At 39.7% G+C, this 288,358-nt stretch overlaps 2 protein-coding genes across 4 annotated transcripts; one reads left to right on the top strand and one right to left on the bottom strand.

Moving 5' to 3' along the window:
• The first annotated feature begins 124,767 nt into the window (after window positions 1-124,767).
• NT5E (5'-nucleotidase ecto) lies at window positions 124,768-174,111 on the top strand. Its single transcript, XM_080806445.1, has 9 exons — window positions 124,768-125,210; window positions 143,835-144,057; window positions 147,818-148,006; window positions 163,226-163,423; window positions 164,696-164,850; window positions 166,264-166,369; window positions 167,409-167,558; window positions 168,910-169,110; window positions 172,105-174,111. The coding sequence occupies exons 1-9, from the start codon at window positions 124,872-124,874 to the stop codon at window positions 172,266-172,268; spliced, it is 1,725 nt and encodes a 574-aa protein (XP_080662571.1). The 5' UTR covers window positions 124,768-124,871; the 3' UTR covers window positions 172,269-174,111.
• Window positions 174,112-187,643: 13,532 nt separating this feature from the next.
• On the bottom strand, window positions 187,644-275,571 carry SNX14 (sorting nexin 14). Of its 3 annotated transcripts, XM_080805588.1 has the most exons (29): window positions 275,262-275,571; window positions 251,021-251,141; window positions 249,794-249,870; window positions 249,634-249,712; window positions 245,547-245,590; window positions 243,378-243,465; window positions 239,478-239,562; window positions 232,940-233,096; window positions 230,963-231,038; window positions 229,970-230,014; window positions 229,797-229,877; window positions 229,584-229,698; window positions 218,833-218,988; window positions 218,351-218,475; window positions 217,859-217,917; window positions 215,868-215,894; window positions 212,995-213,127; window positions 207,169-207,370; window positions 203,293-203,376; window positions 200,744-200,844; window positions 198,380-198,491; window positions 195,381-195,421; window positions 195,121-195,240; window positions 192,705-192,828; window positions 192,264-192,428; window positions 192,030-192,125; window positions 189,271-189,362; window positions 188,461-188,517; window positions 187,644-187,853 (listed from the first exon to the last, which is right to left on the bottom strand). In XM_080805588.1, exons 1-29 carry the CDS (start codon window positions 275,459-275,461, stop codon window positions 187,815-187,817), a joined length of 2,901 nt encoding a protein of 966 aa, XP_080661714.1. In that variant the 5' UTR covers window positions 275,462-275,571; the 3' UTR covers window positions 187,644-187,814. The 3 variants fall into 3 exon arrangements, with proteins under 3 accessions (XP_080661714.1, XP_080661715.1, XP_080661716.1); XM_080805589.1 differs by lacking the exon at window positions 215,868-215,894 and having other exon boundaries at window positions 275,262-275,554; XM_080805590.1 differs by lacking the exons at window positions 215,868-215,894; window positions 229,797-229,877; window positions 229,970-230,014; ... (7 more) ...; window positions 251,021-251,141; window positions 275,262-275,571 and having other exon boundaries at window positions 229,588-229,625.
• Window positions 275,572-288,358: the final 12,787 nt, after the last annotated feature.

The raw sequence follows: 288,358 nt of genomic DNA, 5'->3' as shown, positions 1-288,358 counted from the left end.
TTAAAGATGAAACCTTAAGGAGCATTCCAAACTTCCAGTGGCTAGAAGGAAGGCAGGTAACAAGTACATAAGTATTCTCTTAAAATGCTAATGTTCCTAGACTGTAAGAAAGCCAAGCATTCATCCACTAATATAAATTAGAAGTAATCTCATTAACCAAATCCTACAAAAGATAGAGTGCATAGGAAGTGAATTTTGTTTGGGGGCTGGGTGGAGGGGGTGGTTATTAGTAATAATTTTAGCATACATGGTCCTTTTTGGAGAGGGGTAGGGTTAGGGATAGGGTTAAGGCAAATAAGGAAACTATGTGCCAAGGACATAAGGAGAGGACAAGAGGGAGGAAGATATTAACCAAACTTCAGCTATTTCAAAAAATAATAATCATCCTCATTAGGCCTAGTTGTTTCTGTGTCCCAAAAAGAAAGAACTTTTCTCTTCCTCTGCCCTGCACCAAAGAACTCGAAATCAGCACTGGGACTCCAACTGTGAGTTGTGCTATGTTGTCAGTTAAGAATGACCTTATGAAAATATTTCTTGACTCACAATCTTCAGGAATACTATATATGCATATGTATTTTAAATGAATAAATAAGTGAATAAATACTATATTAAGCATATAGTCATTATATTTTCATTCGTAGTTTGTTGGAAACATAGGCCAACTTCGTAACAATGCTGGGAACGTTGTTCGTTCAACAGAAGATTCCCTGTACTGAATGTAGTTAGTAAATTGCAAACTAAAGAATAATTTGGGAAGAAATACCAAGAATCGGGGCACCTGGGTGGCTCAGTAGGTTAAGCCTCTACCTTTGCCTCAGGTCATGATCTCAGGGTCCTGGGATTGAGCCCTGCATTGGGCTCTCTGCTAGGCAGGGAGCCTGCTTCCCCCTCTCTACCTGCCTCTCTGCCTACTTGTGATCTCTGTCTGTCAAATAAATAAATAAAACCTTTAAAAAAAAAAAAAAGAAATATCAAGAATTGTCATCCTCTGCATTAGTCTCCCAGGGCTGCTCCACAAGTTACCACAAACTTGGTGGCTTAAATGACAAAAATGTAAAATTCCCTCACAATTTTAGGGACTAGAAGTCTGAAGTCCAAGTATCAGCAAGACCACACTTTTTGTGCTTTGGGTAAATGGCATAACAGATTTCAATGTCATAAAGGCTAGGAATCTGGGTCAGTGGGTTCTCACTCTGGATATGTGATTTGGGGCAGATGACTTTAATCTACCTGGATTTTGGTCTCCTCACTTGTAGAGTACCATGTGTAGGTCGGAATAACTGCTTAAATTATATTAAGATATATTTCCATAAAGTGAAAATAAAAAACATATAATAACCATTAGGTACTTAAATACCCAAGCTTCACAAATGCATTGATAGACTTTGAATGAAGTTCATTAAAAAAAAAAAAAAAAAACCTAAACAAAAAAGGAGACTCAGGGGTAAAACCAGCTCTGTGGAGAACAGACATCCATACCTATGGCTGGCAATTACAGATAAGAGATTCTTTTTTTTTTTTTTTTAAGATTTTTTTATTTATTCATTTGTCAGAGAGAGTGAGCACAGGCAGACGGAGAGGCAGGCAGAGGCAGAGGGAGAAGCAGGCTCCCCACTGAGCAAGGAGCCCGATGTGGGACTCGATCCCAAGACCCTGGGATCATGACCTGAGCCGAAGGCAGCCGCTTAACCAACTGAGCCACCCAGGTGTCCCACAGATAAGAGATTCTAAACAAAAATCTGCCATTAGGCTTTTCCAAGGATGGAGACACTTAGCCAGGCTATAGAAGAGAGGGCAAAGAGTTCTTAAGATTGCAGACAGGAGGGGCGCCTGGGTTGTTCAGTGTGTTAAGGCCTCTGCCTTCGGCTCAGGTCATGCTCCCAGAGTCCTGGGATCGAGCCCCATATCCTGGGCTCTCTGTTCTGTGGGAGCCTGCTTCCTCTTCTCTCTCTCTGCCTGCCTCTCTGCCTGCTTGTGATCTCTATCTGTCAAATAAACAAATAAAATCTTAAAAATAAAAAAAAAAAAGAAAAAGATTGCAGAGAGGATCCCCTTGCAAAGAGTGGTCAAAGATCTGGGCTTTCTTCTCTTTCCATGAGTGCTAACCCCCTCCCCAACTTGCTCACTCCAAAAATGGGCAGGTTCAGCTTCCACAGAAACCTTGCCACAAGCTCCTGAAGTCCAGAGGACATAGAGCCTGATAAAGGCAAGAGACTGGTAAAGGCATCAGTGTGTCCCTGATGGCCAAGGGAGGAGAGGAAACTTCCATGAGAGCGCTGGGAGCTGACAAGAAGGAGATATGTCTCCTATAGCTAGGAAGGGTCTCACGGAAGACAGCAAGCCTTGCGGCATCTGGAAACAAGCCCATCCAGGAGGTCTCCCTGCCTGGATGAGGAGACCCCAACAGCAAGGCTCTGGGTGGAGTGCACCATCAGAAGCATAAGCAGAAAATGGTGACAGACAAAGATATGATGGGTAGTTCTCTCATGGAGAAGTCTCCAAATAGCCTCAGATGTGCCCCCATATCCTCTGCCGTAACCAGAGGGCACTGACCTCAAACGCAGACTGAGCCAGTCAAGTCAGATCTTTCTGCCCTGACCTCTCCTTCCTGCTGCTGCTGCTTCCTCTGTGTGTTGGGTCGGGGTGGGGGATGGGGTACTCCATGCTGTCCCTGTGATCAAGGGACAGCACAGAGTAAGGAAAAGAAGAGGGTGAGCCTGTAAGTCCAGGCACTAAGCACAGTGAAGGATGCTTGAGTGAGAGATTAAAGCTTCTGTTTAGATTGGGCTTTTTTAGGAACTTTCAACTCAGACTATGAATTAATACCTAAAAGTAACACAAAAGCTCTGGAATCTGCCCAAAATACCATCCAGAAGTAGGGAAGAGAGATTTCCAGATGCACACGTAAAAGGAAAAAAAAAGTGGTGTGAGCACATAAAAATCATGTTTTGATGTCTACCCCACCAAGTCCCATTGTCACATAAGTATTTTACCATATTTTTGTCAGAGCCTTCTTTTTAATAGATAAAACTTTATAGATACAAAGTTCTTCCTCCCGGTTTACCTCTCACCCTCCCCAGAAGCAGCCTCGATCCTGAAGTTGGCTTATGTCATTCCTGCCTGTGTTTTTATATTCTCACAATGTAATTATAGATTTGAAAACACCATATGGTATTTTAAATTTGGGGCATTCTAAGGTCCTTTGTAACTGATCTGTGGGATGGTATGCTTTTATTTATTTTAATTAAATTAACAGACATGAAGGGACTTTTTAATTCCCCCTCTACACTTGAGTCTCCATGTTCATGAACAAAATACAATTCATGACACGATAATGCGGAGAGAGGAGCCTGGCCTGAGCCAATGGCTGGGCTAAATTAAATGAAGCAAAGCCAGCCAGGTAGGTGCACTGCGAGAAGAAAAGAAATCACGGTGCAGATACAGGATGCAGCCAGAAGAGGGCGATATAATCTAATAAAAAGAGTGCATGCTAGGGCAGTAATGACTTGGTGGCTAATTAGGCACAGACCTGTAACACAACCTTTAAGCACTAGAAGGTAAAATTGGGAAACACAAGCCTGATCATGTGAATTATTTGCCCAAGGTCAGAAAGCTGGTTAATATTTACCACTTCTGCCTTCTAGTTCAGCACAATGGGAGGTCTGTTGGCAGTCCTGTAAATGACTAATTCGGCAGACACAAGAAATCAGATTGGCCTAAATCAGGATGATATTTGTACTTATTCAATTTTCTGTGATCCCTTGTGCTGGCTTTAAGCCCTCAACGCGCTCAACTGGGCACTTGGATCATCACCAAGATATTAGTGTTCGTGGAGAGAACCAGAGATAAAGAATTTGGAAGCATAAAAATATAAAATTGTGGGGGCACCTGAGTGGCTCAGTGGGTTAAGCCGCTGCCTTCAGCTCAGGTCATGATCTCAGGGTCCTGGGATCAGTCCTGCATCGGACTCTCTGCTCAACGGGGAGCCTGCTTCCCACCCTCTCTCTCTCTCTCTGCCTGCCTCTCTGCTACTTGTGATCTCTCTCTGTCAAATAAACAAATAAAATCTTTTTAAAAAATAAATTAATTAATTAAATAAAATAAAATAAAATTGTGCAGAAGTAGGGGTGTTTTTAACCCCCCAAAAGCAAAAAAAGAAAACAAAAAACTTTAGGCCCTCATTCTTTACATTTATTCTAAGCTATGTTGATAATGTTTTATGTGAAATTTTTAGAATGCTATCAAATGTACATGCTATGAATTACCCAGCTGGGATAGGGGCATGAATCAAATTAGGACAGTTAATACTAAAGTCACAAAGAAAGGCCAACATCGAAGTAGCTAACATTTTAAAGCAGGGGTCAGCAAATTGGTCCAGACCTAATTTTCAAATAGTTTTATTGGAGGAGCACCAAGCACACTTGTGTGCATAGCATCTGGGGCTCCTTTGGAGTAGCTGAGTAACTGTCACCGAAACACAGGGTATCTTCACTTTGGCTTTTAGGTCTGCAAAGCCTAAAATAGATACTACCTAGTCTTTCACCCAAAAATGTTTGCCAGCTCCTCTTACGAAGCAATCAAGCTTTCTAGGATGATGAAAATGTTCTATTATCTATGCTGTGCAACACATTAGCCACTAGCCCCATGTGGCTACCAAACACTTGGGAGTGTGGCTGGTGGTTACCATCCTGGACAGCAACGGAAGAGGAGAATTACTTTATTTTATTTTCAATTAATTTAAAATTGAAAGAGGCACATGTGGTAAGGAACTTTGAGGAATTAATAGCCTCTGGCATCTGTCAACTCTTGGCTCCCCACAGTGCTGAGGTTGTGTTACTTACAAAAAGAGGCTGTGGGACAGATTCACCCCAGGGCAGGACTTCACTGACCCTGGCCTCACAGTGTCAACGCTGGGCTCTCTTTGGGACTTCAGCACCAGCTGTCCTCTCCTTCCCACAACTCTCTACTTCCTTCTGAAAGACCATCGCTCAAAAACTCTCCTGGGAAGGGGGGAGGGGGGGCAGTGGTGGACAGGGAAGGCACGACCCGCCACTACATAAAGCTGGATTGAATTTCTTTGTCTTATATTTAGCTTCTTTAATCTGTACCAGTGAATCGTGTAGGAATATTTTGACTGCAGGGAACAGGACACCTAATTGTGGCCTGAGCAACCAGGGTCTATTTACTCCCACAATAGCCTAGAGGCAGGCAGCCCTGGCATTGGCTCCTCCGATGATCATCGACACCATAGCCAGCATTCTACCGTTCTGCTGAACTTCCTCTCTCGGTTGTAAAAAGGCTGCTAAGGCATCTAAGTCCGAAAGAAGTGGGAATGCGCATTGCACCCAATACATCTGTTCCTTTTCTCAGTGAAGTGCAAGACATCCCAGAAGATACTCTGGTTATAAACCCTCACCTTATTGGTACCAGGGTCATAGACCCACCAGAGCTCCAAGAGTTCTAAGAGAGGCTGAGAAAGCAGGACTGGATTTGCCAGGAATGGCTGTCACTCAGGCATGAGCACACCAGTCCCATGAAGGAGGGGATAGATAATTGTGTAAACGACTAAGAGTGTCTCCCAGTTAGAGACAGCTTAGGTCCCAAGGGTGTCCTCCACGATAGCTTTCCAGGATGTCATGAACAGGTATGTGTTCTTTGTACCCATCCCTCGGTTTGAGCACTAATTACTGCCTACCTATGCGACATCAGGCATTGGGCCAGATGTCAGGCAGGGGCGGAAGACAGGGCTGAATATGCTGGCCTAGAATATGGAGAGTCTGTACAAAGGCGTGAATGAAAGTTTTTGTGAAATAATATAAAGATCTGTGACAAGTAAGCCACTGATTTACATATCCACTTAAGCGTCTCAATACATTTTACCTGCAAGTATTTTCTGAGTGACCCGGCTTACTATGACATTTTACTGCATATCTGTAAACATAGTTTGCTTTGTGATTATTTTGATTGTTTTAAAACCTCCTAGGAGATACAAATCTTGGTGAGTCCATGTGTAAGAAAGGTGCTAGAGTTTTTGTTACTTTTCTGTGTAAGTCCTCCATTCTATTGAGGTGGCAGAAATACTATCCATGAATTTGTAGTTCTCCACAGTTGAGCCTAAGTCCAGGGAGAGAGCAGACACCTTTTGAAGGAAAGGAACAGCCTGACCAGTGAAGGCATCTGAACACATCAGCAACAGTTGAGGTCCAATCCCATCATCCACCTGCTTGTGGAAAACACATCCCTCACTCAGCCTCATGGCGCCTTCAGGGATGATGCATGCCTTGCTCTGCTTCTCTGTCTCAGGAAGTCATTCTGCAGTTATGTTCCACAGTGTGGTACAGGTGATTCTGTGAGGCTGCTAGGGCCCCTTACAGGCTCAACAACCACTGTGGTCATCTCTACTTTGAACTCCTACCACCTCTACGTAAGAGAACAAGGTTCAGCCCCCAACCACATTATTAAATCCTACAGCTCGAAGAAAGGGCTGGGTGGCCTCCTGGGACTCCGGCAGGAGGGTGGGACAGAGGGCCACTCTCTAGGAACCCACTTATTTCTGCATTCTTGAGTCTTCCTTATCTCTTTTTCTCCCCTGGAAACTTTCAGCCAGTTATTTGAGGATTTCTACATAAGTTTATAGTAATATATTTTGTCTTCAAGTATTTTCCATCGTAGATCATTTATATGTCTCCAAATCAGAGCCATCTCCAAAGCAGCAGAAGAAACTGAGAGTGTGGGGAAATTTATCCAATAAGGAGGAAGACAAGAAGCTTAGCTTATTGACCGTCCCTCTCCTCCCTGTGAGACCCACCGTATAGGCAAAGCAAAGCTGTAGGATCACCCCTCCCTTCCACATTAGTTCTACCTGCATGTCTGAGATTTTGCTTCCCTTTGAAATTATCCTTCAGATTCAGATGGAAATAATTTATGTGAACTTACACAATGGGTCACAGGTAAAGCACACTCTAAGCAAAGGGACAAATGAGTCAATGAATTGTGTCTTGAAGGGTGAAAGGGGGCTGGCAGATTGAGGAGCTGGAGAAAAGCTGCCAGACACCGATGAAAGAGGACAGCCTCAGGCACCAACACGAGTTGGAGTAGTTACGTGCCGGGAGTATTTAAAGAATTCCAAGTACAGTAGTCCCCCTTATCCATGGGGATATGTTCCAAGACTCCAAGTTCATGCCTGAAACCACGGGTAGTACTGAACCCTACGTATACTGTTTTTTCCTATACATACACACCTGTGATAGAGTTCAATTTATAAATTAGGCACAGTAAAAGGTCAACAACTAATAATAAGATAGAACAATTATAACAACATATTATGATAGAAGTTATGTGATGAGGTGTCCTCTCTCTCTCTCAAATATCTCATTGCACTCTTCTCATCCTCCTTCTTCTAGTGAGGATGTGAGATGATAAAATGCCCTCATGGTAAGATGAACTGAGATGATGCTGGCTTTGTGACCTAGGTTTGGGCCACTAGTGACCTTCTGAAGATACATCAGGAGAAGCATCTGCTTCCAAACCACAGTTAACCGAGGGAGACTGAATCCTCAGACAACAAAACCACAAATTGGGGGGGGGGGGAGACTGCTTTACCTCACCAGCAGTCATGTGCACTGGTTTAGTTCTACAAAGTCCCTGCAAACACTACATTAACCAGTACTGAACCACTGCTTCTAGGGGAAAAGACAGGGTTAGGTTCCTACAAGCCTGTGGTCACTATATATTCATCAACTGATCAATACTTGAATTTCTTTTATCTGTGTTCATACTTAAGGGCAATTATTTAAGATATATTATTAATTCATGAACACGGAACTCACAGCCAACAGCACTATAACTCATACCTGGACAGAGCTTCCCTAACACATGTATTTTCTTCATAAGGAACTTCTTACACTTAGAAACACTAGGCAGCACTTCAGCATTATGCTTGGGGTCATCATGAACAACAAAATCAACAAAAAGTATGATACAGGGGTGCCTGGGTGGCTCAGTGGGTTAAGCCTCTGCCTTCGGCTCAGGTCATGATCTCAGGGTCCCGGATCAAGCCCTGCTTCCCCCTCTCTCTCTGCCTGTCTCTCTGCCTACCTGTGATCTTTCTCTCTGTCAAATAAATACATAGGATTTTTTTTAAAAAGAAAAAAAAAAGTTGATACAGAAAACATGGCACCAAATAAACCACGAGAAGGACACGTATTCACAGAATGACAGCTGAAATAAGAAAACAGAGTTTCACACTATTTGACCTCAGCTGGGAACGAGCTCTTGGGGTGACTCAAATCTTTCAGCATTCCATACCTGTGCATGCACACAACAACCACCAAAGTGCCCCAAGTATGATTTGGGTCCCTGATATTTCATAGAGGAGACAAATTTGTAAATATGGAATCCATTCATAAGGAGGACTGACAGGCTAGAGCAAAGGGGAGACATTAGTGTGTCCAGACCCTTTGGGATATGAGACCAGAGAAGCCAATAAAAAGAGGTTACCAGGGGCCTGTGTGTCAAGCTGCTGGGCATGTCCCCTTTCAAAACCAGGTACATGGAAAAAGCAAATTGGGGACAACACTGTGAAGGGAGTCACTGACCTCCAGGAAAGAATTTCCTGGTATGGGGAACTTGGACACTGCTGGTACCTTGTGGGGAGATAGTATTTTGAGGTTATCCTAAGCAGTGTCATTCAACAATGCTCAGATGTTACCAAGATCCTGAGTGAGAAAGCTAAAAGAAGTATCAAGGTATGTTTATGTGGAGCCATTAAAAATGGGCAAGTTTGAAAAAAGGTCAAGTTCTGCATGCATGAAGGAAATGCTGAACACAGCAACACAAGCAGAAGTAGTAGAAACAGGCTTCTGGGGTGAACAGTTCATGTTGGGACAGTAAAACAATAGCCTGCTGCCCAGAGTGGGACCACCATGGACACCTGCGGGAGGACCAGAGATGGACTGTGACCCTTTGATTTCTATAGGTTGGGGCTGAAGGAGTTTCTGACGCCTTGTGACTATGAGCCCTTCCTTGACGCCCCCTTCCTAGACTCAAGCATGGTGAAGCAAGGTGTATCTGCTGTAAACCATTACACATCCTTTAGCAAATTCTGTGACTTCTTTGGGAGTTTCCATGTGATACCTAATGTCACAGGAAATACATTTTAAAGCTTTTTTAATTCCCAAAGTTATCTTTCCTGGAAAATAACTTGAATGTGGATATTTTTCTGCAAGACTCATTATGTTTTCATTTTGAGATTAAAAATAAAAAGCTAGAGTTGCCTGAGTGGCTCAGTCAGCCAAAAGTCTGCTTTTGACTCAGGTCATGATCCCAAGGTCCTGGGATCAAACCCCACATCAGGATCCCTGCTCAGCAGGGAGTCTGCTTCTCCCTCTCTCACTCCTCCTGCTTGTGTTCCCTCTCTCGTTGCCTCTCTCTGTCAAATAAATAAAATCTTTTTAAAAATAAAATAAAATAAAATTCTAATGAAAACCACATCATTTTTGGAAACTGCTTTCCATTTTCAAATCTTAGCTATGTTATTTTTAAAACTCTAGGTTCCAAATTGTTTATCTGTAACAAAAATAAAACTTAGACCCACTGCTGTTTTAGGTCCCTCCATTTCTGGGACTCTGGGATTCTGGCATTCCTACTCTTTGAGCTAGCAACTTTGGATCAAGTCCATATCATATGTAAACAGACACCCAAATTCTGAGTCTAAAATTGTCATCAACCAGTAAGAACAGACAAAGCTTCATAGAAGTTAGCTCTACTTTTTTAATGGCTAGAGGCTACTGAAAAATGTAGAACTGAACCTCAGAGGAGGAAGGCTTTGAACAATAACAAACTGCCTGAGGGGTTCTGACTAACTAGGCAGAAAGTGATGACAGTCTGGGGCAAAACAGGAAAGAGGGAGGGAAACTGCTTCCCAAAGCACCCTCTCACAGAAAACGTGCACCAGACGGACACAGGAGACTCTGAACTCCTAAGCTGATTCAGCTTGGCTTCTCAAGGTCAGAGGCCACTCTGTCCCTCTGTCAGAACAGATTCTCCTGAACCCAGCACAGGGGGCACCAAGCCCAGACTTTGCCTTTGGCTGAACTGGAAGACAGATACCGAGGGCTGACTCCAGTGCTATCCATTTAAATGAGAGAAAATATTAATTAGAGAAAATAGGTAACTAGGAAAGAAGCCAAGGGAAACAAATTTGACACAGATTTATGAAGGAATAAACCTAATTTTTTTTTAAATCCACAAAAGCAGAAGTTATACATGGTAGTTGGAGAACTGTATAAAAGGTTCAAAACTCATCTAGGAGGTTCTTATTACCTAGCGTCCCCAAAGAATGACCAACTGAATGACCTTTGTGAATGACCACCTGGCAGCATTACAGACTTGCCACACCCCAGGGAAGGGGCTAGAGGTGGCCTCTCCTCCGTGGAAGGAGGAAAGATCATAGGCACCTACCCTATGACTAAAACACACCTGACAGATGAAGCTATGCAAATGAAGGTGCGATTACAAATGTTACAGCCACAAAAGGAAACCAGATGACTGAAAGATTGTCGAACACAGAATAGAAGACACAGCCTGGTTTAGATACATGGGTCTGACAGTCCCACAGCTGGATCTGCAAAAGGATTTTAAAGTGTACATTGTAAGTGAAAACCTGGAAATCAGCCTGACGGAAATCATGGTGACCCAACCATGTCCCTGAGACTATACCATCCTGAGGATTGGGGGAAATTAGCAAATTGAATCATATAATAAGGCAATTTCATTCCTTTCTTATGTGGGCTTAACAAAAAAAAATTAATTTCATGACCAATTTAAAATGAGGGTTTATAATAAATCCTTGAAATGTTATACAAATTATTATTATAAGCACATGTATGTGCTTCCCTGCTCTGCCTACCCCTGCCCCAGAGTAGATTTCATAGTTTTCAACAGATTCTATCAATAGACTTCATCCAAAAATGACTGACAATCCCAGGTGGTAGTAGAACAGGAGCTGCTGAAGCACTAAGGACAAAAGATATTATTAAGGGGATTAGCGTTTTTGGCAGTAGAGATAACCAAAAACAGGTAATCCTGTGAATGTGGAGAAACTATGTTGGTGGTTAATTTTAAATGTTTTGGTTTTTGTTCTAAGTAGGCTCCACACCTGGCAGGGCTTGAACTCACAACCCTGAGATCAAGACCTGACCTGAGATCAATGTCAGACCCTTAACTGACTGAGCTACCCAGGCACCCTTCTTTGGTTAATTTTATTAACCAGCCACCCAGCATCTAACTATGAGAGGCATGGAAGTTCACCTAAGCCAGAGGGGACTACTGACAGCAAAGAGAGATTTGGGTGAAGGCCATGCCAGAAATACAGTTTATGGTTCAGGAGGACATGCTTCATACAAATTAAAATCCTGTTGAGTAGAATCTAGAAATGTCCTGTGGCAGAACAGAATGAAAGCCCTGACACTGATTTAAATCAATCTTTTCCCTGCAGCTATCAATTAAAACACTTCTTACCCCACAACACCTCAGAGGCGATCAATCAGTGATAATAATGGTGGAGGTAGTGCCACTAATGTCATTTCACTAAAGAGTGGGTGGTCGATTATTTTCACCCATTGCAAGTCTTCCCACCCCAACCAAATCTTATCCATGGTAAATTTCTCCATCATAGAGCCTTCTTGGAGAATCATGGAATTAAAAAGCATTAATATGGGAATGAATATTCAAAGTCATTGTCTCCAATGCTCCTATTTTAATCCATGTGGAAAAAGGTTCAGTGAATTTTCTCAAGGTTAAAGGCAGAACTGGACTCCCATATCACTGCTCCCTCTTCTGCCTCCCTCTGACAACCATGATCTTTTACAGTTCCCTTGGAATTACCCACTTTCTGCTTTGTGAACCTTTTCCACTAAGCAGGTGTTTCAGTCTCGGGCTTTCATTCACCTGTCATCTCATCTTGGGTGGTTAAGCCTTGTTCTCAGCTTTTAGATGAAATCCTCTAAGGGCTTTGCTCAGAGCGTTCAGTAACTACGCATTAACTTGATTCATTCCCAGCGCCTAAGGGACACTGCCAAACACACTGAGTATTTGTTTTTATCAAGAAGGAATTATTCAGATTTCCAGATCATCAGGCACATTCCTATTAGGAGGAATTACTAAGCTGCTTGTTCGCCAATGATGTGCACTAGAAATGTACATGTGAAAGCACTATGTTTGATTCCAATAAGATCAAACACAGGTAGCATGATTTTTCTCTTTAGCAAACAAACAAAAAAGGCTGAAACCTTTAAAAAAAAATCTTCCTGGCACTATTCGTAGCTGCTATAGTTACAAACTGTGTCCACCTCACCTCTATAATACACACATTCTTCTAAGCAAAGCCTCCCTTACCTCCCACCCCTCAACCTCACCCCCATGTCATAACTAGAAAAAAATTACAACAGATGCCAAGTGTTACAACCTTTTCTGTCTAAGATTGTTTTTTGTTTTCTTCCATCATGAATGTAACTGCTGGACCAGACACCTAGACAGAGAGTTCTCTGCCTCAGATGAGCACCATGTCCTATGTTTCCAGACATCAAAAGTCTTATCACACAGCACCTGGATATTTTTACTGAAAGCTCATTAACATTCATCCGTTATTTTTCAACAAATAAATAGTACACAGATGACTTTCATTCTCTTTGAAGAATTTGAAACTAGCATCAGTGGGTAAAATGACAATGAAATTTTAGCTCAGTTTAGGAAGGACTTCTTGGAATTCAGAGCTGTCGAAAAACTAAATAGTCCTGTTCACGCACAGCCAAACTGACAGATGTTCTGCAAAACCTCCTGTCTGGGCTCTTCAATAATATTTTTTTTTAAGATTTCATTTATTTATTTGACAGACAGAGATCACAAGTAGGCAGAGAGAGAGGAGAAAGCAGGCTCTCCACAGAGCAGAGAGCCCGATGTGGGGCTTGATCCCAGGACCCTGGGATCATGACCTGAGCTGAAGGCAGAGGCTTTAACCCACTGAGCCACCCAGGTGCCCCTGTCTGGGCTCTTCAAAAACGTCAATGTAGGAAAACAAAAAAGAAAATAAGCCGAGAAATTATTCTGGAGCAAAGGAAATTACATCAACTGGATTAACTGTAGACTATGTGAAAGGAAATACAAGGTAAAATATTTTATCAAATCCTGCTTTGACAAAAAAACAGCTATAGAGAACACTGTTGGGATAATTGGAGAAATCTGAGCACAGAAATACAGTCCACATTAGATAACAGAAATGTATCAATGTTACATTTTCTAATGCTAGTAGTGAGTACTTTGGTTGTCCAAGGTCGTGAGATGAGGGAGAATTAGAACTTCACAGCTTGGCCCTGGAGCCATTTTAAGTTTCCTCTCACTAAAGGTGTTTAACAAAGACTGACAAAGACTGTCAGTCACCTGGTAGTGACTATTCGGTAAGTTTCTAGATATCAGTGAGGGTGGAGGTTGAGGGTCTGGGCTCTTCAAACATGTTAATGCTGTGAAAGATAAGAAATTTTTTAAAAAAAATTTTTTAAAAGCTGGAAAATTGTTCCAAGTTTAAGAAAACTAAGAGACCTGATGACCCCTCAAGGAGATGAATCAGATGAGCTCATGGCCATGCACCAGGGGTGCTCTAGAGGGAAGAGGTCACACAGTCTTCACAGGACTGTGGGCACAAACTCCTCCCTGGAGTGATTCAAATCTTTGTGTCTGAGTCACAAGGTGAAACGGTTGTTCTAGAAATCAAGGAAAACTGCTGATGCTAGCAATAACTCCCTAAATGTATAAATCCTTTTTCTTGATCGAAATGGCTGATGAGTCCTTGATTTGACCCCAGATTCCTGTGGTTAATTAAGAGTTACCTGGACAGTGTCTGGCACCACTGTAATGCGATTACAGGCTAAGTCATCTCTCACTCCACTTCTGGCACCACTCTCCCCCATTTGGGGGGGAAGAGAGCAAAAGCACATGTACATGAGCAGGGGGAGGGGCAGAGGGAGAAGGAGAGAAGCTGGACCCTGAGCACTGGGCGCTGAGCTCACTGATAGGGGTCTGTACCTCATGAAGCTGAGATCATGACCTGAGCTGAAACCAAGAGTCAGATATTTAACTGACTATGCCACCCAGACGCCCCTAAAAATGCAGATAAGATCCGACATCAAAAGAGCAACATCACCAGTATTTTTTACTTGATTTTGAAATAGTGGTGAGTAAATTCTCTACATTTAAGCCTCCACTCCCTAATTCACATACTTAGTCAACAGACTTGCTTAAAGATAAGGTTTTGTTTTAATTGCCTCAAATCTCAGCCACAAGCCTGTAGGCTGGAAGCGTTCTGGCCTGCTTCCCGTGTAATCTATCCATTAGCTTAATTCACGGTCCTTCAACCACACCATGGCACCTCTGCGACTGGGTCTTAAGCTGACATGAGTTTACTAATGTTCACCAGTTAGTTACATGTGCACTAGACTCACCCGGTTCCCACCTATTACTTTGCCCTCAGCCCCACCAACTCTCCTTTCTGGGCTTCCAAACTCTCAAAGAGGCATCTCCCTCGACATCAATTCAACTCACCTACTGAGGAAAAGACCTGCTATGGACTACTGGTTGTAGTGACCACTTGAGAAAAAATATGGAGAAAGAAAGTGTCAGAGGCATCAACGAATAGTTATTAAGGATATTATGTGCCAAGCTTTGGTCATGTATTTTCTATATTATCTCATTTACTCTCTCAGTAAAGAACACAAAGGAATGAAAAATATATTCTGTGAGGAAGGGGCAATAGACTGAGTAGTACACAACCTGGAAAAGAAAATGGTCTCTCATTTTAAGAGGGAAGGACTTCATGACTCCCAAAGAAGCTAACACCCAAAACTCTCTGTGCGTACCATCTAAAATACTCAGTTCTGAACCACAAGCTGCTCCTCTTGTATTATCTCCCGGTGCTTGTAATCCAAATATGGTTTCTTTCCATTTTCCTTATACTCTGGCTTGTCTCTAGACTCCCTTACTCCTCTGAGGGCTGGAAGGGAGCTCTGGTCTCCCTGTCACTCCCACACACTAAATAGATGTCTTGTCCCCAATAGCTATTTGTCCAACACTTAAAGAAATTGCAGTCAAAGAAGGTCAGAGGAGGGTCAGAGGAGACTTTGGTGAAGAAGGTGAGAAGAGCAGCCTTGGAGGGACGCCCCCTGTGATTACCTCAGCAATAATCGCTTAATTGGCACACTGTACTTAACTTAATTAGGCTACTCAGTATATTCTAGGAGGCGGCCATAGCATTTCTCCTTGCTACAAAGCTAAATAACTTTTCATGACTTAATTTAAAACATGTTCCTCCACTCAGGACCTGCTTTTGTGCATCACTCAGTCTAAATGCAACTCCTAAATCCCACCAATGACCTAGACCTGCATTTAAAAGGGCTTGTGGAGTCATGTAAGGATGTTCTTAGACTTGTTCATGGTTTTATTTTGTGAGCCAGATCTAGATGAAGCCTTTTCTGCACTCCTTCACATTTCCTAGAGGGCACCTAGCTTCAATGTAGAACAGGTTAGCCACTCAATTTCAGGTTTGGGGAAACTGGAAGCTGTTAGATTGGAATCACATGTTATTCTCCTAAGGACCATAATTAAACATACTCATAAAAATACATTGACAACAGTATGTCATAAACTGTATAGTTCTTTGGGAGTTGTCAAAAATTTCAAAACAAAAATTATAAATATGGGCTTGGATTTACTGACATCATTCATTTATCTTAGCCCTTGACATTTGGATTATTTCTTTTCCTAGGAATTACAAATGGAGGCAGGTAGAACTATGACAAACTAGAACTGATTTCTTTCTAATACACATTTTTTCTTTGTTTTCCCCAAAATTTTATTTAAATTCTAGTTAGGGGGCGCCTGGGTGGCTCAGTGGGTTAAAGCCTCTGCGTTCTGCTCAGGTCATGATCCCAGGGTCCTGAGATCGAGCCCCACATCGGGCTCTCTGCTCGGCAGGGAGCCTGCCTCCCCCTCTCTCTGTGCCTGCCTCTCTGCCTACTTGTGATTTCTGTCTGTCAAATAAATAAATAAAATCTTAAAAAAAAATTCCAGTTAGTTAACATATAGCATAGTATTAGTATCAGGAGTAGAATTTAGTGGTTGATCACTTATATATAACACCCAGTGCTCATCACAACACAATGCCCATCACCTATTACCCCATCTCCCTCACCCACCTCCCCTCCAACAACCCTTGGTTTGTTCTCTGTAGTTAAGAGTCTCTTATGGTTTGCCTCCCTCTCTGTTTTTATTTTTTCTTTCCCTTCCCCTATGTTCATGTTTTGTTTCTTAAATTCCACATATGAGTGAAATCATAAGGTATTTGTCTTTCTCTGACTGACTTATTTCACTTAATGTAATATCCTCTAGTTCCATCCATGTCGTGGCAAATGGCAAGATTTCATTCTTTTTCATGGCTGAGTAATATTCCATAGTGTGTGTGTGTGTGTGTGTGTGTGTGTGTGTGTGTGTGTGTGTTCATCAGTCAATGGACATTTGGGCTTTTCCTATATTTTGACTATTATTGATAATGCTGCTATAAACATTGGGATGCATGTGCCCTTTGAATCAGTATTTTTGTATCCTTTGGATAAATACCCAGTAGTGCAATTTCTAGGTCATAGGGTAGTTCTATTTTTAACTTTTTAAGGAACCTCCATACTGTTTCCCAGGTGAGTTGCACCAGTTTGCATTCCCCACAATAGTCTAATATGTATTTTCTTCTGATTACAAAAGCAAAGTATTAATTTGCCCATTCGTTCATTCAATAAACATTTATTGAGCACCTACTGTGTGCCAGGCATTCTGTGAGTGGAGGAAACTATGGTGAGCAATAATAGACATGTCCCTGATCTATGGAGCTTGGAATCAGTTATTTTTGAACTGAAATCAGGAGAGGAGGAAGTAACTGGGGGATGAAGAGTGAGTATATGAAAGGGACAAGAGGTACATTTTAGGGAAAGTAAACAATATGAACAAAAGCCTTATGGGGTTTCACCAAGATGGCAGTAGACTAGGTGCAGAAATCGCCACTTTTATTCAAAATACAACTGAAACGTATATATTGTTCCATGTTAAAGACATAGCTGAGCTCAAAAGAAACAGATATCCTCATATGCCAGTAATGAAGTAGGAATATACAACCATGAAGATATGCAGTTTTTAAAACCATGCAGTCCTTAGGAAAACTGGACTACTTAAGGCCTGGCATGTTCATACCTTTGTGAAACAGGAATTTAAGATTTAAGCCCAGCGTACATCAAGGAGGAGGAATGGGCATTCTGCTTAGCAGACTCTCCAAAAATGTGCTGAAAAGCTATATATGTCACCTAAAATCTTCTTCAGCATGAACAAGGTTGCAGGAAAAGGTGGGCTGACTTTCTCAGGTTCTCAGAAACAGAGATTCTGACAGCCACTTATACATATACACATATACACACACACTGCAAGGTTTGAATTTTGAGTCTATATCATGCACTGGTGCAGAACCAATCACCAATCACATTTCCATATGGGAAACTGGAAGGGAGAAACTGGCGTCAAAGATGGTTTGGAAGTAGTGAACTCATTGAACTTGGGCTACGGAAGTAGTGAGCCTTGACATCAAGAGACCTCTGCAACTCAGGGCATGGACAGGACTCCCTCTAAAGATAACTCCTTCTGGGGTGCCTGGGTGGCTCAGTCAGATAAGTGTCCGACTCCTGATTTTGGTTCAGGTCATGATCTCAGAGTCATGAGACCAAGGCCCATGTCAGGCTCTGCACTGGGAATGAAGTTTCCTTAGGACTCTCTCTCTCCCCGACCCTCTTCTCCTCCCCCTACTCTTGCTCTCTCTCTCACTTTCAAAATAAATAAATAAATAAATATAACTCCTCCTGAAGTTGAGCTTTTAGACATAAGTTATAAAACACAGGAAGAAATACAAAGCAAAATGGGAAAGTCCAATAGACCCCAAAGTAGGAGAATTTAAGCTTAATAGTGAGTATTAAGTAGATTTTCCAGTGACTATTTTAACTGCACAAAGAGAAAGAAGGAAGTATAAATAAAACTTTTCAGATGGTACAGAATAAATAAGAATAGGCTGATTTGAAAATGAACCAACTAGAAACCTCCAAAAGGGATAGTAGGGGAAACAGAAAGACTCAACAAACAGGCTAACCAGTAGACTAGACCTAGGTAAAGAAATCATTCATGAATTGGAACATGATCTGTGTAAATTCCCAAGAATACAGCATGGACAGAAAGAGAGAAAGAAAATATGAAAAAGGAGTTAGGAATATGACAGCTAAATTGAAAAGTTCTAGCATATGTTTAATAGATGTTTTAGAATGAACGACTTAAGAGACTAGGGAAAAGAAACCTTTAAGAATTTTCCAGATTTGAAGAAAGTTAGGTGGATGTCAGAGGAGAATACATAAAACTGAACAAAATAAATAAAATAGAAGCTTAGCTACTGCCAAAAATAAAGAATAAACAGAAAACTTTGGAAGCTACAAGAGAGAAAAGAAGCAACAGTAAGGTTGATGGAACACTTCTCTTTACCAACCAGCTGTGCCAGAGACAATGGCTGAATGTCTGAAAAATGATGAAAGTATTGTCAGTGTAGAATTCTATATCCAGCTTAACTATACTCCAAGAATCTGGAGGAAATACATACAAATACATACAAATACATACAAAGACAAAAACATAACTTTCCAGAGACCTTTACTGATAAAACCTACTGAAGGATACACTTTGACAAAAAGAAAATGAGTACGCTATACAAAGCTCAGGTCAACCAAAAATTGACAAAGAAGGAAGGAAGGAAAGAAAGAAGGAGAGAGATGGAAAGAAAGTTATTGTCATAAGTTGGTGGAGAAATATAAATTAAAACAAAATCTCCTCCTAACCTAGAAAACCTTTCCATAAAGACAGAAGAGAAAGAAAAAAAAAATACTGAATAAGCATTAAACAAGAATATGATGCTGATTGCAGGCAATAAAGCTAGAGATTGCAAAGACAGAAGAAAATCTTACTTTTTTATATACCTAAGTAGGTAGAAACCATTATATTCATGTTTGCAAGATAAAATTGCTAAGTTCATTTTTCTTTATGACTGTAAATAGGGTTTGTCATTTGGAGTCAGGAGACAGCTGAAGTCAGGCCCACCTTCTCCCCAGTTGCCAGCACCCGTATTCCCGAGGCATTTTTGTATTTGAAAGCCTGTCTGGTAATTCCAAAATCATACCTGGAAGTGATTAGCCTCTCCACTTGCTCAAAAAGCCATTCAAGTTTAAAAGTTTGAATTTGTATGTTCAACTCATGTTCAAAGCCGTAAAGATTAGTAGTCAGGTGACAATGGTCCTTGTCCTGACTGTGTGCACTAATGAGTTGTGAGGACTCCAGCAACTCATTTCATCTTTCTGGTGTGAATGCAAAATGAGGGAGTGAGGCTAAATGAGTTCACAGATCCCTCAACTCTCAGTCTGTGTGCCTCTATTTAGGACAAGCTCGATTTGGCTGTGTGTGATGGACTCCCTTTCCTGTTCTTGAAGAGATTTGGAGTTAGTTCCGTCCTGGAGAACAGAGCTCCTTTCAGGCTAAATGCAAATAATAAACATGAGAGAGAATGAATGAGCAGCTGCCATCTATTCACCCCACTGGGCGGGGGCCAAGCACTGAGGAGGCAAGGTCACAGACTCTAGCCTGATGCCAGAATAAGATGCTGAGGTTTGCAACGAAAAATCACTAGTGCATCAACCCGCAGAAGTTGGTGTCTTAAAACAACAGCCATTTTATTTGCCCACAATTCTGTGGGTCTACACTGGGCACAGAGTTAGCTAAAAGGTTCATCTGTTGGTCTGATCTCTCACATAGCTGCAGCCATCTAAGAGATCCCCTGGACCGAGTGGCCTAAGACAGCATAAGTCGCATGTCTAAAATTTGGTATTGTTGGCTGAGTGGTCTGCATGTCCCAAACCAGCTAATCAAAGCTTCTTTGTTGGAAAGCAGTGTTCCTAGAGGGTAAGAGCACAAACCCCTTACAGGGCCTCTTGAGGCATTACCTTGAATGCTGAACTTCACACATCACCCCCTGCATTCTATCCATCAAGCAAGCTACAGGCCTGCCCAGATACAAGGGGGAGGAGAAACAGACTCCACCAATGGACAGGAGGAATGGCGGAGTCACATTGCAAGGGGAAGTGAGTGAGGTCATGGGAGGGATACTGTAATCATCCTTATATACTAGTGTCTACACTCATCGCAGGCAGCATCTCTAGCCCAGCATGAAGCAGGCATCCAGGAATCACTTGTTTAAAGGATTTCTGTCCTTAGTTACAAAGGCTATGGGTTCTTCTCTCTCCTAGGAGAATGTAACAGTGACATAGATTAGATGTCTTCCTGCTGGAGAATCAGTTAAAGCACAGCTGAGTACAAATTCTAGTGTACATGACTGGGGGGAGTGGGTATATTTTTTCTTTGGCTTGCAATGGGATTGTTATTTCCCTTTGTTCTGCAGCTACAACATATACTGATGTGGAATGCTGGCCCCATAAGAAACCCTTTATAATGACAGACTTCCAGAAGAAAAAAGATTGCTCAGATTCGATTACCATCGATTCAACCATGGCAAATAAGATATGTATTGTTCTTTACCATCCTCTTATCTTCATAAGTGAAAAAACTACCTAATTAACTCAATCAAATTCAACAAATATGTATTTAATGCCTATTTAGTGCCAGTAATATAGTCCCTAGAAATAAAAATGACATGGAAAGTCGTGTGCCTCCTCCCCCATGCTTGACCCCTCCCAGCTGAGGTTTCATTAGATCTGGAGGTATAGAATGTTTCCTACTGTTTTTACTCTTGCAGCCTCAAGAATGACATCCAGGAAAATGGGCTGCCCCAGCTACCCCATCTTCTAAATGAAAAGTTATGAGCATACTTGTACTATGTTTTCATTTGAATATGCTATTCTTTTGGAATGAACTGCTTTTCTCCTCTTTCTACTCATCCCAGTGTTTCCTCCTCTGAAATGACACTCTACCCCAGCCAGGTAGTTGGTAATCCATCTTCCAGGCTCTTCATTAACCTGGGTGTGGCTCATTTGTACACTCATCACACCTATTGTACTGTTGGTGTATGTGTCCATCTCTTCTTTGGAGGCCTTTGAGCCTCTGGAGAACGCATAGTTTATTTTCTTACTTATCTCTATCACTCTACGTAAATACTCAATAAATGTTAGATAAATGATTCCAGAAAAAGGCAAAAGAAGGAACAAAGGAATAATAAGTTAAATAGCATTAGATAACTTGAGCTAACATTCTGCGGCAACAGTGCAAGTTGACCTAGAACTCTCATTCAAAACAACAGAACTCATTCATCCCTTTGTTTCTGCCTCCTTCACTTTTCTTCCTCTAACATGAAGCAAATTTAAAAATCTGTAGTCAATTTTTGTATGTTACTCTCAAGCGATCCTAGATAAAAACTTTTTATAAGAAGAAAGATCCCTGTTATTGACCTTCCATGATTTTTTTAAACCAAGAGATTATATTTCATGTTTAAATGCCTAAGCTATCCCTTCATAAGCCACATAGCAATGTTATTTCCTATTTTCACTGTAGCTGTTAGTTTTACTTCAGTGAAAATGGGATATAACTGCAGTGGAAACGTAGTAAGCATTTTGGTGAGGTTGGTTTTAATCAGGTACAAAATATCTAGGAAGGGTTGTGCTAGGTCATGGTTCTACCATCTTTGCGGCAGTTATGCTGGGTGAAAAGCAGCTGGAGAAATCATGTTAAGTCTCTCAAGGAGGCAGCCACAAGGCACAAAACCTTGGCAACTGACCCTGGTTTAGTTATAGCCTTACCAGTGAATGTGTGACACCAAACATGACTGACACACAGAGAATAAATTAGATACCTAACTAATACTCATAGCTGAGAGAGGAGTATATGAGTCAGAAACTATCGGGAACCTAAGTCCAACAGTTGCCCCTAATTAAATCATAAAACTTAGACCAGAATTTGTTGGTTCTATAAGACCTTACACTACTGAGGATGTGCAAGAATGAAATGTAATGAAAAATACCCAAAAAAGTGGAACCAAATGAAACAAAACAGCAAAGTTTCATAGAATTATTCACCAAAGATAATCCTTCTGGGTTTTCCTAAGCAATTATTCTTCATTCAACTTGATTTCTCCTAGTATGATAATAAACATGTCAGGAATTAGTTAGAATGATGGTTCTTCAACCTCACTAGTTACCTAGAGGGTTTTTTGTTTTTTGTTTTTTTTATTTATTTGACAGAGAGAGATCACGAGTAGGCAGAGAGGCAGGCAGAGAGAGAGGGGGAAGCAGGCTCCCTGCTAAGCAGACAGCCCAATGCGGGGCTCGATCCCAGGACCCTGAGATTATGACCCGAGCCGAAGGCAGAGGCTTTAACCCACTGAGCCACCCAGGTGCCCCCCTAGAGGGTTTTTTAAATATATGTATTCCCATTCCCATTTCAGATCCTCTGAATAAGAATCTGGAATCTCCCAAGAGTCTGTATTGTTTTTTTTTATCTCCCCTGGTAGTTCTCTCTTTTTTAAATTAATTTATTTTTTAATTTAAATTCAATTAGCCAACATATAGTACATCATTAGTTTCAGATAGAGAGTTCAATAATTCATCAGTTGCATAGAACACCCAAATTTTAGTTAATTAACATACAGTGCAATGTTGGTCTCAAGAGTAGAATTCAGTGATTCATCACTTACATACAATACCCAGTGCCTGCCCTCTTAAATACCCATCACCCATCTAGCCCATTCACTACCCACTTCCCTCTAACAACCCTCAATTTGTTCCCTATTGTTAAGAGTCTCTTATGGTTTGCTTCCCTTTCCCCCCAACTCCCGTCCCATATGTTCTGCTGTTTTCTTTCTTAAATTCAATATATGGGTGAGATCATATGGTATTCATCGTTCTTTGACTTATTTCACTTAACATGATGTATTCAAGTTCCATGCATATCATTGCAAATGTGAGAAGTCATTCTTTTTGATGGTGGAGTAATATTCTATTATATTTATACACACAACACACCTTCTTTAGCCATTCATCGGCCGATGGACATTTGGGCTCTTTCCATAGTTTGGTTACTGTTGATAAGGTTTCTATAAACATCTGGGTGCACATATCCCTTCAAATCTGTATTTTTGTATCCTTTGAGTAAAAGCCTAGTAGTGCAATTGCTAAGTCATAGGGTAGTTTTGTTTTTAACTTTTTGAGGAAGCTCCATACTGCTGTCCAGAGTGGCGGCACCAGTTGGCATTCCCACCAAGAGTGCAAGAGGGTTCCCCTTTTTCTAAACCTGTTGTTTCTTGTGTTGTTAATTCAGCCATCCCGACAGGTGTAAGGTGGTATCTCCTCTTGGTTTTGATTTATATTTCCCTGATGATGAGTGATGTTGAATAGCTTCTCATCTGTCTAATGGCCATCTGGATGTCATCTTTGGAAAAGTGTCTATTCATGTCTTGTGCCCATTTGTTAAATGGGTTATTGTTTTTTTGGTGTTGAGTTTGAATAAGTTCTTTATAGATTTTCAATACTAATCCTTTATCAGATATGTCATTTGCAAATATCTTCTCCCATTTCATAGGCTGCCCTTTAGTTGTGTTTTTTTAAATTAACCTATATAGTATTATATGTTTCAGACATACAGGTCTGTGGTTCATCAGTCTTACACATTTCACAGCACTCACCATAGCACATACCCTCCCCAATGTCCATCACCCAGCCACCCCATCCCTCCCACCCCAAACCCTCCAGCAACCCTCAGGTTGTTTCCTGACATTAAGAGTCTCTTATGGTTTGTCTCCCTCTCTGGTTTTGTCTTGTTTCATTTTTTCCTCCCTTCCATATGATTCTCTCTCTTGTTTCTCAAATTTCTCATATCAGTGAGGTCATATGATAATCGTCTTACTCTGATTGACTTATTTCACTTAGCATAATACCCTCTGGTTCCATTCACTTAGTTGCAAATGGCAAGATTTCATTTCTTTTGGTGCTGCATAGTATTCCATTACATATATATACCTGTTCTTCTTTATGCATTCATCCGTTGATGGACATCTAGGTTCGTTCCATACTTGGCTATTGTGGACATTGCTGCTATAAACATTCGGGTGCACATGCCCCTTCGGATCGCTACGTTTGTATCTTTAGGGTAAATACCAAGCAATGCAATTTCTGTGTCATAGGGCAGCTCTATTTTCAACTTTTTGAGGAACCTCCATACTCTTTTCCAACGGGGCTACACTAGCTTGCATTCCCACCAACAGTGTAGGAGGGTTCCCCTTTCTCTGCATCCTCGCCAACATTTGTCATTTCCTGACTTGTTAATTTTAGCCATTCTGACTGGCGTGAGGTGGTATCTCACTGTGGTTTTGATTTGCATTTCCCTGATGCCGAGGGATACTGAGCACTTTTTCGTGTGTGTGTTGGCCATTTGGATGTATTCTTTGTAGAAATGTCTGTTCATGTCTTCTGCCCATTTCTGATTGGATTATTTGTTCTTTGGGTGTTGAGTTTGATAAATTCTTTCTAGATTTTGGATACTAGCCCTTTATCTGATAGATCATTTGCAAATATCTTCTCCCACTCTGTCAGTTGTCTTTTGCTTTTGTTGACTGTTTCCTTTGCTGTGCAAAACCTTTTGATCTTGATGAAGTTCCAATGGTTTATTTTTGCCCTTGCTTCCCTTGTCTTTGGCGATGTTTCTAGGAAGAAGTTGCTGCAGCTGAGGTCAAAGAGGCTGCTGCCTGTGTTCTCCTCAAGGATTTTGATGGATTCCTGTCTCACATTGAGGCCTTTTATCCATTTTGAGCCTATGTTTGTATGTGGTATAAGGAAACGGCCCAATTTCATTCTTCTGCATGTGGCTGTCCAATTTTCCCAACACCATTTGTTGAAGAGACTGTCTTTTTTCCATTGGACATTTTTTCCTACTTTGTCAAAAATTAGTTGACTATAGAGTTGAGGGTCCATTTCTGGGCCCTCTATTTTGTTCCATTGATCTATATGTCTGTTTTTGTGCCAATACCATACTGTCTTGATGATTAGAGCTTTGTAATAGAGCTTGAAGTCTGGAGTTGTGATGCCACCAACTTTGGTTTCTTTTTCAACATTCCTCTGACTATTCGGGGTCTTTCCTGGTTCTGTATAAATTTTAGGAGTACTTGTTCCATTTCTTTGAAAAAAGTGGATGGTATTTTGATAGGGATTGCATTAAATGTGTAGATTGCTTTAGGTTGCATAGACATTTTCACAATATTTGTTCTTCCAATCCATGAGCATGAAATGTTTTTCCACTTCTTTGTGCCTTCCTCAATTTCTTTCATAAGTACTCTATAGTTTTCTGAGTACAGATTCTTTGTCTCTTTGGTTAGATTTATTCCTATATATCTTACAGTTTGGAGTGCAATGGTAAATTGGATCAACTCCTTAATTTCTCTTTCTTCTCTCTTCTTGTTGGTGTATAGAAATGCAACTGATTTCTGTGCATTGATTTTCTATCCTGACACTTTACTAAATTCCTATATGAGTTCTAGCACTTTTGGAGTGGAGTTTTTTGGGTTTTCACATAAAGTATTATATCATCTGCAAAGAGTTTGACTTCTTCTTTGCTGATTCGGAGGCCTTTTATTTCTCTTCGTTGTTTGATTGCTGAGGCTAGGACGTCTAGTACTATGTTGAAAAGCTCTCAGTTTTTCCCCATTGCGAATGATATTCAGTGCGGGTTTTTCATAGATGGCTTTTATGATATTGAGGTATGCACCCTCTATCCCTACACTGTGAAGAGATTTGATCAAGAAAAGATGCTATACCTTGTCAAATGCTTTTTCTGCATCTATTGAGAGTATCATATTGTTCTTGTCCTTTCTTCTATTAATGCATTGTATCACATTGATCGATTTGCAGATGTTGAACCAAACTTGCAGCCCAAGAATAAATCCCACTTGGTTGTGGTGGATAATCCCTTTCATGCACTGTTGGATCCTACTGGCCAGTATTTTGGTGAGAATTTTTGCATCCATGTTCATCAGGGATATTGGTCTGTAATTCTCATTTTTGATGAGATCTTTGCTGGTTTTGAGATCAAGGTAATGCTGGCCTCATAAAATAAGTTTGGAAGTTTTCCTTCCATTTCTATGTTTTGGAACAGTTTCAGGAGAATAGGTATTAATTCTTCTTTAAATGTTTGGTAGAATTCCCCTGGGAAGCCGTCTGGCCCTGGGCTCTTGTTTGTTGGGAGATTTTTGATGACTACTTTAATTTCCTTAATTGTTATGGGTCTATTCAGGTTTTCTATTTCTTCCTGGGTCAGTCTTGGTATTTTATATGTCTCTAGGAATGCATCCACTTCTTCCAGATTGTCAAATTTGCTGGTGTATAGTTTCTCATAATATGTTCTTATAATTGGTTATATTTCTTTGGTGGTGGTTGTGATCTGTCCTCTTTCATTCATGATTTTATTAATTTGGGTCCTTTCTCTTTTCTTTTGGATAAGTCTTGCCAGGGGTTTATCAATCTCATTAATTCTTGGGGCACATGGGTGGCTCAGTGGGTTAAAGCCTCTGCCTTTGGCTCAGGTCATGATCCCAGCATCCTGGGATCAGGCCCCTCATCAGGCTTTCTGCTCGGTAGGGAGCCTGCTTCCCCCTTTCTCTCTGCCTGCCTCTCTACCTACTTGTGATCTCTGTCTATCAAATAAATAAATAAAATCTTAAAAAAAGAAAAAATAAAAAAGGAAAAAAATCTCATTAATTCTTTCAAAGAACCAGCTCCTACTTTCTTTGATCTAATCTACTGTTCTTTTGGTTTCTATTTCATTGATTTCTGTTCTGAACTTTATTATTTCTCTTCTCCTGCTGGGTTTAGGTTTTCTTTGCTGTTCTTTCTCAGCTCCTTTAGGTATATGGTTAGGTTGTGTGTTTGAGACCTTTCTTGTTTCTTGAGAAAGGCTTGTATTGGTACTTTCCTGTCAGGACCACCTTTGCTGCAACCCAAAGATTTTGAAAAGTTGTGTTTTCATTTTCATGTGTTTCCATTTTTTAAATTCTTCTTTCATTATTCTTTCATTTTTTTTTTAATTCTTCTTCATTCAACCATCTTCATGGTTGACCCATTCATTCTTTAGTGGGATGCTCTTTAGCATCTATGTTTTTGAGTTCTTTCCAACTTTCCTCTTGTGATTGAGTTCTAGTTTTAGAGCATTGTGGTCTGAAAAAATGCAGGAAATGATTCCAGTCTTTTGATACCAGTTGAGACCTGATTTGTGACCCAGGATGTGATCTATTCTGGAGAATGTTCCATGTACCCTAGAGAAGAATGTGTATTCTGTTGCTTGGGATGGAATGTTCTGAATAGATCTGTGATGTTCATCTGGTCTGGTGTGTCATTTAAAGCCTTTATTTCCTTGTTGATCTTTTGCTTAGATGATCTGTACATTTCAGTGAGGGGGTGTTAAAGTCCCCTACTATTAGTGTATTATTGTTGATGTGTTTCTTTGATTTTGTTATTAACTGGTTTTTATAATTGGCTGCTCCCATGTTAGGGGCATAGATATTTAAAATTGTTAGATCTTCTTGTTGGACAGAACCTGTAAGTATGATGTAGTTTCCTTCCTCATCTCTTATTATAGTCTTTGGCTTACAATATAATCTGTGTGATATAAGGATTGTCACCTCAGCTTTCTTTTGCTGTCCATTAGCATGGTACATAGTTTTCCATCCCCTTACTTTACATCTGGAGGTGTTATTGGGTCTAAAATGAGTCTCTTGCAGACAACATATCAATGGGTATTGTTTTTTATATCCATTCTGATACCCTGTGTCTTTGATCAGGGCATTTAGTCCATTTACATTCAGGTAACTATTGAAAGATATGAATTTAGTGCCACTGAATTGCCTGTAAGGTGACTATTACTGTATATTGCCTCTGTTCTTTCCTGGTATGTTACTTTTAGACTCTCTCTTTGCTTAGAGGACTCCTTTCAATATTTCCTATAAGGCTGGTTTGGTTTCTGCAAATTCTTTTAGTTTTCATTTGTCCTGGAAGCTTTTTATTTCTCCCTCTATTTTCAGTGACAGCCTAGCTGGACCTAGTATCCTTGGCTATATATTTTTCTCATTTAGTGCTCTGAATATAGTCCTTTTTGGCCTGCCAGGTCTTTGTGGATAGGTCTGTTGACAGTCTAATATTTCTACTGTTGTAGGTCACGGACCTCTTGTCCCAAGCTGCTTTCAGGATTTTTGCTTTGTCTCTGAGACTTCTAAGTTTTACTATTAGATGATGGGGTGTTGATCTATTTTTATTGATTTTGAGGGGTTTCTCTGTGCCTCCTGGATTTTGATGCCTGTTTCCTTCCTCAAATTAGGGAAATTCTCTGCTATATTTACTTCAATATACCTTCTGCCCCTCTTTCTCTTCTTTCTTCTTCTGAGATCCCTATTCCAATATTGTTTCATCTTATGGTATCACTTTTCACTCAAATTCTCCCCTCATGATCCAGTAATTGTTTATCTCTTTCTTTCTCGGCTTCTTTATTTTCCATCATTTTGTCTTCTATATTACCACCTCATTTATCCTAGCAGTAAGAGGCTCCATTTTTTACAGCACCTCATTAATAGATTTTTGGTTTCCACTTGATTAGACTTTAGTTCTTTTATTACACCATAAAGGGAGTCTCTAGTATCTTCTATGCTTTTTCAAGCCTAGCTAGCATCTTTATAATCATTATTCTGAACTCTACTTCTTTTTTTTTAATTTTTTTAAGATTATTTATTTATTTGACAGACAGAGATCACAAGTAGGCAGAGAGGCAGGCAGAGAGAGAGGAGAAAGCAGGCTCCCTGCTGAGCATAGAGCCCGATGCAGGGCTTGATCCCAGGACCCTGGGATCATGACCTGAGCCGAAGGCAGAGGCTTTAACCCACTGAGCCACCCAGGCACCCCACTACTTCTGACATCTTACTAATGTCCATATTGATTAAGTCCCTAGCAGTCAGTAGTTCCTCTTGTTCTTTCTTCTTTTGAGATGAGTTTTTCCACCTTGTCATTTTTTTCCAGAGAAGAATAGATGAATGAGAGAACAAAATGCTAAAAGGGTAACAATGTCCCCAGACAAATACACACTAATCAGATCAGAGGAGACCCGAAACCAGTGAATAGATCATAGCCACAGACTTGATTTTGGGTGTATTTTGGTCTATTAGAAGAAACTGCCCCCTCAATTTTTTAAGAAAGAAAAACTTATATATACAAAAATAAGGGTAAACATGATGAAGGGATGGAATATGACTGTAAAGGTGAAAATTTAAAAAGATTTTTAAAAAGGAATTGATAAGAAGTTGATTGAAAAAAGAAAGAAAAATTTTTTAAAAATTAAAAAAAAAAAAGAATGTGATCAGGCTGGATATTAGAACAAAGGCATACACTAGATTTAGGGTATATTTTGGTCTATTAGAAGAAACTGTATCCCAAAATTGTAAAGAAAGAAAAACTTATATGTACTCAAAAAATAAGGTTAAATACAATGAAGGGATAGAATATGAGTATAAAAGTGAGAGTTTAAAAAGATTTTTTAAAAGGTTTTGATAAGATGTTGGTTAAAATAGGAAAGATGAAAATTCAAGGAAAAAAAAGAGAAAAAGAAAAAAATAACAAAAATTTTTTAAATTTAACTTTGAAAAACTAAAGAATTATGGGAAAAAAGCCATGAATTCTATGCATTGTATTTCCTTAGCACTGGAGTTCTGCAGTTTTCATTGATCAGTGAACTTGGTCTTGGCTGGATATTCTTGCTAATCTTCTGGGGAAGGGGCCTGTTGTAGTGATTCTCAAATGTCTTTGCCCCCAAGGATGAAATGCACCACACTTGCCTGGGGTCAGGCTAAGCAATCTGCTCAGGTTCATTCTCGGTATCTTTCATTTCCTGATAGCTTTCCGTACAGCTATGGAGGATGGGAATGAAAATGGCGACCTCCCAATCTCTGGATTCATAGGAGCTGAGAGCTTAGGGCTCCACTCCTCAATGCATCCTCAGAGAAAAGCAGTCCATCACTCCTGTCTCCCTGGTCTCCAGCTGCACACCATGTTCACCCAGCCTGTAACCAAGCATTTCTATCGCTTTTGCATGGCCCCATTTGGAGTCTACAAACCCAGCAGATCCCTGCAGTGCATTCCCATGCTACTCCTCCCAGTAGGGGAAGGAGTAGGTCTCCCTGGATCTGCCACTTGTGGGGTCCCTACACGAAGAGTAGTGGCCCGACTGTGCCGGGGATCATGGTTTATGCAACCCCAAGCTGAGAGCCCCCTCCTCGGCTTCTCTTTGCAACTGGCTTCCCTCTCAGATTCCTGGGAGCTCCACCCCACTCAGGCACCCCCAGTCTTTCTGTGACCTCAAGGGTCCTGAGACCACAATGACCCAGCAAGGATCCACTCCCCACTTAGCCACTGGAGTGACATTCCTCCGCAGAGCAGACTTCTAAAAGTTCTGATTTTGTGCTCTGCTGCTCTCTCACTTGCCAGAAGCCAGCCCCTCCCTCCGCGGTCTATCTTCCCGTATAATACCTTGGATTCACTTCTTCACAGGTCCTACCTTCAGCAAGTGGTCGCTTTTTGTTCATAGAATTGCCGCTATTCTTCTCTGTGATCTCTTGTTGAGTTTGTAGGTGTTCAGAATGGTTTGATAACTATCTAGCTGAATACCTGGAACCCAATAAAATTTAGGTCTCTTACTCTTCTGCTATCTTGCTCCTCTTCCTGCCTTTCAGTTTTGTTGATTGTTTCCTTTACTGTGCAGAAGTTATGTTGATGAGGTCCCAATAGTTCATTTTTGGTTTTGTTTCCCTTGCCTCTGGTGACATGTCTAGCAAGAAGTTGCCACAGCTGAGGTCAAAGATGTTTCTGCCTGTGCTCTCATCTATGATTCTGATGGTTTCCTGTCTCACATATAGGTCTTTAATCTGTTTTAGAATTTATTTTTGTGTCTGACATAAGAGCATGGTTCAGTTTCTTCTGCACATTGCTGTCCAGTTTACCCAATACAATTTGTTGAAGAGACTGTCTTTTTTCCATTGGATATTCTTTCCTGCTTTGTCAAAGATTAGTTGACCATGTGGTTGTGGGTCCATTTCTGGGTTTTCTATTCTGTTCCACTGATCTATGTGTCTGTTTTTGAGCCAGGACCATACTGTCTTGGTGACCACAGTTTTGTAATAGAGCTTGAACTCTGGAATTGTGATGCCTCTAGTTTTGTTTTTCTTTTTCAGGATCACTTTGGCTATTGAGGGTCTTTTGAGGTTCCATCCAAATTTAAGGCTGTTTGTTCTAGCTCTGTGAAAAATGTTGGTGGTGTTTTGATAGGAATAACACTGAGTGCATAGATTGCTTTGGTAGTATAGACATTTTAACTATGTCTGTTCTTCTAATCCATGAGCTCAGAATGCTTTTCCATTTCTTTGTGTCCTGTCCAATTTCTTTCATAAGTGGTCTATAGTTTTCAGAGTACAGGTCTTTTACCTCCTTAGTTAGGTTTATTTCTAGGTATCTTATTGGTTTTGGTGCAATTGCAAATGGGACTGATTCCTTGACTTCTTTTTCTGCTGCTTCATTACTGGTGTATAGAAATGCGACAGATTTCTGCACATTGATTTTATATTCTGCAACTTTTCTGAATTCATGTATTAGCTCTTGCAATTATTTAGTGTAGTCTTGGGTTTTCTACATAGAGTATTATGTCATCTGCAAATAATGAAAGTTTGACTTCTTCCTTGCCAATTTGGATACCTTCTATTTCTTTTTGTTTTCTTATTGCTGAGGTTAAGACTTCTAGAACTGTGTTAAACAGTAATGCTGAGAGTGGATATCCTTGGATATGATCATCCTGACCTTAGGTAAATGCTCTCAGTTTTTCCCCACTGAGGATGATATAAGTTGTGGGTCTTTCATATGTGGCCTTTATGATACTGAGGTATGTTCCATCTATTCCTACTTTGTTGAGGGTTTTTATCAAGATTGGCTACTGTATTTTGTGAAATGCCTTTTCTGCATCTATTGACAGAATCATATAGATCTTAACCTTTCTTTTAATAATATGATGCATCACATTGATTGATTTGTGAATACTGAGCTACCCCTGTAGCCCAGGAGTAAATCCCACTTGATCATAGTGAATAATCTTTTAATGTACTGTTGAATTCTATTTGCTAATATTTTACTGAGAGGTTTTGCATCCATGTTCCTCAGGTATATTGGCCTGTAATATTCCTTTTTAGTGGAGTCTTTGTCTGGTTTTGGAATCAAGGTAATGCTAGCCACACAGAATGAGTTTGGAAGTTTTCCTTTCATTTCTGTTTTTTTGGAACAGTATGAGAAGAACAGGTATTAACTCTAGTTCCTTTAGATGTAAAGTTAGGTTGTGTATTTGAGACTTTTCTTGTTTCTTGAGGTAGGTCTCCCCAGGTAATTCCCATTATCAGCCACCCTTAGCAATCTTTGCTTTAACAAAACAAGATGGGATTGGGAGGGAGAAAAACTATAAGAGACTCTTAATCTCACAAAACAAACTGAGGGTTGCTTGGGGGGGTTGTGTGGAGAGGGTGGTTGAGTTATGGATACTGGGGAGGATGTGATATGGTGAGTGCTGTGAAGTATGTAAGGCTGATGATTCACAGATCTGTACCCCTGGGGGCAAATAATATATTATATGTTAATACAAATAATTAATAAAAAAAAGTAAAAAGAAAAAACAAAACAATGCACCATGGAACACTACATCAAAAATTAATGAAGTACTATATGGTGACTAACATAACATAATAAAAAAACAAACAAAGACACAAACAAACTCCACCAAACTTAAAGGCATATGGTTATGGGTTGAACTGTGTTCTCTCAAAATTCATATGTTGAAGTCTTAACCCCAATACCTCAGAATATGACTGTATTTAAAGATGGGAATCTTTAAAGGGTAAGTAAGTTAAAACAAGGTCATTAAGGTAGGTCCTAATCCAATATGAACATTATGCTTGTAAGAAGAAATTAGAACACAGAAAGGTACAAAGAGAAGATCACATGAAAACAGAGAGAAGATAGCTCTCTACAAGCCAAGGAGAGAGGCCTTAGAAGAAGCCAACCCTGCCAACACCTTGACCTCAGGCTTCTAACCTCTAGAAGTAAGTTTTTGTTGCTTAAGCCACCTAGTCTGTAGTACTTTGTTACTGCAGGCCTAGAAACTAATATGTGTACTTTCTACTATAAATTTGTCAAGCAATAGACATGAATGACAAGAAGACATTGTAAAGGATGTCTTCCATCATGAAGAAACATTATATTTCAGAAGAAAAGTAGTCCCACTAAAATGGCTAATCAATTATTGTGTTTCAGTTGTATTTTACTTTAATAGGAAAAGAAGTTGCTGAGGGAGAAGGGAAAGAAAAAGGAGACAAAGAGTCCAAAAGATTGCCTCTTTGTTTTGTTGACTGCTTCCTTTGCTGTGCAGAAGCTTTTGATCTTGATGAAGTCCCAAAAGTTCATTTTCGCTTTTGTTTCCTTTGCCTTTGGAGACATATCTTGAAAGAAGTTGCTGTGGCTGATATCGATGAGGTTACTGCCTATGTTCTCCTGTAGGATTCTGATGGATTCCTACCTCATGTTGAGGTCTTTTATCCATTTCAAGTTTATCTTTGTGTACGGTGTAAGAGAATGGTCGAGTTTCATTCTTCTACATTAGCTGTCCAATTTTCCCAGCACCATTTATTGAAGAGACTGTCTTTTTTCCACTGTATATTTTTTCCTGCTTTGTTGAAGATTATTTGACCACAGAGTGGAGGGTCCATATCTGGGCTCTCTAATCTGTTCCACTGGTCTATGTGTCTGTTTTTATGCCAGTACCATGCTGTCTTGGTGATCACAGCTTTGTAGTAAAGCTTGAAATCAGACAATGTGATGCTGCCAGTTTTGTTTTTCTTTTTCAACATTTCCTTAGCAATTTGGGGTCTCTTCTGATTCCATACAAATTTTAGGATTACTTGCTCCAGCTTTTTAAAAAATGCCGGTGGAATTTTGATCGGAATGGCATTAAAAGTATAGATTGCTCTAGGCAGTATAGACATTTTAACAATGTTTATTCTTCTGATCCAAGAGCATGGAATGGTTTTCCATCTTTTTGTGTCTTCTTCAATTTCTTTCATGAGTGTTCTGTAGTTCCTTGAGTATAGATCCTTTACCTCTTTGGTTAAGTTTATTCCCAGGTATTTTATGGTTCTTGGTGCTACAGTAAATGGAATCAATTCTCTAATTTCCCTTTCTGTATTTTCATTGTTATTGTATAAGAAAGCCACTGATTTCTGTACATTGACTTTGTATCCTGCCACATTAATGAATTGCTGTATGAGTTCTAGTAGTTTGGGGGTGGAGTCTTTAAATGACAGTACAGACAAAAGGTTGATATCCAGGATCTATAAAGAATTCTCAAACTCAACACACACAAAACAGATAATCATGTCAAAAAATGGGCAGAAGACATGAACAGACACTTCTCCAAAGAAGACATAAAAATGGCTATCAGACACATGAAAAAATGTTCATCATCACTAGCCATCAGGGAGATTCAAATCAAAACCACATTGAGATACCACCTTACACCAGTTAGAATGGCCAAAATTAGCAAGACAGGAAACAACATGTGTTGGAGAGGATGTGAAGAAAGGGGAACCCTCTTTCACTGTTGGTGAGAATGCAAGTTGGTGCAGCCACTTTGGAAAACAGTGTGGAGATTCCTTAAGAAATTAAAAATAGAGCTACCCTATGACCCTGCAATTGCATTACTGGGTATTTATCCCAAAGATACAGATGTAGTGAAAAGAAGGGCCATCTGTACCCCAATGTTTATAGCAGCAATGGCCACAATCGCCAAACTGTGGAAAGAACCAAGATGCCCTTCAACAGACGAATGGATAAGGAAGATGTGGTCCATATACACTATGGAGTATTATGCTTCCATCAGAAAGGATGAATACCCAACTTTTGTATCAACATGGATGGGACTGGAAGAGATTATGCTGAGTGAAATAAGTCAAGCAGAGAGAGTCAATTTTCTAGGGTTTCACTTATTTATGGAGCATAACAAATAACATGGAGGACATGGGGAGATGGAGAGGAGAAGGGAGTTGAAGGAAATTGGAAGGGGAGGTGAACCATGAGAGACTATGGACTCTGAAAAACAACCTGAGGGTTTTGAAGGGGCGGGGGGGGGGGAGGTTGGGGGAGCCAGGTGGTGGGTATTAAGGAGGGCATGTATTGCATGGAGCACTGGGTGTGGTGCAAAAACAATGAATACTGTTATGCTGAAAGGAAATTTAAAAAAAAAACTGTATAGTTAAAAAAAAAAAAAGATTCCAAAAGAGAATGGGAATAACAAAGAGCTAGTAAAATGGGAGAAATGGGGAACATTCAGGAAAGTGCAAACTATAACCCTTAAGGTTATAATGACATTATGACATTATTATGATGCACAGGAGAGGAACAGTGAAAATGCATCCCCAACAAACACCTATGAAGGTCCTAGTGAAATTTGTCTCTGAGTCTTTCCTGGCCATATGGAAAACTTTAATTTCCTTCTTTTATGTAATCAACAACCGTTTACAGTCTGCCTACTGACTATCAAGCACTCAGATACAGTCTGGCTATACAAACACAGAGGAGCTGTGCCATATAAGAACACGAGCCTAAAAGAAAAGAGCTTCAGGCCCTCTTCAAGGTCCAATCCCAAGAAGACATTTTTAAACTTCCTTTAAGAGATCTTAAGTTCTGTTCTTTATCTGTTTGTAGAGATCCCGGATTCCCAGGAAGAGAAACGACAGCTAATTCTTATGCCCCCTTTGGGCTGTTATCAGGAGAAACTGTATTTCTCTGGCATCTTGACTCTAGCACAGAGCCAGACACACAGTAGGTGCTCAATAAATACTGAATTAATTAATTCATTAATGCCTCAAACAATCAAACATCTAAACTCCAAGAACCCTTCTAGCAAGACTGGCACACACCCACCCTTGCCCGTGCCCTAGATCCTTTCCAGAAGTAGCTTTGTCTTAGCTTTGCAGAAATTCCTCCAAGTGGTCACCTAAGGTGATGTTGAGGAAATATAATAAAAACAAAATCCCCTCCCAATGTAGAAAATCTCCCCACAAAGGGAAAAAAGAAAGAAAAGAATTTCATTATTGACTTAGCAATGTGTTGTATTATTGAATTAGCATCAACCAGAATGTGATGCTCACTACAGGCAATTCACTAAAGAGGTTACTGTTATGCCCCAATAATGGGTCCGTGATTAAAGGAGCAAGACTGATATAAAGTGAAGGTCAAGCAAAGCTTCATTTCATGCCAAGCATCAAGAATCTAACCGAACGTTCGGGGACGCACCTCTTACAAGAGAGGGCGACCCTTCTCTGTTTCACAGTCTTGCTTTTAAGGGCAAAGGCCATGCGGTTGGGCCCGGCCACACACAGGTGACCAATGAGATTGTAACACACACAGGAAACTCCACAGTGATGCTAGGTGACCAACTGAATTACAATTTACCCTAGTAGACATTTGAACCAGCCTATTACACCTTGATTAGGATTGGCACCCAAGGGGCGCCTGGGTAGCTCAGTGGGTTAAAGCCTCTACGTTCTGCTCAGGTCATGATCCCAGGGTCCTGGGATTGAGCCCCACATCGGGTTCTCTGCTCCGCAGGGAGCCTGCTTCCTCCTTCCTCTCTGCCTACTTATGATCTCTATCTGTCAAATAAATAAATAAAATCTTAAAAAAAAAAAAAAAAGGATTGGCGCCCAAAAGGCTCCCAAAGGGCGGGGGGGGGGGGGTAATACTCCTTGGTAGCTAGGGAGACAGTATCTGATCGATGTCTCCACCTGGCCTGACCCACCCTTGTATCTGGGCTTTGTTACCTGGAGCTGGTTTCTGGGACTTGTTTTTAAGTGAATCCCCTGGGGGAAGGGGAGCAGGGACAGTTTAAGGGTTAAACAACAAGGTTTTTGTTTAACCTCAATGAAAGCCTCTTGCTAAAATATAAAAATATAAAATAGGTCCTTACAGTTACAAAGACAGAAGAAAATCTTTTGTATAGCTGAATGGATATAATGCATTCCATCAGTTTTCAAGATAAAATTACTAATTCTATCATATCTTTATGACTGAAGGTAGGGCTTGCCATTTTAAGTCGGGGTGGTTGTAATTAGGCCCAACTTTTTTTTTTAAGATATTATTTATTTATGTGACAGAGAGAGACAGCAAGAAAGGGAACACAAGCAGGGGGAGTGGGGGGAGGGAGAGGCAGACTCCCCGAAGAGCAGAGAGCTGGATTCTCCTCCCAGGAAACCAGGAGATAGGGTTTTACCCTCTTTGATGATTACATTTCAAAGAGATGGGCTCCAGGGAGCCCATGAGGGAACATTCCTGCGCTAATCAGAGGTTTATTTAGCATTTGAATTTGACAATAGCAAGGTGGCTCAATCCCCCTGGAAGCCTGTGCTCCTGGAAGTCTCCTTTGGACTGGCCTACCCACCTAAACAAGCACACAGAAGCAGCCCCAGGGACCATAAGGGCTCTGTTAACCCAGTCTCCTCGCCATGGCACTAAGCCTAGTTCCTAAGCAGCAAGCTGAAGCCTCTTTCTGAAAAACCACTTGGTAGCATCTTTTGACCTTGAGCTTTAAGCTGTATCACACTTAAAGCCCAGATTTTGAAAAGACAGACTTATGCTCAAAGTCATGCTCCATCATCTACATTGTCTGATCTTGAGCTGATTGATCAATTAATTTTCTCGAAACTCAATGTCCTTGTCTATGCAATAGAGATACCTTCCCACAGAGAGCACATAAGAGGAGTTATTAATTATTATTACTATTTATACTGAAGCAAGAGAGTTCAGAGGTTTAGCATGCACACTCAACCCAATGTCTGGCTTTCATCCCAGATCGACTTAAGGCAAAATGAGGTGTCTCATTCTTCAGTGTCCTCACAGATGAAATGCTCAGAAGAGTGTTGAGCCCATATAAGAATGTCATAAATGTTAGCCAATAGCTTTTACTTACCATGAGTGTCACCAGGGTGCTGAAGCAGACATTGCATCTCGCTGCTCTCTGTCTTCTACTTGTCTCTTCACCTTCACCTTCACCTTCCTCTGCCTTTGGGGAGTGGAGAAAGAGTATTAGTGTGATGTTCTACCACTCTTTCAAGTAGTATTTTACTTTTGTAATTAAGCAGAACCTCTTGAATTGCAATGTCTCTAGACAAATTATTACCTAGATTAAACCCATGTAAACACAAATGGAAATAATTTGAAAACCTCAAGGAGTACAAAATTTCAAATTGCTCTAAGAGAAGGCCTCTGGCTTTCATCTTTTCTTACACCTGTTGCCTTCCCACTTTATCTTTCTTTTCATGGCAGTTTCTGAATTTAAAGAGAGAAGCTTAGCCTTTTGTGCCTATTTAATACCTATTTAATGACCTACATCACTTTTTCCCCCTAAGATTTTACTTATTTAATTGTCAGAGAAAGAAAGAGAGTGCACAAGCAAGGGGAGCAGCAGGCAGAGCAAGAAGTGGGCTCCCTGCTGTGCAAGGAGCCAGATGTTATGCAGAACTCAATCCCAGGACCTGGAATCATGACCTGAGCCAAAGGCAGAACTTAACCAACTGAGCCACCGAGTGTCCCAATTTATACCACTTTTGACAGAGCCAACTATATCCCAGCAAGAGAGTTACTACTAATTGCTATCCAAATATGTAACAGTCATTCTTCTTTCCTATTACTAAGTTGAGATCAGATCTAGGGACAAACTTCAGGAAAATACATAACCCTAATCAAGTCTACTGATAAACAAGAATATTAGGTGAAGAATATTTTTTAAGATTTATTTACTTATTTTAAAGAGAGAGTGCATGGAAGTAAGGTAAGGGACAGAAGAAGAGAATCTCAAGCAGACTCCCTGCTGAGCACAGAGCCCTATACAGGGCTTGATCTCATGACACATGAGACCATGACCCGTGAGACCATGAACTGAACCAAAACCAAAAGTTGGATGTTTGAGTGACTGAGCCACCCAAGCACCCCAAGGTAAAGAATATTTTTAATCATCTACTTTAACTGACCAGATGCAAACCATTTATTCTAGTTGAAACTAAATATAAATCAAAGCCCCAATGCCTTTTGCTGTATCTACTGAGATGGGAATTAACTGTCTCTCCATCTAAAAAATAATTCAGTATCCTAGGGTGAATAATCTTAACTCCCAGGTCTTAGGCTCTTTATCTGTTGAATAATCATGATTTAAAGTGTCTGTCAAATGAAGAAGTCAAACTCTCTCTCTTCGCAGAAGACATGATACTTTATATGGAAAACCCAAAAGACTCCACCCCCAAACTACTAGAACTCATACAGCAATTCAGTAATGTGGCAGAATACAAAGTCAATGTACAGAAATCAGTTGCTTTCTTATACACCAACAATGAAAATAAAAAAGGGAAATTAGAGAATCGATTCCATTTACTATAGTACCAAGAACCATAAAATACCTGGAAATAAACCTAACCAAAGAGGTAAAGGATCTGTACTCGAGGAATTACAGAACATTCATGAAAGAAAATGAAGAAGACACAAAAAGATGGAAGACCATTCCATGCTCTTGGATCGGAAAAATAAACATTGTTAAAATGTCTATAGTGCCTAGAGCAATCTATACTTTCAATGCCATTCTGATCAAAATTCCACCGGCATTTTTCAAAGAGCTGGAGCAAACAATCCTAAAATTTGTATGGAAGCAGAAGAGACCCCAAATTGCTAAGGAAATGTTGAAAAAGGGAAAAAGGAAAAGAACTGGGGGCATCACGTTGCCTGATTTCAAGCTTTACCACAAAGCTGTGATCACCAAGACAACATGGTACTGGCACAAAAACAGACACATAGACCAATGGAACAGATTAGAGAGCCCTGATATGGACCCTCAACTCTGTGGTCAAATAATCTTCAACAAAGCAGGAAAAAATATACAGTGGAAAAAAGACAATCTCTTCAATAAATGGTGACGGGAAAATTGGACAGTTATATGTAGAAGAATGAAACTCGACCATTCTCTTACACCATACACAAAGATAAACTCGAAATGGATAAAAGACCTCAACATGAGCAGGAATCCATCAGAATCCTAGAAGAGAACATAGGCAGTAACCTCTTCGATATCAGCCACAGCAACTTCTTTCAAGATATGTCTCCAAAGGCAAAGGAAACAAAAATGAAAATGAACTTTTGGGACTTCATCAAGATCAAAAGCTTCTGCACAGCAAAGGAAGCAGTCAACAAAACAAAGAGGCAACCCACAGAATGGGAGAATATATTCGCAAATGACAGCACAGACAAAAGGCTGATATCCAGGATCTGTAAAGAACGTCTCAAACTCAGCACACACAAAACAGATAATCATGTCAAAAAATGGGCAGAAGACATGAACAGACACTTCTCCAATGAAGACATAAAAATGGCTACCAGACACATGAAAAAATGTTCATCATCACTAGCCATCAGGGAGATTCAAATCAAAACCACTTTGAGATACCACCTTAGACCAGTTAGAATGGACAAAATCAACAAGACAGGAAACAACACGTGTTGGAGAGGATGTGGAGAAAGGGGAACCCTCTTGCACTGTTGGTGGGAATGCAAGTTGGTGCAGCCACTTTGGAAAACAGTGTGGAGATTCCTTAAGAAATTAAAAATAGAGCTACCCTATGACCCTGTAATTGCACTACTGGGTATTTACTCCAAAGATACAGAAGTAGTGAAAAGAAGGGCCATCTCTACCCCAATGTTCATAGCAGCAATGGCCACAATCGCCGAACTGTGGAAAGAACCAAGATGCCCTTCAACAGATGAATGGATAAGGAAAATGTGGTCCATATACACTATGGAGTATTATGCCTCCATCAGAAAGGATGAATACCCAACTTTTGTTATCAACATGGACAGGACTGGAAGAGATTATGCTGAGTGAAATAAGTCAAGCAGAGAGAGTCAATTATATGGTTTCGCTTACTTGTGGAGCATAAGGAATAACACAGAGGACATGGGAAGATGGAGAGGAGAAGGGAGTTGGGGGTAATTGGAGGGGGAGATGAACCATGAGAGACTATGGACTCTGAAAAACAATCTGAGGGTTTTGAAGGGGTGGGGGGTGGGAGGTTGGGTGAACCTAGTGGTGGGTATTATGGAGGGCACGTGTTGCATGGAACACTGGGTGTGGTACATAAACAATGAATTCTGGTACACTGAAAAGAAATTTAAAAAATAAATTTTAAAAAATAAAAATAAAAAAATAAAGTGTCTGCCAAGTTTGATCTGGGCAAATAATAAGCCAGAACACGGGGGTGCTAGTAAATAATGAACATCTCTTTTGGCACAATAGTCCAATGGAATACTTTCACTTAATATTTCACTTTTCAATCAGCTGTGCTTACATCCAGGTTCCAAGACTGGCTCCATGTAGATTTTGATCCTATAAATGTTATCTGTGTCCTCTTGAGGCAACCAATTAAACTCTTTGGACCTCAAATATCTGTATCTATAAACTATAGATAATGATATGGCAATGAACTGAATGTGTGCCCCCAAAATAAATATGTTGAAACCCTAATCCTGTTGTGACAGTATTTGAAGATTGGACCTTTGCGAGATAATTAAGTCATGAAGGTAGACCCCTCATGAACAGGATCACTGCCTTTATAAGAGGTCAGAGAGCTAGTTCTCTTTCTACCATGTTAAAATACAGGGAGAAGTCAGCAGTTTGCAATCCAGAAAAGAACCTTGCCAGAACCCTACCATGTTAAAACCCTGATCTCTTGCCATCCAGCTTCCAGAACTGTAAGAAAAAATTTCTGTTGTTCATAAGCCACCTGGTCTATGGTTTTTATAGCAGCCTGAGTTGACCATGATGGATATCTTCCTCATATGGTTATTTGGGGGGCTGAATGTGACAGTGTGTATAAAATCTATGTTCCTAATCACCATGCCCCTTAGGGTATGACCCATGACTTACAATCCATAAATTTTCTTCCCCTCCTTTTCCTTTCCCCTCCAGTCAAAGATCTATTTGTCAGACCACAGGTTCAATGCCATCTTCTCAAACCCATAGGGAAATAATTTAATGCCAACTCTTTCTTCAAGCCCAGCTTTATCCTGCTTTCTCCATGGTCCTGTTCCTCCCACACTGAAGCCATCCTCTTTTCTCTGAATCCCTCCATAGCTGTTATTTTTGTACCATTCATAGTAGTTGGGCACATTCTGCCCAACTTTTGCTCAGTTCTTTCTCTGCCTCCATTACTAGATCCTTGAGAGTTTATCTGAGCTAACATGATGCATTAGTCACAATATATATTTATCTGTATCTGGGTTCCTCTGAAAGCAAACCCTGAGGCAATCCTGAGCTATGCAGTTTACTGGGAAGATGATCCCAAGAAACACAAGTGGGGAAAGTAAAGTAGGTAAAGGAGGGCCACTAACAGAGTGTGCATCAATGAGCTCATTACCACTGTGGGCAGCTAGGGCTCAGTCCCATTGAGGACTCTCTGAGAAGCCTCCTTCAGAATTACCCCACCAAGGAACAGTGAAGCCAGAGTACTGATTCACTGACTCTCATCCTATCTTGGCTGACCTAGGAGCACTAATTTCCAGCAGAACTGCATGTGAGCTGAACAAAATCTGGTTGCAGGAAAAGAAGCAAAAAGACAGGGATCCTTAAGGTGAGAAGCTGTCAGTGTGCATAAGAGCTGTCTGCTGCAACTGCAGGTGAACTGGGGGATGTGCCATCTATACCATTTGCTGTAGTGCTCAATAAAAATCTAGCTGGTATTGAATAAATGGAAAAATAAACATTGCATAAACACTGTCTATATCTTAATACAAAGTCACCTACCTAGAAAAGTTACACCTATCTTTTAACCCACTATTCTATCTAACCCACTTCATATATTGTATTCTAAGACCCAGTTCTGGAGTGTTCTAGAATAGAAGTCCGGGATATTTTGTTCTCTGACTCTGTTTGGGAGACTGTCAAAGTCCCCAGGGATTATAAAAGACAAAGAGGAATATGGGAGCTAATGGCTTTCAAGAATCTTTCTCAACCATTTCTCAACAATTCCTTACAGAATGTAGAGACTTAACCAGACCCAAATAGTATGTCGGCTCTTACTGACTAGAAAAACAACTTGGAATTTCTCAAGTTTTCCAAAAGCCCAATCAAGTGAGACAAGCAATTAACCACTCCTACAACCCACAACCTTGACTCTACACATAGCTAACCGTTCCGTTCATGCTTCCATCGTATTTTCTTTCCTCCTACAAATACCATGACTTGATGTTTCCACAGAGCCGCTGTTCCAGGAAGGCCACGGGATAGTACAAACAACTCTGTGATTCTAAATAGCTTCTCTTTATCCCTCACTACTTTCTTCAAATACTGTGGGTGGTAAAAATAGAAGCCCATAATTTTAGTGCCAACCTGTAATATTTTTAATGAGGCCACACAATTCACACAGAAATTTCTTAGGGGAATGTCAACCTTTACATCTTACATTTTTCAACTTACTGATAAGGTTAGTCAAAAATCAACTAATAAATACATGTAAAAGTGGTAATAAAAAAACTTGCTTATTAATTTTTATCATTTCCAGCCCTACTGTTTTATAATATCTGTATTTACATCTTAAATTAGAGCAAAGATTCTCAGATCAAGCTCAGAGTCTTAAACAGGCATTAAAATTTGACCAGAGTTTAGCACAGTCCCCTGCTCAGAACAAGGACTTGAATAAATGGGAAACTTTAGGAAAACTGTGGATACTCTCAAAACCTACTTTGAAACCAAAGACAACCATCTTTACTAGCTGCTATTCTGGGGTAAAATAAAAATTTAAATAGTCTGTTCAGAATTGAACTTAAATTATTCATGTTTAAACTGTTTCTTTTGCTTTGTTATTTTTTAACTTTATTCTGGTGTTAGGCTAAGAGGAATTCTTTTTATTCAAGTAAGTTGTGATTTCTTGCCAGTTTTATTCACAAATATAAAACTGCTTGATTAATGCCAAAGATTCTGAGTATCCAGTTTTATGACTACCTTCAAAAAACAGACTTTTCAACGTCACATGAAAAGCAAGACGGCTCTGGCAAAGAGCTCAAAAAGTGCATCTTTTCCTTGGCTACGTGTTCAAGAAAGAGAAGGAAGAGGGAGGAGGACGGGAGAGCACAACAGGGTAAAAATAAAAACAAACACTGTGTAGGCACCAGCTGCAGACCCAGGTCAGCCTGAGGGCTATGAACGCAGGAGTACAGACTGGCCCTCAGCAACCAGGAGGATATTTGGAAGTGTTTGAAAATAGAAGGCATGGCCACCAGCAAGAGCTGGGTTCCCAGCTGCTATGGGGAGAAAACAGCAAATGCTGCACTGAACATACTCAGACACTTAGACACACAGACTTTTCCCTTGTGGGGTCTTTGCTTCCTCCTAAGCATACCAACACCCAGGATGGCCCACTTAGAAATCCATAATCCAATCACTCACTAAGTAAGTACTGACTCTCTTTAAGAGACCAACCTAGGTGTTTCGGGAGGTGAAGAAGTACACGTTTCTGTCCCTGCTTTCAAAGCAATTACAGCCTCACTGGGGAAATGACTGCTACACTCAGAAAGAGAAAATGAACACTTCCAAGTGACCCCATCCCGCCAGACTTCCAGACTGAACATGGCCTGGAGCAGAGGCGAGGAGTCGGTTGCTCAGGGAGACGTTTTTTCAACCTCTGGGAAAAGACTGGCTGCCCGTTTTTTTATCATTTACTTTCTCTGAGCTTCTATTTTCTTACCATGAGTAACCCAGTGTGTCATGAGAGTTTTATTTTATAAAGTTGATAGTACAGTGTAAGTACTAACTGAATAGTTACTTCTATCATGATGATGATTATTATTAAGTAATATCTCCTAGAAGAAGAACTTCTTAGAAGGCAAGATAATGCTTTGTGAGTCCCACCCTGGAATGGAAAAATGCACTTTCCTACTATTAGCAATAGTACTTAGGCATTAATAAATATTTAGTGAATTAAATGGATGTTTATTATTTGCCACAGGGCTACAAATGCCACAGATAACTTTCTCTTAGACACTGAAACCAAGTTCCCAAAAGGTCAACATTACTCATGGCTGGTAGATGAACAAGCAGCCATTTGGAAGCTGTCCTGTTTATAACTAGTACCCACCAGAGGATGACAGAAGCAGACTGATGGGATAAACAATGTGTGTTCAGATCAAAGTCACCCAGGGAAGGAGGTTTGGATTTGCAGGCCCCACATTGCTCCCAAAACAAGACCCTGGTTCAGTGATTGCAAAATTTGCCGCCTTATTTTTCCTTGCATGAAGGGGCCTCTGGGAGAGAAGCCCATTGTCCATGTAGCTATGATGCTTGCAGGAAGAAATGTTCCCTAATTCCTCTGCCCTGACAAGACACCCTCCTTTCATTAGTACAAAAAACACCAGCCATTTTGGTATGACAAAGAAGTACTCTGGGGTTCAGAGGAGGGTGAGATCCCAGAGGAGGATGGACCTCCAGGAAGATGTCATAAAAGGCATAGGGTTTGAACTAAGTCCTGAAATATGGTTTGTACTCAGCAAGGGGGAGAAGAGGAGGGGCCCACCTGAGAGAAGGAATGAGCAGAATGGAAGCCTTTACCAAAGCTTTCCCAAAAATGCCTCAATTCTGTTGAGCATAAATCAAGACATGTACCTTAGTAGTACAATTCAGTCTTAATATCCGATCTATACTGGGCTGTGTGCGTGTGTCTCCAGCATTCACCCATCTCGAGATATATAGACTGAGAGGTTAGAGAACTTGTGTGACTATCCTTGATGAAAATTCAGGCTATGTGACACTGGGAGAACATGGATGCTTACTAAAAATGTCTGTCCTCTCAGGGCAGAAAGACACACAGCCAATGCAAGCCATTTGACCCAAATCTAAAAATGACTCACAGGATCATATTGTATCTCTCATAATTGAAGTAGAAAGGCTCAGCCCTATCAGTTCCCCACTTTGTCTCCCACACCCTCAGCAAGATCTCCAGACTCGGGTTCTTTACACATGGAAGGATGATGGAGTTCTCGTTTCTAAATGCTGGAATAGCAAACCCCAAAACTGCCCAATACCCTAAGTTCTCTGTACACACCTCCTCCCGTTTCCATTCTACATCTTCCTCAAAAGCCCACCAGTCCCAAGCATTCTGCCATAACCCTCCCTTGACCCCCACCACGAGCCTTCACCAGGTGTCTAAGCCATGCGGGGACTTCCAAGAGCCACTCCCAAGATTTCTCTCCCTTCCTTCTTTTGAGTACAGGACCTTGGCCATCCACCGTCATCTTTAACACAATGGACTCCCCATATGATTTCACTCAAAAGAGAGGGGTTCTGCAGCATTCCACCTCATTCCTCTCTACTGTTCCCACTACTTGCCCAGTTCTATTTACTCAACTATCAAACTCATTAAGCAATGACTATGTGCAAGCTGCTCTGCTTGGCATCCTGGGAAATATGAGGCAATCTAAAATTCCAAAGCAGCTGCCCTTAAGGAGTTCACACTCTAGTGGGATTTGAGAAAACACTGAAAGATGACAAGGATCTAAAAGAGTCAAGGCAGGTAGAGCAGATTCATAGGCACAGGGACAGGAGGACAGAGTGGATATGCATGGAATATTTAGCTACTTCACCATCCCACTGGTAGTGCTGAACTGAGGAGGCCTCCCGCCAGCTCGTGCTCATCCTTATGCTGAAGGAAAGCTTGAGAATTTCTAACTAGGAGGGTCTTAGGTGTAGATACTGACTGGGGACTAAGACTGTAACTTATTTCAGGTCACTTATGGAGGCTGACGGAGAAGTGAGGGAAAACTGACAAGCCATCCTGTGAGGCCTCCACAAAGAAACTGCCTAAACAAGAAAAATCCCCCTACATTACTGTTTCTCTAACTTTTCTTGGGAAAGAAGCATCAATTCCAAAGAATTCTAAGTCCAAATACTTTCCCAACTCTGAGTTGGCAGGCAGAATTTAAGTTCGGCACAATCTGAGGCTTTCTTTAAATTGGTGTTCAAACTGGCATTGGGGCTGATCTCCAAAGACCCAAGTGACCATTACAATAGGAAATTATGTGGCCATTAAATACAAAATTGTTATCACATATATAGAAGAATGCAAAGCAAAAACCAACAACAAAACAGAAGGTAAAACAGAATAAACTTATCACTAGAGTCCTTGGTGAAAAAAAAAAAAAAACAGCACTGAGACGTATCAGGAGCATGTAATTAGCTGGCAATTTATGTTTATGGGCTTTTTACCCCATGAAGCAGTTAATAATAATATGGAACTCATTACCCATAAGCCAAACTCCTTCCCCTCTTCACTGGGATACCAGCTTGAAGGAAAGCAGCCAGAGGACAGTAAGCCACCTTGAGAGAATGAACATCTCTAGAAACTTGGTTCAAACAATCATACCAAACTTAAACTGAATTGGCATTTGGTTTTCCTCACTAACTAGTGGATAGGGGATTGGGTGAAATAGATCACTTAGCATCAAATGAAGAAATTAAACCTCTGCACATCCCTAGTTGTACTGTGAGTTGACAATTTCTGACCTCTTAGATCTTAATGATAGAAAGTGGAACCAAAAACTTGTGACATAATTCTGCCCTAAGACCTGGTGCCAAATATTTTTCAGACCAGGTGTCCATTCATGGTTACAATGAATGCACCCACGCCCTTTGGCCATTCCTATGGTAACTGTGGCTCCTTGGCTTCTGAAGGAAGCTGCCAAGGATCTCTCCTGCTTCAAGGCCCCAGGATCTACTCTGCTACTAGTAAGAACAACTCTGTGACCAGCTCTCCTAACATCAGCCCCAGCCTATAGGGAACAGCAACTACTGAACTTCTAGTAAAGCCGGAACCCCTCTCACCAGCACATACCCTGATGGCCTTTGCTAATGGAGTGTCCTCTGGGTCCTCCCACAGAATCTTTGCAGGTATTCAGGCCTCATATGATATATCTAATTCAGCATGCCCACTTCCCTCAAACTTTTAATTTCTTCCCCTACCATCTGCCATAGCAACTCAGGCATTTCACCTTCACTCATCATAGACTATTACTTACCCAGGCTTCTCAAAGTTACTCTAGAAGTGAGTTTGCACCATTCTCCAGGGGCCTTGCAGAATGTTAAACCACTTGTCCTCGGGCACCTGGGTGGCTCAGTTGGTTAAGCATCTGCCTTTGGCTCGGGTCATGATCCAGGGTTCTGGATAGAACCCCACGTCTGGCTCGTTGCTCAATGAGGAGTCGGCTTCTCCCTCTGCCCACCACTCCCTTTGCCTGTCCTCTCTCTCTGTCAAAAAAAAATTTTTTAATAAAATAAATAGAATTTAAAAACGAACTGCTTGTCTTGAAAGAATGTGTAATCCAAGTAAAAGAACCCCTGCTTACCCAGTTTCATGTACCAACCCGTTGATCAAGTGCCCCTGAAATCCAATCCAATTGAGTACCCTCCTGGCACTTACCAGTGAATGCTAACTCTTGACGCTCCACTAGAGTATGATCTCCTCCCTTGAAAGGGCCTGTAATCCCAGCTGGGCTATGCTGATATTATCTCTGCTTATTGGCTTGGAGCCAGGAGGGGAAAAGGGGGTTGCACCTGAGGGAGCACCTGTGTCTTTGCTAGGGAGAGGCCTCAGCAGTGCCTTCCACGTGAGATAAGTGCTTTGTCTTAATTAGAAGATGCCTGGGTGGCTCAGTTGGTTAAGTGTCTGCCTTTGGCTCAAGTCATGATCTTGGAGTTCTGGGATTGAGACCCACATCAGGCTCCCCGCTCAGTGGGAAGTCTGCTTCTTCCTCTCCCTCTGCTCCCTTGGGTTCTCAGGTTTTCCCACCTCAGGCCCTGACCTTAACAACAAACCTGCCTTGGCGGAAGATTCAATGGTCTTCTGAGTTTGTTCCTGAGCAATGCCAACTCTCTCCCTATAGGAGATAAGGACTTCTTTGTAAGCTACCAAGGAGGCCATCTGTTTCTCACACCTAGTCTTTAACTGTCCTTTAACTACTCTTGGTTTCTTGATTTCTTATTGCCCCATGTAGGGCATCAATGCAACTTAGTAATAACAAGCCAATTTCATTGCTCTGTGTGCCTTGTTTTCTCTCATACCTTTCAAATGCTGAATCGTGGTACTTCAAGGGTACTTTTCTTTCCCAATGTTGACTTTTCTAAGTCAAAATTGATTTTAAAAAAATGTTCAGCATTCGGGCCACCACCTTGTGCCAGAGATCACCTGTGTCCCATAAACCACTTGGGATAGGGTCCTTCTGGTCAGTTGGGTATTGAATGATTCAGTCCCCAAATTGCCACTTGATTTCTCAGACTGTAACTGGTCCCAAGTGGGAAGCAGAGACAAGATGGTTAGAAATATAAGAGATTAATTGGGAGTGATATCTGGAAACTATGAAGGATAGCAGGAGCAGGAAAGACTCAAGACCATAATGCAGGTCTGACATCACGAAAAGAGTAGGAGGCAGGAAGAATCATGAAAACAGAGCATGAGACTGAGGTGCAGCTCTGGGAGAGTCTTGGCCAGTCCAATATGGAGACTGGCTTGGAGCAAAGAGTGTCTGTGGGAGTCCCTAGTGGGCAGAAATTGCCAGGCCTTGGGATTTCCACTATGCTAGTCATTGGTTGGAGCTGCTGAAGGACAGCATGGCTTCCAATGGTAGTGGACCTCACTTGCACTGCAACTGAAGATTGTCAGTTAAGTGCAATTCTGGCGGGTTCTCTCTTGAAGAGAGTTCTGAGGGGTATATCTCCACGGTCACCAAAGGGAAAATCCACAAAACTTATCTATGAGCTTTCTGAGTGGATTCTCTTTTGACATTGCATTTCACAACTGGCTCTGTCCTTTCTCCTTAAATTTGTACACATAACCTTACTGAATTATATCAAAATGCTTTGCTTTTTGTATTTTTTATTACCTCCATCTGGAATAGCAGGTTGCCTCTTTTTACCACTTGTCAGGTGTCCTAGCAATTTATCTTCCAGTTCAGATGCCACCCTCTCTATGAGCCCTTCTCAGAGACCCATAGATAGTTAGCTGCTCCTCCTTGAGAGTTACAGTATTTTCACAGCAAATAGTACAGGATACCATGCTTATTTCTTTGTGTATATTTTTGTTCCATTCGAGCTCATCACGGTCTGGAGCTATAACCTGAATAGGACTTACTGTTGAAACTCAGAAGATGCCAATTAAGGATTTCTTTGCCCTCAGAAAAATTAGATAAACCTGGCTCAAGCTCTCTAATTGCACTGCCTTGAATGAATCTTATGTCTTCACCCTGAGAGCTGCAGCATCCACCCCTATTTCCTTAGACACATTTGTCTCTGTCCCTGCCTCTGTTTGGCCAGTTCGACCCCGAGGCCAACCTAGAAGCAAAACCAACACCCGCTCTTTTTTCCCAAGAAGAAATTCTGTGTTTCTGAGACCATCATGATTATGGTTGTTGGGCTGATGACTAGAGGGACTCTAGGGGGCGGGAGGGTACTTGTCACAGCATAACATAGGGCCCAACCCCACCTCCTCCTCTTTCTCACAGAGCCAACCCACCCGAAGCCCCAGCTCTGGCCATTACCATACACCCTGTACACTGAGCCTTTGGGAAGTCCAGTGAGCCCTGTATGTTCCTGCCTGCTCCTCTCCTGGACGCCAGTCATCCCAGTTCCCCCAAAATTCTAGTGAATAAAATGTATACACATAAATGAATAACTGAGTATTTGGCACATAACTGGGACTTAATAAATATTGGTGGACTATATAAGGGAATGAATGAATAGAACCTAGTCACAAATATCCCTAAATCAAGCTGCATTCCAGATTGAGGTGGAATCCAGTGTTCTTGCAAAATACACCAATACAGACAAGTCGGCATAGGGCAACTGGCTCCCATAAAACTGTGATCAGAGGAAATAAAGGCCCTTGCGGCAAAGAGGTTATCTGCAGGCTGGAATGTTTTCTAAACAGAAAAATACAGACGTGCCAAGAAGGAAAGCAAAGCCAGAGCCAAGAGCCAGCGAAGATTCCTTGGTAAAGAAGCTGTGTCTGTGACAAAAGGGGAAACAGTGAAAACACTGGATCCCTGTCACCAGAGCAGGCGCACTTCCTCTTCACTAGGCCCCCACTGTGCCTTGCAGTCCTGGAACAAGTCACAGAAATGTAGCAAAAGCTGTGAATCCTCATAGTCAGGGAGGAAGACACCAACTCCAGAAAGGGCCCGCTTGATTGTTTTTTTGGTAAGCAGAAAACCCCTCCTCTCCCAGGGCCTCAGGCTGAGCAGGAGCAAGCTGTTCTCACACCCCCATATGCAGCCTCAAAGCCATCATCTCCAGCTCTTACCCCAGACAGAAATGCCAGAAACCTCCTCAGCATATCATAAAAGACAGGTTTGTCAGAAAGAATCGTGTTTGATCCACTCCTTCTTAAGCGAGCTTTCAAATGTCGTTCTTTCCCCCTCTCCTGGGTATGATGAATCACATCCTCAGGAAACACAACCAGCTGAGTAAATCAGTGCTCTGCAATGTCTTCACCAATGAAGCTGGTTTGGTTGACTCATCGGACTGATGCAGCTATAACCAGACACTTGAAGCACTGAGACAGGTATGTTCTGTTACTGATTCAGGACGGCTTACGCTGGTGGCCAAAGGTCATCCAGGCAAAAGGCAGGCTGGCTTAATTTAGAGCCCTTAATCAGTGGGGTTACTCATTTACCTGAATAAATGAAGAAAGCCAAAGCAGCCTGGGAATTCAGCTTTAGGAATAACATGAATAAGGTTACATTAGAGTATCTTTTATCAATGTGCCAAAATAGTAAAGAGGTTTAGACTCTGAGTCCAGAGATAACTTCGAAAGAAAGAACAATGTAATCCTTTTATGTTCACACAATTTGCCCCTGTGTTCCAGCCTTGATATAATAATTGGGCATTACTGGGGGAGGTGAGTCAAGTTAGCCACAATTCAGGAGACCGGGAGAGACCTGTCCATGATATATGCAAATAAATAATAGGAGGCATTTTCATTTATCTTCCAAAATTGGAAGGAACCTAGAAATGATGGACAGAGAAGTACAGTCACAGTGTGATCTGAGGCAGATGACTTAAATCCAATTATTTCCCCCTCTCTTTTGTTTGTCAAAAAGATCTGATGGCTAACCTGGGTGAAGGAGGTCTCAGGTATCAGAATAAAGGTGAGCCCTCCCTGGTGTCCCCTAGCTGATGAAAGGAATCACAGGTGTCAGTCCTTACTGGGCACACAAAACACTCACACTAATTTACAAGAGAAAATTCCATTTCTTTCTCTAAACTAAAACAATACATCTCTCCAGACCGCAATTCCTCAAATTGTATTCCAAACCATGTCCTTTTAGCCCTGTTCACCTAGTCCAGCTGTGGTTAGGAATCCAAAATAAACAGTGCTGATTCTGAGAACCGCAAAGCTTTGCACAGAAAAAAAAGAAAGAAAGAAAGAAAGCCAGTTATTACTGTTAAGGGAAAAACTACACACATCTTTGATTCAAACCAGAAGAAAGGTGGGGCTAAAAGCCGAGTGTATAAAATGTGAAAACTTCCTTCTAAGGGTGGATGGATTTGTCTTAATAAGTTTAATGCCTGATAAGCCTGTGCAAAGTCTGGGGTGGATGACTATCTCAGCTCTAGCCAGGCCGGCTTCCATTCTGACTTGGGAAAATCTGTGATCTTGGTGGACCCCACCCTTTAGAGACAACTCCTAACATTCCTCCTGTTTTCTGGCCTTTCTCCACTTGAACCACCCGCTGTAATGCTCCTTTATCCACCTGTTCTCTCTTCAGTGAGACGCTCCCTTACAGGAGAAACATCCGCCTACTCAGGCTCTTTGTATGGGATCTGAAAGTGTACCTCACAGTTTGACTGGCCTCTGGCACTTCTGAGGAGAGCAGGGAACAGCACGTGGAAAGCTAGCCAGGGCTCCCCTCTCCCTTGGAGGGGCACAGGCTGGCACAGACATATGCCCCATGGCCCTATCTTCACTCTCCTCCCCAACTCTAACTCATAACCCCCCATGGGAACCACACTAAGCCATGTCCCAGATCATCTGGACCTCTTTCACCCCCCAAGGGCCTCAGGTGACAATTTCCTAACTGAAATGCTAATTAGAAGTGGTTAAGAAGAAAGCCTTGGGGTGCCCAGGTGGCTCAGTTGGTTAAGCATCTGACTCTTAATTTGGCTCAGGTTGTGATCTTGGGGTCCTGAGATTTAAAAAAAAACCCTGTGTTGGGCTCCATGCTCAATTGGGACTCTGCTTGGGATTCTCTATTTCCCTTTGCCCCTCCCACCCTTTTTAAAAATAAATCTTTTAAAAAAAGAAAGCCCTAACCTGGGCTCTGCTCTCTTGGTCATTGTCTTTTATGTTATTTGTTTATGATTTTAAAACAATACCTGTTTCTCATAGAAAGTACAAGAGCCTGCCCTCCCCCCTTTTTTTTGCTAATTACTGCATAGAAATTTTGGACTTTTTTGTATATTTTTTCCTACGCCATTTAAAACTTTTTTGAGATCCTGTAATGACTGCATAGTATTCCCTTTCACAGAGCACTTTTGTTTTTCTTTCAGCTTTACTGAAGTCTAAGTGACAAAATTGTAAGGTCTCCATTTTTACTCTCCCACACACATTTTATATTTTTGATGTCACGATTTACATATTTTTACATTGTTTATCCATTAACAAATCATCAACTTATAGTTATTGTTAAACTTTTGTCTTTTAATCTTCATTACTAGAGTTATAAGCAATTTACCCACCACTCTTACAGCTTTGAATATTCTGAATTTAACTATATATTTACTTTTACCAATGAGTTTTATATTTCACATGTCTTTATGTTACTAATTAGTATCCTTTCTTTCTTTTTTTTTTTTAAGATTTATTTATTTACTTACTCACTTATTTGACAGACAGAGATCACAAGTAGGCAGAGAGGCAGGCAGAGAGAGGGAGGAGGAAGCAGGCTCCTTGCTAAGCAGAAAGCCCAACGCGGGGCTCTATCCCAGGACCCTGAGATCATGACCTGAGCCAAAGGCAGAAGCTTAACCCACTGAGCCACCTAGGTGCCCCATAATTAGTATCCTTTCATTTCAGCTTGAAGAATACCTTTTAAGGCTTCCCTGTTTTTGATTCTACTAGTGTAAGAGTTCATTTATGACTCAATGGATTTAAATATTTGACACAGCTATCATGGTACCAATAAAGTTCTTTTATTCTAGACTCAAATACCCTCAAACCTAAATATGTCAAACATGCATTTAAGAATATTAAATTATTGTATTATGAAAAAAACAAAATAATGATGATGATCACTATCATCATAATAAGGCTTTCTTGAAAGGCCAGTCTAGTGGTGATGAACTCCTTCAGGTTTGTTTGTCTAGAAAACTTATTTCTCCTTCAGTTATGAATGACAACTTTACCAGAGAGTTTTTGGTTGGCAGGTTTTTGTTTTGTTTTGTTTTGCTTTTCTTTCAGCACTTTGAATCCCACTTCCCTGGCCTGCAAAATTTCCACTGAAAATTCTGATGACAGTCCTATGGGGGGCTCCTTTGTACATAACAAGTTGGTTTTTTTCTTGCTGTTTTTAAAATTCTCTCCTTGTTATCATTTTTAACAATTTAAATTATAATGTATCTTTCTGTAACTCTCCATGGTTCCTCTTATTTGAAACTCTCTGGGATTCTTGGAGGATGTTTGTTTCCTTCCCCAGGTTATTTATTATTTCTCTGAATAAGCTTTTTGTCCCTTTCTCTCTCTCTCCTCCATCTGGGAACCCTATAATAATAAATTGGTATGCTTACTAATGTCCCATAAGTCTCTTAAGCTATCTTCATGTTTTCATTAGTTTTTCTTTTGCTTCTCTGATTGGATGAATTCTATTGCCTGTCTTCAAGTCCCACTTACTTTCACTTGATCTAGTCTGCTGTTAAAACCCTATATTAAATTTTTCAGTTCAACTATTATATTCTTCTACTCTGTGATTTCTATTTGGTACTTTTTTATATTTTCCACCTCTTTGTTGAAATTCTCAATTTGTTCATGCATTGCTTTCCTGACCCTAGTGAGCATCTTTATGACTATTATTTTCAGCTCTCTATCAAGTAAATCATTTTTTTTTCTGTTTAATGAAGATCTGCTTCTGGAGATTTATCTTGTTCTTTTGTTTGGAACATATTCCTCTGTTTCCTCATTTTCCTTAACTCTTTGTGTTTCCTTCTGTGCATGAGCTCTAATAGTCACCTTTTCCAGTCTACACAGAGTGCTCTTGTGTAGGAGATGAACCTCATCAATCAGTCCCACCTCAGCTCCTAATTGCCTTTCAAACCTCTATGATTGTCCCAACCACCTTTTTTTATTCTTTTTATTCTTTTTTATTCTTAATAACTCCCAGTAGTTGAAGGCATGCCAAGACCCATCAGCGCTCCATCAGTGCTCCAAAGAAGAGAATTGCATTCAGCACCTGCAGGCTGATTGGAAGCTGGACCCTCGGGCATCAGCTAGGATAGTATGTAATTAAGCCCCTTTCAGGGAGAAAGGGCCAGGCAACCCAGGGCACCCAGCCCTCAGGGAACAATTATGAAAGTTGGTGCCAGATATGCACATAAGCTTCTTCCAGGGAGATACTAGAGATTTGGAGACTAGAGGGAAAAGGCAGAAAAGAGATCTTCCACTTTCCCAAGTTCCCAGGGAAGATTAGAGTCAGCCCCAGATGTGAGGTGAAAGACTGGGAGATGGGGATTTCTGCCTATTTTCTCTGTACTGAATCCTGGGGGAATAGCCATGGTGAGTGATCTGCGTACCCACCAGTGAGCACCTGCTTCTTTGTTTGTTATGGTGGATTTCAGGGATGCAAGCTCTCTTGGCTTTCAGAGCTAGATGTTTTGAAGATCTATCCCTTTAGTAGATGTCTTAAAAGTTGGGTCAAGCCCTTCACTCCTCAGGAAGAAGCTGAGAGTTGTGAATTCCTTCCCAATTTTCTGGTGCTATGTTAGTGGTGTGGTTGATGCCAACACTGTGTCTTGGCCTTTCCTACCTGTTTCAATGTGGATATTTTCTCATATATCTGATGTGTAGGAGTCACTCAGCTAGTTTCTAAATCTCTTTCAGAGGAAATTGCTCCACATGTAGCTATATATCCATGGAAGGATGGGAGTTCAGGAGTCTCCTATGTTGCCATTTTGGTTAACCCTCTCTGAGCACCTTAGGTGTACCACTGTATTACCCATTATTGCCTATGATTGGGTCTTAACCATTGTGAGAAAAGACAAGGCATGTATAAACAAATTGGGCTCGTTCCTTATCTACCCCTAGATATGGTTTACCATGTTTTTGGAGGTGACTAAATCTTCCATGCAGATTAGAAGAGAGTCACTTGCCCTCACAGGCCAAGAGGGAAGACAGTGTGCTAAGAGCACCTGTCAGCACCTCTGAAATCCCCTTTCCTTTTCCCCTCTCCTTCTCTGCTTTGGAAGTCAGTGATGGGCCACATCAAAGGACTACCCTGCCCTCCAGCTACTAGTGGGCTTCGTGAATGGATGGCAAGAGGTCAGAAAAAGAAGAACAGGAAAGTACAGATATTTATTCTCCTGGATTCCTTCCTGCAGAGTGGCCTCCACCAAAGAGCAAACTCCTCAGGTCCCAGGTTTTCTCAAGGCAGCCTCTTCGTATGACTCTCTGTCCTGGTTATCCCTCTCCTTCCCCAATTCCTTCAGACCTGGACTATTTCTAGCACCACTCTAAATTCCCCAGTCATTCCCCCACACCCTGTCCTACCTTTGTAAAGAGTCCCTTAACTAAAATTTTCTCAAGCTATCCTATGCTATGCTGTTTCCTCCTGGGGGCTCTGCAGGGATGTGCAAGTACCCTTTTCCTTACAGCATGACCTTGTAATGCACATCTAAGTACGGCCAGCCCCATGTGTCATGGATCATTTTGCTTTTCCAGATCCTTTGAGTCATTACCATGAGAGAAGAGAGAGAAAACTGGCAGAACAAGTCATGAAATGTTTCAACCCATGATACATACTGTATAGACGGAGCAAACAATGTGCTCTACAAGCACACATGGGAAGGAACCACTCAGGCCAAGTCCCTGAGGGTGATGAGGATTTTGGTGGGGTGAAACAGCCCTCACTTGGATCAGAGGGCCTCCCCACCTAACTTAAACTATGCCAGATACTGACAGCAACTTGAAGCTTGTTCTGGCACTAGTAAAACTACTATAAGGAGAAGGTATATGAGACCCAGTGCCTCATTCATTTATTTACTAAGTGTCTCTATGTTCCAGGCCATGGTCGAAGTGATGATCTCGTCTCCACATAACATTTTTACCCTCCTACTCTCTAGTCATGAAACTAATGGCAAGTCACACATCATCAACATCCTCATCCTTATTCTCACCATCGTCTCTTACCAGCCATTAGAATTTGGTTTCTCACCTTTAGAGCCACATCTTCAACCTTCCATTACCCAGAACCCTTCTTCATCTTAAGTTTAATATAAGGTACCCCAATATTCTACTCTCTAACAAATCCCTAACTTTCAGCTGTCTTATGTTCTCATTCCCAAAATACCTTCCCTTTTACCTCATAGAGATACATAGAACTTGAACCTTTTATTTATTTCTATTCACCTCTTCCCTCTTGGATCCCCTTCCTTCCTTACTATTGCCCTAAGTTTCTCCCTGCTTTGAATGTCTCCACCATTCAAATCATTCTCCACCCTGACATCAGAAGAATGTTTCTAAAATTACCTCTGCTCATGCCGTTCCCCAAATCTTAGGAAGGCATGATAATCCTGAACTATTTCCTCTTCTTTAAACTTGACATGATCCTTTGGCCTTGGAAACTTTGGCTCATATTATTTTGTCCTGCCCAGGATATTCTTTCCCCTCCCTGCCTTAGTGAGCTATGTAACCATAGAATTCCAGGCTATCATCACTTCTTCACTCTGGTGCATGAGTCTGAGGAGGCACGTAGAAGAAACAAAATATTTAAATGAGATTTTATGCCTCTGCAGTAGGGTGATCAGTGAAACCCTCTCCTGCAGCTCACTACATAATCTAACACTGCTTTTGTAGGCCTAGAGTCTTCTAGAAATAAGTGTGATAGACGTAGGGTTCTGTATCTGAGCAGACACAGGGTGACATGGAATGTTCCCAAGATCAAAGGGCATGTGACCTCTATTGTCTCTATTAAATCCCTACTCCCATTGTCCTTGTTCATAAGCCAACAATCACTTGCCATGTACGAGGGCATTCCCTCTACTTAAACATGCTTCATGTATTTGTTTGCTTGTTTATTGTCTGCTTTCCCAAATAGAGCAGGGATTTAATCTACCATTTATTTATTTACAACACCTAGAACATCTCCAGGAATCAGTAGTCCAATAAATATTGTCTGAATGAAGTCAGGAAGAAAACCTCCTAACCCTTCTTATAATCACTAAGTCATGTCTGCCTCCAAGTTGGAGGGACCAGGGAAATCTGGGCTACCTTGCTAAAATTCACATTTGTCCGTGTCACTTTGCTTTTCCGAAATCTTAAATGCTTCCATCTTCTAACTGGCTATGGGATAAATGCTGTAAAATTCAACCTAACATGGCAGGGAAAGTGTTTTGATCTGGCCCCTCCTTGCATGCTGATCTCACCTGTCACCACTCCTAGAAGAATACAGGAGTTTGTCGCTTCCCACACACATCATGGTATCTCTCCCTTCATGCCTTTGCTCACACTATCACCCTTTCCCCATTCTTTTTACCTCTCTCAGACCCACCTATCTTTTGAGGATTTACTCAGCTCTTATGTCTTCTATCAAGTCTCCCTCTTATCCCAGCCCCCATCAGATTTGGGAATATGCTCCATGTCTTGGGACAAAGTTTAGGGGAACTTGAATAACTAGATGGGTTATAAGGCAAAGATTCAGGTATGAGAAATAAGGCAGCCTTAATCACTAGGGAAAGGGAATCCCAGAGCAAGGGACTGAAGAGATCCTAGCAGCAGAGTTTTCATAGGTTTCATCTTCATGCTTAACATTTATTGAGTACTAATATGACACACTCTGCATGCTTACATATTTCAATTAATTTAATCTTCATGATGATGCTGTGAGGTAGGGACTTTTATTGCTCTTATTTTATAGATGAGAAAGTTGAGTGACAAAGAAGCTTAAGGACCTGAATTTCATAACCTTCCCTAGGTCCCTCAGTAAGTAAGTGGTGAAACCACTGTCTGACTCCAAAGTCAAGCACTTATCCAAGACTGTCCAGCTTCCTGAATAATGGTTTAAAGTCATGGAGCTGGTCATCTTGCACGTGACAGTGTCCAGACTCATCAGTTCAGCCAAGATAAGGGCTTATTCCTGAAGGTTGTCTCTATCCCATAAGACTATGAATCTTTCTTTGTTCTGAGATCCAAACTCATCAAGCAAACTTTTAATTAATGCTGATACCAGAAGGCACCAGGACTGGAGAGAGGATTGGATCATAGATATTGGTATTCATGTAAAAGAAAATTATAGTCTACTGTAAAGAGATAAAGTGGCTTTGTGACTTATAGTAATCTCTCCTGTACCTGGTCAGGGGGACATAGCTCAAGATCAAGTCTGAGTATACTAACATTCACCAAGATGGACCATATTCTGGCCCATAAAACACAGTTTAACAAATTTAAAAACAGAAATCATACGATGTCTGCTTTCAAACCATAATGTTATTAAACTAAAAATCAATAAAGATAGCTGAAATCCACCCCCCAACATATTTTAGTACTAAATAATATACTTCTAAATAACACATAGGTCAAAGAAAAAAAATCTCAGGAGGCATTTTAAAATATTTAAACTATGTTAAAATGGAAACACAACTTATCAAAATTTGTGCAATCCCCCTGTCTTGTCCTTCAGGGACTCAGGTAGAACCAAGGCTTTCTCTGGGCAAGGCAGCAGGAATGAAGGCAGATCAAGCACGTTGAGGAAAATGTGGCTAGGTCACTGAGGTACACAGGAGACTGTGAGGTGGTGTCAAGCTCACCAGAAGACTCTGAAGGCCAAGTAGGTCACCAGAGGAGTTTGGATATTATTGTGAGGGTTATAGGAAATACCTCTCCCCGTCTCTCAATGCTCATGTCCTCCTTTCAGTTAGGGATCCATGTGATAAGAAATGATAATCAAAAATCTGGAAATAGAAGAGATTACTAGTGACAAAGACTCTTTCCTTGACTAAACCTTAGATAGGTATCTCTGAGTCCTCTTTTCAACTAGGCCTCAACCCTGGGCTTCCATGTCCGTCCTTGCAGAATCTAATTTTAATAATCCTGCTAAGTGAGTTTATTTAGAATCCCCCCCACCCTTGATATCTGATCATCCTTCATATCTAAGCAAATTCTTCAACTCTCATCAACCTCTAGGTGATATCTGCTGACTGGCCTGCCTGCAATAGAAATCCTATTAGGTCAGTATAGCAAGAATCTCCTTACCCTTGATGTTTCTTCTCAGTCATCTTCCATCCACTGACTCTCACCCTCCTCCTTGACTATAAATCCTCACTTCTCCTTGCTGTATTTGAAATTGAGTCCAGTTCTATATGAGGTCTCATATTTCCTATTGCAATAATACCTGAATGAAATCTATTTTTATTACTTTACCTACTGTCCAGCTCTTGTTCTTTTAGAAGTTAGGTGTCCTTACAGTGGAGTGCTTAGCATTGTTTAGCAGACCTTTTGGAGATTAACTGATTCTGTGTATACCTTTGACTAATTTGGCTATATAACAATTCTGTAGGAGTAGAGGTTAACTCATAAAAAACTGATATCAATGCAAGTGGTTTCTGTCTGAGAAAAAGGCCAGAGATTCTTACTTAGAACAAAACAAATAAAATTTGTCAAGAAATCAAGAGATTCACCCAATCTCTCTCTCTCTGGTAAAACAAACAAACAAACAACAACAAAAAAAAAAACTCCACAGTAGAAACCACATCACAGTTTATTACCCTTAGAATATTAACCTGCCTTCCATCTATTAGTAACCTCTCTTCAACATTCCTTTGGTTGACTGATAATTTTAAAAATTTCTTCAAAATCTCCTCTGGATTGGTTACAACATCATATAATAGAACAAAATCTAGACATGTGTATAATATAAAACAAAGTTGTGGGATGCAGTGGAAACAGTGTTCAGAAGGAAATTTATAGCATTAAACATATATATTTGAAAAGAAAAGAAATCTAAAAATCACTCATCTAAACTTCCACCTTAGGAAACTAGAAAAGAGGAGCAATTACATCCAAAGTAAACAAAAGAAAATAAATAATAAAAATTATAGCAGAAATCAGTCTAATTGAAAATAGGAAATCAATAGAGAAAAAAAAATTTTTAAGTTGGTTCTTTAAAAAAATCAGCAAAATCAGTAAGCCTGTAGCCAAACTAACTAAGAAAAAAGAAAGGACACAAATGACTACTATCAGACCACTACAGATTTCATGAATATTATAAGAATAATAAAGAAATACTGTAAATAACTCTATGCCTACAAATCTGACAACCTAGATTAAATGTAGCGATTCTCAGATAAACACAATCTGCCAAAACTCACACAAAAAGAAATAGACGATAGAAAAGACAATAGACACAACAAGAAATAGCCTACATCTATTAAAGAAGTTGAATCAATAATCAATAATCTTCAAAATAGAGAGCACTGGGCCCAGATAGATTGACTGATTAATTATACCACTTGAGGAAGAAATAATATCCATTATCTATAATCCTTTTCAGAAAACAGAATCAGGGGGAATACTTCCTAACTCATTCTATATGACCAGCATTACCCTAATACCAAACCAAAGACATCTTAGGAAAACTGCAGACAAATATCTTTCATAAACATAGATGCAAAAATCCTCAACAAAATATATTAGTAAATCATATTCGACAATGTTTACAAAGAATTACATACCACTACAAAGTGGAATTTATTCAAGGTATGTAAGGCTTATTCAACATTAGAAAATCAATTCATGTAATCCATCACATCAATAGGCTAAAGAAAAATCACATGATCCTATCAATAGATGTAGAAAAAGCATTTGAAAAAATCCAACACCCAACAAGAAAAATTGTAAACTAAGAATAGAGAGGAACTTCCTCAACATGAAAAAGAATATCAACAAAAACCTCAAGTTAGTACCATACTTAATGATGAGACTTGAAAGAGCAGCAAGGTGACAGAGGAGCAGGAGACCTAAATTTCACCTGGTTCCAGGAATTCAGCTAGATAGTTATCAAGCCATTCTGAACACCTACAAACTCAACAGGAGATCGAAGAGAATAGCGGCAATTCTAGGAACAGAAAGTCCACCACTATCTGGAAGGCAGGACGTGCAGAGGAGTGAATCCAAGGCAATATATGGGAACATAGACTGTGAGGGGAGGGAGCTGGCTCCCAGCAAGTGAGAGAGCAGCAGAGCACAAAATCAGAACTATTAGAAGTCTGCTCTACAGAAAGCCATTGCTCCAGTGGCTGAACAGGGGTGGAATCCTCATTGGGACAGTGCAGTCTCAGGCTCCTCGAGGTCACAGAAAGACCGGGGTGTCTGAGTGTGGCAAAGCTTCCAAATATTGGAGCAGGGAAGCCAGTTGCAGAGATTAAGCGAAGGAGGGAGCTCTCAGCTCAGGGTTACCTTAAACCATGATCCGAGGCATAGTCAGGCAACTATTCTTTAAGCAGGGACCCCACAAGTGGTAGATCCAGGGACATCCCCCTCCTTCCTCCTCTAGGAGGAGCAGTGCGGGATTGCATGGCAGGAACCAGCTGTTTGGAGACTCCAAACGGGGTGATACACCAGAGATAGAAATCCTGGGTCTCAGGTGGGGTGAACTCGGAGTGCAGCAGGAGGCCAGGGAGATGGGAGGGATTGACTGCATTTCTCTGAGGGTGCACTGAAGAGGAGGGCCCCCAAGGTCTCCACTCCTCCAGGGCTAGAGATTGGGGGGCTGTCATTTTCATTCCCATCCTTCAAAGCTGTATGGAAAGCATTCAGGGAACAAAAGCTCCCCAGAGCAAAACCGAGCAGATTACTTAGCCTAGCCCCTGCCAAGGGCAGTGCAATTATGCTTTGGGCAAAGACATTTGAGAATCACTGCAACAGGCCCCTCTGAAGATCAGCAAGATCTTTAGTAACCGAAGATCAGAAGATCAGCAAGAACATCCAGCCAAGAACAAGATCACTGATCAATGAGAACTGCAAAACTTCAGAGCTATGGGAATACAGCACATAGAATTCATGGCTTTTCCCCCCATAATTCTTTAGTCTTTCAAAGTTAAATTTTTTAAATTTTCATAATTTTTTTCTATTTTTTTAATGTTTCTTCTTTCCTACTTTAACCTATTTTAACTATTTTATCTTATCAATACCTTTTTAAAAATATTTTTTAATTTTCATTTTTATAGTCATATTCTATCCCTTCATTGTATTTAACCTTATTTTTTAAACACATGTAAGTTTTAGTTTCTTTGAAATTTTGGGATACAGTTTCTTCTAACAGAACAAAATATACCATAAATGTATCGTATGACTTTGTTCTAGTCTCCAGCCTGATCACATTCTCTCTTTTTTTTTTCGACCAACTTATCTTATCAATTCCTTTTTTAAAATATTTTTTAATGTTCATCTTTATAGTCATATTACACCTCTTCATCATATTTACTCTTATTTTTGTAGATATATATATAAATTTTTCTTTCCTTAAAATTTTGGGAGGCAGTTTCTTCTAACAGACCAAAATATACCCAAAATCAAGTGTGTGGCTCTGTTCTATTCACCAGCCTAATCATATTTTTTTCCTTTTTCGTCCCACTTCAGGTCTGTCCTGATTTGGTTACTGTATATTTGTCTAGAGTCATTGCTACCCTTTTAGCATTTTGATCTCTCATTCATCTATTCTTCTCTGGACAAAATGACAACTCCGAAAAACTCACCTCAAAAAAAGGAACAAGAGGCAGTACCGACTGCTAGGAACCTACTCAATATGGACATTAGTAAGACATCAGAAGTAGAGTTCAGAATGACAATTATAAAGATGCTATCTGGGCTTGAAAAAGCATAGAAGATACGAGAGAATTTCTCCTTACTGGAGAAACAGAAGAGCTAAAATCTAACCAAGCTGAAATCAAAAAAGCTACTAATGAAGTGCAATAAGAAATGGAGGTTCTGACTGCTAGGAAAAATGAGGCAGAAGAGAGAATTAGTGATATATAAGATGAAATGATGGAAAAATGAAGAAGCTGAGAAAAAGAGAGATGAACAACTATTGGATCATGAGGGGAGAGTTCGGGAGAAAAGTGATACCATAAGGTGAAACAATATTAGAATAATAAGGATCCCAAAAGAAAAAGAAAGAGAGAGAGGGACAGAAGGTATATTGGAGCAAGTTACAGCAGAGAACTTCCCTAACTTGGGAAAAGAAACAAGCATCAAAATCCATGAGGCACAGAGAACACCCCTCAAAATCAATAAAAAATAGATCAATACCCCATCATCTAATAGTAAAACGTAGAAGTCTCAGAGACAAAAAGAAAATCCTGAAAGCAGCTCAGGGGAAAAAAGGTCTGTAACCTACAATGGTAGAAATATTAGACTGACAGCAGACTTATCCACAGAGACCTGGCAGGCTAGAAAGGACTGGCATGATATATTCAGAACACTAAATGAGAAAAATATGCAGCCAAAAATACTGTATGCAGCTAGGCTGTCATTGAAAATAGAAGGAGAGATAAAAAGCTTCCAGGACAAGCAAAAGCTGAAAGAATTTGCAGACACCAAACCAGCCCTACAGGAAATAATGAAAGCAGTCCTCTAAGGAAAGAGAGAGTCTAAAAGTAACAGACTGGAAAGGAAGAGAAACGATATACAGTAACAGTCACCTTACAGGCAATACAATGGCAATAAATTCATATCTCTCAATAGTTACCCTGAATGTTAATGGGCTAAATGCCCAGTCAAAAGACACAGGGTATCAGAATGGATAAAAAACAAAAACAAACAAACAAAAAAAACCTCATCCATCAATACGCTGCCTGCAAGAGACTAATTTTAGACCGAAAGACACCTCCAGATTTAAAGTAATGGGGTGGAAAACAATTTACCATGCTAATGGACATGAAAAGAAAGCTGAGGTGGCAATCCTTATATCAGATTAGATTTTAAGCCACAGACCATAATAACAAATGAGGAAGAACATTATATCATACTCAAAGGATCTGTCCAAAAAGAAGCTCTAACAATTTTAAATATCTATGCCCCTAACATGGGGGCAGCCAATTATATAAACCAGTTAATTAAAAAAATGAAAGAAACACATCAACAATAATACACTAACAGTAGGGGACTTTAACACCCCCATCACTGAAATGGACAGATGACCTAAGCAAAAGATGAACAAGGAAATAAAGGCTTTAAATGACACACTGGACCAGATGGATGTCACAGATATATTCAGAACATTCCATCCCAAAACAACAGAATACACATTCTTCTCAAGTGCACATGGAACATTCTCTAGAATAGATCACATCCTGGGTCACAAATCAGGTCTCAACCGGTACCAAAAGATTGGAATCATTCCCTGCATATTCTCAGACCACAATGCTTTGAAACTAGAACTCAACCCCAAGAGGAAATTTGAAAGAACTCAAATATATGGAGGCTAAACAGCATCCTACTAAAGAGTGAATGGGTCAACCAAGAAATGAAAGAGGAATTTTAAAAATTCATGGAAACAAATGAAAATGAAAACATAACTGTTCAAAATCTTTGGGATGCAGGAAAGGCAGTCCTGAAAGGAAAGTATATAGCAATACAAGCCTTTCTCAAGAAACAAGAAAGGTCTCAAGTACACAACCTAACCCTATACCTAAAGGAGCTGGAGAAAGAACAGCAAAGAAAACCTAAACCGAGCAGAAGAGAAATAATAAAGTTCAGAGCAGAAATCAATGAAATAGAAACCAAAAGAACAATAGAATAGATCAAAGAAACTAGGAAGTGGTTCTTTAAAAGAATTAATGAGATTGATAAACTCCTGGCCAGACTTATCCAAAAGAAAAGAAAAAGGACCCAAATTAATAAAATCATGAATGAAAGAAGACAGATCACAACCAACACCAAAGAAATAAAAATAATTATAAGAACATATTATGAGCAACTATACACCAGCAAATTTGACAATCTGGAAGAAATGGATGCAGTCCTAGAAACCTATATACTGCCAAAACTGAACCAGAAAAAATAGAAAACCTGAACAGACCCATAACCAGTAAGGAGATTGAAGCAGTCATCAAAAATCTCCCAACAAACAAGAGCCCAGGGCCAGACGGCTTCCCAGGGGAATTCTACCAAACATTTAAAGAAGAATTAATACCTATTCTCCTGAAACTGTTCCAAAACATAGAAATGGAAGGAAAACTTCCAAACTTATTTTATGAGGCCAGCATTACCTTGATCTCAAAACCAAAGACCCCATTGAAAAGAATTATAGACCAATATCCCTGATGAACACAGATTCAAAAATTCTCACCAAAATACTGGCCAATAAGATCCAACAGTACATTAAAAGGATTATTCACCATGACCAAGTAGGATTGATTCCTGGGCTTCAAGGTTGGTTCAACATCCACAAATGAATCAGTGTGATACAATACATTAATAGAAGAAAGAACAATAACCCTATGATACTCTTAATAGATGCAGAAAAAGCATTTGATAAAGTATAGCATCCTTTCTTGACCAAAACTCTTCATAGTGTAGGGACAGAGGATACATACCTCAATATCATAAAAGCCATCTATGAAAAACCCACACTGAATATCATTCTCAATGGGGAAAAACTGAGAGTTTTTCTCCTAAAGTCAGGAACACGGCGGGGATATCCACAATCAACACTGCTATTCAACATAGTACTAGAAATCCTAAAAACATAGTACTAGAAGTCCTAGCCTCAGCAATCAAAGAACAAAAAGAAACAAAAGGCATCCGAATCAGCAAAGAAGAAGTCCAGTTCTCAGACTTTGCAGATAATATGGTACTTTATGCGGGCAAACCCACTCCAAAACTGTTAGCACTCATACAGGAATTCAGTAAAGTGTCAGGATAGAAAATCCATCCACAGAAATCAGTTGCATTTCTACACAACAACAGGAAGACAGAAGAAAAAGAAATTAAGGAGTTGATCCCATTTACAATTGCACCCCAAACCCAAAGATACCTAGGAATAAATCTAACCAAAGAGGCAAAGAATCTGTACTCAGAAAATTATAAAGTACTCATGAAAGAAATTGAGGAAGACACAAAGAAATGGAAAAACATTCCATGCTCATGGATTGGAAGAACAAATATTGTGAAAATATCTATGCTACCTAGAGCAATCTATACATTTAAAGCAATCCCTATCAAAATACCATCCACTTTTTTCAAAGAAGTGGAACAAATACTCCTAAAATTTATACAGAACCAGGAAAGACCCTGAATAGCCAGAAGAATGTTGAAAAAGAAAACCAAAGCTGGGGGGCATCACAACTCCAGACTTCAAGCTCTATTACAAAGCTGTCATCATCAAGACAGTATGGTACTGGCACAAAAACAGACACATAGATCAATGGAACAGAATAGAGAGCCCAGAAATAGACCCTCAACTCTATGGTCAACTGATCTTCAACAAAGCAGGAAAGAATGTCCAATGGAAAAAAGACAGTCTCTTCAACAAATGGTGTTGGGAAAATTGGACAGCCACATGCAGAAGAATGAAACTGGACCATTTCCTTATGCCACACACACATAGGCTCAAAATGGATGAAAGTCCTCAATATGAGACAGGAATCCATCAAAATTCTTGAGGAGAACACAGGGAGCAGCCTCTTTGACCTCAGCTGCAGCAACTTCTTCCTAGAAACATCGCCAAAGGCAAGGGAAGCAAGGGCAAAAAATGAACTATTGGGACTTCATCAAAATCAAAGCTTTTGCACAGTAAAGGAATCAGTCAACAAAACCAAAAGACAACTGACAGAGTGGGAGAAGATATTTTCAAATGATCTATCAGGTAAAGGGTTAGTATCCAAAATCTAGAAAGAACTTATCAAACTCAACACCCAAAGAACAAATAATCCAATCAAGAAATGGCCAGAAGACATGAACAGACATTTTGGCAAGGAAGATATCCAAGTGGCTAACAGACACATGAAAATGTGCTGAACATCCCTCAGCAGCAGGGAAATACAAATAAAAACCACAATTAGATACCACCTCACATCAGTCAGAATGGCTAGAATTAACAAGAGAGAAAATGACAGGTGTTGGCAAGGATGCAGAGAAAGGGGAATCTGCCTACACAGTTGGTGGGAATGCAAGCTGGTGCAGCCACTCTGGAAAACAGTATGGAGGTTCCTCAAAAAGTTGAAAATAGAGCCACCTTCAACCCAGCAATTGCACTACTGGGTATTTACCCTAAAGATACAAATGTAGTGACCTGAAGGGGCACATGCACCCTAGTTTATAGCCAGAATGTCCACAATAGCCAAAGTATGGAAAGAACCTCCTTGATGTCCATTGACAGATGAATGGAAAAAGAAGAAGTGGCACACACACACACATACACACACACACACACACACACACACAATGGAATAGTATGCAGCAATCAAAAAGTGAAATCTTGCCATTTGTAACCACGTGGATGGAACTAGAGGGTATTATGCTAAGTGAAATAAGTCAATCAGAGAAAGACAAATAACACATGATCTGACAGATATGAGGAACTTTCAAAACGAGACAGAGGATCATAGGGGAAGGGAGGGGAAAATGACACAAGATTAAACCAGAGAGGGAGACAAACCGTAAGAGACTCTTAATCTCAAGAAACAAACTGAGGGTTGCTGGAGGGGAGGGGGATGGAAGGGTTGGGGTGACTGGGTGATGGACACTGGGGAGGATGTGTGCTATGGTGAGAAAAAAAATAAATTAAAAAGAAATGATGAGACTTGAAACTTTCCCACTAAGATAATACCCAGGGCAAGGACGTCCCTCTCATGATTGCTTTTTAGCATTGTACTAGAAGCCATAGCTACTACAATAAGAAAAGAAAAGGAAATGAAAGTGATACAGATTGGGAAAGAAGAAATAAAACTGACTTTGTCCACAGGTGACATGATGATCTCTGTAGAAAATCTGATAGAAGTAACGAAAACATTCCCGGAATTAATAAGCAGTTATAGTAAGGTTGCAATACCAGGTCAATATTTAAAAGTCAATTGCTCTCCCAAAAATCAACTAGTGGTGCTACACCAAAATAAAAAGCTTTTTCACAGCAAAGGGAAACATCAACAAAACAAAAAGGCATATACTATATGTTGGCTAACGGAACATAAAAAAACACCCACAAAGGCAACCTATTAGACAGAACACCAAAAATACCCAATTAGAAAATAGTCAGCAGACATGAAAAGATATGTACAAGGGAAATGTACAGATGGCCAATAGACACATGAAAGGATGCTCAACATCACTCATCATCAGGGAAATATATACAAAACCACAATGAGATCTCACCTCACACCTGTCAGAGTGGCTAGTATCAAAAAGACAAGAACTAAGAAATGATGGAGAGGATGTGGAGAAAGGGAACCCTTGTGCACTGTTGGTGGGAAAGTAAACTGGTATAGCCACTGTGAAAAACAGCATGGATTTTCCTCAAAAAATTAAAAATATACAGACCATATGATCCAGTAAATCCACTACTGGGCATTGACTAAAATAAAACAAAAACACTGTTTCAAAAAGCTATATGCTCCCCTATGTTTACCACAGCATTATCTGCAATAGCCAAGATATGAAAGGAACTCAAGTGTCCACTGATAGATAAATGGATAAAGAAGATGCGGTGTATAGGATGGAATATTACTCAGCCACTAAAAAGAATGCCATGTGCAACAACATGGCTGGATCTAGAGGGTATTGTGCTAAGTAAAATAAGTCATACAGGGGTGCCTGGGTGGCTGAGTCAATTAAGCGTCTACCTTCAGCTCAGGTCATGAACTCAGGATCCTGGGATCGAGTCCTGCATCAGGCTCTCTGCTCCACGGGGAGCCTGCTTCCTCCTCTCTCTCTCTGCCTACCTCTCTGCTTACCTGTGATCTCTGTCAAAATAAATAAATAAAATCTTTAAAAGAAAAATAAGTAAGTCATGGAGATAACAAGTACAGCACAGATGCTGGGGTCAATGCAGAGTATGAAATCATCCATAATACCCGTCTTGCTAAAATTTAACATGGAGGGTGCTGGGGGCAGGGAGCTTTCGGAGAAGGGTGTAGGCCTTTGGAATGCCAAGGCCTGTGTGAACATAAGAATGCCACAGGGAGTTGCCTTCCCCCAAGCTTTCTTAGCCCAAATAGCTGTCCTGTGATCTAAGAGAACTTATAGACCACACAGATTACCATACTGTATATTTACCATAAACAGATCCTCTTAGTTCCAGTAAGACCCCTTGTCACACATCACATGCTTGAGAAAGAGTGATAAAGATTTTTGATTTATCCTGAAGAACCAATAAAGGTAGGAGCAAGGAAGAGTGAAGGGTCCTCATCTCTTAGCGTTGACCCCCTTGCCTTCCCCTCTCTTTCACAGAAAAGTCTAGAGTAATCTTTCATCCATTGGTACAGGGATTGCTGACCATTTCCAGTACCCAGAGAATACAGTCAATAATAATAATATTGTAATAAAATTGCATGGTGACTGGTGGTGACTACACTTATTGTGAGCACTGAGTAATGTACACAAATGTTGAATCACTATGCCCACTGAAACTAGTATAACAATCTATGTTAATTATACTTCAATTAAAAAAAAAGTCAATTACTTTCCAATATACCAACAATGAATGAGGGGAATTTGAAATTAAAAACAGAATACCATTTTCACTAGCACCTCCATAAATGAAATACTCAGGTATAAATCTAAAAAAAATACAAAATCTATGAGAAAAATGAAAAATGTCTGATGAAAGAAATAAAATATTTAAATAAATATTCATGGATAGGAAGATTCAGTATTGTCCAGATGTTCTTCCCAACTTGATCTATAGATGCAATGCAATCTCCAATCAAAATCCCAGCATGTTATATTGTTGCAAATCAACAAATGAATTCTGGAGTATATAAAGAGAGGCAAAAGACTTATAACAGCAACACAATACTGAAGGAGAAGAAAATTAGAGGACTGATGGAAACCAACTTCAAGACTTACTACAGTAATCAAAGCTAGAGTAATCATAAGTATGGTATTATTAATGAAGGAATAAATGTAGAAATCAATGGAATAAAATAAATAGCCTAGAAATATGTCCAGATACAGCCAACTGATGACTGAAGAGAAAAACTAAATGATCTAGGGTTTGGTGATGACTTTGTAGATACAAAACCACAGACAAGATCCATGAAAATGGTAACTTATAAACTGGATGTCATTAAAATAAAGATTTTCTGCTCTGTGTAAGATACTTTCAAGGAGAGTAAAAAGAGTAACCACACACTGAAAGAAAATATTTGCAAAAAACATATCTGATAAAGTATTGTTATCCAAAATATACAAAGAACTCTTACAACTCAACAATAAGAAAACAAACAACCTATTAAAAAAATGAGTCCAGCAGGCACCTGGGTGGCTCAATTGGTTAAGCGACTGTCTTTGGCTCAGGTCATGATCCTGGAGTCCCAGGATTGAGTCCCGCATCAGGCTCCCTGCTTGGCGGGGAGTCTGCTTCTCCCGCTGACCTCTCTCCTCTCATGCTCTCTCTCTCAAATAAATAAATAAAATCTTTTTTTTTTTTTTTAAATGAGTCCAAGACTTTAACAAGCACCATACCAAAGTAGACACACAGATGGCAAATAAGCTTATGAAAAGATACTCCATATGATATGTCATTAGGGAAATGCAAATTAAAACAACATGATACCACTACATACTGATTAGAATGGTCAAAATCCAGAACCCTGACAACAGCAAATGTGATCCAGGATGCAGAGCAACAGAAATTCTCATCCATACTGTTGGAAGACACTTGGGTGATTTTTCAAAAAACTAAACATACTTTCATTATCTGATCCAGCAATCACAGTCCTTGGTGTTTGCCCAATGACTTGAAAACATCTCCACACAAAAACCTGCACTTGGATGTTTATAGCAGCTTCATTCAGAATTGCCAAAACTTGAAAGCAACCAAAATATCTGGGGTACACCCAGACAATGGAATATTATTCTGCACTAAAAAGAAATGAACTATCAAGCCATGAAAAGGCATGAAGGAAACTTAAATGTATATTACTAAGTGAAGAAGTCAATCTTAAAAGGCTTCATACTATGATTACAACTATATGACATTCTGGAAAGGGCAAAACTATAGAGACAGTAAAATAATCGGTGGTTGCCAGGGGTTGAGAGGAAGAAGGGAGGGATGAACAGAGGATTTTTAGGATATTGAAAATACTCCATACCGTGCTTAATGATGGATACATGACACTATACTTTTGTCCAAACCCTAAGAACATATCACATCAGTAGTGAAACCCAATGTAAACTATGGACTTTGGATGACAAAGATGTGTTGATGTAGGTTCATCAACTGTAACAAATGAACCACTCTGGTGGAGGAAGGACAAGGGATATGTGGGAAATCTTGGTACTTTCTGCTCAATTTTGCTATGAACCTAAAACTGCTCTAAAAAAATAAGCATACTTAAAAATATCTAGGTTCTGGATCTTTTAAGCTGAGAAACATCTCTGAATCCCAGAGACTCTACCCCTTTGATTCTCCTTGGGGTTAAACCATTTTTTCTTTCTTCCTGATATTTCTGACTCCCAAACTTATTCAGATTTACTGATAATGAGTTTTACTTCACCTTATCTACTGACATTGAGGTTCTTAAGAAAACCACACTTTACCCCTACCTCTGCCATGTCCATATGCCTGGGATAGAAGCAGCCCCAGCTGAGGAGACTGGGGCCACCAGGCAGAGTCCAGATAGAGGAATTATATCTGCATCTCTACAACTCTTTAGTATGTCAGGATTTATTTAACATACTTCTGAGCATTTAATGGAATGTAAGAAAATGGTAGGCACAGTTTATGTCTCAGCAAACTAACATAATTGTCAAGGTAAGTCGCTCTCTGGTAGCAATGTAAAAATATGTTTCCAAACCAACATATTAGCAGTGGCAAAGAAACCAAGCAATAACGCATGTGCAACAAAGTTAGAAAGAGTCAATCCCAGCCCATGGAGAATGTTGTTGCTTCTGAAGTGAAATTGGACATATCCAGAATGTTCATGTTAATAAAGGATGGGGTAGATCAAGTTGTTTCCATATCTATCATGGAATCAGTTATGAAAGTGTCCAGAACAAAATGCTGAAATAGTAACAGAAAATTAAAAAATAAAAACGCTTCTGTCCCTATGACTTTAGAGTGGAAAAGTCTATTTCTTACATGAATATTTTTGCCCCCCAGAAATTTTTATGTTGAAACCCTAATCTTCACGGTGATGATATTTAGAGATGGAGCCTTTCCAGAGGTAATTAGGTCATGAGGGTGGAGTCCTCATGATGGAATCAGTGCCTTTATAACAATAGAGATTGCTTTCTCTCCTTCACTTCACCATGTGAGGTTAGAGCAACTAGGCACTGCAAATCAGAAAGGGAACTCTCACCAAAACCTGACCAGGCTGACACCTACATCTTGGACTTTCCATCCCCCAAAACTATAAGAAATAAATACATTATTTACCCCATCCAGTCTATAGTATTCTGTTACAGCACTCCAAACTAAGATATATGGCATTTCTAAAATATCCAAGTTTTACGTTTACAAAATTAAAAAGTAAAAGCAAGACTAAGAACTGGTGGCATGGTATGGCCACATGCTCCACTCCAGTCCTCAGAGTCCATGAATCAGCAAGCCATGGATGGGCCACAGCAAGGGCCATGGGGACAATAATCCAGAAGCAGTGCAATGAGCTGGAAATTCTGTGATACATCTATTCCTATTCCTTTATAGCTTGATTCCATGGTGATCCATCCCCTCTAACAACTAGCCTTCCAAAACACAAATGAACAATCCTGATTCCAAATTCTACTTCCGTGGAGTAGATTCTGCTAAGTATTATCAGAACACTTTCACCATTCTATAAAGCTAAAGCTGGAGAAAATGGAAAACTGTCTGCTAAGTCTCAAGTTTACAAAAAATAAAAATTTTCCCACATATTAAGTATTATCCCAAAAATATGAGATTTCTCAGACATTTTTAAATTAATGGTACAAGCAGAGGAAAACTTTGGTTTGATAATGATCTTTTTGCTCAAGTATCGACTATGCAAGAAAAAGTGAATGAAATAGAACAAAAAAAAAAAACTGTAAGAGTTGAAAAAACAAAAAGAACGGAAAGAAAACAAAGAAACCAAAAATCAATTAATCCATTTAGTTACAAGCGAGAATTTCTGAAGTTGGAAACCAAAGTTTGGTACAAAACTCTCGAAAATTCAGAAGAAGCAGATGTTTAAAAAAAAAAAAAGAGAGGGACGCCTGGGTGGCTCAGTTGGTTAAGCGGCTGCCTTCGGCTCAGGTCATGATCCCAGCATCCTGGGATCGAGTCCCACATTGGGCTCCTTGCTCCGCGGGAAGCCTGCTTCTCCCTCTGCCACTCTGTCTGCCTGTGCTGGCTCGCTCTCTCTCTCTGACAAATAAAAAAAAAAAAAGAACAAATGGGAAAATTAAATTGGGTGGGGGTGTGGCTATTTGAAACATATAATAATCTGGACCCAATTCTTGGAGGATAATGAAGACAACATGGTGGTAGATGAATCTTTGCTCCAGGGAATAGATGGATTAAAGCTGAGGATGAAAAGGATGAAGGATGTAGTCCAGATTAAGGACTACACTTGTGATGAGCACCAGGTGACATATGGAAGTTCTGAATCTCTATATTCTATATTTGAAAATAATATTACACTGTGATAACTAACAGGAATTTGAATAAGAACTTTTTTTTTTTTTAAAAAAAGGATGATCCAGAGACCCAGACCACAACTTGACTGGCAGGGTCCTCAGGTTCCAGTACCACGTGCAGAAGCTTGAATATTTCAGCATCCGTGACTATGTTAAGACAATTTTGGTTTTCTTTTCAATTGTCCTAAGAAAAAAACCAACTTCAGAAGAATAGTCATCTGAGAGCTACCATCATTGAATTTAATAAACTCATTTTAAAAGTAAAAAGAAAAAAAAGTCATAACAACAGCAATAAAAACAGCCCCCTATCTTTTTCTTCACCATCCCAAATAAGACTCAGGTTACCACTATCTCAACCAAAATATAGGAGAACGCTATCTTTTTATAGTCACACCATCCCCCCATCTTTACCCTCTAACTATCACTGATCTATTCTCCATCACTACAGTTTTGTCTTTTCAAAAATGCCATGTAAATGGAATCATCTGTCACGTAAGCTTTTTTAAGACTACCATCTTTGGCTCAGCATAATGCCTTTCAGATCCATTCAAATCGTCACATGTATCAATAATCCGTTAATTATTTTTCATTATTTGTTTGTTTGTTTGTTTGTTTTCATCATGATAAGTGTACTCTTTAATCACTCATGCCTCCACCCACCTCCTCTCTGGTAACCATCAGTTTGTTCTCTATAGCTAAGAGTCTCTTTCCGAGTTTGTCTCTCTCTCTCTTTCTCTCTTTTTTTCCCTTTGCTCATTTGTTTTGTTCTTAGATTCCACATATGAGTGAAATACATACAATACAATACAATGTGTCTTTCTCTGACTTATTTCTCTTAGCATTATACTCTATAGCTCCATCCATATTATTACAAATGGCAAGATCTCATTCTTTTTTATGGCTGGATAATATATACAACATTATGTATGTATGTGTGTATATATTATATATATGTATATGTATACATATATATGTGTATATATGTATATATATTATATATATGCATATATGTATATGTATATGTGTTGTGTATAATTGCATACAATTATTTTATTGTATTTTATATATTATATATTATTATATTATTATCAATAATGCTACAATAAATATAAGGATGAATGCAACCCTTTGAATTAGAGTTTTTGTGGGGTTTCTTGGTAAATTTCCAGTAGTGCAATTCCTGGATCATAGGGTAGTTCTATTTTTTATTTTTTGAGGAAACGCCATACTGTTTTCCACAGTGGCTGCATCAATTTGCACTCCCAACAGCAGTGCAAGAGAGTTCTTTTTTCTCCATAACCTCACCAACGTATTTTTTTTTTAATTTCAGCCATTCTAAAGGCATGAAGTGATATCTCACTGTAGCTTTGATTTGCATTTCCGTGATGATGAGTGATATTGAGCATCTTTTCCTGTGTCCGTTTGCCATCTATATGTATTCTTCAGAAAAATGTCTGTCTGTATATTCTGGGTTGTTTGTTTTGGGGGTGTTTAATTTTATAAATTCTTTATATATTTTGTATACTAACCTTTATCACATATATCATTTGCAAATATCTTCTGCCATTCAGTAGGTTGCCTTTTAATTTTGTTGTTTCCTTTGTTGTGCAGAAACTTTATTTTGATGTAGTTCCAATACCTTTTGGCTTTTATTTCCCTTGTTTTAGGAGACATATCTAGAAAAAAAGTTGCTATGGCCAAGTCAGAGAGATTACTACCTGTGGTCTCGTCAAGGATTTTTATGGTTTCAGGTCTCACACTTAAGTTTTTAATCCATTTTGAGTTTATTTTGTATATGTTGAAAGAAAGTGGACTAGTTTCATTCTTTTGCAAGTGACTGTCCAATTTTCCCAACACTATTTTTGGAAGAGACTGTCTTTTTCTCATTGTATATTCATTCCTCCTTTGTCAAAGATTACTTGACTGTATAATTGTAGGCTTATTTCTTAGTTTTCTGTTCTATTCCATTGATCTGTGTGTCTGTTTTGATGCCAGTACCACACTGTTTTCATTACTTCTGTTTTGTAATATAACTTGAAATCTGAAATTTGATACCTCTAGTTTTTTCTTTTTCAAGATTGCTTTGACTACTTGGGATATTTTGCAGTTCCATATAAATATTAGGATTGTTCTAGTTCTGTGGAAAATGTTGTTGATATAGGGATTGCATTAAATGTGTGGACAGCTTTGGATAGTACAGATATCTGAACAATATTTGTTCTTCCAATCCATAAGCATGGAATGTCTTTCCATTTCTTTGCATCACCTTGAATTTCTTCCATCAGTGTTTTATAGATTTCAAAGTACAGTTCTTTCACTCTTTGGGTAAGTTTATTCCTATATATTTTATTGGTTTTAGTGCAACTGTAAATGGGATTGTTTTCTTAATTTCACTCTCTGCTACTTCTTTATTAGTGTACAGGAATGCAGCAGATATCTGTACATTGATTTCATATCCTGTGAATTAATACTGAATTCCTTTATCAGTTCTAATAGTTTTTTGGTGGAGTCTTTAGGGTTTTTTTTATATATAGTATCATGTCATCTGCATATTGTAAGAGTTTTACTTCTTCCAAAAAATTTAGGTTTTTTTATTTTTTTATGTGATGTAATTGCTGTTGGTGGCCAGGACTTCCAGTACCATGTTGAATAAAAGTTGTGAGAGTGGACATCCTTTTCTGGTTCCTGACCTTAGAGGAAAAGTCACCATTGAGTATGATATTAGCTGGGGGGTTTTCATACAAGGCCTTTATTACCTTGAGATATATTTCCTCTATACTTACTTTACAGAGAGTTTTTTATCAGGAATGGATGCTGTACTTTGTCAGGTACTTTCCTGCAGCTATTAAAATGATCATATATGGTTTTTATCATTTCTCTTATCAATGTGATACATCACATTGATTTTTTTGCAAATATTGAACCACACTTTGCATCCTGGGAATACACCCATGGTGCAGGATGTTTTTAATGTGTTGTTGGATTTGGTTTGCTAATATTTAGTTGGAGGTTTTTACATCTATATTCACGAGAGACATTGCCCTGTAGTTCTCTTTTTTTGGTAATGTCTTTATCTAGCTTTGGTATCAGGGCAAAACTGGCCTCATAAAATGAATTTGGAAGTTCTTCTTCCTCTTGTATTTTCTGGAATAGTTTGAAAGGAATGTGTTAGGGTGTTAACTCTTCTTTAAATGCTTGGTAGAGGGTTGTCTGGCTGGTTCAGTCAGTATGGCATGTGACTCTTCATCTTGGAGTTGTGAGTTCAGGCATAGAACTCATTTAAAAAAAAAATTTTTTTGGTATAATTTGCCTGTGGAGGTGTCTGGCTGGACTTTTGTTTTGGGGGGAGTTTTTTGATTACTGATTCAATCCAGTTTCAATGTTGGTAATTGGTCTATTCAAATTTTCTATTTCTTTTGGCTTTAGTTTTTGTTTTGTTTTGTTTTTAATTTTTTTATTTTTTTATAAACATATAATGTATTATTAGCCCCAGAGGTACAGGTCTGTGAATCGCCAGGTTTACACACTTCATAGCACTCACCATAGCACATATCCTCCCCAGTGTCCATAACCCCAACACCCTCTCCCTACCCACCTCCCCCCAGCCCCCCTCAGTTTGTTTTGTGACATTAAAAGTCTATTATGGTTTGTGTCCCTCCCGATCCCATCTTGTTTCATTTATTCTCTTCCTACCCCCCAAACCCCCCACATTGCATCTCCACTTCCTCATATCAGGGAGATCATATGATAGTTGTTTTTCTCTGAGTGACTTATTTCGCTAAGCATAATACCCTCTAGTTCCATCCACGTCATTACAAATGGCAAGATATCATTTCTTTTGATGGCTGCATAGTATTCCATTGTATATATATACCACTTCTTCTTTATCCATTCATCTGTTGATGGACATCTAGGTTCTTTCCATAGTTTGGCTATTGTAGACATTGCTGCTATAAACATTCGGGTGCATGGGCCCCTTCGGAGCACCACGTTTGTATCTTTAGGATATATACCCAGGAGTGCAATTGCTGGGTCGTAGGGTAGCTCTATTTTCAACGTTTTGAATAACCTCCATACTGTTTTCCAGAGTGGTTGCACCAGCTTGCATTCCCACCAATAGTGTAGGAGGGTTCCCCTTTCTCCGCATCCTCGCCAGCATCTGTCGTTTCCTGACTTGTTAATTAGAGCCATCCTGACTGGTGTGAGGTGGTATCTCACTGTGGTTTTGATTTATATTTCCCTGATGCTGAGTGATGTGGAGCACTTTTTCATGTGTCTGTTGGCCATCTGGATGTCTTCTTTGCAGAAATATCTGTTCATGTCCTCTGCCCATTTCTTGATTGGATTATTTGTTCTTTGGGTGTTGAGTTTGATAAGCTCTTTCTAGATTTTGGACACTAGCCCTTTATCTGATATGTCGTTTGCAAATATCTTCTCCCATTCTGTCAGTTGTCTTTTGGTTTTGTTAACTGTTTCCTTTGCTGTGCAAAAGCTTTTGATCTTGATGAAGTCCCAATAGTTTATTTTTGCCCTTGCTTCCCTTGCCTTTGGCGATGTTCCTAGGAAGAAGTTGCTGTGGCTGAGGTCGAAGAGGTTGCTCCCTGCATTCTCCTCAAGGATTTTGATGGATTCCTTTCTGACATTGAGGTCCTTCATCCATTTTGAGTCTATTTTCGTGTTTGGTGGAAGGAAATGGTCCAGTTTCATTTTTCGGCATGTGGCTGCCCAATTTTCCCAACCCCATTTGTTGAAGAGACTGTCTTTTTTCCACTGAACATTCTTTCCTGCTTTGTCGAAGATTAGTTGGCCAAGGAGTTGAGGGTTTATTTCTGGGCTCTCTATTGTGTTCCATTGATCTATGTGTCTGTTTTTGTGCCAGTAACATACTGTCTTGATGATGACTGGCTTTAGTTTTGATAGGTTATATGTTCCTAGGAGTTATCTATTTCTTCCAGTTTGTCCAATATGTTGGTATATAGGTTTTCATAATATTCTGTTATAACTGTTTGTATTTCTGTGGTGTTGGTTGTTATTTCTCCTCTTTCATTAATAATTTTATGATTTGGTTTTTTGTTTTGTTTTTAAGGATTTTATTTATTTATTTATTTGACAAAAATAGAGAGCACAAGCACGGGGAGTGGCAGGCAGAGGGAGGAGAAGCAGGCTCCCCACTGAGCAGAGATCCCAACACAGGGCTTGATCCCAGGACCCCAGGATCATGACCTGACCTGAAGACAGATGTTTAACTGACTAAACTACCCAGGCGCCCCATAATGATTTTATTTCTTTGGATCCTCTTTTTTTTTTAATGAGTCTTGCTAGAAATAATCTCTTCCTTATTATTGCTGAGTAGTGTTCCATTGCATGTATGTGCTACAGCTTATCCATTCACCTATTGAAGGACATCTGAGTTGTTTCCAACTTTTGGCAATTATGAATTGACATGCTATGCATATTTGTACACCATTTCTTTTCTCTAGACTAAATACCCAGGAGGGGGCTGTTGAGTTATAAGTGTATGTTTAATTTTATAAGAAAGGACCAAACTCATTTTCTGCTTTCAATATATGAGAGTTCCAGTTACTCCACAACTTTGTCAATACTTGGTTTTATCAGTATTTTTTATTTTAGCCATTCCAGTGGGTGTGTAGCAATATCTGTCATGATTTAATTTGCATTTCACAATGGCTAATGAAGTTGAATATTTTTTCATGTATTGACTTCTATCCTCATATTTTCTTCACTTAAGTACCCATAGACCAATTTGGAGAGAATTGAGATCTTTGCTATGTTGAATCTCCCAACCCATGAAAATATTATGTCTCTCCATTTTTCTTTTTAAGAGAATATAGTTAGAATTTTAATCCTTTTCAACTGTTAATGTTTGATTTATGACCCAGCATATGCTCTCTATCTGCATTTAAAAAGAGAATGTATGCTCTGCTATTGGATGGAGTGTTCTAGAAATGTCAGATTCAGTCAGTTAAAGGAGTTTTTCAGCTTTTTTGTTTATTGGCTCTACCTATTATGAGAAGAGGGTGTGGATCTCTCTGACTATAAATACTTATCTATTTCTCCTTCTAGGTCTGGCAGTTTTCACTTCATGTATTTTGAAGCTCTGTTGCTACATACACACATATTTAGAACTTTTATGTTTTCATGGTGAAATGGCCTTTTTATCCTTATGTAATCAATATGTAATGTTCCTTTCCAACACTGGTAGTTTTCTTTCCTCTGAAGTATATCTTGACATTAATATAACCATTCCAACTTCCTTTTCATTAGTTTTTGCATGGTATATATTTTCCTATCCTTTAATTTTTTAATCTACCTATATAATTATATTTGAACCATGTTTCTTATATAAAAGATATAGTCAAGACGGGTTTTTTTTAGCCATTCTAACAATCTCTATTAATTGGTACATTGAAAGAACTTATACATCAGACCGCCTGGGTAGCTCAGTCAGTTAAACATCCAACTTTTGATCTCAGCTCAGGTCTTAATCTCAGGGTCAGAGTTCAAGTCCTGCATTGGGTTCCACACTGGCCATGGAATCTACTTAAAAAAAAAGAAAGAAAGAAAAAGAAAGGACTTACATGTAATGAAATTATTATTATGTTAAGTAAGTTTATGTTTACCATTTTACTGTTTTTTTCTGTTTGTTCTGTTTCTCGTTTCTTTATTTTGTCTTTCTTGCCTTTTTTGGGGGTGGGGGTATATGAACACCTTTTTAAAAAAATTTATTTCTTTATTTGAGAGAAAAAGAGAGCACAAGTTGGCAGGAGGACACGGGGGAGGAGCAGGAGAGGGATGGGCAGAGGGAGTGGGAGAAGCAGGCTCCCCATTGAACAGGGAGCCTGACACAGGGCTCAACCCCAGGAACCCGAGATCATGACCTGAGCCAAAGGCAGATGCTTAATAAACAGCTACTCAGATGCCCCATGAACATCTTTTATTATTCTAACTTTTCTATTATAATTTTAATAGTATTGTTTTATATAATTTTTTTTTAGTGGTTGCTCTAAGGAAAGAAAATACATACATAACTTTTCACAATCTATTTAGAATCAGTATTTTGTCACTTCAGTTGGAATACAGAAACCTTAACACCATAAGGTTCCCCTTACTCCATCCCTCTTTATGTTAGAGGTATTATCTTACACAGTACATCTACATTTGCTGAAAACCTCATCAGACAATGGTATATTTTTGCTTTCAACCATAAAACATATTTTAAAGAACTCAAGTGGAGAATAGTCTACTTATCCAAATATTTACCAACCACTCTTTCTCAATCTTGATGTAGCAAGTTTCTTGTAATAGTCTCCTTTCACCTGTAGATCTCCCTTTAACAATTCTTTTAAAGCAGGTCTCTGGGTACAAATTCCCTTAGTTTTTCTTCATCTGAGGATTCCTTTATTTTACTAGCATTCCTGAAAAATATTTTTGCTGTATACAGAATTCTGGACTAAAAATTCTTTTCTTTCAGTACTTGAAAAATATTGTTCTTCTGCCTTTTGATTTCTATAGTTTTTGATAAGAGAATCATTGTCATTGAATCATTGTTTTTTTATAGATAATGGACTGTTTCTCTCTGGATTTAAGAATTTTTCTTTGTCTTTCATATTTCAGAAATTTGAGTATGATTTGATCGGGCATGGATTTCTTTAATTTTATCCTATTTGGGGTTTTCTCTACTTCTTAAATTTGTAGGTATGTGTCTTTCTCCAAATGTGATGTTTCCAGCCATTATCCCTTCAAACCTTTTTCCAGCACCACATTCTTTATCTTCTGGGGATCTTATGACACAAATATTAAATCTTTTGTTGTCCCATAGAACTCTGAGGTTCTGTTCTTTACTTTTTCCATCTTTTTTCTCTCTGCTGTTCAGACTGGATAATTTCCATTAAGCCGGCACCAAGTTCATTATTTCTTTCCTTCATCATCTTCATTTTGCTACTGAGTCCTTCCAGTGAATTTTTAATTTTGGTTATTCTGTTTTTTGGTTCTAAAATTTCCATTTCACTCTTCTTTATATCTTCTATTTCTTTTTTTAAAAGATTTTATTTACTTATTTATTTGACAGAGAGAGAGAGCACAAGCAGGGGCAGAGGGAGAGGGAGAAGCAGGCTCCTCACAGAGCATGGAGCCCAATGTGGGGCTTGATCCCAGAACCCTGGGATCATGACCTGAGCCAAAGGCAGATGCTTAAGTGACTGACCCACCAAGGCACTCCCTTCTATTTCTATTTTAACCTCATTTCAAAGTATTCACAATTTCACCTTTGAACATTTTTGTAATATTTGTTTTACAGTCTTTATCAAATAATTCGGGCACCTGGGTGGCTCAGTTGGTTAAGCGACTGCCTTCAGCTTGGGTCATGATCCCGGAGTCCCAGGATCGAGTCCCTCATCGGGCTCCCTGCTCAACAAGGGGTCTGCTTCTCCCTCTGACCTTCTCCCCTCTCATGCTCTCTGTCTCTCTGTCAAATAAATAAATAGAAGACTTTTTAAAAAAGTATTTATCAAATAATTCCAACATCTGTATTCTCTCATCATTAGCATCTATTATCTTTTCCTAAGCAAGTTGAGAGTTTCATAGTTTCTCATATGTAAAGTAAATTTGGGTTGTATTCTGTATATTTGCAGAGACTCCAGATCCTATGAGAGAATCTTGATGTTTTTGTTTAAGCATTTGACCTCGGTAAGTCATAAGTTCTAGCTTACTTTCTGTATACTATGGTCAGTTCAGGTTTCAAAGGCTTTAAGTGCTATTCAGATCTTCTTTTAAGTGTATCACCCAATGATTAATCTGCGACATGGAAAGAGTTCTGTTAGCTCAGTTTTCATGGTTTTTGGAATGCTAATTAGGAGCATATCCAACACACACAGTTGGATATAAGCCCAGATATTCACAAACAGTTTTATGGGATGCATTTCCTGAGCTCTTCCTTCTTTGCTGAGATATCTCCCTAGTACTTCCTAGTTCCTCAAGCTTCCTTTTTTCAGCCCATTAACAAAAAAAATCACTTCTGATGATGAGTAATCATCAGGAAAATATTATTCAAAACCACAATGAGATACCACCTCACATTGGTCAAAATGGCTAAAATTAACAACTCAGATGTTGGCAAGATGTGGGAAAAGGGGAACCCTCTTGCACTGTTGGTGGGAATGCAAACTGGTGCAACCTTTTGGCTAGTGCAACCACTCTGGACAACAGTATGGAGGTTCATCAAAAGGTTATAAGACCCAGCAATTGCACTTTCAGGTATTTATCCAAAGGATTAAAAAAATACTGATTCAAAGGGGCACATGCACCCTGATGCTTTTAGCAGCAATGTCCACAATAGCCAAACTAGTCTCAGGGTTTGCCTCCTGGGGAACCCACCTTAACACATGAGCTCTAAACACGATGCTCCCCATGTGACATGGATTGATTCAAAAAGAGGCCCATGATGCAAATCAGATTACTAAGATCCGAGGAGACTTGTTCTAGAAACTTCTGGGAAAATTTCCAGGCACTACAGAGAACCACAGGGAAAGATCTCTCTCTCAAACCAAACCTGAACAAGGACTCTTATGGATCCAGTTGCTACTGACAAGTATATTTTGATCCCAAGAACACCCAGCCTCAGAACAAGTTGATACTGTGATTAGTAGGATGGTAAGATAGAAAGAACCTGGGTCCTTAATGACATCATTGAGTCACAAGATCAACGCACTCTGAAAGCCAATTCATTTTTAGATTTCTTGGTATGTGAACTAGTAAAGTTTATTATTTAAAGCAGTCTGAAGTTTTATTTTTTGTTTGTTTCTGCTACTTCAGCCAAAACATCTAACTGATACGAATATGCATCTTACTGACTCTCCCTTCCTTTACTATGTCTGGAGGAGATTTTCATAAACATTGAAAGGAGTTTGAAAAATACACAACCCAGAAAATTGATCAAAAAACTGAACTTCCGGGATGCCTGGGTGGCTCAGTTGGTTAAGCAGCTGCCTTCGGCTCAGGTCATGATCCCAGCGTCCTGGAATCAAGTCCCACATCAGGCTCCTTGCTTGGCAGGGAGCCTGCTTCTCCCTCTGCCTCTGCCTATGCTCGCTCACTCTCTCTCCCACACTCTCTCTGACAAATAAATAAAATTTTAAAAAAAACAACTGAACTGTCATAAGTGCAGGTGACTGATGGTAAGTTTTCTGTTGCCTTCTTTCCTTTCCCTCCTTCTGTTCTATAGGGAACTGAAAATACATTTTAAATTTAAAAAAGGAGACCTAGTTAAATAAATATATTTTACATTAAAAAATAAAAAATAAAAACACTGTGATATTTGCAACTTGGTTGAGAAAAATTACCTTAAATTCTATTTTTAAGATCAAAGTAAAATCTAGGCCATGATCTGAAATTCGGTATATAATTGGAACTTCTGAAAACTCCCTCTATAATAGACAGGTGAAGACAGACACCTGGTAATTACAAAGGGTATTTATATGCCTGTGGAAGAAGAAGCGAGAGATTTTTGCAAAATTACTGCAGAAGGAAATGCCTATAAAAAAGATAGTGATTCATCTTGCAACTTAAAAAACAAACAATCCATTATGACAACCGAAGAAAAAATTACTTACCCCTACATACATAGTATCTTGACTCAAACTCTGAAGGTCAAGAATCTATGGCTTTGGCAGACCAGAAAGACGCAAAGCATTCTGCCCTTTCATAGAGAATGCCACATTTGCCATGTCTCAAGATTCAAGGTCATGGCAGCAGAACACTGTGCTCTGATTTTTAACTACTCTTAGAGTCTCCTGTGCTGCTGAATTAATCACGTTCTCTTCTTTCCCAGTACTTGCCATTTCAAAACTGTATCATCAGGCATCTAAATTCCAAATCTAATGACTCCATCTTTGTGGCTAACAGAAAAGCACAGGACTGAATTTAGGTCAGGTCCCAGGTCAGCCTGCAGCTAGCTGGGTGGCTCTGGGCAAAACACTTTTTCTCTCTGGGCTTTCATCTGCAAACTGATCCCGTCTGTCTCCACGATTGCAGATCCCTGGAGAAAAGAGAGGAGCCGTATAAATGCTGGTGTGGCTTATGGCAGTGCTAACATACTTTTCTGCCACTCCACTCACCTGCCACTTCACAACTCAAAGTCCTAGCCCAATTGACAGCTGACAGGATGCCAGTCCATGGTGGGCAATCTAGAGGGGGAGAAGATTTCTTCACAGATAATCCAAGACAGAAACAACAAATCCTCTTCTTTTAAATCTGCATTCAACCTCCATTTTATTTGGGGGCTTTGAGAATGAACCTACATCCAACGCAGAGACTTGATGAATCAAACACCCCTGTTCCTTTTCTCCTTCACACTTAAGAACTGATCCCAGAGATCATGGTGTATCAAGTATGACTGATATTGTAGCAAACATAAGTTAAGGTGGTGATGAGGAGGGACTAAATGAACCTGGAAGTCTTCAGATGCATATGAATGAGGTTGGGCCTTCAAATGTGTACAAAAATTTACTCTCAGTTGTCTAAGGGCTTACCCCAAACATCTAGCAAGATCCTCAAGCTACAACATCAAAGCCAACCCAATGACTCATAAGACTAGGACTAGAAAGACTGGCTCATAAATACAAACCAACAATAGTGACAGGAACCTACGGAGGGCTTTGCAGGACATCTGGCCTGGACACTGGGAAGATTCAATAACAAAGAGGGAGAAGGGTAATCTGCTCTCTACTGAAGTCTACTAAAGAAAAGGCAGGCAAATGCAATGCATTAACCTAAACTCTAATGACATTCTGGAAACAACTTAGAAAACTTAATTTGGCTCTGTGTTGGATATTATTGAATTAAAGTTTCTTTACCTATGGAAATGATATTGAATAGAAATGTGATTAAATATCTTTGTTTATGGGACGTGTATTATTTAGAATCATACAGTAGTAAAGCGCCATGATGCCTGGATACTACTTTCAAATGGCTTACAAAAGGAAAGTATGTATTTGTGTATGTGCGTACGTGTGTGTGTGTGAGACAAGATGCCAATAGCCAGTGAATCTAAGAGGGCAGTATATGGGTGTTTATTATTCTTTCAATTAACCTGAAATTTGAAAATTTTTTTGGAAAATTTAAGTTATGAACCCCAACCAGATTTGGTCAGAGAGCATGTGGGATTCAAGTTGATCTCATGCTGCAGGACCACTCCCCCAGGATGTTTCCTACCCAAAAGCTACTTAGCTTCCCAGGCTCCTAGGAAAAAATCATTACTGACACTTGTCATGAGCAGCCATATAATTTACAATTCCTAAGAAAAGGTGCAGGGGGAGATACTATAATCCCCACACATCAGAGGAGAAAACTGAAGCACGCTGAAGTTAACTGAATAAGGTTAACTTTCATTCAGGAAGTTGCTGAACTTGTAAGTCACTGAAATTGCTAACTTGCGAGAAGTCATCGCAAGATCCACACTGATACTCTGCCTGAATCTCCTGGAGTCTCTGTGACCAGTTCTTTGTTTCCTTCACTGCCACTGGCTCTTCCCTGAAACCATCTGCAGAGGACTAACCTTGGGCTATGGGAGCCACTGCACTTGAACTCCAAACTTTAAAGAGCCCGCAGAGCTCAAAGCTTATGTCCCTCTGGAGTGAGGCCCATAGCTATAGCTGACTTATCAGTTTCAGGATGCTAAGAATTCCTCTCATTTCAGTTTTATCCCAGAAAATAAATCCTCCCTTCATCATCATCATTTTACTTATGAAACTGAACTGCTTATTCCCAAAATCAAACCACTTCCCTCCCGAACATCCTGATACCCCACACACATGCTTATCATTTCATCCCACGTTGCCTTGGTTGCTATGGATGAGCAGTGCTCCAGGATAAAATCCCAAAATTGCAGGCTTAGGTTACATGCAGTCGTTTTCTGCAACCACACTGTCTAAACCCAAGACAGGCAAACAGAGGCCTTAAGGTAGCACCTGGTTACTTCCTTAGACCTCACGAATCTCCTGTAATATACTAGGCATGCACTTTGTGGAAGAATCTGCAAGGTTTCATAGTTCTTAAATATTACTCACTTGGCAGGGACTTGGGGGGTCATTCAAGTCTGCCTCTAGTGAGAAAGCCTATACTTTGCCAAGATACATAGGTCCATGTTGTCACCATCTAAGTTGCCGCTGAGTTTGTCCTTATGGGAATAGTGTGTGATCATTAGTGCCTGAACTTTGTGGAACCTATTCTCACTCTACAGGGATTCCTTATGCTTCCCTCACAACTCTTGGCTGAATTCTATAATGAAGATTGGCTGACTAGCCATGTAGCCTCCAGGTTAAGGCTGTTATTTTCAGAAGGTGATAACCAAAATACGTCAGATGCACAGGGTTGCAGCAGACTCTGCTGAAATAGGACCCCAGAGCATTCTGCCGTCCACCGTGCCAGGTCTGAGCCCTCTAGGAGCTGGACTGTGGGGAGGTCTGGGGGACCCCAGGGCAACACAGGAGTGCTCAGCTGGGGTTCGTGGCAAAAGCTATTTGCCATCAAGGACTGAAGAATTTCCATATTTGACCATTAACATAGCTGCACCACTGTGCATTGCCTGTTAATGGCAGGAGTAATAGAAAAAAAAATTATTTTGAAACCATGTAAAAGAGAAAAGCTGAGAATGAATGAATGAATGAACAAATGAATACAAAAAAGAGCATAAAAGACAGACCCTACTCTCTTTCTCACTCTCTCTCTCTCTCACACTCTTTCTCTCTCTCTCTCTCTCTCTCTCTCTCACACACACACACACACACACACACACACACACAATCAGAAAAACAACTGAAGCCCCATATCCATAGCAACAAGAATTTGTGGTCAACCTCTCTCTGTCCTCAGCTTTAAAACCTCAGTTCCCCTCATGTTATGTTTTTAGGACTTTTGGTGAAAAGGCTTTTTGGTGTTTTCTGTTGCTGAGGTTCCTGGCCAGTCAGCCAGGCAATGACCTCAGGACAATGTGAAACATTATTCAGCAAGCAGGGAGGAAGCTGGTCAAAGCTGGGAGGAGAGCACTAAAGACAAACAATATTATTCAGGAGAACATGAAGGGGAAAAAGCAACATTGAGCAAGATAAATATGGAGAAACACAGAGGTCTATGGGAATAGCTCTTTCCCTTCAAAGCTATCTAGAAAATTTTCTGAGACCTTGGGCCCTAAAATCATCCTAGGTCAGCAGAGCCCAAGCTGACCAACACTAAGACTTTACCCCTTAGTCAACACTTTCATGAACAAAGCAGCACTGGGGCACCAAAAGAAGAAAGGACATGGACTTTGAGAGACAAATTTGAGCATGTTTCCCAATTAAAATTGTTAAGGAGTTTTACATTGTTCCTCACTTATGGGCAATTTAAGACCCAACACAGTAAGAGATAAGGTAAACTAAACACAGAATGATCTATCTGGCCTCAGGTAGAAAATTGCTGCATTAAGGCCTCCTGGGAGGCTCAATTGGTTAAGTGCTGCCTTCGGCTCAGGTCATGACCCCAGAGTCCTGGGATGGAGCCCTGCACAGGCTCCTTGCTCAGCAGGAGCCTGCTTCCCCCTTCCCCTCTCCCTCTGCCAGCTGCTCCCCTTGCTTGTATTCTCTCTATGTATTAAATAAATAAAATCTTTAAAGAAGGAAGGAAGGAAGAAAGAAAGAAAGAAAAAGAAAAAGAAAAGAAGGAGAAAGAAAATTGCTGCACATTCTAGGTAGGGATTTCCAACCATCTGGTCAACATAGAATGCACACTCACACAAATAGCCCAGAAAGTGTATGTGAGTTAGAAAGTTGACTCTTTTCTTTTGAGACTCTCCATCACGCCATGCATTCACACCAACCTAAGATGTCTCTCTAACAGAACCTGTCACCAGGAAGGACTTCCCTGATTTAATCATGATGCTGATGAGATTAAAACAAAACAAAACAAAAAGAAACGGTTGTTATAAGAGGTTGTTTTCCTGCTAACCTCAGGGACAGGATAATGCTAAGTATACATATCAAACTAGGAAGTTAGGGTTTTCCTCTTGATAGAGATGAACTCAAACAAATTCAACTGTACCAGTAGCTGCATATGTCAGGAAGCAGACAGCCTGAAAAGAACAAGCATGGGAAAAGGACTACGAACCTAATGACAAAAAAGTGGAAGTGCCTGGCTTTTTAGCCTTCTACTCTTACTTTTAGAAATTGAAGTGAGGTTTATACATGAGGAAGCAAATCAGTTGTTAAAGGGGAAGCCATAGAGGCCAGGGTCAGAAGAAGAAAGGACCAGGGGAAGGAAGGTTTTCAAACTTGACTCCAACGGTTAAGATAACAGAGGCTGTGCCAAGACATGGACAAAAAGATGTCTGATCACTGACTTTGGGGAAAATGCTTCATGGCCCTGCTGATAAAGAGATAATTTCACTAGAGCCTCCCAAAATATTTACCCTTGTTCTGGAGAACAAAACTGCTCTGATTTGACAGGAGGTCCAAGTCCTATTAGGAAGATACTCAACTAATACATAGTCATTACTAATATTTTAATTTAATATAACCAAGTACTCACAACTTCAATACATCTTGTTTAGATAAAAGAGAACTGTAGGGGCAACTACACAACCAACTTGGACTTTACAAAGGATGGTACCTAGAAAGAACAATATAAATTCAAGTGAATTAATTTATGCTTGGAATTTAAGTTAGATAGTCAATTTGCCATGGAAGTTACTCATATTTACAGGTAACATTTTCATAAATATGTCTTTTATAAGATAGTAAGTAGAGAAAAGTTCTAAACATAATCAAAATCTCTTCCAGAAAGCCAATACTTCACTTTGGACTGGAAGGAACTTTTAAAAGGCTTAGGTCCAACAGTAAGTAGTCCAAGGCTCAGCAACATTTTTTTCTTTGAGAAACATCAATAAGACTGTCTTAGGTGGTGATTTCTGATTATTCTCCAAGTCCCACCTGCCCTGGAAAAGTCTTTGCCCCTGACCATCCAAGACAAAGGGGATCTCTCCTTGTCCTAAATTTATTCTACAGTACTTTTATTTACAGTATAGCATGAGCTATAAGAGGTCATCCTTATGTGTGTATATACTTGTTTCTCTAGCTAAGTCATAAGTACATCAAGGACAAATGTACGTGGTGTTCATCTTTGTATTCTCCAGGGTACACAGCATCTTGCCTGGTGCATGGTACATATAGACATCTGTAGGATAGTTAATTGATTAATGTTACTGCGGCTCCCAGACATAGGCCAGGGAGGACCACAAAGTAGAGAGAGAGGTGGAAGACAGGAGGGGGAAACAGGAAGGGGAAGGGAGAGAGGAAGAGGGAAATTGTAAGGAGCAGGACCTGGTGTGGTATCTGGAATACCCTTTCAGGGGTCCTTTTAGTGACACAATGTTATAGAAGGCCTAATCCAGTTCGAGGCAACCTGCTGATTCCCGAAAGGCATGACTATAGAATAACCCAAGAAATACTTATCTAGGTGTTAAGAACTTAAAGGAATTAAATTAGCCAGAATCTGCTCTCAGAAGTTTTCAGATGTCTATGGAACAGGAAGGTATTGACAATTTTTCAAACATATGCCGATCAAGTGGATTTTTCATGCTGAGCTTTATCAGTGAGCATTCAGCCTCATCCACACTATCGATGAGACCAAGAATCAGCATTTTGAGGGGGAAAGGAGCAAGATGGTGGAGGAGTAAGAGACTGAGAAATCAGGTCCTAGGAGTTCACCTAGATAGCTATCAAACCATTCTGAACACCTACAAACTCAACAGGAGATAGAAGAAAAGAAGAGCAGCCATTCTAGGAACAGAAAATCGAACACTTTCCAGAGTAAGTAGGACATGAGGAGAAGTGAACCCAAAGCAACAGAAAGATAGACCGCAGGGAAAGGGGCCAGTTCCTGGCAAGTGGTGGAGCAGCAGAGCACAAAATTGGAACTTTTAGAAGTCTGCTCCACTGAGAGATGTCACTGCAGAGGCTAAGCAGAGTAGGGGGTGAAGGGGTGGAGGGTGGAACACTTGCAAGGACAAGGTAGTCTCAGGACACACGGGGTCACAGAAGGACCAGGGGTGTCTGAGTGTGGGAGAGCTGCCAGGTGTCAGAGTGAGGAAGCTGGCTGCAAAAACAGAGATGAGCAATGGGCTCTCAGCTTGGGGTTACCTTACACCATGATCCAAGGCACAGTTGGGCCACTACTCTTCAACCAGGGACCTCATAAGTGGCAGATCCGGGGAAACCCATTTGTTCCTCCTCTGGGAGGAGAATCATGGGAGCACACAGCAGGAGTCTGCTGAGTTTGAAGACTCCACAAATGGGGCCATGTGCCAGAAATAGAAATGCACGGTCACAGGCTGGGAGAGCACAGAGTACAGATGGAGACCAGAGAGATGGGAGGGACTGACTGCTTTTCTCTGAGGGCACACAGAGGAGTGAGGACCTGAGCTCTCAGCTCCTCTAGGCCAGAGATTGGGAGGCCACCATTTTCATTCCTGTCTCCAAAGCTGTACAGAAAGCATTCAGGAAACAAAAGCTACCAAGAGCAAACCCAAGCAGATTACTTAGTCTGGCCGTAGCAAGGGCAGTGCAATCCTGCCTCAGACAAAGACATTTGAGAGTCACAGCAACAGGCCCCTCCCTCAAAAGATCAGAAGAACATCCAGCCAAGACCAAGTGAACAAATCAATGAGAACTGTGGAACTCCAGAGCTAGGGGAAAGCAACACATAGAATTCATGGCTTTTTCCCCATGATCCTTTAGTTGTTCAAAGTTAAATTTCTTAAATTTTATTTTTTTCTTATACTATTTTTTCCATTATCCTCTTTCCTATTTTAATGTTTTTAAACTATTTTATCTTATCAATACCTTTTATAAAATCTTTTAAAATTTTCATTGTTATAGTTTTATTTTATCCCTTCATTGTATTTAACCTTATTTCTTATATACATACCCTTTTTTTTTTCTTTAAAATTTTGGAATACAATTTCTTCTAATAGATCAAAATATACCCTAAATCTAGCACATAGTTTTGTTCTAGTCTCCAGCCTGATCACATTCTTTCCTGTTTGTTTTTTTTTAACCAACTTCTAATCTTATCAATTCCTTTTCTAGAATATTTTTTAATTTTCATCTTTACGGTCATAATTCATTGCTTCATCATGTTTATGCTTACTTCTATATATATAAGTTTTTCTTTCTTTAAAATTGTGGGAGGTAGTTTCTTCTAACAGACCAAAATAAACCCAAAATCAAGTGTGTGGCTCTGTTCTATTCACGAGTCTAATATATATATGTGTATTTTTTTCTTTTTCTCCCCTTTTCATCTCCCCCCAGTTTCAGGTTTCTTCTGATTTGGTTAGTGTATATTTTTGTGGGGTCATTGCTACCCTTTTAGTATTTTGTTCTTTCATTCATCAATTCTTACCTGGATAAAATGACAAGGCAGAAAAACTAACCAAAAAAAACAAACAAACAAACAACAACAACAACAAAACAAGAACAAGAGGCAGTACCAACAGCTAGAGACCTAAACAATATGGACATTAGTATTAATATGTCAGAGCTAGAGTTTCAGCATGACGATTATCAAGGTGCTAGCTGGGCTCAAAAAAAGCATGGAAGATACTAGAGAATCCCTTTCTGGAAAAATAAAAGAGCTAAAATTTAATCAAGTTGAAATTAAAAAAAAGCTATTAATGAGGTACAATTAAAAATGGAGGCTCTTACTGATAGTATAAATGAGGCAGAAGAGAGAATTAGTGATATAGAAGACCAAAGGACAGAGAATAAAGAAGCTGAGCAAAAGAGAGACAAACAACTATGGGACCACGAGGGGAGAATTCAAGAGATAAATAAAACCATAAGATGAGATAATATTAGTATAATTGGGATCCCAGAAGAAGAAGAAAGAGAGAGAGGGGCAAAACGTTTATTGGAGCAAATTATAGCAGAGAATTTCCCCAATATGGCAAAGGGAACAAGAATCAAAATCCAGGAGGCACAGAGAACACCCCTCAAAATCAATAAAAATAGGTCAACATTCCGGCATCTAATAGTAAAACGTAGAAATCTCAAAGTCAAAGAGAAAATCCTGAAAACAGATCAGGAAAAGAGGTCTGTAACCTACAATGGTAGAAATAGAAGATTGACAACAGACCTATCCACAGAGACCTGGCAGGCCAGAAAGCACTGCCATGATATCTACAGAGCACTACATGAGAAAAATATGCAGCCAAGAATACTATATGCAACTAGGCTGTCATAGAAAATAAAAGGAGAGATAAAAAGCTTCCAGGACAAACAAAAATTAAAAGAATTTGCAAACACCAAACCAGTCCTATAGGAAATATTGAAAGAGGTCCTCTCAGCAAAGAGAGAGAACAGACCAGAAAGGAACAGAGACAATATACAGTAACAGTCACCTTACAGGCAATACAATGACACTAAATTCATATCTCTTGATAGTTACCGTGAATGTAAATGGGCCAAGGGTCCAAATCAAAAGACACAGGGTATCAGAATGGATTAAAAAATAACAACAACACCCATCAATATGCTGCTTACAAGAAACTCATTTTAGACCCAAAGTCACTTCCAGATTTAAAGTGGGGGGGGGGGGGACAATTTACCATGCTAATGGACATCCAAAAAAACCTGGAGTAGCAATCCTTATATCAGATAAATTAGATTTTAAGTCAAAGACTATAATAAGAGATGAGGAAGGTAACTATATCATACTCAAAGGGTCTGTCCAACAAGATCTAACAATTTTAAATATCTATGCCCCTAACATGGGGGCAGCCAATTATGTAACCAGTTAATAATAAAATGAAAGGAGGAGTCAAGATGGCGGAGAAGTAGCAGGCTGAGACAACATCGGGTAGCAGGAGATCAGCTAGATAGCTTATCTAACCATCGTGAACACCTACAAATCCAACGGGAAATCGGAGAGAAGAAGAGCAACAATTCTAGAAATAAAAAATCGACCACTTTCTGAAAGGTAGGACCTGTGGAGAAGTGAATCCAAAGCGACGGGAAGACAGACTGCGGGGGGAGGGGCCAGTTCCCAGCAAGCGGCGGAGCCACGGAGCACAAAATCAGGACTTTTAAAAGTCTGCTCCATGGAGGGACATGGCTCCAGAGTCTAAACCGGGGGGAAGCCCAGGCGGGGTCAGCGTAACCCCAGGACACGTGGGGTCACAGAAGGATAGGGGGTGTCTGAGTACCACAGAGCTCGCAGGTATTAAAGCGGGGAAGCCGGCTACAGCGACAAAGCCGAGGAGTGAGCTCTCAGCCCGGGGTTACCTTGTGCCGGTCGCGGGCTGGGTGGGCTCAGAGTGCGGCCGAAGGCCACGGAGACGGAAGCAACCGGGTGCTTTTCTCCAGGTTCCGGCAATTGACTGCTTTCCTCAAGGCGCGACCGCAGGCCAGGGAGGCGGGGCGGTTGGGCGCTTTTCTCGGAGGGAGTACTGAGGAGCGGAACCCCAAGCTCTCGGCTCCTCTGGGCCGAGAGAATGGGAGGCCGCCATCTTCATTCCCGTCCTCCAGAACTCTACGGAAAGCATTAAGGGAACAAAAGCTCCTGAAAGCAAACTCAAGTAGATTACATAGCCCGGCCCCTGGCAAGGGCGGTGCAATTCCACCTGCCGCAAAGACACTTGAGAATCACTACAACAGGCCCCTCCCCCAGAAGATCAACAAGAAACCCAGCCAAAACCAACTTCACTCACCAAGAACAGCGGAATTCCACAGCAGGAGAAAGCAAATCTTATCTGGACAAAAAGACAAGGCAGAAAAACTCACCACAAAAAAAAAGAACAAGAGGCAGTACCGAAGGCTGGGGACCTAATCAACACGGACATTGGTAATATGACAGATCTAGAGTTCAGAATGAAGATTCTCAAGGTTCTAGCCGGGCTCGAAAAAGGCATAGAAGATATTAGGGAAACGCTCTCCGGAGAGATAAAAGCCCTTTCTGGAGAAATAAAAGAACTAAAATCTAACCAAGTTGAAATCAAAAAAGCTATTCATGAGGTGCAATCAAAAATGGAAGCTCTCACTGCTAGGATAAATGAGGCAGAAGAAAGAATTAGTGACATAGAAGACCAAATGACAGAGAATAAAGAAGCTGAGCAAAAGAGAGACAAACAAATACTGGACCACGAGGAGAGAATTCGAGAGATAAGCAACAATATAAGACAACACAACATTAGAATAATTGGGATTCCAGAAGAAGAAGAAGGAGAGAGGGGAGCAGAAGGTATATTGGAGACAATTTCCCTAATATGGCAAAGAGAACAAACATCAAAATCCAGGAGATGCTAAGAATGCCCCTCAAAATCAATAAAAATAGGTCCACACGTCATTACCTGATAAAAAAATTTAAAAGTCTTAGCGACAAAGAGAAAATCCTGAAAGCAGCCCAGGAAAAGAAGTCTGTTACATACAAGGGTAAAAACATTAGATTGGCAGCGGACCTATCCACAGAGACCTGGCAGGCCAGAAAGAACTGGCATGATATATTCAGAGCACTAAACAAGAAAAACATGCAGCCAAGAATACTATATCTGGCTAGGCTATCATTGAAAACAGAAGGAGAGATAAAGAGCTTCCAGGACAAACAAAAGCTGAAAGAATTTGCAAACACCAAACCAGCTCTACAGGAAATATTGAAAGGGGTCCTCTAAGCAAAGAGAGACCCTAAAAGTAGTAGATCAGAAAGAAACAGAGACAATATACAGTAACAGTCACTTTACAGGCAATACAATGGCACTAAATTCATATCTCTCAATAGTTACCCTGAATGTGAATGGGCTAAATGCCCCAATCAAAAGACACAGGGTATCAGAATGGATAAAAAAACAAAACCCATCAATATGCTGGCTACAAGAAACAGCATATTGATGGTTTTTTTTTTTAATGTTTTTTATGTACCATGCTAATGGACATCAGACATCAGAAGAAAGCTGGGGTGGCAATCCTTATATCAGATCAATTAGATTTTAAGCCAAAGACTATAATAAGAGATGAGGAAGGACACTATATCGTACTCAAAGGGTCTGTCCAACAAGAAGACCTAACAATCTTAAATATCTATGCCCCTAACATGGGAGCAGCCAACTATATAAACCAATTAATAACAAAATCAAAGAAATACATCGACAGTAATACAATAAGAGCAGGGGACTTTAACACTCCCCTCACTGAAATGGACAGATCATCTAAGCAAAAGATCAACAAGGAAATAAAGGCCTTAAATGACACACTGGACCAGATGGACATCACAGATCTATTCAGAACATTCCATCCCAAAGCAACAGAATATACATTCTTCTCTAGTGCACATGGAACATTCTCCAGAATAGACCACATCCTGGGTCATAAATCAGGTCTCAACTGGTATCAAAAGATTGGGATCATTCCCTGCATGTTTACAGACCACAATGCTCTGAAGCTCGAGCTCAATCACAAGAGGAAATTTGGAAAGAACGCAAATACATGGAGACTAAACAGCATCCTTCTAAAAAATGAATGGGTCAACCAGGAAATTAAAGAAGAATTGAAAAAATTCATGGAAACAAATGATAATGAAAACACAAGAGTTCAAAATCTGTGGGACACAACAAAGGCAGTCCTGAGAGGAAAATATATAGCGGTACAAGCCTTTCTCAAGAAAAAAGAAAGGTCTCAATTACACAACCTAACCATACACTAAAGGAGCTGGAGAAAGAACAACAAAGAAAGCTTAAACCCAGCAGGAGAAGAGAAATCATAAAGATCAGAGCAGAAATCAATGAAATAGAAACTAAAAAAACAACAGAACAAATCAATGAAACTAGGAGCTGGTTCTTTGAAAGAATTAAAAAGATTGACAAACCCCTGGCCAGACTTACCAAAAAGAAAAGAGAAAGGACACAAATAAATAAAATCATCAATGAAAGAGGAGAGATCACAACCAACACCAAAGAAATACAAACAATTATAAGAACATACTACGAGCAACTCTATGCCAACAAATTTGACAATCTGGAAGAAATGGATACATTTCTAGAGACATATAAACTACCACAACTGACCCAGGAAGAAATAGAAAGCCTGAACAGACCCATAACCAGTAAGGAGATTGAAACAGTCATCAAAAATCTCCAAACAAACAAAAATCCAGGACCAGATGGCTTCCCAGGGGAATTCTACCAAACATTTAAAGAAGAATTAATTCCTATTCTCCTGAAACTATTCCAAAAAATATAAATGGAAGGAAAACTTCCAAACTCATTTTATGAGGCCAGCATCGCCTTGATCCCAAAACCAGACAAGGATCCCACCAAAAAAGAGAATTACAGACCAATATCCTTGATGAACACAGATGCGAAAATTCTCACCAAATTACTGGCCACTAGGATCCAACAGTACATTAAAAGGATTATTCACCACGACCAAGTGGGATTTATTCCAGGGCTGCAAGGTTGGTTCAACATCCACAAATCCATCAATGTGATACAATACATTAATAAAAGAAAGAATAAGAACCATATGATACTCTCAATAGATGCTGAAAAAGCATTTGACAAAGTGCAGCATCCCTTCCTGATTAAAACTCTTCAAAGTGTAGGGATAGAGGGCACATACCTCAATATTATCAAAGCCATCTATGAAAAACCCACCGCAAATATCATTCTCAATGGAGAAAAACTGAAAGCTTTTCCGCTAAGGTCAGGAACACGGCAAGGATGTCCGTTATCACCACTGCTGTTCAACATAGTACTAGAAGTCCTAGCCTCAGCAATCAGACAACAAAAAGAAATTAAAGGCATCCAAATTGGCAAAAAAGAAGTCAAACTGTCACTCTTTGCAGATGATATGATACTATATGTGGAAAACCCAAAAGACTCCACTCCAAAACTGCTAGAACTTGTACAGGAATTCAGTAAAGTGTCAGGATATAAAGTCAATGCACAGAAATCAGTTGCATTTCTTTACACTAACAACAAGACAGAAGAAAGAGAAATTGAGGAGTCAGTCCCATTTACAATCGCACCCAAAACCATAAGGTACCTAGAAATAAATCTAACCAAAGAGGCAAATAATCTATACTCAGAAAACTATAAAGTCCTCATGAAAGAAATTGAGGAAAACACAAAGAAATGGAAAAATATTCCATGCTCATGGATTGGAAAAACAAATATTGTGAAAATGTCTATGCTACCTAAAGCAATCTACACATTTAATGCAATCCCTATCAAAATCCCATCCATTTTTTTAAAGAAATAGAACAAATAATCCTAAAATTTATATGGAACCAGAAAAGACCTCGAATAGCCAAAGGAATATTGAAAAAGAAAGCCAAAGTCGGTGGCATCACAATTCCAGACTTCAAGCTCTATTACAAAGCTGTCATCATCAAGACAGTATGGTACTGGCACAAAAACAGACATATAGATCAATGGAACAGAATAGAGAGCCCAGTGATAGACCCTCAACTCTGTGGTCAACTAATCTTCGACAAAGCAGGAAAGAATGTTCAGTGGAAAAAAGACAGCCTCTTCAACAAATGGCATTGGGAAAATTGGACAGCCACATGCAGAAAAATGAAATTGGACTATTTCCTTACACCACACACAAAAATAGACTCAAAATGGATGAAGGACCTCAATGTGAGAAAAGAATCCATCAAAATCCTTGAGGAGAATGCAGGGAACAACCTCTTTGACCTCAACTGCAGCAACTTTTTCCTAGGAACATCGCCAAAGGCCTCAGAAGCAAGGGCAAAAATGAACTATTGGGACTTCATCAAGATCAAAAGCTTTTGCACAGCAAAGGAAACAGTTAACAAAACCAAAAGACAACTGACAGAATGGGAGAAGATATTTGCAAACAACATATCAGATAAAGGGCTAGTGTCCAAAATCTAGAAAGAGCTTATCAAACTCAACACCCAAAGAACAAATAATCCAATCAAAAAATGGGCAGAGGACATGAACAGACATTTCTGCAAAGAAGACATCCAGATGGCCAACAGACACATGAAAAAATGCTCCACATCACTCGGCATCAGGGAAATACAAATCAAAACCACAATGAGATACCACCTCACATCAATCAGAATGGCTAAAATTAACAAGTCAAGAAATGACAGATACTGGTGAGGATGCGGAGAGAGGGGAACCCTCCTACACTATTGGTGGGAATGCAAGCTGGTGCAACCACTCTGGAAAACAGTGTGGAGGTTCCTCAAAAAACTGAAAATAGAGCTACCCTATGACCCAGCGATTGCACTACTGGGTATATATCCTAAAGATACAAACGTGGTGCTCCGAAGGGGCCCGTGCACCCGAATGTTTATAGCAGCAATGTCCACAATAACCAAACTATGGAAAGAACGTAGATGTGCATCAACAGATGAATGGATAAAGATGTGGTATGTATACACAATGGAATACTATGCATTCATCAAAAGAAATGAAATCTTGCCATTTGCAACGATGTGGATGGAACTAAAGGGTATTATGCTGAGCGAAATAAGTCAATCGGAGAAAGACAACTATCATATGATCTCTTTGATATGAGGAAGTGGAGATGCAACGTGGGGGGTTTGGGGCAGGTAGGAAAAGAAAAAATGAAAGAAGATGGAATCGGGAGGGAGACAAACCATAAAAGACTCAATCTCAAAAAACAGACTGAGGGTTGCTGGGGGGAGGCGTGACGGGAGAGGGTGGTGGGGATATGGACATTGGGGAGGGTATGGGCTATGATGAGTGCTGTGAAAGGTGTAAACCTGGCGATTCACAAACCTGTACCCTTGGGGATAAAAATACATTATATGTTTATTAAAATAAATAAATAAATTTTAAAAAAACTTTTAAATACCATAAAAAAATAATAATAAAATGAAAGAAACATATCAACAATAATACAATAATAGTAGGGGACTTGAACCCCCCCCCTCACTGAAATGGACAGATCATCCAAGCAAAAGATCAAAAAGGAAATAAAGGCTTTAAGTGACACACTGAACAAGATGGACATCACAGATATATTTAGAACATCCCATCCCAAAACAACAGAATACACATTGTTCTCGAGTGCACATGGAACATTTTCCAGAATTGATCATATCCTGGGTCACAAATCAAGTCTCAACTGGTACCAAAAGAATGGAATCATTCCCTGCATATTCTCAGACCTCAATGCTTTGAAACTAGAACTCAACCCCAAGAAGAAATTTGAAAGAACTCAAATACATGGAGGCTAAAGAGTATCCTACTAAAGAATTATTGGGTCAACCAGGAAATGAAAGAAGAATTAAAAACATTCATGGAAATAAATGAAAATGAAAACACAACTTTTCAAAATCCTCGGGATGCAGCCAAGGCAGTCCTGAGAGGAAAGTATATAGCAATACAAGCCTTTCTCAAGAAACAAGAAAGGAGGGGCACCTGGGTGGCTCAGTGGGTTAAAGCCTCTGCCTTCAGCTCAGGTCATGATCCCAGGGTCCTGGGATCGAGCCCTGCATTGGGCTCTCTGCTCAGCGGGGAGCCTGCTTCCTCCTCTCTCTCTCTGCCTGCCTCTCTGCCTACTTGTAATTTCTGTCTGTCAAATAAAATCTTTAAAAAAAAAAAAAAGGTCTCAAGTACATAACCTAACCCTACACCTAAAGGAGCTGGAGCTCCTACACCTACACCTACTCCTAAAGGAGCAAAGAAAGCCTAAACCCAGCAGGAGAAGAGAAATAATAAAGATCAAAGCAGAAATCAATGAAATAGAAACCAAAAGAACAGTAGAACAAATCAACAAAACTAGGAGCTAATTCTTTGAAATAATTAATAAGATTGGCAAACCCCTGGCCAGTCTTATCCAAAAGAAAAGAGAAAAGACCCAAATTAATACAATCATGAATGAAAGAGGACAGATCACAACCAACACCAAAGAAATATAAACAATTATAAGAACATATTATGAACAACTGTATGCTAGAAAATTTGACAATCTGGAAGAAATGGATGCATTCCTAGAGACCTACATACTGCCAAAACTGAACCAGGAAAAAAATAGAAAACCTGAACAGACCCATAACCAGTAAGGAGATTGAAGTAGTCATCAAAAATCTCGCAACAAACAAGAGCCCAGGGCCAGATGGCTTCCCAGGGGAATTCTACCAAATTCTTCTTTAAAGAAGAATTAATACCTATTCTCCTGAAACTTCCAAAACAAAGAAATGGAAGGAAAACTTCCGAACTTATTTTATGAGGCCAACATTACCTTGATCTCAAAACCAGACAAAGACCCCATCGAAAAGGAGAATTACAGACCAATATCCTTGATGAACATGGATGTGAAAATTCTCACCAAAATACTAGCCAATAAGATCCAACAGTCCATTAAAAGGATTCTGCACCACAACCAAGTGGGATTTATTCCTGGGCTGCAAGTTTGGCTCAACATCTGCAAATCAATCAGTGTGATACAATACATTAATAAAAGAAAGAATAAGAGCCATATGATACTCTCAATAGATTCAGAAAAATCATTTCATAAAGTACAGCATCCTTTCTTGATCAAAACCCTTCACAGTGTAGGGATAAAGGGTACATTCCTGAATATCATCAAAGCCATCAGTGAAAAACCCACAGTGAATGTCATTCTCAATGGGGAAAATCTGAGACCTTTACTGCTTAAAGTCAGGAACATGGCAGGGATGTCCACTATCACCACTGTTATTCAGCACAGTACTAGAAGTTCTAGCCTCAGCAATCAGAGAACAAAAAGAAACAAAAGGCATCTGAATTGGCAAAAAAGAAGTCAAACTCAGTCTTTGCAGATGGTATAATACTTTAAATGGGAAACCCAAAAGACTGCACTCCAAAAATGCTAGAACTCGTACAGGAATTCAGGAAAGTGCCAGGATAGAAAATCCATCCACAGAAATCAGTTTCATTTCTATACACCAACAACAAGACAGAAGAAAGAGAAATTAAGGAGTTGATCCCATTTATAATTGCACCCAAAACCATGAGATACCTAGGAATAAACCAACCAAAGAGGCAAAGAATCTGTACTCAGAAAACCATAAAGTCCTCATGAAAGAAACTGAGGAAGACACAAAGAAATGGAAAAAAACGTTCCATGCTCAGGGATTGGAAGAACAAATATTATGAAAATGTCAATGCTACTTAAAGCAATCTGCACATTTAATGTAATCCCTATCAAAATACCACCCATTTTTTTCAAAGAAATTGAACAAATAATCCTAAAATTTATATGGAAACAGAAAAGACCCTGAATAGCCACAGGAATGTTGAAAAAGAAAACCAAACTTGGCAGCATCACAATTCCAGACTTCGAGCTCTATTACAAAGCTCTAATCATCAAGACAGTATGGATTTGGTATAAAAACAGCCAGATAGATCAACCTAACAGAATAGAGACCCAGAAATAGACCTTCAACTCTATGGTCAACTGATCTCTGACAAAGCAGAAAAGAATGTCCAGTGGAAAAAAGACAGTCTCTTCAACAAATGGGGTTGGGAAAATTGGGCAGCCACATGCCGAAAAATGAAACTGGACCATTTCCTTCCACCAAACACGAAAATAGACTCAAAATGGATGAAGGACCTCAATGTCAGAAAGGAATCCATCAAAATCCTTGAGGAGAACGCAGGGAGCAACCTCTTCGACCTCAGCCACAGCAACTTCTTCCTAGGAACATCGCCAAAGGCAAGGGAAGCAAGGGCAAAAATAAACTATTGGGACTTCATCAAGATCAAAAGCTTTTGCACAGCAAAGGAAACAGTTAACAAAACCAAAAGACAACTGACAGAATGGGAGAAGATATTTGCAAACGACATATCAGATAAAGGGCTAGTGTCCAAAATCTAGAAAGAGCTTATCAAACTCAACACCCAAAGAACAAATAATCCAATCAAGAAATGGGCAGAGGACATGAACAGATATTTCTGCAAAGAAGACATCCAGATGGCCAACAGACACATGAAAAAGTGCTCCACATCACTCAGCATCAGGGAAATATAAATCAAAACCACAGTGAGATACCACCTCACACCAGTCAGGATGGCTCTAATTAACAAGTCAGGAAATGACAGATGCTGGCGAGGATGCGGAGAAAGGGGAACCCTCCTACACTATTGGTGGGAATGCAAGCTGGTGCAACCACTCTGGAAAACAGTATGGAGGTTATTCAAAACGTTGAAAATAGAGCTACCCTACGACCCAGCAATTGCACTCCTGGGTATATATCCTAAAGATACAAACGTGGTGCTCCGAAGGGGCCCGTGCACCCGAATGTTTATAGCAGCAATGTCCACAATAGCCAAACTGTGGAAAGAGCCTAGATGTCCATTGACAGATGAATGGATAAAGAAGAAGTGGTATATATACACAATGGAATACTATGCAGCCATCAAAAGACATGAAATCTTGCCATTTGCGACGACGTGGATGGAACTAGAGGGTATCATGCTTAGCAAAATAAGTCAATCGGAGCAAGACAACTATCATATGATCTCTTTGATATGAGGAAGTGGAGATGCAAGGCGGGGGGGGTTGGGGGGAGGTAGGAAAAGAAAAAATGAAAAGATGGGATTGGGAGGGAGACAAACCATAAAAGACTCAATCTCAAGAAACAGACTGAGGGTTGCAGGGGGGAGGGGGGACAGGAGGGGGTGGTGGGGAAATGGACATTGGGGAGGGTATGGGCTATGATGAGTGCTGTGAAATGTGTAAACCTGACGATTCACAGACCTGTACCCCTGGGGATAAAAATACATTATATGTTTATTAAAAAATAAAAAATTAAATTCAAAAAAAAAATTTTGGACTTATTAGGTAAAGACTTCAAATCAGATACTATAAATATGTTCATAGAACTAAAGGAAATCACGTCTAAACAACTAAAGGAACATATGAGAACAATAAATAAATAATAAATAAATAAAATAAATAATCAGATAATATAATAGATAAATAATCAGATAAATAATACCTATAAAGAGAATTTTGAAAATAAATAAATAAAAGAACCAAATAAATATTCTGGAGTTGTAAAGCACCAAAACTGAAATGAAAAATCAGTAGAGAGGCTCAACAACAAATTGGAGTTGGTTGAACAAAGTATCGCCAAACTCAAATATAGGTTAACGGATATTATCCAGTCTGAGGAATAGAAAGAAATTACAATGAAGAAAAACTGTATCTTAGAAACCTGTGAGACACAATTAAGTATAACAACATTCACATGATGGGAGCCCCAGAAAGGAAGAGAAGAGGGGACAGAAAGAGTATTTGAAGAAATAAAGGACAAGAACTTCCCAAATGTAATACAACCCAAAAACTACATATCCAAGAAGCTCAAGGAACTCCAAGTAGATCCACCATTGACACACCATAGTCAAACGAACAGTCTTTAAAGTAGCTAGACGAGTGATTTATTACATACAAGGAATCTATGATAAGATTAACAGCTGACTCCTCATCAGAAAGCATGGAGGCCAGAAGACTGTGAGATAACATTCAAAGTGCTTAAGCAAAAAGACTTTCAACCAACGATTTTTATATCCAACACTACTATTCTTCAAAAACAAAGAAGTTAAGACACCCCCAGATAAATAAAAACTGAGAGAATACATCACTACAGATCTGTCCTATAAGAAATACTAAAGATAGTCCCTCAGGCTGAAAAGAAAGGACATTAGATAGTAAATAGGAGCGACATTAAGGAATAAAGAACATCATTAAAGGTAATAACATTGACAAACATAAAGGACAGTATAAATATCTTTTTGATTTGTAACCTTTTTCCTACATATTTTTTTAAAGACTTTATTTAGTTATTTGACAGAGAGAGAAAGAGACATCACAAGTAGGCAGAGAGGCAGGCAGAGAGTGGAGGAAACAGGCTCTCTGCTGAGCAGAGAGCCTGATGAGGGGCTTGATCCCAGGATCCTGAGATTATGACCTGAGCTGAAGGCAGAGGCTTAACCCAATGAGCCACCCATGTGCCCCATTTCCTACATATTTTAAAACACAATTACATAAAGCAATATTAGGTAATATACAAAGATTAATTTGTATGACAATAATAACACAAAAATGGGAGATGGAACAAACTTATGTAAGAACAAATTTCTGTATACTGTTGAAATTAAATTTATATTATTCCAAATAATAGTTATAAGTTGTTCATTGTAATCCCCATGACAACACCTCAGAAAAATGACTCAGAAAATGGAGTTTAAAAGGAGGGAGGACTAACTGTACACTAGAAAATAACAAAAATGAAAGTAGTAACAGAAGAATGGAGGAACAAAAAAGACATAATAAATAGAGAAAACAAATCCTAATCCTACCAAATCAGTTATTACATTAAATATAAACGGAGTAAACACTCTAATTAAAAGGCAGGATTTGGAAAAATGGAGGGGAAAAAACATGATTCAATTATATACCATATACAGGAGGTTTATTTTAGATTAAAAGACCAAAAAAAAGCTTAAAAGGTTGAGAAAATGCATACAGTAACCAATAGAGAGCTGGAGTGGCTATACTAATATGAGACAAAATAGACTTTAAGACAAAAGAACACTTTATAATGATAAAAGGGTAAATTTATCAGAAATAAATGACAGTCATAAACATGTATGCATGTAATAACAACTTAAAATTCATAAAGAAAAAGTGGCAAAACTGCAAGGAGAAATGGTCAATTCAACAATAGCAACTGGAGACTTCAATAATGGGTACTACAACTAGGAAGAAGATTAAAAAGTAAAGACCCAAAAACACTATAAACCAACTAGACATAACAGATACCTAAATAACACCCCACCCAACAACAACAGAATATACATTCTTCAGAACAGTCTCCAGGATAGACCATATGCTATAGGTCATAAGCCATAAAACAAGCCTCCATAAATTAACAAAGATTTCAATCATACAAAGCATGTCCTTCAACCACAATAGAATAAAGTTAGAAGCCAATAAATAAAGAAAATATGGGAAATTCACAAATACATGGAAATTAAACATCACACTCCTATATAACCAAAAGGTCAAAGAAGAAATCACAAGAGAAACTAGAAAGTATGAGATGAACAAAATGAAACAGTAAAAATGAAATGCAGCAAAGGCAGTGTTTAGAGGGAAATTATCTGTAAATGCCTGTATTAAATCAATAACCTAATCTTTTAAGAAACTAGAAAAAGAAATGCAAACTAAGCCTAAAGTAAGCATAAAGAAGAAAACAATGAAGAGTAGAGTAAAAATAAATGAAATAGAGAATAGAAAACTGATAGAAGAAAAAAACTTTTCATTTCTTATAAAGATTCAAAAATTGACAAGCCATTAGCTAGACTGACATACATACATACATACATACGTAAATATATACGTAACTGAAATTGGCTCCCTAAATCTGGAATGAAAGAGAGGACATTACTATCAACCTTATAGAAGAAAAAGAATTACAAGAGAATACTATGAACAAATGTATGCCAACAAGTTAGATAACCCAGAAGAAATGGACAAATTCCCAGAAAGGGAAAACTACTATTATTGAACTGACTCAAGAGAAAAAAAGAAAAGCAAAGAAAAGAAAAAAGAAAATCTGAATAGAAACATAGGAAGTAAAGAGATTGAATTAATAAGCAAAAATCTTCCCACAAAGAAAAGCCCAGACCCAGATGACTTCACTAGTACATTCTCCCAAATATTTAAAGGGCAGTTAACACCAATTCTTCACAAACTCTTCTAAAAAACAGAAGGAAGAAAATTTCTCAATTGTCTATGAGGCCTATATTACCCTGATATCTCAACAAGATTAAGATATGACAAGATAAGAAAACTACAAATCAATATCCCTGATGAGTATAGACATAAAAATCTTCAACAAAATACTATGAAACAGAATCCAAAAGATTATACATCATGACAAAGTGAAATTTATCAGAATTTTTAGGGCCTGAGTTGACAGGCAATGGAAATACAACTCTTTGAAAGATTTATTTTATTTTATTAAAGTAAACTCTATATGTAGGGCTCAAACTCACATCCCCAAGATCAAGAGTCATATGTTACACCAACTGACGTAGGAGCTCCCATGACACATTTTAAAGCTCCTCAATTCCTGAAAGGAAATCCAGGGTCCACAATTTTGTAAAAACACATAAGAGTCTATGGACATGATACGAATGTGTCAGTAATTAAAAGTAAGGTAATTTTTTAACTACCAGCTCTGTGATCTTGAGCAAGACACTTACACTCTCAAATCCTCAGATGCCCCTTCTGGAAAATAAAGAGAGCAAAAGTACCTACTTTGTAGCATTGTTGTGGTAATTAAATGAAATTTAATATGTTGATATATAGTGGAAAGCACATGGAAAGGATCAGATGGATGTTGGCTGCTGCAGGCTGCCCTTGAGGATCTACATTACTTATTTTGCAAAGGGAAGGGAAAAGTTCAGGCATACCAATGTCAGTCTGTCCTACACAACAGCCTGGTACTCTCAAATGGGAGTGGAGGAGGCTCAGCTCCCCCACAGAATTGTCCCTTCTATTGGAAAGACAAATATTGTTAAAATGTCTATGCTACCTAGAGAAATCTATACATTCAATGCAATCCCTATCAAAATACCATCAGCCTTTTTCACAGAGCAGGAATAAATAATCCTAAAATTTTTATGGAGCCAGAAAAGACCCCAAATAGGCAAAAGAATGTTGAAAAAGAAAACCAAAGGTGGTGGTATCACAATTCCAGACTTCAAGCTCTATTATAAAGCTGTCATCATCAAGACAGTATCGTATTGGCACAAAAACGGACACATAGGCCAATGGAACAGAATAGAGAGCCCAGAAATGGACCCTCAACCCTATGGCCAACTAATCTTCGGCAAAGCAGGAAAGAATATCCAGTCTCTTCAACAAATGGTGTGGGGAAAATTGGATAGTCACATGCAGAAGAATAAAACTGGACCATTTCCTTACACCATACACAAAAATAGACTTAAAATGGATGAAAGACCTAAATGTGAGACATATCCTAGAGAAGAACACAGGCAGCAACCTCTGTGACCTCAGCCACAGCAACTTCTTGCTGGACATATCTCCAAAGGCAAGGGAAACAAAGGCAAAAAGGAACTGTTGGGGCTTCGTCGAGATACAAAGCTTCTCATCAAAAGAAACGAGATCTTGTTTCCGTAGTGTAGTGGTTATCACGTTCGCCTGACAAAAGAAACGAGATCTTGCCATCAGCAACGACTTGGATGGAACTAGAGGGTATCATGCTAAGTGAAGTAAGTCAGAGATAGACAATTATATGATCTCTCTAATATGAGGAATTTGAAAGGCAGGGCATGGGGTCATGGTGGGTAGGGAGGGAAAAAATGAAACAAGATGGGATCGGGAGGGAGACAAACCATAAGAGACTCTTAACCTCACAAAACAAACTGAGGGTTGTTGGGGGTTGGGGAGGTAGGGATAGGGAGCCTGGGTTATGGACATTGGGGAGGGTATGTGCTATGTGAGTGCTGTGAAATGTGTAGGCCTGATGATTCACAGACTGGTACCCCTGGAACAAACAATACATTATATGTTAATTTTTAAAAAAAAGATATAAAGCTTTTGCACAACAAAGAAAACAGTCAACAAATCCAAAAAACAACTGACAGAATGGGAGAAGATATTTGCAAATGTCTTACCAGATAAAGAGCTAGTATCCAAAATCTATAAAGAACTTATCAAACTCAACACCCAAAAAAACAAAAAATCCAGTCAATAAATGGGCAAAAGACATGAACAGATATTTCTCCAAAGAAGACATACAAATGGCCAACAAAGTAAAAAGTGCTGCACATCACTTGGCATCAGTAAAATACAAATCAAAACCACAATGAAATACCACCTCACACTAGTCAGAATGGCCAAAATTACCAAGTCAGGAAATGACAGGTGTTGGCGAGGATGCAGAGAAAGGGGAGCCCTCTTACACTATCGGTGGGAATGCAAGCTGGTGTGGCTACTCTGGAAAAACAGAATGGAGGTTCCTCAAAAAGTCAAAAATAGAGCTACCCTATGATCTAACAGTCGTACTACTAGGGATTTATCCCAAACATACAAATGCAGTGATCCAAAGGGACACCTGCACCCCAATGTTTATAGCAGCAATGTTCACAATAGCCAAGCTATGAAGAGAGCCCAGATGTCCACCAACAGATGAATGGATAGAGGAGATGTGGTATATATACACCACATCTCCTCTATCCATTCCATTGTGTGTGTGTGTGTATATATGTATACATATATATGTATATGTATATGTATATGTATTATGCTAAGTGAAATAAGTTGGTCAGAAAGAGATAATTATATGATGTCATTCATGTGGAATTTAAGAAACAAAACAGAGGACCATAGGGGAAGGGAGGGAAAAATAAAACAAGGTAAAATCAGGCAGACAAATAAGAGACTCTTAATCATAGGAAACAAACTGAGGGCTGCTGGAGGGCAAGGAGGTAGAGGGATGGGGTAACTGGGTGATGGACGTTAAGGAGGGTATGTGATGTTATGAGTACTGGGTATTACATAAGACTGATGAGGGGCACCTGGATGGCTTAGAGGGTTAAGCCTCTGCCTTCGGCTCAGGTCATGGTCTGAGAGTCCTGAGATCAAGCCCCATATTGGGGGGGGGGGGGAGTCTCTGCTCAGCAGGGAGCCTGCTTCCCCCTCTCTGCCTGCCTCCCTGCCTACTTGTGATCTCTCTCTCTGTCAAATAAATAAATAAAATCTTAAAAAAAAAAAAAGACTAATGAATCACTGACCTGTACCTCTGAAACTAATAATACATTATACGTTTATTAATTGAATTTAAATTAAATAAATATTTAAATATACATTTATATTTGTTAAATAAATATTTATATAAATAATTAAAAAAAAAAAAAGAATTGTCCCTCCAGCTCCAGTTACTACCTCCCACTTCCTTGTCAGTCATTACAGGGGGTGGGATATAGACTGCTTAGCTCTCCTTCTGCCCTCAAGGAAGTCCTTGCTCCCGGGCCTGCATCAGCAACCATCATGTCACTATATGGCAATCTCTGAGGAACCTGTTTTATAAGCTTTGGAAAGTGGATTATTTCATCATTTCTTCTTAATGTAAAATGAGAAATTAAACCACAGGAGAACCAAGAGTCTTACCCAAGGTTTCAGATAGTGTTCTTTTTCCAATCCATGTTGCCTTTCATTCAAAAGAAATAAAAATGTATACAATTTTGAGTCAACAAGACTAGATAGCCAGACAGACCTGACTAAGCTGAACTAGACAAAGTGTTTCGTCTCTCTGTGACTTATTATTCTCAACTTAAAAAGGCTACTGTGAGAATTCGATAAAATAGTAAAGATAAATTGTCTACCACAGGGCCTGATTATTTATAGAAGATCTTTCTTAAATGCTTCCCTCTCAGGGCGCCTGGGTGGTTCAGTGGGTTAAGCCTCTGCCTTCAGCTCAGGTTATGATCCCAGAGTCCTGGGATCGAGCCCTACATTGGGATCTCTGCTCAGCAGGGAGCCTGCTTCCCCCTTGCTCTCTCTCTATGTGCTGCCCTGCCTACTTGTGATTCCTCTCTCTGTGTCAAAAAAAAAAAAAAAAAAATGCTTCCCTCTCCTTATTTTCCCTAGTTTAAAAAAAAATATGTATTTTTTTGAGTTTTTATTTAAATTCCAGTTAGCTAACATACAGTGTATTATTAGTTTCAGGCGTAAAATACAGTGATTCAACATTTCCATACATCACCAAGTGCTCATCACAACAGGTGCACTTAATCCCCAGCAGCACCCATTGCACTCATTCCCCCACCCACCTCCCCTCCAGCAACCCTCAGTTTGTTCTCCATAGATAAGAGTCTGTTTCTTGATTTGCCTCTCTCTCTCTTTTGTTTTGTTTGTCCTTTGCTCCTTTGTTTTGTTTCTTGAATTCCACGTGAGTGAAATCATATGGTATTTGTTTTTCTCTGCCTGACTTATTTCACTTAGCATATATTCTCTGCCTCCATCCACGTCACTGCAAGTAGGAAGATGTCATTCATTTTTATGACTGAGTAATATTCCATTACATATATAATATATATATGTAATATTCCATATTACATGTATACCATACATACCACTCCTTTATCCATTCATCAGTCAATGGACCCTTGGGCTCTTTCCATAGTTTAGCAATTGTAGATAATGCTGCTATAAACATCAGGGTTGCATGTATCCCTTTGAATTAGTTATTTTTGTATTCTTTGGGTAAACACCAGTATGAATTTGCTGAATGGTAGGGTAGTTCTATTTTTAACTTTTAAGGGTCCTCCAAAGTGTTTTCCAGAGTGGCAAGACTTCATCAAGATAAAAAGCTTCTGTACAGCAAAGGAAACAATCAACAAAACTAAAAGACAACCTACAGAATGGGAGAAGATACTTGCAAATAACATACCTGATAAAGTAGTATCCAAAGTATATAAAGAACTTGTATGTACTATTTGTATTTTTTCTTTAAAACCTACATAGCTGTGTTTTAAGGAAAATCTATGTTTTAAAACACATGTGGTTATGTTTAAAAGAAAAAAAAATACAAATAATGCATGTACTTTCCCACAAATGGTTACACTCTTCCAAATTTCTGGGTTTCTGATGGAAAAAAAAGTCATGACACAGTAAAAGGCAGTTCTGCTTAGAAATAATAATTAACACAGTAACATGAGAGACATTGTGAAGATAACTTTCAGTCTGACAAAGTCCCCAGAAAACTTGTCCTTGTATAAAGCAAGGGGGTGACCCAAAGGTATAAATAAAGATGAAAACAAAACAAAACAAAAACAAAAAACAACAAAAAAACAAAAACACTGGCTTAGAAAACCAAAGGTGGAGGAACAAGCCCTGATCCAGGATGATGGCCTGGCCCATCCCCGGAACACTGGATTCCTAATGCTCATCTCCAGAACTAGTAGAATCCTCAGTTTTCTGTAATGGCCTTGGGCCAGCCTACTCTGCAAACTTCTTTTTAAATTGATTGTTGAGTATCTGACAAGCATTTCTACTTTGCTAGGCAGCATGGCCCACAAATGTTCGTTTGTGGGATCACAAAGCACACTGTGGTTCTGTGGCCTCCAGAGCTCTTTACGCAATGTCCCCAGCACAATGATACGAGGTTTCTAGAATCTCTCTGTTTCTCCTGGGGGAAAAACTAGAAATAATTCTTTGTCAAATACGTGATGTTTGATGTTCTTTATCATGTATTTGAAAGCATGTCATTAAAGCATTGGTGACCTTGAAGTTCCCCTCCAGCATATAACTGGTGGGAATGACAGGCCATCTCCTTAAAATAGCCATGTCCTTGCTTTGTTCATCGTGTGCTTGCTGGGGCCATTAAAAGAATATTTTTTTCTTTTTTGAAATTACAAAGACTGTGAATAGTTTGGAAATGATTTTTTTTTTTTTTACAGAAGAAGGAAAAGAAAAATTATCAAAACTTTGAAAAGAAACACCTCCTACTCTTGTACACACAGCAGTCCTGCCACATTCATCATAATCTCTTCTCCTTTCATGGAAAAGGAACCTTCTAGGTTATCATCCCTCATTGGTTGCTGCACAGAAGGATGCTGGTAACAAGGACTCCTCCTTTTACCCTGAAGCAGTTTTTTCCCCCCAGCCATACAGGCAACACCCTGATCAGAAGCAGATTTCTGAATCATGGCATGTTAGAGACTTTGCCAAGAAAAGGAACATCATGGTGAGTACTTCTCTACCACACAGAAGAGGGAAATCTTTAAAAGCACCTGGAACTATGAGCAGAAGTTTCACTTTTTCTAAGAAAAAAAGAAAATCCATTCTTGTTCTACTTTGGAAAAGAAATACACATCTTTTATCCATATTACCTGCCAGTTATTCCTACTTACATGAATCAAATAAATCTTTCCATTAAAAACCCTACAGTCATCATTACGGACACTATGGAAAAATAGCATTTCTTGGCTAAACTGCCAAGATGAAAAAAGGGAACTGTGACTGATACTCTTTTAACTCTTTTTTTTTTTTTTAACAGAGTTTAGGGGAGCCTGGGTGGCTCAGTCAGTTAAGTGGCTGCTTTCAGCTGAGGTCATGATCTCAGGGTCCTGGGATTGAGACCCGCTTCAGGTTCCCTGCTCAATGGGGAACCTGCTTCTCCCTCTGCCTCTGCCTGGAGCTCCCCCTGCTTGGGCTCTCTTGCTTGCACTCTCTCTCAAATAAATAAAATCTATAAATAAATAAACAAACAGACTATATTTTTTAGAGCAATTTTAGGTTCACACCAAATACAGAGATTTCCCATATGCCCCCTGGCTCCACACATGCATAATCTCCCCCATTATCAACATCCCATAGCACAGTGCTATAGTACCTATAATCAAGGAACCTACATTGACACATCATTATCACCCAAAGCCCATACTCTACATTAGGGTTCATTCTTGGTCTTGTACATTCTATGGATTTTGACAAATGTATAACGTCATGTACTGCCATTGGAATATCTCAAAATAGGTTCACTGGCCTAAATATTCTTTGTGCCCTAGTTATTCCTCCCTTCCCCTAACCCATGGCAGCTATTGATCTTTTTATAGTCTACATAGTTTTGCCTTTTCCAGAAGGTCATAAAGTTAGAATCATACAGTAGATAGTCTTCTCATACAGTTAGGTTAGCTTCTTTCACGTAGTAATATGCATTGAAATGTCCTCCATGAATTTTCATGGTTTCATAACTCATTTCTTTTTGGGGGGCTAGATAACATTCTACTGTATGAATGTACCACAGTTTATGTATCCATTCACCCATGGAAGGACAATTTGGTTGCTTCCAAGTTTTGTCAGCTGTGACTAAAGCTGCTGTAAACATCCATTTGCAGGTTTATGTATCAACATGGGTTTTTGAGTCATTTGGGAAAATATCAAGTAAAGAGATTGCTGGGTCATAAAGTAAGAGTACATTTATTTTTTAAAGAAATGGCCCAGCTGTCTTCTGAAAAGACTATACCAGTTTATAATCTTACCAGCAATGCGTTAGAGTTCCTGTTGCTACATATTCCAGTCAACATTTGTTATGGTCAGGTTTCTGATTTTAGACATTCTAAAAGGTGTGTAGTGGTATCCCCTTGCCATTTTGACCTGCACTTTCTTAATAACATAATAAAAGATGTGGAGCATCTTTTCATACACTTATTTCCTATTTGTATGTATTCTTTTGTGAGATATCTGTTCAGATCAATTGTCTATTTTTAAGTTAGCATTTCTTATTGTTCAGTTTTTAAAAGTTCTTTGTATCTTTTGGATAATGGTCCTTTATAAGGTATGTCTTTTGTGAATATTTTCTCAGTCTGTGGCATATCTACATATGCTCTTGAGTGTTTCACAGAGCAGAAGTTTTTAATTTTAATGAAGCCAATCTTATCAATTATCTCTTTCATGAATCATGCCTTTGGTGATGTATCCAAAATGACATCACCATAACCAAAGTCATCTAAATTTTTTTTCTTATGTTATCTCCTAAGAGTTTTGTAATTTTGTGTTTTTAAAGATTTATTTATTTGAGAGAGAAAGAGAGAGAGCACATACACATGTGAGAGAGCGTATGCAAGGGGGGAGAGGCAGAGGAAGGGGAAGAGAATCTCAAGCAGACTCCCCACTGAGTGTGGAGCCTGACCTGGACTTGATCCCACCACCCCAAGATCATAACCTGAGCTGAAATCAAGAATTGGAGGCTCAACCGATTGAGCCACCCAATTGCCCCTGTAATTCTGTGTTTTAAAGCTAGGCCTATGGCTTGTTTTGAGTTAATTTTTATGAATAGTGTAAGGTCTGAGTCTAGACCTTTTTACACGTGGATATCCAGTTGTTCCAGCACAATTTGTTGAAAACACTACATATCCCCATTGTATTGTCTTTGCTCTTTTGTAAAGAATCAGTTGACTATATTTATCTGGGTCTATTTCTGGGGTCTCTATTTTGTTCTATTGGTCTATGTGTCTATTCTTTCACCAATACCACACTCTCTTGATTACTGTAGCTTTAGAGTAAGTCTTGAAGTCAGATAGTGTCAGTCCTCACACTTCCCTCTTCTCCTTCCATATTGTGTTGCTGGACCTAGGTCTTTTGCCTCTCCATAAAAACTTTAGAAGCAGTTTGTTAATATGTACAAAATAACTTGCTGGGATTTTGACTGGGACTGTACAAGGTCACGTTGGGAAAAACCAACATCTGGACAATCCTGAGTCTTTCTATCCATGAACATGTAATATCTCTCCATTTATTTAGCTCTTTGGTTTTTTTTTTTTTAAATCAGAGTTTTGTCATTTTCCTCATATAGATTTTTATATATATTTTGTTAGATTTATACCTGAGTATTTCATTTATAGAGGTGCTAATGTAAATTTTATTGTGTTCTTAGTTTCAAATCCCACTTATTCATTTTGGCATATAGGAAAGCAATTGACTTTTGAATATTTGCCTTGTATTGTGTAACATTCCTATGACTGCTTATTAGTTCCAAGAGTTTTTTTATCAGTTCTTTCAGATTTTCTACAGAGACAATCAGATCATCTGTGAACAAAATGAGTTTCGTTTCTTCCTTTTCAATGCATACCTTTCATTTCCTTTTCTTTTCTTCTTAGTAGCTATGAATTCTAGTACAATGCTGAATGGCAGTGGTGAGAGGAGATATCTTGCCTTGTTAACCTAATCTTAGTGGGAAAGCTTGAAGTTTGTCACCATTAAGTATGATATCAGCTGTCGGATTCTGTCAATATTCTTAATCAAGCTGAGGAAGTTCCTTACTATTCCTATTCACTGAATAATGTCATGAATGATTTTTGGATTTTGTCAAATGCTTTTTTCTACATCTACGGATAGAATCATGTGATTTTTTTCTTCTTTAGCCCATTGGTGTGACAGATTACATTAATTGGTTTTCTGATGCTGAACCGTCCTTGCAAACATAGAACAAATCCTTCCTGGTCATTGTGTATAGTTTCTTTTTATGTATTATTGGATTTGATCTACTAATATTTTGTTGATCCTTTTAACTTAGAAATGCTGGAAGACACAGCTTATATTAGAAAAAAACTGTGGGTGTGCCTGGGTGTCTCAGTCAGTTAAGCATCTACCTTCAGCTCAGTTCATAATCCTGGGATCGAGCTATACATCAGGCTCCCTGCTCAGTGGGAAGCCAGCTTCTTCTCCCACTCCCCCTGCTCATGTTCCCTCTCTCACTGTGTCTCTCTCTGTCAGATAAATAAATAATATATTTTAAAAAAAGAAGTACATACCAAAGACATCATACTCTCTGGTGAAAATAGTGAGTGCTTTCCACCTAAGTTTGGGAACAACATAAGAATATCTACCATCTTTATTTCTGTTTATTATTGTGCAGGAGATCTGTTGAAGAAATATTTGCCTATCTTGTGGCACCTATAAGATGTAAAAAGTACTAAACATAAATGAAAGATCAAGAAACTATTTTGATTATAAAACTCAACACCCAAAATAAGAATACTCATTAAAAAATGGGGAAAAGACATGATTACACATTTTTCCAGAGAAGACATACAGAAGGATGAGAGATACATGAATAGATGTTCAACATCAATCATCAGGGAAACACAAATCAAAAATGAGATATCACTTCACACCTGTCAGAATGGCTAAAATCAACAACACAAGAAACAACAGTGTTGGCAAAGATACAGAGAAAGGGAACTGTTGCACTGTTGGTGGGAATGCAAACTGGTACAGCCACTCCAGAAAACAGTATGGAGTTTCCTCAAAAGGTTAAAGGTAGGGGGAGACGAAGCATGAGAGACTGTGGACTCTTGAGAAACAACCTGAGGGTTTTGGAGGAGAGGGGATTGGGAGGTTGGGTGAGCCTGGTGGTGGGTATTAAGGAGGGCATGTATTACGCGGAGCACTGGGTGTGGTGCATAAACAATGAATTCTGGAACACTGAAAAGAAATTTGAAAAAAAAATTTCAAAAAAATTTTTTAAAGTTAAAAGTAGAACTGGCCTACAACCCAGGAATTGCACTACTAGGTATTTCCCCAAAGAATACAAAAATACTAATTCAAAGGGATACAGGCATCCCGATGTTTATAGCAGCATTATCAACAATACCCAAACTATGGAAACAGCTCAAGTGTCCATCAACTGATGAATGGATAAATACAGGGTGATCTATATATATCACAATGGAATATTAGTCATAAAACAGAATGACATCTTGCCATTTGCGATGACATGGATGGAAGCTAGAGAGCATTGTGCTAAGTGAAATAAGTTAATCAGAGAAAGACAAATACCATATGACTTCATTCATGTGGAATTTTAGAAACAAAACAAATGAGCAAAGGGAAAAAAGGAGAGAGAGATAAAGCAAGAAAAATTCTCAAGTATGGGAAAAACTGATGGTTATCAGAGGGGAGGGGGTGGGGGAGGGATGATGGATTAAATAAGAGGTGGGGCTTAAGGAGAGCACCTGTGATGAGCACTGGGTGTTGTGTGGAACTGTTTAATCAGTATATTGTATACCTGAAACTAATAATACACTGCATGCTAGCTAACTGGAATTTAAATAAACACTTTAAAAAAAGAAACAATGTGGAAAGTAATGACCTAACTAAAGATGACTTAACTAAAGATGAACTCATTGATTGATATTTGGACAAAAACTTGGCCACAACTGGTGTTTAACTAAAAAATTGTGGTATTCTTTGAGAGAAGTCTGCCTACCTTGGTCTTGTAAACTAAGAAAGTTTTAATTATATTCACAACAGTATATTTTGAGAACCTACATTTTCAACACTTGTGACCATCCAAACAAAAGGTCAAAATCAACTGGATATTACATGCATGTTGCCTTGTCAAAGGGCTCCTCATGGTTTAATTCTTTTATTCAAGCTAACTACTGCCTTTATACTAAAGTCCTTAAAAAATAAAATGTATCTTACCTTGTCAAGATTTTAAATGTTTTTTTGTTATTCAATGTCTTAACAAAGAATGTATGTATTATTATATCACAAATTTTAAAATATTTTTATAACTATATTTCACTCTAGTTTCCTTTGTAATCCAATTTATTTTATTTTATGCATTTAGAAACATTACTCTGAGAAGACTCCATAGGCTTTGCCAGAGTAGCAAAAGAGCCATTGCACAGAAAGCTCAAGAAGCTCATGGTTTTTCTGGAAAGTTGAAATAGAAATATCTGAAGAAGTGGCACCTGACTGGCTCAGTGGGTGGAGCATGTGACTCTTGATTTCAGGATTGTAAATTCAAGCCCTACGCTGGGTGTAGAGATTACTTCAAAAAATAAAATCTTTATAAAAAATATCATCTGATGAAGACAGCAATATGTTCTTCAAGTACTGGAACATTGTGAGCAATCTCATGAGATTAGTTGATCTCAGTGTCTCATAACAGCAACTGGAAGACCGCATTCTGTTTGTCTTTATGATAATGACCTCATCTACTCCCAGTGATTTAGGCCAGGAAGCTGCCTAGATTCCTGCTTTTGACCCTGATAGGATGTCTAGAACCCTACCTATAGTTATTGCGACAATGATTCCATACCTTTAAGAGGCAAATGCCTCCCCCAAAGGGGGCGTTCTCTCTTTCCCTCAAATAAATAAATAAAATCTTTTTTAAAAAATGGGGAGCCAGAATGGCTCAGTTGGTTAAGAGTTTGACTCTTGGTTTCAGCTCAGGTCATGGTCTTGGGGTCACAGTCTGTGGTTCCGTGGGATCGTGCTCCCCCATCAGGCTCTGTGCAGAATCTGCTTGTCCCTGTCCTCCCCCTCTGCCCCTTCCCCTCCTAATAAATAAATAAAATCTTTAAAAATGTTTTTAAAAAGAGGAAAATGAGCATTTTGGCCACTTCCCCAGATTCATGTTTTTTTTTTTTCTTTTTTATTTGACAGAGAGAGAGAGAGAGAGCGCGAGCATCAGCACAAACAGGGAGAGCTGCAGAAAGAGGGAGAGGGAGAGGCAGGCTCCCCATTGAGGAGAGTTCACTGTGGGGCTCGATCCCAGACTCTGGGATCATGACCTGAGCCAAAGGCAGATGCTCAACCAACTGAGCCACCCAGGCACCTCAATCCCAGATTCATGTTGTATACATTGCCTAAATCTTATGCTCATTTGTGCCTTTAGCTCCAGACATGGAATCAGCTATTTCTCCAAGGATCCTAGGTGTTCCTTTTAGTGGAAATAGTATTAGAGATCATAGTACTGGACATCAGAGTGTGTCACTGGGTCAGATTGTTCCTGGGCTATTTCAGTGGGACAAAGAAACAGGTTTTTCTTGTAAAAGAATATCATATTGTTACTTCAAAATGTCAGGGTTCCTACGAAAATTCTTGATTTCCTCTAAACTGAATATCTTACACTAATCCTTTTCCTGATAAAATTGATATAACTATTTATTTGGTTTATGCCACAATTTAAGTTAAAAATAATATAAAATCAGGTGCCTGAGTGGCTCAGTTAAGGGTCCAACTCTTGATTTGGGCTCTGGGCATGATCTCAGGGTTGTGAGATCGAGCCCCAGGCTGACATTAGGCTCCGTTGGGCTCCACTGGGCTCTGTTGGGCTCTGGGGCTCAGCCGGCAATCCACTTAAGATTCTCTCTCCCTCTGTCCTTATCCCCAATCGCATGTGCACACGCGGGTGCTCTCTCTCTCTCTTTCAAAAATACATAAATAAATCTTAAAAATAATAATACAATATCAATAAAATGTTAATTCTAAATATGGTTCAAAACTTTCTAGCGATTCCTTTTGGTTTTAGATGGTAGCTGTTTTTAGCTCCTAATAGAAGGATCTCCTCTATCTTGAGATAATGTGAAAACCCAAGGAGAGTTTCCATATAAGAGATCTGTTTCCATACAATGGTTTATTTGTCACCACCCTCAGGTCCATCAGTAATGACTTAGTTATAAATACAAGGCTCATATGATTTCCAGCTAAAAATCAATTTATCTTCTATTCGTTAATTTCTAGTGACATCAGAATCCTTATACTCTAACAGTACTTCTAACTGTACTTCTAACTTTGTTACTAACTTTGTTAACTCCTGACCTCATCTTTAAAGATTTTAAATTTTTGCATCCTTTCACGCCTGTATGCTCTTGTCATTTTAAATATGCGAAATTCTTTCATAAATTTAAAATATAATAAATTGTTGTTCTAAAGTTTGTGACATATACATTGGAAAGACTCTCCCAATTAGTATTACATTGACCAGTACCAATCACATTTTTAATTTTTTTGCAGGGAAATCAAAGAGGTAACTAGTACTTATTTTATGAATCTACCAATTAGCAAAAAAATAATACAGGCAATACTGGTTTTGATATTTTGTTTGGAAGATTCTTGGCTCCTAGGTGAAATTCATACTAGGATTCTTATTTTAATTGATAAACATAGAGTAGAATACCAAATTCTCAGATGTCATTGGATAAACACAAATATCTACTACTTTAATATACTAAAAATTCAAATTCCACCCAACCAACTTTAAATATTATATTATATAACCAGAGAATATGAAAGGGAAAAAGAAAAGCCACTGAATGGAAACTGAACCTTTCCCAGAATATTCAAGAGGAAACTTTTTATACACTCATATAATTCTAAGATTAACTAAGTCCCGTCAGAACTATTTTCTAAAACACACCATCTTTTCCCATTTCATTTTATTGCAATTAAAATCCTAGGTTATATCATAATTGCATAGGTTTTAGCTATTTGGGTTTTAATGCAGAAATCCAAATGCTTGCCATGCCCCAAATTTTGCATTCCATAATAACTGCATCTATCAGTACAGAATGAAACAGAAAATAATGTTCTTTAAAATCAAGGTAAATCCATAGGCTCTCTGGCACTCAGGCCTTCAAACTACGCTACCAGTTTTCATGAGTCTCCAGAGCAGGTACCAAACTGGGGGACTACTCAGCATTCGTAATCTAGTGAACCAATACCTTACAATAAATCTCTTTTTCTCTCTCCCTCTCCCCCACAACTCTCTCTCCATGTATATATTATATATTGGGTATAAAATGGATCAAAGACCTAAACCTAAAAACAAAAACAATAAAACTCTTAGAAAAAAGAAATTGCTATGGCAATGTCTTTTTCAAATATGACACTACAAACACAGACAACAAAGGAAAAAACAGATAAATCAGACTTCATCAAAATATATAAGTTTGTACATCAAGAAGCAGTCTCAACAAAATGAAAAGGCAAGCCATGGAATGAGAGAAAATATGTGCAAAATATATATATATATCTGATAAGGGATTAACATCTGGGATATATAGACTCCTACAACTCAGCAACAATAACAAAAACCAAGTAATCCTACTAAAACATGGGTAGACCATAGTATTTGAATAGACATTTCTCCATAAGATACACAAATAGCCAATAAGCACATGAAAAGATGCTCAACATCATTAATCATTAGGGAAATGCAAATCAAATCACTGTGAGATACTACTTCAAACCCCTTAGCATGGCTATTATCAAAAAGCAGAAAATTAGTGTTGGTAAGGATGTGGAGAAAATGGAACTCTTGTGCATTGCTGCTGGGAATATAAAATGGTGCAGCCATTAGAGAAGGAAGTATGGCATTTCCTCAAGAAGTTGAACATAGAACTACCATATGATCCAGCCATTCCACTTTTGGGAATCTGCCCAAAGAATGGAAATCAGAGATCTAAACAGATATTTGTACAATGAGATACAACAGATTTGTACAACAGATATTTGTATAATGTTGATGGCAACATTATTCACAATAGCCAAAAGGTGGAAACAACTCAGTGTTTATTGATGGATGAACATATAAACAAGATGTGGTATGAATGGAATATTATTCAGCCTTTAAAAAGAAGGAAATTCTGACTATGCTGCAACATAGATGAATCTTAAAAGGACCTTATGCAGATGAAATACAAGTCAGCCACAAAAGGACAAATATTGTCTGATTCTCTGACACAAGATACCTAGAGTACTGGGATTCAGAAAGACAGAGCAGAATGATCATTGCCAAGGGCTGGGGGGAGGAATAGGAGTTATTCTTTAATGGCTAGAGAATTTCCTTTCGCAAAATGAAAAAGTTCTGCAGATGGATGGTGGTGATGGTTGCCCAACAATGTGAATGTGCTTAATGCTACTAAACTGTACACTTAAAAATGGTTAAGATGGTTAATTTTTAGGTTTTGTGTGTATATATACATCTTATCCCAAAAAGCTAAAAAAAAAAAAAAAAAGTACTGACTTGATGCATTTTGGGAAGTGTGAGGACTATATATGCTGTTCCGCAAAGCATAAATCAGTGGACACCTAATAGGACCTCCAAACGAATTCCCTTCTCCTTCCCTTCCCAAAGCACTGGACTGTTGATTGCCCTCAGGAATCTGTTGGTTAAACAGAGGGAAATTCGGCAATTTTAAATTCTATATAATGATGATTTATTGACTGCATTCCTATTATTGCTTTCCTTGCCCAAAGCTTTGCTTTAGTGTACACATACATACACACTTCACATCCTTAAAATACTAAAGCCTAGAGAAAAAGAGGGGGCAAGGACAGAAAAGAAAAATGCCTTTAAAAAGCGACAGAAGGCAGCAGCACGCCCACATAGCTGCTGCTTTTACTCCCATGGTCCGTTTTAGCTTCCAAGAGCTGTCCCCGTCCCAACGCCGGTTCATCGCTGAGACTTTCATTGCGAACAAATGAGGGACTGGATTGGAATGTTCTTAAATTCCGAGGTTCGACGTCGAAACAACGTGGACTCGGTGCGTTCTCCAACTGGAAAGACAGCGGTCAGCCACGTCTCACAGTCCGTTTTTGGCTTCCACGGCCCCAAACAGCAAAGCACTCCTCTCTCCTGCCTCTCTGCACTCCTCTCTCTCTCTCCCCCTCACCTCTTCCATCTTTTCCTTCCCCTCTTCTCCAGCTTTCGCTCTTTCAAGTGAACGAGCTCGCGCCACCCCAAGCCCAACACAAACCGTGCCTTCCTCTCGGGAAAAACTCGCGCCTCAACGGAGGCTAGACACGGCGAGGGCCAAGACGCGGGGTGGCCCCTCCGGCACCTCCCGCGCGCCCGGGAAAGCGCAAGCCCTCCAGCTGTGGGGTGGCGGGCTCCCCGGCACCGTGGCCAGTGCCCGCTCCCCGCCGGGAACAACCTCTCCACTGTTGCTGCCGCCAGCGGAGGCCAGCCGCCAGCCCCGGCGCGCCCGGGGCCGCCCCCGGTGCCAGGGTCGGATCGGGTGACCGCGCGGGCGTGCGCCCGGCTGTGGGGCCGGCCTCCCGCCTGAAAGAGGCCGGCCCCCGGCGCGCCCCGCCCCGCCGGCCGGGGCGCCTAGCTCCCGCTCCCGCCGCGCCCGCCGCCACTCGCCGCCGCTCGCCCGGCCCGCCTGCACGCTCGCCCCTCTCACGCCGCAGCCATGGGTCCCGGAGCCGCACGAGCCCCAGCGCTGCGGCTCCTCGCGCTGGGCGCGCTGCTGTGGCCGGCGGCCGGCGCCTGGGAACTCACTATCCTGCACACCAACGACGTGCACAGCCGGCTGGAGCAGACCAGCGAGGACTCGAGCAAATGCGTCAATGCGAGCCGCTGCGTGGGCGGCGTGGCGCGGCTCTTCACCAAGGTGCAGCAGATCCGCCGTACCGAGCCGCACGTGCTGCTGCTCGACGCCGGCGACCAGTACCAGGGCACCATCTGGTTCACCGTGTACAAGGGCACCGAGGTGGCGCACTTCATGAACGCCCTGCGCTACGATGCCATGGTAAGAGGGCGGCTGGCCGGCTGTCGAGCCGGGGGGGTAGGAGTCCCGAACCGAGAGGGAAATCGGCGCGGAGGAGCAGCCGACCGTGTGGCACCGGGTGGCCAGCCTGGGACGGGGTTCAGGGCGATGCGGGGAGAAAGCGGGACGCTGGCCGGCGTGCCAGGTAGATGCAGACAGAGAAGTCCCTTGGATGATTCGTTTGGCGGAGACGGACTCAGACCTACCTCCGAGGGCGTCAGCGGGCGTACGTGGGAGCGTTGGCAATTACCCAGGACCAGGGACAGAAGCAGAATGCTTTATTTCGGGTTTAGTGGAGGGAAAACTCGGGGTCAGAGAGGTTGAGTAGAGTGTCCTGGTCACCAGTTCCAAAAGAGAGACACGGTAAGAACGGATCTTACCACAGGTCCATCTCCGTTCTTTAACAAAGTCAACTTTCTGCACCCCCTCCCCCCCCCAAAAAAAGAAAAGAAAGAAAAAAGGATTCCAGATTCCTTAGATGTAGGAGCTTGAGCCTGATTAAGCTCCCAAGCTTGGGGTAGAGTCCTGGCTCCGCTCTCTTCTGTGCGCGAGTTATTTAGTCTCTCTGTGCCTCAGTGCCAGCCTCTATAAAATGGGAATAACTTATCTACCTCAGGGGGTTTCCTGGTGCATAGCATGGCTTCCGTAAATGTTAGTTATTATTACCAGATACTACTCTACAGGTTTTTAAAAAGGAAGAAAAGAAACATCCGGAGAGAATGAAAATGCAGAAACACTAGTATTTCAAAGGATTTTTATAAAATCAATTTGGCAGCACGGATTTAGAGAGTCTAACTGAAGGGATGAAGCCCTTGAAATACATGCGGGAGTTTAAGTCCAAGCTCCCAAATGCTCTGGGAAAAGCAATGCCTTATTTGCTCTAGAAAATGAGCAGAGAGGGGGTATGCACTGATAAATATGACCAAAACATATATATGGTTTGGTTTTTTTCATCAAACCACCACCCAAGTTTAACCCAGCGTAAAATCCTAGAGTAAAGGGCTTCTGTGGAGAAACAGGGGGCAAGAAATCTTAAGAGCTTTAGAAGAGGAAGAAGAGAGCAAGGGTCCAGAGGAAGGGAAGGAGAGGTGTGGTCCAGGCTGAGATACAGAGGATTAGCAATACACTTGGTATGAAAACAGCACAGAGGTTATTTTTTTCCCTGGAAGCCTGGAGAAAGGAGGACAGGAAAGGATGATAAGGTAGAGCTGTTTGTTTTTTTCCACCAACAAGAAAACTCATCCTGGAGAGATGAGAGATGGGCAGAGGGAGTTCCTCTCCATTCTGATAGTAAGGTTGTGGGTTATCAGAGACACTGAAAGTGCAGGGATTCAAGCAGATCCCTACACTCCTGAGTCCATGGGTGCTGGGGGTGGGACTCATCAGCATCTGTCTGGACCCCTGTACCATCTCTTCTGTCTCCATAGTCCAACTTGCCTGATGCTTTGTGTGGAGTAATGTCAGAACAAATATTTACTGAATCGAATTGTTACTAGTTTACATCTCCATTTCCTCCCAGAAGGGTAAAATAAACATCATGTGAGTTTGTTTTGATTTCACATACAAATTACTACTCTTAAAATTTCTCTTTGTGATACCCTTTTCTCCACAGCTATGTTAACTCTTTTTGATGAAAAAAAAAAGAGAGAGAGAATTCCTCATTTTCCCTAGTCCTCATGTTTTCCTATTTAAGTCGGATTGAGCCCATGATGTTAATCATCCAATCAGATGTTTGTGATAGGACTCTGGGTGAGGCTGGAACAATTTGCTGCAAGTTACAGCGCGTCACCACTGGGAAGTATTTAGAATGCTTTTTGTTGGATGGAATAATTTTCTTTCAAGTTTCACTCAAGATAATTGGACTGGGACCTGAGGAAAAAATAGATTGCTATATAATGTTGACAGGAGGTAAAGAGGGGGAGTCTGATGGCCACGTTTCTGATAGTATCTCAGCATCTGTGCCATTCTGGGGTTTGACAAACATGATTTGACCGCATAGAATGTACTCGTGTTATGCTTTAGCATGTGATAAAGCTCTGCCGTATTCTTGTTTTACGGAGATTTTTCACTGTCATTTTGCTTATGTTATACTTCTCTCAGGGAATTTATTGCTGTTCTGCTCTAAGTGTTGGCCCACTCCACCCACTCACTCACCACATATTCAATTCCAGGAAGCTGGTGATTCTGGTTTGGGTGGAAAACAGTCGTCGAGGGGCCTCATCAGTTCTCTAGAAACTGGGCTTGGCTAGAGGAGCCACATCTAAGGACTCAAGGTAGTATAGAGTGCAAAGAGAAGCTACTCTAATCTGGCTTCACCCCAGGAGGTCCCTGGAGCAGGAGCCTCAGAGGTGGTATAGACTTTCTAGACCTGTGTGTCCCAGTGAGCGCTGCTCACAGTTCTGATGCGTCTGAAGGTCCCTGGGCCAGCCCGGAGTCCCCCTAGACCCAGCTGCCAGGCAGGAAATTCTGGAGGGAGAACTTCAGAAGCCACTAGTTGGTGGAACTGTCTGGGTGGAAGGATGAGTGTCCCCCGAGGCCTGAGGAGGACGGCACTTACAGTGTGAGCTGGGCTGGGCTCCTGGGTTCCTGGGTTCCTGGGTTCCTGGGTTCCTTTCTCCAAGCTTCCTGTTCCCTAACTTGGAAAGGATAGGGATAGCCCCTACCCCCGCTGTGTAGGATTTTTGTGAGCAGTGCATAACAAATGTAAAAATTCCTAGCGCCCTGCTGGGTCATAGGACGTGCCCAGGAAAAGTTAGTTCTGGGTGCCCTGGCGTGGGGAAGGGGGGGAGGAATAAGTAGAAGGCATGAGGAAGGGAAGGTTTGGGTTTTACAGTCAGTTTATCTGATTCCGACTGCCTGCCATTCTCTACCCCCACTCCCGGGACCCCCAACATCATTTCTAAGCCCCACTGTATAACCTATTCATAGTGTTTACTCATGGAGTGGATTTGTGAATACCCTTGAGAGCACACAGTCCTAGAGATTCATCTCAGGAGATGGGATTCCCACCATGGAGATGCGCTGGGAGGAAGACAGCCTCCGGGAGTAGGGCGGCATCCTCTGTAGCAGGCCCTGGTCCCCTGAGCCCGCTTGCTGTCCGTAAGACCACAGCCTCAGCCCCAGTAAACTACTCGGTGCCTGAGCCCCCGGGGCAGGGTGGGGACTGTGACTGCCATAAATCACCCAGGGGACCGATAATCAAATCGCCTTTCATCAACAGTCCCCACCTGCTGCGGGAGCGACCACTCTGATGTTCCTGTTTGTTTCTGCTTGTCCTTGCAGAACTTTTATCACAGTGAGGGCCCTGTCTTATGATCTTAAATTATGTAACTCCTTCTATTGCCCAGATCATTCTGTTTCTTTTGTCCTCAACTGATTGTTGTTATGGTTTTTTTTTTTAACCTAGTTAACACAAAATGTTACATTAGTTTCATATGTGCAACAATGTGATTGGACAAGATTCTATGTTCTGCTGTGTGCACCACAAGTGTAGCTACTGTGTGTCACCGTACAGCCAAAAACACTTAGAGTAACACTGACTGTACTCATGCTTTTATTCCCCCAGCTCCTTCATAAAGCAACTGGAAGCCTGTATTTCCCACTCCCCTTCACCCGTTTTGCCCAACTCCACACCCCGTCCCTCTGGCAACCGTTAGCTTATTCTCTGTATTTATAGGTTTGATTCTGCTTTTTATTTTTTTTTTATTTTTTAAAGATTTTATTGATTTATTTGAGAGAGAGAGTGAGAGAGAGCATGAAAGGGGAGAAGGTCAGAGGGAGAAGCAGACTCCCCGTGGAGCTGGGAGCCCGACCCATGTGGGACTCAATCCTGGGACTCCAGGATCATGACCTGAGCTGAAGGCAGTCGCTTAACCAACTGAGCCACCCAGACGCCCTTGATTCTGATTTTTAAGCGGGTTGTTTTCAACCCGCTTGTCCAGGTCACCCTGTGTCGGCTCTGTGTTTATACCCTGCATCATGCTGCCCAGAGACCTTCACAGATTTTACCATCCTTTCCTCCAGTGATGGTTTAGGATGAGCTTCTCTGAATAGCTTCCTGCACTTCCTTCCTGGGAGGGTTTCCTTGGGATCTACAGCCAAGGGCAGAATTGCTGGCCACAGGGATGTGTAGCCGTACTTTGAACAAGGACTGCCCGAGTGACTGGAGTGCTCTGTTCTCCCCAGTCTCCACACCCACACAGATGTGGAGCCCCTGATCCTCTCCCCTATCCTGCAGCATTATCCCACTTTCCAGGAGAAATGTCATCTCATTATTTGATCTTGTGTTTTTCTAATAACTGGGGACTTTGGCATATTGACTTTTTGAGTTTCCTTTTCCCTAATTGCATGTTCACATCCTTTGGTCTTTTTTAAAAATTAGGTTTGGGGCACCTGGGTGGCTCAGTCACTTAAGTGTCCAACTCTTGGTTTCTGCTCAGATCGTGATTCAGGGTCCTGGGACAGAGGACCCCCTCAACCGGCTCTGTGCTCAACAGGGAGTCTGCTGGAGATTCTCTCGCCCTCTGCCCCTCCCCCACCCACATGCCTGCTCTCACTCTCTAAATAAATAAATGAGGGATGCCTGGGTGGCTCAGTCAGTTAAGACCCCGACTCTTGGTTTTGGCTCAGGTCATGATCTCCTGGTTGGGAGATAGAGCCCCAGGTAGGGCTCCCCACTCAGTAGAGTGTCCCCTTCCCCTCTGCCCCTCCCCCACTCATGCATGTGTGTGCACTCTCACTCCAAAATAAATACATAAATCTTTTAAAAATAAATAAATAAATAGGTTTACTCTAGTTTTTGTGATTTTCAGGAGTTCTAGTTATTGATCTGTGAGCAGTTTTTAGACATTGTGAATATCTTCTGATTATGTATGTCTCTGAACTCAATCCACAGTGTCTTTCACTGAATAGAAATCCTTCATTTGGTATAATCGAATTCGTCTTTTTTTTTTTTTTTTGCCTTGTGATGTGTGCTTTTGATAGTTTACATAAGTGTTTCTTATTTGAAGCTTATTACCCACAGTACTCATCACCAGAAATCCAGAGATCAGTACTGTTCTCTCTGCGTTTTGAGAGATAATAAATCTGTAATCTGGGGCTATACCATTCCCCTCTCTGGATCACCAGTTCCTCATCTATGCAATAAGAATTTTGAACCAGCTCATCTCTGAGGTTCCACACATTTCTAAACAAATCATCCTAAGAAATGTTTTGATCCAATTTCAGTTCAGTGGAATATTTTGATTGAGAGAAGGGGCAGGAGGATGGGGCAGAGATACAGAAGCAGGAATCTGCAAGGTTCTGGACCAGGCTGGACCAGAGCTGAGGTGACAGGAACCATGGGAGATGAGGTTGTATATGGCTGAAAGGCCATCCTGAAAAGTCTGGGCTCTCCTCTGTTGTCACGGGTGGGGGTGTGGAGAGGCACTGGAGGTTTCTGAGTAGAGGGTGACTGTGGTATAATAAAAAAAATAGGTATTTCGTCTTTATTCCCAGTTCCTGGCACACAGCTCCCCAAACCCATGGAATTTCCTGAGTGATGAGAGTCTTTTGTATGCTAATGAGATGACTGATGGCTGAGGACCACTAGATAGCTTCAGAAGGAGGACTGGAGTCATAAAATCCAAGCCACAGCTAGAGGATTGGAACTTTCTGCCTCCCCTCAACCTCCTGGGAGGGGAGAGTGGCTGGAGATTGAATTAATCGGCAATTGCCAGCGATTTAATCAACTATGTGTATGTGATAAAAACCCCCTGAATGATGGGGTTCAGATGGTTTCTGGTTTGGTAAACACACTGGGGTACTGGCAGGGCGGTGTGCCCAGAGAGGGCACAGGAGCTCTACTACCCCTCAGCCCCCTGCATACCTTGCCCTTGCTGCTTGGCTGTCCCTGAGTCGTATCCTTTATAATATACCAGTAATAGTAACTAAGGCACTTTCCTGAGTTCTGTGAGTCATTCTAGCAAATTATCAAACCTGTGGAGGGGGTCATTGTTGGACAGCCAGTTGGTAACCCCAGAGATCTGGAGAATTGGTTGGTGTGAGAAAAAAAACCTCTCAGTGACATAAGAAAATCACAGTTTGGGAGGATGAGCAGAAATGGGTGGGAGGCAGAAGACCCCCGAGAAGAGGATGGTGAAGAGGCTGGCAGTGGTCTAGGGTGAGATGGCCCCTGACCTATGGTGATAGGGAAAGAAAGTCTGAGTCCATGGGAAGGTTTCATGGGGTAGGCAATGGAGCCTGGCTAAGAGGATGACCTCTGGAGTGACTGCCTGGGATCAAGTCCCCTCCCTTTCACTTAAAATCCGTGGACCCAGAGCAGGTTATTTAATCTCACGCAGGCTCCATGTCTACAGGTATAAGCTGGGTATGATGACAGCCTTCACCACAGAGGTTGTTGTGTGGTTGTTGTGGGGTCAAAAGGACACCATAGTTCATGGGAAATGCTTGGCACAAGGCCAGCTCACAATAAAGCATTAGGAAGTGCTGGCCCTGCTCACCTTCTGGGGACAGGGATGACTCAGGAGAGGGTGCAGTCAAAAGATGACTAAGAGGGTTCAAGCCAGGTATACCGGGAGAGTCAGGAGGGTTTGCCACTACCACCCAGGAGCATGGAGTCTTCTACTTACCCTTACCCCCCTGACAGCGGAAGCCTGCTATTTGCAGCACAGAAATGCAGTCTGAAGGCTCCTCTGAGCTTTCTAGACAGGATTGGACCCTGCGGACCTGTGGCAGACAGGGGCAGTGGAAAGAGATTCGGACAGGACATCACGACTCCTGGGTTTTCCTGCTTGCCTCCTCCTGCTCGTTAGCTATGTGAGTTTGGGGAGGGGATTCCTCATCTGTAGGATGGGGGATCTGGACAGGGTGGCATGTTGCATGTCACCCAGCAGCTCAGGCCTTGCCCTGCCCTCTGTCTTCCTTCAAATCTGCCAGTATGACTTGGTTTGCCCCAGAACTTAATTTTACACCCAAGTCTAAGTTTGCTTGACAACTCTCTTATGTCTCCCCCATAGTTACTGTCATGACAGTGAATTCCTTGTAGAGAGATTTCCTTGGGTCTTCTTCCGGGTACCTTCCCTGTTTCCAGATAAAGAGGTTCCCAGGATGTGGATGGGGCCTTACAGTAATAGAAAATAGAAAATGTAATAGAAAATGATGGCCTAAGGACTGGTAGGAGGATGATCCCAGTTTCAAGCCTGTTGTCTTTATGGCCCATTTAATCATTTAGTCATTTAGATTCACTAAGCACTACACACTCCAGGCTCCCTGCTAAGTGCTGGGCCAAGTGAATTGACCTGTGAGGGAGAAACCTGCTATCTGGTGGATAGAAGGCAGTGCCCAGTTGAGCCCTTCTTTTTATTTTTTTTTTAAGATTTTATTTATTTGACAGAGATCACAAGTGGGCAGAGGGGCAAGCAGGTTGGGGGTGGGGGAGCAGGCTCCCTGCTGAGTAGAGAGCCCGATGCGGGGATCAATCCCAGGACCCTGAGACCATGACCTGAGCCAAAGGCAGAGGCTTTAACCCACTGAGCCACCCAGGTGCCCCAAAAAAACCATTTCTTTAAAGCATTTTTTACCAAAGGATATAGTGCATGAACTCAAGTCCCCACAGCCATAATGTATCCATAATGCAAAATATACCCATCTCTCTTTTTTTTTTTTTTTAAGATTTTGTTTATTTATTTGACACAGAGAGAGGTCACAAGTAGGCATAGAGTCAGGCAGAGAAAGAAGGGGAAGCAGGCTCCCGGCCAAGCAGAGAGCCCAATGCAGGGCTCAATCCTAGGACCCTGAGATCATGACCTGAGCCAAAGGCAGAGGCTTAATCCACTGAGCCACCCAGGCACCGTGGTTTAGCCCTTCTTGACCACATAGAGAGTCTGGGCAAGACCAGTGAAGGATGGGGATAAGCAAAGCATAAATGACTGAAATTCTAACACTTGATCATGGGAATTCAAGAACCAAAGATCTGGTCTGCAGAAGACACAACGTCAAGCCCATAAATGTGTCTTCTATGCCCAAATGCATAGTGGGCATGTTTCCTCTTTTCCCCAGAAAATCAATCCTGAGCCAAGAGAAGTCACCATCCATTCAGAGACTTTCAAAGTCTCTCACATCAAAGAAACTCTCAGAATTACATTATCTTCAATACTAAGCCCAGGTTTGAGAAAGGCAATTTAGCAATGTTAGTTTGGTGAAGCTTAAAAATGGTATTTTTTTTTTTTTTCAGGGCAAGGAAAGTCAGTAGCAAAAACAATTAGACCTCAGAAGTTTTGACAGTCTGGGTGGTTGTGGATCCCCAAGCCTCAGTGATGTCAATGGCCCCCACCCCATCCTGTGGCTGTGGTTATGGCCTTTCTACTTCCTCTCTTCCTGAGTGAGTTCCACACCAGAGCAGGGCTGCGTAAGGCCAGCCCCAAGCACCAGAGGGAGGAAGCAAAGGCGGGTTCTTAGCTCATCTTGTCCTTGCTCTGGCATCTGCGTTTCCTTAACTAAAAATTGGAGGAAAAAAAAAAACAAAACAAAACCAAAACAAATCACACATTGAGCCTGCAGCTCTCTGCAGGTCACCCACAAATACATCTGAATCCTGCATGAACTCCTTCCATGTCGATTTCCTTCTACTACGTACCTAGAATTTGAAAATTCTCTTGACACATCTTTTCCCTCCCTTGAATAATTGATGCCATACATAAACCACACATTGGCTGTAGCTCTCTAGCCCCTCAGAGATACAGTTCAACCTGCATGGAGCCCAGTTAGGCAAGCCCGTGTTGCTACATGTAATATTGTTATATGTATTTTGCATAGAGAGTTTGTAACTTTTTCCATCTGATAGGGAAAACGTGAAATGCTGTCTGTTCAGTACTTGTTCATTCAGTCTTTCAACAAACACTGAAGTGTATGTGAGCTGGCTTGAGCCCCGGAATCTTTTTTGTCATTCAGTCAGGGGCCACATTCTCCTGCCAGGACCAAAATGCCCCACAACTATGGGGTCAGAGGGAGCACAACCCGCCCCAGAAATGGTCCACAACTCCAGAAATGGGTCAACTCAACCAAACCTAATTTGTAAGCACCCCTTCTTAAGGTGGTTGTTGAGTCTCCCTGAATGACTGGCAACTAAGCCCCATTGTGGACTCAGTCGGGCTCTCCCTGTAACTCTCCCACCGTGGAGTGTGCTGCAAGCCCCAGGCCTCAGTGGGATGAGCCACTGTGCAGATAACTCGCTAAATACCTGTGCTGCAGATTTCTGACAAATGGCTTTTTGACATTGCAATTGATTTCTGCGGATTAGAACAAATCATTTTCCTCCACATCTTAAATCAATTATTTCCTTCCTTTTTCTGGTATATTCATGCTTCTTGTCTTCACTTGGAACATCTGAGTTCCTCAACCCTTGTGTTTTCATTGCCTCATCTGTTGATACAGTTGATGTCATCTGCTTGTGAGCCTCTCCTGACCGGCGTTGAGGAGGGGAGGATCATACTCTGAACCCCTTTGGTCCCTATTGGGCAGTGTGTGCCCGCATCTTTGGTGGGCTGTCTCACACGTCCCTCCCTGTGGTCCCCATGTGGTTTACATATGCATGTATGGATGGATGTGCCCATGTCTTGCCCTGCCCCCGTCTGCCCTGACAGCTTCCTGAGGACAAGGACTGAGCCCTTGTTACTTGGCACTCTAGAACCCTGTAGGAAACTAGTCAAGTGATATCCATCCCCTCCAGGTATTTCCGTTATGGGCACAATGACAGAGTGGTTAAGGCCCTGGATGCTTAAGGCTCCCTACCCTTGTTCAGACCTCTGCTCTGGCCCTTGCTAATTGCTGGGGCCCTGTGCCTCAGTTTCCCATCTCTGAAAAGGACAAATAGTAGCACCTACCTAATAGCATTGTGAAGATTAAATGAGTCAATATGTGAACAGGGCCTGGCCATGTAGCATGAGAGTCTTAACAATCAGCCTCTCTTTTTGTCATATTTTTTGTATTTAAAAAAACTCCTTCTTGAAATCCCCTTATGTCAATTTCCCTGGTAATTTTTAGAGTCTTCCGTGAACAAAGCTGAGGCTCTGAAATGTTCCCTTTCTAATTCAGATATAGATGTCCTTGGATAGACCACATAGTTGGTCTCCTTAGCAGTTTTCCAATGGGAAGAGACTAAAAAATTCCATTTTCTCCCTAACTGCCATCATGACATCTAAATAATGTTCTCGACACACAAAACAGTTCAGCAAACTTTTTCTGAAAATCTGTTTCACTCACAATTTACAAAGGCCGGTATGATATTAGTGAAATGGAAAGAAGAGGAGCAGGCCGATTTTTAGAGAGGGACTGGTAGGATCGGTGAGGCAGTTGGCTAACCTTTTCACCTGCTTCTGAACAGCTTGGTTTCTTTCATTTCACAAGATATTGCTCAACTGTTTACCAAGGTTTTTTTTTTTAGTCCTGCCACCTTTGAAAAGTTTTTTTTTTTTTTTAAGATTTTATTTATTTATTTGACAGACAGAGATCACAAGTAGGTGGAGAGGCAGGCAGAGAGAGAGGGAAAGGGGGAGAAGCAGGCTCCCCGCTGAGCAGAGAGCCCGATGCGGGACTCGATCCCAGGACTCTAGGATCATGACCTGAGCTGAAGGCAGTGACTTAACCCACTGAGCCACCCAGGCGCCCCCACCTTTGAAAAGTTTTAATGTCCCGCATACCAAATCAGAGTCTGGTGGAGCCTATCTATAAGGAGCCGGTTGGAGTAAACAGCTGCTGGGCTCTGGCGACCGGTGTTGGTTGGTGTCAGCAAGGACACAGGGGGAGTCGCTGCCCCTCCTGCCTCTGGGAGACAGACATGTGAGCCAACGGCCGCAGCAAGGCCAGGTGCTGTCAGAGACGTGCGTTTCTGGTGGGGCTGATACCCGGCGTCTACAGTGGAGGTCACGCAGGGGGCTTCGCAGGGAGGTCCCGTGGGACTGCATCCAAAACTCTTCATCACATGGGCCTTTCGGTGTCCCTGGAACTGAGGGCCCCTGAAGTTTGGCAGGAGACGTGAACCAGCTCAGGGAGGTCACAAAGGGGCTGCTGTGGTGTCTGGGGAGCCAGGACTGTGATTTCAGTGGGAAGCAGGAGGCCTCAGAGGAACTCAGTGCAGGAGCTAGAAACAGTCGAGGGCATAGTTTTGGAAGTGCATTCTGGTGGCCTGTGGGGAATGGGCAGGAGGTTTGTGAGCCTGGGGACCAGGAGATTGACTAGAGGACTCCAGAAAGGTCCAGGCGAGAGGTGAGGAAGCAGTGGGAGGAAGCAGAGGGGCCAATGGGAGTGTGGTGGAGAAGGCAGGGGGATGGTGAAGGAGCAAGTAGCAACTCCATGGCTGGTTGGCCGTAATGGGGGGCCCGGGGGGCCAAGGGAGGGCTGCCCAGGTGGTTTGCTGCTTCTCTGGGTGTTTCTTGGGAGTTGCAGAAGCTCTTTTCCAACACCTGGGACCACATGCATCCTCACAGGTGTCTCATTCACAAGCTTACTAGGGGTAAGTGTCCTTGTCTGCTGGCCGTTGGTCTGGGTGGGGGCCTCGCCAATGGTCAGCAGATAGGGAAGACTGGGGAACCTAAGGGAGGGGCCCCCAAACCACCCCCAGGCAGCTCCCTACCATGTCCCCTGAAACAAGAGACTGGAGGGGTCTGAGCATCTGCCCCAGGGACCCCATCCCGGCAGACACACTGTCAGTGTCTGGCTTCAAGCTGGGCAGGCCTGGGATGGAGAGGGAGAGGGGTCATTCCAAATCTCGGGGAAAAAAATCTAAATTTTCTGGTAACATTTGGGTAAATATTCTGCTGCAGGTAGAGTCTGCACCAGGATGCTGCACCAGGAGGTCACCAGAGCTGGGCCACTGTGGCCTGTCCACAGCTTTATTTATTTTGGGACAGGAAGCCCAGTCAAGAAGGTAGGCTCTGTGTGAGGCGACACCAGAGAGGTTCTCGGCCTGTGAGGCTTTCTCAGGTCTCAGGGATTTTCAGCTTCCTTGCCTTTTATGGCCAAGTTTCCTGCTCACATTATTACTGTGGCTGCTGTGAACATTCGTGAAAGGCTTTCAAAACAGAGCCCTGTACCAGTTTGGTGCTAGAGGTCAGCACACCTGTGTCTTGTAACATCTTTTTCTGTTGCGGCACGCAGAGACACGAAGAGGCTAGGACAGAGTTCTAGGTGACCTGGTGGCAACCGGCCCGGGGCGAAAGGCCAATGGCGCCAGCCTTGGGAATTAATTCTCTGGCTCTTTCCTCCCCACCCATCAATTCTTTATTTACTTGTTCATATACTCAGGAAATATTTACCAAATGTTTCTCTTGTGTCAGAGATATTTTAAATGAATGATGGGGGTTGGTTAATACATATTATTTAATAGTATGTATTGTCTACTGCTTTGATCACTCAGCTGTAACTGGAGAGATCAGAAAGGGAAGATTTCTCCATAAAAGCAAAACATTACGGGATAATGAAAGACCTTTACAGAAGGCTGTCAGACGGCCACCGACTTTTGGGTCCCGTCTGCAGACCCCGCCAGCTTCAGGGCTCAGGCAGACCCACTCCGACATCAGAAAGCTTCTCTCCCACTCTCAGCCTGAGGCATGTTCTTATTATTTCTTCTGCTTGTCCACTTGTTCAGGACCAGTGCCTCAAGACCAACGGACACATTTGTTTACAGGTGGAAGGAGGAAATGAATCAATAGCAGCTCCTCCTAGGAAGAGCCTTGGGAAAGAAAAGACGTTAGGGTTGGCCCAGAGGCCCAGAGGACAGTGTGGTCAGTCAGCAGCCCGTCAGTGTGGCTGCTGAATTCAGTAGCAGATTCCAGCCACACTAGACATGCAACATGGTAAGGAAAGATGAGTCAGAAAGGATGTTTCCCTCTTTTTTGAAAGCATGCCTCTAACATTTGTTAGTCACTGAAGGTATATTTTTATTGTTGTTAAAACTCAATAAATTGGGGCACCTGGGTGGCTCAGTGGGTTAAGCCTCTGCCTTCGGCTCAGGTCATGGTCTCAGGGTCCTGGGATCGAGGCCCGCATTGGGCTCTCTGCTCGGCGGGGAGCCTGCTTCCTCCTCTCTCTCTGCCTGCCTTTCTGCCTACTTGTGATCTCTCTCTCTGTGTCAAATAAATAAATAAAATCTTAAAAAAAACAAAACAATAAATAGATGCTGCACATAATGATTACCTTAGGGCAAGCATGGAAAATTAATTTCCTTGAGTAGACACAAGCTTTCCCTGACTCCTCATTGCAGGGTGTTGTTAATAATCCAACGAGAAATTTGGAGCCAGAAGTCTTGGAATATCTTCATTCTTCCATGGCAGCTTCATAGAACCTGGGAAACCTCTGGGATTTATCTTTAGTCCACAGAGCGTTTCTCCAAAGCAACCGCTAGAGTTTGACAAATTATCCACATCAAATGTAAATATTAACAGACACTTGCAGGAAGGTGTTGAACAAATCAGACTCTATTCCTCAGAGTTGGTTTAACAAGCATTTATTTAATAAGAACCACCGAAGAATCGGATCTCCATCTGTCCTTACATTTGTGTTTAGCTTTAAAGGACAGCAACGATTCAGCAATTTAGGTGGTTGAACATGTTGGGCTGGGCTAGATGGAAAGTTTTTTTCATGGAAGAGCAGCAGTTTTTTTTCTTTTCTTTTTGTCTTTTTAAATAGTGCTTGAGGTATCTGCACTAAGAAAGCAGTGCAGGTGAGGCGCCATGGCTAGACCGGAGGCTCACATTAAATTTCTGTGATTTTTGATGTTGGAGATACTGAAGAAGGTCATTTTGGGACACTCGGCTGCCTTAAATTACAGAACAGTGCATTTGGTGAAATTTAGTGTTTATGATGAAAACACAAAGATTGTCATAAATCTGGAACAAGTGACTGAATAGGGTTAGTAAGTGAATGAGCCCAATATGAGAAACGAAACGTTTGGAAAGCTAAAATAAAAATAGGGACAGAGCATAAGAATATGATTTAGGTCAGAATAAAACCACTCGCCTGATGTGAGGATTATAGCATTAATGGCAAGTAACAGGTTAGGTCAGACCCGGGTTGGTTATTACAGTCATGAGGGAAGCTTTGGGCAGAACAGCAAAAAATTGACAAGCACACATAAGGAAAGGTACGGGAATTTTCAGAGAGCACCAAAAAAGGCAGAATGATTACTATAGTATGAATTTGCATAAATTTTCTTATGTCTGTGCTACAAATGCTCCGTAAGATGTAAAGGAACATGGAAAGATGGTCTGTCTTTCAATGCTCTGAGTGCTCTTAGACTCTTCCTGAGGTATTGTCATGTTAATAAAAATAATAAAAATGAATAAGAATCCATGTATTTCTATATCAGACACCTGAAACTAATATAACACCGTATGTTAACTGGAGTGAGAGTAAAAACTTTTAAAAATTTTATTTAATGCATTTCTTTTTTTTTTTTCTTAAGATTTTATTTATTTATTTATTTGACAGAGAGAGAGACACAGTGAGAGAGGGAATACAAGCAGGGGGAGTGGGAGAGGGAGAAGCAGGCTTCCCGCCAAGCATAGAGCCCGATGCAGGGCTCTATCCCGGGACCCTGGGATCATGACCTGAGCCGAAGGCAGACGCTTAACAACTGAGCCACCAAGGCAACCCTGTTTAATGCATTTCTCGAGCACCTGCTGCATGCCAGCAGGGAACATGGTCTACACAAGTGAGTGGTGGCCTCCTTCTTCCAAAGAGCTCATGAATAATGAAGTTGTGATAAATGCAGTGGAGGAAAAGCAGGTCAGAAAGAGTCAAGGTGGGGAAATGAACTTGAGTTTATAAAGAAAATAAGAATTTAAAAAGGTGTTTTTTGGCAAAGGAATTTTTGTAGGAAAGGTTGGCTGTGTCTAGAAGAAAGAAATTTGTCAGAGACTCTTCTGCTCATTTAGGGGTGCACTGTTGTTCTGCTCCAGGGACTTGCTGGGCGCCAGAGAGACTGGGTGGGCAGGTGCGGGGCTGCAGAGGGGACCATCAGAGCAGAGGAAGTACGTCCAACTCAGAGAGGGAACTCAATGAAGTGTTCTTGGGAAATATCTCTTCTGGAAAGATCATCAGACTTCAGGAGCTAAAGCCATTGATTGGATAGAAAGTAAAGTCATGGTATAAAAAAGGAATAATCCTATTCTATTCTACTCAATTTTATTCATCTGTATTTCAATCAACCAATCATCATTAGCCTGTTATATACAAAGGCACAAAGATGAGGGAGAGCATGAAAACTGCGGGTACTTGAGGTTTGTTTGTTGTTTTTTTTTTAAGATTTTATTTATTTATTTGACAGACAGAGATCACAAGTAGGCAGAAAGGCAGGCAGAGAGAGAGGGGGAAGCAGGCTCCCCGCTGAGCAGAGAGCCCGATGCAGGGCTCGATCCCAGGACCCTGGGATCATGACGTGAGCCAAAGGCAGAGGCTTTAACCCACTGAGCCATCCAGGCGCCCCGGTACTTGCGGTTTTATTCTGAGTGCTCCCTATCTATTAGACCTTATGCAAATCTCTTCATATCCAAGCATAGAGGTTAAGAAGGTTGGAGTCAAACAGAAAGTGGTTCTGATCCCCTCTTTACCACTTACTAATTGCATGACCTTGAACAATTCATTCAGTGTCTCTAGATCTGTTCTCACCTCTAAAATGATAACAGTAATGGTGCCAATCTCACAGCACAAAACCAGGTTTTCTTTTTTTTTTAATTAATATTTAATGTATTATTTGCCCCAGGGTACAAGTCTGTACACAATTCACAACACTCACCATAGTACATACCCTCCCCAATGTCCATCACCCAGCCACCCTATCCCTCTCACCCCCCACCCCTCTAGCAACCCTCGGTTTGTTTCCCAAGATTAAGTCTTTATGGTTTGTCCCCCTCTCTAAAACCAGGTTTTCTTAACAAAAGCACGTTGCATGATGCTGGCATGTGGGAAGTACTTAGTAAATGCTGTTAATTTTTATTACAACCTTTGTTTTATTCACTGCCCTTCCCGAGGAAGCTCTGGTTTATAAGTGTGGTCCGGTCGAGCTCATGATTGGTGGAGACAGCCCTGCCTGGTTGTCTCATACTTTAGCAGACTAAAGTCAGACTTTAGTTAGAAATAAGGCTGGAGAGGAAGGCAAGACCAGATCTCCAAGAGCCTTATGGCTCAAGAAGCTCAGGATGTCGAATTTTATCCCACGAGCAGTGGAGAGTTGCTGTAGGACCTTACGGTAGAGAGTGACAAGATAAACTTTCCATTTTAGAAAGATTTTTCTGGCAGCACTATGTTGAATGTTTAGAGAGGGGAATGGTGCTAGCTGAATACCAGTGAGGAGGCTGTGGCAGTGGTCCAGGAGGGAATGGGAGAGGAATGCATGCGGGGGGTGGATGGAACAGCACATTTAGGCAAAGGTGCAATGCTGGTGGGGGATGAGGGAGAGCAAGTGGGGGGCATTCAGCTGCTCTGGGGTATCTGGCTTCCTTGACTGGTTATATGGTGGCACCTTGGGCCAAAATGGCGGATCCCAGAGGAAGGGCCTTTGAGCATGGTGAATGTGGTTGCTTGTGGAATCCTTGTGGGGAAGCGTCCACATGACCGTTGGTCAGGAGGAAAGTCAGGACTGCAGATGTTCACTTCCAAGTGGGAGATGTGGTTGTGAAGGGGGCCATTCAGCCGATCTGTGCTCAGTCGTGAGCACCCAGAGCAGGGCTCCTCTCCCCACCGAGACATGAAAAGAGAACCCCCGTCAGCACTTTCAGGGTGTTAGCTCAAGCCAGGGGAGGGGATGCCAAACAAGCCACAAGGAAATTAAATAGGTAACTCCAGGGGTTGCAGAGTGCCAGCAACAGAATGCCGTGAAAAACTGCAAGGTGGCTGACCCATTGGATAATCGTCCCTGAAGAATGAGAGAAATGTGCACTTTTTAAGACTCCACAGTTATGCAACATAGTTCATTCTGATCTCATAAGGGAGACCGATTTCACCACAGGAAGAAAGCATGATGTTCTAAAGAGAAGATAGACAATTACCCAAGACCAGGAGACCCTCTCTTAAAGGGAGAGGTCATCAGTTCAGAGGAAGAAGTAAAGAGAGAAGTCATCAGTTCAGAGGAAGAAGTAAAAATGAGGGGATACTCAGAGGGTGGGGGAAGAGGCGAATTCACACATTCTGTGTTTCATCAGGGAGACAGGTGTGAAGGTGAAGACATTGTGTTGCTTTGTGTGTATAAAGATATGCATGAGGATATGAGATGCACTATTCTTTGGGGCACAGGTGCCCACGGAGTGCCTGTGTGGTGGGGGAGGGGCCGTAGCCCTCAGCAGGGTGGAGGCAGCAGGACCCGGGGGCTCAGGGAGCACGCAGTCTGGCGAGGCCTCCATGAACAGGCTGCACGTGCAGGGTGTGGAACATGCTAGGAAGGGAGTGGGGCCCATGAGAGAATCCAGGAGAACCCTAATCTCGGTTGACGGGTCACCAGCCAGCACTTCCAGGTCTGCTCCCAGAAGACCAGCAAAGTGAAAACAGAATCAGGTGTGATTTTTAGTAAGTTTGAGACTCACTGGTTTCAGCCCTAAGTTAGTGAACAGCCTGTCAGAGCAGGTAAGCAGGTGCCTGAGGGAGATAAGCTGATGCTAGGAGGCCAAGATCGAAAGGGATGGAGGTTTTTCAGGGGAGGTCGGCGGAATGCCGTGTTTTTTGATATTACTCTGGGGGAAGCTGCCAGATGTCAAAGCAGTGTTTTGGACCCAGTAGCCATTCCTGGAGTAGCGTGGACAGGGAGAGAGCAAAGAAAGTGGGAGGCAATGGCACCTTTAAATTGTGCCAACCCCCCACCAAGCCCTGTGCTCAGAGTGGGCCCACAACATTGCCCAATCCCTATCTTCCTGGGATGTGGAATTGCTGGGAATGAAACCCAGGGCAGCCCAGAGCTGCTCAAAGGAGGAGACCCATGCCACCCTATACAATGTGGAGAAAGCCATCTCTTGTTGGCCTTTGGGGATTCATTTTCCAGGAAGAATTGGAGGACCAGAGTCCTTGGGAAGAAAGAGTTGTGGGAGCATAAGGGAGGAATGACCGAGGAGAGGGGGGGACGGGATGAGGAGACGCTCTCAATTTCCAGTTGCCTTTTGCTAAACTCCTATTGATGTTAATGGTTCTCCCAGCAGATGGGCCGTTGGAAGGGTTGGGTGGGCAGATTGAAATGTGGGTTTATGAGAGAAAATAGAACGCGGAAAGGCTGGGCAGAGCTTAGGAAATGAGATTCCCAAACTTTTCCCAGACCTGGGGATGGCAAGACGGTGAAGGTGCAGCCAGCTTTCTAGGCGACCCCTCTAGGCATCAACGCCACCTTGGGTAGGCGGTGCGGGACCTCGGAAGCAATTCCCAAATGCACCTGATGCTCTGTGTGTCCACAGGCCCAACCGCAGAGGCCCTGAGTAAAATCTCTGGGCATGAGGATGACAGAGGTCATGTGGTCAGCTCCTAGAGCCCCATCAGGTTTGGGAGCCACTGGGCTGATGCCCTATTCTTTACAGTATGTTTTTGTTAGAAATTCCAGTGTACCTAATTCTTGTTCTTTTCCCTTTCTACCAGGCACTGGGAAATCATGAATTTGATAATGGCGTAGAAGGACTGATTGATCCACTCCTCAAAGAAGCCAAATTTCCAATTCTGAGTGCAAATATTAAAGCAAAGGGGCCGCTAGCATCTCAAATATCAGGACTGTATTTGCCATATAAAATTCTTCCTGTTGGTGATGAAGTCGTGGGGATTGTTGGATATACTTCAAAAGAAACCCCTGTTCTCTCCAATCCAGGTATTTTCTACTTTCGTAGCACCCACTGGTTGCAACTAGATGTATTAAATCAGAGCTTGGAATGATTTTTATGGGCCATGGGTAAAAGCAGGAATAACATGGGCTGTTGGGTGAGCAGTGTCCTTAGGACAACGTTGATGAAACCAGTCTGGTGGCCTCCACGTTATTCTAAATCACTTTTTAAAGACATTGCTCTTTCGTTCAGTGAACGTTGCTGACAGTATCTTTGTTCAATGCAGTGCATTCAAAATTGGGCAAGAAAGCTGTTCACACCCAGTGGTAACATTACACAGTCATTTGCTGGAGAATGAAACATAACTCATGGCCCTTTTTCCTGTGGGGTCAGAGAGCCCAGAGCTAGGGTTTTATCTCAACTTAACCTTATATTTCCTTTTCTAGTATGACCATTATATGATTAGTTAACTGTCCTTTGTCCCTTTTCATGATTTATCTCTTCTAATGACTTTGTTGTATCTGGCTTTCTGAGGAATACATATCCTTGAAAGGCCCTATGGTATATATATATCCTAATATAAATATCTTATATATTTGATATTTCATACAGTGTGTGTATATATATATTTATAGCTGTTGTTGAGGTCACTGTGGAGCGCTTCTAAGAAGTGTGTGGTCCCATCTGCTGCCCCAGCTGACAATCTCAGGCCGTGGTCCTCTTCCTCCTACTGTGTGCGGCAGTCCCTGCTCTCCCCTGGGGCTAAGGGCGCCCCCCACCCCTGCGCCTCTCCAGCTTCCTGGGGCTTTTCTGCACAAAGGATTGTGTGGGGATGGCTGAGTGACCTGGGCCACCTAACGGCTAACAAGCCAATTGCCAATGTCAGGAGGGCCGGGATGACACAGCCTGGTGGCTGTTGTCCGTGGCCCTGCTCCCCCTGAATGCTCCTGCCTTATGTCCCCTACTCCCACAGAAAATCCCTCCAACATATTACACTTGTTCCTTCCTGTCGACTTCCTGCACTGGCCTGAGAAGCCAGAGGACAAGGTCTAGGGCTCCTCTCAGTGAACATTCATAACTTAGTCTAGAGGCCAGTGGAGGAGCATTAGATAAAGATGTGGACTTGTTGAGTAATTGAATAATTATGTGTCACGATAATCTCTACCCACTGTTTTTTGTTTTTTGTTTTTAATTCTTTTAAGATCAAATGTAAGTAAATGCCATAAGAGAGTCACAAAGTCAGGGAGTGGGGGAACATCTTTTAGGAACAGGGGATAAGTGAAAGGAGTGAAGGCCAGCTTGGAGCTCCTGGAGACTTGAAGACCCTTCCTGGCCCCCTCAAGGGCTCACAGAACATCCTGGGGCAAAGGGCATTCCAGCAGTGAGATCAGAGTCACATGCTGGGAGGTACGCCCTATGAGGGCAGGGACCTGATTATCTGTCTCCTTCCCGGCTCTGGGCTCTGTGCCGTGCCCAGCATATGGGAAGAGCTCCGTAAATTGTTCTGGAATGAACACATGAGAGCAGGGAGGCATGGGGGCCACGATCACAAAAGAGCAGATAGTTCAGTTTGTTGGAACAGAGGTTCCAAGCAGAGAAGGCAGAAAGCTGGGTGAGGACTAGATTGCAGGGCCTCCTGAATGACTGACCGAGCAGTTCAGGCATGATGGGGAAAAAAGCAGGATCCCTTCTGGAATAGTCACCAATAAGAAAGGAGAGGTTGTGGGTGAACACACACGAGGGCTCCAGAAATCAGCCCCCCTTTGCTAGGACTCTGAGAGCAGCCCGGATTAGCCCTTAAAGCCTGGGCTTACATATCTGAAGGGGTGATGCCCTCCCCGCAGCTCCCAGGAGAGGAAGGCTGGATGGTGTAGGGACAGATGCCAGTGCTGGGGAGGGGCAGAGCAGTGTTTCTGGGGACACTTGCTTCTACCAAGACCACAGGCCCAGCACATGCATTCTTCCTGCAGCTCTCTGGGCCCCGATCCAGCCCCGTCCCTCCAGTCCTGGTGGCCCGGGTGCCACAGGCATGATAGCACAGTTCATTTATCTTAGCTAGAAATTCCTGCAACCCTTCAAGATATCCTGCAGTAGATCCCTTCCTTTCTTGTCTGTGTGATGACTGATCCGCCAGAGGCTCCTAGTGTGTTAGGAGGATATATTTCTTTGTCCTCCGAGGCATTTCCCTGAACGTTTTCCTTCTTGTTGCCAGTCAGAAGAAAGCAGAGGATGGTAGCCTCGTCTGACACCTCAGTATCCATTCATTCATTCCTTCTTCCCTCTGAGTACCTACGTGTAGGCAACTGTTCTAGCACCAGAGATGCTACCCCCGCTCAAAAAAATAAATAAGTAAAAAATCCCTGCCTGCTACAGTTCACAGGTTTAGTGGGCAAATAAATGAGTAGAATATTTGGGGCATCAGAAGGTGGTAAGTGCTAGGCAGCAGGGGGAACAGCAAGTGGGGCAGGGGATGGGCGCACCTTGTCAACTTAAAGGGAGGCTCAGGGAGCTCTTGGAGAAGGTAACATGGCTCTGTGGGGTGAGCAGGGAGCCCCGGACTTCCTGGAGTGGTCAGCAAGAAGTGGATCATTCTTAATGTTTTCATGGCAGACAGTGTCGCCTGTGAGCTGGGGACAGCACGGCCAGCCCAGCATGGCACTGGGCCGGGGGTCCGCACAGTCATGTCCAGCAGCCTTGTCCCCAGGGTGTGGTCTTCTGCTACCACTACAAGTGGGAGTAAGCAGGGAAGAAGATGCACACTCCCCGTGCCAGCAGTGTCTGGCTGAGACCTTCTCTAACCCAGAGCTCAAGGGCGTGCTCATGTCGGCCTTACCTGATGAACAAGGCATAGTATCGACGGGTGTGTTGGCATTGACACTCAGGGACTCGTTGCCAACAGAGTTTAAGTTGGAAGACTGATTATCCTGAACTGGCAAACAAAGCCTTTGACGGACTCATCTGGATTTCCACCCCCCTCGGTTTTATTGAGATACAACCACACTAAGTGTAAGGTGTACAAGAAACATGACTTGACTTACATATCGTACAATGCATTCATGTGCTCAGGCACTTTCTGCCTTGGCATAATGAAAGTCCGATTGGAAGAACACTTTTTTAGCGGAAAGAATCTTTGTATTTTAATTTACAACACAGAATCAAGTAACATAAGTTAGAAGAGATCACTTTAACAAAAACACCAAACTAAGACTTAAAAATGAGTGTTTTCTTACAAAGTACTTTCCTTGGGGATCTGTGTACATTTTTAAAGTAGCCTCTGGTCAGCAAAAGCTGGAACGAATCTTCCAGAGTTGTTATTAGGGCCTGTGACACAATTCTTAGGAGTATTTTCAATAATGAAAAACCTTTGTCTTTTGTGAATGAATTTGCTTGCTGGATATAAATGCCGTTCTGAGCCACGCCCAGTGAACTGGATCAAGTCAAGATGTGTACAAGCCACATCTTGGTCAGAAAATCTTATGACTAAGAGACATCTGGTATTAAACACACATTTTTAAAGAATGGATAGGTTTCCAGGTCTGAATCCTCCTCATAGCATGAGATTACATTAGAGCAACATAGTATCATTCACAACCTTAACTTAAGGCAATGTCAAGTGAACGTACTAAGGAAATTGATGTGAATTTTTATTGGCTATCTAGGGATTTTATATTTAATTTATAAATACATTTTGGTTTTAGTAATGTAAGAGCTTTAGTAGAAAAAAGTGTTTTTACTCTATGTGTTAGTATGTGTAATAATGTAATAAAAATTATTAATAAATGTCCATTTTGCTTATTTTGTTCTTAGGAAGGAATTTAGTATTTGAAGATGAAATCGCTGCATTGCAGCCTGAAGTCGATAAGCTAAAAACTCTAAATGTGAACAAGATTATTGCACTGGGACACTCTGGTTTTGAAATGGATAAACTCATTGCTCAGAAAGTGAAGGGTGTGGACATCGTGGTAGGAGGACACTCCAACACATTTCTTTATACAGGTAATTGTTTCAAAAGGATTATACTGGCCAGGATGTCTAGATAATTAACTTTATCTCTTTGCTTTTGTAACTGTTATTATTTTTACTCCTATTTAATGCATAATATATATTATATATTTTATAAAATGTGATATATATGTAATATACGTACATAGTAATGTGTAAATCTTATTCAGAGACATTATTAATGTCTTTAATTAATGTCTTTAATTAATTAATGTCTTTAATTTAATATTAATTATCAATGTCTTTAATATTAATTTATTGGTTTCATGATTATGTCAATTCCATTTATTTATGTATGTTATAAATACATGTGTAAAATACACTATAAAATAAGATTACTGAGCCCGAGGCAAAAGTTTATATCAAAAAGCAACATGTCGTATAAAAAAATTTTAAGTATAGGGTCACCTGGGTGGCTCAGTTGGTTAAGCATCTGCCTTTGGCTCAGGTCATAATCGCAGGGTCCTGGGATCAAGCCCTGCCTGGGGTGCCCTGCTCAGCGAGGGGTCTGCTTCCCCCTCTCTTTCACTTGCACTTCCAAATAAATAAAATCTTTAAAAAAAAATGTAGGGACAAAAATATAAATAAGGCCTCCACAGATCAAAGTGACTGACTTGATTTTTAGGTTCACAGGTAGCAGGAGCTGGAACTCTGGGCTCAAGTCCTAACTCTTCTTCATACTAGGACCACTAGGAATGCCCTGGAAGCCGTAGGCCCCGATGCTCCTGAAATCATGCACGTTCCCCTCCCTCTCTCTCCTTCTCTTCCTCCCCTCCTGCTTTCCCTCCCTCCCTCTCTCCCTCCTTCTCTCTCTCTCCTTGATGTTAGGCAGTTTTAGCTAGAAATCCTCTTTTTTTCCCTTCTATGTTGAACCAACAATGTACCAAAACTTTTGAGTCTGGCTTGGTGAGTTTTTCCTACCATGCTGCCTCCTGTCTCCCACCACTACTACATGGAGCTTTGAAGGGACTTTTAAGGAAAAGAGGAGGAGGAGGACCTCTTGGTAACTGACTTTTATCAGCAGTGGGAAGGAAGGCTTTGGTGGGGAACACCCCTGTCTTTGAAGAGGTTGCTGCTTTGCCCACCTCTATATGGGTTACCTAAGGTGATCCTATTTTTGTAAAAGCAAAAATAAAAAATACCCTAAAGAGAAAAAAAATACCCAAAAATGTTAAAAGAGGGGCACCTGGGTGGCTCAGTCAGCTGAGTAACTGCCTTCAGCTCAGGTCATGATCCTGGGGTCCTGGGATTGAGTCCCACGTAGGACTCCCTGCTCGGTGTGGAGCCTGCTTCTCCCTCCCCCAACTCATGCTTACTCTCACTCTCGCTCTCAAATAAATAAGTAAAATTTAAAAACTTTTTTTAAAATGTTAAAAGGCGTTACCACAAAGAAAAGCACAAGGCAATTTTCACTTTCTTCTTAGCACTTTTGAGTATTTTCAAATAATGAACACGTGTTGCTTTTGCAATCAGAAAAAGAGACACAAATTGTAAAAAGAAAAGAAAGAAACAATATTGGATCCGAAGTCTTCCTTCCTGATTCACGTCTGAGACCACGAGCAGGTCACTCACCCTCCCTGAGCCCCTAGCTTTGCTTCAGAATGGGATGAGAACACTCCGAGGGCCCCATGTTGTGAAGACGGCATGAGGTGGTATACGGATGTGTGGGAGAACACTTTATAAACTGTAGAGAGCTGTGTCCTGGCGAGCAGCGCTGTGGATGCCGCCCCCAGGTGCAGACAGACCGGTGAGACCGGGAGGCTGGTGAACTCCTTCACAGGGTGAGCCTCGCCTTCCCTTAAGAAAGAAGCCTGGTGTTCCCGTATTTGACTCCTTCCTCATGCTGCTCGTAAGTGTTTTGCCTCTTCGGAGACACAGGCTAGAGAATAATTTCACACTGGATGACGCCCATGAGTGGTTGTGAAATCCATGTAGGGGGTTAAAAACTTTTAACCCACTAGACTCCAGTAGGTTAGGCCCTTAACGTTCCTCACAGGAAATTTGCACTGTCTTGTGGAGAAAGCTGTCTGTGGAGCAACGAGGACAGCGCCTATGCCCCCCGGGCGTTAGGTACATGTGGCAGGACAGCGACAGGCACGGACAGTGACGGGAATTTCTTAGCAGGAGCAGTGTCACAGTCAGACGTCTGAGAGCCGCCTAAGTAACTCTAGGGCAGCTGGAGGGGCTGAGAGGGCCAGGTGGGGAGGGGGCACCCCAGGGGGCAGTCATGAGGCCGCGTGGGGCGAGATGGAGGGAGACTCGGCTGTCTGCTGGCCATGCCGTGCCTGGCGGTAGGCTCCTGTCTCTGCCTGATTTCCTGCTCCGCAGAATGAGGATGGAAACAACCCCATGAGAAAAGGTCACGATGACTTCCTGTCTGGAATGGATGGCTGGAGAAGAGGCGACGCAGGACAGGGCCTCGTACCTGAGCTGTCCTTATTCCAGCTTTGTCCCAGCTGTGTGGGTGAGACCTGTGACAAACCCTTCCCTGGAGCCTTTAGCTTTTCTCTGAGGCGGTGTCGGAAACGGAAACCAGGGGCACACGGTGGGAACAAGGTGTCTGCCTCCAGGCCCTTCGTCCTGGGGCGCAGGGGCTTCAGGCTGTATTGACTTTGATTCAGAGTAGGAAAGGCATTGTAAATGAAGACCCAGCACCCACCCACAGACACACACAAACACACAGTCACACACACAGTCACAGTCACACACACAGTCACAGTCTCACACATACAGTCACACAGAGCCTTTCAGTCACACACAAAAACACACACAGCCACACAGTCACACACACACATTCACACACAGTCACACACACAAACACACAAGTCTCACAGTCACACCACATATAGAGTCACACACACAAACACACAGTCTCTCACATGCAGACACATGCAAAGTCTCACACACATGCAGAGTCACACACACACACTGAACTTTCACAAAGAGCCTAGAGTGCCCCCTGGTTCTGTACCGTTTCTTTTTTTTAAGGTGTCGGATACCACCCATTAAATTAATTTCCTCATATTGTTGCTGCCCCACATTTTGAAAAACTCAGCTCTGAATGAAGCGTGACCAAAACAGTACAGAAACAATCAAAGGAATCCACCCCCTCCATTCAAATGCTAAAGTCATTCCCCTGTTCTTCCTGATTTGCCTCTACACCATCTTAACTGCCACCCGCCTCTTCTAGCACCCAATGGTCCCCTGCAGCCTTGCTGTGTGACTGTCAATTAGTGTGCCCTGCTGGGCCTGAAAAGGTTCGGCCACCATGCCTGGCTTCCCATTAATGCTGCAGCCTGTGCTTTTGTCCCTGTCATTTTGTTCCAGCCAGTGAGGTCCTGCAAAACACTGTGTGCCTCTTGCTAAGTAGATGAGTTTAGTTAATGATGAATGACTGGATGAAAGGAAGATTTGGGGATAAAAATTATGATTTGTTTATACATAAATCTTGAAGTAGATCATTACAGCCTCTGAGAACACTGCCCCTAAAGTCTTAGTCTTTCATCTCACATTTTATGGTTGCTCAGCAACATTGTTGTTCTCATGAACGTGTTCTCATGAAAATAGTCAATTTTGATACTCATCATTTTGAGGGATGGTGAACTTAACAATTAAAGGTAATTCTAGGACAGAGGAGGAGGTGAAGCATATTTGCTTGTTTAAATAAATTGTCACAGCCTTAAAAAAAATTCCTCTGAATTGTTTTTGGGATTAGCTTAGCTTAAGTTGAGGTTAAATATGACTCATTAATAAGAGTGTAGTTGAGGGGCTGCCTGGGTGGCTCAGTGGGTTAAGCCACTGCCTTCGGCTCAGGTCATGATCTCCTGGGTCCTGGGATCGAGTCCCACATTGGGCTCTCCGCTCAGCAGGAAGCCTGCTTCCCTCTCTCTCTCTCTCTCTCTGCCTGCCTCTCTGTCTACTTGTGATCTCTCTCTGTCAAATAAATAAACAAAATCTTAAAAAAAAAAAAAAAAAAGAGTGTAGTTGAAATGATACATCCTGGGGGAGGCACCTGCGTGACTCAGTTGTTAGGTGTCTGCCTTTGGCTCAGGTCGTGATCCCAGGGTCCTGGGATCAAGCCCCATGTCGGGCTCCCTGCTCAGTGGGGAGCCTGCTTCTCCCTCTCCCACTCCTCCTGCTTGTGCTCTCTCTCTCTTGCTGTCAAATAAATAAACAAAACTTTAAAAAATAATCATCCCAGGCACCTGGGTGGTTCAGTCAGTTAAGGATCTGCCTTCAGCTCCGGTTATGATCCCAGGATCCTGGGATGGAACCCCACATCAGGCTCTCTGCTCAGCAGGGAGTCTGCTTCTCTCTCTGCTTGCTGCTCTCCCTGCTTGTGCTCTTTTTCTCTCTCAAAAATAAATAAATAAAATCTTTAATAATAATAATAAATCCCTTGGAATTTTATGGCTTGCCACGCATAGAACCCAACACACACATGCACACACACATAGACACACACACACGTACCTAAAAGAAAATTTCACAAAACATCCAGATTACACCTTATATTTTCTGTTATCTAATTTGTTTAATGCTGGTTACCTCGTATTAAATTAACTTCAATGTACTGTAACTAGACCATTTTTTTAAAAAGAAACCAGCTTTTAATGAGGCATGATGGAAACAGTACATGAACCGCTCCCCCAGCCCACCCCCCGCCCCACAAATGTTGAACATCGTTCCAGGTTCTTCTGAGTACAACCATTGTACACGTGGAGATAACCTAGTATTGTCTAACCATTCTCGTGTTGGAATGAAATGAGGCTTACAGAATCTTCAAGTTGCAAGGGGTGAGGTCTAGTGCCCACATGTTTTCTCTAAAGGAACAAGATCCTAGAGTCATGAACTGGTCCATAGTGTTGCCTTTGGAGAATGTAGTAAAGTGAGAGCAGATTGACAGCTGAAGTATGTATGCCAGGGAACTCTACACCCCGTGCAGCCCTCAAAGGCAGACTCAGTGTGCTATCTGTTTGCCTCTTGCTGTTTGAACTGAATTTTGGATCGTGCCAGTCATTCTGGCTACCTGTGGCTTTGGGTGAGTGGAGACATTAATTTTTGTATCTGCAGAATAGCAAGGGTAGAACTGCCAAGTCTACGACCCCCTGCATTCTGACATACTGTTCCCCACAAGGTCATCCATGCAAAGAGCCTGATTGCTTAAAACGTTGGGGAAATACAAACTTTTTTTGTACAACGCCTTATAACTTCCTTAGGTTGCTGCCGTGAACTTCACAGTACCTCTAACTTCTCTGAGGCTCCCACCTCCAGGCTCTACCACCCAGGCCTCTCCTTCTCACTGTCATCTAGTGGTCTCTAAGCCACTCCCCAGCTTCCCCCAGCTTGTGGTCTTCCTCTGCCCCAGCTCCTGCCTTCGTCCTGGCAGAATGTTCCATGTGGATGGCTGACCCCACGTGCAAGGTTCAGAGTCCCTTGATCCTCTCAACGTGTGACTGTCAGCTCCACTCCATTTCAGCAGCTTCACATGTGAGGCTGAAAGTGGGTCATCATCGGATGGCTCTTTCTCTGGAGCCCCACAACCCCCCCTCCCTTGTCACGGCCTCCTGGCTTTACCTTAGAGCCTCTCACCCAATACTCCTTGGAGAGCTGGCCATCAGCCTTACGGAAACCTCCGTCTCCTGGGCTCCTCTCTCCATCCCAGACCAGCAGGCTTCACATCTCTCTCTTGTTGACTTGATCACGTCCATTAGGGACTCTTGGCCATGTCTGTAACTGACACCTGGAAGGCAGGTGCCCAGGACTGTTGTGACTCTTAACAGACGGAGCACCTTTCAAAGTAAGATTTCTTTATGTGACCATTTTTCATTGAACACCTTATTTTCATTGCTTCTAGACATAGACACACATTTGTGGAACATGAAATTCAAACCACTTTGTTTATTAGAGACCTTAAATGATTTTAAGGGCCACAGGATTTCATTCTCAAAACCAGTGGGGTTCACCGTGTAATTATAAATATGACAGAGCAGAAAAAGCTAATGCTTGCTCTTCATGCTGTAGCCAGTGGCCAGACGCCAGGTAAGGGGAGGGACCGGCCCTGCTTCACTGGAGTCAGTGAGGTTAGGGTGAAAGGTTTTATTGTTGTTTGCAACCATTGTTCATCTCCATTAATTTTCGTTCTTGAAGTTTAGATAATCTTGTGTTTTCAAACAAGAAAATGGGCTCATATTTTACCACATCCACAGGACAGGGAAACCCTATCCCACAAAGAACCATTTCCTTTGGGAATCAGTGAGGACTGTGGTTTATTAAGTGAGCTGGGAGAACCAACCCGAGGGCAGGGGTGTAGGCTTGTTTCAAAGATCACGTCCTTGGGGGCATAGGGACTTGTTCCAGTGGTCACTCACTCAGGACCTTTCCGTCAACTTCTAACCATACCCCCCAGCCTCAGCACCAGCCTCCTTTTTGTAGCCACATAACACTCATCTGTCTTAATCACATCTCATGAGACTGCGTTCCAAGATGAAGTGGGACTGTCCAAACTCAGAACATAAAAAGAAAGATTATACAACATGGTCAAGGTCATTTGGCAGTGTTGAGTTATAAGGAAAGCTAATGGCCAACAGTTGTGAAATCATAAACTCATTCCCATTGCAAAGTACAAGTCTCCTCCTGGGATTACAATTCATGTCGCCCTAACTTTGCCTCTTACTGATCTTCTCAGAAGATCTCCTTTTTTCCACCCTCACCAGGTAGCAGCATGGGGTGTGGAAAGGGCTTTGGACTCCAACAGACCCCTTTAGAAAAATTATCCCAACTGTAATCACCTGAGAGTTGTAAATCCCAAGCTAATTTATGAGGTCACTCCTCTAATAAATGAAAAGGCTCTTTATCATGCAAAACTTGGAAAATATTGGAAACTTGGAAAATATTTTCTGACCCCTCCCATCTGATAATTCCTTGGGGATCTTATGTTTGTCTTCATCTCCTTGATCCTAATTTTTACTTCTGCTGAATTCTCAGTCACCTATGGCCTTGCCTCTCCCAAACTGTTCTTATCTATCCATGAAGTATAGTATCAAATATGGGAAACTGACCTTTCTTCTTCATCTCCCCCAAACTCCATCCACACAAGACAGCTTCCCTTCAAGGCTGCCAGTCATCACAGGGGAGTGGGCCACAGCACAGCACAACCCCTCACCTGCACTGGAACTTCTTCAAGGCCCCCCTGCCATTGCCTCCGCAGGGCATGCCTCACTGGTTGACGTTTCTTCCTTAGCGCCCCGCCCCCCCAGTCTCCACCCATGTCCCACGTTGGTGTTCTCCTTTTCATTACTCCACTCTCCACCCCTTGGATCCTCAGCTACCCCTGACACTCGGAATTCTCCCACTGTTTTGAAGCAAACCATCGCTCTCTGTTTGTACTCCCACTCCCATCCACGTCCATGTCAGGGAGCCTGTTGTCCCAGACAGAGGAGAGGAGGAGATGAACAGGGAGACAGATGTACCTACACAAGGTACACCTGCTCTCCTTGTCACCCTGTTGGAAACTTGACCTGTCACAATCGTTTAAACAGAAAATTATTTCTCCCTAAAATGGATTCTGCCACCCATTCCCCCCCTTATTGTTTTCCATACATACATACATTGGGTTTTTTAAAGATTTTAATTATTTATTTGAGAGAGAGAGACATAGTGAGAGAGAGCATGAGAAGGGAGAAGGTCCCAAGGAGAAGCAGACTACCCATGGAGCGGGGATCCCGGTGTGGGATTTGATTCCAGGACTCCAGGATCATGACCTGAGCCGAAGGCAGTCATTTAACCAACTGAGGCACCTAGGCGCCCCATATATTGTTTTGTTGTTTTTTTTTTTTTAATTCACACAAACTATATTGATCGTTGCCATAGGGTGGCGGGACTGTGAGTAATTTTTTCTTCTCCATTGACCAAATAGGCTTTCATGCTAGTTTTACTTAAAAAAATGTTAAGGGGGTCCTGAGTGGCTCAGTGGGTTAAGCCTTTGCCTTCGGCTCAGGTCATGATCTCAGGGTCCTGGGATCGAGCCCCACATCGGGCTCTCTGCTCAGCAGGGAGCCTGCTTCCCACACTCTCTCTGCCTGCTCCTCTGCCTACTTGTGATCTCTCTCTCTCTGTCAAATAAATAAATAAATAAAATCTTTTTTAAAAAAATGTTTAAACCTCTCTAAACCCTATAACCTTAACTATTCTTAACTTTGTTAAAAGAAACTCTTCCACAGCCAACTTACTGAATGATTCATGAATCGGGCAGGATCCCATCTAGCAGATAGAAAGGAGCTCCAAAGAGCCATACGAGGCCAGAGAGACTTATAGATCAGAGTAAGCAGGAACAAGGAAGTTACATGGGGCACTTGCTGATTGGTTACAGCAGGGTTACTTTCCTTCCAGGGAACAAAGGGAAGTTTGGGAGCAGGCTGGGGAACTTGTGCTGAGCTGGCAAACACCGGCTCCTTGACCGGGGCTTGCCTCTTCTGGGACAGCTGAGCACAGTTAAGTGTTGGTTTGCTGGCTTGGGGCTCAACACCAGCGACTCCATCTTGGCCTAAACTTGTTACTTGAACAACTTGAACTATTGTAAATACTTCTGTGAAATAATTTTTTAAAGGAGGTATATACTCAGTTTGAGAATCTGAGCTACATACATAAAGGACCAAATATACCTTTTTACCTTTAAAAAATAAAAAACCAGGAATATGGTGCTTTATCCCAAGCAGGCTGGCAGTGTCTTACTCAATTGTCTTATCCTCAGTTTGTACATTTCGCCCAGACCTAGAAACACCTGTGATTTTGAATTCGTGACTGCTAATCTAGAAGAGAATTTCCAAACACTCTTGTCATGATTTGGAAGCAGACTTTGGTCATGTCAGATGATCTCCAGGTTCCCAGAGACAAGCTTGTTTAATTTGTGTCCTCCGTACTTGATTGCTTATGAGTGTGATTGACATGAATGATTTGCAAGAATCAGCTGTTAGGAGCCCAGAAACACAGCATTTCATGTTGTATATAACCATTCTGGGAATGCCTTCTCCAGCTGAATGCTGACTGTCCCTAAAAAATCTATCAGGTATACATCAATTTATGGTCATGTACACCTCTTTTTTAATCTCAAGACCTAAAGCTATTACTTCTGAAAAGAGCACTGTGAGTACATGGAACTACAAGAAGGTCATGCTAAGATGAAAACCGTCTCTCTCTCTCCATCCCATTCCTGTGGACTCTGCATTTTAACAGGCCATAGTGATAGAACAGTGTTGTGATTTTTTTTTTAATTTGTCATATGAAACCCTGTTCTATAATGTAAAAAGTGAATGGGAAGTCTGGTGCCTTCCCAGCACCAGAGTACGGGGCCACAGGGATGGCTAGATGCTGTGGTGAAGAGAAGAGGACGGCGGACAGCTGGGGCATCCCTCCTTCCCCTGCTCTGTCTCCATCAAGCAGCCTCTCCTGACCTTGTGAAGACACAAAACAGGCCTTAGGCCTGGCCCTGCGGAGCAGTGGAGATCCAGAACACCAGGTGCCTGTCGGCGCTTGGTAAATATTTGTTGAATGAGTGAATGAATTTGCAGTGATCCCTTGGAGGGATCCCGCCTACAGGACTCCTTTACTTGCTCCAACCCCTCAGGACTGGGTAAAGCCCACAGCCTGGCCTGGACTTCACGAGGGGTTTGTGCCCGCTCTGGGTACTGCTCCAAGACTCGTCCTCTCCTTCAGACCTCCCAGCCCTCACTGAACATCCAGGAGCAAGAATGTGAACAGTCGAAGCCTGTGCAGAACAGAGGGACGGAGTCCAGAGACGGAGAATGTCAGCGGCCCGTTAAGTCCCCTTAAGGAAACAGGACAGCTAGCATGTTGCGGTCTGGTGCGGAGATGGCCGAGGGCACTGCAACTCGCCCCTCTGATTGTGGAGGACCTCTTGGCCGGGAAGGCCGGAGGAGCCCTCAGTCCTGGACCCTTGAAGCTGCTTCTACAGCAGAGGCAGGGCACAGAGCCACAGGCCTGGCTGGCTGGGAGCTCGGGGCCCAGCGACCAGCGGTGTCCACCCTGTGACCTGAAGAGCACTCACGGCAGGGAGCCCGAAGCCAGAATCTGGCCCCAGGGCCACCGAAGCCTGTACGACCTGAGCGGTCTGCTGCAGGGCTCACGTTGCCACCTGATTTTCTGCATGCGCAAGTTCTCCATTGCTTACTTAAAAAAAAAAAAAAAAAAAGGTTAAACAACTTTTGGGTCAAACCACTAGTCAGATCTCTTGTTTTACAAATTTAGGAAATAAATGTAGGCCTTAGGGGCTAAATGTCTCTCTCAAGGTTGTGAAACCAAAATCCATTCTCTTGACTCCCAGCCTGGATTCTGCTTTACAAATCCCCACTCAGCTCTCAGCTAGTTAGTTTAGAAAATTAAATTGTGGGGGGATCTGGGGGGGCAGGAGAGGGGCACACAGGCATTGCTCCCTTTACATACGGATTTCACTATAGGGAGAGTGTAGAAGTCTTGTCTGGTTCCTGGAAAAGCACTGGCTAAATGGCTCAAGCTTAGTCATTCAACAAACACTCATTGAGTGCCTTCTCTGTGCTGGCAAACCCTGGAGACATAGCAGCCTCTGACCTCCTGGAACTTGTCTTAAAAGGGGTACTGACCCTCATCCAATTTTTCTCAGTATGCAAATCAGTCAGTCCTATCATATGTATTTACAAAGCATGCTGTGAATGGAGAAGTCCAATGTTAGGAGAGCATATATAGGAAGACCTGACCAAGACTGGGGGATCAGCACACAGCCTTCTCCTAAAAAGCTGACGTTTGGGCTAAGATCAGAAAGACATCCAGGAGCTAACCTGTCAACAGTGATCACTCATCTGTATTGACCTGAGTCCGCTCGCCTGGCTGCGTTAACTTCTGCAATCCTGCCAGCAAGCCTGTAGGTCAGTATCTTCTCCATTTTAGAGATGGCTGAGCTGAAGCTGAGTGAAAGAACGAGCGCGCATGTTGGCCTTTGGCTCCAGGTCACACCCCGTGTCGAAGCTTCGGTGGGTGTGGCCCGGGAAGGGGAGAAGCTAGGATCGCTGCCGCTGCTGTGCAGGGAAGATGGTCTAGAGAAGCCGGCAAGACAAGAAAGGGCCATGTCATCTAGGTTATGATGCTCACGTTTCTCCTAAGACAGTAGGAGAGCCTTTATTTATTTATTTATTTTTAAGATTTTATTTATTTATTTGACAGAGAGACACAGTGAGAGAGGAAACCCAAGCAGGGGGAGTGGGAGAGGCAGAAGCAGGCTTCCTGCTGAGCGGAGAGCCTGATGGGGGGCTCGATTCCAGGACCCTGGGATCATGACCTGAGCCGAAGGCAGATGCTTAACAACTGAGCCACCAAGGCGCCCCAGTAGGAGAGCTTTTAAATCAGGGAGTACATGGTCATATTTACATTTTAGAAAGATCACTCAGGCCAGCTGTGTGGGCATGGGATTAGAATGAGGCAAAGAAGAAGCATATAAGGGCGCCTGGGTGGCTCAGTGGGTTAAAGCCTCTGCCTTTGGCTCAGGTCATGATCCCAGAGTGCTGGGATCAAGCCCCGCATCGGGCTCTCTGCTCAGCAGGGAGCCTGCTTCTCTCTCGGCCTCTCTACCTGCTTGTGATCTGTCTGTCAAATAAATAAATAAAATCTTTTAAAAAAAAAAAAAAGAAGAAGAAGCATATGGACCAATTAGGAGGCCTTTGCAGTAACCCAAGCAAGAGATGATGCTGACCAGGAGTGTGGCTTCCCCAAGGAGATGTAAAGAAGTAGGCAGTCTCTAAGTAAAAGAGGCCTAAGTCCCTTAGAAGCAATCACATGAAATGTACTAATGACTGATTATTTTTATCCAGTCCTTTCATAGGAAGTATGGAAGTTCTTTTAATCTGAGCATACTTGACGCACCATGTTACATTAGTTTCAGGTGTACAACATAAGGATTTGGCATCTCTACGTGATGCTGTGCTCCCCACAGGCGTAGACCCATCTGACACCATACGACACCATTACAATACCATTGACTGTATTCCCTTTGCTGTGCCTTTTATTCCCGTGACTTATTCATTCCATAACTGGAAGCCTGTATCTCCCACTCTCCTTCACTCCTTTTGCCCATCCCCCTACCACCTCCCTTCTAGCAACCATCAGTTTGTTCCCTGTATTTATAGGTCTGATTCTGCTTTTTGTTTAATTCATTTGTTTTGTGTTTTAGATTCCACATGAGACTGAAATCATGTGGTATTTGTCTTTCTCAGTCTGACTTATTTCATTCAGCACAATACCCTCTAGGCCCATCTATGTTGTTGGAAATGGCAAGATGCCATCCTTTCTTCAGGCTGACTCATGTTTCCGTTGCGTAGAGGTACCACACAGGAAGCATGGAATTTCTTAAACTGGTTCCCCCATACATTAAATCTGTGGTGAGAACTGCCTTGAAACTTTCTGTAATTCATTCAGCCAACTGGAAACCATCTCAAGGGCTTCCTCCTTGGCACTTCTGCCACCACGTGACCCAGTGTCTTGGCCCCTTCTGGCTACTGTGGGCGGCTGTCCAGGCCTGTACTTGGAACTGTCACATTCCCAAGGAGCTGCTGTGGCCAAGTCTCCCAGGGCAGGGCCCTGATGGTTCTGTCAGGCATTTGCACTGTGCTGGGAAATGTCCCATTTACCAAGTCTAAATGTCAGCTCACAGTCCAACGGCTTCTCCACCTTTGGTTCCCAGATTATTTACGTGCTAGATGGCTGAAATCGAGTTCTGGTGACTTTCCTGCCAAGATGAAAAGTTGGTTTTTTAAAGGCAGATGAGTGGCTCTGTGTGGAAATATTTGGGGCATGAGTGTCTTTGGCTGAATAGGATGCTACGGAAAATGTGGAGCCTTGGGTTGCTTTCTCTGCCATTGGTGTTTTGAGCTTGCCAAGTTGAGGGGAGCAGAGAGCCAAAACGGACTGGCTACTGCCTCAGCCACTGGGAAGCATCCTCCTTGTTCCTGATTAAGGCCCTTTAAGAAGCAGATGACATGTGTTAGGTTCTAACAAAAGGAACTTCAAGGCCTTTCAGAAGGATGAGGCATTTGCCCCGATTGTTGAAATCCTGTAACATTCATTTTAAGTTTGGTTATGTCTATGTCAGTGAGGTAGAATAACAAAGGCTAAAAAAAGGTCAGACTTGCCCTTCTCTAGAGTTTCCAGGAAACTACCAGTCCTTTCTGAAACTAATTTAGTGCCTTTTCCTCCCAGATTTCGGGGCAGCGGGGAGAGGTTGGGGGTTCCGCCACCTTGTGGACATGTTGGGAACTGCACCTCCCAATTGACACCTGCATCTCTGGGCTCAGAGGAGGAACCACTGTCCCTAACCTTCCCCAGGTGAGGTGAGAGAGGCCTGCCATACCCCCTGGTCCAGGCACCAGCACAGAGTAGAATGAGGACGATGACCGTGTTAGCCTTCCCTGCGACCCTGCAATGCATGAGATCATCTGCAGCTGTTAGAGCCAAACTCTGCCAGTCACCTGTGAGGCTGGACGCTCCACTGGGACAAGCCCCACACTGGGTTGCAAGTCAGGTGCCTTCGTAAAAGTGAAGTTCCAAAACTCTTGTCTTTCTTCTTTTTTTTTCCAGAGGGAGGAAGGAAATGAGAAATTAATGTTGGCACCAGCTGTTTCCTGCATGTGAGGGGCTGGTATTTGCTACCCTTCTGCTCCATGGGTCTTGAGCTGGAGTAGGGGCTGCTCTTGGCATAAGAGCGGGGAAGGAGCAAGTTTTTTGCTGTATCCACCCCAGCTTCTCTTAGGTGAAAGGAGAAGCCCGGAAGCAGCCTGGTGTATCCTCTGGGCTCACATTCGATTTAGTAAGGGGCCTTTGGCCAGCAGCTCTCGAGGGCATTATGAGACTAGCGGCAGTAGGTTGTGTTGGGTAGTGGAGAGAGCATAAGGTCCCGTGCCTCACAGCCCTGCTTTTCTGTCCACTCTCCTTCACATGCCAGACATACCGCACATACCACACATACCGGTGTGACCTTGGGCACGTTGCCTGTGACAATCAATGTTTTCATCTCTAAAGTGGGGACAGTAATAGAACCTACCCCAGGAGATGCTTAGAAGATGGAATGAGGTCTAGGGCCCAACCCTCGTAACTGGCCCACGTGAGTAGCCAACATGTGCTGAAGATTCCTGAGCCCTCTGTAAACATCTAATAGAAAGGACTGGCCCAGGGTGTGGGGAGGGGGGCAGTGGTAGAAACAGTAGTGGGTTCAAGGGTATATCTTCTATAGTCTCTGATTCAAAACAGCCAAAGCAGGTCCTTGTCACTGTGGTAAGGGGTGCCCACCCGGAGCAGGTTCAGTTAAAGAACTGAAGCGTGGCACTCAACGAGGGGCCAGGGCCTGTGCTCTCCCCACCTCTGTGCAAGTTAGGTGTTCAGGAGGCAGCGGTGCGGAGAGCCCTTCAGCCTCCAGGTGGTGAGGTAGCCCCCAGGCTGTCCCCAGGGGACCCTCTGAGACAGAGGGCAGCAGAGCCTGGCCTGTGTGAGGTCTGGCTAGGTGAGCAGTGTGCACGTTAGTTGGCTGCCAGTGAACGAGGCTCTTGTAAAAGGCACCAGAAAGGATATAGATTTTAGCAGCAAAACCTGAGGACAGGCTTTGTCACTTCCGCCCATTCTCCAGTAAGGACTCTGAGCTCTAGATTGGGAGTCTAGGGTTTCTGAGGTGGCCATCCCCTCATAAGGGAAAGAAAGATGTCTTTGTTTTCTACTCTGTGCCAAGAGCTATGCTAGGAAGTTCAGACATTTAAACAACTCAATGGCCCTGTGAAATCGGAATTGTTATTTCACCCATTTTACAGGTGAGGAAACTGAAATGCAGGGAAGTGATGTGGCTGGGCTGGTCTCCCCGGCTGCTGGGAACGGAGCCCAGGTCTGGCTGGAGGTAGGAGAGTCTGAGCAGGACTGCCTCGTGTTGGCCCCTGCTGCACCAGGCACGGGACCATGGACTTGGGAAGAGCTTCCTGCTGAGTTGAGAGTGGAAGGATTCATGTGCCAGAGGGCCTTTGGAAACAGGGACAGATGCCCCAGCATGCCTCTAAAAGACCAGCTCTGTAGGGCAGCAGCTAGCAAATCCTTCATTCAGAATTCCTTGTCATCTGCCCAGTGGCCTGCGGACCCACAGCCAGCCGTGTACAAGGGCAAACTTGATCAGCTTTGGCTCTTCTCTTTTAGGCACACCACCTTCCAGAGAGGTGCCGGCTGGGAAGTACCCATTCATAGTCACGTCCGACGATGGGCGGAAGGTTCCTGTGGTCCAGGCCTATGCTTTCGGCAAGTACCTAGGCTATTTGAAGGTTGAGTTTGATGAGAAAGGAAATGTCGTTGCTTCCCATGGAAATCCCATTCTTCTCAACAGCAGCATTCTCGAAGGTACGTGACACTCAAGAGAGGGTTCCACCAATCCAAAAATTAGATGGCTGGACTTGTTGTGTGGTTAATGTTTCAGGACAAGACTCTGGTACCTTTGTGGGATTGAGTTCTCCCTTAAGTTTGCCCTCTTCGTGGACAAGGAGATAGAAAACACACCCAAATGCCCCAAATCCCATTTGCTTCCCCAAGTCCTCTCAGCATCAGATATCGTGTCCCTGCTTTCTGTCCCTTTTCAAGCTTCACCCGGGCATGGGAAAGCCACTCTCACCTTGTGTCCGGAAGAGGGCAGCTCACGGAAGCAAAGGGGTTCACACTGTGTGGAGCGGGGCTCCAACACCGGCCCCCCACCACCAGGAGGAGCATGCCTGTGGCAAGTTGCCCAGTCTTGATGGGCTTCAGTTTCTTTCTTTATCAGAGGAGGGAGTGTCTTTCTTTTTTGTATGGGACTCCGAGTAAAGTACATCTTATGTCCTCCATTTGCACATAGTCTATATGACCACACCCCTATGCCACTGTCACCTGCCTTTCACTGCTTACAGTGATCAGGGGAGGGGAGAGGGGTGCTCTGCAGAGCCTGCAGTCGCAACACAGACCTCTCAAGAGCCAGAAGGAGAGGCTGGAACCACACAGACCGAAGAACCTCAGCAGGCCCTTTATACCTGCGCTGGATGCCTTTCGTCCTCCCCCCAGCCTTCCCATGCCACCACCACTAACATTATCCCAGGTGGGCCCACAGGGGCTCGTGCAGGTGTGATGAGTTGATGTTAAGCTGGTTAGTGCACCTGGAGCACCTGGTTGGCTCAGGTGGTTGAGTGTCTGACTCTTGGTTTCAGCTCAGGTCATGATCTTGCAGTCCTGATGTTGAGCCCCACGCTGAGCCCGAGTAGGGCTCTGTGCTCAACAAGGAGCCTGCTGGAGACCCTCTCCCCCTGTCTCCCTCCCATCCTTCTCCCCCACCCAGGCATGTGTGCATGTACTTGCTCTCTCCCTCTCTCTCTCTCTCCCTAAAATAAATAAATAAATCTTTTTTAAAAGTGGGGGGTGGGATACTCAGTGGATCTTTAAATTAAGATCCATTCCTGGTCTTACTACCAAGAAACTGAATTTTCTGAGGAAATTTCAGTCAAACTAAAATGTAGACAAATTATGATAAAGAAATGTATAGTCACAACAGGTAAGCTAAATGATCTTTGATTCCTTCTCCAAACTGTAGGCCAGCTTGAGGCCTGCCTTAACTGCAGGCTGATTTTCTTTTTCTTTGCATGCTTCTAGATCCAAGCATAAAAGCAGACATTAACAAATGGAGGATAAAATTAGATAATTATTCTACTCAGGAATTGGGGAAAACAGTTGTCTATCTCGATGGCTCCACTCAGTCATGCCGTTTTAAGGAATGCAACATGGGCAACCTGATCTGTGATGCTATGGTGAGTGGTCCCAGGAGTGCGGGCCCTGTGTCTGGGTAGCGGGGAGGGAGCGGGGAAGGATGCAAGGAGGGACAACCTGATAATTAGACCCGAGGATTTTTTAAAAATCATGCCCAAACTAAAGCTTGGGGGAATTCATACTGAGTACCTTGGGAAGGTGCCTGATCTAGCCCAGCAGACCATCACTTTATTGCTTTATGAGGACTGAAGCCTTTAGCAGAAGTTGTCCATCCTGGATATTGCTTTCCTTTTGTAAGATGGTCTGAGTACACAAAATGTCACTACTCTCATGATGCCGACACAGTAGGGAAAACACATGTGCTTGGGCCTAACTTGGCCAGACTGTCTCACTGATCCGTCCTCTCGGCTCCAGAGAAGTAGGCCTTGAATGAATGGGAGCCTCCTTCACAAGCAGAGAATGACAACATGTCATTATGTGATAAGTCCCGTGGCTGAACACATCACCCCTGAAAACACCCCTCTAACTGTCTGCAGGCAGACTGGCCGTGGCAGCCCCTTGAGGGCCATGCTGAGCCAGCGTCCCTGAGTCAGGCTCAGCCCTCACACCGAAGGCTGCGCCCAGGGGGCTGACTTCGTCTGCGCCTGGCACGGCGCCTGGCGTACACAAACCCAGTAACTCATGGCTAAGTAAATAGCGGTGTTCACACTCTGCAAAGTGAGACCGTGCTGGCTCCCTGGAACTAGGCAGTCATGCAGAAGAAGTAGTGGAAGGGAAGCCTGTATGGGAATGGCTAGAGAAATGTCTGGAAGGAAACAAGCTGTTAGCAGTGCTTACCACTCTGCTAAGAGGCTGAGGCAAGTATAAGAAAACCTTTGCTTTTGCACTATTTTTTTTTCCAAATCAAAATGTATTCATCTTATTTCTGGTAATGAAACATGTATTTTGTAAAAGGAGGAAATGGATCCTGCCATTTCAGGAGGCTGTCTCTGTGCCTCCGAAATTGCGGGCTTGGGAGTCGGCTGGGGACCTGACATGGAGGCCAGGGAGCATGTTGGCAAGAGGCCCTGCTTTCAGAAGCAAGTGCGGGGCCTGTGGGAGGTGGGAGTAGGGGGGCAGTATGGCAAGGGGGTGGACAGCACAGCAGGCCAGTCTGCATGAGGCCCTGTCCTAATACAAGAGCCAGGTTTCACTACTGCCCACTGGCCTACAGGGTCTTAGGAAAGAGGGCTTCAAGCTACTTGCTTCTAAAAGTCTGACATGAGACTGGTCACAGTTTCTTGTCTTTGCTTCTCAGCATAAAACTAGTTCGAATCATACTTCAGAAGTGTCATAGACCACGGGAGCAGGGAAGAAGCAGCCGTGTTTCCTCGGTGGAGCCAGCCAAATTCCTGCAACTGATCCTGAGGAGGACGATGTAGAATAACTAATGTAAATTCATGTTACTGTTGCAGATTAACAACAACATTAGGCACCCAGATGACGTGTCCTGGAACCATGTGTCCATGTGCATTTTAAATGGAGGTGCCATTCGGTCGCCCATCGACGAACGGAACAATGGTATGCTTCCAGGCTTAGGGTCGCTAACTCAGCATGTTCTGTCTCCAGCCAGGCCCACGTGGAGCCGAGGCCCCTCTCTGCCATCAGCCCTGCACCACAGGGTTGGCCTCTTCAGTTCGGGTCCACCGCTGCTCAGCCAGGGCCGCCCCAGAAGGACACACAGAGGTAGCAGCTAGACATGATGGAACCCAGTCTTTTTTTTTTTTTTTTAAGACTTTATTTATTTATTTGTCAGAGAGAGAGAGCACACAAGCAGGGGGAGCAGACAGAGGGAGAGGGAGAAGCAGACTCCCTGCTAATCAGGGAGCCCAATGCAGGACTCAGTCCCAGGACTCTGGGATCATGACCTGAGCCAAAGGCAGTTGCTTAACCAACTGAGCCACCCAGGTGCCCTGGAACCCAGTCTTGATTTAAACTTCTGACTCAACAAAGCCAAGTACTAATTATTGCTGATTAATTAAAAATACTGACAGTCTCTTCCTTGATATCAGGAAAGAGAAAGCAACAAGTTGCCAGCCTTCTGTGCTGGAAAAAAAAGACCCTACTGGATTAAATTTTTATAGTACGTTTACAGATATCCAGGGTATCATAGGGGAAAGCAAACCAACTAGACAGACACAGTCAGGACATTTACAATCGCCCCTAATACGCTATCAAAATCAGGTAGTCTCTGTGTGAAGCCCCACACTCGGCTCATTGTCAGACAGGGACAGGTGGCAGGGACGCATCGCCTGTCTGGAGGAACAGAGTGATGCTTCATACCCACTGAAGATCCAGCTGCAGCTGGGGGTCCAGGGCAGAGCACCAGTGACTCAGAAGCCATGGCCATTTCTAAGCTGCTGCCATCTTGCCCAGTGGAAGAGAGCATGGCCAGAGGCCTCTTGAGTCCATTTCCTCCCTAAGTGTCAGGAACACTTACACAGCTGATGCTGTCCCAATAGCATTCCCAGAGCTTCGTGTCTCCCTCATCTCTGCTGGTCTTGGCGTAAGCTCATTCTCAAGCTGTTTTTCTTCTTGCCTTGTCTACAACTACTCTCAGGCACAATTACCTGGGAGAACTTGGCTGCTGTGTTGCCCTTTGGGGAAACCTTTGACCTGATCCAGTTACAAGGCTCCACGCTGAAGAAGGCCTTTGAACACAGTGTGCACCGCTATGGCCAGTCTACTGGAGAGTTCCTCCAGGTGGGCGGTAAGTCACCCTTCAACGTGAGATGGGATTTCCTGCTGGTTGCCTCAGCTCCCCACATACCAGGACCTCCAAGACCAGATTTGTTTAGGCCTTCCCCCACGAATGCACAGTCTTTCAATGGCCATGGGCTCCCAGACTGCTGAGATTAGGTCAGGGTCAAAGCCCAGGCCCCTGGCAGTGAGCAGTAATCGCTACATCTGATTTGGACATCGGATGGACCCTCTGCAGGAACTGGCCCTCCAAATTCTAATAAGCAGCTCAGCTGCCTTGAGGTCTAGTTCCTATTAAAATCTTAGTTGTCTAGACATTCACTATTCTTTGCTAAAAACAAAACCAAAAAAACCCAGCCCTTCTCTCTTCTATTCATAATTGCCTGGAACCATGCAGTGTCCAGTCAGTTTTAAACAAGGATGATTTCAGGGAGGGACAGCCCCTTACTTAGACACATTGGGACACCTGGTTCTGGTTCCACTGTAACCTGGGGCAGGTTTCCAACCTCTCTGGAAGCAGAGAGAAACCATGGCCTGTTCATCTCACAGATCACAGTGCAAATGGAACGAAAATAAATGCTTCCCCAATCGACAAGGACTTCTGAAACACATCGGTCAGTTATGAGTTGCACAGTTCAGTGAGTTAATCTGTAAAATAATAATTAATAATAGCTTTATTAACTTTGACACCATATTTTGGCCTCTTTTTTTTTTTTTTTTTTTTGGTACTGTAGGTGGTGGGCCTCACCTGATGGTGTGATTGCTTTGTCATGTCCTCCCTCTCTAGAAACACCCCGCTCTTGGGATTAGGGCTGCAGAGGGTGGGGGTGCCCCACCTGCTGCCTTGAGGGAACCCAAACATTCTGTACTTCTCCAGGAGAGAGTTGGGGGGACGGTGGGGTTTTGATGCTCCAGCAGTTCTGGGTAGTTGTTACCTGTTCTGTAAGAAAGTCATCCAAACCCAGATTATTACCATTTAGTAGTCTTCAGAATTCTAACAAAATGTTCTGCACCTCTCATCTATTTCTCAGGTTCCAAAGTCATTGAACCAAGTAGCTGACCAGTTCATTTAGGATTCTAAAAAAGATGTGGTTTCTCCCTGCATTGGTACCCCAGGCCCATTCTGAGCCAGAGCCAATTTTCCTTCTAGTGGTTCTCAGACCTCCCAGGACTTGAGGGTAGACCTAACCAAATGCTGCAGTGTCTTCTCAGCTCCCCTGATGAAACATCATTGAAGCTCACACTCCATGCAAACCAAATCCAATGCCCTAATTCCAGATTTCAGCCCAAATCTCTCTCTCAGAAATCTCTTCCCTAGATCTCTTGGATCCAGTGAAAACACAGACTCATTTCTTTTCTAGGAATTCAAGTGGTGTATGATCTTTCCCGAAAACCTGGGGACAGAGTAGTCAAATTAGATGTTCTTTGTACCCAGTGTCGAGTGCCCAGTTATGAGCCTCTCCAAATGGACAAGACATATAAGGTAGTCCTCCCAAGCTTCCTCGCCAATGGTGGAGATGGATTCCAGATGATAAAAGATGAAGCACTAAGACACGACTCTGGTAAGCACAAGTGTCTCTCCCTCTCCTTACTCCCAAAGTCCTCACAGACAACAGTAGTGGTCCAAAGACAGGAGCTACTCAGGATGCCAGGACTGCAAAGCCAGAACCAGAACCCGCCCCTGTGTTGCTGACTCTCTCCAGTTTGGTTGGAGAACAGCAGCACAGCACTGGGCCCGGTGTGCCCTGCCCTTCCCCGGCACACAGACCCACCCATCCAAGCCCCAAGTGTTTCGAAACTCTTTTAAGTACGTGTAAACAGCTATTCAAATTGTGAAATATAAATGAGTTTTGCGCTTACAGAAAAACCTCATCTCTAGAATTTTAGATTGGATCTGGAAAATCCTGTAAACTTTCTTGAAGCATTTAGTGTGAATTGGTCAGGTAGGAGTGGATAGGATAGGCTCCCCTCCCCGTTTTCAGCAGTGGGTTTGTTGAGCAAATTGTAAGTCTGTACTGGACCCCAGCCAATATTTTTGGCAGCATTTAGGGTCTTTTTACCCCAGCCTCACTTTTAAAAATCAGTTCTGAGAACCACTTCCTGTGGAAGTCCACTGATGGGAGATACCTGGGAGATGTGAGTCCCACAGAGGCCCTGAGGATGCCACCAGCACAGGGCCATTTCTAAAAAATTAATTAAAACAAAAACAAACAAAAAAGAACCACTTCAGACACATAAAGTCCATTGATAGAATATACTACCCCTTCCTCTTCTCCAGGGCAGAAGCCAAGTGTGCTTATAAGACAGATGCAGAGTTTCTCTTCATTTCCAGGCAGGAGCTCAGCTAGGTTCCCCCTCTGCTCCACCATGGTGGGCCTGCTGTTTTAACTGCTTCCAAGGAGGGTGGAGAGCAGAGCTAGGGCAAAGGAGGCAGTCCTTTCTGCCAGGAAAGGCACTGGCTACTTCTGTCCGTTCCGTAATAGAAGATGCAAGGGCAGGCTAAAAAGGTGTCTTCTTGAGTCCCCGCATGAGACAGAGGCTGGTGGCTGTGCATCACCCAAGCCCAGACTTACAGGTATTGGAAAGGAGGAGCTCACAGAGAAGGTTCAGGAAGCCTTGGCCCTAAGGGTTCTCAACCCTAGCTATATATCCGAGTCAGTTGGGGAGCAGTTTAAATTAAATACCAATACCTTGGCCCGAACTTTTAAGAGAATCTCATTTAATTGGGTTGGGGCAAAAGTCTCTTACAGTGATTCAAATGCAGGACTGAGAACCAGAGCAGAGAGTTCTTTTTTAAATATTAGTGATAAAATTTTTATTGAGGTATAATTGACATAGAAGATTAGTGTTAGACATATAGATTCAATATATGTATATATGATGAAATGATCATCACAATGTCTAGTTAACATCATATAGTCACAAAAAAATTTTTTTAAAGATTTTATTTATTTGACAGACACAAAGTGAGCAAGAAAACACAAGCAGGGGGAGTGGGAGAGGGAGAAGCAGGCTTCCTGCCGAGCAGGGAACCCAACATGGGGCTGGATCCCAGGACCCTAGGATGATGACCTGAGCCGAAGGCAGATGCTTAACAAGTGAGCCACCCAGGCACCCCCCCAAATTTTTTTCTTACAATGGGGGACTTTAAAGATCTGCTCTCATAGCAACTTTTAAATTTACAATACAGTATTAACTCTATAGTCACCATGCTGCACATTATATCCCTATGACTCATTTGTACTGGAACCCTGGACTTTTGATCCCCTTGACCTATTTTGCCTACCCCGCCTCCACTTCTGGCAACTAGCAGGTTGTTCTTTATATTGACAAGCTTGGTTTTGTTGCTGTTAATTCCATGTATAAGTGAGATCATATGGTAGTCTTTCTCTGACTTACTTATCATAATGCCCTCAAGGTCCATCGGTGTTACTGCAAAAGACAAGATTTCATTTATGGCTGAATAGTATTCCATTGTGTGTGTGTGTGTGTCACATTTTATCCATTCATCCACCAGTGGACACTTTTTCCCAGATCTTTGCTATTGTAAATAATGCTGCAGTGAACATGGGTGTGCATATTTCTTTTTGAATTAGTGTTTTTGTTTTTTTCAAATACTCAGAAGTGGAATTGCTGGATCATACAGCGGTTGTTTTTTCTTTATTTTTTGAGGAAACTCCATACTGTTTCCCATAGTGGCTCTACCAGTTTACATTCCCACTAGCAGTGCACAAGGGTTCCTTTTTCCACATCCTTGCCAACACTTGTTATTTCGTATCTTTTTTGATAATAGCCATTCTAACCAATGAGGTGGTATTATGTGTTTAGATTTGCATTTCTCTGATGATGAGTGATCTCGAGCATCATTTCATATTATCTGTTGGCCATCTGCCTGTCTTCTTTGGAAAAATGTCTATTCAGATCCTCTGCCCATTTTTTAATCAGATTTTTGTTTTTGTTTTTGAATTGTAGGAGTTCTTTGTTTATTTTGGGTGTTAACCCTTCATCAGATAAAGGATTTGTCAAGGAGTATTATTAAAACAAAATTTTTGCCAGGTCCCTATGAGTTTGTTGAGTTACAGGCAGTTGGTATTTTTTTAAAATCAGGTCTCCTCTCTTTTGGAAATGAAGTCTCCATTGTCTCACTGTCAATTACGTGAAAATGATTTCTGACCAGGCAAGCAGAAGGAAGCCACTTTTATTGTCTCAACTAATTGTTCTCGACCAGTTCCCTAATGCCCTTATTTTGGAATGGTTCAGAAGCAATAATGGCAACAACATTTTCTTGAGTTATCTCAGAGTTGATGGAGTTATCTAATTATCTAGTAGTGAACAATGGGTACATTAGACATCTGGGACATGAAAAAGCAATCAAATTCTTTACACCTTTGATTACCACTCTTTCTTGTCTTTTGTGACATTTTATCCCTAGCTTATGAAAGAAATTTCTCTTCTAATTACAGAGGACTTTAGAGAAATACACTGGTTTTCTCACTTCTTACTCTTAATTGATAATTACTTATTCTGTAATTAAAATAATGTATGTATTTTTCTAGGTGACCAAGATATCAATGTGGTTTCTGGATACATCTTAAAAATGAAAGTAATTTATCCAGCGGTTGAAGGTCGGATCAAGTTTTCTGCAGGAAGTCATTGCCATGGGAGCTTTTCTCTAATATTTCTTTCATTTTTGGCAGTGATCATTGTTTTATATCAATAGCCAAAAATTCTTCTTGCCATTAATGTGTGGAACTGCATTTTTTCCAAGTGAAATTCAAGTCTGCCTTTTAGGAACTGGCTTGATGATGGCACAGATCATCTCTGCAGGCCCCTAGAAGCTGAGCTTAGAGGACTGTAAATGAAGACACTGACACCATCACTCAGGATCATCAAGTTAATGAATACACGGGAAAAAAAATGAAAATGAGCCCTTTGACAGAAGGCCAACCATCTTTAGTTTACATATGCAAATTCTAATAAAATTTTATTAACAATTTTAAACCATAGAAATCATTTTTCTTCTTTACATCTATTTTAATCCACCCAACAACTATGTTTACATTTTATCATTTACAAGGGAGTTTTAAGCACAGTATCTTATTTGATGCCTATAATTTTGGTACACAAGGCAGGTACTATTTTTCCCATTTGACAGATGGGAAACTGAAGCTCAGAAAGAGCAGACTTGTACAGGGCCATACAGCTGAAAGTGGCAGATGTAAGACCAGAACCCAGCATTTCTGACCTCAAGCCCAGCACTCGTTCAACTACATCCAGTTGCTGTTCAGAATGATACTTAATAGCTTCCTGTCTTCCTGTCAATGGCATCAAGCTCCTGGATGATAAGTGTCTGCTTTATTTCAGGTCTCTGTTTTTTCCTTTTTAGATCCTGTTATAGTGAGTTTAATGGACTAACACAGGGTAGCATTCTCTCTTGTACCACCCATGTGCCTTTAATGAGTCAGGGAACAAACAGTGCAGCAGATGATAGGAAAGGCAAAAAATAGTCCAGGGTCAGGGAGAAAGGCAAGGGAAGAACAGGAGGCCCAGGATGTATTTACAGAAGAAAAAGAACTAAAGGGCATTTAGATTTGTTAAGGGGTATTTGTTAAGGAGCAGCAGCATAGTGCCTGACGTGGTATTAGCTGTTAATAATTTTACGGGAGTCCATCAATTCCGCCTCTGTGCTCCTTCTTTCCTTCTAATGTAAAGGTATCATTAAAGTACCTTCTAAGACAAAGTGTAATTCTAAACCTGTACCTGTCCCTCCCCAGCAAGATGCCAGCACTGTACTTACTCTAGTCACACTACACACACACACACACACACACTCTCTCTCTCTCTCTCCCCCTTTCTCTCTCTCTCCCTCCCCACCCCCACCCCCAGTCATGGAAAATCCAGAAGATAAGACAAGGATTGATTTTTTAAAGTGGTATTACGTAAGGATTATTCTCAAATATAGATAGGAGAACTCCTGCCTGGGAGTGAGTCCCTCTGAGTGGAAGCTCAAGAAACACCCAGACTGATGAAACGATTTATGCCCCAAAGAACACATACTTGCTTAAGGTGGTCATGAGACCATGTGAGTGTGCTCAGCACTGCATAATGATTCAGCAAGAAATGGGAGCCTTCACCTTAAAGAATGGTGAGCAAATAGCAGTAGAGGTTTGGAGAAGCAGTGTTTGTTTCTTAATGTCTAAAAATATTAAGTACACTTGATAAAGCAATACACTTTTAAACTGTGTAACATCTTTAAAAAGGCCACTGCAATAAAATAATACCATCAGTTTTATGCATATACAGATTAGCTATAAATAAATAAATGTCAATAAGATTGTAAGAGGAAAATTAGAGAAAGGTACATTTGGAGTACATTTTTTATGCTTGGCCAGTAAAATAGAATAAATCCTACTGGAGCACAAATTTTTAAAGGACATTTTTGTAAGTTTTCTAAATACATGTGCATGTATTGTGCAGTGGTTTAAGAAATGACCTCAGACACTTTGCAATTGTAGATTGAATTATGCAATTCAATTGTATAATAAAACTGGACATGCACCTTGTCTTTGGTAGTTATTTCTTCTCTCAAGCAAACACTATAATCTGAGATGATATAACTGAAGGAAAACTTTGACAGTTTATCAACGGTATCATTTCCCTTGATCATAAGTCCCTTGCTATCTGATAACCCTCCCTATCCCCTTTCTCAAACAAAATACATGAAAAATGCGCACAATTTTTAGGTAAAAGAACACAGTAAATAAAGGGTATTTTAAGTAATACTATTGTTACATTTTCTGGCTTTCAGGCACAGAATCTAATGTAGAAACTGTTTTGAGGCCTGTAGTTGTTTACTAAAAATGAAAATGATCAAGCTAGACAATGTTGGGGATTTTAATTTATCTGAACTGGTTGTACATCTAAGAATCTTCAAGCATACTGATAACACAATAAACCAACTGTTACACACTGATCAACTGAATACATTAAATCTATTTTGTGGCAAAGCTGCCTGCAGCAGTTTGCAACAAAGAATAAGCTGATTTCTTAGAAGAGAGTTGAGGCTGCCAGTAGTTGTCCATTGGAAAAAGTTGCTCCCTCAAGGTCTATGCAGTCCCATGGATATATGGCTACGTTTGTCAAAATTAGGAAAGGTTCCTGATTTATTACTCGGGATTGCTGTAATAAACTGACACAATCTGGATGGCTTAAACAACAGAAATTTATCATCTCACCATTCTGGAGGTTAGGAGTCTAAGATCAAGTTGGCAGGGTTGTTTCCTTCTGAAGACTGTGGTGGAGAATCTATTCCAAGCCTCTCCCAGCTTCTGGTGGACTCAGGCATTCCTTGCCTTATACGTGGTATTTTCTCCATGTTTTTAGATCCCTTTCCTTCAGTATGTCTGCCTCCACGCCCCCCCTCCTCATTTTTTCTCTGGATTTATCTATTTAATCTGAGAGAGCAAGAGAGAAAGCACAAGCAGGATGGGCAGAGAGAGAGGGTAAGTCAGAATCTCAAGCAGACTCCCTGATGAGCACAGAGCCTGACGCAGGGCCTGATCTCATGACTCTGAGTTCACAGCTGGAGCTGAAGCCAAGAGTTGGATGCTTAACTGACTGCATCATCCAGGTGCCCCTCTATCCCCTTTTATTGGGACAAAGTCATACTGGATTAGGCCCACTATAATGACTTCATTTTGGTCACCTGCAAAACATTATTTCTAAATAAGGTCACGTTCACAGGCACTGGGGACTAGGACCAAAGCCCTGCCATCTTTTCAGGGGACAGAGTTCATCCCTTTAATAGTCCCCTGGCACAATACATACAATCAGCTGGGGCAACCCTGCAGCAACCAGCAGCTTCTGTGACTTACACATTTTGCAAATGAAAGATTATAATAAATGTTATTTTTGTATTGGTAAAACAGGATACATTTTGGAAGCTAATTTGGCTCAGGTATAACAAATCAAAAGGCACCAATTTTCTTATCTGATGTAGTCAAAAGGAGGTGATTCCCCCCCCCCCCGAAAAAAATACAGTCAAGAAATGGGCAGAAGACATGAATAGACATTTCTCTAAAGAGGACATACAAATGGCCAACAGCCACATTAAAAAAAAAATGCTCAGCATCATTTGGCATCAGGGAAATAAAAATCAAAACCACAGTAGTATCACATTGGTCAGGATGCCTAAAATTAACAAGTCAGGAAAGATATTGGTGAGGCTATAGAGAAAGCAGAACCCTCTCACACTGTTGGTGGGAATGCAAACTGATATAGCCACTCTGGAAAACAGTATGGAGGCTCCTCAGAAAATTAAAAATAGAGCTACCTTATGGCCTAGGAATTGTACTACTAGGGATTTATCCAAAGGATACAAACATAGTATTCTGAAGGGGCACCTGCACCCAATGTTTATAGCAGCAATGTCCACAATAGCCAAACTATGGAAAGAGCCCAGACATCCATCAACTGATGAATGAATAAAGAAGATGTGGTATATGTATATATATACACAATGGAGTATTGCCCAGCCATCAAAAAGAATGAAATCTTGCCATTTGCAATGACGTGGATGGAACCAGAAAGTATCATGCTGAGTGAAGTCTGTCAGAGAAAGACAAGTATCATATGATTTCACTCACATGTGGAATGTAAGAAACAAAACAAATGAACATAATGGAAGGGAAGGAAAAATAAGACAAAATCAGAGAGGGAGACAAACCATAAGAGACTCTTAACTATAGGAAACAAACAGGGTTGCTGGAGGGGAGGTAGATAGGGGGTGGGATAACTGGGTGATGGGCATGAAGAAGGGCACTTGATGGAATGAGCACTGGTTGTTATATGCAACTGATGAATCATTAAATTCTACCTCTGAAGCCAGTAACAACTACATGTTAATTAAATTGAATTTAAATTTAAAAAAAGATAGTTGCCTTTCTCCAAAGATTCAATTCCCCTGTTCCCTAATATGAAGGTAATTATAATTTTTCTAACAGTATTCCTTTTCTTCCCTCTTTTGTTCTTCTACATCAGGGATTAGCAAAGTATAGCCTGAGGGCCAAATCCTGCCTGTCACTGATTTAAGTAAATAGGGTGTCAATGAAATACACAACCATTACCTGAAGTGTTTGGCAGAAAAAAACCGTAAATATCAAATTAAGAAAAAAAAATAATAAACTATTTTTCCCTGGAACTCATGGGCCTCAGGTTAAAGATTTCTCCTCTGTATATCCAGCACTGTCGAAGAGATTACTGGATACATTACAGAAAGCAGACCTGAAAGGGAATACAGTGAACTAGCAAGACCTATTCATTTTTTCATCCCTTCATTTAACTCAATCATTATGCTAATGTTGACTATATCTGAAATTACAACTTGTATATACATCATTACACAGTCTCCTAAGAAAAGTGGCAAATTAGACTTCTATTTATATTTCTATTGTAAAATCAAGTGGTTTTTAGTAAGTCAATAAATGATAAATTAAGTGCTTGCTTTCAATCATTTCTCAGAATCTTCGGGAATCTATAAATGATTATATAGAAAGCACAATTTTATAATGTCCTTTTAAATCTGAAAACATCTTTCCATCTATTTTTTATTTTATCCCCTCAACCAGAAACACTGATAGTTGTTTCGACAAACACATTTCAAAATGTGAAGCTCATGTACTAGAGGACACACATAAAGATGGAGAGAAAGTGGGACGCCTGGGTGGCTCAGTTGGTTGAGCGGCTGCCTTCGGCTCAGGTCATGATCCTGGCGTCCTGGGATCGAGTCCCACATCGGGCTCCTTGCTTGGCAGGGAGCCTGCTTCTCCCTCTGCCTCTGCCTGCCACTCTGTCTGCCTGTGCTCGCTCTCTAACAAATAAATAAATTAAAAAAAAAAAAAGATGGAGAGAAAGTAATGTACAAAGTAAATACTTGAAATGACTGGAGAACATACTTTTTAAGAAGGATCCAAAGAGTGCCTACTTTTGGAAATAAAAGCTTCTTTTATGGGGCAACACTAATGAGCACATGAAGATGATAAACAAATCTGAGCTTGAATTCTAACTTCACTACTCTCTCTGGCTTTAATATCCTTACAGATAATATAGAAATAGTATCATCTCACAATTACTGTGATGGATGCTAAATATAAAGGGCTGATATCCAAGATCTATACAGAACTCCTCAAACTCAACACACACAAAACAGATAATCATGTCAAAAAATGGACAGAAGACATGAACAGACACTTCTCCAAAGAAGACATACAAATGGCTAACAGACATATGAAAAAATGTTCATCATCACTAGCCATCAGGGAGATTCAAACCAAAACCACATTGAGATACTACCTTACACCAGTTAGAATGGCCAAAATTATCAAGACAGTACACAGCAAGTGTTGGAGAGGATGTGGAGAAAGGGGAACACTCTTACACTGTTGGTAGGAATACAAGTTGGTACAGCCACTTTGGAAAACAGTTGGAGATTCCTTAAGAAATTAAAAATAGAGCTACCTTATGACCCTGCAATTGCACTACTGGGTATTTACTCCAAAGATACAGATGTAGTGAAAAGAAGGGCCATCTGTACCCCAACGTTCACAGCAGCAATGGCCAAAATCACCAAGCTCTGGAAAGAACCAAGATGCCCTTCAATGGACGAATGGATAAAGAAGTAGTCCATATATACAATGGAGTACTATGCCTCCATCAGAAAGGATGAATACCCAACTTTTGTATCAACATGGCTGGGACTGGAAGAGATCATGCTGAGTGAAATAAGTCAAGCAGAGAGAGTCAATTATCATAAGGTTTCGCTTACTTGTGGAGCATAAGGAATAACATGGAGGAATGGGAAGACGGAGAGGAGAAGGGAGTTGGGGGAAATTGGAGGGGGAGATTAACCACGAGAGACTGTGGACTCTGAGGAACTAACTGCAGGTTTTGGAGGGGAGGGAGAGGAGGGGTTAGATGAGCCTGCTGGTGGGTACTAAGGAGGGCACCTATTGCATGGAGCACTGGGTGTGGTGCATAAACAATGAATTCTGGAACACTGAAATTTTAAAAATAAATAAAAATTTAAAAAATAATAATAGAATAAAATGTGATAATGTATATAAAATGCCTGGCTGACAGAGACTGCATCTAGTTCCTTTTTCTTTTATAATGTGAATGATTACTTTTGTATGTGTAATTTTTTTATATCATAAGTTATAATTATCATAGTACTAAAAACATGCAAATAAATATACAGACATATATTTGGAAGATTTGGCAGTTTTCTTTTTTTTTTCACCATGTTCTCCATCTCTTTATTTTTATTTTTTTTAATTAATTTATTTTAATAAACATATAATGTATTTTTATCCCCAGGGGTACAGGTCTGTGAATTGCCAGGTTTACAACCTTCACAGCACTCATCATAGCCCATACCCTCCCCAATGTCCATATCCCCACCACCCTCTCCCATCACCCCTCCCCCCAGCAACCCTCAATCTGTTTTTTGAGATTGAGTCTTTTATGGTTTGTCTCCCTCCCAATCCCATCTTCTTTCATTTTTTCTTTTCCTACCTGCCCCAAACCCCCCACGTTGCATCTCCACTTCCTCATATCAAAGAGATCATATGATAGGTGTCTTTCTCCGATTGACTTATTTCGCTCAGCATAATACCCTCTAGTTCCATCCACATCGTCGCAAATGGCAAGATTTCATTTCTTTTGATGACTGCATAGTATTCCATTGTGTATATATACCACTTCTTCTTTATCAATTCATCTGTTGATGGACATCTAGGTTCTTTCCATAGTTTGGCTATTGTGGACATTGCTGCTATAAACATTCGGGTGCACGGGCCCCTTCGGAGCACCACGTTTGTATCTTTAGGATATATACCCAGTAGTGCAATCGCTGGGTCATAGGGTAGCTCTATTTTCAGTTTTTTGAGGAACCTCCACACTGTTTTCCAGAGTGGTTGCACCAGCTTGCATTCCCACCAATAGTGTAGGGGGGTTCCCCTCTCTCCGCATCCTCGCCAGCATCTGTCATTTCTTGACTTGTTAATTTTAGCCATTCTGACTGGTGTGGGGTGGTATCTCATTGTGGTTTTGATTTGTATTTCCCTGATGCCGAGTGATGTGGAGCATTTTTTCATGTGTCTGTTGGCCATCTGGATGTCTTCTTTGCAGAAATGTCTGTTCATGTCCTCTGCCCATTTTTTGATTGGATTATTTGTTCTTTGGGTATTGAGTTTGATAAGCTCTTTCTAGATTTTGGATACTAGCCCTTTATCTGATATGTCGTTTACAAATATCTTCTCCCATTCTGTCAGTTGTCTTTTGGTTTTGTTAACTCTTTCCTTTGCTGTACAAAAGCTTTTGATCTTGATGAAGTCCCAATAGTTCATTTTTGCCCTTGCTTCTGTTGCCTTTGGCGATGTTCCTAGGAAGAAGTTGCTGCAGTTGAGGTCAAAGAGGTTGCTCCCTGCGTTCTCCTCAAGGATTTTGATGGATTCTTTTCTCACATTGAGGTCCTTCATCCATTTTGAGTCTATTTTTGTGTGTGGTGTAAGGAAATAGTCCAATTTCATTTTTCTGCATGTGGCTGTCCAATTTTCCCAGCACCATTTGTTTAAGAGGCTGTCTTTTTTCCACTGAACATTCTTTCCTGCTTTGTCGAAGATTAGTTGACCATAGAGTTGAGGGTCTATTACTGGGCTCTCTATTCTGTTCCATTGATCTATATGTCTGTTTTTGTGCCAGTACCATACTGTCTTGATGATGACAGCTTTGTAATAGAGCTTGAAGTCCGGAATTGTGATGCCACCAACTTTGGCTTTCTTTTTCAATATTCCTTTGGCTATTCGAGGTCTTTTCTGGTTCCATATAAATTTTAGGATTATTTGTTCTATTTCTTTAAAAAAAATGGATGGGATTTTGATAGGGATTGCATTAAATGTGTAGATTGCTTTAGGTAGCATAGACATTTTCACAATATTTGTTTTTCCAATCCATGAGCATGGAATATTTTTCTATTTCTTTGTGTCTTCCTCAATTTCTTTCATGAGTAATTTATAGTTTTCTGAGTGTAGATTCTTTGCCTCTTTGGTTAGATTTATTCCTAGGTATCTTATGGTTTTGGGTGCAATTGCAAATGGGACTGACTCCTCAATTTCTCTTTCTTCTGTCTTGTTGTTAGTGTAAAGAAATGCAACCGATTTCTGTGCATTGACTTCATATCCTGACACTTAACTGAATTCCTGTACAAGTTCTAGCAGTTTTGGAGTGGAGTCTTTTGGGTTTTCCACATATAGTATCATATCATCTGCAAAGAGTGACAGTTTGACTTCTTTTTTGCCAATTTGGATGCCTTTAATTTCTTTTTGTTGTCTGATTGCTGAGGCTAGGACTTCTAGTACTATGTTGAACAGCAGTGGTGATAATGGACATCCTTGCCGTGTTCCTGACCTTAGCGGAAAAGCTTTCAGTTTTTCTCCATTGAGAATGATATTTGCGGTGGGTTTTTCATAGATGGCTTTGATAATATTGAGGTATGTGCCCTCTATCCCTACACTTTGCAGAGTTTTAATCAGGAAGGGATGCTGCACTTTGTCAAATGCTTTTTCAGCATCTATTGAGAGTATCATACGGTTCTTATTCTTTCTTTTATTAATGTATTGTATCACATTGATGGATTTGCGGATGTTGAACAAACCTTGCAGCCCTGGAATAAATATCACTTGGTCGTGGTGAATAATCCTTTTAATGTACTGTTGGATCCTATTGGCCAGTATTTTGGTGAGAATTTTCGCATCTGTGTTCATCAAGGATACTGGTCTGTAATTCTCTTTTTTGATGGGATCCTTGTCTGGTTTTGGGATCAAGGCGATGCTGGCCTCATAGAATGAGTTTGGAAGTTTTCCTTCCATTTCTATTTTTTGGAACAGTTTCAAGAGAATAGGAATTAATTCTTCTTTAAATGTTTGGTAGAATTCCCCTGGGAAGCCATCTGGTCCTGGACTTTTGTTTGTTTGGAGATTTTTGATGACTGTTTCAATCTCCTTATTGGTTATGGGTCTGTTCAGGCTTTCTATTTCTTTCTGGTTCAGTTGTGGTAGTTTATATGTCTCTAGAAATGTATCCATTTATTCCAGATTGTCAAATTTGTTGGCGTAGAGTTGCTCATAGTATGTGCTTATAATTGTTTGTATTTCTTTGGTGTTGGTTGTAATCTCTCCTCTTTCATTCATGATTTTATTGATTTGGGTCCTTTCTCTTTTCTTTTTGATAAGTCTGGCCAGGGGTTTGTCAATCTTATTAATTCTTTCAATGAACCAGCTCCTAGTTTCGTTGATTTGTTCTATTGTTTTTTTAGTTTCTATTTCATTAATTTCTGCTCTGATCTTTATGATTTCTCTTCTCCTGCTGGGTTTAGGCTTTCTTTGCTGTTCTTTCTCCAGCTCCTTTAGGTGTAGGGTTAGGTTGTGTATTTGAGACCTTTCTGGTTTCTTGAGAAAGGCTTGTACCGCTATATATTTTCCTCTCAGGACTGCCTTTGTTCTGTCCCACAGATTTTGAACCGTTGTGTTTTCATTATCATTTGTTTCTATGAATTTTTTCAATTCTTCTTTAATTTTCTGGTTGACCCATTCATTTTTTAGAAGGATGCTGTTTAGTCTCCATGTATTTGCATTCTTTCCAAATTTCCTCTTGTGATTGAGCTCGAGCTTCAGAGCATTGTGGTCTGTAAACATGCAGGGAATGATCCCAATCTTTTGATACCAGTTGAGACCTGATTTATGATCCAGGATGTGGTCTATTCTGGAGAATGTTCCATGTGCACTAGAGAAGAATGTGTATTCTGTTGCTTTGGGATGGAATGTTCTGAATAGATCTGTGATGTCCATCTGGTCCAGTGTGTCATTTAAGGCCTTTATTTCCTTGTTGATCTTTTGCTTAGATGATCTGTCCATTTCAGTGAGGGGAGTGTTAAAGTCCCCTGCTATTATTGTATTACTGTCAACGTATTTCTTTGATTTTGTTATTAATTGGTTTATATAGTTGGCTGCTCCCATGTTAGGGGCATAGATACTTAAGATTGTTAGGTCTTCTTGTTGGACAGACCCTTTGAGTATGATATAGTGTCCTTCCTCATCTCTTATTATAGTCTTTGGCTTAAAATCTAATTGATCTGATATAAGGATTGCCACCCCAGCTTTCTTCTGATGTCCATTAGCATGGTACATTGTTTTCCACCCCCTCACTTTAAATCTGGAGGTGTCCTTGGGTCTAAAATGAGTTTCTTGTAGGCAGCATATTGATGGGTTTTGTTTTTTTTTAATCCATTCTGATACCCTGTGTCTTTTGATTTGGGCATTGAGCCCATTGACATTCAGGGTACCTATTGAGAGATATGAATCTAGTGCCATTGTATTGCCTGTAAGGTGACTGTTACTGTATATTGTCTGTTTCTTTCTGATCTGCTACTTTTAGGGTCTCTCTTTGCTTAGAGGACCCCTTTCAATATTTCCTGTAGAGCTGGTTTGGTGTTTGCAAATTCCTTCAGCTTTTGTTTGTCCTGGAAGCTCTTTATCTTTCCTTCTATTTTCAATGATAGCCTAGCCAGATATAGTATTCTTGGCTGCATGTTTTTCTCATTTAGTGCTCTGAATATATCATGCCAGTTCTTTCTGACCTGCCAGGTCTCTGTGGATAGGTCTGCTGTCAATCTAATGTCTTTACCCTTGTATGTTACAGACTTCTTTTCCCGGGCTGCTTTCAGGATTTTCTCTTTGTCACTAAGACTTATAAATTTTACTATCAGGTGACGAGGTGTGGACTTATTTTTACTGATTTTGAGGGGCGTTCTTAGCATTTCCTGGATTTTGATGTTTGTTCCCTTTGCCATATTAGGGAAATTCTCTCCAATAATTGTCTCCAATATACCTTCTGCTCCCCTCTCTCTTTCTTCTTCTGGAATCCCAATTATTCTAATGTTGTGTCGTCTTATGGTGTCGCTTATCTCTCGAATTCTCTCCTCGTGGTCCAGTATTTGTTTGTCTCTCTTTTGCTCAGCTTCTTTATTCTCTGTCATTTGGTCTTCTATGTCACTAATTCTTTCTTCTGCCTCATTTATCCTAGCAATAAGAGCTTCTATTTGTGTGTGTGTGTGTGTGTGTGTGTGTGTGATTTTTTTTAATTTATTTTCAGCGTAACAGTATTCATTGTTTTTTCACCACACCCAGTGCTCCATGCAATCTGTGCCCTCCCTAATACCCACTAGCTGGTTCCCCCAACCTCCCACCCCCCACCCCTTCAAAACCCTCAGGTTGTTTTTCAGAGTCCATAGTCTCTCATGGTTCACCTCCCCTTCCAATTTCCCTCAACTCCCTTCTCCTCTCCATCTACCCTTGTCCTCTATATTATTTGTTATGCTCCACAAATAAGTGAAACCATATGATACTTGACTCTCTCTGTTTGACTTATTTCACTCAGCATAATCTCTTCCAGTCCTGTCCATGTTGCTACAAAAGTTGGGTATTTGTCCTTTCTGATGGAGGCATAATACTCCATAGTGTATATGGACCACATCTTCCTTATCCATTCATCCGTTGAAGGGCATCTTGGTTCTTTCCACAGTTTGGCGACCGTGGCCATTGCTGCTATAAACATTGGGGTACAGATGGCCCTTCTTTTCACTACATCTGTATCTTTGGGGTAAATACCCAGTAGTGCAATTGCAGGGTCATAGGGAAGAAGAGCTTCTATTTTTGATTGCACCTCATTAATAGTTTTTTTATTTCAACTTGGTTAGATTTTAGTTCTTTTATTTTTCCAGAAAGGGCTTTTATCTCTCCGGAGAGGGTTTCTCTAATATCTTCTATGTCTTTTTCGAGCCCAGCTAGAACCTTGAGAATCGTCATTCTGAACTCTAGATCTGTCATATTACCAATGTCTGTACTGATTAGGTCCCCAGCCTTCAGTACTGCCTCTTGTTCTTTTTTTTGTGGTGAGTTTTTCTGCCTTGTCATTTTGTTCAAGTATGATTTGCTTTCTCCTCCTCTAGAATTCTGCTGTTCTTAGTATATGTGCTGCCAAAGCGAGCACTAGAATTCCGCTGTTCTTAGTGAGTGAAGTTGGTCTTGGCTGGGTTTCTTGATCTTCTGGGGGAGGGGCCTGTTGTAGTGATTCTCAAGTGTCTTTGCCACAGGCGGAATTGCACCGCCCTTGCCAGGGGCCGTGCTAAGTAATCCGTTCGGGTTTGCTTTCGGGAGCTTTTGTTCCCTGAGTGCTTTCCGTAGAGTTCCAGAGGACGGGAATGAAGATGGCGGTCTCCCAATCTCCGGCCCGGAGGAGCCGAGAGCTTAGGGTCCCACTCCTCAGTGCGCCCTCAGAGAAAAGCACCCAACCACGCCCGCCTCCCTGGCCTCCGGTCGCACCTGGAGGAAAACAGTCAATTGCTGGCACTTGGAGAAATGCACCGGTCGCTTCTGTCTCCGTGGCCTCCGGCCACACTCCGAGCCCACCCAGCCCACGCACAACCGGCACAACGTAACCCCGGGCTGAGAGCTCACTCCTCGGCTTTGTCGCTGTAGCCGGCTTCCCCGCTCTAATACCTGCGAGCTCTGCGGCACTCAGACACCCCCTATCCTTCTGTGACCCCGCAGGACCTGGGGTTACACTGTCCCCGCCTGGGCTTCCCCCCGGTTTAGCCTCTGGAGCGATGTCCCTCCGTGGAGCAGACTTTTAAAAGTCCCGATTTAGTGCTCCGTTGCTCCTCCGCTTGCCGGGAGCGGGCGCCTCCCCCCACGGTCTCTCTTCCCGTCACTTTGGATTCACTTCTCCGCAGGTCCTACCTTTCACAAAGTGATCGATTTTCAGTTTCTAGAATTGTTGCTCTTCTTCTCTTCGATTTCCCATTGGATTTGTAGGTGTTTGCAATGGTTTGATAAGCTATCTAGCTGATCTCCTGCTACCCGATGTTGTCTCAGACTGCTACTTCTCCGCCATCTTGACTCCTCCAGCAGTTTTCTATTTAAATATATATGTGTAGATTTTTACACATCACATTTTCTTTAAATAAGAGCTCACCCACTGCTATTAATTGAATTGTATCCTCCTAAAATTCTTATGTTGGGAGCACCTGGGTGGTTCCATTAAGCATCTGCCTTCAGCTCTGGTCATGATCCTGGAGTCCTGTGATTGAGTCCCATGTTGGGCTCCTAGCTCCTCAGGGATTCTGCTTCTCCCCTTCTTTCTTCTTCTCTCTCTGCCTCTCTCCCCGCTCATGCTCTCTCTCACAAATAAATTAATAAAATCTTTAAAAAAAAAAAAAAACTCAAATGTTGAAGCCCAAAACTGCTTTAACACAAAAATTCTCCATATTTGGAGATGGGTCATTTAGGAGGTAATCAAGGTTAAATGAGATCATAAGAGTGGATCCCTAATCCAATAGGATTGGTGGCCTTATAAGAAGGAGAGAGAGAGATCTCCTTCTCCCTTCCCTCACACCTACACAAAGAGGTCAGGGGCACATGTGAGAAGGTGGCCAACTGCAAACCAAAAGAAGAGGCCTCAGAATGAAACCTACCTTGTCGGCACCTCCCATCCAAGTACTAACCAGGCCCGACCCCGCTTAGCTTTTTTTTTTTTTTTTAAAGATTTTATTTATTTATTTGACAGAGATCACAAGTAGGCAGAGAGACAGGCGGAGAGAGAAGGGAGGAAGCAGGCTCCCTGCTGAGCAGAGAGCCCGATGTGGGGCTCGATCCCAGGATGCTGGGATCATGACCTGAGCCGAAAGCAGCGGCTTTAACCCACTGAGCCACCCAGGCACCCCGACCCCGCTTAGCTTTTGTCGGCACCTCATCTTGGACTTCTACCCTCCAGAACTGTGAGAAATAAATTTGTTGTTTAAGCCACCCAGTCTGTGGTATTTCATTATGGCAGCCCATGCAGAATGATGCACTCCTAACAACATTTTTCTCATCTAAATAAAGAGAATATCACAATTTATAGGACAGTAGGTAAGAATGGCATAAAAAGGGCTGTAAAATATTTTATTTTTCCAGTTTACCATGACATTTGAAATAACAGTGTTTAAAATGCTATGGATTTAAATGTGAAGAGTTAACCTGATTCATCTTCTACCTATCCCTGAGAAATTAGTAAATGTTTAAGGCTTGGTATTAAAGCACTGATTCACAGAAACTCATATATATTCTAGAATTTTCAAGCAATTAAAAATATTAAAAAAAACTACTAACAAAACCTTTTCAAAAACTGTAATACCTAATAACCATTTTTTTAATACCTTGGAAAAAAATAAGTGAATAGTATTAAATAGGTTAATTTCTAAATTGTATTTAGTTTCATATTACCTAGCTTAGTATCTAATACATAGCTGAAACTCAGTAAGTGTATTCTAAATGAATGCTACAACCAGTTAGCAAATACAAAACTCTCAATCTTGGAAGACAAATTTGTTTCAAGGAGAAAAGTAGAGCGTGTGAGGGAATTGTGAGTACAATTCTGAACATTGACTCTAAAATTTTAAATTAACTTTCCTCAAGAAATACAATTATTTTCCGTGTGGAGAGACAACAGACATAAACCAAAAATCTACTTGACTAAACTGTTTACATAAGATTTTGGAATATGGCTACTATATTCATTCAATAAAATGCAACTGCAACCCCACAATCACAAACATCTGTAAGTAGTCAGTGTTCACACTTAAAAAGGGCTATAACTTGTCAATCCAAAAAAGAGTAAGGAGTAGTCCTTTGTTTCTTATGAAAAACTCATAAAGAATGTCTTCTTTATAGGCATGTAGTTAACTAATAGAAAATAGGAGTAAGAAGAAAAAAAATCTACTAAAATGTATTAACTCTAAGTAAGAAAGCAAAACAGATCTTACTCCTGTTTCTCCATACTAAACATAAATATTTTCAAAGTGATAGAATACAAAGAGTATTGGTTTTATCCATTTGCCCTAAGAGGATTATAAATTATCTCTTTAAAAATGGCAATAACAAAAGAAAGATGAATAAAATTTGGAAAACGGGTTTAAAAAAAAATGAAAGACTATGAAACCCAATCACTTGTGACCATTATTAAGTTTGTGTTAGTCTTTATTAAAACAAAAAATCAAAATTTCAGACACTGGATTACATGATATATACAAGAATATACAAAAGTAAAAGAAAATACTACACAAGCACAGCAGAAATTTGTTATCTATCTGGTATTCTTTCCCAAATCCAAATGCTTACATCCAGGAAGTCACAGAGGTAACTTCTTTTTGTACCTAAAAGTAGAAATAAATCTACTTAATAGAAGACAACAAAACAGGGTTCATTTGTGAAGTGCCTAATGATTCCATTGTATAATTATCCTAACCTAAGAAAGATATATATAGATATATATAGATATATATAGATATATCTATATATATCCCCTCCAGATTCAATACAATAATATTATTACCGTTCTCCAATTCCAACTCATTTTGTACTCTTGGGTTCATGTAAGCTCAACTGCCCCAAAACACTCAAGTCTAACTTATATAGCCTTCAGTGTTACAGACAGAGGATAGCCTAAAGCACCTGGAACTTTCTAGTGCTAGGATTTAAACTTACACCTTCCTCCGGAAAGATTCTGCAGGGTATAATGTTCCTATCTGCTTATAATTAGGAAGGAACAAAGTCAAACACAGGCTATTCCTTTCCTATCCCCACAAAACCAATTCTATGTCTAACCATGTTGAAAAAAGAAAATATAAGGAGTCATTTATTAAGGCTGTTTATTTTTAAAAGGACCATAGCCACAAGGGTTTCCTTTATTTTTGTATCCCTAATTAAGATGTCAGCATATCATTAAAAACATTAAGAATAAAACTGCTGCTTCTCCGTTACCTTATTGAGCTCGGGAAATAGTTCTTGTATCACAATATCCAATAAAACGTAAGTCAGCTAAAGTACCAAAAAAAAAAATTTTTTAAGGCATTAGATAAAAGCCATTAAAATGATAAGAACAAAATTCAGGACTGTGGTTACCTCTAAACGAGAAGGCTGGGAATAGAACTCAGATACACATGTCTTCATATGTGTACATTTTATTATTATGCTGCATAAATGTTAAAGACACAAGCAGGACACAAAATTTTAACTATAAACATCTCAACAAAATATGTACAGACTGAACTATACATATAATTTATTCTATGTAATCTAAATGATGGAATTCTTAATTTTTAAATTTTTGTTTTATTTCATGAATTTTGTATATGATGAATCTATGTTTAAGTCAAAACAACTCATTTTATAAAGAAAAAAAAAGCAACTCTTAACTCTAGAGAACAAACTGATGGCTACCACAGGTGAGGTGGGTGTGCGGATGGGTGAAATAGGTGATGGGGATTAAGGAGTGTGCTTATCATGATGAGCACTGAGTAACGTGTAAAATTGTTGAACCATGATAATGTACGCATGAAACTAACACAACACTGTATGTTAACTATACTGAAATTAAAACAGAAAATTTAAAAAAATAATCAGCAAAAAAGAGTAAGAGATAAAATAGTGTTTTTTCTATCTGAATGGCTGACGTGCACTGTCTTGATTTAACATAGTGTCACTTCACAATTAATAATATACCAGACACCCTACTGTGGGTCCTTCATAAAACCTAGCCAACACTTGTTAACATGCTTTGATGAATTTTACCTGCTTATTGAGAACTGGCTGTTGTAAGCCATCAAAGAGAAGTCTGATGCTTTCATACTTGGCTTCTTCACCAATACACTTGACTATCAGATCTAAAAGAGAAAACCAAATGTGAAACATTTTACATTATAAGGTGACTCATGATTAACTGGACCAGAAAGCAAAATCTTCACCCTGTTTCCCAGGTATTACACAAAAACTATAAATCCGCATTTCCTAAACTAGTGTTCTGCAAGGGGCTCCTAGAAAAAAGGCTTCTACAGTCAAGTTAAAAAACTCGCCCTTTTGGAGATTCACAATGCACAAAGTATACTACAAGCTCTGAGGAATGTTGCAGTAAAGAAATCTACTTATACTATTAAGTGATAAAAGACAGTTAGAAAATAATACATATTATGTTATCCCATTCAGGTAAAACAAATAAAATCAAATCCTAGAAGTCTGTGTATACATTTGTACACATATGTACAGAAATGCACAGAAAAATGTGAGTATTAACACCAAACTGATTAGGGAGAAGATGGTTTCTATTTTTTACTCTACATATTTTTCATAATGTTTGAATATCTTAATATCAGAAAAGAAGTTTAATTTTTGAACACTGACTTTCCTCAATGACTATGACCTCTTGACTTTACTTTTGTACTTTTTGTGTAATTATTACTAACCATCTTACAAAACGATCTTTTTGGGAAATGTTTAAACACTAATTTAGGATCCAAAAAGTTCTGATACATGTTTGATTGCACAGCTGTCATGTATCATTTCTCGTACCCAAGAGTCAGTCCTTACTAAAAAAATCTCTGAATGTTTTCCCCAAAAGAGGAAAATAAAATTATTCTTAAGTAAAGAAAGTGCTCAAATATTTGTCCTTTCCCCTGTCCCCCAACATAATAAAGCTATTAATGATGTTCTTAAAAAGTTTTCACCTTATGTTTGCTTCTAGGAGATAAATCTAACCCTAAGAGGCAAAGGCCAAATTAAATTTATAATAAGCATAGCAGATCCTTGCTATTTTCAAGACATGTAGCCCAATATGGATCTTTATGAATCCTCTAATTCAGCAATACTACACATAATTTCCCAGTTAAGACACATGAAGCATAATGGACAAAAATAAGCGATCCTTTCAAATCTTTTACGAGTCCCTGAGTAAGAAATGAGGGGTAAAGAACAACTTAAAAACATGCTAAGTTTACTCATTAAATTACTCCTTCCAAAGAGAAGTCTTTAAGTAGATGTGATTCAGATTTGTACCTCAGCAAAATAATAAATTAATACATTCACTGGCTTCTATGTTGTCTCTAATATCAAAACTAAGACTGCTAAAGCCATGAATGCTAAGGGCTGCTGTTACAAAACAGGTAAAAAATTATTTCATCATTTACCAATAGAAGACTAAGCCCAAAATAGCTTTTATTCACTTTTATATTCAGACCAGGGATTTAACTTAACTGTCTTCATAAAGAGCAGCAGGACTATTCTAAGACTAATTGTTCAATGATGAGGATTCTCTAAGATACAGTCCAAAGGCCTCTTCAAGTCCTACTCTGTATTTTCTCTCTGGGCATGATTATCCACTACAAATAACTCCCATATCTCTTTTACCATTTGTTTCTCTAATTTCAAAACCTGGATGGATATCTAACTCCTTATTAGACAGTTCCTCCTGAATAATGTATAGGCAATTCACACTCAAAATATTCTAAACTAAGTATCCTCTGCTTTGACCCTTGGACATTTTTTCCTTGTATTTCCCACTCTATAAAAGGTTACTACCATTCATTTACCTTATGGCTCAAGCCTACCTCCTTTACAGAAGTGATCATTCTCTTCCTCTGAGATACTCTGTGACTTGAACATGCCTCCACCACATGTACGTTTTGTCTGTATACCTGTCTTCCTGCTAGACGGAACTACTCAAGTATACTTTTATAGCCCTTGCTCTCCGCATAGTGCCTGACATGTGGAAAGTGCTCAGTAAATTTAGAATGAATGAATTAATTCTGATCTTTTACTCATAAACACTATTGTAGTTCTTCTCAGAGCATAATGGGTGGCAGGATTCCAAATTGTCCCACAAACATATCACTTACATCAGTCTGATTATAAGTTGCTGCTACAAGAATCTGGCTACTGCATTAGCAAAAGCCTTTCTTAAAGTTCATAATGCTTATATCATAAAAACCAAATTTAATTAACTAAAGAGTTAATTTTACTTGGTTTTTGTAACTATTTCTAAAATGGTAACTCAAAATAAAAATTAGTTTCAATAATCCAATATACCTTGTGGGGTGCCTGGATGGTTCAGCTGGTTAGGCATCTAACTCTAGATTTCAGCTCAGATCATGATCTGGAGTTTTGAGATTGAGCCCCACATCAGGCTCCACACTTGATGCAGTTTGTTTGAGATTCTTTCTCTCCCTCTTCCGCTGCCCCTCCCCTAACTTATGTGCTTGCTCTCTCTCTCTCCAAATAAAATCTTTTAAAGATTTTATTTGGAGAGAGAGAGAGAGAGAGAGAGAGAGCGCAAGCATGAGAAGGGGAGAGTCAGAGGGAGAAGCAGACTCCCTGCTAAGCAGAGAGCTGGATGCGGGACTCAATCCCAGGACTCCAGGATCATGACCTGAGCCGAAGGCAGTCGCCCAACCAATTCAGCCACCCACGTGTCCTCTCCAAATAAAATCTTAAAAGAAAATTGCTATACACTGTGATCTCAAAGAAATGCTAGTCTATATTAAACTACTTAAATATTATACCTGGAATGTAATTCATCATTTCTTCAAAAGTCTGTTTTGCTCGTTTTTGCTTATCTTGGAGAGAGCGAGGTTCAGTGTTTTCACAGAATACAGCATCTAAAAAGAGACAAAAAAATATTTGCTGAAATTTTTACCTGTTACAAATTACTTCATTGCAGAAATCCTAGTAAACCAACGAAAAGCAAGACACAAAAGTCCATTAAACATGAAACAAACACATGACAAAATACAAACCTCTGAGAAGTGTTATGAGTGAGACCAAACGGTGCTCCTGGAACAGCTGTTCTAGTTTACAATGAAGATAGTAGTCAGTGTACATTTCCAGGGTATTTTTAAACAGGATTCGAGTTCCCATTAAGAGATGATGAAGCCAGTCAGGAACTTGGAAGACCACCCGTCCTGAGAAGGATCATATGGAATATTTTGTTAAGATAAACAGATATTCCAAACATTCTCCAGTATAAAAAACCATAAATGGTCAATATTTTATTTGTAAACATTAGTAACTTTAGTATGTTCAAGACCCAATTATATCAAATTCTTATAAAAGAAGTATCTTCAATTTAAAAAGAGGTTACAATGGGGCAATAGTGAAGAGCATTAATTTGTATCACAGAAGAAACGATACATAAATGAAAAATAGGTCTTCACAGTAACCATATATATCTTACCTACCTACATACATCAGGTAATCATAGACTCCTTCTACAGTCATCATCTCCATAAAATAATTCTGGTTTTGCTTTCTTTCTGTATTCTCAGCACGGTTTGCATTATTCTTAAACAGATCACTGAAAAGCTAATGTAAAAATTGAAATAATAAAGAGATAAATAGTTTATTACACCTGATGGTAACAATCACTAAAGCTAACGTGAACAGAGCACAGGCACTTACACTTTTCCATTCAAAACAGAATTATCAGATAGATTAAGCTCTGCCTCTAAAGTTTCATGTTTATGCCCAAAATTGAACAAAAAATACATATTCCTCCCAAAATAGTATACAAAAGTCTGCATTAATTTTAGACACAAGGAAATTTAGACACAAAGGAAATTCATTATTCATGAAGAAACTCTTTTTTGAACACCAAAAGGAGCAAATGAACATGTAAAGATGTGTAAATATATTGATGACAGCTAATTTTAAAACTAACATGACTTAACAAATTATAATCCACAATTAAAGGGTGTTTAGATGTGAACACTTAGCTGTAACCAAAATTTATTTGGACAAGAATAGTCACAATCCAGAAATGCCTAATCAGTGTGAAAACAAGATGTAGAAAATTACTTATAGTAAAAAATGATGAAATGCAACTAAACCTCAGCCCTACTTACTCCCAGGATATGGAAAAAAGTGTGTTATTGGTAATAATAAAATAGCAGAAATCAAGGAACTAAAGTTTGATAGAAAAGATCAACAAGTCAAAAGATGAAAAGGTCAAAATCTTTGGCAAGACTGATCAAAAGAAAAAAAAAGAAAAAGACAGAAATAATATTAAAAAATCAAAGGGGACATAGCTACAGATGTCAGAAAAAAACAACTTTAGGCCAAAAAAATTTCAAATTAAGATAGAATAAAAAATGTATTGAAAAATATAACCTATTGGGGTGTCTAGGTGGCTCGGCTGGTTAAGGGTCTGACTCTTAATTTGGCTCAGGTCACGATATCAGGGTTCTAAGATGGAACCCTGCATCAGGTTCCAAGCTGGGTGTAGAACCTGTTTAAGATTCTCTCTCTCTCTCTCTCTCTCTCAGGTGAATAAATAAAATCTTTGGAGGCAAAAAACTGACTCACGCAACAAATCTGAAGAATACTATATTCATTAAAGAAATTAAGTTGGCTTTTAAAAAAACCTTCCTATAAACAAAACTCAAGGCTTAGGTGACTTTAACAACCAGTTCTACCAATTATTTAAAGAACTACTAATTCCAATTATAACTTTACCAGCAAACAGGAAAAGGTTAATATAACTGATACCAGAATGTGACAAGGATAGAACGAGAAAGAAAAATTATAGGCCAAGGCCACTCACAAACAGGAATGTAAACTTCCTTAACCTTATTGATAAAAAAATATCTATGAAAAAAGCTACGTTATGCTGTATGGTTTAATGGTGAAACACTGAAATCATGCCCTTTGTATAGTAGTTCATAGCCATGAGAAACAAAACCATCATTTGCATATAAGTGTGCAAATCTAAAAGAATTAATAGATGTATTACTAAAGTTAATATAAGTCTAGCAAGGCTTTTGAATTTAAAAAATCAATACACAAAAATTAACTATTTGTTTACCAAAAAGAAAATTATAAAGTGGAAAAAACACGAAAAATATCTTTTATAGTAATAACAAAAAGGTGAGGCTTTGCAGGAAGGGGGAGGGCTAGCCTTTGAGCTCAACAGCTCCCCATGCTAAGCACTATTCTGGAACTAAAGTGAGCTTCGTTTGTTTTTAATTTCATTTTATTTGTTTGTCAGAGAGAGAGTGAGTGCCAGAGAGAGCACAGGCAGGGGGGACGAGCAGGCAGAGAGAGAATGAGACTCCCCACTGAGCAAGGAGCCCAATGTACAACTTGACCCTGGGATCATGACCTAAGCCAAAGGCAGACACTTAACCAACTGAGCCACCCAGGAATCCCTAAAGTGAGTTTCCTGCAAACTGGAAATGTATATTCATTTTCTAGTGCCTTGCACTCAACAATAGGCACACAATAATATAGCTGCTTAATGAATGGATTAAATATTACATAAGCCATTGAAATGAGATAAAATAAACATCAAATCAATATAAATACATTATATCAATTAATTTGAGTATTGGCTGTTGTTGATTTACAACCTAAGAAAACCACCTTAAAAATAACCCCCAAATACAGAAATGGCAGAAGTTTACAAATACCATTATCGAAAGAAACACTTACCTGTTAAAGAGGCAGACACTGCATAAAATACCCTCTTTAACTGCACAACTGATTTTCACATAAAAGATATAAGTCCCATTCATTTCATTAACACCAACATTCCCTATAATGGAAAAGTCTCAAGTAGGACAACTTCAAACTTCATGACTCTAAGGCAAGACACACTACCTTCTTGTTGTTTTCTGAAGTAGGGCTGAGAATAGTCAGTTCCGGTTTACTCGGTTTAGGCTTTGGAGATTCACAAGAATTAATGAAATTCATGATGAAAGGTTCCAAATGCTGACCTTTCTGTTGTGATACAGAAATCATGATATGAAAATAAAAAATCAAGATTGATTTTTAATAATCATATAACCCGTTAAAGTTCGCTGATATTTAGATGTGCTTCTAACTATCATGTTACAAATATACATAAATCAGTTATTCACCTCTTTCATTAGTTTTCCAGGAACAGACTTTATAATTTTCCCTGCAATTAAAAATAAAATATTAATTTTATGAAGGTATAATGTATCTCAGAATTGCTTACATGTATACTTCACTAGGTAATTTTATTTTTTTTAAGATTTTATTTATTTTCTTGACAGAGAGACATAAAGTACAATCAGGGGGAGCAGCAGGGAGAGGGAGAGGGTGAAGAAGACTCCTTGCTGAGCACCCCGCCCCACAATGTGGTGCTCAATCCCAGGGCCCTGGGATCATACCTGAGCCAAAGGCAGATTGTTAACAAAATGAGCCACCCAGGTGCCCCTCCACTAGGTAATTTTAAATACTAAACAGCCAAGTAAAAAGTAAAAAATTAATAACTTACCATTTCACATTCAATAGAAATTTACAATAAATATGGTATTCTTAACTATTATAGATATAACATTTAGGATTTACTTAAAATAATACAGTGGGATTGGGGTGGGGGGCAGAAGGGACTAAACAAGCCAAGTGTTGGAACAGCTGAAACAGAATGAGAAATTTATTATATAAAATTCTCTACTTTCATATATATTTGAAATTTTCCATAAGAAATGTTTTCAAAAGATTTTAAACAATAATGAATATATAAAGATACCTAAAAGCATGCAAAGTTAGTCAAAGTTTTAAGAACTGCTACAACATTTACATTGGCTATATAGGGGCACCTGGGTTGTTCAGTTGGTCAAGTGTCCCACTCTTAATTTTGGCTCAGGTCATGATCTCAGGGTCATGAGATCAAGCCCCATATCAAGGCTCCACATTCAGCGTGCAGCCCACCTAAGAGATACTCTCTCTCCCTCGCCCTCTGCCCCTCCCCTCCACTCATACTCTCTCTCTCTCTAAAATTAAGAAAAAAGGGGGCGCCTGAGTGGCTCAGTGGGTTAAAGCCTCTGCCTTCGGCTCAGGTCATGATCCCAGGGTCCTGGGATCGAGCCCCACATCGGGCTCTCTGCTCAGCGGGAAGCCTGCTTCCCTTCCTCTCTCTGCCTGCCTCTCTGCCTACTTGTGATCTCTGTCTGTCAAATAAATATAAAGACTTATTTAAAAAAAAAAAAAAAAAAAAAAAAAAAAAAAAAAAAAAATAAAATTAAGAAAAAAGAAAAAAAAACCCACACTGACTATGTAAGTAGCTTATATTCTGAGTTTTAGATTAAGAATACATATTCTAATCCTGTTTGCCAAAATTTTTTTTTTTTAAGATTTTATTTATTTGACAGACAGAGATCACAAGTAGGCAGAGAGGCAGGCAGAGAGAGAGAGGGGGCAAGCAGGCTCCCTGCCGAGCAGAGAGCCTGATGTGGGGCTCTATCCCAGGACCCTGGGATCAAGACCTGAGCCAAAGGCAGAGACTTCAACCCACTCAGCCACCTAGGCGCCCCGCCAAAATTTCTTCTTGATCTTATCTCTAGGTTCCCTTATTTTAAAATATCAAATATCTTGAGATTTTATAGGCATTTAGAAATGCCTGTAAAAATTAGTCAAAATTGATAAATGTAACTTAAAATTTCTTGCAGTTCAACTGAGAAAAAAGTAGACTTACAGCAATAGCAGGAGACATAATAACAAATTAAAACGGGAGATTGTTTTACAACATGAAAACCACCCAACCCTCTCCCATCAGACTATTTCTCCTTTGCTACCCCCATAAACTATGCCTGCTTCCTTAGAATTCCCCAAGAACCTGGGGCACCAGGGTACTCAGGCGGTTAAACATCTGACTCTTGATTTTGGCTCAGGTCATATCGTAGGGTTCTGGGATCAACCCCTCTATCAAGCTCCCCACTCAGCAGGGAGTCCACTTGATGATTCTTTCTCTCCCCCTCCCTCTGCTCACTCTTTCCCTCTCAAATAAATAAATTAAAAAAAAAAAAAAAGAATTTTCCAAGTTCCTTAAACTACAGAGCTTCTTCATCCTGTTCTTTTCTGACTCTTCTACATGCTCTTCCTTGAGCCCATTTTATTTGCTCAATCTGATTTCAAATAACCCTCAAATCTCTACTTCTTGCCTATCTCCTGGCCCCCCTGCCTTACAAATCTTCTTTAACTGGATTCTGTAAACTCAACAAGTTCAGAACTGCTCTCAATTTATTCCTTATCTCAGCAAGTAACAGCATCCCTTCAATTGTTTAAATAGAAACCTGGGTCATCTTTGATCATTTCTTCTCCTTCAGTCAAACCTAGTCAGCAACCAACCATGTCTACCCAATTCTGTCTTATAAATACCATACATAACCATATATAAAATGTCCTCACATTTTCCCCTGATAAGAAAACCTCCATGCACAAACACCAAGTATTCTGGCTCAACTAAATGTATGAATTTGAAGAGATACAAATGAAAGCCAAAGGCCCATTTGTAATATTTAATTCATTTCTTTAGTTCTATATGTACTTAAGACTGTATTATATAAAATATACTTAGAAATACTGTTTTACTTCCACTATTATCTTTAACAACTTTATTCAAACTTTTCCTGCTTTCCTTATTACTGTGGTCTATACTGAACTTTATATAAAAGAAATCATGCTGTATATATTCTTCTGTGTCTTGCTTCTTTCATTCAACACCATGCTTTTAAGATTATCAATCTTGTTACAAATAGCTACATGCTATAGGTATTCATTTTACGAATCTATCATAATTTATCTGCTGATCTACTGGTAATGAACATTTTTCTAGGTTTGGCTATAAAACAATGATGCTATGAACATTCTTCAATATCAATAAAAGAGTCTCTATAATACGTATTTTAGAGAGGGACTGCTAAGTCATTCAGTTTCATACCAAACTGTTTTTCCATGTAGTTCCCAATTTATATTCCTACTAACAGTATATAAGAAGTGTGTTAGAATTTGACACATGGCTTCACTATATAAAACTATTCCTCTACATTAATCTGAAATGCTGATTATTTTCAGTTTATCCTCATATACACGATTCTTTAAATTGACTTACCAAGATTTACATCTGGTAGTATCTTATCAAGAAACTGTGTTTCCCCACCATTGGGAGAGAGAAAATCTGCCAGAAGTTGACTATTACTCAGTTCTGGATGTTGCAGAAGTTTCTTGAATGAAAAAAAGAAGAAAAGGGGGGAGGAAAGCTCAAAAGGATCATCAAAGCTGTATTACAATGATAAGAACAACAAAAAATTTTTTTAATCCTCAAAAGCTATTTTATATTCAGAATAACAAAGCTACATTTGTAGAAAGAATAGTATTGTACAGCAGCTAAGACCTCAGCCTCTACAGTCAGACATGAAAAGGTTTGAATTCCGGCACTTCCACTTACCAGTGAAGTGTCTCTTATAAGTTCCTAAATTACTTAAGAGTTTCCTCACATGTAAGATGAAAATAATGCTACTTAATTTACAGGGTTGTAATATAAAGCATTTAGCATGGTACCTGATATAGAGGAAGAAAGATGAAACACTGGCTAATACTGTTTCTGTTTCTCAACTATAAAACAAATACTACAATATCATATAGCTTTCTTGATAATTAAAAGAAGTTGACACAAAGGGTTTTGCAGGAAACTAAATGTGTAAAATGTGAAATAATTTGGAAAATCTGTTGTCTGTCCTTGCAACACTATTTTCTTACAAGATAAACTGACTTTTTAAAGCCAAAATTAACTCAGTCTTACCTAATATTGTTTTGTAACTTGAAACAGTTAGAAAACTTTATGGGCAGAAATTTGTATAAATGAAATACCAGTAACTGCAACCTTAAGCTCCATATCACCAGAAAATACTCTTCTAGAAGGTGGTATTCTAGTCCTTAGAAAGATTTAGCTCATTCAAATAATGGGTTAATGGTACAAACAAAGGCAAAGGTTAACACTACTATATACAATGTTCAAATATCCTTGCAGTAGTTATACCAAAAAATTATGTAACAAATATTTTCTGGGTTGGGCGCCTGGGTGGCTCAGTTGGTTGAACGACTGCCTTCGGCTCAGGTCATGATCCCGGACTTTCAGGATCGAGTCCCGCATCGGGCTCCCGGCTCCTTGGGGGGTCTGCTTCTCTCTCTGACCTTCTCCTCTCTCATGCTCTCTTTCACTCATTCTCTCTCAAATAAATAAATAAAATCTTTAAAAAAAAAAAAAAAAAAAAAAAAAAAAAAAAAAAAAACAAATATTTTCTGGGTTGAAGCATTCAACCGTTCAAATACAAGATATAAAATATAAATATCCCTTTACACTGATGATTATTTTTAATTTAAAAATACTTATTTTGGGCAAGAAGGCATCCAAATTTGGCTGAATTAACACTTAATAAAATCTACAAAATTCTGTGCCCAAAAAAAAAAGATATTTTTTAACAACAAAAAAGTAACCACTTTTTGGTCTTATGCACTTCATTAAATAAAGAAAGATGGTCATTAATTTTAAAGAAGTCTAAATCAATTTTAGTTAAGCATCCCACTCCTGATTTTGGCTGACTGTACTAACAATGGAAATCACATACCAATTACATTGTTTACATAACACTGTGCACACACGGGAAAAAAAATTCAATTCCAAGTGGTGACTGGTAGAGGATCAGGAGATCCCAAGAAATCAGAAAAACACCTACAAATTGCAAAAGAAAAAAAACTGAGGAATAAAATGGGAGGGAAGATTCACAAGTTCAGAAGTGCTAAACACAAAATCAAACAGAAAACAAGACAAAAGGGACACCTGGCTGGTTTAGTCAGTAGAGTATGTGACTCTTCATCTTGGGGTTTTAAGTTCAAACCCCATGTTTTGGGTAGAGATTACCTAAAAAAATAATAATTTTTTTTAAAAGATAAGAACAACAAAAAACTACCCAGTATACTTAGAATGCATTTCATCTTACACAACAAGTTTTTTTCTTTATCTTCTCACGCCGAAAGTTTTAAACTAAACCCAACATATAATTATTCTTCTTCTAAGAAATATCTGGTATTTCATTGGTCATCAATTTTTTCAAAAAGTATACTTTTTTTTTTTGAGAGAGAGAGAGTGTGCAAGCAGAAGAGGGGGGATGTAGAGGGAGAGAGAGAGAATCTTAAGCTTCTGTGGAGCCCGACATAGGACTCGATCTCATGACCCTTAGATCATGACCTGAACTGAAATCAAGAGTTGGATGCTTAACCGACTAAACCATCCAGGAACCCCTAAAAAGTACTTTTCACAATAATTCATTTTCACATGGAAAAAACTATCTTAAAAGAATTTTAGAAACCCACACTGACAGGTATCTGTAAAACAAAATATATATACACAAGAGAAAAAAAGACAAATTAGACAATTGTATGATTAGTAACGTTTTAAACTGAGTTGGTACTGTACCTGTAAATATTCCTGAAACTCTTCTCTCTTTGACTTTAAGAATTCATAATTTTTGGGGCCAATGATCCTTTTGGAAGGAAGCTGGGCATCAGGAAATGTGCCTGAAATCAATATATATGAAAGTTATTACTACGTTCTACTACTATTTTAAAAACCTAATTTATAATTTACTACAGCAAATTCAGATTCATAATGCTCCCTCTTATAGAGATGAGGCATTATCTTTTAAATAACCTGGAAAAGGGGCAACTGAGTGGCTCAGTCAGTTAAGCACCTGCCTTTGGCTCAGGTCATGATTTCAGATTCCTGGGATCAAGCCCCGCATTGGGCTCCCTGCTAAGTGGGGAGTCTGCTTCTCCCTCTCCTTCTGCTGCTCCCCCTGCTCACGCTCTGCCAGGTAAATAAATAAAATCTTTTTTTTAACGTAAATTACATAATTAATTAATCTGGACAAAATCCATAAGCTTCAAGTCAGAAGTCTAGACCCAAGAACCTGAGTCTCCTAATAACCAAACTGATCACCAACTCTGTTGACACAGATTTATTTAAGCATTCTATACTACTAGTAAAAAAGCCTCAAAAAAATACCATGAGATTATTTTGAAGACTGTGGGATTCAATGAGACAAAATCTTACAAAGAAAAATACCTATTCTCTCATGGGAAAAAAAAAGGTAGCATGTTGCTAATACTACACAAGATTAAACACAAGATTAAAAACAAAGTTTAAAAATCATGAACATGGGGCGCCTTGTGGCTCAGTCAGTTTAGCATCCAACTCTTGGTTTTGGCTCAGGTCATAATCTCAGGGTGATGAGATTGAGCTCATCATCAGTCTCCACACTGGGCACGGAGCCTGCTTCAGATTCTCTCTCTCCCTCTGCCCCTCCCCCCACTCCCTCTGTTTCTTTCTCTGTCAAATTAAAAAAAAAATCTTAAAACAACATCAACAACAAACAAACAAACCATGGACATGCTTTCTCAAACAGGGATGACTTCAGAAATTTAAATACCAAAAAGGAAAATATTATTGGGAATCCAACTTCAGTTAACCTAGGGCTTTAAAGTATAATTATAGGTCTTCTCTCAATCCAAGGGAAAAGTTCTCAGAGATAGGAGATAAGGATGGTACTGCTCAAGATTGGCAGAGACAAAGAGAAAACCATTTTTTTTTTTAAGATTTTATTTATTTGTGTGAGAGAGAGCACATAAGCAGGAAGAGAGCGCACAAGCAGCAGGCAGAGGGAGAAGCAGGCTTCCCACTGAGCAAGGAGCCAGATGCGGGACCTCATCCCAGGACCCCGGGATCATGACCTGAGCCAAAGGCAGACACTTAACCAACTGAGCCACTCAGGTGCCCCAAAGAGAAAACCATTTAAAGACAAGTACAAATTCAAAATCTAAGCAAAGAGTTTGGAATGCGACCTTGTATTTTTTATCATCCTATAATAATCTCCTCATCATGGGTTTTGCTTTTAGTAAAGAAGGGTAAAAAAGGTCCTGTCCTGTCCTTCTCAATTCAGAACCAACCTAAATTTGAATCAGGGACACTCCATAAAGCTTCTCTAAAATAAAGATTCATGGGTGCCTGGGTGGCTCAGTCAGCTTAATGTCTGACTCTTGACTTTGGCTCAGGTCATTATCTCAGGATTGTGAGATCGAGCCCCACATCGGGCTCCACACTGGGCATGGAGCCTGCTTAAAATTCTCTTTCTCTCTCCCACTCTCCCTCTACCCCTTCCCCACCCCACCTAATGTGCTCACTTGCACTGTCTCATAAATAAATGAATACAGAAATATACACAAATCTACATAAAAAATGACTGTACATACTTTGTAACTGCATCCCTGACATTAAATAAAATTAATGGATAAGAGAGACAAAAGGTGAGGAGAAGAACTAAAAGGAAAACTATTTCCCTTTTCTGACTGATCTTTAAAAGAAATATTACTCTACAAGTTTTATTTCCAAATCTAAGAGCTAAATCAAAACATTTGCACTGATGCAAAGCAAACATGTTTATCAAGAAAAATGGTGAAAGAACAGAGCAACTCTGAAATTCCTGGTTTAAATTCTCTGTCACATTGAGATAAACAAAAATTCAACTGGAAAGAGAACCTTTTCTAAAATACATTTAAAGAATAGTTATCTTTTAAATTTTAATATTATTTAAAAAGCAATAAATGGGGATGCCTGGGTGGCTCAGTGGGTTAAAGGCTCTGCCTTCAGCTCAGGTCATGATCCCAGGGTCCTGGGATCGAGCCCCACGGCTGGCTCTCTGCTCAGCAGGGGGCCTGCTTCCTCCTCTCTCTCTGCCTGCCTCTCTGCCTACTTGTGCTCTCTGTCAAATAAATAAATAAAATCATAAAAAAAAAAGCCAGAAATAAGTTAAAAACAGTACATTCCTATCATGAATGGCAGTGTACAAAAGTGTCACTGTTACATTTTCTTGATATAATTACTTAAAATAAAAAAAACTTAATCTAGTTCAACAGCTTCTTCAAGAAAGCTAATGCTAAAATGTAGCACTTTATACAAAAACAACATACCATGAAATTCTGTTAGTTTTGATTCAAGTACATAGAATTCTAGGTATCTTCTATAGACAGACCAATGTTCAGGCTCATGCCCAACTGTAAATTGAATGAATACACAGTAAGTAATAAATAATTTTATAAACTACTATTAAAATTATGCCAGTCTTAATTTATTATTTCTTAACATCACATTAATATATTTTACCCCATATTTTAATTTTAAATTTCTTAGGAAATTGAAAATTTTTACCTATTTATGAAGTTATCTCAGTTAACAAATAGTTTTCTACAACAGAATCACAGAGATGACAAATTTTTTCAAAAATCCAATTATTATTAATTTTTAAAATGTCACAGAAATAAATAATGTATTTCAAAAAACCTTATAATCAATTTTGGGTCTCTCAAATCTTTACCAATTATCCAGATCTAAAAGAGTACAGAACAGCACTATCCAACAGAACTTTCTGCAATTCTGAAAATGGTTTATACTATCTGCATTAATACAGTAACTATTAACCACATGTAGTTACTGATCATTTGAAATGTGGCTAGTGTAAGTAAGGAACGAAAATTTTAATATGATTTAATTTTCACTGATACATGTGGCTAGTGGCTACCAAACTGAATAGTACAAAGTAATGGTTTACAGAATGGGTCGGGTCAGACCACCTATTCCAACCCCAGTTCCCCCGTTTACTAAGTGAACTTGAACAAATAACTTAACCTCATTGTGCCTTCGGTTGCTTAGAATAAAAATAATCGTACCTATTACATAAAATAATCCACCTAAATCACTTCTGTAGACTGATGGCAGAGAGTAAGCACCTCAAAAATGTTAACTGCTATTATTAGCATCTAATGTCATTCTAGCACAGATTTGGAAATGCAATCTATAAAGTCAACCAAAATCAGAATAACCCAAAAACAAAGCCTGTATTTAGAAAAAACATGATGGGGCACCTGGGTGGCATCTGCCTTCAACTCAGGTCATGATCCCAGGCCCTGGGATAGAGCCCCCCATGAGGCTCCCTGCTCAGGAGGGAGCCTGCCTCTCCCTTTCTCTCTCCCCTCCCTCTTCCCCTGCTCATGCTCAGTCTCTCTCTCCCTCAAATAAATAAATAAAAGCTTTAAAAAGGAAAAAAAACATGATATAGTCACAATCTAAAAGGAAACTGAATTATTATTCTTCAAACTGGTCTTAAAAGATCTACATCATATTAGTTTTGTTTTTTAAAATCCTAAAATTGTTATTTTGCTACACTATAAAGTCAACACAGTATTTAAATGATGCACTTTTTTCCCCTCATGGGCCATAACTTCCTAAAAGCACATTAAATTAACAGTCAAAGTCTACAGCACTGTTGAGAAAAATAATCCTTAGTTTTAAGATTTTTTTGGTTTAAATTTTATGGTTAAATTTTTAAGGAAAACTTCCAAAAATAAAGCACAAAAATTAATAATGTCTGTCCGAAAGACAAAAACAAAGTATATTTAAAAGTGTATCATATATAAACCTTGGAAAAGGATGTTACATGCTCACATAAATTTACTTATAATGATAGGAATTTATATCTGAAGAGTCAAGTTTAAAATAATTTCCTGAGAAACGAGAACAGTGTGGGAAAAGCCAGACTTCGAATACTAGGCACAGAAGTAGCTGAACCCAGAAACTACTGTATTTCTTTTCAATTCTTTCTGACACTTAACATGCCAATCAGTAGAAACAGCAGACAAAGATACGGACAAAAATATGTTTGAAACTGAAATTAGACTACAGTATCAACAATGGTTTGTCTCTACGCTTATTAGAACACAGGTAGTAAAGCAACAGGTAAGACTGAATGGCAACAAAAGCAAAATCAAGCAGCACTGACTCTCATCTGGACAGAGCAAGACCCTGTCTGGTACCTAGTTATAAAAGGAAAAACCATAGATAGCTACTTCGAGCATTCTTCCTTTCCTAATCCTATGTTTCATTTCCTGAAATAGGATTAGTTTCTAAGAAAAATTTTAAAAAACCTATTTTTTTTTAAAAAAACATGGGGAATTATTAGCACTGACCTTCATGCTAATACTTAGTCACTCGTCTCTCAAAACCATTCCCTAATACTGCCACTTTTTTCCTTCTTTTACAAGACAGTTCCCTCTTCCTAAGATCAACTTCATTTTTCTGTCTAACATTCCCAACATGTGGACAACTTTGATTTGCTTTTGCTTACACTGAATGCCCCCCCTTCTTGGACAAAACCCAGGGTGGTGACAGTTATCTTGTTATGGATGCTATTTACCCCCTTCTCTCTTAGTTCACACCTAAACAACTAAAAGAAAAAAGATAGCAAAATATGAGGAAAAATGATCACACTGTGTTTTATCATATTTTTATAAATTCTAATTAGCCCACAACAACAGAGGAGAAATGCTGTCTTCACGAAATTGGTATAATACCTGATACACTGATACGCGTTACTCCTCGTCAATTAAGTATAATGGCTAATGATGATGGCAGTAAAACCATTAAAAGAACATTACACAAAATGCCTTGTTGCATTGTCAACATGTCTCAAACGCATCTACTCAGTATGTATTGTTTGAACAAATTAATTAGCTAAGTGGTACTACAGATAACCTAGAAAATCCTAAGTCTTCACTGAACTTTCTTTTCAGAGACTTAGCTTTTGGAAGTGCAGTCACACTTAAAAGTTAGAAATGGAAAAATCTTTATCATTCCTGATAAATACAGAATAATTGACGTCTTTTAAGAGACACTGCCGAAGGGAAGCAAGGGCAAAAATGAACTATTGGGACTTCATCAAGATCAAAAGCTTTTTTACAGCAAAGGAAATAATCAACAAAACCAAAAGACAACCGACAGAATGGGAGAAGATATTTGTAAACGACATATCAGATAAAGGGCTAGTATCCAAAATACATAAAGAACTTATCAAACTCAACACCCAAAGAACAAATAACCCAATTAAGAAATGGGCAGAAGACAAGAACAGACATTTCTCCAATGAAGACATCCAAATGGCCAAAAGACACATGAAAAAGTGCTCAACATCCCTCAGCATCAGGGAAATACAAATCAAAACCACAGTGAGATACCACCTCACACCAGTCAGAATGGCTAAAATTAACCAGTCAGAAAATGACAGGTGTTGGTGAGGGTGCAGAGAGAGGGGAACCCTCTTACACTGCTGGTGGGAATGCAAGCTGGTGTAGCCACTCTGGAAAACAAAATGGAAGTTTCTCAAAAAGCTGAAAATAGAGCTATCCTATGACCTAGCAATTGCACTACTAGGGATTTACCCCAAAGATACAAATGTAGTGATCTGAAGGGGCACCTGCAACCCCAACATCTACAGCAGCAATGTCCACAATAGCCAAACTATGGAAAAAAACCTAAACGTCCATCAACAGATGAATGGATAAAGAAAATGTGGGGTGCATGTGTGTATAATGGAATACTATGCAGCCATCAAAACCCCCAAATCTTGCCATTTGCAATGATGTGAGTGGAACTACAGGGTATTATGCTAAGTGAAATAAGTCAATCAGGGAAAGACAATTATCATATGATCTCTCTGATATGAGGAATTTGAGAGGCAGAGTGCAGGGTTGTGGGGGGTAGGGAGGGAAAAATGAAACAAGATGGGATCAGGAGGAAGACAAACCATAAGAGACTCTTTGTCTCAGGAAACAAACTGAGGGTTGCTGGAGGGTGTAGGGTGGGGATAGGGTGGCTGGGTGATGGACACTGGGGAGGGTATGTGCTATGGTGAGTGCTATGAAATGTGTAAGCCTGATGATTCACAGACCTAGACCCCTGGGGCAAATAATACATTATATGTTAATTTAAAAAAAGGTATTCATAAAGCTTCCTACCTGCTCTTCTATCATTTCTTTCCACATCAATACAAAACACAGGTATTCTCTCTTTTTTCTCTTTCCTTTCAGAGGAAGGATCTTCAAAAAAGTCTACATATGGAATGCTAATTTTCCATGCAGCAAGGTTTCGGGGAGTATTAGGTGTGCTCACAGCTTCCACTGGAGAATCATCTTCCATTACAACAATACCTTCTTCAATCTGGAAAAAATCATCAGGAAAAATGTAGTATTCCCAAGTCCTTTAGACCTACAGCATACAAGATACAATTATAAAGAGTATGTCCATATAAATTCCATAATTTTCAAATACAAAACTTTTGAAATTAGGTGATACCAAATTTTCTACTAAAAATACAAAGATAAAAAATTAAAAACAACAAATTACTGGCATCAACTCCAGGTTTTATTACATCACCTACATATGAAAATTCCACAGAAAAGAGAAAATAGGCACTTCAGAGATTAAAGACATTGAAAATATACAAATACAGAAAAACATTTAACTATGGTAATAAGAAGTAAAAATTAGTGGACTAATATTTTTCACTCTGATACGTACTGAGAGTCACAGAACAGTTTTAACTAAGTACAAATGGTCACCAACTTATGACAGTTCAACTTTACTATAATGCAAAAGCAATATGCATTCAGTAGAAACTGTACTTTGAATTTTGAATTTTTATTTTTTCCCAGGCTAACAGTGTGCTGTGTGATAATCTCTTGTGATACTGGGCGGTGGCAGCAAGCCACAGCTCCCAGTTAGCCACTCAATCACAAAGGTAAACAACCAATTACACCTACAGCCATTCTGTACCCAAATAGCCGTTCTTTTTCACTTTCAGTATAGTATTCAATAAGTTACATGAGATAGTCGACACCTTATTATAAAAAAGGCCTTGTGTTAGATGATTTTGCCCAACTGTAGGCTAATATAAGTGTTCTGAGCTTGCTTAAGGTAGGCTAGGCTAAGCTATGATGCCCAGTAGGGTAGTTGTATTAAATACCATTTTTAGCATCACGTCAGGCTCTCTGCTCAGCAGAGAGTCTGCTTTTCCCTCTACCTCCACCCACCACTTGTGCACATGCTCTCTTTTTCTCTCTCTCAAATAAATAAAATCTTTTAAAATTAATAAATAGATAAATGCATTTTCAACTTACAACAGATTTATCAGAATGAATCACCATTGTAAGCTAAGGAAGAGCTATAATTCCATTTCTGGGAATGTAATCTAATAAAAGTATTTATTTTAAGTAATTTTTTTTTAAACTGTGGAAAAGGCACAAGTATAAATATATTCACTGCAGCTAAGTAATATAAAAAATGAAAAATGACCTGAAAGGGACCCACCTCCATAGAATTAAGTTCTTTTTTCATCTCTTGGTTTCTAAAATTTTAAGAATATATATGTTTTAAAAAAGTATTTTAAAATATTACTTGAATAACTTTTTTAAAAATAAATTTTAAACATGTTCTAGAAATGTACATACAGAAAGAAGGAAAAACTGTATTTCATTAAATTAGAAGAGAACCTCTGAATTAACACATTAAGAAACCTGATCACCTATACATCTCAAACTCATGTTAAAGAATGCAAAATGTTACAGATAAACACATCCATCTTGAACATACTTTTGTATGTTTTATTTATTTATTTGGCAGAGAGAGAGGGAACACAAGCAGGGAGTGGGAGAGGGAGAAGCAGGCCTCCACTGATCCCAGGACCCTGGGATCATGACCTGGGCTTAAGGCAGACACCTAACAACTGAGCCACCCAGGTGCCCCTTGAACATACTTCTTTAAGACAATGAGTCAAAAACTGTGCACACTGAAGAAAATTCTGGATAGTCTACTCAGGGCAAATGAGTAGTAGGAAGATTTCTTTCCAGAATTTTAGCAACCTACCTTCACTCTCAGTTCTACCTTTTTCCCCACACCTGGCAGTCACCTCTCGTCTAAGTGAATTCCTTCCCTCCCCCGAACAATCCCTTAGCAATTACCTTTTCTGTTCTTGTCCTAAAACGACTTTCCATAATCTCTAATAAGACTATTAATGATCTTAGAAGGACCTCTTAATACTCTACTAAAAAGAAAAAGTCTTAAAGTCCTAAAAAGAAAAAAAGAAACTATAAAAACAGATTGTATGAATTGGTTTTTGCCTTTTGGGGGACAAGGTTATCTCTTTACATACCTGAAAGAAAAACAGAGAGAAGAATGTGTGATGGAAATGCACACTCCACTACTTGGAACCTGAGGTACAGAGTGGCATTTTCTATGGCTATTACAACTGTATTTTTGTTAATGGATTTAGCTTCTGAGGTATCAGAAGGGTAATTGATCATGAAATGACAGATAATTTGTTTAACAAGCTGACTAAACGCCAAAAATAGGGCACCTGGCTGGCTCAGTCAGTAAAGCACATGACTCCTGATCTCAACATTATAGGCTCAAGCCCCATGTTGGGTGTAGTGTTTACTTTAAAAAAGAAAAATAGACATTCTTAGATAAAAAGTCCCCCAAACTCAATCTAAGAAACAAAATGAGAGAATAAAATTCTTAGCAACATAAAAATATCCATGAAACAAAGGATAAATTGTTTAAAATGTATTACTGTAACTGTTACCATTTAAATGGTATTTATATCAAAAAAGTTTAGTAAATAATCTCTAGAACAGTATTTTTCTAAAGAATTTTCAGGGCTTCCTTTAATGTTATTTGAAAGTAAGTTAATATTATAAACCAAGATTTAATGTAAAGGAAAATAAAGTACTTTTTTGGTTTTTTTTTTGTTTTTCCCTCTACTAAAAGGATGAAGAATAAGACTGGCAGAGGATAAGAAGCAAAAAGATGTCCCCTGTTTCCTTAGGAAATCTGATGTTTCTCATTATTATCTTTTACTACATGGAGATAACTGCCAAAATACCAATGGGCATATTATATTCCAGAAGTTTATTTGCAAATCAGTTCTTAACATGGACAGATAAACATTTTCAAATATATTCAATTTTATGCAGTGGACTTTGGTTCCCAGGCCAGCATACACATGTCAATCTAATCCGTAATTTACATTCATATATTTAAAAGAATTGATGCTATTATAATACTGTACAGTGCTTATTATGCTTACCATATGCTAGGCACTGTGCTAAGTGCTTCATGCATATTACTTGTTTAATCCTCACAACACCCTTACCTAAGCTAGATACTTTCATCCCCATTTCATATGTGAGGAAACCAAGTCACAATAAAATTAAGCAACTTATCCAAGGTCACATAGCAAGGAGGCACTGCCACCAAGTGATCACATCAAGGTTTCTAAAAGAAAATGTCTTCTAGGTTCCAAATGTGAATCACACACTTTAGTAGGAGTCTGGCCATTTTCCTTTCCCCTAAACTTCCTCAACAAGACAAAGATTTCTCAAGGTCCCACAGCTTAGAACTAGCACAGTACTGGGCTACCTGGTTGGCTTAGTTGGATGAACATGCAACTCTTGATCTTGGGGTCATGAGTTCAAGCCCCACGTTTGGGTTAGAGATTACTTAAAAAAATAAACTTAAAAAAAAAAAAAAAAAGCCTAGCACAGTGCCCTCTAAATCCTAACTGATACCACCTTAGTCTGGGTCAATAGTCTATTCACCCACACCTTCTCTTTAGAGTATTAGAGGTTAGTTTGCTCTCTTCTTTACTTTTCCTTACCACTATCTTTGCTTCTAAATCAAGAATCTTTTCTTCCTTGGGCCACTATAAAACAGAACTCTCTCACCTTTTTAAAGACTATCCTATTCCTGAAGCAAACACACACACACACACACACACACACACAAAACAAAAACAGCTTATGTTTCAAGTAATCACACAAAACAAAAAATAAGAAGTATATCTTCCCAAACAAAAATCATATTTTGGAAAGTTCACAATAATATGGGTAAATGCTTTCATTGTAATATGAAGTGGGAAGAGAGTGGGATAGCAACCTACATACCTAATGTATAATCTACGCGATGAGAAAGCAAAGGGTTTTTGATGACATAGTTTTTTAAATCACCAAAATGTTAACAGAGGTGCTTACTGAGTGGCAGGATTATGGGTGGTATTTTAAATTTGTTTCCACTTTTCCATATTATTAAAAAACTGAGACGGGGTGCCTGGGTGGCTCAGTCATTAAGCATCTGCCTTCGGCTCAGGTCATGATCCCAGGGTCCTGGGATTGAGCTCCACATAGGGCTCCCTGCTCAGACGGAAGCCTGCTTCTCCCTCTCCATGACTGTATTCCCTCTCTCACTGTCTCTGTGTCAAATAAATAAATAAAATATTAAAAATAAAATAAAATAAAATAAAAAACTAAGTCTATAATACGCTTAAAATTTTAAAAATACATAAATAAACATTATTTTGAAAAAAGGCTACCTCCTCTGGTCTACTGTCTTTCTTCTACCCATACTTTTAAAAAAAGACAAGGGCATAAAAAGAAAAAATAATGTTATATTTGTATTACCTAAGAAGGGAAAAAAATAATTAATATTTTCTTCCACTTAAATTATGAAGAATCAATGAATTTCCTTAACAATTCATCATGCAATGGGACAGAGGTCAAAAGGAAGGAGTGAGAGAAAAAACAGATTTATATACTCTTCTCTCCCCCATTCTTTCTTCTTGGTCATTGCCAATCCAATCACTACTATTCATCCCTTTTGATATCCAGGTTAGTAAATCCCTTAAGGGCAAAGTCTCTATCTTAATCATCATTTTATCCCCACTGCTCAGTCATTAAGGAGCAAAACAAGGAACTCTGTTTAATAATGATTTTTGTTCAACAAACAAAAAGCACAGATGAGACAATATCTGTCTTTGCGGAACTAACTGGTAGGGAAAACAATCATAAACATGTAATTTCAAATACAATTTTTGGGTGCATGCTTTCACATGTGATCTAACAAGGGGCACAAAGGGGGAATGTTCAATTCTACCTGAGGACCCAAGTAAGGACTTAAGGGAAGCAGCTGGATTCTGAAAGTTAAGTATGAATCTTCTAGGTAAATAATGGAAGAGTATTCAAAGGAGAGCATGTGCAAAGATCACAGAGATAAAACTGCATGGTGGGTGTAAGGTGCAGATTCCTAAATCTACCAGAAATCTTGTTAAAACGCAAACTGATTCAGTAGGTCTAGGATGGAACCAGAGATTCTGCACTTTTAATAAGCTCCCAAGTAATACTGATGCTGTTGATATATCAATCACGGTTTGAGTACCAAAGAGTAAGGGGATTTATCAACAATTCTGTTTGCCTGGACCAGATGGTTAGAAAGAGATAAAATCAAGATACAAGGGGCACCTGGGTGGCTCAGTGGGTTAAGCCTCTGCCTTCAGCTCAGGTCATGATCCCAGGGTCCTGGGATGGAGCCCCACATCAGGCTCCTTGCTCAGTGGGGAGCCTGCTTCCCCCCTTCCCCCCCTCTCTCTGCCTACTTGTTCTCTCTCTCTCTCTCTCTGTCAAATAAACAAATAAAATCTTAAAAAAAAAAAAAAAAAAAAGATCAGGATACAAAGTAAAAGCCTAACTACAAGATGGTAAGTTGTCTGACTATCAGAACTCTCGCAGCTAAGCAAAAATTATCCTTGCCTTAACAAGCAGTTAACTTAGTGCCAGGATCTTTACAAATTAGATTAGCACCATGAAACTATAATGACTAGTGAAAAAAACAAGGGATAGAAAAGAAGTCTAAAATAAGTAAAATAAAGGGGAGAGAAAATAGAAAATAAGCAATTTTTATGACATTGTAGGTCTGAATTCATACATATATTAAATTGAAGAATTTTTACTTACAAAGTCATCTTCACCTTCAGCTAACCCGTAATTAGGCAACATAGCTCCTTCCATTGTAGTACTTTTAAATACTCCTTTAATTTTGCTACCTATTCTGCTGATTCCAAATGATTCTCCTCTTTTCTGGGTGCTCCTAAATATTAAACAAAAATGTATCAAGTTCATAGCAAATTATCACAACAGTCTAGTTTACTCTAAGCAATAAGAATAGCTGCGAAAAGGGTAAACTAGAGATAGAGCTAACATAACTTTTTGGAGTTCTTAGTCATAGACAGCGTCCCAACATCTCAGAAGTCAAAAGTGACAGAACATTTAAAGTTTAAGTCTGGGGGTAGGAATAAATGGGGCAATATTCACTAATAAATGTTTGGAATTCACCTATTTAAAACACTAACTGAACTAAAATGTTTAAGAGATGAGAGCCCCCTAGTGGTACATAGTTCTTACTACCATACATATTTTGAAATAGCATAAAAAATGTGGTAAGATCAACATTCAAAACAATGTATCGATTTAGAACTGTACTGCTAGAATAACATAGTGTAACAGAAAAAATATATAAAACTATGACCTTCTCAGTCCTCCATTTTTAGACAGATCTTAACAAAAAAATTCTGTCCTCTGTGACTGAAAATTTTTAAGCAAATTTCAACTTTATAATCATATACTCAAAAGAGGAATGAAGTATAAAATGCAAAGTAACAAAAAGTAACAATCTTCAAAGTAACAACAACAAAAAGATAAAATTCCAAAGAGAAGGGGGAAAATGATAAAGGGAATGGTTAGCAATAAACATAAGCAAATGCAGCCTAAAGAAGCAGCCTGCTCTGACATACATATTAAATATTGGTTTCATAGTTTTTTCAAAAGTAAATTTCTAAAAGCAGAAATAGCTGGAAAGCAACAACAAAAAATAAGCCAAAACACAGCAAAAATTTCCTCTATAACAGCCTACTGTGCCATGTTTCAACAAAGAAAAGCAGAACTTTTACTCAGTTTAAAACTCATGCTCACTATGTAATGTTGCCTGAACAACAGATACCCAAACAAAAATAACTATTTTAAAATCCTAAAAAGTTTGCTTTGGGTGCTTAACTTAATGGATAGCTATTATTCCCACAAGAAAAATTTATTTACTGAAATAATGCAACAATTACAGAAATAAAAATAAATTGATCAAGTTTCAAATATGCCTGGTACATTGATAACATGTGCATTTTGTTTACATGTCTAAGGAGCAAATCAAACTTATTTTAAAACTGGAAAAACTCGGGGCGCCTGGGTGGCTAAGTGGGTTGAGCCTCTGCCTTCAGCTCAGGTCATGATCTCAGGGTCCTGGGATCTAGCCCTGCATTGGGCTCTCTGCTCGGTGGGGAGCCTGCTTCCCCCTTCTCTCTCTGCCTGCTCTTCTGCCTATTTGTGATCTATCTCTTTCTCTCTCTCTCTGTCAAATTAATTAATTAAAATCTTGAAAAAAAACTGGAAAGACTCAAATAAGCAGTTAGTAGTAAAAAAAGGTAGAAGATTATTTTATTTAAACAAGCATCCAGTGTTTTTTTTATCTTTTTTTTTTTTTGTAAAGATTTTTATTTATTTATTTGACAGACAGAGATCACAAGTAGGCAGACAGACAGGCAAGAGAGAGGAGGAAGCAGGCTCCCTGCTGAGCAGAGAGCCCGATGCGGGGCTCGATCCCAGCACCCTGGGATCATGACCCAAGCCGAAGGCAGAGGCTTTAACCTGAGCCACCCAGGCGCCCCAATGTTTTTTTTTTAAATCCAGAACTGTAAACACAATTCTCTCTGATAGAGTGTTTCCAAAACCAATTATGAAAATGTTAACAAAATATTATTAAAATCTCTAGAATTTAGATAGATTATAAAAAATTGGGCTTTTTGAAATCTGATATTAAAAAAAAATCTCACTTCTGATTATCCCCAGAAATACATAAATACAGTACTTCTTGCTTTTAAAAAAAGTTCTTTAAACACAAGTCATTCTAAAAGTAATATAGCAAAACCAATAACAAAAAAAATGAATAGCTTTGAACAGCTAGATACTAGCTTATCATTTTATTTTAAACTGACATTTTTATTTTATGACATATATCATGCTATTTCAAAAAGGAGATATCCAGGGGGCCCTGGCCTGCTCAGTTGGTAGAGCATGAAACTTGATCTCAGGGTTGTGAGTTCAATCTCCACCTTGGGTGTGGAGTTTACTTCAAAAAATAGATAAAATAAAATCTTAAAAAAAAAAAGGAGATATCTAGAATCAAATCAGAGGTTAATTTTAAAAGGATATCCTAGGGACACCTGGTGGCTAAGTAGGTTAAGCCTCTGCCTTCGGCTCAGGTCATGATCCCAGGGTCCTGGGATACATGAGGCTCCTTGCTTGGCAGGGAGCCTGCCCCTCCCCCTCCTTCTGCTCTTTCTCTCTCTTTCCCTCTCTCAAATCTTAAAAAAATAAAATAAAAGGATAGCCCCCAAATAAAATAAGATGAAAATAGAGAGGGAGGCAAACCGTAAGAGACTCTTAACTATAGGAAACAAACTAGGGAGGTGGGTAGAGGATGGAGTAATTGGATGATGCACATTAAGGAGAGCATATGATGAGTCCGGGGTGTTGTATGCAACTGATGAATCACTAAATTCTACCCCTGAAACTAATAATACAGTATATGTTAACTAAATTGAATTTAAATAGTTTTTAAATAAATAAAAGGATATCTCAAATAGCTGATATAAAGGCAATAGTAATAGTAGTGTTTCTTTTTTCCCTTTTTGTTGTACTTAAGTTATTTTGGGTATACTTTCTGAACTTAAACAGATAATTTATATAGAAAAAAAATCACATGCTGTCTCAAGACTTACCGAAAATCATCCAAACTTAGGCTACCTCTGCAGTAACAGATATGTGAAATTACATAAGGAAAGGAGAGAGAGAGAAAGCCCAGATATTAAACAAGTTTCACTTTAGAACACAAAACAAAATTTAAAAGCTTTAAAAGTTACACAACTGGATAGCATTCATTTTTGCAAAGAATGTATATAACATAATAAAGGAGAGAGAAAGCACCATGCCTGTTTGGGAGGGAACTGGGCATATGAATTCTAGCTCATTAAAAAAAAAGTTCTTAAAGTAGTATGTCATGAAATAACTGTTATTTTTTGCCCTCACTTAGGCACACCATTTGTTTGATATGGTAGAAAGTATGCAGAGACTAAGCCACCAAAAACTTGGCACAGAAAACAAACTCAGTGTTTTTCAACATGAAATTCAAGTCCATATTAGATTTAATTATGTGGGCTTCACACATTCTGAAATACATGTTTTAAGCTAAGAAACAAAGTGAACAAAAAAAAAATCCCTAAATATATTTTTTTAAGCTATTCTTTGAGTATGGAAGAAACAGAACAAGTTAACATTAATATGCATTAAAATTTTTACTTTTAAAATAAAATTAAACAGAATGTAGACATAAAATATATGAATATTATACATATTTTAAGTCACTTAGCAAATTAGCAATGCTACTCTAAATTTTCAATGAAAGAACATTAAGTAAGTCTTCTACTTATTTTATATAGGTAAATGAATAAGTATCACAGAAGCAGAGTCCTGACAAGACTGATAGTTAACATTAAAGTCAGGTCAATATAAAGAAAAACATAATTTAAAGACCATAATCAGTACCCACAATGAAAAGAGTCCATATTTTCTTTCTGTTCATTTTATACTTTAAAGAAAGCAAAATTAACGTAGTATGTTGAAGACAACGAGGTGTTCTCAAAGTGGCAAAGAAGCTCTGAAGTGATGACACTGACTTAGCTCCTCAGTAGGCTTATAAGCTCAAAGAACCACACTTCCCCTTAAATAGTCCTATACAGGAGACTGATTAGGCTTAATATTCTACTATGGCACTCCAAACATTCTGTCTATAAACAGAAATAAATTCCACCTGCTTCTCAAATGATGCTGGAAAATTTAATAGAAGTCTTTAAAAAAAAGTATTTAAATCAAGAGATATTTTAGTTGGGTAAAGTATGCTGTTTTAAATAACAAGGATAGAATTTTTGTTAAGTAAAGTCAGTGTTTCACGATTGTAATATATAAATTCAATAATCAAAAAATTCATATCCGTTTCTACATCCCTTGGTTATGTCCAAAAACACAATATATTCTCCCCATGGCTAAGGTTTTCACATTTTTCCTTGTACAATCTAAAAATTTACTCCAGTTTCTGACCTACTTCTGTCTTTGCACCACATCTCCAATTTATTTATATATTAGATTCTTGCTCAAACAAACTGGAAGGTGTTGAGAGCAATGTGAATAATCTGTGGATTTATAGATTTGATATCTGTGTCAATTTTGTACATACAACAACATAAGGGCAAATCAAGACATTACTTATCCAGTTTATAAATGGATAAAGTTCTCTTTTCTGTTATTTCTCTGAGTTATATAACTGCACACATATATTTCCAGAAAGCAAGAAGGGAAACGGAGAAAAAACTCTCCACATTTGTAACCAGTAAGTACTCTAATAAAAAGTATTCTCTGGGGGGGAAAAAAATCTGTCTAAAATTGAGTTATCTGTAGATTTCATTTATGCATGTAGTCCATGTAGCAAAGGAATGGTGTGTTATCTTGTTAAGTTTTTCTAAAAGAACTTCAGGCATTTCCAGGTTACTCTATATTGTACAACTCTACAATTACTTAATAAAATGTCTTGTCTACTTGTGTAGCAATGGAACCACAGAGTTAAAGGAAAACAGACTAAGAAAGAAAATACTATCACAAGAATAATTTGTATCAATAATTACAAAAACAAACCATACAGATGACTTACCATACCTACCTGTTCAATTTTGAATTGCGTGTTGGTGATTCTGCACCTCTTAAAAGTTGCCTGAAATACTTTAAAAAAATTATGATTATTTTATATTAAAACATGCTATTTTACCTTACTACTTTCCACTTTAAAGAAAATTTAAATCAAGTGAAAACAACCATAGGCAAATAGACTTAAGGATTACAATACTGCAAATGGAGAAATTTAGGCAATTTGATTTCCATATCTGTGAATAATATATGTAAAAGAAGAGTGGAGTTTCTGCATCACCACAGTATTACAAAGCCACTCAGGCATATGGCAAATGAGGTAGACCAATTTGGCCACAATTTTTACAGTAAACTTCTAATCTCCATTAATTTCTGTAGTGAAAGAGTATTTATTTTTTTTAATCATGTTTTAGTTTTGTTTGTTATTTGAATCACTCATCTATTGATATCAAAGCCACTATTAAATTTTGATGTAAATTCCTTAAACAAGATTAATATTTTTACTTACCTCATCACTGTGGCAGAACATAGGCGTAAACACATTCTCCAAGAGAGACAGTACATGTTCGTATGCTTCAAAAAGACATCTCATAGTTTGAAGTTTCACAACATCTATATACGGGCCTTCAGCAACTATTAAGAAAAAAATATATTGTAAAAGTTGTTTATGAATACCATAAATACATCATATATTAGTTTAAAATAACAGTGAAAGAGCATACAGATTTTGCAGAAAAGCCTCTTGTAAGGTATAAAAATCAAACGAGGATGAAGAACCAGAATCACCAAGCTCCAGTTCTGGCAAGTGTTAGTTATGTGAATTGTGAGTAAATTTCTTCATGAAAGCTTTCATCTTGTTAGTTAAATAGGATAATGGCTACCTATGCACCTCACACAGCTCTTGTAATAATAAACACTGAATACAGGATAAAACTCTGAAAACATTAATAGTTGTAAAAGGGCTATAGTCTCATCACATCTTTGACTTACTTTTTTGAATCTCTTCTACAATAAAGGGATCAAATCGAATTTTGTCTATACTTTCATCCAAACAATATGTTTTATAAATCTTCTGCAACTCTTCATGAAGAGACAGCATTTCATCATTTGATAACTCTGGTCGTAAAATTCTATCATTGAACTCCTCTAACAAATTAGGGAAAAGTAAGAAAAAATAAATTATTTCAATATAACATAATATAATGTAATATAATATAATATAATTTATAGCATAACATTATATACTGTTCCCAGTCTAACTGTAATCAATATTAAAAGCAGCAATTACAATCTATTCATTCTAAGCTTTCTAAAAAAATTTAATTGGAAATAAAATTACTACCCAGATGAAAGAGAAACTCAGTCAACCAAATATTTTATGATAATATAAAATATGTAAATACTTGCATAGCAATATGAATTTCTAAAATTCAGAATAGTATATTTAAAGGACATATTCAGTTGTTTATACCAAGGGTCTTTAGTATTTTGAAATCCAATTCACTAAACAGTGAAACCTAAGGCTTTTTTAAGACTCAGTCAACATTTTTAAACAACACTTCCATCTATCATGGAGACTACAGACTACTAATGAAGCTGAGTGCATGAACAAATTAATCTTTTTTTCTAAAATCACAGATGATAGCAGCAGAATAGACAAAATATTAAGTGCCTTTCCTTACTACAAGAGGTATTAACATGGACTTCACCCCCTAATTTTTAATTATCCAACTGATACACAGAGAGGAAAGGAAGTAGTTTTTTTAAAAAAGGAACAGAATATATATGATTTTGGGACAACAGCAAATTCATATAATTGGAGCCTTGAAGGGAAAAGAGAAAAAAATGAGGTAGAATATCTGAAGAGATAAAATACTAGAAATTTCTTTCTTTTTTTCTTTTTTTTAAAACATTTTTAGGGAGGGAGAGAGAGTGTGAGTGGTACGGGGATGAGGGGAGGATTGGAGGAGAGAAGAGAGCTGATCCCAAACACGCTCCCTGCTCAGAGTAGAGCCCAACACAGGGCTCAATCTCACGACTGAGAGATCCTGATCTGAACCAAAACCGAGAGTCAGACGCTTAAATGACTTAGCCACCCAGGCACCTCAACAGCCAAGAAGTTTCAAAAGTGATGAAAGACACCAACCTACATACTCAACAGTCTCAGTAAAATCCAAGCAGAACATACAAAAAGAAAACTACATAGTATAGTCAAATTTCTGAGATCCAAAAATTAAGAGAAAACTGTAAAACCAACAAGGGAGAAAGGGGATATTATAAAGAGAGGTTCATACATAAGAATGGTAGGTAATTTCTCCTTAGAAGGAACAGTATTGGGGCACTTGGGTGGCTCAGTCAATCAGGTGTCCAAATCTTGATTTCACCTCAGATCATTATCTCAGGGTGCTGAAAGTAAAACCTGTCAACCTAAAATTCCATATTTCATAAAAATATCCATCAAAATGAAGACAAAATAAACGTCTTTCCAAAATGACAAAAACTCATACTCCAATATGGCAGAGGAATAAGAGATCTTAGTTTCCTCTAGTTTCATGGAATTTAGCTAGATAGCTATCATATCATTTTGAACACCTCAGAACTCAACCAAGGATCTAAGGAAAGAATAGCTGTAACTCTACATATAGAAAGACAACCACTTTCTGAAAGAATGACAAGAGGGAAAAACGCACCTCAAGGAAGAACACAAGAGGCAGTACTGACTGCCAGGGACTTAATCATTATGGATATAAGTAAGATGTCAGAACTAGAGTTCAGAATAATGATTAAAAAGATACTAGTGGGCTTGAAAAAAGCATAGAAGACACAAGAGAATCCTATTCCTGGAGAAATAAAAGAATAAAATCTAATCAAGTCAAAGTCAAAAAGGCTATTAATGAGATGCAATTAAAAAATGGAGGCTCTAACTGCTAGGACAAATGAGGCAAAAAAGAGATTGGTGATAGAGGAGACAAAATGATGGATAATAAAGCAGCTGAGAAGAAGAGAGATAAACAACTACTGCATCATGAAGGGAGAACTTGAGAGATAAGTGATACCATAAAGCAAAACAGTATTAGAATAATTGAGATCCCAGAAGAAGAGGAAGGCGGGGGCAGAAGGTATTTGCAGCAAATTATAGCAGAGAACTTCTCTAATCTGGGAAAGGGAGCAGGCATTTAAGTCCAGAAGGCACAGAGAATCCTCCTCAAAATCATTAAAAATGGGTCAACACCTCGACATAGAATAGTGAAGCTTGCAAATCTCAGAGACAAAGAGAAACTTCTGAAAGCAGCTCAGGACAAGAGGTCAATAACCTACAAGCACAGAAATATTAGACTGACAACAGACCTAACCACAGAGACCAGCAGACCAGAAAGGACTGGTAATGATATATTCAGGGTGTTAAATGAGAATATGCGGCCAAGAATACTTTATTCAGCAAGGATGTCATTCAAAATAAAAAGAGAGATAAAAAGCTTCCAGGACAAATAGAAACTAAAAGAATTTGTGATCACTAAACAACCTCTACAAGAAATACTAAAGGGAATCCCTTAAGTGAAGAGAGAAGTCAAAATTAACATACCAGAAAGGAACAGAGACAATATACAGAAAGTGGCTTTATAGCTAATACAAGGGCACTAAATTCATATCTTTCAATAGTTATTCTGAATGCAAATGGGCTCAATGCCACAATCAACAGGATATTGAATGGATATTGGAATGGCTAAAAAAGCAATACCCATCGATATGCTGTCTGCAAGAGACTCATTTTAGATGCACAGATGCCTCCAGATGGAACGTGAGGGGGTGGACAACCATTTATCATGGTAATCAACATCAAAAGAAAGCTGGGATAGCAATCCTTATATCAGACAAACTTGATTTTAAGCCAAAAACTGTAATAAAAGACGGGGAAGGACACTATTATCATAATTAAAGGGTCTATCAAACAAGAATATTTAACAGTTGTAAATATTTATGCCCCTAACATGGGGCATAAATTATATAAAGCAATTAATAACAAAATTAAAGAAACACATTGATAATAATACAATAATAGGAGGGGACTTTAACACCCGCCTCACGGCAACAGACAGATCATCTAAGCAGAATATTAACAAGGAAACAAGAACTTTGAAGGACACACCGGACCAGATAGAGTACACAGATATATTCAGAACACTCTATCATAAAGCAACAGAATACATATTCTTCTCAAGTGCACATGGAACATTTTCCAGAATAGACCACATACTGGGTCACAATCAAGTCTCAACTGGTACCAAAGACTGGACTCAATCCTTGCATATTTTCAGACCACAATGCTTTGAAACTTGAACTAATCACAAAAGGAAATTTGGAAAGAACTCAAATACATGGAGACTAAAGAGCACTCTACTAAACAATGAGTTTAGTAAACAGAAAATTAAAGGATTAAAAAATTTATGGAGGGGTACCTGGGAGGCTTGTTGGTTAAGCATCAGCCTTCAGCTCAGGTCATGATCTCAGAGTTCTGGGATTAAGTCCCATGTCAGGCTTCTCTGCTCAGCAGAGAGCCCACTTTTCCCTCTCTCTCTGCCCTTCCCCATGCTTCTGCATGCTTGCACTCTCTCAAATAAATAAATAAAATCTTTTTAAAAATTCATGGAAACAAATGAAAATGAAAACACAACTGTTCAAAACCTTTGGGATTCAGCAAAGGCAGTCCTAAGAGGGAAGTATATAGCAATACAAGGCTTTCACAAGAAATAAGAAAGGTCTCAAATACAAAACCTAACCTTATACCTAGAAGAGAGCTGGAGAAAGAACAGCAAATAAAGCCCAAATCCAGCAGGAGAAGAGAATTAATAAAAATTAAAGCAGAAATCAATGACCACAGAAACCAAAAGAACAGTAAAACAGATAACAAAACTAGGAGATGGTTCTCTAAAAGGATTAATAAGATTGTTAAACCCCTGGCCAGACTTACCAAAAAGAAAAGACAAAGGACCCAAATGAATAAAATCATGAATGAAAGAGGAGAGATCACAACCAAAACCAAAGAAATACAAACAATTATAAGAACATATTATAAGCAATGATATGCCAACAAATTAGGCAATCAGGAAGAAATGGTTGCATTCCTAGAGACATATAAACTACCAAATTTGAAACAGGAAGAAACAGAAAACCTGGACAGACCCATAACCAGCAAGGAAATTGAAGCAGTCATCAAAAATCTCCCAACAAACAAGAGTCCAGGGCTGGATGGCTTTCCAGGGGAATTCTACCAAACACTTAAAGAAGAATTAATACCTATTTTCCTGAAGCTGTTTCAAAACATAGAAATGGAAGGAAAACTTCCAAACTCTTTCTATGAGGCCAGCATTACCTTGATCCCAAAACCAGACAAAGACCCCCACAAAAAAGGAGAATTACAGACCAATATCCCTGATGAACATGGGTGCAAAAATTCTCACCAAGACACTAGCCAATAGGATACAACAGTACAAAGGATTATTCACCATGACCAACTGGGATTTATTCCTGGACTGCAAGGTTGGTTCAACATCTGCAAATCAATCAACGAGATATGCTATTTTAATAGAAGAAAGGACAAGAACCATATGATCCTCTCAATAGATGCAGACAAAGCATTTGACAAAGTATAGCCTTCTTTCTCTTCACAGTATAAGGATAGAGGGAACACACCTCAATATCATAAAAACTATCTATGAAAAGCCCACAACGACTATCATTCTCAATGGGGAAAAACTGAGAGCTTTTCCCCTAACGTCAGGAACACGGCAGGGATGCCCACTCTCAAAACTGTTGTTCAACATAGTACTAGCAGTCCTACCCTCAGCAATCAGACAACAAAAAGGAATAAAAGGAACCCAAATTAGCAAAGAAGTTAAACTTTCATTCTTAGCAGATGACAGGATACTTTGTGTGGAAAACCCAAAAGACTCCACCCCCAAAACTGCTAAAACTCATACAGGAATTCAGCAAAGTGGCAGGACATAAAATAAATGCACAGAAATTTGCTGCATTTCTATAGACTAACAATTAAACAGAAAAAAAGAGAAATTAAGGAGTTGATCCCACATACAACTGCACCCAAAAACATAAGATACCTAAGAATAAACCTAACCAAAGAGGTAAAGGATCTATATTTTAGAACTACAGAACACTTATGAAAGAAATTGAGGAAGACACAAAATGGAAAAAATTCCATGTTCATTCAATGCAATCCCTATCAAAATACCACCAATCTTTTTCACAGAGCTGAAACAAATAATCCTAAAATTTGTATGGAACCAGAAAGACTCTGAATAGCCAAAGGAATATTGAAAAAGAACACCAAAGCTGGCAGCATCACAATCCCGGCCTTTAAACTCTATTACAAAACTGTCAATATCAAGATGGTATGGTATTGCCAAAAAAACAGACACAGAGATTAATGGAACAGAACAGAGAACCCAGAAATGGACCCTCAACTCTACAGTCAACTCATCTTCGACAAAGTAGGGAAGAATATCCAATGGAAAAAGGACAGTCTCTTCAACAAATGGTGATGCGAAAATTGGACAGCCACAGGAGAAAAATGAAACTGGACCATTTCCTTACACCACACACAAAAACAGGCTCAAAATAGACAATGAAAGACCTAAATGTGAGACAGGAATCCATCCTAAAGAATCCTAAAGAACACAGGCAGCAACCTCTGTGACCTTTATCACAGCAATTTCTCGCTAGACACATCTCCAAAGGCAAGAGAAACAAAGGCAAAAATGAACTATTGGGACTTCAAGAGCAAAAGCTTTTGCATAGCAGAGGAAACAGTCAACAAAACCAAAAGACAACAGACAGAATGAGAGTAGATATTTGCAAATGTCTTACCAGATAAAGGGCTAGTATCTAAAAATCTATAAAGTACTTATAAACTCAACACCCAAAGAACAAATAGTCCAATCAAGAAATGGGCAGAAGACAAGAACAGACATTTCTCCAATGAAGACATCCAGTGGCCAACACACACTAAAAAAGTCCTCCACATCACTCAGCATCAGGGAAATACAAATCAAAACCACAATGACATATTACCTCACACCAGTCAGAATGGCAAAAATAAAAGTCAGGAAATGACAGATGATGGTGAGAATGCGGAGAAAGGGGAACCCTCTTACTCTGCTGATGAGAATGCAAGCTGGTGCAGCCACTCTGGAAAACAGTATGGAAGTTCCTCAAAAGTTGAAAACAGAGCTACCCTATGACCCAGCAAGTGCACTACTAGTGATTTATCCCAAAGATACAAATGAACAACTGCAACCCCAATGTTTACAGCAGCAATGTCCACAATAGCCAAACTATGGAAAGAGCCCAGATGTCCACTGACAGATGAATGTATAAAGAAGATGTGGTTATATATATATATATATATATATATATATATATATATATATAAAATGGAATACTAATGGAATACTAATCAGCCACCAAAAAAATGAAATCTTGCCAATTGCAACAACGTGGATAGAACCATAGGGTATTATGCTAAGCAAAATAAGTCAAAGAAACAATTATCATATGATCTCACTTCATATGTGGAATTCAAGAAACAAAACAGGATCATAGGGAAAGAGGGAGAAAAATAAAACAAGACAAAATCAGAGCCAGAGACAAACCATGAGAGACTTTTAACTAAAGGAAACAAACTGAGGGTTGCTGGAGGAGAGATGGGTGGGGAGATGGGGTAACTAGGTGAAGGAGGGCACGTGATGTAATGAGCATTGGGTATTACAGAAGACTGAGGAATCACTTACCTCTACCTCTGAAACCAGTAATACTTGTATGTTAATTAACTGAATTTAAATTTAAAAGAAAGACAAAAACTAAGAAAATTTACCTCCATCAGATTGGTACTACAATGTAAAAAAAAATAATGCTTTCAGCAGAAAGGAAAAGCAGAAAGAAAACAGAAACCTGGTTCTGCAGAATGAAATAAAAAGACCCAGGAAGGGGTCTTTTTATTTTTAAATGAAGACTGTGATAAATACTGACATGTAATCTCAGAGCCACTAAAAGCAAAGAGAAGAGCACAGAAAGAGACATGAAGTCAACAGAAGAGATATAATGGAATACTAAAAAATAGTCAAGTAATCCAAAGAAAGGAAGGAAAGGAGTAAAAGAATAAAGAATATACAGAAGAAATACAAAACAAACACTAAGATCAAAGACTTAACAATAAACCTACAATAATTACATTAAGTATAAAGGTACACGACATGCCCCAAATAGAAAGCAAAGATTATGAAACCAAATTTCTTATTAAAAAGATTCAACTCCAGTGGGCACCTGAGTGGCTCAGTGAGTTAAAGCCTCTGCCTTCCGCTCAGGCCAGGATCCCAGGGTCCTGGAATGGAGTCCCGCATCAGGCTCTCTGCTCAGTGGGGAGCCTGCTTCCCCTCCCCCTCCCCCCACCACCCCCCCCCCACCGCCTGCTTCCCTCTCTGCCCACTTGTGATCTCTCTGTCAAATAAATAAATAAAATCTTTTTAAAAAATAAATAAATAAATAAATAAATAGAGTCAACTCTATGCTGTTTATAAGAAATATTATCCAATTTAATTATATAGAAAAAGACATATAATGCAAGCCCCTTTGTGAAAAAAAGTATAGCTATATTAATCTCAAACCAAGCAGACTTCAAGACAGAGAACTATCAGAGATAAAGAGCATTTTATAATGATAAAAGGACAAATTCATCACAAACACATAACAATCCTAAATGTGTCTGCACCTAATGAAGTTCAAAATACACGGAAAAATTACAAAACTAAAGGTAAAAATAGCAAATCCATTAAGAAATCAGAAAGAATACAGAATATTTTTAGACAATCCATCAACTTAACCTAATTGACATTTACAGAACATTACCTAACAACAAAACAGAAGTTCTTCTCACAAGTACAGGGAACATTCTTTCAGACAGAACATATGGATGAACCACAAAACAAGTTCCAATAAATTTCAAAAGACTGAATCACACAGAGTATGTTGTCTGATCAGAACAGTATTTTTTTAAAGCTTTATTTACTTATTTGAGAGAGAGCCCGCACACGTGTGCTTAAGTTGGGGTGAGGGGAGAGCAGAAGGCAAGGGAGAGAGAACCCTCAAGCAGACTCCCCAGTAAGCATGGACCCCCCATGCAGGGCTCAATCCCTAGGTCCTGAGATCATGACCAGAGTCGAAATCAAGAGTCAGATGTTTAACCAACTGAGCCACCCAGGTCCCCTAATGAGAACAGTATTAGATTAGAAAACCATCACAGGAAAGTATCTTAAAAATCCCCAAATGTTGGTAAATTTAAGTCGAAAAATAAACCAGAGGGGGAGCCTGGGTGGCTCAGTGGGTTAAACCTCTGCTTTCAGCTCAGGTCATGATCTCATGGTCCTGGGATTGAGCCCCGCATCAGGGGGGCCTGCTTCCCTCCCCCCTCTGCCTGCCTCTCTGCCTGCTTGTGATCTCTGTCAAATAAATAAATAAAATCTTTTAAAAAAAACCATTCAAAAAAAATTTAATATCAATTCATGATTAAAAAAAAAACAACCCTCTCAGCAAACCAGGAAGAGAAGGAAACTTTCTCAATCTGACCAAGGATATCTACCAAAAAAACCCAAACCCAAAACCAAAAACCAAAAAAACCAGACTAGTACCATACTTAATGGTATAACACTAAGTGATATCCCCCTAAGATCAGGAACAAAGCAAGAATGCCAACTTTTACTGCTTCAGTTCAACATTACAGTAAAAGTCCTAGCCACTGCAACAGGCAATAAAAAGAAATAAAAGGCTTAAACACTATAAAGGAAAAAGTAAAACTATATTTGCAAATGACATAATTACATACATAAAAAATCTTAAGGAAATGTACAAAAAGGCTACCAGAACTATTTTTTTTAAAGATTTTTTATTTATTTATTTGACAGACAGAGAACACAAGTAGGCAGAGAGGCAGGCAGAGAGGAGGAAACAGGCTCCCCGCCGAGCAGAGAGCCCGATGCGGGGGGCTCAATCCCAGGACGCCAAGATCATGACCTGAGCCGAAGGCAGAGGCTTTAACCCACTGAGCCACCCAGGCGCCCCAAAGCTACCAGAACTATTAAATGAATGTAGCAATGGCAGAGGATACAAAGTCAATATGCAAAAAAATTAATTCTATTCTGTTTATTAGCCACAATTTAAAAATTATTTTAGATACCATACGCAAATACTTCAGAAAACATAAAGACCTACAGTGAAAACTATGAAACTTTATAGAAAGAAATTAAATAAGGCTGAAATGAATGGAAAAATATTCCATGTTCATATACTGGAAACCCAAATCCTCTTGAGATGGTGTTACTCCCTGAGCTGATCTATACTACTGATTTAATGCAATTCCAATAAAAAAAACTCCAGGGGCGCCTGGGTGGCTCAGTGGGTTGGGGCCTCTGCCTTCGGCTCAGGTCATGATCCCAGGGTCCTGGGATGGAGCCCTGCATCAGGCTCTCTGCTCAGCGGGGAGCCTGCTTCCCCTCCTCTCTCTGCCTGCCTCTCTGCCTACTTGTGATCTCTGTCAAATAAATAAATAAAATCTTTAAAAAAAAAAAAAGAAAGAAAGAAAGAAAAATTTTGGCAAACAGGATTAGAATATGTATTCTTAATTTTAAACAATTCCAGGTACAAAGATATATGACTGGCCAATAAGCATATTATAAAGTGTTCAACACTAGTCATTAGGGAAATGCAAATTAAAAGCACAGTAAGATAGCACCGCACACCCTTTAAAATGGCTAAAATTAAAAAGATAAACACTACCAAATTTTGGTCAAGGTATGGAACAACCAGAATTCTCACACATCTGCTAGGGAGAGTAAAATAGTACAACCACTCTGGAAAACAATTTAGCAGTTTCTCATAAAACAAAAATACGTACCCACCCTGTGACCCAGCAATTCTACTTCCCGTTATTAAACATATGCCCAACAGAAAGCCTTACAAAAGAACGTGCACAGCAATTTCATTCATAATAGCCCAAAAGTGAAAGCAGTCCAGATATACTCATCCACAAGGGGGATGAATTAAAAAACAAACAAAAAATGTGGTACACTCATACAAAAGAATACTAGTCAACAACAAAAAAAAAGAGCAAAATATTCCTCTATACAACATGAACTCATCTTAAAAAGCATTATCCTGAATCAATGAAGCCAAGCACAGAAGAGTACATACCATATACTCCATTTATATAAGGAAACTGTATAGGCAATACTAATCTGTGGTGAGAGAAACAAGACCTGTGATTGCTTGGGCACTAGTGGGAGTATTTGGGAAGGGCCTTAATTTTCTGGGGTGATGGAAATGTTCTACATCTTGATAAAAGTGTAGGCTACACAGATGTATAGATTTGTCAAAACTGATCAAACTGTGCATTTAAGTTCTTTGAGTTTCACTGTGTAAATTATGTCTCAATTTTTTAAGTTATATTTAAAAAAGAAGTTAGTTGGTTGAAGTCAGTTATAAGTTATGCTCCAATCTGGAAAGGAGTGGACACTTAAGAGACAACTCAAAAGTGATATGAGAGTATCTAGTAAAATGAAATTTAGTACAATGACAACTACAAAATCAGATCTGATCTAAACATTCAAATGTATTTAAAATATATAATAAATAAGAAGTGAAATAATGACTTCAGTAAGTGCACAGGTAAGCCTCACCCACAGTCAGACATATTTGCAATACATGCACCGCTCCTTCTTGTTTCAGAAAGTTCATAAAACGAAATAAGAGATCTTGCTGCTCTCTGATGTGCTTCAATTCTAACTTCAGCACCTTGATACAATATGGGAGAAGAGCAGTTAGGGCCATGTAAACACGTGATAAAACTGTTCATATCAAAAATAATATACATTATTGCTAAAAGTACTTACAGATGGCTTTTTATTTCTAGGTTCTGCAAATTTCTGCAAGAATGGAACCAAAGGGGAAGGCAGTTCAGTTGCTTTTTCAGGCTTTGGAGAAAGAGAATTTATTAGTTCAATAAAAGTGTTATGTGCTTTTGACAGATATGAATCAAAATTCATACTTAATACTCAATACTTACTGGACTGTCATCTATGAAGATGATAAGCAAATGATTCACAGTATCCTAATGGAAAATGATACACACAGGTCAAAACAATTCCATTACTATATTCTGCCTAAAATTCTCAAAGCTTTTTTAATATTGTGAAAGTCTCTAGAAAAATGAAGCAGCAAATGGAACAGGGGCAAAGTGTTTGCACACATGTAACACAGAGGGACTTTAAAAAATCTGTGGTGCAGGGGGTGCCTGGGTGCCTCAGTTGGTTGAGCATCTGACTCTTGGTTTTGGCTCAGGTCATGATCTCAGGGTTGTGGGACTGAGTCCCATGTCAGGATCCACACTCAGCCGGGAGTCTGCTTGGGATTCTCTCCCTCTCCCTCTGCCCCTGGCCCCAGCTCATGCTCACACTTTGTCTCTCAAATAATTTTTTTAAATGTGATGCAGGTTTTCACTTTTAGGAAAGTGGGCAAAGAAAAGTTATTCTGACTTCAGCATTTAAAATGTTTACGAATTATTCCTGTTTCTTCAAAATCTTACTGGCTCAAAAATAAAAGCAACTCAAGTGTCCATCAGTAGATGCATAAATAGCAAAATATGGTATATACCTACAATGGAGTATAATACAGCCTTGATAAAGAATGAAATTCTAATATATGCTACAACATGGATGAATCTTGGGGACATTATACTAAGGGAAATAAGGCAGTCACAAAAAGACAAATAATGCATGGACCCACGTATATGAAGTATCAGAGTAGTCACATTCATAGAGATAGGTTAGTATGTTGGTGGTTGCCAGGGGGTTGAAGGGAAGAAGAATGGAGAATTATTAATGGGTACAGAATTTTAGTTTTGTACAATGAAAAGAGTTATAGAGATGGGTAGTAGTGATGGTTGCTCAATAATGAATGTATTTAACACCACTTAACTGAACATATAAAAACATTTAAGATGATAAACTTTAAGTTACACGTATTTTACCACAATTTTAAACCATTTTTTAAGCCTTACTGGATCAGCTAGGAAATCCAAAGAAGGAAGGAACACCGAACCAGAAAGGATCTCTCTTAAAAGTAAGGTCAGGGATCTGAAAAAACAAACAATATTGCACATATTTAGTAATTTACATCACTTCTTACCTAGAGATCTTGTTAAAATGCAGACTATGATTCAGTAGGTATGCCCCAAGATCCTGCATTTCTAAAAAGCTCCCAAGTAATGCTCATTCTAATGGTTCACAGACCATAGTCAGATTCTTGAACTGGCTAAAAGAGAGTACTGTTTAAGAGAAAAAAGCATTTCCTTAAAGGGAGGGATTTGGGTGAGCATTAGAAAACACACCCCACCTCAGAATACTTAAAATATTTAATACATTTTTAAACTAATGCTTAAAACTAATAAAATAATTTGTAATTGTAACATTTAAATTAACATTATACATTAATCTGTTTAAAATATTTTCATTAGGGGCACCTGGGTGACTCAGCGGGTTAAGCCTCTGCCTTCAGCTCAAGTCATGATCTCAGGGTCCTGGGATCAAGCCCCACATCAGGCTCTCTGCTCTGCAAGGAGACTGCTTCCCCTTCTCTCTCTGCCTGCCTCTCGGCCTACCTGTGATCTCTTTCTCTGTCAAATAAATAAAATCTTAAAGAAAAAATTTTTTTCATTAAAATATTTAAAATTTTTAATAAAAACTTTATGTTATGGGGTGTCTGGGTGGCTCAGTCAATTAAGTGTCTGTGCTCAGCCTGGGTCATGATCATGGGGTCCTGGGATAGAGCCCCACATCAGGCTCTCTGCTCAGTGGGGAGCCTGCTTCTCCCTCTCCCTCTGCCTGCTGCTCTGCCTGCTTGTGCTCTCTGTGTCAAATAAATAAATAAAATCTTTAAAAAATATATATGTTACAAAGTAATATTTATTTAAAATACATCACTAAGGGGCCCATTGGGTGGCTCAGTCGGTTAAGCATCTGCCTTTGGCTCAGGTCATGATTCCAGGGTCCTCGATCGAGTCCCACACTGGGGCTCCCTAGCTTCTCCCTCTGCTGCCCCCACTGCTTATACACTCACATGCGCTCTGTCAAATAAATAAATAATCTTTTAAAAAATAATAAAAAATAAAAAGAAATAAAGAAAATCACTAGGGGTGCCTGGCGGCTCAGTCAGTAGAGCATGCGACTCTTGATCTAGGGGTTGTGAGTTCAAGCCCCACTTTGGTGTGGAGATTACTTAAAAATAAAATTTAAAAAAAAATAAAGTAAAAAATAGAATACATTACTAAAAATAAGCCATGGTTTCTCCTTTAAGAATTATTAGGGTAAGAGGAACCTGGGTGGCTCAGTTGTTAAGTGCCTGCCTTAGGCTCAGGTCATGATCCCAGGGTCCTAGGATTGAGCCCTGCATTGGGGTCTCTGCTCTGCAGGAAGCCTGCTTCTCCTTCTCCCACTCCCTATGCTTATGTTCTCTCTCTTGATGTGTCTCTCTCTGCCAAATAAATAAAATCTTAAAAAAAAAAAAAAGAATTATTAGGGTAAGAGTAATGAGATAACTTTATAGAATAATCTAAACAAGTTCCTGCCAGAACAAAGAAGGATGATCTAGATGAATTCTAATTATTCTTGTCAGGTATAACCTTAAAACACAAATTCGGTCTGTTTAGTTTGTTCAAAGTCACAATGCTTATGTCTTTAAAATGGAACACCAAGAAATTAACAAAGTATAATGATCTCAAACACAAAAGCTGATTGACTCATATTTATCTTCATTTCCCAAGATCACTCCCTCACAAAAAATTCTAAGCAACACAACACATGATCAGTACTTAGCACCTGGCATTTTACAACCTGACAAATTATATTTCTTAAATGAAAAGTTAGTACATCATAGGTTAATCTCAAGTTTTAGTATGCTCCTATTATGATCAAGAATAGCAATATACATATGGCATGGTATGCAAATACTGCTATGACATTTTCTGGACTATTTATACCTGCAGTCTGTTGCTTTAGGAGGCAAAATATAAGGAAAAAGTAGTTCAGTAAGTTTCCTTAAATAGTGTAATTCATCTCTTCGACTCCTCAAAGCCACATGAAGCTCTGGACCATATTCTTCTAAAGCAGCTTGCTGTAAAAACTCTGTATTTTCTACTATAAATAGAAATAAAAAAATAAATATTGAAAGAAGTTAAGCAACATTAAATAACTTCAGCCATTTCCACTAACAAACAGAAAACTATTTATACAGTTGCTCCTTTCCTAGCCCTCCTTTCTTTCCAATATGTATTCTACTGGGAAATCTTTCACAAAAAGGATATAAAAAGAGTAATTTTCTTCCTTACCATAAGTCTTTCAATTTTTCAAAAAAATGATAAAAAGACCTTTTCTCATGAAAAACAAAGATCTACCTCATACCACTACTTTATAAATGATACTAAACAAAAGCAAGTATTTATTTTAAAAAGTGGAAAAAACTACAAAAAACCTCTAGCACATGCAAAGCTTTTGTTATCAAATGTTATAACTTGGGGGCACCTGGGTGGCTCAGTGAGTTAAAGCCTCTGCCTTCGGCTCAGGTCATGATCTCAGGGTCCTGGGATCGAGCCCCGCATCGGGCTCTCTGCTCAGCAGGCAGCCTGCTTCCTCCTCTCTCTCTCTGCCTGCCTCTCCACCTACGTGTAATCTCTGTCTGCCAAATAAATAAAATCTTAAAAAAAAAAAGTTATAACTTGTTCATCCTCTGCAAATACACACACACACAAACACACACACACAAAACCCTGTTAAAATGCTTTGTTGTCTCTGCTTTCACATCTAAATCATTCAGATAACCTTTTAAAGCACTGGCTTCCTTGGTTAAGTTCTGTGTCTTCTGCTCAGAGTACAGGATATAAGACAACTATATAAGATAGAAGTCCATGAACATATAAATTACTTAATGAATATTAAGTGATGATAAAACTTATATTAACAGAAAGTTTTCTTAAAAGGCCAAGCACTCAACTAATATTTTAGGAAAAAGAGTGTGTGGGGGGAGTGGGGAGGCAGAGGGGAGGGGCAGAGGGCATCTTAAGCAGACTCTGTGCTGAGTGCTGAGCTTGACACCAGGCTGGATCTCATAACACTGAGATCAGGGACCTGAGCCGAAATCAAACAGTCGGAGGCTTGACCAACTGAGTCATCCAGGTGTCCAAAACTAATATTTTAACGTAAAGGTAATAGCATTGTCACTTCTTTTTATAGACCTCAAAAAGACAAGGAGGAAAACAAGTCATGCTTTCCCCTATTTGCACTCTGTGCCGAGTTTTAAAATCATGAAGTCTATGAACGGAATCCTAACTCTAATTCAATGGCATTTGTTTTTCACTATTTTCTTCTATTTTTATCCAAAGAGAACGCAAGCACGTTTACCCGAAAAAGGCCAATATATGCATTCTAAAACGTGAGTACTAAGAAGGTAAATGAAGACTATCTGTGCCTGAGATACAAAAGAAGGCCTGGCAAAGATGGATGTAGTTATTATAAGAAATGCATTTTATTTTGTCATTATGCATTTATTTACTAAGCATTTTTCTCCAAGAATTTGGGGCACAGGTTTTTAAAAAATGTTGGTCATAGCTGGAATTTAAAATGAGACTAAGCCATGCTAAATTCCAACTCTACTGAACAAACTGATATGATCTTGAACAAATGATATAATCCCTATGAGCCTCCATTCCCACATCAGTAAATAGTTAAGCAATTATAAACACTGAAAAATCATCATGCAAAATGTATAAGATTGTAACATTCAATGTGATTAAGCATTCACACATAATATATAAATTAAAACACCAGATTGGAATCTGTTCAACAACTGTCAGACAAGAGAGTTCTTTGTGGTTCTAGATAATGAGAAAATAATATCAGGCATAATATAAAAGAATATAGGGAGGAAAATCTTAATTGGGAAAATAAGCAAAATATAGATGCTGGAAAACAGAGCATGGATTAGTCCTCATGAATCTTCAGTACATCTATACTGCCTTAAGAGTTAGCGTTTTCAGACCAAAAAAGGAAAGGTCTCCAGAATCCATGACAAACAGCCATCTTCAAGATGAAAGACTAGACAGTAAAGTCCTTTTGCACAATGTGTTACTGAATTTAAATTAAGCCAATGCTTCTAATGTATATACATTCAGTATTTCTAAAGGGCCATGAGAGTACACACATAGAAAACATTTTACATAATCCCTATTCTCAAGAGGCAGATTACAGAGAAAATACTGAAAGAATAAAAGGAACATGAATGAAGAGATGAACCTTTAATTACTTTCTGAGTTATGCACAATTATGGGGCCAAAGAATTTAGAAAACAAATCTATATATTAAAGAAATGGAAATTCAAAAATTCAAAAATCTGAAAACCTTCTTTACAAGTCTATCTAATTCACTGTCATAATATTTAGAATATCAAGACCTTCGAATAAAATAGAAGTCCTAATAATCTCAGGCTTTAATTCTATGAATTAAATTTATTTTATGAATTTAAATTTATTAAATTTAATTAATTTATTAAATTAATAAATTTAATAAATAATAATATTATTTAATAATATATAATATTTAACAATATATAATATTTAATAATACTATTTAATAAATAATTAAATTTATTAAATTTTAAATTTATTAATTCTATGAATTAAACTTAATTCTATGAATCTCATTACAATGTTGTTAATTAATTCGATCTAGCATTTTGTGGTGATTTTATAACTGGGAATCATTTTTTGCATTAACAGTAGCAAATTAGCAACCCCTCCCTTGTAAAGATTCAACAATAAATTTCAAACTGGTTTGTGTGTGGGTGTACATATATATATATATTATATAATACCACTCTCTTAGAGCAAAATAATTTGGGAATTTTATTAAACTGATTAATTCAACTAAAAATAAAAAGATGTCTCCTTTTACTCATAGCCTGCATTCAAAGTGTTTGTCTTTTTTTTTTTTTTAATGAGTGAAGTGATAGAAGTTTATTAAGTGAAGATACCAAAAAAGCATTCAAGAGTGAGAGGGGTCCTGACAGGGTTACCCTCAAAGTGTTAGTCTTCAGAACAAAGACTGTGTTAAAAATACTTCTCCCACATAAAAACCTGCCCGCAAATATTTACAGCAGCTTTATTCATAACTGCCGAAACTTGGAAGCAAGCAAGATGTCCTTCAATAGCTGAATGGATAAACAAACTGTGGCACATTCATATATGAATATATGGAATATAACTGAGCAGTAAAAAGAAATGAGCTATCAAGCCATGAAAAGACATGGAGAAGCCTTAAATCCCTATTTTTAAATAAAAGAAACCAGCCTGAAAAGGCTACAGTATGATTCCAACTGTATCACATTCTGGAAAAGGCAAACCTGTGCAGATCAATAGTTGCCAGAGGTTCATGAAGGAAAGAGGTAGAAATGTCTGTGTGAAACACGGGGGATTTTTTTTTTTTTAAGATTTTATTTATTTATTTGTCAGAGAGAGAGAGGGAACATGAGCAGGGGGAGCGGCCAGCAGAGGGAGAAGCAGGCTCCCCACTAAGCAAGAAGCCCTATGCCAACTCGCTCCCAGGACCCCAGGATCACAAGCTGAGCTGAAGGCAGATACTTAACCAACTGAGCCACCCAGGGAACCCAAAATAGGGTTTTTTTAAGGCAATTTTTAAGGCAGTGAAACTATTCAGTAACAGCAGATACATGGCATTATGCATTTGTCAAAACCCACAGAATGTACAATACAAAGAGTAAACCCTAATGAAAATTGTGGACTTTAGTTAACAATATGTATCAATATTGATGGATCAGTAGTAACAAATGAACCAACTAGTTAAAGATGTTAATGAGGGGGCGCCTGGGTGGTTCAGTCATTAAGCATCTGCCTTCAGCTAGGAGCTAGGGTCATGATCCCAGGGTCCCAAAGTAGAGCCTTGTGTCGGGCTTCCTGCTCAGGGGAAGTCTGCTTCTCCCTCTCACACTCCCCCTGCTTGTGTTCCCTCTCTCCCTGTCTCTCTCTGTCAAATAAATAAATAAAACCTTAAAAAAAAAAAAGATATATGGCCACTCTATGCTTTCTGCTCAATTTTTTTTATAAACTTAAAACTGCTCTAAAAAATAAAATTTAGGGCGCCTGGGTGGCTCAGTGGGTTAAAGCCTCTGCCTTCAGATCGGGTCATGATCTCAGGGTCCTAGGATCCAGTCCCGCATCAGGCCCTCTGCTCAGCAGGGAGCCTGCTTCCCCTCCCCTCCCCCCGCCACTGCCTCTGTCTCTGCCTGCCTCTCTGCCTACTTGTGATCTCTGTCAAATAAATAAATAAATAAAATCTCTAAACAAGAAAATAAAGAAAAATGTAGGGCGCCTGGTGGCTCAGTCAGTTAAGCGTCTGCCTTCGCTCAGGTCATGATCCCAGGGTTCTGGGATTGAGTCCCACATGAGCTCCCTGCTCAGCAGGGACCCTGCTTCTCCCGGGCCCTCTGTCTGCTGCTCTGTCTACTTGTATTCTCTCTCTAGCTCTCTCTGTCAAATAAATAAATAAAATTTTCAAAATAAATAAATAATTTAAAAAATAAAATTTATTGAGGCTCCTGGCTGGCTAGTCAGTGGATCATGTGACTCTTGATTTCTAGGTTGTGAGTTTGAGCCCTATGTTCAGTGTAGAAATTTAAAAATAGAATCTTTAAAAATAGTAATAATAATAATAGGCCGCCTGTGTAGCTCAGTCAGTTAATGTCTGCCTTTGATTCAGGTCATAATCCAAGGGTCTAGGGATCAAGTTCTGCATCAGGCTCCCTACTCATCAGGGAGCCTGCTTCTCCCTCTACCCCTCGCCCCTGCTCATGATCTCTCTCTCCCACTGTCTCTCTCTCAAATAAATAAATAAAACCTTTAAAAAATTATAATAATAAATTTACTAATAAAAAACCCACTTCTCCTATTTTTTTTCTGACAGTAAAGTACCCTTGACAAAAATGGCTGCAAGACAGTTGCAATCTTCTAATTTGTTTTTGCCAGTGACAGCACAATATTTTTAAGTTTATTTTTAACGACTAAATTACACATATTCAAACTTCTACTTTTTAACTATAAGTAAAGCTATTTTTAGTTGTTATAAGATGAAAATAGAAAAAATTTTAGATATAATTTGAAATGCTTCTCACAACTGAGGAATTATTTATACCAAGAAACAAATAAAGTAATAATTTTATTTATTTTTATTCAACTCTGCATAGAACATAATTTCCCCAAATGAACTGCTCATATTAACTGGTATGATAAGGGAGGGAAAATTAGTTCTGTACTCAAAGGAATTTGGGATGTGGGAAGTTAAAAACTACTTAAATAGTTAAAACCACTTCTTTGCTGCAGGACTACTCAGAGATTTTGGTACATTGGTATTAACTGGGAATTTCCAGAAGGGGAATATAATGTGTAGTAATTACCAGAAAATATGACCATATGACCAATATGAAAATTTGAAAATTTTCATTTCAAAGAGGTTTCAAAATATGAAACCTCTTCTACACAGTTACTACATGGAGTAGTATGCAGCATTAACAAAGAATACCAAAAGCACTGGGAAAGCACTCACAAAGAATACCAAATGCAAACATAAGGAAAAATCAGTTTGCAAAGAACCAAGTATAGAGCACAGAAGTAATTTTTTTAAAGATTTTATTTATTTGATAGCCAAGCTATTTATTTATTACTTGCCAAGCAGAGAGCCTATGCGGGGCTCGATCCCAGGATGCTGGGATCATGACCTGAGCTGAAGGCAGAGGCTTTAACCCACTGAGCCACCCAGGCGCCCCGAACACATAAGTAATTTTTTTTAAAATAAAAATTCTGTTTGCTCTAAGATCAAGAAAAGTCCCAAATGAAGATTTCATTCATTCAATGAAAAATGAGAAAATGTTTGCTATGTGAAAATCATGACAGTATAAAAGGCCAGGACACTCACAAAAACCTACGAATAGGTGATCCCAGCCAACACATAATACATAGAGACAAGACTAAATTAAAATATTTGACTAGGAAGTATTTAAATATACAATTTAGAGTCTATAATAGAGTCACTTTTTTTTTTTTTTAGTAGAGAGGTAACATGAGAATTGTAGTGTGAAATTAACATGGTAGCAATATATAGGATGGGCTGGAAAAGGTCAAAACTGTTGAAATCATTAAGAAGGGAAAGGGGGAAGAGATGTGAGAGATACCTCAGAGGGAGTAATAAAGGCAACAGACTATCATCCAAAAGAAGATGAAAGTCATCAATATTATATCTAAGAGTTAACTAAGTATATTTTAATTTTCATAGATTTCTGAGTTTTCACAATCACTTATACAATAAACAAAGTACTGAAAAGGATTCTGGGGTAAAGAATACTTGCATAGCATTTGTGAATATCGGTTAATGCATCAGTAATCATACTTAGGTATTTAAGGTAAAAGTTGGTATATAAAAAAATCATTCAGACTTTATAGTAGAAAACTGTATTACCTTTCTGACTGGCTTTAACTATCACCTCTATATGCTTCATTGCTGCTTTTAATAATTTCTTGGTTATAATAGATGGAATATCCACCTAGAAAAATTCAACATTAAAATAAAACTTTTTAAAACAATAAGTTACAATGGCAGGAGCACTATATTCAAGATACTGGAACACATCATCTTAAAAATTAGAGATATTATTTAAAATCTTTCAAAAATGTAATTAAAAGTGCTTTATATTCTTAGATCATACTAACTGCAACATTAGACAGTTTATCACACTAAAGAAAATATACCTTAATATGCATGCATTATCTATACTAAATTCCTCCACAAAATAGTTATCTTTATTCTTGATTTCTTTAATGTGTTTCTTTTAAACACATTGAAAGAAAAACCTCAAGCAACGTATCATCCCTTTGGGGACATAAGTTTCTGCTTATTAAGGTTACTTAAAAATGAAGAATTTTTTATTCAGCTTACAAGATAAATCTTGGTTTTATACTATATAGAAGCATTCTATTTTGGAATAATATTGTATTTCATGATTCCCCACAGACATTTTTCAGCTTGAAGGCTGGAAACTGTAGTGACTATGATAGGTTAGTGATGGAGGACTGAAGGCCTATATGTACGCACATAACAGAGACAAAAAATAACTAAAATTGAATTGCAAATGAAATGAATCACCAAAAAGCATGTTTCCTGGACTTCAAGCACAAAACTCAACACATTTTCCCTTTATCAAAGACATGAAAAAATTGCATCACAGCAAAGTTTTGTGTCAATGTTTCAATTATTTTTAAATTCCATATTAAGCAAGTGGTGGGGAATCACAGGCTTATAAATCTAGTAAGTGTGATAGATCATAAACCTCCAATTTTTAGTGATTTACCAGTAAAACCCAGAGCAGTTTACAGATATCTTTTAGCTATATAAGATCACACATATTCAATAAGAGGAATATTTTTGTTGATAATATAATTTGTTGCAAAATAATATTACTCTTCACTTCTCTCTGGTTTCTCGTCCTCAGTGACTATAAGTTGCTGTAATATTTATCAAATAAATAGGATGTTTTCAAATATTTTATAAAATCTTGGAGAATACTCACGAAAATTTTCCTTTTTTAAGATCCATTTTAGAGACCATTTTAGAGACCTTTAGGTCAGAATCAAAATGGTAAAATAATGGGCTCACCACTAAACTTAAAAAAAAAAAAATGTACTTTGTTTTCATTATCCCCAAACTGCCAATTTACATTATTTAGGCAATGGTATCAGGGACAGAACACTGTACTAAGAATAAGATGACCAGGCACAATTGTTGGCCCATTAACTACTACTTCTAACACTTAGACAAAGTTACTTCCTATAAAATGGGTATAATAATGACCCACTTATCTGCTGGGACAGTGATGCAGATAAAATGAAAAGAAAGGATAGAAAGCTTAACCACCCAGAAAACAGAAGGAAATATTTGCAAATCATATGTATGAACTCTTACAACTCAATAATACATACAGTGAAAAAATAGGCAAATAATTTGAACAGCCATTACTTCAAAAAAAAACAAACACAAAAACAAATGGCCAATAAGCAAATGAAAAGATGTTCAATGTCATAAGTCATCAGGGAAATGCAAATCAAAGCCACAATGATACCACTTCATACCCATTAGGTGTGGTTAGAATAAGAAAATGAGATGATAGGTAGTTCTGGCAAGTATGATATAGAGAAATCAGAACCCTCAACTACTACTGGTCGGAATGTAAAATGGCAGCTACTTTGGAAAAGAGTCTGGCACTTAATCAAAAACTTAAACAGAGTTACCATTTGATTCAACAATTATACTCCTAGGTATATACCCAAGAAAAGTGAAAACACATATCCCTATAACCATAAAAACACTTGGACACAAATGCTATGGCAGGATTATCCGTAACAGCCAAAAATGGAAGTAATCCAAATGTCCATCAACTGATGGATAAATAAACAAAATGTGGCATATCCACACAATGGACTATTATTCAGCCATAAAAAAAAGAAAGAAGTACTAATACATGCTACAACATAACATGGATGAACTTTGGAAACATTATGCCAAAATTAACCAAAAATAACCAATGAGAACAGGCTACATATTACATGATTCCATTTATATGAAATGTCCAGAATAAACAAATCTATAGAGACAGAAAGTGGATGGCCTAGTGACTAGATCTAAGAGCATGAGAGAATAAGGATTTATGGCTAAAGGGTATGAGGTCTCTTTCTGAGTGATAAAAATGTTATAAAATTGTGGTAATGATTGTGTAAATCCAGGAATATGCTAAAAACCACTGAATTATACACTTTAAATAGGTGAACTGTCTGGTACACAAAGTAGACTTCAATAAAGCTGCTACCAAAAAATACATACAATGCAATCCAAGTATGAAGTACTTTGATTTTAAAATCACTAGGCTATCACAAAGCCTAAGAGAGCAGAGCTATTCTACTAAGTAATACCTATAGATAACTTTATTGTAATGAGTCAGCTTTTTGATCAATTTTGACTTCCTCTAAATTGTAATTTAAGTGGCTTATCATCAACCAACTGATATTTTTTACCAAATCTTTTATTCCAATTTTGAAGTCTATACAGCTGTCTTAGACCTTTGTTAAACAGTATGATTAATTTTATCCACTTTTTTCTATTTACAAAATGGTAAAACGCTCATACAAAAAAAAAGGTGAACAGAAAGAAATGTCCAGAAAGAACCAAAAATCAGCATCAACCCACCATAACAGTAAGTTAACAGTGATAAGGTTATGTGTCCTTAATATACATATTAATAAGCTTTAATATGTGATATTTGTTTTCAATGTGGAAAAATACCACATATATTCTTTTCCAACCTCTTCGACTTGATTATATAAGAAAAATAATTTCTCATGTAAATAAGTACTATTCTATAAAATGATTTTTCATGGCTGCACAGAATTCTATAATTGGCATGTACTATATTTTAATGGACAATCTTCTCATTAGACATCAGCTTTTTTTCAGTTTTCCTTATTATAAATTATACCACAATGAATCTTTGGGCATACATTTTTATATACATCTCTGATTATTTCTTTAAAACATATTAACAAAAACGAAATTAAATTTGGCAGTATAGACATTTTTAAGTCTTTTAATAGAGATCAAACTACCTTCCAGTGTAAGAATTACAGCAATTTGGATTTGTACTTGCTTTGCCTGTTTCCTCACAATCACCATTACTAGACATTATCATTCTTTATCGTTCCCAATCCGACAGGCAAGAGAGTAGCATCTCATCAAAAAACGATATTTATTTGAAGTGGACAACATATTTTCAGTATTTATTGGTCATTTTTCTATTTTTCTTTTGTGAACTGCTTATTCATATTTTTCCCTATCTTTTCTATAGTGGTTGACTATATTGTTAATTTCTCAAAAAAGTATAGAAACATTTAGCAAGATTTATCTTTATTTACTAATTACAGATATATACCAATTCTATCAAACTGACAAGGCAATATACAAGCATGTGTATCTACAGCCAACACACTGTGACTATATATAGGCAAAGACCCAAACATAAACATAATATGGCTTAAATCTCTTTTTAAAAAGTAGATCATAATCATCACCATTTACTCAGTAAGTTCATCTAACAGGAACATGACTTTTTTCCTATAGCTGTCTTTTTATTTCTGATTACCACAAGCCAAGATATCTAAGCATTAAAGAAAGTAAAATTTATCAATGAAATCAAAAGTGACTAAAAGTGAAGAAAAAATATAAACAGCACAGGATAAAGTAAAACTAAGATTTTTAAAAATCTCTTTAGTAATAAAACCTCCAATCCCCAAATTTCTCATTACAAATATTTACCTTGTGAATCCTTCGAATTAAGACAGATGCAAAAAACCGTAATGTAATTCTCAGTTCATCAACAAAAGACTCATCATCTGTTACATCCCTTCAATTAAGGAGAAAAGCAAGCATTTAAAAGCTCAGAGAAATAATACACAGCTACTCCTTTTAGAAACCAAGGAAAGTTTAGAAATTCCTCTTTTTTTCATTTATGTTTTCTTTGCTTTTTTAACAAATAATATGTTACATTACAGAATAAAAAATAAAAATGTACAAAGAAAAAATAGACATCTCCCATAATTCTAGTACCGAGACATAATCATTATTAACTAAATTGTGGTATATATTTCCCTGTAGACAACTACATGTACAAAGTCATATTTTTACAATACTCCAAACATTTCTAAGTGTTCTCAAAGTAATTTATAAGAAATAAAACAATAATTTTGAAGGAGTAACAGAATTAATACAAAATGTTTAATTAGTTTAAAATACTTATACTTAATAATATAAACTAATTCTAAAAGGTAAAAAAAATGTGTTCTATTTGGGAAATAAATAGAAAAAATAGAAATAAATGTGTTCTATTTGGGAAAGAAAATAAACTGAATACAAACATTTTTAAACAGAAATTTTGACAACCTTTATCTGAGGAACTACTTTTCATTTTCCTGAAGCCATGAGGTCCCTAAAAGAATTAGGACACTTCCCTACTCAAAACAAGCAAGAAAGGTATACATAATGGTATTATCCTGAACTTGAAGATGGTGCTATTAAGTCCCTTGGCAGAATAACAAAGATAATTGCATTAATCAAGCCTCCCACTATTAACCCCAGGGAAGTGACTATTTCAGCATCAATAACTACACTGAGGAGAAAATACATACCTTATCATTTAGAAATACAGCCAGCTCTGATGAAGAGTCAGGACATGGGTGGGGGTGGGGGGAGTCTTCACAAAAGGATTCATTTTACAAAAAGACTTACTAACAGTTTTACTTAAATGGCAAATGCCCTATATTTAAGATGAAATCCAACATAAAAATATTAATTTTCATAGCTTGTCAGGAAAATATAATAAACTGGATATTAAGTTTAATACCGTAGAGCATCTTGCCTATTAGCATTTTTTTAATGAGAAAATTCAAAATATATAAAATTAGGATAGATGCCTTTAAATATTACATCTATAGGTCATATAGGTGTTAAGTGTTCAATTATGTAACTAAATACATGATACTTTTTTAAGACAACATTTATTTATTAAATATATATTGTGAATTTCTGATTCTCAAACTAGATTAATTTTTCAGATCTAAACTATTTTCTATATCCTGCAAGGCACAGGGCACTTGTATATGCATAGCAGATACTAAAAACAAGTTACTTTGGAAAAATCATTAATATTTTAGGAAAATTCTATTAAAATTATCTTTCAATTTAATGAAACATCTGAATATAAAATTTTCCTCCAAATGTACAATTATTTCCAATGTAAAAAGTGCATATAAACTATTAAATCGGGGCACCTGGGTGCCTCAGCCCCTTGGGCACCTGCCTTCGGCTTGGGTCATGGATCTCAAGGTCCTGGGATCGAGGCCCAACATTGGGCTCCCTATTCTGCTTCTCTGTATTCCTTTGTCCCTATCCTCCCATTCCCCACTTGTGCTCTCTGCTCTCTCTCTTAAATAAATGAATGAAATCTTTAAAAAAGAAAAAACAAAACAAAACAAAGAACCATGAAGTGCTTCCCAAATCACTTAAGAATATAAAATAAAATAAAATAAAAATCAGGTCACTCCATTTAGGAGTGATGAGGAATTCTCTAAGTTAATTTTCTTTCAAAAAGCAGCCAAGGTTTTTTTCTTCTTTGCTATCACTAAACTGTTAATTGATTACGTACATCTATGGTTCTTACTAGGGCCAATCATGCCTCCCAGGTAACATATGGCAATCTCTGAAGATATTTTTGGTGGTCACAAATAAAAGGATGAGGGGCTGCTACTAGTATCTCATGCAAAAAGGCCAGCGGTTCTGCTAAATATGCCACAATGCACAGGACAGCCCCCCACAACAAAGAATTACTTGGCCTAAAATGTCAATAGTGTCAAAGCTGAGAAATCCCTGGCCTACGCTGGTAACACTTCATCAGCACACTTAATCATATTCACTAAAGAATAAACTTACCTGTACCATGGATAAACAAAGTTTTCCAACACTAATTCAAGAACCTGCATAAAAATTAGTTTTTAAAGAAAAATCAAATTAATTAACTAATTCTAGGAAAATAAACCATATGACCAAGTAATGTATATTACCAAAAACCAATTTTATTATCCCAAATGTTGATATCTAGTATCATACTTTCACATGACATACGCTGTCAACTTTACACGGTTATTGCGATGATCAAACGGAACATATGGGAAAACACTTTGAAAACCATAAAACTCCATAAAAAGAACCAATACTATTAGAATGACATACACACATTTCTAAACATTCCCACAATTAAAAAAAAAACAACAACAAACTTAAATTGTTCCTGACTCTGAAGTTTCACTGAACTGAAAGTTCTATGGAAAGAAGGAAAATAATAGGTTAGTCTTATGAATTCCTAACTCTCTACAAATCAGTATTCCCAGAATAAAATGAAGAACCAAGTACGTCAGACTTACATAAGGGGTCAAAATTAGCTATCAGTGATTGCTTCTGAAGGGAGAATAGTGACTAAAAGAGAGTATGAGGGGGACTTCTGGGGTACTAACAATGTTTTGTTTCTTGATCTGGGTGTTGGTTATACAGATATGTTTACTTTGTGAAAATTTTAGCTGTAAATTAAAAATCAGCATATAAGTTATAAATGAAAAAGTAAAAAAAACAAAAGAAATCCTGGGTGTTAAAATGTCCATTTCTTAACTCTGGGTGCAATATTATGTTAATTTTTGAAAAGATTTGCAAACAGTGGGCAGTAACTTTCTAAAGCAGTTGGGAGGGTATCTAACAAAGGTATCTAACCTGACTGTAGGCCTATATTCCTTCTCTGGCAGCAGCAAGGAAGGTTGTAGATTCTTTAAACATTAAGGCAAGATTTGATTTTGTATTAAAAAAAACTAAGCACACACACACACAAAAAGAAAAAAAAGAAAAGAAAGAAAAACTAAGCACTTAGTGATACCAGTTGGGAAAGTAAGACACATAGAAACAGGGATATGACACAAAAAGGACACCAGAAAATTTGCTATTAAACACTTGGTCTTATTTTAACCCCCACATCCAATCATCAAATATTATTGATTTTACAACCTACGTAGCTCTTTTCTATAGCTCCACTGTTCAGTCCTTATCTTCTCAACCTTATATTGTAGCAAGAGCTTCTAGTCTCCCTCCTTCCAAGCTAGCTCCCATCCATCCTCCACAGAGCTGCCAAAGTAATCTAAAACATGTATCTGAACACCTCAATCCCATGCATAAAACCCTCAATTTATCAAACCACAATATAGCGAAGTAAGAAAAGTGGAGCACACTGATTTTGAAGGCGAGGGAGAAAGCTTCCTGCTAGCAGCTGTGACCATTTACTTCCTTTTCACTTCCCATTGTATCCTCTGAGTCACATCTGAAAACTCCAGATACACACTTCAAAAGTCAGTGACTTCTATGATCAATTAAACTCCTTCAGCAAGGCCCTTTAAATCTTTCAATGATCAGATTTCTAAAGAGCCATATAAAAACTGTCTAAGAACTAAGCCAGACCCAGGTTTTAGAGTAAGTTCTACTACCAGCCAGGGATGAACTTGAGAAAATTAAAACCCTCTAAATCCCAGTTTGGTAAAATCAGTAACAGCACCTACTTTATAGGTTGTATGATTTCAAGAAATAACTTAAGTAATTAGTACAGTGCCCAATATACAGCAAGTAACCAATAAATATTAGCTACGAGAATACAGTGTCTTCAATGCCCACATCCTTTCTCACATTTTGCCCTTCTGCTTATTGAACACCTTATTCAAAGCCTCCCTTTCCTTTCAAAAGCTCTTCCCAAACCCTGATATACCCTTTCCCACACTATCAGTCTGGCAAACTTCTAGTCATACTTTCTGACTGCCCCTCTCAATAGTTAGGCATTTCTTCCTCTGTGTTAATAATATACATTGTACATTTCTTCCACTATTGCCAGTATTCACATTACATTGTATTCAACTGTTTATATGTCCACCTCCCCTCCTAGACTCAAGTTCCTAGAAGAAAGGAACCATATCTTATTTCTCCTTTTATTCCTGGGGCCTAGTCCAGTTCCTGCTTATAGTAAGATCTCAAAACATGTTTTTAAATGTTGGAGCTAGTATTTACTGAAAACCAGTATGTGCCAGGCAGTAGGCCAAGAGCTTCATATAAGGTCGGCTGTCTTTCTTTCTTTCTTCCTTCCTTCCTTCCTCCTTCCTTTCTTTCTTTCTTCCTTCCTTTCTTCTTTCTTTCTTTCTTTCTTTAGAAATGAATGAAGTGAGGCGCCTGGGTGGCTCAGCGGGTTAAAGCCTCTGCCTTTGGCTCGGGTCATGATCCCAGGCTCCTGGGATCAAGCCCCACATCGGGCTTGCTGCTCAGCAGGGAGCCTGCTTCCTCCTCTCTCTCTCTCTCTGCCTGCCTCTGCCTACTTGTGATCTCTATCTGTCAAATATATAAATAAAATCTTTTTTAAAAATAAATAAATAAATATTAAAAAAAGAAATGAATGAAGTGTCAAAGACCCACAAATAATACTCTTGCTAGAGGTCTTATCTTCAAGAGACCTCAAATCAGCACTCTGTAATAGAAATGTAATGTGAGCCACATATGTAATCTTTTATTTTCTAGTAGCTACATTTTTAAAAATAAGAAAACAGGTAAAATTAATTTTGATATATTTTAATTCAATATATCCAGAATATTATTTCAACATGTAATCAATAAAATGTATTATAGGATATTTTACATTCTTTTTTTCTTACTAAATCCTCAAAACCACAACTCAATTTGTGATACATTTCCAAGTGTTTATGAGCAGCCACAGCTGCTAGGGGCTACCATATTGGACAGCAAAGTCTTAAATCAAGGAATCCTGAAGTTGAAAATGAAAAAGAAAAAAGAAGAAATTAGAAAAAAAAGAAGTGCCAAGGGGCACCTGGGTGGTTCAGGGGGTTAAGACTCTGCCTTCTGCTCAGGTCATGATCTAAGGGTCCTGGGATCAAGCCCCGCATCAGGCTCTCTGCTCAGCGGGAAGCCTACTCCCCGCCCCCGCCTGCCTCTCTGCCTACTTATGATCTGTTAAATAATAACATCTTAAAAAAAAAAAAAAAAGTGCCAAGAGTTTTGGCATTTATGCAGCATGCTTTTAGCCAAAGGATACAAATTAGGAAAAAAAGATAATGAAGCAGGATTCAGATGCCTAATGCTATTCTTCAATTAATTAGCATTCAATTTAATTCAATATATGTTTATCAACTACTAACAACATATCTGGCACTACACTTGGTGCTGGGAATAACTCAGACCCCATTTACTGCCTTTAAGGACTTAACTCCTTTCTTAGATCAATGGGGAAAACAAGTTTCTAAAAGAAATAACAAAATACATGTTACCAAAAAAGTATATATAAAATGTGACTGTAACAAAGATAAGGGTGAATGCCTTCTATTCCTACACTGCAGGGAAACAGTGAAAAGTCTCCCATTCTCTGCTCTACCCTTTAGCAAGTGTCAAAACAGGGATAATTCAGCAGGACATACTTGCTCTGTCTAGCTCAAGTATTACCCTACCATAAAGATGACTACTGTTATAAGAATTAAGCAATAACTAGGTAAAACAGTGTTGTCTTTGGCTAAAATGTCCATTTAAATTAGACACAGGATCCAAAAACTTCTATTTTATCACCTGAGTCGCATATTTCATAATAATCAACTACCTAGTTAAGAATTCATTAGGTGGCATATATTAAGATGTTCCACAATTAAATTTCCATTAGTATCTAATATATTCTACTTGGACATATTTGGCAGTGTTATTAAATTAATTACCTCTGGGGCACCTGGGTGGCTCAGTGGGTTAAAGCCTCAGCCTTCAGCTCAGGTCATGATCCCAGGGTCCTGGGATCGAGCCCCGCATCAGGCTCTCTGCTCAGCAGGGAGCTTGCTTCCTCCTCTCTCTCTCTCTCTCTCTCTCTCTCTCTGCCTGCCTCTCTGCCTACCTGTGATCTCTGTCAAATAAATAAACAAAGTCTTAAAAAAAAAAAAAAATTTACCTCTGAGAGAGATGCATCAACCTTGGAAGAAATTTTCAGATCTAGCCACGGCTGGTAGTTTTCAAGTAGTAAGGAAGGCCTAAAGAAAATCATACAATTAAATTGCCTAAAATCCAAAATGTAATTGGAAGGATCAACAAATAAAAATTGTTTAACTTACCTATGTCGTTTACATTTCACTTTACCACAAACAGCACAGCTACGACCTTGAGGAAATAATTCTTGAAGTCCTAACTGCTAAAAAAGGGAAATGAGGAAGGGGAGAGATTTGTCTTAGTTTACATATAATCTTTACTAAAGAGAATCAACTTCAAAAATTTATTACTCAATGTATAAATTCAAAGAATATTTTTTTAATTATTATTAGTCTGCCATAACACTGAAACCATTCTTTGTAATAACTACTACTGGCTAAACTAAACTGCCAAATAAGAGAGAAAAAAATACCTGATAAAATGCGATACTTAAGCCAAATTTCTAAGCATATAATTAAGGTCAGTTTTTATGCTCACTTATTTTAAAAAAATTCAATCTATATTTGGAAATGATATTCTACTTCAGAGATGTAAGAAAAAACTATTTTCTATTTCCCCACAATGTTAACTTCAACAATGAAAGGAAAGATATGTGACAACTAGTCATGTTTCTGACCAAATATGTGGCACCATTTTCCTCTGTGCTTTTTCTGAATAGAAGTACCAACAAACCTAAACAGAGGGACTGTATCAACTTGAAGAATTATTAAGCAAGACTTCAAGATATCTACACACTAGTGACATTGCCTACTAGACACAGATTCAATACACCAGCACCCTAATGAAATTTCAAATATACAAATTATTTTGGTTAAGCAAACTACCTGATTATTTGTCTCTTGGAGACATTTAGGAAATTAACAGCGTGGAATAAGTTAATTCAGAGTTCCCTGTGTCTGTGTCTCAGAATCACCCAGAAAGCTCTTAACAAGTACTGATTACAAGGCCCTAACCAAGAACTATTCCATCAAAATCTGATGAGAGCGCCTAGGAATCTTTTTTTTTTTTTTTTTAAAGATTCCCCAGGTGATTCTATTGTACAACCAACTTTGAGAATGTGTTTTAATTTACTGTCCTCATAGTTAATATGCAGTTAGAGGACACTCTATAATTACGGATTCCAACTTTCTGAGAAGTTTGTATTTTCTTTTTATAGCTCGTTGTAGAGTTGTATACCTTAAAAATATACACATATATAAAATTCATTTCTAATTATGTTCTGATGTCTTCCATTATTAAATAATACCAGATGGATTTCTTTTAAATCATTGCTTTAACATGCTTTCAGTAATAATATCAAACAGCATAGGTAATACATACTACCCTTAAAAATAAGAACACATAAATTTTACCTTGGGTTTGTATTTTATTGTGAAGAATATATTTGGTAAGAGAGAATCCGGTCCCAAAGAGCAATAGAATGTGACAACTCCAGCAACAAATGACCAGAAGATCATTAAAACATGAAGATACCTTAGAAATAAGTGAAAATAATTATTACAACCAAAAAAAGTATAAAACTTAAGTTGTCCCCTCATTGATTTGATAAGTATTTACTAAGCACCTACCATTTCAGACTGAAGACAGATCTTTAATCATGATGCCTGTGATGTATTTATTTAATTATAAGGATCACAGAATTCATGCTATCAAATGTACATTTCACTTAAAATGTAAGAAAGTATAAATTCTCAATATTTTATAATTTGGTACCTAGGTTGTTATGTTTGACTAGCTATACTATAGTGCTCCAAATACCTTCCAATATTGTAGTATTCATTAAAATTCTGATTATTTTTCTTTTTTTTTTTTAATTTATTTTCAGCGTAACAGTATTCATTGTTTTTTTACCACACCCAATGCTCCATGCAATCTGTGCCCTCCCTAATACCCACCACCTGGTTCCCCCAACCTCCCACCACCCGCCGCTTCAAAATCCTCAGGTTGTTTTTCAGATTCCATAGTCTCTCATGGTTCACCTCCCCTTCCAATTTCCCTCAACTCCCTTCTCTCCATCTACCCTTGTCCTCTATATTATTTGTTATGCTCCACAAATAAGTGAAACCTTATGATACATGACTCTCTCTGCTTGACTTATTTCACTCAGCATAATCTCTTCCAGTCCTGACCATGTTGCTACAAAAGTTGGGTATTCGTCCTTTCTGATGGAGGCATAATACTCCATAGTGTACATGGACCACATCTTCTTTATCCATTCATCCGTTGAAGGGCATCTTGGTTCTTTCCACAGTTTGGCAACCGGGCCATTGCTGCTATAAACATTGGGGTACAGATGGCGCTTCTTTTCACTACATCTGTATCTTTGGGGTAAATACCCCGTAGTGCAATTGCAGGGTTATAGGGAAGCTGTATTTTTAACTTCTTGAGGAATCTCCACACTGTTCTCCAAAGTGGCTGCACCAACTTGCATTCCCACCAACAGTGTAAGAGGGTTCCCCTTTCTCCACATCCACTCCAACACACGTTGTTTCCTGTCTTGCTAATTTTGGCCATTCTAACTGCTGTAAGGTGGTATCTCAATGTGGTTTTGATTTGAATCTCCCTGATGGCTAGTGATGATGAACATTTTTTCATGTGTCTGATAGCCATTTGTATGTCTTCATTGGAGAAGTGTCTGTTCATATCTTCTGCCCATTTTTTAATATGATTGTCTGTTTTGTGTGTGTTGAGTTTGAGGAGTTCTTTATAGATCCTGGATATCAACCTTTTGTCTGTACTGTCATTTGCAAATATCTTCTCCCATTCCGTGGGTTGCTTCTTTGTTTTGTTGACTGTTTCCTTTGCTGTGCAGAAGGTTTTGATCTTGATGAAGTCCCAAAAGTTCATTTTCGCTTTTGTTTCCTTTGCCTTTGGAGACATATCTTGAAAGAAGTTGCTGTGGCTGATATCAAAGAGGTTACTGCCTAAGTTCTCCTTGAGGATTCTGATGGATTCCTGTCTCATGTTGAGGTCTCTTATCCATTTCGAGTTTATCTTTGTGTACGGTGAAAGAGAATGGTCGAGTTTCATTCTACTACATATAGCTGTCCAGTTTTCCCAGCACCATTTATTGAAGAGACTGTCTTTTTTCCACTGGATATTTTTTCCTGTTTTGTCAAAGATTATTTGACCATAGAGTTGAGGGTCCATATCTGGGCTCCCTACTCTGTTCCACTGGTCCATATGTCTGTTTTTATGCCAGTACCATGCTGTCTTGATGATCACAGCTTTGTAGTAAAACTTGAAATCAGGTAACGTGATGCCACCAGTTTTATTTTTGTTTTTCAACATTTCCTTAGCAATTCGGGGTATCTTCTGATTCCATACAAATTTTAGGATTATTTGCTCCAGCTCTTTGAAAAATACCGGTGGAATTTTGATCGGAATTGCATTAAAAGTATAGATTGCTCTGGGCAGTATAGACATTTTAACAATGTTTATTCTTCCGATCCAAGAGCATGGAATGGTCTTCCATCTTTTTGTGTCTTCTTCAATTTCTTTTAGGAGTGTTCTGTAGTTCCTCGAGTACAGATCTTTAACCTCTTTGGTTAGGTTTATTCCAAGGTATCTTATGGTTCTTGGTGCTATAGTAAATGGAAATGATTCTCTAATTTGCCTTTCTATATTTTCATAGTTAGTGTATAAGAAAGCCACTGATTTCTGGACATTGACTTTGTATCCTGCCACATTACTGAATTGCTCTATGAGTTCTAGCAGTTTGGGGGTGGAGTCTTTCGGGTTTCCCATATAAAGAATCATGTCATCTGCGAAGAGAGAGAGTTTGACTTCTTCATTGCCAATTTGGATACCTTTTATTTCTCTTTGTTGTCTGATTGCTGTTGCTAGGACTTCTAATACTATGTTGAACAAGGGTGGTGAGAGTGGGCATCCTTGTCGTGTTCCTGATCTCAACGGGAAGGCTGCAAGCTTTTTCCCATTGAGGATGATATTTGCTATGGGTCTTTCATAGATAGATTTGATGAAGTTCAGGAATGTTCCCTCTATCCCTATACTTTGAAGCGTTTTAATCAGGAACGGATGCTGGATTTTGTCAAAAGCTTTCTCTGCATCAATTGAGAGGACCATGTGGTTCTTCTCTCTTCTCTTATTGATTTGTTCTATCACATTGATTGATTTGCGAATGTTGAACCATCCTTGTAACCCAGGGATGAATCCCACCTGGTCATGGTGGATAAGCTTTTTAATGTGCTGTTGGATCCTGTTTGCTAGGATCTTGTTGAGAATCTTGGCATCCATATTCATCAGTGATATTGTTCTGAAATTCTCCTTTTTGGTGTGGTCTTTGCCTGGTTTGGGGATCAGGGGAATGCTGGCTTCATAAAAAGAGTCTGGAAGTTTTCCTTCTGCTTCAATTTTTTGAAACAGCTTCAGGAGAATAGGTGTTATTTCTTCTTTGAAAGTTTGATAGAATTCCCCCAGGGAATCTGTCGGGTCCTGGGCTCTTGTTTTTTGGGAGGTTTTTGATCACTGCTTCAATCTCGTTACTAAATATCGGTCTATTCAGGTTGTCAATTTCTTCCTGGTTCAATTTTGGGAGTTTATAGTTTTCCAGGAATGCATCCATTTCATCTAGGTTGCTTAGCTTATTGGCATATAACTGTTGATAATAACTTCTGATGATTGTTTCTACTTCCTTGGTGTTAGTTGTGATCTCTCCCTCTTCATTCATAATTTTATTAATTTGGGCTTTCTCTCTTTTCTTTTGGATTAGTGTGGCCAATGGTTTATCGATCTTATTGATTCTTTCAAAAAACCAGCTTCTAGTTTCATTGATATGTTCTACTGTATCTCTGGTTTCTACCTCATTGATCTCTGCTCTAATCTTGATTATTTCCCTTCTTACATGTGGAGTTGGTTTGATTTGTTGTTGATTCTCCAGTTCTTTAAGGTGTAGAGACAGCTGGTGTATTCTGGATTTTCAATTTTTTTGAGGGAGGCTTGGATGGCTATGAATTTCCCCCTTAGGACCGCCTTTGCTGTATCCCATAGGTTTTGGAGTGAAGTGTCTTCGTTCTCATTGGTTTCCATAAATTGTTTAAGTTCTTCTTTGATCTCCTGGTTGATCCAAGCATTCTTAAGCAAGGTGGTCTTTAGCTTCCAGGTATTTGAGTTCCTTCTGAACTTTTCCTTGTGATTGAGCTCCAGTTTCAAAGCACTGTGACCTGAGAATATGCAGGGAATAATCTCAGTCTTTTGGTATCAGTTGAGTCCTGATTTGTGACCCAGTATGTGGTCTACTCTGGAGAAGGTTCCATGTGCACTTGAGAAGAATGAGTATTCTGTTGTTTTAGGGTGGAATGTTCTGTATATATCTATGAGGTCCATCTGGTCCACCATGTCATTCAATGCTCTTGTTTCTTTATTGATTTTCTGCTTCGATGATCTGTCTATTTCTGAGAGAGGCATGTTAAAACCTCCTACTATTAATGTATTCATATCAATATGACTCTTTATCTTGATTAATAGTTTTCTTATGTAATTGGCTGCTCCCATATTGGGGGCGTAGATATTTACAATTGTTAGATCATCTTGGTGGATAGTCCCTTTAAGAATTATGTAGTGTCCTTCTGTATCTCTGACTACAGTCTTTAGTTTAAAATCTAATTTATCTGATATGAGAATCGCTACCCCGGCCTTCTTTTGAGGCCCATTGGCATGAAAGATGCTTCTCCATCCCTTCACTTTCAGTCTGGGTGTATCCTTAGGTTCAAAATGGGTCTCTTGTAGACAACATATGGATGGGTCCTGTCGTTTTATCCAATCTGCAACCCTGTGTCGTTTTACGGGCGCATTTAGGCCATTCACATTGAGAGTGATTATTGAGAGATACGTTTTTATTGACATCGTGTTACCTTTGAAGTCTTTCTTTCTGTCGATTGTCTCTATTTTTCTGTTCAATGCTATTCTTAGGATTTTTCCTCTTTTATAGAACCCCCCTTAATATTTCCTGAAGTGTCGGCTTGGTGGTTGCATAGTCTTTTAAGCCTTGAGGGTCTTGGAAACTCTTTATCTCTCCATCCATTTTGAATGTCAGTCTTGCTGGATAAAGTATTCTTGGCTGCATGTTCTTCTCATTTAGTGCCCTGAATATATCTTGCCAGCCCTTTCTGGCTTGCCAGGTTTCTGTGGACAGGTCTGACGTTATTCTGATGGGCTTTCCTCTGTACGTAAGGAGCTTCTTTATCCTAGCGGCATTGTATAATTGTATCTACAATTATGATTCCTCAATTTTACTATGAGGTGCCTGGATGTTTTTTTGGAATTTATAATCTTGGGGGGAGACTATTCTGCCTCTAGTACAAGAACACTTGTTCCATTCGCGAGACTGGGAAATTTTTCATGAAGAACTTGTTCCACTATATCTTCTAGACTTCTTTCTTTCTCCTCCCCTTCAGGGATTCCAATAATTCTGACACTGGAACGTTTCATGGCATCATTTATTTCCCTGATTCTGTTTTCGTGGCTTCTAAGCTGTTTGTTCCAGGCTTCCTCCTGATCCTTTCTCTCTATCTGTTTGTCCTCCAGATCACTAATTCTATCTTCTGTCTCAGTTACCGTAGCTTTTAGAGAATTTAGATTAGATTGGAACTCATTGAGAGCATTGTGAACCTCATCCCTGGTGGCCTTCAGCTCTGCCCTAACATTATGAACATCATCCCTGGTGGCTTTCAATTCTGCCTTAATCAATTCTGTTTGGTCATCCATGGCTTTCTCCAACCTAGCTTTGTCTGGATAATTGTTAGCCTGAATTCTCTTTCTGACATATTGTCTATGTTGATAGCCGTTAGCTCTGTTGCAGAAGGCCCATCCTCTGTATTTTTCTTCTGTTGGGGATTCCTCCTCCTAGTCATTTTGGTGAGAGATGACTGGACAGGTGTAGCTAGATGTATCGACCGTGGTGCAGTCAAGGTGCACCCTGGAACGCTTCTGAGCACTCAGGATTCCCCACCCAAACGAGAGAAAAAAGGAAAGAAAAAGAAAAAAGAGAGAGAGAGACAGGAAAAAAAGGCAAGATAAAAGAGAAGGTTCAGCCCAAATGGGCCCCAGGGTAAGATTTATGACGTATACAAACAAAAACAGACAAACAAAAAGACTGATAAAAGTATATGACGAGAGAAAATATATATATATATATATAAGCAAAAAAATAAGAACCTCGTCAAAAAGAACCCCAAGTATAAGATTTATATACTATCAGGACAAACATAAATATACAGAGACACTGGCAGAAGAAAAAGATGGGAGCATGGTTATAGATTCTCAGTGTGGGCAAGGAAGGTTATTTTGATTCTTCCTGGATGTATCTTGATATCTTTGTTAAAGGACTCAACTTTCCTAAGATAAAGGGGGATTAAAAATTGGTTTACCTATAGGGGTAGCACTGATTGGAGAAAGGGGGTTACCTTGAAGTTTAACTCTATATGAATATTAGAAAATAAAAATAAAAAAGGAATAAATTGAACTAAAATTTTTTTTAAAAAATTAAAAAAATAAAAAAGCAAAAGAAAAACACATGTGTATGTATCAAAAAATTCAGGTTAGAAGTTTATTATGGAATTTGATGTACTGGACATCTCACTGTGATGGTAAATAGGTTAAAAAATTATCTATATAAAAAAAGAAAAAAAAATGAACCAGAATAGTGGGAATGAGTTAAAAGTAAAAGTTGTATCTATGAAGTAGTGGTGGTGGTTCTCTTGTAGTCTTTTTTTTTTTTTTCTTTCCTGATTTGTTTTCTGGGGGAGGGGGCTGCCACGTGGGTTTTCAGTCAATGATGTTCCCTGAGTTAAGTCCTCCAGCCCCCCTCAAGGGGGTGGACTCTGAGGAAAACAGTTTTTTCAGGCTTTTGTTCTCTGGAGGTTTTTATGTTTGTTCACTTCTTTTCTCTCGCCTTGACAGCTTTTGATGGTTTTTGGAGGTTTAGAGGAAAACAAACTGCACCCCGACCTCCCTCTCAGAGAGAAGCCTCAGTCTGCTCCCCTGCAGGTGCTGCAGCCCCCTGGCCGCTGGCAGAGCAGGTTCTGAGTCGCGGTCCCTGGAGACGCAGGATCTCCTGCTTGTACAGGATCTCCTGCTTGTATGCAAAACCACGGCAGCGGCGGCTGTCTGAGCGGCTCCAGACCGCCAGAGAGGTTCCAAGCAGCGATTGCACACTAAGATTTTCCCGCTGGCCGGGGCTGGGAGTGCCTGGTCTTTCCAGGTCTAAGAGCACTGGGCTTGCACGCACCTCTCCCAGGGGAGGGTGTGGGGCGTGGGCGTCTCCGGCTCTAGCACGGCGTGGGTCCCAGAACACCAGGCTGGGCGTTCGTGCACCTCTCTCAGGGGAGGGTGAGGCATGCGCGCATCTCAGGCTGATAGCAAGGTGCACGTTCTGCTGTCCGGCATAGCTCCCAGCCCCTCACGGGAGCCAGACTCCACTCGTTCTTGGGCGCGCTGGCGGCTCAGGGACCAAGACCTGGTTTCTCCGCCGCACTCTCTCTGGCTCAGAGCCAGGGGAGGCTGTCCTGGGTCCGGGGACTTAAGCCCCTGTCCCTAGCCGCCACGATTCCCACAATTTCGCCCTGCGATCCTTTGCTCTTTTGAGTGCTTTCAACCAGACTCCAAGTTAATGCTGGTCCCCAGACGCATGGCACTCTCGTATTGGGGTATTATTTTCCAATCGGTCGCCTCTGGTGGCTCCCTCCCCCTTCCGATATCAGTCCGACGTTCCCACTCCACTTTACCTGCCCACTGGCGTCTTCTGCCCCCCACAGAGATCCAGACGTGTATAATTCTGATCTCAGGCTGATTTCATGGGTGATCGGAGTTTTTTGGTAGGTAATCAGCTCACTTTAGGGTACAGGTTGAAAAGGCGCCTCCTCCTACTTCCCTGCCATCTTGTCTCCCCTCCTGATTATCTTTCATTAAATAAAAAAAATTAATACTGAGTGCCCATTATCTTGTGCCACCCAGTAACAGGCTGTGGGGATACAGTCAGGAACAGCACTGCCATGATCTCTATATGCACAGAAAACATGGTCTGATAGGTAAGTAAATGGGACAACACAGTGTGAGCATGTGTACTATATTAAGACAGAGAAAGCAATACATGATAAGGGAACACCTCAGGCAGAATATACAACCCAAATTTAAAAGGAAAGAAAATCTTTTTTCAAAGAAAGCAACTCTATAGAAAAACTTAAAAGAGTAAGTAGGAGAAATCCAAAAGAAGAGAATGGGGTACAGAAATGAGGAACTACGGAAGAGGCAGAGGAATTCAAACTTCGGAAAACTACACAAACTAAGATCTGAGCACAGCTCGAAGGAAGAACTGGCTTTAAGATGAAGCTTTAAATTTAAAAAAAAAAAAAAAAAAAACAAACCCACAGGCAGAAGCCAGATAATATGGCGTCATAAAATAAGTCATGTTAACATGTCTCAATACAGGCAGTCCTCATATTGCACAGTCCTGATAAGCATAAATTTCCATTACCATGATTTTGTGAAACACCAGTCCCCCAACAACACAGTTTAAATTCCAATTACCACATTATGTTTATTAACTAGTAACTATATGAAGCACAAACTTTGGTGCTAGTTCTTCCATTCACAAATCACTATGTAGTGAGAAGAGAATGAAGCCAGTCCACAGAAAGAGAAAAAAGGAAGTGAAGAACTTATCGGTTGTATTTTAAATCCAGGTTCTACAGGTCTCTGAGGCCTAGCTACACTCCTGTTCCTTCTACACTTAAATAACGTTCCAATAATTCCACTCTTTGCCAATATAGTGTGAGTTTAGTTTCTGTCATCTACCACTTAAAGTCTTGAGTAATACCCTGAAGCAATGAAGAATTTTTAAGATTTTAAGAATTTTAGAAGTTTTAAGGGGAGTGGTATTGCTAGACTTTATAATCAAAGGACCACTCGGGCCACAATATAGAGAATAGCCTAAACTGGAAACATGCAGGCTAATTAGAAAGCTGAAAAAAATCTACAGGAGTCAAAGATAGCTTATATAGAGAAGAGACTTAGAGATAAAAAAGCTGATAGTCTTGAAAACATTTAGGAGGAAGAATTAAGAGGACTAAGTTGTTGATTAATGTGAGCAGAAGGGATAGGTAAAAAATCACTTCTCTTTGGACATGCTAAATTTCAAGTATCTTAAAACATGGCATGCAGCGGGGGCACCTGGGTAGGTCAGCTGGTTGAGCATCTGACTCCTGATTTCAGCTCAGCTCATGGTCTCAGGCTCCTGGGATTGAGCCCAGGATCTTCACTCAGTGTCTGCTGAGACTCTCTCTCCCTCCCTCTCCTTCTGCCCATTCTCACACTCACTCTTTCTCTCTCTAAAATAAATAAATCTTAATAAAAACAACAGAGCAAGTAGAAAAATTTCATGAGCAGTTAAATATTGGGTAGTTTAAATCTCTGCAGAGAATATGAGGTAAGGAAAAGAATTTGGGGATTATCACATAAAGATCATTGAAATCATGGGAATAAATGAAATGACCAGGGAGGAGCTGCAGAATGACAAAAAAAGAGACATTTAGGAAACAAGCAGAGCAAGAGAAATCTAGTAATTAGAAGAGCTAGGGGGTGGGAGGACCAAAAAAAACAAGAATCAAGTCATAGGGGCGGGGTGCCTGGGTGGCTTAGATGGTTAAACGTCTGCCTTCAGCTCAGGTCATGATCCCAGGGTCTTGGGATAGAGCCCCGCATGAGACTCCCTGCTCAGTGGAGAGTTGGCTTACCCCTCTCCCTCTGCCCACGCGAAACCCCCACCCGCCATGTGCACATTGGCTCTCTATCTCAAATAAATAAATAAAATTACAAAGAAAAAGAATCAAGTCATAAAGGCTGTTAAGGTTAAAAAAATTCAACAAGCATGAAGTAGTTAACATGATCATTTTTAAATTTAAGTGAAAGAATGAGAAGTTTTAGCAACAAAAAAAGGCACTGATGAACTGACAAAAGCAGTTTTAGTAGAATGCCAATGGAATGCAGTGGATTGAAGAGTGAACTGAAAATAAAAAAGTGAAATTGGGGGATGCCTAGGTGGCTCAGTCAGTTAAGCATCTGATTCTTGGTTTCAGCTCAAGTCATGGTCTCAGGGTCATGAAATCCAGCCCCCGTGTCAGGCTTTTGCACTCAGCAGGGAGTCTGCCTGAGATTCTCTTTCCCTCTCTCTGCCCCTCCCCCACTAAAAGAAGTAAATTGGTAATATGGATAATTCTCTTTTTAAAGGAACAACAGGCTAAGGTGGTGGCTGGAGGGAGATAATGACTGAAAATGTTTAGTAAAACCTAATCATATTTAAATATTGACAGCATAGAATGAGATAAGAGAAAAAGACATAGGAGAGAAGAGCTAAGTTGAGTTAATAATGTCCTAGAGAAGTTAGCAGTAGTTGGGATTCAAAGCCTAAAAGGAGAAATAGCTATAAGAGCTGGAGATATCTCTTCCCAAATACCAGAGAGAAAGAATACATGGATGAGAATGCACTTAAGCTGTAGATTCAGTAGTGAGGATTAAAAGCAATATGATGTCCTTTATGTGAAATGGGAGATGCTGAAAGAGAAAGGCAAAAGGGAAAGATCAGAGTTCTAGCAGACTGGGCAAGTTCTGAAAGAGCCACTGGGCACACGCAATGAGAAGGCTATTCTGAGGAACTGCTGGGAAGTTAAATTTACAGGTTTGGGATTTTCTCTAGCAGCATTCAGTAACCAAGATATAAACACTGAAAAACCAAGCAGCAGCACTGATCCAAGATTTCAATTTTGTCAGGTTAGTGTGACAGAAAGGAGTTAAGGATACTGGCAACAGAGTAGCTGAAGTGATGGACCGTGGATTCTAAACTAGACCAACTCCAAACTGCATAGGTAAGTGACAACAGAAGAGAAGAAATAGAAAGCAAAGGAGTCAGGAGGCTGAGAAGTCAAGGAGCAGGTACAGTGTGACTGACTGAATGAAAGAAGCAGATGGTCAGCAAGTATGATACTTGCTTTCTAAGATTTCAGAGGTCGAGCTCTTTCTGGTGATAACAAGGGCCACCATATGTTGATCCAAGTGGGAGGCTAAAGAGGAATCACCTCACAACAGACTATTTGGTGGGTTACTCACACAAGCACTGAAGTCACCTAGAATAGTGACAGGATTTAAAATGGAGAGGAAGGCTATAAACCATAAAACAAAGTCATCTATAAACGAGCACAAATAACCTGGAGAGTGATATCAATAAGGAAACAGACAAATGGCATATGTTCCAAAGGAGTAAGAGACTTCTGCTTCCTTGACAGAATGACTGGTACTAGACTTGCCTTCCCACCATAAACAACTATAAAACAGGACAAACAGGACAAAACATACGCAGTGGGATGCTTGGGTGGCTCAGCCTATTAAGCAGCTGCCTTTGGCTCAGGTCATGATCCTAAGGTCCTGGCATCGAGTCCAGCACTGGGCTCCTTGCTCAGTGGGAAGCCTGCTTCTCCCTCTGCCTGCTGCTCCCCTGCTTGTGCTCACACTCTTTCTGATTAAAAAAAAAAAAAAAAAATACACACACACACACACACACACACACACACACACACATATATATATATATATGGTAACTATTTCCAGGCAGTACAAGATGAATATCCTTAAGAGAAAGGAAACACACAAGTGAGTTCCACATCTATCCCAGTTCTCTGACTGAGGACAATTTATCAAGTGCAGTATGGAATAGAAAGGATTACAGAAGACCTGGAAGTTCAGAATTGGGAAATATACAGCACCAAGTAGTAAGAAGAGGTGAAACGAAGATGCATGATTAGAAGTGCTTACCTATTATAGAAAGTACAGACAGTGATCAAGTAAATATAAAGGCTGTGAGACAAAGGCTGAGGCCCCAAACCAGATGAATTGCCTGGTCTTAATACTGCCTGCAGAATAAAATAAAACCCCTTAAAGATTTTTACAGTCTCTTTCAATCTGGCCCCAGTTCACTTTTCTACTTTCTTTCACTTTTCTTATTTCTTCCCATTCCTTCCTTCCCCCCACCCCGGTAACCTCTACACCCAACATGGGACATGGGGCTTGAACTCACAACTTGCATGCTCTACTGACTAAGCCAGCCAGGTACCCCTCTTCTCATTCCTGTATACAAAGCTTCACTCCACCCAAAACAGCATACTTGACATCAAGTTTTGTTTTGTTTTTTAAAGATTTTATTTATTTATTTGACAGAGATCACAAGCAGTCAGAGAGGGAAGGGGGGGGGCGGGGAGCAGGCTCCCCGCTGAGCAGAAAGCCCCATGTGGGGCTCGATCCCAGGACCCTGGGATCATGACCCGAACTGAAGGCAGAGGCTTTAACCCACTGAGCCACCCAGGCGCCCCTGACATCAAGCTTTAAAAAAAAAAAATCTTATACTTGGAAACTAACTCAAATTATAGAGGTATTTCAGAGAGGAAATTATCAAATTCTTGTTCACAGCTGCTTACCAAACATCATTTTGACCCAGACAGTCATGACTCAGAATTCAGAATTTTTAGAATTTTTGAACAGTTATATAATACACATTTCATATATAATTTAACACTCCCAATGAGATCTAATGCAGTACTCCATCATTAGATATTAATATTTCTGCAGCAAAACATAAAAGCAATAAGAAAGAAATAAGTCAGAAATAAAGACTATAAATCAGGGCACCTGGGTGGCTCAGTCAGTTAAGCATCTGCCTTCGGCTCAGGTCATGACCTCAGGGCCCCACATCAGGCTCCCTGCTCAGTGGGGAGCCTGCTTCTCCCTCTCCCTTTGCCTCCCACTCCTTCTGCTTGTTCTCTCTCACTCTCTCTCTCTGTGTCAAATAAATAAAACCTCAAAATAAAAAGACAAGACTAGGGGTGCCTGGGTGGCTCAGTGGGTTAAAGCCTCTGCCTTCGGCTCAGGTCATGATCCCAGGGTCCTGGGATCGAGCCCCGCATCGGGCTCTCTGCTCAGCGGGGAGCCTGCTTCTTCCTCTCTCTCTCTCCCTGCCTCCCTCTCTGCCTACTTATGATCTCTGTCTGTCAAATAAATAAATAAATACATAAATAAATAAAGACAAGACTAAATAAATAGAAGACTAAATAGTCTCATGTCTGTTCAGATCAGGTTTTGTCATCAAATGTAATTGGTACAAACTTAGGGTTAAAATTACTTCTTCAGGGCGCCTGGGTGGCTCAGTGGGTTAAAGCCGCTGCCTTCGGCTCAGGTCATGATCCCAGCGTCCTGGGATCGAGCCCCGCATCGGGCTCTCTGCTCAGCAGGGAGCCTGCTTCCTCCCTTCTCTCTCTGCCTGCCTCTCTGCCTACTTGTGATTTGTCTGTCAAATAAATAAATAAAATCTTTAAAATTACTTCTTCACAGAGCTTTTGATTTCAGAATTACAGATTAGGAATTGTAGACCTGCAGATAAAATGACAGTCAGATTTTAGACTGAATGACAATAAATACTACATGCAATATGTGTGGGCATTAACTAAAGCAAGCAATAACTAAGGTATTATTTAAGAAGAAAATCTATATCCTTAAATGCATTAATCCAGTAGTTCTCAACCAAGGGTATTTTGCCCCCCAGGGGGCATCTGGCAGTATATGCAGACATTTTTGATTGTCTGAACTGTGGAGAAGGGGAAAGGGAAGGTGCACTATTGACATCAGGTGGCTAGAGACCAAGATTGCTGCTAAATATCCTACAATGCACAGGTCAACCCCTCACAACAAAAAATTATCTAGCCCAAATTATCAATAGTGCTGAGGTTGAGAAACCCTGCATCAATCAGAGACAAATATTAAAACCAACAAGCTAAGCATTCAGAAAGTTGGGGGGAAAAAACAGGATCCAAACACATAAAAAGGAAGGAAACAATAAAGAGAAGAACAGAAATCAAGAAAGCAGACAACAACGACATGAGGAAATAACAAAATATAAGCTTAGTTTTTGAGAAATTAATAAAATAAGCAAAACTCTAATTCGATTTATCTTCTTTTCCAACTTGAGCTGTATTTTACCGTAACTAAAGGGACCTAACAAGTGAAGTAAAGCAATTCTAGAAGGAAAAATAGTGGAGAGAGAAAGAGAGAGAGAGAGAGAGAAAATTCAAATTTTAAAATATACAAGGAATGGAAAAAATGAGAAAATCAGCATGTTGCAACCTATAATGATATAACTCATTCACGGAATAATAAATGGTAAAACCAAAGAAGTTTATGGGGCAAAGTATTAGTTGTCACTACCCAAATCCACAAAAAGTGAGGCAACTCCATCTTACGTGGAGTTATCCTCTCATGTGATATAATTCTTACACACACAAAAAGATCTAAATCTAATCAAATTTATAAATCTAACACCTTGTCTACAAAAAATATGCAGGTAAGAATAAAAAAAAAAACAAGATACCATAAGGAACCTAACAGCAAAAGTATGAACAAATGACCCAGTTTCTTCAAGTCAGTGGTGGGGAGAGGGGAGAGAAGCAGGTAAGGAGGAATGTTCTAGATCCAGGTAAACAAACTATGGCTTGTGGGCCAAACGCCACCCGCTTTGGTATGGCTCCCAAGCTAAGTGAAGTTTTTACAATTTTTTTAATGATCCTTTGAAAAGAAAAGAAAAAAAAAGAATATGGGACAGAAACCTGATGCAGCCCAAAAGTCTAAAACATTTACTATCTGACACTTCACAGAAAAATTTTGCCAACTCTTATTGTTAATTATAAGAGATTTACAAAAGCTTAAGAGATGTAGCTCTTACAATGAGCGGACCTATTTTAGATCCTGAGTAGTATAGATACACTACCAATTTTTATGCAGTTAGGAAAATTTGATTATGGACTTACATGATATTAACCAACTAGTGTTAATTTTTTAAGGTTATGGTTTTGTGTAGAAGTGATTTTTAAAATGAAGGAAACTAGATATTTTTCAAATATGCAAAATATTGATGGTTGTTGAGACTAAGTGATGGGTGCTTGGAAGCGCCTTGTACTCTTTTTTCTATGTATGCTTGGAAATTTTCAAAATCAAAAGCTAATAAAAAAGACATAGTTTCAGCAAGACAGATCAAGGAATAAAACAAAAAGAGAATACAAATACACAAAATACTGAATGAAAAAAATAATGAGAGCTAAAACTGAAATGAAAAATTAAAACTGTGAACAACTATGTTCATAAACTGGATAACCTATATGACAAATTTTTGGAAATAGACAAAAATGCTAGAAATTAGTAAGTGCAGAACTAGATAACTTATATAAACGAGTTATCATTACTGTAATTAAAATAGTAATCAGAGACCTGGCTGAAAAAAAGAAAAAAAAAAAAAAAAGACCCTGACAAACGGTAATGAGACAGATAATCCCTATTCTATATACATGACTTCAGGGGAAAGAAAAAAAAAATGAGAAAAAGCTACTAATTTAAAAAGACTAATATAATTTTAATTCCCAAATCAGACAAAGACAATATAAGAAAATCATCAGGTCTATTTTACTTACCAAATACTAAGAGTAAAATATTAGTTAACTAAAACTAGCAGTATATCATAAAATAAAGAATAATATATCACAAGAAAGGCATGTTTTTAAATAGCCTTTCTTGTGATGTTTTAAATTATCTTTAAATCTATACCATCAATAGTAAAGGAAAAAAAAATCAAAATAATGATACCTCTTGATCTAACAAGTTCACAGGGAACAGAAAGGGAAAAAACATATCCACAACACTATAGGGATGCAGTCAACAAGAGCCAGACTATAAAAAACTCCACAAAACTAAGCCCCAATTTCTTCAACAATAAATTGAAAGGTTAAAAAAAGTGGGATTATGGGGAGGGGAGGGATCTTTCAAATTAAAAGATCACATTTGGATCTTAATTTGATTAACTGTAAAAAGCTGTTTACAAATAAGATTCATTATGGATGGAGCAATAGAAACATCATAAAGTATGTGAAGATATAGTAAAATGTTAATAGTAAAATCTAAGCAGTACATGACTGGTCATTTATTGTAAATTCATACATTGCTGTATGCTTAAATTTTTTATCATAAAATGATAATTTTATAATTATAATAATATATATATTAATATATATTATATATAATATATTATATATAATAATATAATATTATTATAATTATAATTTTTATAATGAATTCTAGCAAGTTCAGGGAAATCTGACCACTGGACATTTGATGATAAGAAATTATTTTTTTTTTAATGTGAAGTGGTATTATGGTTATGTAAGAAAAAAAGGACTTACCTGCTAAGAGACACACTGAAATTTTTTTTTAAAGATTTTATTTACTTATTTGTCAGAGAGAGAGCACAGCTGGGGGAGCAGCAGGCAGAAGGAGAAGGAGAAGCAGGCTCCTCTCTGAGCAAGGAACCTGATGAGGGATTTGATCCCAGTACCTTGGGATCATGACCTGAGCTAAAGGCAGACATTTAAAAGACTGAGTCACTGAGGTTTCCCAAATACTGAAATTTTTAATGTTTATAGATAAAATACATCATCTGGGATTTGCTTCAAAATAATTGTAGGGGGCTGATATCTGACTTGAGCTGATAGTTTTTTAAGCTTAGTGACAGACACTTAACGGGTTTCATTATACAATTCTATTCTTATTTTATGTATGTTTAAAATATTCCATAATAAACTTTTTTTAAATGAAAAAAGGCACTTAAAAAAACACAAGAACAGGTCTGAATGGAGAGATTATGTTCACGGATGAAACCTTTAAAAAGAGCCAACATATAAATTCTACCCAGATTAATTCACAAAGTAATAATACCGTGGTGGTATTAAATATGACTGCAAATTCTTTAACACTCTTCACATCAAAAACAGGAATTTAATTTTCTTCCCCCTGAATAGGGGTTAGCCTTAATAACACTACAGCTAAGAGAATGTAGCAGAAATGAAGATGCCTAACTTCCAAAACTAGGTCAAAAAGCCGTAAGATATGGCTTCCGGCAGGCTGTCTTTCTCAGGATGTCCACCTGTGTAAGCCAGCACCACTTTGGGGGAAAAGCCACAGGTAAAAGCCATATGTACAGGTTCTGGCCTATAGTCTTGCTGAGATCACAGCCAAAAACCAGCATCAACTGTGACATACATTAATGAACAAGCCAAGAATTACTATTCTAGCCCCTGTTTTCATGGTGCCCAGCTGATGATGCACAGTGAATAGAGATTAGCCATACTGACCAACTTGCCCAAATTACAGTTCTGTGTGCAAATTAGATGTTGCTAACCTAAACCACAAATTTAGGGATGGTTTGTTAGGTGACAATATATAAACAAAACAGAAACTACAATCAAAATTCCAGCTCAGGATGCCTGGGTGGCTCAGTTGGTTAAAGGGCTGCCTTCGCCTCAGGTCATGTTCCCAGGGTCCTGGGATCGAGCCCTGCATAGGACTCCTTGCTCAGTGGAGAGCCTGCTTCTCCCTCTCCCTCTGCCTGCTGCTTTGCCTACTTGTGCTCTCTCCCTCTCTCTCAAATAAATAAATAAAATCTTAAAAAAAAAATCCAATTCAATCTTTAGAGAAATTTGACATATTCATTCTAAAATGTATAGGGAAAATAAAGTTTTCCTTATTTTTAGATTTATTTACTTACTTGAGAGAGAGAGAGAGAGAGAGCACGCATACACAAACACAAAGAGGGAGAGGGAGAAGCAGACTGCCCGTTGATCAGGGAGCCTGATTCGGGGCTCAATCCTAGGATGCTGGGATCATGAAGCTACTGAGCCACCCAGGTGTCCCGAAAATAAAGGTTTAAAAAGAGCTGACCAACTTTGCAAAAGAAGCGCCAAGAGTGAGAACTTGTCCTCGCAGATAGAAAACCACACTGTGAAATGTAACACTATTGTTTAAAAAAAAAAAAAAATCTGGTACTGTTATAGGAAGAGAAAAATAAACAGAAGAAACAGAGCTTAGAAGCTTGGAAACAAAATATATGACATCCTGGAATCTGCCTGCCTGCGTTCAAATTCTGACCATGACACAATGCAAATTACCTTCTCTGAGTCTTGTTTGGTCTTCTATAAAATGAGATAATAAAATACCTAATTCAAAGTTGTTACGATGATTAAATAAGACCACAACAGTGCTTAGACTAGCCTATAATATACTAAGTTATAAATGTATGTAAGCCAGTTGTTGTAATTTAAAAAATAAAGAACCATCAATGAAGTAAAAAGACAACCTATGGATGAAATGGGGGAAAAAACTGCAAACCATGTATGAGATAAGGAGTTAATATCCAAAACACATAAAGAATTCATTCAACCCAGGGCAATCTTGCACTTCCAATAGGAAGAAGCCTACTTCACTACTCCAACAAGGGGAAGCAATGTTTCTTGCACAGCAACAAGCCCAGCCAATAAGAATATACCATAACTCAAGCAATGAGAAACCACCACCATCCTTCACTCTCCCTTTCTTCCAATGGACTTTTATTCAAAGCAGACCCTCCCATCTTCCTCTTTTCTCTGTTAAATTACATTCCTCTCCTTTGATCTTCAGGCTTGTCTCTGGTTTCCCATAGCAATTGCCATGGCTTTGGTATTCCTGAACATACCCACTTTGCTGGTTAAAAACAAAAAGTGTGCAGAAGACCTAAATACACATTTCTCCAAAGAAGTTATATGAAATACCAACAGGTACATGAAAAGATGTTCAACATCATCAATAGTCATTAGGGAGATGCAAATTAAAACCACAATGAGATATCACCTCACCCCTGTTAGAATGGCCATCATCAAAGAGACAAGAGATAGCTGTGCCGGGGTGGCTCAGTTGGTTAAACCTCTGCCTGCGGCTTAAGTCATGACCCCAGGATCGAGCCCTGCATCAGGCTCCCTGCTCAGCAGAGAACCTGCTTCTCCCTCTCCCTGCTGCTCCCTCTGCTAGTGCTCTCTCTCTCTCTCTCTATCTCTGTCAAATAAATAAATTAAATATTTCAAAAATATTAAATATTTTTTTAAAAGACAGGAAATAACAAATGCTGGTATGGATGTGGAGAAAAGAGAACCCTTTTGTGCGATTGGTGGGAATGTGAACTGACAGAGCCACTATGGAAACGGTCTGAAGAATTTCCAGAAAGTTAAAAATAAAACTACTATATAATTCAGGAATTCCACTTCTGGAAAAATATCCAAAGGAAACAAAAACACTAACTCAAAAAGATGTCTGCACCCCCATGTTCACAGTAACATTATTTACAACAGCCAAAATACGGAAACAACCTAAGTGTCCATCAACAAATGAACAAAAGGGGCGCCTGGGTGGCTCAGTGGGTTAGGCCTTTGCCTTCAGCTCAGGTAATGATCCCAGGGTCCTGGGATCTGCCTGCATCTGGCTCTCTGCTCATCGGGGAGCTCAGCGGGGAGCCTGCTTCCCCCGTCTCTCTCTGCCTGCCTTTCTGACTACTTGTGATCTCTGTCAAATAAATAAATAAAATCTTAAAAAAAAAAAAAAGACAAAACAAATGAACAAAGAAGCCGTGGTGTGTATACACACACACACAAACCATAAAAAATGAGGAAATCCTATCATTTGGGACAACATGGATGGACCTTAGAGGCATATGCTAAGCATTATGCTAAGTGAAATAAACAGAGAAAAGAAAAATAGTGTATGATCTCACTTTTATATAAAATATTACGGAAAAAAACTCACAGAAAAAGATCAGACTTGTGGTTACAAGAGGTGGAGCATAGGTGAGAGGAAATTGCAGGAAGGTGGTCAAGGTACAAACTTCCAAGAAGATAAATAAGTACTAGGGATGTAATGTACAACACGATGACTATAGCTAACAATTAAGCTACAATTAACTAATTAAAACTACAACAAGGGGCGTCTGGGTGGCTCAGTGGGTTAAAGCCTCTGCCTTCCGCTCAGATCATGATCTCAGGGGATCGAGCCCCGCATAGGGCTCTCTGCTAAGCAGGGAGCCTGCTTCCTGCCCGCCCCCCTGGCCTGCCTCTCTGCCTACTTGTGATCTCTGTCCGTCAAATAAATAAATAAAATCTTTAATTAATTAATTAATTAAAACTACAACGAGCTACCACTATTTATTCACTAAAATGACTAAATTAAACCTACAGGCAATATCAGATGGAATAGCCAAATGCTTTGGCAGGAGTGTAAATTAGTACAATCACTTTGGAAAACTATCTGGCAGTATCTACTTAAGTTAAACAAACACATACACTATGACTAAGTATTTCCATCCATGGGTATCTACCCAAAAGAAATAAGTCTATCAAAAGAAATATATATAAGAATATTCATAGCAGCATTATTCATAGCAGCTAAAAACTGTAAACAAGTCAAAGGCCCTTCAACAGAAGAATGGATAAACGAAGTATATCATATTCCCAGTGGAATACTGCACAATAACAAAAGAGACTGAAGTACTGGCATACACAACAATACAGACAAATCTCAAAAGAGTTGAGAGAAAGAAACCAGATACAAGGGAACCATATAATTCCATTTATATGAAATTCAAAAACAAGCAAAACTGATCAATGGTGACTGAGGTTACTGACAAGGAAGTCTACTGGAGTGCTAGAATAAATGAGACAAAAATAACGGAACATTTAATAAAAGTAAGTTCTATGTCCAGAGCATCATTTGAAACACTTTTGATGTATTAACCCTTTAATCATCAAAATAATCATATAATGTAGATACTAGTATTACCCGCATTTAAAGATGAGGGCACTCATCTGTAACAGATCAATGTTAGATCACTTATCCAAAGCCACATAACTGATTAATGGGGAAGGCAGAATCAAATTCTTACATTGAAGCTCAGATTCAAAACTTTCAACCACAATAATCAGTTGCCTCAATAATCAAAGAAAACTCCTAAGAAAAAAACCTGGGTCAAACAAAACACTTACAAAATGTCAGTTAGCTATTATTACTATTACCATTACTATCACTAGCATGCAACTTAAAATACTGATTGTAACACGCAAATATTCAACACTACTACTGGTAAATATAATTGCATCTGTGTTCCTAGCTTTTCCTAAAAATACTGTAAAAGCGTTACCACAAACAATTTGAAATATATAAAGTATGTTACTCTATTCCTCTCACAAATCATTTATAATAGCCAAAATTATAGCTATTTATCTTTCCACAGATAAGATTCATAATCTTGGGGCACCCACGTGGCTCAGTCAGTTAAGCATCTGCCTTCAGCTCAGGACACCATCCCAGGGTCCTGGGATTGAGCCCTGCATTGGGCTTCCTAGTCAGTAGGGAGGAGACTTCTCCCTCTCCTCCCCACTCTGGCTCGCTCTTGTTCTCTCTCTCTCTATCTCTGTTGCTATCTCTTTCTCTCTCAAATAAATAAATAAGATCTTTTAAAAAAAAAGATTCATGATCTTAATTCATAGTGAAAGAAATATTTATATACTAAATAATACCTTGAAAGATCTTTAGGATTTAAAGTTTCAAGACTATAAGAGAAAAAATTAATTTCAGGGGTACCTGGCTGGCTCAGTCAATAGAGCATGTGACTCCTGACCTCAGGGTCATGAGCTCAAGTGTAGAGCCTACTTAAAATAAAATTTAAAAAAAATTTTTTAAAATAATTCTAAGTTTAACCATATAGAAGGAAAGCTCCAAACCTCCATACTAACCAGTAAAGATTTTAAACTGAAAATTTCTTTTTATTTTTTTTTTTAAGATTTTGTTTATTTATTTGACAGACAGAGATCACAAGTAGGCAAAGAGGTATGGGGGCGGGGGGGTGGAATGCAGGCTCCCTGCTGAACAGAGAGCCTGATGCGGGGCTCGCTCTCAGGACCTTGGGATCATGACCTGAGCCAAAGGCAGAGACTTTAACCCACTGAACCACCCAGGCGCCCCTGAAAATTTCTTTTTAAGTTATTTCTAAAAACTAACTGGTGAAATGCCTGTGTAGAAGTCATTTACTTCAAGAGTTTTTTTAAAGTAAATCTCTATACCCAATGTGGGGTTCAAACTCACAATGTCAAGATCAAGAGTCGCATGTTCTTCTGAGTCAGCCAGTAGCCCCAAGAAATCACTTATTGATGGTATGCATTAAGTCTATCTTCTCTTATCTAATTTCATCATTATACCCCTAATATTTTTATTTTTTATATTATATATTTTTTAATTTCTTTTTTTTTTTAAGATTTTATTTATTTGACAGATCACAATAGGCAGAGAGGCAGGCAGAGAGAGAGAGGAGGAAGCAGGCTCCCTGCTGAGCAGATAGCCCAATGCAGGGCTTGATCCCAGAACCCTGGGATCATGACCTGAGCTGAAGGCAGAGGCTTTAACCCACTGAGCCACCCAGGCGCCCCTATTTTTTAAATTTCTGAATAGATGTACCTCATATTCCTCATTCCCAGAAGGGTCCACATTTTCTTGTAAAACAACCTTCCAGAGCTAGGCAAAGCATACATAAACATACGTCTTGGTATGTACATATGAATCTACACACATATTCTAAAGAAAATCACATAATATGCTGAAAAGCACACTATATACTGTCTCGCACCTTCCAAAAGCTTTTTCCTAGAAAAAGAACACTTAAACATTTATTTTATTTTTAAGTAGACTCTACCCCCAATGTGGGGCTTGAACTCATGACTCTGAGATCAAGGGTCCCATGCTCTACCAACCGAGCCAGCCAGGCAGCAAAGAGTACCTAACCATTCTTTTAGTCAATATAATTATATCATGTTTAAGGTCACTTTTTGCTGCTTTCAACAGTAACAACGGAAAATACCAAAAAACGTATGCAAAAACAATTTCACTCATAAATTCAACCAATCAGAGATAACATTTATGTATTATACCCTTCTTTCTTTGTATAATACAAAGATACAGGGTAGAGATCAGATGGTATGACTTAATAACAACAAAGAACACTCAATGCTATAATTAAGCAGACGACCTCAGAAATCTAGTTCAAGCTGATCTTGCATGTCCTACCTTGGGCACCTAAACTGATCCACCTACCAAAAGAGATAGATTAAGAGATAGGGTAATTCCTGGACAAAACTTACTAATTACAAAATATTCACCTATCTCTCATACTAAAGCTATTCATCTAGCTTAGAATACCTTCCAGATGACAGAAAGCAAGTAAGTATTTAATAATTCATTTGAATCTGTTAAGGATTCCTCTTCCTCCATATTCCTAAAATCAAACATCTATCACAATCAAAGCACATTTTCCAGTAAAATATCAATTGCTATTTAAACCTAGTATATTAACCCAGTCAATTAACAAGAAAGCAAAATGGGTAGGGACAAATTTCAGCTCCAACAGTCACAGCAAGTGGTTAGAGCAAAATTAAATCACCAAATTCCCAGCGAATGCTTTCCCATTCCTATTCTTAGGGATCAACTACCCAAAATGAAGAACAAAGATGGTTTCAAGTTCAAAACATCAGAAAAAAATATCACGTAGATGCTGCTGCTAACAAGTGTCTCAAGTCTTCTTTCCACCAAGAGCAAATCTGGAAATAATTTGACGCAAAAGATCTCCTCTACTAACCGATTTCATCGTTACCATCTCGGGAAATAGCTAATTGAAGGAAATCAAATTTATTTCAGGGAAAGAAACTTCCCATTTCAAAATGTCAACGGAATTTATCAATTTCAACTTTCAATCTTCCCTTTTGTAATATTCTAGAGATATTGAGGCAGGTACTATTTTGCTTTCCGACTTCAACAAATCTTTACGATCATCCATTTTAACCAGCCACCCTTTGGGGAAAACTTCGGGTACAAGGCTGTTTGTGAGGCCTTCGGCTGAAGACGGTGTGCGCGTGTGTGCTTCAGCTGTAAGACTGTGTGCGTGTGTGCACGCACCCTTCAGCTGTAAGACTGTGCGTGTGCGCCCTTCGGCGCTAAGTGTCTGGGTGTGCGTCTGGGCGTGCTCCAGCTGTTAAGGCTGTGCGTGTTTGTGCGCGCAATGCGGCTATAAAACTCTATGAGCACCCTTTGGCTGTAAGCTGTGCGTGTGTGCGCGCGCGCGCGCGCGCGCGCGCCCGCACGCCCTACGGCTGTAAGACCGTGAGTGTGGATGTGCGCCCTTAGCTGTAAGGCTAAGCATGCCTGTGTGTGCGCATGCGTGTGCTGAGAGCTAGGGGAGTCGGCCTGAAACCGCGGCTGCTACAAGACCTGGAACCCTCCTTCGTCAGCTGACTGGACCGCCCCTGCAAGGTCTCAAATTGGGACGCACATACAGATTTCACGCCTCTGAAAAACAGCGATGATGCAGCACCAGGTTTTGAGGAACAGGTGAAAAGTAGGTAAGAATAGGGGCCAGGTGTCTCAGGAGACCGGCCTCAGCAAAGGGGGCACTGGAACACATCCCACCCGGCAGGCATTTCCGGCCCCGGACGCTCCGCCCAGCTCCCCGAGGCCGCTGTTCCCAAGGCCTTGAAGCTGGCCGCAAGCGCCACAGTTGCGCAGCCCAGGCGGCCTCCACACAGTGAAATAACACGGGCCCCCGTCCGCAGCCCCGCAGAGTAGCCGCCCGCCAGACCCGCGCTGCGACGTTACCTGTTGAGGAGCAAGGAGGCGACGCTAAGGCAGAGCAGCAGGAAGCAGAACAGCGGGTACTGGCGGCAGATCTCGCGTCCCACGTCCAGCCGCAGCCGCTGCTTCAGCTTCTCCCCCATCGCCCGCACCCAGGACACCATCTCCGTTAGCGTGGCTGAAGCTCCGCTACAGATTGAGACCGAGGTCGAGGCGACCCCCATCAACCTCTCGGGTCTCCGCCTCCACCCGGCCAAGCGGCTACCCACACAGCCGCCGACCGGCGGACCTTCCGCCGGCTGCAGTCGCCCAAGGCCCCGCCCAAGGCCCGACCGCGCGTGCGCGGCCTCCGCCCCCCGCCCCTCCTGCCGCCGGCCGGCGGGACTGCCGCACGACGTGCCCGAGGTCGTCACCCGGCGCAAGACCCGGCACGTCTCCCCATCTCCGCCTTCTTGGAGAGGGCAGCGCGCCGTCTCCCACGAAGGGCAGGATTCCCCTAGCGAGTGGCCTTTTCCGGAAATCGGGGGAAAGCTGCAGTAGCCAGTAACCGCCTGGATCACGGAGGAGAGAAAGAAGTTTGTGCCGAAGCACGGGAGAAACTACAGCCCCGCGCAGCCGCCGTGCCCTGCCTGCGGGACCTCCTGAGCTCGCGGGGCCCGCTGGGGACTGTAGTTTTTGTGACGCGAGCCGGCGGAGGGATGGAGTGGGTGGTCTTGGTCCTCGCCACTCTCCACGCCTCCTCGACGTAGGCTTTGTTCCGGATGGGGACAGGTCGAGCTTTTTGCGACGCCCAAGGGAGAGAAAGTTGGGGGGAGCGGAGACGACTCTGAGTCCTTATTTGGCGAGGGGTGTGAGGGGGCGGTGGGTGAGTAAAACAGCCCTGGAATACGGGAGTCAAACCCACGGGCCGCCACCCCTGCGGGCGCATATTCTACACGTTCACGGGCAAGGTAGTGCTCAGGCCACCACGGCCTCGCGGGCCTAATCAAAATCCTAGCGTTTGGATGAGGCAACTCGGCAAGTTAGGCTAAATCCCTCTTGTCTCCTGGAGCTTTCGCTTAAATCTTCCCATTTCTGATCTTTCAATTTACTATTTTACGCTACTCTGAGAAATGCAGGAAGACATCGTAGTCTGTAAAATTTATTTAGGCGGCGCGCTAAACTTTCATATAAACGTCACACCTCATGATATAGGTGCTCTTATTTTTCCCATTTCACAGGTTACTGAGACGGAAAAGAACCTGCTCAGAATCCTACAGCTAGCAAAACCGGGATTTGAAGTAGTTCTAATCCCAGAACCGGCACGTCATATTTTTTTTTCCTTAGGATCTTACCCTCCAAACTGCAAAGACAGATATGTTCAGAAATTTTATATATATATACATATATATATATATCTCATATATATCTCTTGAACATGCACCTTATGGTGCATGTTCGATTTCATGAATATTTGCCCATGTTATTATGAATACACTGATCATCTTTAATGATGCATTATTTTCCTTAAGAATGTGCCATCTTTAGTCTATTAGTGCTATTTAATCTCATTGACATTATGATTATTACCATTTTGTATCATAAATTTATACACATCTCTATTTTTTTTAGGATCAACATCAGTACAGTTGCTTGATCAAAGGGTAAGAACATGATACATAATGGGGTACCTGTGTGTCTTAGTCACTTAAGCATCTGCCTTTGGCTCAGGTCATGATCCCAGGGTCCTCTGATGGAGCCCCACCTCTGGTGCTCTGCTCAGCCAGGAGTTTGCTTCTCTCTCCCCCTCTGCTCCTCCCCCTGCTTGTGCTCTCTCTCTCAAATAAATACAATCTTTAAAAAAAAAAAAAAAAAAAAAAACCAACATGATACATACTGTCAAATTTCTTCCTAGAATGGTTTAACAATTCCAGGGTGGTATATAACATTTCACTGGTCCTCATCATTAGGTACTGTCTAAACTAACATCACAAATATACTCCTGCTGTACCATTTCTGATTAAACTATTTAAAATACTATCTAACACCACTGGAAAACTTAGTGCTTTTTTTAATGTTTTAAGGAACACAAACACTTTGTATATTCATTTCACTTTAGCAGTCTTTTTTAAATTGTCTTTGAATTAATCTAGAACCCCATGTTTATATGAACATTCTAGGGTACACTATAACAGGTGTATGTTGAATTAATCTACATGTATCAAAGACCCACTATGTACTTCAGTAATACTATGGCAAGTTACTTTATTAAATTTTTCTGTGAAGTTATATTGCCAATTCTTTTTAAACATTTTATTTCCCTAAAGTCTTGTTCTGAAATTGCTGTTCAGCTTTGCACTGAGAACCAATACATTTCAAAGATAAAATGTTCAGGGGTGCCTGGGTGGTTTGCTTGGTTGGGCGTCTGCCTTTGGCTTGTGTCATGGTCCCAGGGTCCTGGGATCAAGCCCATGTTGTCAAGCTCCCTGCTCAGCAGGGAGCCTGCTTCTCCCTCTCCCTCTGCCCTTCCCCCTCACCCCCATCCTGCTCACGCGCACTCTCTCTCTCTCTCTGAAATAAAATCTTTTTTAAGGGGCGCCTGGGTGGCTCAGTGGTTTAAAGCCTCTGCCTTCGGCTCGGGTCATGATCTCAGGGTCCTGGGATCGAGCCCCACATCGGGCTCTCTGCTTGGCGGGGAGCCTGCTTCCTCCTCTCTCCCTCTCTCCCTCTCTGCTGCCTCTCTGCCTACTTGTGATCTCTGTCTGTCAAATAAATAAATAAAATCTTAAAAAAAAAAAAAATTTTTTTAAGATTTTATTTATTTATTTGACAGAGATCACAAGTAGGCAGAGAGCCAGGTGGGGCGGCGGGGAAGCAGGCTCCCTCCTAAGCAGAGAGTCTGATGTGGGATTCAATTCCAGGACCCTGAGATCATGACCTGAGCAGAAGGCAGAGGCCTTAACCCACTGAGCCACCCAGGCGCCCCAATAAATAAAATCTTTAAAAAAAAATGTTGCCTGTTCAAATTAGACATCTTTAGAACATCCAACTTAGACTTTTTCCCATATGAGTTTCTTAGTAGAGGCAATTAGAATAATTTAAATTTTCATATTACTATTATTCTTAGAAATGGGAAAAACAAAAATAAATCTTTGCTATAAAAAGCCATTTAAAATCCACACCTAAAGCAAGAAAAAAAACTTACTGTTGATACAGACCTCATCAAATAAAATAATGTTTTACTTTACTAGATGTTTTCTCTTTAACGTTGTGGTCTAGTATCCACTTTAACACATACATAGAGCTTGATTTTTATTTTTTATTTTTTTTTTACAAACTTGTATTTTTGAACTTCAAGCAGGGATATGGGATATCCACAATCAATCCTGATTCTGAAACCAGCTCCACCTCTACTAGCAGTTTTTCACTGAGCAAAGTTAACTTGATCTACCTCAACCCCTGCATCCTCAAGTCTAAAACAGAGATGTCTCTTCAGAAGTTTTAGAGATTAAATTGGGTGGAAATTGCCTATTAAATGTCTTTTTACAAGCTTAATAAAACAATTTTCTTATATTATTGTATGAACTTATGAATGTGGTAAAAGCAGCCAAACCAATTACCTTTATTTGGATAATAACCTAAAATGACAATGACCTGAAATCACAGCTGATACCTAGTAAGAGATAGGTCCAAAGAGGTTCACTGCCTGCCTTTAACGTTCTAGACCTACACTGTCCAATACAGTAGCCACTGACTATTATCAGGCTACTGAGCATTTAGAATGTGGCTAGTTTGAATAGATATGTGCTGTAAATGTAAAATACACATCAGACTTGACATGAAAATAGAATATAAATTGTCTCAATTTTTAAAACAATTAAAAATGTGATTTTTCAAAATAATGAGCTAAAAAATATTAATCTTGCTTCATATTTCTATAATGTGGCTACATTAATGTAATTTTACTATTGATGTAATTTTTAAATTACACAAGTGGTTTACATTATATTTCTACTGGACAATGTTGCTCCAGTTAGCTGTGGAGAGCCAGTGCAATTAAGTGTGTAAATTTTAGATAAATGGCATAATTACTTGTGTATGTTGGGATACATTTTCAAACTATAAAAGAGTGAAAAACAGTTGATAATGCATTCATCTAAAAGGCTAAAACATACTACAACCCAATAAAAGCTCCATTATTTTAATGAATATTTATTGAATTAGCAAATAAATATAAGGCACTGTACTGGATGTGATGGCAGATACAATGATTTAGATGCATTTTTCTGACCTCCAAAGGCGTACAATCTAGGGGAGACATGTGACACATGAAAATGTATAATACAAGTCATGTTTATATATAAAGGCTGTAATACATATTTTTTTTTCAATGACAAAAGATGGGAAAGAAATTTTCAACTAGTGGGGATCTGGGACAACAATTTAAGCAAAGACTAGGATTTATCTCTTTGCTTTAACTTCATTTTCACAAGTCACACAGCAGTAGGCAATGTTAAGTATTTAAAATGCTTCTAATTAAAACTAATTCTCCCAACCCCACAAGCAAACTGCAAAAATTGCTTATATTGGTACAGGAGTTTGAAAAGATGGTGTTGAATACATGAATCAGTAATTAGGCCTACTTAACTCTGATGACCCAGAATATACACCAAATTTTAACTGTTGAGAGCCCTGACCTGCATGGCATAAGTGGATCAGGAAAAGGATAGATGAATGCATACACATTACCCCTAGGACCCATTTCAGTCTCTCCCTCTCAGATGCCTCCTATAATTTAGAATGTGCTCTCCTGAAAAGGATTGGCATTCCCAAACCCATTTTCCCCTCAGTGTCCCAAAGCATCAAGGTTCATATTTTACTTTTGTGGCACTCATAATGTTATTTTTAGTCATTTTTTTAAGTTCTATTTATTTTAGAGTGAGAGAAAGTGAGCATGAGTGGGAGGGACAGAGGGAAGAGAATCTCAAGCAGACTGCACTGAGCATGGAGCCCAACATGGGCCTCAATCTCATGACCCCGAGATTATGACCTAAGCCAAAACCAAGAGTCAGACACTTAACCAACTGCCATCCAGGCGCCGCAGTCTTTTTTTTTTTTTTTTAAGATTTTTTTTTTAAGACTTTATTTATTTGACAGAGAGATCACAAGTAGGCAAAGAGGCAGGCAGAGAGAGAGAAGAGGAAGAAGGATCCCCGCTGAGCAGAGAGCCCGATGCGGGGCTCGATCCCAGAACCCTGGGATCATGACCTGAGCCAAAGGCAGAGGCTTTAACCCACTGAGCCACCCAGGTGCCCCCAGGCGCCCCAGTCTTAACTTTACATTTCATAATGTCCTCCTCCCCCCTCCCCGCACAATCTAATCCTATGTATCAACCTCTGGATATAACATGTTAAAGGAGTCGCTAAACTGCCTTCTTTAAGAAATGCTCCTTTCCTTGGTTTTCACAAAAGGAACTACAATGTAGAGTAATTCAAGGAAGAGCACTAAGGGATTTTTATGGGTGGGAGTTTGAAAAGTTAAAAATGCAGGGAAACCTGAGTGGCTGAGTCGGTTAAGCGTCTACCTTCAACTCAGGTCATGATCCCAGGGTCCTGGGAAGGAACCCCGCATTGGGCTCCTTGCTCGGTGGGGAGCCTGCTTCTCCCTCTGCCTGCTGCTTCCCGTGCTTGTACACTTGTGCTGTCTCTCTGATAAATAAAATCTTTTAAAAAATGAAGCTATTACTTTCATATTTAACCCCCACTTTTCTGTGTAGCCACGAAGTAAAACTTCCAATGGGAAGATATGAAGGACTACAACTTTATAGAATCAGTGGCTCAAATAGATCCTGTCCAGGTAAAAGAACTGTTTGACTATAGAATTCTGGGAAGTCTCACTATACCTTAGCACCAGAAAATTAAAGCATTTAATGTTTGTCATCTTATTTCTAAGACACGATGGAATAACCATCGTCTCAAACCTCACTTTGATGAAACTAGGTAGTTGGTCATAATTTGAAAATGTCAACTCACAGCTAATTACAAACTGAAAATATACTCACCTGCCTGTTGATAAATATTAAAGACTGGAAAAGGCACTCGATAATTCCAACACTCTCATTATATTGGATAAGACAGCCAATGTTTTTCTTGTCTACTTTTAAACTTACCCTTTAAATAAGTAAAACATTCCACCTTATGTCTCGTGTTAACTATAGAGACACTGGTTTCCTTTCATAAAAAGAAAAATGCTAACTGTGTTCAGGTGTTTAAATATAGCTTTCAACTGACTTCAGTAACTTCTGAAAGCATTTTGGAAAGGCTTTGCTATCCTTTACCTTACCGTTAGGTAGGCTATTCACTAAAATATAGAAACAAAAGCATTTTTATATGGTACCTATAAACTCCCATGCAACTAGCCTTGGTCCAGAATTCTGAGAATCAGTAATATTGATACTTCATTTCTAAATCTAGGAAGGTTGCTACCAAAGAATTAAAAATCAATTTTTATCTTCCCTAAAAAAAAAAAAAAAAAAAAAAAGCTTTTTCTATTTTAGTAACCTGATACTAGCTCTAAAAAAATAAACTTGGGGGGCGCCTGGGTGGCTCAGTGGGTTAAAGCCTCTGCCTTCGGCTCGGGTCGTGTTCCCAGGGTCTTGGGATGGAGCCCCACATCGGACTCTCTGCTCAGCAGGGAGCCTGCTTCCTCCTCTTTCTCTCGGCCTGCCTCTCTGCCTACTTGTGATCTCTACCTGTCAAATAAATAAATAAAATCTTTAAAAAAAATAAAAATAAATAAAAATAAAAATAAAAAAATAAACTTGGGGTGCCTGGCTGGTTCAGACAATAGAGCATGCAACTCATGATCTCAGAGTTGTTAAGTTTGAGCCCCACATTGGGCACAGATTACTTAAAATGTTTTTTCCAAAAAAAAGAAAAAAGGAAAAGAAAAGAGAAATGATACAAGGGCGCCTGGGTGGTTCAGTTGGCTAAGCATCTGTCTTCGGCTCAGGTCATGATCCCAGGGTCCTGAGATAGAGCCTCACATCAGGCTCCTTGCTCAGCAGGGAGCACGCTTCTCCCTTTCCCTCTGCCTACCGCTCACCCTGCTTGTGTTCTGTCAAATAACTAAAATTTAAAAAAGAAAACAAACTCAATACAGTATATCCAAGTAGAAAAGGTAATTTGGAAGTTATTTTAAAATTTTTATTGGAAAATATCCCCTATATATTCCAAGGCAGTTACCATTTAAATTTAGGTTTCTTTAAACTTACAGGTTTCACTAAACAGGACTTTAATAAAACAATTTGAATTTTAAACACTATCAGAAAATCATATGGCATATACTATTCAACTGTGTGAAGTCTGAGACATAGCCTTATTTATTCAATGTAACTAAGAACTTGGTCCCATATGTTCAGAGAGCAGTTCTATTCTATTTCCAGTCAAAAAAATAAAATAGCTTACTTTATTTCTTGGGGCTAAGAAAAAAATCTCTAGGAAATACCCCTATCTAAATATAAGTTATCCTTTTCATGTCTTGGGTTTTCAAAGATTGATAGCACATTGTGTATTATTCTTAAATTGGTTTAATCCTGTTAACATATTCAGCCCTGTCAAATTTCATGACTTTGTTTTTTCCCATTATAAAGCAGCATATTAAACTGTTATTGATCACGGTGGAGATGGGAAATCGCAATTAATACATACATTGTTAACAATGAATTTGAAGAATACCAGCAATAATGAATATAATTTATAAGATCCTGCGTATTCTCCTTGTAATTACAAAGCATTGAAACATCAGACTTTTGATTTTTTTTTAAAGATTTTATTTATTTATTTGACAGAGATCACAAGTAGGCAGAGAGGCAGGCAGAGAAAGAGAGAGAAGGAAGCAGGCTCCCCGCTGAGCTGAGAGCCCAATGTGGGGCTCAATCCCAGGACCCTGGGATCATATCCTGTGCCAAAGGCAGAGGCTCTAACCCACTGAGCCACCCAGGCACCTCAAAACATCAGACTTCTTAAAAATATTTATTTATTTGAGAGAGTGACTGAGAGGGGGTTGGTGAGGAGCAGCAGAGGGGGAGAAATTCAAGCAGACTCCCCACTGAGCACAGACCCTGACACAGGGCTTGATTCCGCGACCCCACACTGAGACAAAACCAAGAGTCACTCAACCCACTGCGCCACTCAGGTGCCCCAAAACATCCGATTTCCAAATGTGGCCAGATGTTTTAAAACCATGGTTTTGCTAAAATTACGTAAGCAGAGGTTGGTAAATTTTGGGTTTTGACTCATATAGCCATGTTACAATAAACCCATAGCACAAGGAAGAAAAATTACCTAGTAGCCCTATTTCAACTCCAGAAAGGCAAAGGCAGGCGCTTTATCTTGGTGTTCTCCTTACTGTGTATATTCCTGAGAGATATTTTGTTAATAGTATTAAAGTACCTACAGCAAGAAGACTTTTACTCTTTTGGCTGAAGTGGAGTTTTGTTTGAGGGTTGGCTTTGGGGTGTAGAATGAAAAGTGAGCCAAAGATACACAAGGCAAGCAGTTTACAGATATATGAATGTATATATGTATATATGTATGAAAGGTAAGGATGGAAGGTTGAACTGGAGCCAAACTGCAAAATTTTAAATTACATATGTGGTTTACATCTTGTTTCTTTTGGACAATGCTGCTGATTAGATACAGATGTGGCAGGCCATTATAATTAAATGTGCCACTTGTCAATGTGGTCTTTAAGAACCATTTAAAGAACCATTTAAGAACCATTTAAGATACCCATTTGAAATATGAAGTTCAGTCACACCTGAACTTTTCAGAGTGTAGGTTAGGACTTGGTGAGAGAGGACATTTCAGGCCTATTCAGTAATGATAAACAAAGGTAAACAATCAATGCAGCTGGATGTGAAAAGAGAAATTAACAGGACACAGTCACTGACAGCAGAGCACTCTGTGTACAACAAACAGCTAAAATGCAGACCTGCACATAACAGAGAATAATCAAGCCTGGATAGTACAACAGGAGTCCACATAGATGTGATATGAAGCTGTGAATGTAGATGAGATGAAGGAGACAAGTACAGATTAAAAAAAAAAGGGAAATAAGGACAGGTAAGTATGACGTGATCAAAGATTAGAGAAACAGCAAAGTACCAAAACAAAACAAAACACTTTCCAAGAAGTCAATGTAACAAATAATTTGAGGTCAAAGCTTTAGAAAAAGATAATTTTCATATCAGGCTACTGGTATCCTTTTAACAGCTCTTTAAAATAGAGGGGAGAGAAAAATCAACCTAAAAAGATAGCATTCCAAAACCAAGCTACAGAGAAAAAGGTGCAATAAAATGCATTATCCTGAAAATAGACAATGCAGGGTTTCTACCGAAAGACAGTTCACTGGGGCAGGAAGGTGAGGGGATATGCTGGTGCTTAGGTGAACCCTTATGTTATTTTGGATTATATGCTGGCCTTACAATTTTTAGAAAACATTTGAAGCTTTTAGCAATAAAGCAAATTTGGGGGGTTGATTTAGCACTTATATGGCCTTTTATTTCCTGAATAGATTCATTTATATTAGCATTACACTAAATGTGTTTTGCCTAGAACTACAGAACTAAGAGACTTGAGATAAATGAACACTAATTCTAAAGATTAAGAAACATTGTTTCTACCACAGAAGGAGATCCATGTTGCTCAAATATTAGTTCACATCTATATGATTCAGGCTGCCTCCATATTAGTGCAATATTAACACAATAATTCAGGGAATTTGGTTATAACATGAATAATGCTCTGTGAACTATATAGGGCTTGATACAGTTTTCTTCAGAATATAGAGAGTTTAATGTGTCCCCCTCTAAGAGAAATAAGCATCCTCCTCTCTCCCCCTCCAACAGTAAGAATCACAAAAATACTCCAGAAAATGTTCATACTTGTAAGGTATTACCTGTTGATTAAAGTATGAATGAAGTCTTTTAATGTAACATTTCCTATTTTGTGAAACTAAGCCTTCACAGAAGTATGAATGAAAGGGAATAAAAAAATCCTCTAGGTAGAATGTTACCAAAACCAAAAGCTGTACCTTATAGAATGCTGAGAGCTGGAAAAGTATCAGAATTTAATATAATCTCTTTTACCTAGGACCAAAGAGGTTACATTGTGTTTGTACACAGTACCCTCATTAAATGCCTCAATGATTGGGAAGAATTGTTTTTATTTTTTTTCACCTAGACCTATTGGGAATTAAAAGAAGTATCCAAATCATTGAAATTGTGACTATATTAATGTGCACACAGTAATTTGGTTGAGCAACCTGTATTTTTGTAATACACACCCGCACACACCCACACTAGCATCAAGCTTATTAGAATGGGGAAGCCATATGAATACAAGAGATTAGCATGCTTTTTTAAGTCCAATTTTACTGAATGGGTCTAGGTATACTAGAGCTAATAAGCTTTATTTTCCTCTTCAGTTTCCTGAGGTACGTGGGTCTATGTCCAGATACTACTATTGCCATTAAAATTAGCTAAGATTTTTGGTACCAAAACCCTCAAAAGTCAGTTCCTCCCATGATATCAGCTATCAGCTAATTAATATTTAATATTTAATATCCTTAATTAATTAATTTTTACTATCCTAAGACACAGTGTTTTAATACCTGGAAGCAGTCCTTAAGAATACCCAAAATGATCTAAGATGTCTGAATTGCCTTTATGTGGAAAAAGTTTAAAGGATATAGACTCTCTAATCAGCAGAGCATATGACAAAAGCATTAATACATTCCACAAGTAAATTAACACAGACTCCCATCAAATCTGAAAAGGTAGGTTTGAGAGATCTCTCCCAAAACAAGGAATGTAGTCATTACCAGGTAAAACAGCATACACAAAGGTAGCTGTGTTAAATGTAAATGGAAAAACAAAATACTGCTTAATGGTCTCTTTTTAAATGTTCAGAAATTATATGCTAAAACAAAACCTATTTTACTATTCCCAAAAGGCCTTCAAAATTTGTCCACTCAAGAATGTCACTAAATTTGCATCCTTAAGTCACAAAATGTCTTCTATGTACCCTTTTAGCATGCTAGGTGCTGTTCTCTTTTCCAGTAAGACTTATTCAAACTTTTCCTAGACTATTTTAAATGAGCCATTAGCATGAACGTGGTAATACAGATTAAGATGGGTTCTTCTAATAAATTCAAGACAATGTACACATATTGTATTTTACTACTAAGTTCCATTTAAAGGCAGCACTTCTTAAACTAAGTTGAACAATTTAGGTAGAAAACATGAGACATTAATTTTTCACTTACAAGGCTGTAAGAAGCAGGAGCCATTTTTCATGGGAAATGAGTGGGAAGGAAAAGGCGAGGCCTCCAGTTTCCAAGTGAAAGGGGAAGAAAGTAGGTGGTGACTGAGGGTTGTGAGGCTGCTTTCAGGATCTATTCCCCTCCCCAAGCAAATAATCTGCCTGGGAGGGGTCAAGACTCCTGCAATCAGGCACTCTCCTTTCAGGCATTAGCAGTACCCTGCCTGTCTTCCTGCTCCCAAGAAGCTAAAATAAAGCCTGTTAGTCTTTATGATGTTCTCACACACACAAAACTTAAAGTTAGCCATCTGTAACACCAGACTACTTTTATCAAATCCTTCTTTCATAAATATGAATGAAGAACCATGAAACATTTGAAAAAAATTAGAGGCAGAAAAAGTAAATAACCAAAGTGAATTAGTATTTCAACACATCCTGTAACTGGTAACTTTTTTAAAAAATCTTCGGAATGACCAAGATAGTCTATATGTAAAATAAGAACAGACTGCTCTATTGCTGAAATTTAAAGACAATTTTTTTTCAAGATTTTATGTATTTATTTGAGAGAGAAAGAGAAGGAACAGGGTGAGGGACAAAGGGAGAGGAAGAGGGAGAGTCTGACTCCCTGCCCAGCAGGGACACCGATGCGGGACTCCATCCAAGAACTCCAGGATCGTGACCCGAGCCCAAGGCAAACGCCTAACCAACTGAGCCACCCAAGCACCCCAAGACAGTATGTGTTCTGAAGGGGGGGGGTGGTGGTAACATTTTCTATAAAGTGTTAAAAAGCTTGTGATAAATGAAGAAACTAGTTTAAACATAAAACAATCAATTCAGTCCAATTCTTCCAATCCAAGCTCCAAAAAGCAAGCAGAAAAGCTGAAAAAAATGGAAAGCAAAATTCTCAGCAACTAAGAAACCCTTAAGACTTCAAGTTAAAAAAAACAAATGAAAACCTATGTGGTCTCATAAAACTTTAGAAAACCAAGTAACAACAACAACAAAAAAATATCTGAATGCGTCAGAAAAAAAGATTACCTACAAAGTAAGAACTGCATTCAGTCAACTTAGACTAAACAATGGAGTGATACCCGCGAAGTTCTGATGGAGGATACTGCAGCTAGAATTCTATCTCCAAACTGTCAATCAACAGCTAGGGTGAAACACTTTCCAGTACACAAAACTGTTTACAGTTCGTGTACCTTTTCTGCCAATATTACCAGAGAACACGTAGTGCACCAAGAACAAAAGGGAATCTAAGAGTAAACTATGGAACCTATGAACAGTGGAATCCAGCAATGAAATGGAAAAAGGAATCCTAGTATGATAGGAGTTCACAGACAGGAATAGACACCATTAAATATGGTTAAATAACCAAAAGAGCTTAGCAAAGAGACAGGCAATTACAAACTTAATTAAAAAAATTAAGGTCATGGGATGTCCGGGTGCCTCCGTCAGTTAAGCAGCTGCCTTTGGTTCAATTCATGATCCCAGGGTTCTGGGATCGAATCCCGCATCGAGCTCCTTTTCTCAGCTAGGAGCCAGCTTCTCCCTCTGCCTGCCGCTCCCACTGCTTGTGTGCACGCTCTCTCTCTGACAAATAGTCTTAAAGATAAAATTTTTTTTAAAGTCATGGTTCATTGTTTTAGCAACAGCATGAACCTAAACAAAGGACCATTAAAAGAATTCATTTTATCTCTTAGAATTTTGCTTTCCAAAGGATGCAGGATTTGTCAAAAAAGTATTATCTGTGAATCTAAATAAATTATCCATTATAAACGCTAATTTTATCTATATTCAGTCCAGGCAAAATAAGAT

Source organism: Martes martes, assembly GCF_963455335.1.
Source record: "Martes martes genome assembly, chromosome: 6".
Taxonomy (NCBI): domain Eukaryota; kingdom Metazoa; phylum Chordata; class Mammalia; order Carnivora; family Mustelidae; genus Martes; species Martes martes.
This window is presented reverse-complemented; position numbering and strand designations above follow the sequence as displayed.

Bases quoted from the DNA above. Each gene is read 5' to 3' on its own strand.
- NT5E (XM_080806445.1), top strand. From the start codon at position 124,872: ATGGGTCCCGGAGCCGCACGAGCCCCAGCGCTGCGGCTCCTCGCGCTG. The intron at 125,211-143,834 runs GTAAGAGGGCGG...CCTTTCTACCAG, and splicing joins CCCTGCGCTACGATGCCATG to GCACTGGGAAATCATGAATT. The intron at 169,111-172,104 runs GTAAGCACAAGT...GTATTTTTCTAG, and splicing joins AGCACTAAGACACGACTCTG to GTGACCAAGATATCAATGTG.
- SNX14 (XM_080805588.1), bottom strand. From the start codon at position 275,461: ATGGGGGTCGCCTCGACCTCGGTCTCAATCTGTAGCGGAGCTTCAGCC. The intron at 249,713-249,793 runs GTAAGTTAAACA...GATTTTCTTTAG, and splicing joins GTGAAATGTAAACGACATAG to GCCTTCCTTACTACTTGAAA. The intron at 207,371-212,994 runs GTAAGTAAAAAT...GATTTTTTCCAG, and splicing joins CTGAAGGTGAAGATGACTTT to ATTGAAGAAGGTATTGTTGT.